The sequence below is a fragment of the Oryzias latipes genome, chromosome 16, assembly GCF_002234675.1.
Source record: "Oryzias latipes chromosome 16, ASM223467v1".
NCBI classification, from domain to species: Eukaryota; Metazoa; Chordata; class Actinopteri; order Beloniformes; family Adrianichthyidae; genus Oryzias; species Oryzias latipes.
Window position 1 is genome coordinate 5,089,366 of NC_019874.2, and position 280,468 is coordinate 5,369,833.

General features: G+C 40.4%; 8 protein-coding genes across 42 annotated transcripts in view; 5 read left to right on the plus strand and 3 right to left on the minus strand.

Moving 5' to 3' along the window:
• Positions 1-20,721, minus strand: part of klhl32 (kelch like family member 32) — a 34,159-nt gene extending 13,438 nt beyond the window's left edge. Inside the window, exons 1-5 of one of the 2 annotated variants that reach the window (XM_023964203.1) lie at positions 20,483-20,721; positions 19,335-19,440; positions 12,913-13,090; positions 6,058-6,165; positions 2,055-2,153 (exon numbers count right to left, since the gene is read on the minus strand). In XM_023964203.1, coding sequence (XP_023819971.1) covers positions 2,055-2,153; positions 6,058-6,165; positions 12,913-13,090; positions 19,335-19,357 — 408 coding nt within the window. In that variant the 5' untranslated portion in view covers positions 19,358-19,440; positions 20,483-20,721. Of the gene's footprint in view, positions 1-2,054; positions 2,154-6,057; positions 6,166-12,912; positions 13,094-19,334; positions 19,441-20,482 lie in introns of both variants that reach the window. The other variant, XM_023964202.1, reaches the window with a different exon arrangement.
• Positions 20,722-23,447: 2,726 nt separating this feature from the next.
• On the plus strand, positions 23,448-39,443 carry fzd6 (frizzled class receptor 6). 4 transcript variants are annotated; one of them, XM_011484868.3, is made up of 8 exons: positions 23,448-23,575; positions 24,775-25,146; positions 32,492-32,688; positions 32,761-33,337; positions 33,456-33,875; positions 36,530-36,678; positions 36,767-37,138; positions 38,056-39,443. In XM_011484868.3, the coding sequence occupies exons 2-8, from the start codon at positions 24,961-24,963 to the stop codon at positions 38,201-38,203; spliced, it is 2,049 nt and encodes a 682-aa protein (XP_011483170.1). In that variant the 5' UTR covers positions 23,448-23,575; positions 24,775-24,960; the 3' UTR covers positions 38,204-39,443. The 4 variants fall into 4 exon arrangements, with proteins under 4 accessions (XP_011483170.1, XP_011483171.1, XP_011483169.1 ...); XM_011484869.3 differs by having other exon boundaries at positions 23,456-23,571; XM_011484867.3 differs by having other exon boundaries at positions 23,459-23,743.
• Positions 39,444-41,426: 1,983 nt separating this feature from the next.
• On the plus strand, positions 41,427-47,970 carry cthrc1 (collagen triple helix repeat containing 1). The gene is made up of 4 exons (XM_004077604.4): positions 41,427-41,630; positions 43,760-43,978; positions 44,053-44,269; positions 47,103-47,970. The coding sequence occupies exons 1-4, from the start codon at positions 41,520-41,522 to the stop codon at positions 47,243-47,245; spliced, it is 690 nt and encodes a 229-aa protein (XP_004077652.1). The 5' UTR covers positions 41,427-41,519; the 3' UTR covers positions 47,246-47,970.
• Positions 47,606-53,149, minus strand: slc25a32 (solute carrier family 25 member 32). The gene is made up of 7 exons (XM_004077603.4): positions 52,697-53,149; positions 52,373-52,523; positions 52,163-52,248; positions 50,893-51,047; positions 49,933-50,046; positions 48,328-48,473; positions 47,606-48,229 (listed from the first exon to the last, which is right to left on the minus strand). Exons 1-7 carry the CDS (start codon positions 52,893-52,895, stop codon positions 48,106-48,108), a joined length of 975 nt encoding a protein of 324 aa, XP_004077651.1. The 5' UTR covers positions 52,896-53,149; the 3' UTR covers positions 47,606-48,105.
• Positions 53,150-54,279: 1,130 nt separating this feature from the next.
• Positions 54,280-68,749, plus strand: dcaf13 (DDB1 and CUL4 associated factor 13). The gene is made up of 11 exons (XM_004077602.4): positions 54,280-54,482; positions 54,820-55,019; positions 55,093-55,200; positions 55,297-55,386; positions 55,465-55,620; positions 56,418-56,495; positions 56,583-56,665; positions 56,815-56,979; positions 61,741-61,876; positions 67,505-67,668; positions 67,986-68,749. Exons 1-11 carry the CDS (start codon positions 54,413-54,415, stop codon positions 68,071-68,073), a joined length of 1,338 nt encoding a protein of 445 aa, XP_004077650.1. The 5' UTR covers positions 54,280-54,412; the 3' UTR covers positions 68,074-68,749.
• Positions 68,750-70,368: 1,619 nt separating this feature from the next.
• rims2 (regulating synaptic membrane exocytosis 2) lies at positions 70,369-239,874 on the plus strand. 31 transcript variants are annotated; one of them, XM_023963919.1, is made up of 31 exons: positions 70,369-70,607; positions 70,893-71,084; positions 103,916-104,126; positions 104,667-104,678; positions 120,647-120,939; positions 150,642-151,582; positions 158,099-158,310; positions 159,460-159,579; positions 162,839-162,938; positions 163,064-163,187; positions 164,223-164,269; positions 164,454-164,566; positions 168,554-168,601; positions 171,205-171,335; positions 171,947-172,139; positions 173,569-173,722; positions 174,636-174,662; positions 176,193-176,261; positions 179,332-179,470; positions 181,888-181,953; positions 186,226-186,411; positions 187,628-187,734; positions 195,022-195,054; positions 198,538-198,638; positions 202,885-203,051; positions 217,428-217,672; positions 235,927-236,068; positions 236,166-236,278; positions 236,400-236,501; positions 237,078-237,217; positions 237,320-239,874. In XM_023963919.1, exons 2-31 carry the CDS (start codon positions 70,909-70,911, stop codon positions 237,521-237,523), a joined length of 4,716 nt encoding a protein of 1,571 aa, XP_023819687.1. In that variant the 5' UTR covers positions 70,369-70,607; positions 70,893-70,908; the 3' UTR covers positions 237,524-239,874. The 31 variants fall into 31 exon arrangements, with proteins under 31 accessions (XP_023819687.1, XP_023819680.1, XP_023819684.1 ...); XM_023963912.1 differs by lacking the exon at positions 181,888-181,953 and adding an exon at positions 182,470-182,586; XM_023963916.1 differs by lacking the exon at positions 181,888-181,953 and adding an exon at positions 182,470-182,586 and having other exon boundaries at positions 217,455-217,672.
• Positions 239,875-243,651: 3,777 nt separating this feature from the next.
• dcstamp (dendrocyte expressed seven transmembrane protein) lies at positions 243,652-246,317 on the plus strand. The gene is made up of 3 exons (XM_023964107.1): positions 243,652-244,818; positions 244,870-245,202; positions 245,289-246,317. The coding sequence occupies exons 1-3, from the start codon at positions 243,736-243,738 to the stop codon at positions 245,346-245,348; spliced, it is 1,476 nt and encodes a 491-aa protein (XP_023819875.1). The 5' UTR covers positions 243,652-243,735; the 3' UTR covers positions 245,349-246,317.
• A 4,666-nt stretch (positions 246,318-250,983) lies between these two features.
• dpys (dihydropyrimidinase) lies at positions 250,984-262,691 on the minus strand. Its single transcript, XM_004077605.4, has 9 exons — positions 262,376-262,691; positions 261,445-261,603; positions 261,191-261,370; positions 258,151-258,340; positions 256,937-257,093; positions 256,646-256,787; positions 253,684-253,826; positions 251,903-252,110; positions 250,984-251,352 (listed from the first exon to the last, which is right to left on the minus strand). The coding sequence occupies exons 1-9, from the start codon at positions 262,625-262,627 to the stop codon at positions 251,293-251,295; spliced, it is 1,491 nt and encodes a 496-aa protein (XP_004077653.1). The 5' UTR covers positions 262,628-262,691; the 3' UTR covers positions 250,984-251,292.
• Between the last annotated feature and the right edge of the window lie 17,777 nt (positions 262,692-280,468).

The following is a 280,468-nucleotide window of genomic DNA, read 5'->3' on the forward strand; positions in this document are numbered from 1 at the left end:
AAGTCACCTGAACCCAGATAAAATAAGTGTCATCAATAAGTTAAACTTAAAGTTGAAGTTGACCCAATTGACCAGGGAGAGGTGAGCTGCAGACCCCCCCCCCACAATCCAACCCCTTCATGCTGAGGGGTAAGGAGAGAGGACATTGGGTTCAGTCTTTGGCGTAACTCGACCATGGATTTGAACCCACGACCTTTCAGTCTTAATAGAATATGCCAAATACTTTTTCATTGATAACAAAAAACGAGCATTTGCGCTGAAATCTGTTTCCTCAATATTACGCTAGATTGACTTACTTTTATCTAAACCCCAAATGCAGAACTGCCTTTTTGTTACACGTATCCTTTGTGTTTACTTTACACTGACTTCACAACCACCAGGTGGCAGACTTTAGCTATAACTGTGGTGTTGCTGTGACGCCTTGGCTGCCTGACAAACAGTCCAAACAGATTAGAGGACAGAAGTACGATTTAAGGGCAGCATCTTCAAGAGCACTATGAACAATTGCAATAATTTAGGTATGAAGGGTATAAAAAAGAAAGCAGGCGCTTAAAAACGATGCCAAATACAAATGGATCAGATCTGTTTCATAGTGTCTACTAAATACAGTAAATGCTAAATATGATGCATCTTAGACTGACTTTCTGCAGTAACCTTAAACTGACCTGTTTTAGTATCTGCTGGGGCTTGGCCACCAGCCCAGACCACAGTTGAGGGATTTTTCAACTGTTCCAACACATGCATCTTAGTCTTGTGACAAAAAGCATGAAACATCCAGCTGGATGGCCTATCACCGGAACAAACTGAGATGCTTTTAATTGGTAAGACGTAAGAAGCTGCTGGAGTGTCTCTGAGCAACACACTGAATGACAACCGGCTAGATTCTTCTCCAAACGTCTCTGACCTTTAGGTTTCTATGGAGGAGGATCCACACTGACGCCGAACATTTACGGCACCATACCAACCAAATTCTTCCGTCACAAAGAGAAACTGAGTTCTAAACAAAGAAACTCTTTCCAGGAAGAAAACCCTTTCAGAACAAACCAGGGATGGACACAGTTTTTCTTTCTGAGTCTGACCGTGAATTTTTTCCTCAAAGCAAGTGGTTTTAGGTTGTGCACATATAAACTACCTTTCCCGCCGCGAGGAGCCAGTTTGTTCTTCAGGTTACAAAAGCTGAGTGAGCTCCAGAACAAGACAGCGGCCCTCAAGAGACAGTAAAGCCATAAATCTGACCGTTTTGCTGCCGTCACTGCTTTCTAACCAACTTACAAAAACACCTGCAACCTGCAGGGCAGGGTAATATGAACACTCGTTTGCTAAATGAAGCTGAAATCCTTCTTTAAAATTGTAAATAAGACTAGACATGATATAAATGTCACATAAACCAAAAAAATCCAATGCATAAAGTATAATGGCTCCTTCAGAGTTTTCAGGAGTCTTAAAGAGTTGTTTATGACAGCATTGTTGCATCTGCCCTCTATTACGGAATGAGCTGCTGGGGAGGGGGAGGGGGGGTGGATGCACTGACAGGAACAGGAAAATTATCGACAAACTAGCTCGGAGATCCGGCTCCATTCTGGGGTGTCCCCTAGAGTCTGTGACTGTGGCGAATGTTGAGGATGTTACGGAAATCCATCATGGACAATCCTCTTCTTCATCATTCTCTCCATGAGACCATGGGAGCGCTGAGGAGTTCATCCAGTCACAGACTTTAACATCTCACTGCAGGAAGCAGAGCTTTTGCAGATCTTTCTTCCTGTCAGCTACTAGACTCTACAACCCCTCACAGACACTGGACACTTGGTTTTTTATCATATTATTTATTGTTCTTTGCTTTTTATTATGTGCCGTCTTTTAATTGAGTCATGGTAACAAATCAATTTCCTCATTGTGGAATTAATAAAAAGTTCTATTATATTCTAAAAAACTAGAAAACATTATCATCATGTTATTTCCTTATTTTCCTTTAGGTGTGAGTGTGTAAAGTTAGCATCGGGGTTAAGTTGTAAAATGTGAAAACTGGCGTGAAATTGTGTGTGTGTGTTGTGCACCTGGATGAGGTAGTGTGAGCAGAGGCTGAGGAGCTCCAGCAGCTGAAGGTGGCTGCCTGCAGACAGGACGTCCTGGATAACAGCCGGCTCCAGCAGAATCTGACAGCAGCAGAAAAACAAGGTCATCCGGTGTGCAGAGTTTCACTTTGACTCTCCTTCTTTTAGGACATTTTCAAGCACATGACCCATTTTTGCAATTAGTTTTTAGATATTATATTTCTAACAAACTAGTGGAGGAAATCCTAAAAGAAGTTAAATCTGAATAATAGCAAACATCTAACCATGTATTGAACAAGTACCTTTTGCAGGAAGGAAAGGTTTTTTTATTCTCCTTTTAGATTTTTAAACTAGATTTAAACTGAAAAAAATCCAGACAATCTGAAAAACTATTTTCGAGAAACAGTTAAAATCGCTGGTTTGTTTAGAGAAAGACCTTCAAATATTGTCTTGTTTTTTTGCAAAACGCTTACTGTTCCGTGTTTATCATCTGCCCATATGCAACACTAAAAGCTGAAATGCATCCAATGTATCCTTTTTAGCTGAGGAGAGCAGAGCCGTGAAATGCTAGAGTGTGGTGTGGAGGGTTTACTCTCTGTTCTACGTGCACAACAAGGCTGCAGATAATTAAATCTTTCATTCATGACTGGAATAGTCAAACTAGACACAGTAACATAGCAGGCTAGCCTAGTCCAAAAGAATTTCCATGCAGAAAACTTGATAATTTCTTTAATCACAATACTGCTGACAATTTAGCCGCCCTCAGATGGCTGTCATTTTTATCCAATCTTGCTCATAATTTATTCATAATAAGTCAGACAGAAAGGATCTGAATGTGTATTGAACTACTTTGGTGCATGTTGTTCTCCTTTTATGTTTGATGAGCAGGAAAATGTATTGTTAGCATTAGCATTCATTTTAAACAGTTTCAACACTAATTGGGATTCATGTTCATCATTTGGCATAATTATCAAGCAACTGTTGTGGACTTTACAGTAAAACAGAGAAATCGAACACAAACGAGCCTCTTCTGATCATTTTTCCTCCTCCCTGCAATTAGATGTGCATTTCCGTTAATTGGTGTTTGGTTTCCTCTTGGGTCCGTGCTCAGGTCCAGTTGACCACATGCTTCTCTGAGCTTCATAAGGCTGATAGATTTAGACAGAGTGCAATAACAAGAAGTCATTTGCTGCACTTAAGTCTATACAGCCCAGAGCAGAGATGCTTTCATCATCACTGACAGGAAAGTGGATCCTAACATTAGAAAAAACTGGGTTTAAATGAAGAACTCAAAGATTTTCTTTTAATCCGTCAGTCAACAGGCTAAACTGATGAGGGTAAGCGAGTGCTTCTCTCTTCCTGGTTGCCTCTCCACTTCAGCGGCCCACTACAGTCAGGGCGCTTCGGTCTCACAAAGCAGAAGTCATTTTATAACACTGTGCCTGGTGCAGTGTGGGAGGGCTGCGAGATTCGTGCAAACCAACATTTAGAATGCTTTCTATTTGCAAACTATCACTTGGAGAAGACAAAAAAAGTCCATATGTCCTCCACTGAGGCCATTTTTCAGCTTCAAGTGAACAAAGTAGGAAGTTTAAACCATTTGAAGTTCTCATTAGGGTCTAGGCGGGCTTTCACCGAAGCTGCAAGCTGACGTTCCTGCTTAAGAGCCTCAACTGAACGGATGTCGACGTGCGGCTGAAGGATTTTCATGATTTGCAGTGCAGAAACAAGCATATTGCCGTCTCTTCATCCGTTATCATTTCCACAAGGCAGAGGCAGAGCTTGACCTATTTATATTTCTTCATTTTACCTGTCAAAAACAATATTTCTGAACAGCCAATGATGACCCAAAACTGCTGACTACTTGGTGGTGCAACTGGGGGAACAAATAGTCAGGGATAGTAACAGTTATGACTGAAACTTACAGTGGCAAAATTCTTTATGTTAAAGCCAAGGGGCCTATACCATGCAAAATCAACTTTTTAAGCCTTTAAATGTATCACAATGTTCATTCTTCACAAAAAACACTCCCAAAGTGGTATTTTGATCCATTCCCACATTTTGGAGTATTCTTCAAAAAAACGGCCCATCCCAATCCACTAAAAAGAGTGGGTCCTCACATTATGATGTAGATAAGTGAGAAACAGCCCCTTCCAGAAAGAGTCTGCGCTGCCAGCTTCCCCCCCAGGCTGACACACACCCACTTTCTCTGTGGAGCTAGCGGTGATCAGCAAAAACACTTTTATTTTATATACACAACATGCACATCCATCTTTGCAAATGTTAAGATGTTTGTTTTTGTGGGTGAAATGTAGACACGCTGCCGAGGTAGACTGTAGGATGACATCATGAATGGCCAGCACCCACATAGAGAAAGGCGGAGCCTCAGAGATCAAGTCGTCTTACTTCCGTGTAGTAAAATGAACTGTGAAAATAACTAATTTCATAAAAAATGTGTTCTGTAGTGTGCCAAAGGTAACATATTATATTTATGGACGTAGTTTACTCTGAACAGCTTAGGAAAAGCATCATAAAGGCCCTTTAAGGGTGATGGGGGCAGTACCAAGTAATAGGGGTGTAGGAAAGAAAATCAATTACGTGAAATATTGTGATATTTTATTTGGCAATTCTGGTATTGATTTTAAATGTTGCAGAAACATGTAGTTCACCATCTTACTTTTTTGTTCCACTTAAATCTCTGGCCTCTAGTTGCCAGCACACAAACTCCCAGCCTCTTTCTGCAGCTTTACACCAAAGCAACAATAAGATCTCGCGAGAACCATCTCGTGGTCGTTGTTTACTCACTAGTCTTACGGTTGTAGTTACGGAGCTCAATGACACATTAGTTTCAACAAAATAGGCAGACTAATAGAGATTGTTCAACGTCTCTTTGGTTGTTTAATATAGCAGCCATTTGCTAAATTCATAAAGTACATTTAAGTGAACTTGGAAATAAATACCACTTTGTTGTCTTCAATAAGCTATATAGAAGCTTATTGGTTAAGACACATTTACATGTTTTTAATACTGAAAAATATTTTGTTGCGGAAACCAGATAATGTTGAGTATTGAATGATTAATTCTTCATGAACCAGGAATAAACTAGGATTTTTGCTTAGAAAAAAGTAACTTGTGTGTGAGATCCAGTTGCAGTGCTTAATGCTCTGATCATGAAATAAATTACACTTTACAAATATATTCAAGTAAATGGTGTATTAATATTCAGACAAAGGGTTTTTTCAAAGTCATGCTCTTTTAAAAAAATTGTGATGTATTGCTTCTGTTCCAGTCTTAGTATATGTCAGGATATACATCATGTTGTGACGCGTTTATCGAATCGCCATACTCTAGCCAAAACGCAGCCCTATTGGGTAGTGTTATTCTTTTGATTCAAGGCGGTAAGTTGCTGTTAACCATCAGCCCTTTATGACCTAATTAGTCATTTTATTCAAATCCAAGAAGAAAATACTTCTGATGATGACTGAAATCCAAAAATATGTTTTTATTCATTTCTTCCAGAATTTTCATCATGCATTTCCACTTGTCTTGAATGCTCTGACTGCATCACCTGTTTGTTTTTTTTTGCACATGGGTTGATGGGTTTGTTCATGGCAATTTACTTTGAAACGTAACTGGATTTCCACGCAAATATTTGTGCCACTTTCCGTCCAGTTGATCTGATTTCTGCTGATTTACTAAGTTAACTGCAGTTACACACTCACTGATAAGCTTAAGGAGTGGAGCAGAGGACAGTGGTCCCAATAAGAGGTTAAAAGTACGTAGTAGGATTGAGACACAATGGGACTAAGTTGGGTTATTTGTTCTATTGATGGCAAACCTTTGATAAAATGAGACAATAACAATTATGAGATTTTTATATTTTTATATAAATGTTTGGCATTTGGGGAAAATAAAGAGTGTACATGTTTCTATGCTCAGTGAGACAAATTCTGTAGAAAGCAGCATTTTCTGAGATGTCTGCTCACGTGTGACAGCTCATGCTTACCTGTCCTGTGTAGGCAAAATCTAAAGCATGCTTCAGCCCAACGCTGGTCACTCCTTGCAGAGTCACTTCATCTGCCTCACTCTCCACCATGCAAAGGCTGAACATGGCCTGATGAGAGAGCAAACGCAGTGAGGTTAACTCTGACCGTACCAAATCACAGCAGCTTTAGCTGCTTTTTAAATTCAGATAACAAAAATGTTTAACAACAATAGTTATTCAACGTGTACTGTCATGTAGCTCTTCCACAACAGTGGGGCTCTGTGGGATAATGATAGCTTTATACCAGATACTGATGATCATGCAGAAATGGCAGACTGACACTATCCCTTTTCACTGTGTCTGCACTAAAAAGAGCAAAGTCAAAAACATTAGTCTCCATCATTTATGTATTACCGGGCTCTGGAGCTCAGCAGAAACACAAAGGACGACTGGTTCCTTCTGTTAAACCTGCGTTTTCTAACACGTGCACAGTGACACGTGTGCACGCTGAGCTCCATGTGAAATCAAAGCAGCGACAATGCCATCTTCAGTCTGCCTCTGCTGCGCTCGAGTCCAGCTTGCTGCTTGCTAATCAAAGTTATTGACTGATGTCATGCAATGAAGGGATGACGGTTGCATTGATCAGGGCCAGTGAGCAGAGAGGAGGAGGCGGCGAATGGAGACTTTCTTTCTGGGGTTTATGTTTGAACTTAAACTGCAGTGAGACAAACGGCATCAATTCTTTGCTATATGTAATTTTAGCTGCTTCACTGTGGCGTCACGGCCTCAGGAGACTCATCCTGCTATCTTGCCGTTTTTGAGGGAGTATTTTTAATCAGAACAGCTGTGTGCAGCAGAACTGCATCGTTTTATCCTGACAGGTAATACAAGCTTTGCTTTCTTCTGCACATGACATATTAGACTACCCAGCAACCCTAAAATTGCATTCAGTCAGGAAAACAGGATTATGTCTTCCCTAAACTTCCCATCATGTCTCTGACTCATGAACTTCTACCTCGAGCAAACAACACTCCTGGATGTTGGGTTGGATGTTTGAGACAGAGCTGCTCAAAGAAAACATTTACCTAAAGCCTGTTCAACTCTCTCCCCTTGTTGATTGACCACTCTGCTAATTAAAAAGCTCCTGCTCCATTGAGCAAAGGCCCTCAGCTTAACCTGGAGTGTAATAGTGTTTCGTTCTGTGTGCATGGGTGGAAAGACTTTAGCAAAGAGCAAAAGAAGTGAACCCCTGACTTTTTGATGCTCACTGGAGTGTTTAACAAAAGTCAGTAGAGTGCAAGAGCGCCCACAGAGCTGCCGGCCTCCGGCATGAATGCCCCTGACCTTGACAGATGAGTTAAGGGGGCAATAGTGACGGATGGCTTCTGTGATCCAAGGTATGGATCCAGAGCGGAGGAACACTGGGCCACGGTCAGAGTGCGCTTTTCACCTTTCCAGTGCTGCAGTGGAGGCACATCTCTGCAGTTTGCATGACCAATAAGATAAAAAAAATGGTGTGCCTGCTTGGTGTGTGATAAACCTGAGGGGACTCATTTTCCTCAGAGAAAAATAGCAGCTTTGAGAAAAGCTGTTTCATTGTCCATGATAATTGGGTTATGTCTGGGGACTTCAGGCTTTCTCTACAGAAATTGTTGCAGACCTCCCACACACCAGAACCAGTGGCAAGAACATACTCAGCTGACAAATACAAATATTAATACTTTGACTAAGTTTTACAGTCCTATCATGACCCTAAAACATCATCAACAGTGTAAACAAGTTGGCCATAAATAATGATAACTTTATTAGCTTCACCTCTGCACAGCAAAATTAGAAACAACTCAAGGAAATGATAAAGTGATTTAGCTCTAAATAGTCCACCTGTAGTCCAGCAGCTGACTACATGAGCTCACAGACTAACTAGTGGGATTTTTCTCTATTTTCATAGGAATATTTCAGGTTTAATTATGTTCAGACTGTGACAAAGTGATGACCTGTAGTTTAGGTTTCCTGGTTGTTTTAGATCAGGTCATGTTTTTTATTTCAGTTATGTTCAGTTAGATCTTTGTTTTTCCTCCAGTCAGAATCACACCAGGTTTTATTTGACAATTATCCAGTTATTTCTCTTTTAATCGGTTCACTTGCAGTATGGTGGAGTCTGTTCGACTTCATTAGGTCCTCTGCTTTGTCACTATTTTTGTAATTCTTTGTTGAAGATGATGCTGAAAAGACAGTCTGGGGCACTCTTAACCATTGACTGTATGAGAACTGGACCAACTGAGTGTGACGGCGCCCATAAAAATCACGTACTTTCTTCCGCCTCCAACCAAACAAAGTCAATTGCCACTTTTGTCAGTTTTTTGCCAAGTTGCCATTTTTTTGTGATACAGACCCCACCATGTTGAAGACAGACAATATCAGTAAGTAGTGATTGGTCCAAATCAGTCTGAGCAAACATTTCTATGGCAACCACTCTAAACAATCAGGAGTGAACTTGTTGGAAGTCCACACCCCTGCAACAAGTGAATCTGTCAAATGTTTGGAAAAGCGGATGTGGGGGCCAGCAACCACCAAATGCTTTCATTGAGGCATCTGATTGGTCAGTTTATAATTTAAATAACTTGCATTACAGAAAAAAAATCATGAAGAAATGTAGAATTATCAAGAGCAGGGGTGCTCATTACGTTGATTAGGACCACAAAGGACATGTGGGTTGATCCCAGCCCACTAAAGGTAAATAAAATAAAAAACATATTTGTTTTTTTTAATCCATCAGCCAGTAATCCCTCTCACCATGAAGTACATCACTTGATTGACATGCAGAAAACATCAAACATCATCTGATACATACATCACTGCACATGCGTGTTTAACTTCACTGAGCGCACATTCTTTTTGCCATCGGAAAGCCTCTGGTGGCCCGACTGTCCCCCGGGTCCACAGCGGAGGACCACTCCAGCCCTCAGGAGCATTTAGAATAACACAACATCCCTTAGTCCAGTTCTCACATCCAGTCAATGCTCTTAACCCATCAGCTCAAGAATTTGGGAAAAGAAATACTTCTTAAGAATACTTTAAATGTGGATAAGCCACTGGCTGTGACTACCTGGATCACAGGTGTGGTCATATGATCTGCTGGGTTCTGTGCAGACGTTTTTTGTTATTTAGAACCTGACTTTACAAAAAGGACAATAAAATGGCCAAAACCGTCTGACAATGGCTGCAACACTTCAACAACAAAAACGCACTCCCTGATGTGAAAACTACAAGGTTTTCTGTTGTCAGTGGCAAATTGTAGCAGCTGAACACGTCATTATCTTTGATTCAGCGGTATAATTTGGCCTGATTGCTTTTAATCTGCAGCTTGTTTATTCATCGCTGTAATGCTTATGTAAAATCACCAAAGAACTAGAGGAGCCCTGTCACTGTAAATTTTGATTTGATTTGATTTATTACAAGCATTAATTGTTGTCAATAAAATAAGCTAAAAAAAAAAAATCACACAGATTTGTCAAACTCATTACAGAAATGATGAAATGCATAGATAAAAAACAAAACAAAGACACACTTAAGTCACATTTGCTTAATTAAATATAGTGATCATTAACTAAAGACATGCTGAACTTGATTTATTGCTTTAAAAGGAGTGGGAAGAAGCGAGATTATATAACCCCACCCCTACTGAGTTCATTCATTTGATAGTTTGACATAGTTTTTGTAATCCGGTTGTGATCAGATAGATTATTTTCAAGTCACAAAATCCAGTGCCTATTAATGATTGATAATCTTCAGAAAACATTCATTCATGATTTCAGAAAAGAGTAACGGTACCGATATGTAATAATCATTGATTATCATTAGAATACATGGTCACATTAAACCAGTAATTATTGCTACACATTGATGATCAAGTAAAGAAAATCAATAGATTATTGATTGTAATTAAAACATTTCAGTTATCATTAATGCACATTAAACAATGTAATCCTCATTGGTTGTAAGTAAAGGAGCTTTGATTATTTCACCACAATCAAGTTCACACGTGTTTGGAATTATTCAAACACCTGTTGATCCTTAACTCCTCTTATCTTCATATCATGAAATCAGAATTTCTTTATACATTATTTTGAACATTTGGATATTGGTCTCCTTCATTTTCTAAAAACTGTTTTTGGATGTTGAGTAGTAAAGATTTCCCCCTAGCTCTGTATAGAAGTTGTGTGGTGTAAAAATCAACAATCAACAGTTTTAAAAGTCTAGATTGATAAAATACATTGTTTGTATGATCAATTTAAAAAAATGTACAGTTTTAAGGTCAAATATAGTAAAACATAGCAAAATGTTAAAAGTAAAATAATTCAACCCCATGTATAAGTCATAAATGTATTTCAACCAACCAGGAGTTATTTGTAAATTAGAATATTTAGCCACAACCTTGTCACACATTCACATGGAAAATCTAGGTTCCTGAGTTGTCATATTTTGATCAAGGGTTGTCAAGTATCCAACTATAAAAAATGAGATGAACAATCTTGGATTTCTCCACTATAATATTGTTTCTTCCTCCATGCAAACCTGTAATAAAAATAAAAACATTTGAGAGAAGGGGTAATGATTTTGACTTCCTTTTGCAAATAACCCTAGTGTGTTTTTGTTGAACTGTGCCTGGCTCTTAATGGTTTTCATTTAAAAAATAATAAAAACCTTATCCAGGTACCCATAAGATCACCCATTAGATAAAGGTTTTTGTCAAGGCTAAAGTTGATGCTTAAGCATGAATATGCAGCTTAGTTTTTTCCGGGAGGTGTGAACGTTGGAGGATTAAAACATTTAACCTGCTGGGAAACATTTATTTTTCATTTTTCCTTGTTGATTTGTCTGTCATTGTCAGGCCCTGAGCCACATCTCTCCCCGTTTTCTTTTTTCCCCTTCTTTTCTAATTGCAGATGCAGAAGTGCTCTGTGGGTGAAAGTTGATGCCTCATCACCATCAGAGTGGCTATTAAAATGATTCTCCTGCTGTTAATCCCTGCCAGGTTTTGGTTCACCACAGTCTGTCCTTTTCAGTTTTTCATGACAATCCTTTTTTTTTTAATCATCTCTTCTTTTTCACATTTCTCAGCCTTGTTTATCTCTTTTCTGAGCTTTTATCTGTCACTTCTGGGTCTGGATTTTGAGTTAAGCTTCTATGTAATAATAACAATAATAAATAATATAGATCATATTTAGGAAGGACATTTAGAAATGTTCAGACTAGAAGGAGTAGATCTTTCTACATTAATGTACTCCCCTGTACAGCTGGTTTCCGCTCTACATCAAGCTTGTATGAGGCCTCAAACTGGGAAATATTCCTCTGAGACAATCATAGTCTTTGATGTAAATTCTGTCTTGACTGCAGGGCCAGTAGACGTGACTCCAGAAATGCACAGACTGATTGAATTTGTGTGTCTGTGTGGGCACAGGGTGGTGAGTGATGCTGATGTGAGCCTGTATCTCCCCAAGCTGTCCAGACATCGTCACAGTGGGATGGAGCCATAAGGAGCAGATGACACATTCAGGACAAGTCCCAAGAAAACACGTCTGACCAGGTCAGGTATTTTAGTACAGGTACTTGTATCAAATACCAGCTTCAGCAGATGCAAGTTCTGCTGCGAGTGTGAAGCGTAAGAAATGCGTAGGTTGTTTTGGCATCAGCTAAATGGGTCAATGTGGTCCAAAAAAAAGTAAGACAGACAGTTTAACTGCCATCTCCAAAACACCTCATCCTCATCTCTGCAAATGAAATCAAATCAAAGCCAGTAGTGGAGTCAGATGACAGCATGAAGATAATTTTGTTAAGCCACTACTGAAGAAACATGTAGGCTGAGTGAGTTTTTTTTTTGCCTCGCGTAACAGGCTAATCTAATAATCTGAGTGCAGGAGCAACAATGTTGCTTTGCCTCACTGGAAGTTGAAGGAGTCGCATTTATAAATGAATACCGACAGCAGAAGAAAAACAAAAGGAAAAATGACGTACAAATGGCGGAGAGGCGGACCGCTCGCCCAACCTGAACCCTGTCTGCATTGATATAAAAATAACCTGAGCACCCACACACTTTCACACTGCAGGAATAATCCCTGGGTAACTTGGGCGTATTTAATCTGTCTCTCATTTTCAAGAGGGATTAAATTTTACCTTCTAATCTGCTTTAAGTCCCTAAATCAAATCTCATTGGTGCACTTCTCCCTAAGCAAAGGGAAATCTTCCATCTGGATGTCTGACAGTTGAACTGAAGGTCCTCAGTGTATCAACAGTACACGCCACGCGTCCATCCATGTGGATTTATGGAGGATGATCTCTGGGATTTCTGACATCCTTGGCATCAAAGTTTTTACAGTCGAACTTTAGAGTGCTGATGTTCAGTAGTGTCTCACCGCCTGGTTTGTGTCTCACCTTGATCTGAACTGAGTGAAGACGTGTAAATGTTACATAACTGGAGGCAGGGATGGAAAACTGATGAAAATTTGTGTGTGTTTTCTGGTAGGAAAAATCTGATTTTCAGAGATTGTGAAATACTGTAATCAAGAAATTTACGCAAGTGCACAATCTTGCTTTAAAAAAAACCCTAATTGGGGATAGGGGCAATTGTCTAATTTTGGTAATGGGAGCCTCAGTGGCTCCGTGGTTGCTAGGCATCTGTGAGATCACATGCTGCATTCAGGCATTGTCATGAGCCCTCCTGCTTGATTTGCAGCGGTGATGTCGGATCTTTCTCCATGTCCTTGCTGCTTATTCCAGCCTGTTCACATTTATTTCAGTTTAGAACACGGTAAACCTTTTAAACTCCTCTTTTTTTTTCTAATTTCAGAGCAAAGATCAGCTCCAATGTGTACTTACCCTGAAATAATCGCTGCATGCTGCCAGGACCGCTTTGTGGGCGTGAAATTTTTGCTCACCAGCGACAAGCGTCATGTCGCACAGCAGGCCGTCCTTCCTCTGCTGGTTGAGGGCAGAGAGAACAGAGTCCTGGTGGGACTTTGAATGGCATAGCCTCTGTCCTGTCAACATCTCCTTACTGCTGCAGACACACACGCACACACACACATACACAACAGATGTTGTCAAACAAGATTTCACTGGATTTATTGCATAAGAGAAAGCTGTCATATTAGCGACAGTAAAAAATAAAAAGCTCCTAATGCTACTGCTATTCACAGTTTCCATGGCTGGTAGAAACGTCATTATAGGCCTTAACTACAATACTTTTCCGTGATCAAAGCAAGGCAGCTGCCAGTCGAAACAGCAAAGAGAATTTTAACGCTCCTTCAAAAAGATAAGTCAATATGAAAATGGGCAAAAAAACATCAAAAGAAACATATAAATTAACAACATTTGATACGTTTAAAAGTCATAACTAAAGATAAAATCTGCTGACGTTTGAGGAAAATCCTGGACATCATCAGCAAAAAAAGAACGTAATTAAAAACTTTTAATGATGAAATACAGTGGTGGACAAAATTGTTGGTCCCCCTCAGTTAAAGAAAGAAGGTCCACAATGCTCACTGAAATGACTTGAAACGTTCAAAAGTAACAATAAATTAAAATTGATCAAAAATGAAATAATCTAAATCAGCAATTACTTTTGAGTTGTTGGTTAACAGAATTATTTAAAAAAACAAACTAATGAAATAAGTCTGGACAAAAATGATGGTACCTCCATAAAGGCTGAGAACTAATTGCCCAGGGGTCATGATGAACTCAGGTATGTCCTTTGATTGACATCACAGCTGTTTTCAAACCCATAATCAGTCAGTCTGACTATTTAAAGGGAGACAAATATTCACGTTGCTGTTTGGTGAAAAGGTGTGAACCACACTGAACATGGACAACAGAAAGCAAAGGAGAGAATTGTCCCAGGTCATTAGAAACAAAATTATAGACAAACATGGTAAAGGTAAAGGCTATGAAACCATATTTAAGCAGCTTGAAGTTCCTGTGACGACAGTGACACATATTATTCAGACGTTTAAGACCCACGGGACTGTAGCCAACCTCCCTGGACAAAGAGGAAGAGGAACATTGATGACAAATTGAGGAGACGGATAGTTAGAACTGTATCCAAAGAGCCCAGAACAACCTCCAAAGACATTAAAGGTGAACTCCTAGATCAAGGTACATCAGTGTCAGATCACACCATTCGTGGAGGAGGCTCAGTTCTGTTTTGGGGCTGCTTTGCTGCATCTGCCACAGGGTGTCTTGAAGTTGTGAAGGTCAAATGAAATCTCAAGGTTCTCAAGGTTATCAAGGCATAGAAATGTGCTGCCTAGTGTCAGAAAGCTTGGTCTCAGTCGCAGGTCATGGGTCTTCCAACAGGACAACGATCCAAAACACACAGCCAGAAACCCCAAGAATGGCTCAGAGAAAAGCGTTGGACTATTCTGGAGTGGCCTTCTATGAGCCTAGATCTGAATCCCATTGAACATCAGTGGAAGGAGCTGAAACATGCCATTTGGAGAAGACACCCGTCAAACCTGAGACAACTGGAGCAGTTTGCTCATGAGGAGTGGGCCAAAATACCTGTGGACAGGTGCAGAAGGCTCATTGACAAATACAGAAACCGTTTAATTGCAGTGATTGCCTCAAAAGGTTGTGCAACAAAATATTAAGTTATGGGTACCATCATTTTTGTCCAGCCCTATTATATTAGTTTTTTTTTTTAAATAATTCTGTTAATCAACAACTCAAAAGTAATGGCTGATTTTGATTTTTTCATTTTCAATAGATTTTAATTTATTGTTACTTTTGAACGTTTCAAGTCATTTCAGTGAGCATTGTGGACTTTCTTTCTTTAACTGAGGGGGACCAACAATTTTGTCCACCACTGTAGGTGTGAATTTTAAGTCTCACTTTAATCATTTGATCAATTTGGACCTGAGGGCCGCAGAGAGCATAGATGTTTTTAAGAAAAGGCTCAAGACCCATCTTTTTAACCTCGCTTTTATTTCTTCATCCACATTTTTTATTTATTTATCCATGTTATCATGTTTTATGAATTTTTGGTTATCAATGATTTATTTTAATATTCCTTGTGCTAAGATTTTATTTTTTTATTTGTTTACAGCTTTTATCAGTATGTTTACTTTTTAATTCTCATTTTTATTTCCAGTGCTTCCTCTTTTTGGACCTCTCCCTTCGGGTCGGCTGCTGTTCAGCCGCTGCGGCTCTAGATGGGGACCTGCATCGCCACTTAGCTGTGGTGGCGCTGATCCCCAGCTGTGATGCTGCATTTGGCTGTGCAGTTATTCACAGAGAGGGAGGTTCCAATTATTATTAGCGTTTCCAATAACAAACATTCTGTTTTCATGCTCAGCATATTTTCTATTTCTCATTGTGTTTCCCCATCAGTTGGGGGTGTGTGTGTGAAAGGGGTGGGGGGGTTGTGTGTAGGTATGGGGGGGCTCTTTTAATTTTGTTTTTTTATTATTTATTTTGTTTTGTTTTAATGTAAAGCACTTTGTGTTGTGCTTTCATAGGAAAAGTGTTATATAAATAAAGTTTGATTTGATTTGAATCATCTACGGATTTATTTTTCAATTGTTCCCAGTGATCTTTTATCTGTGATTATGTCGATTTTAGCTAAAATCAAAAAAGCCTGTGTTCTTTTCTAGGACATAGTTTCGGCAGAATTCCTCCCAAAAGTTGTGGGCGGGACTGTTGACACGAAGCAACCCCGCCCACCCTTCCCCGTTGCTGAGACCTCAGAGCAGGAAGCTTGTGGCCCATCCACCATATTTTCTACATCACAAATAAGTTGTTTTTGACACTGAATTTTTCTTCTTCTGCTCCTGATTTGCAATTATTTGAAAAAGAAATAGTCAGACATGGAATTCTGAGCTGAATTTTCTTTATGCATGTCCTCCATCGTAAAAAAAAAAAGGCCACAAGAACATGTTAAAAACACCAAAAACAACCTTGACGTTTGCCGAGTGGGTATTTACACTGGGCAAAAAGTAGTTAGTCAGTGACCAATTCTGTAAGTTCTCCCTCTTAAAAAGATGAAAGAGGCCTGTTATGTTCATCACCATAGGTAAACCTCAACTATGAGAGACAAAATGAGAGATAAAAATCCAGAAAATAACACTGTCTGATTTTTTAAGAATTTATTTGTAAATTATGGTGGGAAAAAAAAGTATTTGATCACCTACAAACAAGAAGATTTCTGACTCTCACAGACCTGTAACTTCTTCTGTATTAGGATCCTATGTCCTCCACTGGTTACCTTCATTAATGGCACCTGTTTGAACTCATTATCTCTATAGAAGACACCTGTCCACAACCTCAGTCACACTCCAAACTCCACTATGGCCAAGACCAAAGAGCTGTCTAAGGACACCAGAAACCAATTTGTTGACCTGCACCAGGCTGGAAGACTGAATCTGCAACAGATAAGCAGCTTGGTGAGAATAAATCAACTGTTGGAGCAGTTATAAGGAAATGAAAGACATACAAGACCACTGATCATCTCCCTCCATCTGGGACTCCCCGCAAGATCTCACCCCGTGGGGTCAAAATTATAAAAAGAACGGTGAGCAAATATCCCAGAACCACACAGGGGGATCTAGTGAATGAGCTGGGACCAAAGTAACAAAGGCCACCATCAGTAACACACTACGCCGCCACGGACTCAAATCAACCCTGCAGGGCTAGACGAGTCCCCCTGCTAAAGTCAGTACATGTTCAGGCCCGTCTAAAGTTTTATAGAGAGCATTTGGATGATCCAGAAGACGATTGGGAGAATGTCCTATGGTCAGATAAAACCTAAATAGAACTTATTGGTAAGAACTATACTCTGGAGGAGAAAGAATGCTGAATTGCATCCAAAGAACACCATACCTACTGGGGGTGGAAACATCATGCTTTGTGACTGTTTTTCAGCAAAGGAACCAGGACGACTGATCGTGTAAAGGAAATAATGAATGGGGCCACGTAGGGCTGCACGATATGAGGAAAACTCGCGATATGCGATATTGGTGATTAATATTGCGATAACGATATAATTCGCGGTTATAAACAAACAGCAAAACAACCAAAAACATAATTTCCATTTCACTGCAACAGTTTAAAAATTATACTCCAAATGACCCTCGGTGACGTAGGAGGCAAACATCAAACATAAAAGGGCTCATCTGATTGATCAACAACGCAAACGGGTCCCTCCGATTGGTCAAATGCATAAAGGGATTTATTTCATTTGTTCAATATTTCAAGCTGCCATGAGATTGTTATAGCAGATTTAAAGTAACCATTTATTGCGATTTTCGCCGTCTTTTGCGGTATGCATATTGCACAGCTTAATGTCGCGATAACTATAAATTTGCGGTATATTGTGCAGGCCTAGCGCCACGTATGTTCAGATTCTGAGAGAAAACCTCCTTCCATCAGCAAAGGCATTGAAGATTTAACGTGGTTGAATCTTTCAGCATGACAACCATCCCAAACACACTGACCGAGTAACAAAGGAGTGGCTTTGTAAGAAGAATTTCAAGGTCCTGAGTGGCCAAGCCAGTCTCCAGATCTCAACCCCATAGAAAATCTTTGGAGGGAGTTGAAAGTCTGTGTTGCCCAGCGACAGCTCCAAAAATCACTGCTCTAGAGGAGATCTGCATGGGGAATGGGCCGAAGTACCTGCAACAGTTTGTGAAAACCTTGTAAAGGTTTCAAGAAAACGTTTGACTGCTGTCATTGCCAACAGAGTATATATAACAAAGTATTGAGTTGAACATTTGTTATTGACCAAATACTTTTTTTCATTATTAAAAATCAGACAATGTGATTTTCTGGACTTTTTTTCTCTCCTCGTCTCTCGTAGTTGAGGTAAACCTATGATGAAAATGACAGGCCTCTCATCTTTTCAGTGGGAGAACTTGCACAGTTGGTGGATGACTAAATATTTTTTTGCCCCACTGTACGTAATTATTTTTAAAACAACTGTAGACAGGATGATTAATCCATAAAGCTTTAGTTTTGTTGTCTTTTTCTCGTTTCATCCCTCTTCCACACCTCACCATCTTAACCACGGTCTGGACCATCGCTCTAACTTAACCGTTGCTGGGAGGCTTGTCACCTTCACGGCAGAGAGCGTGAGACAAAAGAAAAAGGCGATTGTGTAGGTGCGAGCATGTATGCTGGGGCGTCGTGAAAAAGGTGGCAGGAAAGTAAAAAACAAAGGGAAGAAGAGGAGATAAGGAAGAGCGGATGGCGGCTGGGTCCTACTGTGTTTGCTGTTTTACACATGATCCAGCTCATTTCTGGAATTCAAAGATCTAGCGGAGGCTTTAAGCGCCAACATTATGGAGCTCATTGCCCAAGCCCAGTGTGTGCTCAGAGATAATAATAATCTTAATATTTGGGTGTGGAGGACAACAATGTAAGCCTTCCCTGGAAATCATGACCAATTATTGATCAATGACTTCCCAGCAAACAGAAATAAATGGTTCTAGCAAGTAAACACATAAAGACCAGGAACAATGAGATTGAAGACTTTATTTATAATCCAATTGATCTAAATGGATCATTGTGACGCTGTCCTGGTCTGTTTTTATTGCCCACACACAGCAACTGCAGCAGACTTTCATTCTTCTGATGATTAAATCTGTCACCTAAGCTGTGGAGCAGCAGGTCGTCCACCAAGCCAGGGCACAGGTGTGTCAAGAAGGGTTTTTGCATCTCCACAACTCATTTTTGCCTCTACCCTGTATCTGATTATAACTTTAAATCTAAAGCAAAAAATGTTATCTATTATTATTATTATTATCTAAAAAAATTATCTTAGCTTTTGTCATTCATGTAAACCTTAAATGGGTTTAGACTCACTGTTTTCTGTCCATTAACTCTGACTTTACCTCTAAACTCATACTTTACCTCCAAGTGTTCACATCCCATCAGCAGCTCCTTGCTCTATAGGCACACGTTTACCAAATCATTTCAAAATATAGAAAAGTATATTAGTTTAGTTTTGTTTTAGCTTCCATGAGACACATAGATTCTTAACATAAGCAGCAAATATGTGGAAAACCTTTTGTTTTTATCAGTTATTGTTGCTGTTATTCATACTTCCACTGCTGGTCATCTTTGGACCTAATCCATGCAAGGATTTCTAAGCATGAATTACATTACATGATGATTAAACAGGTTTCGTCTAGAAACTGAAAGCCTGAAAAATGAAACAGAAACTCTACTGATGGATTTCATGGTGCCTCCTTGGTAATGTTCGTGCAGATCGTCTGTCACCATATGAGTGTCCTGAGTGGAGCACCTACCTAAGGCTGGGTACAGAAGGCATGCCCCTTCACACAGGGAGAGGTAATGGAGGTGAAGGGGAGGCGCAATGAAGCTCCTGGGGACTCTCCGGGTGCAAACATCAGCCTGATAGGACAGAACAGCATGTCAGCTTCAGTCAGTCCAGCCACTTCTCCCAGTCGCATTGTGACAGCCCCCTGTGCAATGTGTGAAGAGGTGCCACCTCGCGTCATGACTAATGCTGACTTGTCTCCTCTCTCAGAGAAGCTGCTGACACTTCTAAAAGTTCTTCCTTCAAGTCCTTTTAAACCAGGTCCTACATCTGGAGCTACAACCTTGACGTGATGTGCTCATCACCTGCGAGGCACAGGCTTTAACACAAGAGGTCATAACAGACACTCTGGACACATGCATTACCAACACACAAATTCAGCGACCATGCTTCCATCCTCTGGAGAGCAGTCTGTGTGTTTAGAAAGTTGAACTAGAGCATATGTGGAGCTGAGACCACACCGGACTGCTCTGCAGTGTCGTTCACAGTGAGATGGACCTGCTCACCGATGACCTTCAGACACAAGGATGCAGGCAGCAGCTACTGATGGAAGGAGGAAACATGGACCCACTTTGACAGCTTTGACAACCCATGCCATGCACACATTTCCTGTTTTACTTCAAAATAAAGCTAAAAACACAAAGAAAAACTACAAAATGTGTGCATTAATTAAGTCCCAATTTTTATAAATTCAAAACCATCAATTGTGAACCTTAAAAAATGCCTGACTGTTTTCAGAGGGTATGTGTATTTAGAGTATGATCATCACAACAAGTAGGCCATTGTTCCCTGCAAAACACTAATCTCCTGACTGAAAATAACCGCAGTATAAGGTTTTCTTTTAAGCACATGAGGCAGATTTTACGCATGAACAGCGTGGGGATTCTGTGGAGAAAGGTTTGGGTTGCCAGATAGCCAGACACCATTAGTGTATTAATTGTCACTTCCCAAAAGCTCCCAGCTGTCAAAGGGTCTCCTAGCAACAGGCCAGCGCCTCGGTCCACAGGGGGGGTTGAGAGATGAGCTGAAGCCCCTGTTGAATCCACGGAGCACTTTGCAGCTTTGCTGGAATTCACTGCGCTTCCTGGACGGAGCGCTCCGCGCGCACGTACCTACCTCACATGGATGAGATCTGAGTCGGTGGCGTCCCCGCCAGCGGCGCCTCCGGTACAAATGTCATTGGAGTCCGGGGTTCTGGCTCCCGCACATCCGGCCAGAGGAAGCGAGGCTGCAGCGGCAAGCAGATGCGCTCGCTTATCACCGATACTTATTGGCTGCAACCCAGTGAAGCGCCTCAATTGTTAAATTAAAGCCCCGCCTCCTCACACAGTCATGTAACGGCGGCCATTGTCGAGAAACGGCGCCCTCTGGTGGACAGTTGATGTGTGGCACATTGGTGAACCACGTGAAACCATCAACAACTGTGTAAAAGACGAACTTTTTGGAATAAAAATAACAGCCATCGAAACCACTAAATGTAAAAATGATTTGCACAGCAAATTAATAAACCAATGAAGCTGCATTACGACAGTAAAATACTATGTTCACTACAGATCAATCTAACAAACTCATGTGACGCCTCATCTACACAGCAAATTCTACCAGGCCGATTCAACTGCACAGGAGTCAATTTCAACACTTATAAAGAGTCTATATGGGTCCACACCACAAAGTGTCAAAATAACTCTTTTGAAAGTGTTGAGCCTTTTACACTAAGATTGAGTTGTTTGATACTCTGTCAGTGTAAAGAATCTAACACTTTCCAACTCTGGTCAGTGTTCGATTTTTTCAACACTTTTACATAGAGTTAAAAATTAGCACTGTCAAGAGTTTTTTTAATTGAACACCAAATAGAGTTACCAATTCGAATCTGTCAGGTTATTTCAACACTTTTAAAGTGTTTATATGAGTCCACACCAGATATTGTCAATTAAACTTTTTGGGGGGTGTTGGTAAATAAACACCGTCATTGAAAATTGTCACAGTCACTGACCTACAGTAGGTGCATTAGATTACTAAAATAAAGAAACAGTGTTTATTTGAAATGCATTTATTTTAACTGCACCACAAAAATGATAAAAACAATCTTTAATACATTTTGCAGTATGGAATTATTATATGCTCTTTCATTCTCATTAGCACATTGCTTATCAAAAGGTCTATAATAAGTAAGCTGGTCAATACAAATCACAGCATATTTATCACTCTGCTCTTCAATGCAATATGCATGAAAGTGTTCATCAAAGTGCAGTGTGTTGACAGCACAACCTATTATAAAAGCATCTTTTTCATGCATTACAACTGTGCAAATTTTCTTAAACTCAGGTAAATCATGGGATGTTCCAGTACACAGAAATAGACCAAGGTGGTATTCAGGACCATAACTTTTAGCCAATTTGTAGTTTGGTATAAACCATGAAATAACTTTAAATTCTTGTAAAGATTTGAACAGGTTTTGTGGTGCATTTTACAAACAAAACATGAGAACATTGTCAGTCTGCTAACGGTGTTCTGACCTTAAATCTGGTATCATGCTCTCAGTTCCTTGACTCGTGGACTTTCCTTTGTGTTTCCAACATCAATGTTGTACACTGTGGTTTGGATAAATGCGTAGAAACTGGAGAGGGCTTCATCATAGGAGATGCTGAAGACAATGCTTTGAAGAGCACATCAAATGTGACAAAGGTGGATAAAGGTGGAGAGGATTTCATGTAATCCATGGACACCAGTGAAGATCACAAATCATTGAAGAAAAATGGTTCAGCGCACTGTCTAGTGGGTCTAGATGACCCAACTCCCAATGGTAAAATGCCTAGAATAGCACACAAGGCCTAAAATCTAAACCCCCAAGAAAAACAGAAGAAATGTGCTGCTCCCTCTAGTGGTACAAAAACATTAAAACAGAACAGCCTCTTCGCTAGTTTCCACTCTGGAGTGCGTGTAAAGTTTAAGGGGCAGTAAATCACATTTTTACCTTAATTAAGTACCTAACTGTTGAGATTTAGACAAGACGTTCTTTAATAAGCAAAGCCAAACAGTCTGCCCCTCCTCGCGCGCTCTCAATTTAACCAGCTGCTCGACTGCTACGTTCATGTGACACACGGCTATTCCCCAGTTACACTGAAATGTCAAATAATGATAATAATAAACTTTATTTGTATAGCACCTTTCAAGATAAAAAATACAAAGTGTTTCACAGTAAAACACAGAATATGAAAAAAAGAATTATGAAAAAGCTGTTTTAAAAGGATATGTTTTTAGCTGAGGGCATAACAGCTTTTTATTTCCCCCTTTCGTTCATTTCTGTGATTATAATATGCTGATAAGAATGTAACAATTTAGCAATAATTAAACATTTAATGGCGATTTAAACAAAGAATAGGCAACCACAACAAAACAATTTTGATTTGCTAGTTGATTTTAACAACTGTTGTATTTCTGGATTCCTTCAATACTAAAATACTCAAAAAGGAAGAAATCGCACAAATATAGGGACAAGAGATTTGAGGTAAAAAGAAAAGTTACCAATTTTGTCTTTACATTTTGACAACATATTAAATTGAAAGTAACCTGACAAAAAAAAATGATTCACAAGACCAGTTTTTTTTTTAAATCCAACCGCCGAGACTTTTTTTTATTTGGCCACCAAAAGGGTTTTAAAAACACATTTCAAAAATGAAGTCTTGAACAGAACTAACGATAAATTAAATGTACAAAAAGACTTTCAAACTGTAACGTTTAAAAGTATAAATAAAAAGATTTAAAATGTCGCACTTTATTTGGAATTTATATTAAGAAATGTTTGATTACTATGCATTTCTCATAAGATTCATTACTGAATTTTTAATGTTTGTTTATATATTTATTTATTATAGTTGTATCTTTTTTATGTGTGTTTATATTTTTAAATTAGCAAACGTGAAATTGTGTTAATAAATGTACACCTTTAAAAAACAGTGATAATAAAACACGTTTTTTAAGGTGGAATGGGTTAAACGTCTTTTAAGACTTTTGTTGCAACTTTGAGACTCAAAGTTGCAACCCCGCCTTTGAGTCTCATATTTCCCACTGCACCTGAAGGCAGCTCAGACTGAAGGATCGCAGGCGTGCGCGAGCTCCGCGCAGGCGTACAGAGGTCCAGACGCTCGGAGCCCCTCCGAGCCCACTCCGCAGCGGTTCTGTGTGGCAGCGGCTCCTCAACAGCTGTAGGTAAGTGTTTGTGTTGTGTTTACCTTCATCCCGGCGGGCATTTTCTGCTTTTTTCACGTTTCCACCGACGTCAAGTCGCCCCCCCTAGTTGAGCCGTGAGCCGACCGAACCAGGGACTCCGCCGCCGCCTCCCTCCCTCCCTCGGCCGGTTTCGGAGTTTTCCCTGCGGTGAGCGGAAACCTGCAGGAAAAAGTCACGTTTGTTGAAATGAGAGACACACCTAAGTCAAGCTGTTGTTGTGCGAGTCAAAAACTTTCCAGTTGGCTAACTTTTACGCCTTTGTGTGTGTTTTTAAAAGCTAGCTTAAACTTTGAAAAAGATATTTGGCGAAAAATGCGGGTTTTCTTCCAACTGTAGCCTCCGATTCTTCAGTGAGTGACGTCATAAAAAAACAAGAGAAATCACGTACATGCAAATAAATAAATAAATAAAAGGTTCCTCTGAAACTCACTCAGTGCCAAACTCAGTGTCACACCATCTAGATGGAAATCCACTTTTGTTGTGTTTTATTATTGAAAGGATAGGATTAAGTTAACTAAAATTGCATCATATGAACTGGATTAAAAGCTGTAGGAAAGTTTTTCTGTTTCCCCCCGTCAGGCCTTTAAGGCTCCTCTGCTGGGTTCCAGCGTGTGTGTGAGAGTCTGACACTTTAATGTGAAGTTTAATATGCTCCAACAAGCTGAGACCCATTCTCCTCCTGCGCGAGCCAGGATCTGCAGCCTTCTGCAGACGTCTGCGTTGCTGCTGTCCACTCCTGCACTGTGCAGACAGACTGCAGTCCCAGCAGCTCCTCTGGAGAGTCAGGGAGGAGTCAAGGCCAACATCTGCTGTGTTGGAGTGTCTCAGAAGAAGCTCTCTTTAAACAAGCCTAATCTAATCAGTTTCTTCAGAATTTCCTGTGTTATTGTTCAAAGTGACGCGGCTCTGGCTGCTGTCTGCTTCAGGTAAGACTCTTTAACTACTCATAAGTACCTCACACAACCCCACTTCAAAGAAACCTGAGGATCCCTTTAATTTCACTGACTGATGCTGTAAAGAGCAGCTTTAAACTGGGTCCTGAAGACCTTAAGGTAATTGCAGAGGAGCACTCGTACACTAAGTTGTGATATTTTCAGGTTCTTCAGTCAGTCGTCTCTCTGTAGTTAACAACTACGTCATTTAGAAATGTTGTCCTAAAATAATTTCATTTATTTCAGGTGTTGCAAGTCCGCTGAGTAACCCATGACCACGAGCTGACCAACAATGAGAGGCCTGAGACCACCTCAGCAGAGCTGATCTGAGGCTGATGGACTGACGAGAAGGAATCTCCGCCAGCATCCTCGCACAGGACCAGAGATAAACTTGTGGTTGACTGACGCAATTCCTCCCCGTCAGCTGACGCCATGCGGACGCCGGGGCCGCTGTGGCTGGGCCTGGCACTCGTTTGGGTCGGAAGCTGCCGCGCTCACAGCTTCTTCACCTGTGAGCCCATCAAAGTGCACCGGTGCATGGGGATGCCCTACAACATGACTTTCTTTCCCAACATGATGGAGCACTATGATCAGGAGATTGCAGCCAGTAAAATGGAGGTGAGTTTTGTTATTTTAACCCTTTGAACACCACAGCTTCAGCTCCCCAGCGTTGACATTCTTTCAACTACCGTAACGCTACAACCGTTTACACAATTAACGTAAATCAACTGATTGTGACGCGGAGAAAGGCGTTTCACAATCGGCTGGTTTACGTTGATGGGGTAAACGGTCAATGATTGACGGGATCTCAAAGAGCGTCCGTTAGGCATGTGTTGCTGGCGACATTTCTGGTGTTAAAGGGTTAACACATCGTATTCAAATGACTTATATTTATATAATATTATATTTGCCACATAAACTTAAATCCTATATTTTTATTTATTGCTTATGTGTTAATGTTCATAATCATGTTTTGATATTTGAGCTGGTTGTTTTGGTATAAAGGATCCACGTAAATATAAATGTGAACAATGTGAAGAAGACGAGCCTTTAAAGGACATTTTGAGGGTTTTCAGGTGAACCACAACCTTTCAGTCAGCGCTGGCATTACCTCATCAAAGACCCACTTTGATCATCTTTTGATCCATTTTCAAAGCGTTGGCAGTGGTCTTTAATTATGATTATGCTTTTTTGAAAAATACTTGTTGTTTTCTAGGACACAATTTCTGCAGAGCAGCAGGAAGCCATTAGAAATTCATTCTTTATTCACACATTTTTACTTCAAGGACATTAATAGGTAAATCACTAAAATCGTAGGATTTTCATATTAATATACCAAATAAATACAATAAAACAGTAAATATAATGGAATAAAAAACACATTGAGCATTTTAAATTTTCCCAAACCTTTGATACATGTCAAAAGATGAGATTTGAAAGTACAGGAGTCAGCAGGGGGGAAAAAACAGAAGAAATGAAAGCATTTGCCAAAGCACAAATAAGGCAAAATGTGCCAAATGGAAGTGTTAAAACACGAGCAAATGGAACAAGAAATAAAACAGCTTGACGTGTTGTTCACCGTGGCACACGGAGCCCAAAGCAGCAACGAGGAGTCGATCTTGACCGTCATTGTATTGCTCAAAAAGTAAGATCCAGTTGAACACGGTGTGATTCTAAAATCTTTAGGACATGTTGATAATCTTAGGATAACAAACTACCGGTGCCTCATAAGGAGTTTGTGTCGTTCCTGCTCTAAGCGCTTTAAGTGTGAGCTGGCAGCCCCAGACCAGATGATGCTGCCGTGTTCCAGAATGGGCCAAATGTTGGCGTAATATGCAGTTATAAGAGCTTTTTGGGCAAATTGGTCATCAAATGACTTCTGTCCTCAAGCAAGTTTCCATGGTGACTGAATTGAACCAGAGGTTTAAAGAAAAGTGCGTCATGACCATTTAAAAACCATAAAGTAGGCACATATATTGTAACATGTTGAGCCCTGGTCTATTATTTTTAGGCTCTGATTATATACAGTGTAGGGCTGCACAATATGAGGAAATCCTGCGACGTGTCATATTAGTGATCAATATTGTGATGACGATACAACTATTGATACATGAGCAAATAGCAAAACAACCAAAAACATTATTTCCTTTTCACGGCAACAGTTTAATTTAAGTAACTTAAATTACGCTCCAAATGACCCTCGTCTACATGGGAAGCGAGCATCTGACATCAAAGGGCTCCATCCGATTGGTCAAATGCATAAAGGGATTCATTTGATTTGTTAAATACTTCAAGCAGCCACAAGACTGTTTTAGCACATTTAAGGTCACCGTCCTTTGCAATATGCAGGAGAACGATAAATTTGCGATTTATTATACAGGCCTAGTACAGCACAAATACCAGGTGAGTGACTTGTAATTACCTGTTTCCAGAAACCTATATTTGACCGTTTATCAAAATCTCAAGCCTGATATCTACAGAACATTACCCTAAAGCCAGACTTCCTATGGGTGAAGAGTTTGTACAGATGCCGCCAGTCACTGGGGAAACTATTCATTATGGTGGTTTAGAGGTAAAGTTTAATTTAAAGCAACAACCGGTTGCACAAACTATCACCTGCTCCTAGTTTGAACACTTGAAACAGATTGAGGGTTTGGGGTTAAAACGGGTATGGATGTGGAGTCTGCAGCAGCTCCGTACAGGTCCACCTGTGGGACCGATCCTTACTTTGGGGTAAACTCCACAGAAACCTCGGCAGAAGCTGTGAGGGCCTCAGATGGGTGAAGGCATCACAGCTTCTCTGCAGTGCAGCTGACAGACATCTGGACCTCGTTCTGCTTCTATCAGTAGATCCGTCTTTCATCTCCAAATAAGCCAAACATGTTACGACGCATTAAGATGATTTACTACAGTGAAGCACAACAGACCTAATCCCAACTCATTTGTTTAAACAGGATTAATTCAGGGGTATTTGATGGAATCCAGCGACTCATCTGACTTTTCTGTACCACCCACAAATTCCAGACTAAAGCTCTGCAGGCACTTGGAGCAGAAGAATGATGAATCTCATTAAAATTCAGTAAAGGCAGAGAAATACTTGCTTTCAGGATTTATGGCTGATAGATCAGTGGAGAACCAGCCCTTTCCATACTTCTGTTTCACCAACATTTGATTGAAATCACTAATAATTCTTTATAGTGTTCTCCGTTTATCGCAATAGTTGTGTTCTAAAAATAATCTGTGATAGTAGTGCGCCAAATAGTCATCTTTATTTTTTACAATCATTACAGATGTTTTGGGGCTCTAAAACTCATTATTACACACTTTTCTCAGACGGACATGAACATTTTCACTCTCATCTCTCCTGTTAAAAAAAACGCTCAACGTTCAATCCTACATTAAAAAAAAGTCCAGTATTGTAGAATGAAAACAAAGATCTGATCGTTATAAAGATTTATGTTAATTTTTCAAACTGTATGGAAGAGATTGACACAATGAGGAGGCAGAACACAATGTGCTGTATAGAAAAAGCGCACAAAATCTACGAGACTGCAAAGGGTGATCTACATTATAGCAATGGACCACTGTTGTCAAAGATGTTGATCGTTCGCCTTCACCAACAATGAATCGGATGCAAAAAGGTTTTGTTTGGAGCAGAGGGAATCATCTTCCTCAGCCTTTTATCATATTTATTAGTAACCAAGAAGCTAAAATATCAGCACGCATCTCCAAACAGATGCGCTCATTAAATGTTAACAGGAATGTCCCTGACCTGTAAACAGGCGCCTCAAGGGGTTGTTACGGGGAATCAGGACGACCCAAATACAGGAGCGAAGAGGCAAAGTGGAGTGAGGAGAAACATAGAGCATAAATACAACACAACAAATCAAATAAAGTACAGGCAGCTGTGCGCCACTCCAGGTACAGACAGGTGAAGGGGCGGAGCCCTCCAGGAGCCAACCTGCACAAAAAACAAAAGGAAACTCACAGACTGTGTCAGGGGCTGAAAAACATACATGACATCACAGTTGGAAACAATACAAATCACTTTCTTCTTCTGTGTGTTAAAAAGCATTTAAACAAAAACGGAGGAATTTATTTTCACACACCAGAATGTTCATCTTCGTGATTGTTGTCCGAATCATTTTTCAGTAAGAGTTGACCTGAGAGGCAAAGCTGTCAGTTTGCCTTCCCTCCTACGTTCCAACGTCACCTCATTTATGGACATGATCTCTGATCGAAAGTCCAGGATCATGAGCAAAAAGCAGCCGTAATGAGCTTTTACTGAAGGATAAGCAGATCAGGGTGGGTGTGTGTGTGTGTGGGGGGGGGGGGGGGGGGGGCAGTACAGTCACTGTTCCACCTCACTGAAGGAGGGCAGTTTGGAAAACCTAATGGTAGAAATGAAGGCAGATTTTACAGATGGATGCTCTAGTTATTCTTTACACCACGTAGGTCCTGTTGGTTGCTTGGTCTTAGTTTGAGAATTTTCTGCTTGATAGCTTGTGGAGTTAAAAGTGGGGGGGGGCTAAAAAAACTGGAAAGGAATCTAAAGAAGATAATCACTATAATGTAGTCAAATGATCTGTCCATGCAGTAAGAAATCTTAAAATAAGATGTCTAAATCTAGACAGGAGTTCCACATTCAAACAGGGAAAAATAAGCTGAAAAAGCTGTTCAGTACAATGTTATATAACCCATTTAGGTTTTTTTTTTGCTAGTTCTAAGCAAATGGTTTGTATTATTTGAGTTTTCTGTACCTAATTACGGTTCATTTTGATTACAGTGACAAAAAACTACTGTAGTGTTATAAGTGGAAAGGACTCTCTTCAAAACAAAACAAGAATATGATCTTAGAACAAGTCCTAATAAATCCTTAGAAAAATATAAAATAACACCTTTTCATATAATCTAAATCTAAATTTTTATTTCCAAAATCAATCCCATTCTGACTTTTCAACATGTATTGAACTTTAAAATAACATCCATGAATTGAACCAAAAAACAAAGTGTAATTTGAGTTTTTTTAAGTCTTAAATCAAGATTTTCTTTTGTTAGGAGTCTGTAGCAAAATGATGTTAACTTGTTTTAATAATAATTTCCCTATTTCTAGATCCAGGCTATTAATGAGACAAACGATTTTAAACTGCTCTTTAAAAAAAAAAAAAAAAAAAGCTTGTAAAGGTGTAGAGGACTTTAAACCTGGTCAAATCTCTTTAATGTTTGAAAACCAGATTTTAAATCTTGGCATGGCTCAAATTGTTTGCAGTGCAGGAAAGTTGCTCCATCACGGCAACCAGCCTGATCCTCCTTTGGAAAAGGGTGTGATGTCCGTCCCCTCTGTGGTGGAGTCTTTCTCTCTGTTGTTGGATCGTGTGTCCTGGCATTCCTGTAGACCTGGCTTTGGGTTACACACATTTGTTGTCGGAGCATGAACAAAGATTTGTTGAAGAGGCTTTTTTTTTTTCTTTTGCGGGGCAGATCTGAGCTTCCCGTATCACAGCAACCCCACCACAGGCCACTGCGTCGACTTAGTTGTGGGGGTCTTTGATTTCACCCAGCCTGACACAATGCGTCCTGCACATACCACAATGAGAACTCTCCGTCTGTTAATGACTCACTGATTTCCCCCCCCATACAGCCTTGTGTCTCCCAGGTGACAGGCTGACTCCCCCTGACCTATATGCAACTTGACGAACAAAACCCAGCTCTCTGAAATCTTCAATGATCTATCACAGGGAACTGTTGCTGGAATCCAGGCTTTCTGCAGACAAAAGCCAAACATTTCTCTGTCTGCGTCCCGACCAGCACTGCAGCTTCAGAAGCAAAACACCCAGAGGTGTCAAATGTTCAGGAGAATATCTGTCCTGAGTGGTGAGACTTATAGGCAAAATGTTCAAAAGTGAGTTGCCCTTTTCCCCCCAAATCAGTGAAATCCTCAAGTACTTTGTTGTAATTTCACTGAAGGCTTTCGCTCTTCAAGAGCTAATCAGCTCCACTTCTGCTGCTGACCCAAGCTGAAGGTTTCTGCTATTAGGCCCTGTTTTGTAGTGACTGTTGGGAAGCAAATAAAGGTCAGATTGTTGAGCCTCAGGAGAAGTCCAGACCTCCGATAGAGAGAAACAAGGACGTCCTCTGTCAGAGGGGCCTACACCTCTGAGACACGGACTGCTGCCAGACTAGATTTCAGGAAAAATGTCTGTACCTCACTGTGTGTGTGTGTGTGTGTGTGTGTGTGTGTGTGTGTGTGGGCCTCATGCAGAAATGTCACCAGTTTCAGTGAGCAGGTAACGCTAAAGCTTGATGAATGATCTCTGTTGTGATGAAGCATGTTTATCCATTTCTTGTGGGTTATTATTTTATCTTTTGGTCCATTGTTCCATCGTCAAAGCAAAATGATCTGGCAAAACAAAAGACCTTCTGCTGTAGGTGTGTCAGATTTAAAGCTAGTTTATATGCACAGTGATATGTACAGACATGTGTTGAGTTATTAAGCTCATTTGAAATTCTTGTATAACGTCGATCCTCAGCAGACTCCCCGTGCACAGCTATGTGCTTACAAGCCGTCCTCTGGGCTTTTCCCTGTGTTTCAAATGTCTGCATGTTCATTTCCTGTTACCTTTTACCAGCCCCCCACCCCCCTTGTCTGTCTCGTAGTTGTTGACCCCCGTGTTGAAACACAAGAGAATGGCTTTCAGGGCATGAATGGGGGGCTCTGTGTGGAGCTGCAAAGAATAGCACTACAATTTACAAAATAAAGTTAAGAGTTAATTCAAAGTTTGCATTCCTCTAGTTAAAGAAAGTTGCATCTCAACTGTTGGATTTGATGACGTTATAGATTTATTTTATGAAAAAGCATCAGTTCTCCCAACAGTTGAGGCTGGAGAGAGTTCAGCTGTTCAATGCAACCAAACAACTGTAGTCGCACTCATAAAAGGACAAAACTGTTTCCATCATTCAAACCTAAAAAATGATAAACTCCATAACTATAAGAGAAGAAATCAGGAACCGCTGTTGATGCAATCAATACAAAGTTTTGTGTTTGAAAAGTTTAGATTCTGAAAATGTAAAAAGAGGAATAAAAGAGAAAAATCTAGGAAAACCGATAAATTCACATGGAGACGGGAGATTAAAGACCCACTCCAATGAAAAGGATGTTTTCAGTGTTTTAATATGTTCTTGTGGCATTTTTCCCATGATGGAGGACCTTTATAAAGAATATTAAGTATTTCTCAGTTCAAATCATTGTTAATCAGGAGCAGATAAAAAAAGAGCAGATTTGTGACATAAATGCTAATAACCCTTGTGCTATCCTAGGCACTTTAACATTGGGAGTTGGGTCATCTAGACCCACTAGACAGTGCTCTGAACCTTTTTTCTTCAATGATTTGTGATCTTCACTGGTGTCCATGGATTACATGAAATCTTTCCTCCTTTATCCACCTTTGTCATGGTAGGGAGAACACACCAATGTAAGGATCGGGTCATCTGGACCCCATAGGATAGCACAAGGGATAAAAGGCAAATGTATAAAGAACTCTTGCTGCTCTGCAAAAAACCGTGCTAAAATGACATTATGGTAATTAAAAGACCACTGGAAACGCTTTTACAACAGATCTAAAGATGATCGGAGAGGGACTTTAAGTATATCAGGTTATGGCTTTTCTGCAATTTGATAAAAAGTGAAAAGAATATAATTTACTAAGACAAAAAGAATTAAGTCAACTTTGAATGTGGACTGATAGTAGAGCTGCGACTTCACTAAACACAAAGGAGAAAACCAAAACAAAAATCTACACATTTCCTGGATTTTTAACATCTGACCTTACAGTGAAATGCACCCTCGCACCACCACCACCACCACCACCACCACCACCACCACCATCTTAGCAGTGTTGACAGTTTGGCTGTCATTGAGGCAGAAGGACTTTGAATTTACCGTCTCTAAAATCTCCATTTGCAGCCATTTATGCCCCTCGCAAACCTGCGCTGTTCCCCGGACGTCCACCATTTCCTGTGCCAAGCCTTTATCCCAGCGTGCACAGAGGACAATAGGGTGATCCGGCCATGTAGGGAGAAGTGTCGGGCCGTTCTCTCTGACTGCCGGGAGAATATTCGAATCTTTGATGTCACCTGGCCTCCTGAACTTCAGTGTGACAAGTAAGAGGCTTCAGTCCACAGCAGCCTCTCCGGTGAATCTCAAGTAATCCATTATCCTGTTCTCCTCCTCAGACTGGACCCATGCGTGGTGGACGGTTCTGTGCCTCCTACAACTGCTCAACAGACCCCCTCATCTCCTAAGAGAGATCTTGGGTTTTGGTGCCCCCTGCAGCTAAAGACCAAAGCGGGCCAAGGCTCGTCCTTCCTGGGTACCCAGGACTGTGCTCCACCGTGCTCCAACATGTTCTTTAAACCACACGACATTGAATTTGCCAAGAGCTTCATCGGCGTGTGCTCCATTATCTGCCTCTGTGCCACACTCTTCACTTTTCTTACTTTCCTTATTGACGTGAAACGCTTCCGATACCCAGAACGGCCCATAATCTTCTACGCCGTGTGCTACAGCTTCGTTTCGCTCATTTATTTCATTGGGTTCCTGCTGGGGGACAGCGCAGCCTGTGCTAAAGCTTCCCACCATGCCGCTGTGGACACCGTGGTGCTGGGCTCTCAGAGCAAAGGCTGCACTCTGCTCTTTATGCTGCTGTACTTCTTTACCATGGCGGGTATGGTGTGGTGGGTCATTCTCACCATCACCTGGTTTCTGGCTGCTGGACCCAAGTGGAGTTGTGAGGCCATTGAGAAGAAAGCGGTAAGTTTCAAAAAGCTTTTAAGGGAAAAATTGAAATTACCAATAAAACTAAAGCAGTGAGGAATCATGGGTCATCAGGAGGAACTGTTACTCTTGTGCTTCTGTCCTTGGTGTCCAGGTGTGGTTCCATTCTGCTGCCTGGGGCATCCCAGGGGCGCTAACGGTCATGCTTCTGGCTTTAAACAAGGTGGAAGGAGACAGCATTAGTGGAGTTTGCTTTGTGGGTCTCTACGACCTGGACGCTCTCCGATACTTCGTTCTGGCGCCGCTGTGTGTGGGCGTCATTGTCGGCCTCATCCTCATTTTGGCAGGTATTGTCTCCCTCAACCACGTTCGGCAGGTCATCCAGCACGACGAGCGGAACCAAGAGAAGCTGAAGAAGTTCATGATCCGCATCGGTGTGTTCAGCTGCCTGTACTTGCTCCCGCTGGTCACCCTGTTGGCCTGCTACACCTACGAACAGAGTCACCGCAGCAGCTGGGAGAACACCTGGATCAATGACCGCTGTCAGGAATACAGCATCCCCTGTTCCTACAAGGTACCTGCAGTGACACAATGACCCAGGAATAGAATAGAATGCCTTTATTGTCATTATACATGGTAAAATAACATTCAGAACAGTTTTCTTTAAAGTGGGCAAACAATACAGATAAATGCATAGAATAAAAAGCAGCTAAAATGTGCAAGAATCAGGTGAAAAGGAAAGGCCACATCTGAGTTTTACTCTGAACGGCACAATCTGTACATGTTGAATTATAGCAGAGGCCAGACTTTTCCCTGAAGCTGTTTCCATCAAGTCAGATGCAGCTGCTGTAATAAAACAATATTCAAATCCAAGCTGCAGGCTGTAAAAATGCTCTGCTATGTTAATGCAACCTGAAGCTGAACATCTGTGCCACTCAGGAAATGTGTTGTGTTCGTGTGCATTTCAGTAGTAAGGTTAATGGGTGTTCCGAGAACACATTACATTATTAAAAACAGAAAATTGGTGCTTTCTGACTTAGTATTATATTTATTCCTATAGTAGCTGAAGCATCACAACCAAATGGTGGACAGTAAAAACCCTGAAAGTGTTTAATTATCTGTGCGTTTGTGGTTTCTGCTTAGTTTTATATCAGTTTTATTAAGTACTTTTATACATCTTGTTTATTTTGTGCCTACCCAGTGTGTGATGGCGCACACACATTCATTTGCTGTGTGTTTAACATTGTCCTCATGTAAATAATCAATCTAGCTTCTTTAGAAAAATGTTTTCAATTCAGTGACAGAATCTGAGGCCAATTTTATTGGCTAATGGGACAAAAACCTTGGATTCTGATGAAAATCGATGGCAACTTTCTGAAACAAATGGTGACACACAAATATAGATACAGTGGTGGACAAAATAGTTGGTACCCCTCAGTTACAGAAAGAAAGTCCACAATGCTCACTGAAATGACTTGAAACAGAATTATTTAAAAAACAAACTAATATAATAGGGCTGGACAAAAATGATGGTACCCATAACTTAATATTTTGTTGCACAACATTTTGAGGCAATCACTGCAATGAAACGGTTTCTGTATTTGTCAATGAGCTTTTTGCACCTGTCCACAGGTATTTTGGCCCACTCCTCATGAGCAAACTGCTCCAGTTGTCTCAGGTTTGACGGGTGTCTTCTCCAAATGGCATGTTTCAGCTCCTTCCACAGATGTTCAATGGGATTCAGATCTGGGCTCATAGAAGGCCACTTCAGAATAGTCCAACGCTTTTCTCTGAGCCATTCTTGGGGTTTTTGGCTGTGTGTTTTGGATGGTTGTCCTTTTGGAAGACCCATGACCTGCGACTGAGACCAAGCTTTCTGACACTAGGCAGCACATTTCTATCCAGAATGCCTTGATAATCGGGAGATTTCATTTGACCTTCACAACTTCAAGACACCCTGTGGCAGATGCAGCAAAGCAGCCCCAAAACAGAACTGAGCCTCCTCCATGTTTCACAGTAGGGACAGTGTTCTTTTGGTTGGATGCTTCAGTTTTGAGTCTACCAACATAGAGCTGATGTTCCTTACCAAAAAGCTCCAGTTTTGTCTCATCTGTCCAAAGGACATTTTCCCAGAAGCTTTGTGGCTTGTCAACATGCATTTTTGCAAATTCCATTCTGGCTTTTTTATGATTTCCTTTCAACAGTGGTGTCCTCCTTGGTCGTCTCCCATGAAGTCCACTCTGGCTCAAACAAACACGAATGGTGCGATCTGACACTGATGTACCTTGATCTAGGAGTTCACCTTTAATGTCTTTGGAGGTTGTTCTGGGCTCTTTGGATACAGTTCTAACTATCCGTCTCCTCAATTTGTCATCAATGTTCCTCTTCGTCCAGGGAAGTTGGCTACTGTCCCGTGGGTCTTAAACTTCTGAATAATATGCTGCTTAGAGATGGTTTTATAGCCTTTACCTTTACGATGTTTGTCTATAATTTTGTTTCTAATGTCCTGGGACAATTCTCTCCTTCCATTTCTGTTGTCCATGTTCAGTGTGGTTCACACCTTTTCACCAAACACAACGTAAATATTTGTCTCCCTTTAAATAGGCAGACTGACTGATTATGGGTTTGAAAACAGCTGTGATGTCAATTAAAGGACAAACCTGAATTCATCATGACCCCCTGGGTTCTCAGTCTTTTATGGAGGTACCATCATTTTTGTCCAGCCCTATTATATTAGTTTGTTTTTTTAAATAATTCTGTTAATCAACAACTCAAAAGTAATGGCTGATTTTGATTATTTCATTTTTGATAAATTTTAATTTATTGTTACTTTTGAACGTTTCAAGTCATTTCAGTGAGCATTGTGGACTTTCTTTCTTTAACTGAGGGGGACCAACAATTTTGTCCACCACTGTATGATATCCAGGGTTTGAGTTGGGGCTGCAGCAGCAGCAGGGTTTGAGCTGGAGCTGCAGGTCGCAGAAACATTCTTCTCAGATTCATGAGTGCTGAGCAATAATGCAAACCCCCCAGACTCTCACAGCTGCTGTGTGTGTTCAATGAGAACAGCAAAGGAGCTCTAAACCTCTACAGGATGAAAATGAACTCCACTTTCAATGAATTGTTATTTCTGTTTATAATTTATACTTTCTAAGTGGAAAATTGGATTTGTGTCTTTTATTTTGAACCACAGTAGTCTGATTTTCTTTGGACGTACCTCTGTTTCAGACTGCAACCCCTGACCGGCCTGACCTTTCCCTGTTTCTGGTCAAATATTTGATGACGCTGGTGGTGGGGATATCGGCGGTGTTTTGGGTCAGCAGCAAAAAGACTTGTTCTGAATGGGCTTACTTCTTCAATAGGACCCGCAAGAGGGAGTAAGGCAACATCTGTTCCCGTGTTAACCCAGCTAAAAAGGAATCCAGCTGGTTGTTTATGTTTTCATAACTGTTCTTTGACCCGCAGCCCCATCAGTGAGAGCCGGCGCGTTCTCCAGGAGTCCTGCGAGTTCTTCCTGAAGCACAACACCCGTGTCCAGCACAAGAAGAAGCACTACAAGTCCAGCTCCCATAAGCTCAAAGTCATCTCCAAGTCCATGGGCACCAGCACTGGCGCCGCCCCCACCAATGCTGGCACCACCAGCTCCTCGGGGAACCATGAGACCCTCTTGGAAGGTTCTCTATCTGACACCTTAGTCAGAGAGCAGATGGATCGGACCACAGCCGCTCGCAGCTCCAGGAGGGGGGAGAGGGAAGGAGGAGAGAGACGCAGTAAAGGGGGGAGCTCCAGCAGGATCAGCAGCCACTCTGAGAGCGTGCACCGAGCTGCAGATGGAAGGTGGGATGAGACTTCACGGTCACATTCTGAACGGTTGGCATTCTTTAGAAAAACATTTACAAGGAGACACAGAATTATCTACAAAGACACTCCGCAGGAAGAGTTTGCGGCTTTAATGCTGCGTTCACACCAATAACTCGTCAAAATCGTGTTTGCCTTCTCTCTTTTGATGTGCGTCAAATCCGCTGCTAGATGCTTGTCCAAAAATGTGTCAATAGACATGATGCTCCTGAGAAGAACTTACAGCCGGAATGTGCCGCAACTCTCAGAATGTCCTGCAGCGAGACCGCATCGCGGTCTCTACGCACAGTCCGCGACGCACAGGCCGCATCGCGGTCTCCACGCACAGGCCGCATCGCGGTCTCTACGCACAGGCCGCGACAAACAGGCCGCATCGCGGTCTCCACGCACAGGCCGCATCGCGGTCTCCACGCACATGCCGCATCGCGGTCTCCACGCACAGGCCGCATCGCGGTCTCCACGCACATGCCGCATCGCGGTCTCCACGCACAGGCCGCATCGCGGTCTCCACGCACAGGCCGCATCGCGGTCTCCACGCACAGGCCGCATCGGCTCAGTGCGATGCGGCCTGTGGGTGGCTTAACCTAGAAACTGGACGCCCTTGATGCCCAGTCGTGACCACTATGAATGTCAATCGTCTGATTAAGATATTTACAAATTAAGTTCCCGATCATACAAGATTTTTTCACTTCGCATCCATTATCTACTCCTGCTTCATCACAAGAACTATGTGCTCACACCACAGCTTTCTTTGGGCAAAGACCGGCCCACTGAAGGACTGAACCTCTGTTTGATCAAATGCCAGAACTGTAGTAATGTCTGAACAGTAAAGTAGGAAGGATTAAATGTGTCTGAAGTCCCCATCATTGACCAGCAGTGTGTCTTGGTTGGTGCAGGATTACTCCCGGCAGTGAGCTGGCCGAGGTCAGGGGAGGTACTGGTGGACCAAAGCAGCATCCAGCTTTAAACCTACTACCCTCCAGTGCTGTCCAAGACTCCGCCCACCAGCTTTGTGAGAAGACCAAGGACCCAAAGGACATCTGACCTCCCGTGTTGATCTCATCTCTGTTTGTGTGCACACCTTAACGGGCTAAAATAGCCTTCAGTGAATCTTCATGTCAGCAGAACATTCCTGGATGGTTTGGGTTGTGGTGTGTTGGAGCAGAACCTGCATGATCCAGCCCAGAGATGCTGCTGGTTTAGATTGTGGGACGCTTTTGTAATCCAGCTTCACAGAGCAGTCTGTCTGCTTAAAGGCACAGTTTTTCCTGAAAGCACATACTTATGATCAAAGCATTGCTGCCCTTCCTAGACAGCACACGAAATTTGCTAGAAAAAAAGGCAATACTATAGTAAACATTCTTTTTGATTGTAGCAAAAGATTTATACTGATTTAGTCACTACACTGAGAGTTGTTATACATAAAGATGTTCTATTGGAGTAGATGTCTTAAGGCTGTTTTGTATCTGTACCACTGTTTTATTCTTTTCAGGTTTGATTTTAAACTTTATTGTTCGATTATAATCTTATAAAAATGGGCTTCATTTTCTTGCTTCTTTGTTTTAAGTTTTTACTCATTTTTTGTACATTTTGTTCACTGGTGACTTAAAAAACTGTGAGGGTGTTTAGCTCCTTTCCTTGAAGTTTCCTGTCTGCCCCAGCCTTTCAGCTCCTTAATTTGGAACACACCTTATCCAGGTAATCAGAGAAGAAGTGTTTGTGTTGGAGTTGCTCATCTAACTTATCTTATGTCTAAATGAACAACAGATGTGGGATTTCCCTAAATAATCTACTTGAGATTCAGGTAGAATGGGAGCAGATCTACTGGAGTTTTACTCACCCAACAAATAAAACAAACTGAGCAGTTTTTGCACTATTTGACATTTAAAGCACAAACCACTTATAAAGTAGTCTTAAAGATCAGTAATCATTGAATGTTTGGGAGTTGTTGTTTTTTTTAACGCTTGGGTTGATTTATGTGGAACTTCTCTTGCTTTCATTTGCTTTGCTCCAAAATGAACATATTGTTGCCAAAAAGTTGTTGATCTTCCAGGCTGGGAATCTTTTGAGATTCCAAATCGTAAAAGAAAAGGGATTTTTTTTTATTGTGTACCATTTTTAATTTCTGTTACATGTAATATGCTTTTGTTTATGATATATTTGAGAATAGTCCATCAAATCTCTTTAGTAAGTATTCTGAGCAGCTTTTACTGTGCTTTTTTATATACAGATTTTGTACCAGTCCTGTTTGATAAATTGAATTAAAACTGCTGTATTTATTGTTTCTGTGTCTAAACCTTAATATTAGATTGAACTTTTATTTATAAAGCACCTTTTTAACATGAACTCAAAGTGCTTGAGGGGCTTAAAACAAATGACTAAACATACAGAATGCCCTTAGCCTTCCCGACCCCCCCCCCCCCCCCACACACACACACACACACCCAACGTAATGAAACAAAATGACACAAATGAAACTCAAAGTAGAAATAAGAAATCTAAGAGCAACCTTTTTTTTTAAAAAAAGAAGCTGTATGAACTTTATAAGTAAATGTGGCTTTCTTTAAATTAGGTGTTTGTGTGGTGAACTATTTAGAGTAAACAGGACAACTATAAATGACTAATGTAGTCATCTTATTCAGGAGATAGTTTTTTTAGGATGGGTAATGTTGATGCCTCTCATAAATTTGGGGTCCTGATCTGAAAAAGCTGTGAGGATGGTCATGTTCACTTTAACTCAGTTTCATTGTCTTTCTGACAGATGCTTTAGGTATTTTGCCTCTTAAAAAATGGCAGAAGGGAGCACTTCTAGTTTCTTCTCATTTTTATTGTATTCTAATAAAATTAAAAAAAATGTAAGAGGGGCAAAAAGATAAGACAGTTTCTCTTTTGGACAGAGCCTTGAAAGGATTTTTGCTTAGCCACTCCTTTGTTTCCTGTGCGATGTGTTTAGGTCCTAAACGCAGCGCCCCATCTTTTTGGAAGATCCAGACACATTTTATCCTCAATGTTCTCATTGATAGAAGGATCTTTTTGGCTCCATGTAATTATACAGATCAGTCATGCTTTCCCCTTTGCAGAAAAACTGCCTCAAACCATACTGTTTCCACCCCCATGCTTCACAGTGGGTGTGGTGTCCTTGGCATCCAATTCAGCATTCTGTTCCCTCCAAACAAGGTGAGTGGCATTGGAATTCCATCTTGATTTCATCTGAACAATGACCTCCCCCCATTCCTCCTGTGGATCCTGCAGATGGTCTCTGGAGAACTTTAGATGGGTCTGGACATGTGCTGGCTCAAGCAGGCTAATCTTTGGAGCTCTGCAGGATTTGAGACCAGGATCACATCACGTGTTGCCATAGTAATTTTTGTTACTGTGGTCCCAGCCCTCTTCAGGTAATTGACCTGTTCCTCACATGCAGTTCTGGACTGTTTCCTCACTCTTCTCATGATCATTTGTTTCACCAGGTGTGGACAGGTGTCATTAATTCAGGTAAACAGTTCAAACACATGACATCATTACAGTTAGTGGAGGATAGAAGAGCATCTCAAAGAAGTAGCTCTGGGTCAGTAAGGGAAAGAATTCTTGATTGTTTGAAGGAGATAAATACTTATTTTCTGCACATTTGTACAAACATTCTTTCATAATCAAACAATTTGATTGCCTGGATTATTTTTGTTTGATTTCTCTCACAGTGGAAGCATTTCTCTGATGAAGACTATAGACCAAACTCATCTATTTCAGTGACAACTTACAGAATCAGTGACTGCCAAAGACTTTTTTGCTCCATTGTATGGAAGTTAGGGATAGTGATGAAAAACTGTGGTTTGGAAAAAATACACTTGAAAAAGTAATACATTCAAAAAGTGTCTCATGACATTTTTTTGACTATGATCTGGAAAACAAAGCTATTACCTTTTGTGATGCACAGACTGTAGGAAAACCATCTCACCGGGTCATTTTTGACCCATCATAAAAGAGTTCAAACCTGATTCACAGCAAATTCAGCATCATTTCAATTAAAATGCTGAAAGATTAGACCATCTTTGCTCAGATTCTATAAGATGTTATAATACCCAAAAAATCTCAATCACATATTTGTTATTCTTTTCCTCCCCTGAGTTTATGAATTGGTCTTTTTGAGACACTGAAGTTTCCCTCCAGCATGACCCTCTAAACTGCTGTACCGGCACATGCACAGTGGACACAGTGTGCACGTACAAACCCCGGAGGGACGTCTTCACAGAAGTTTTTCTGGCTCCATTCTGCCCTCCTCCCTGCGTCAGGCTGGCAGCAGTTGGAGTCAAACCGTTGCATCCTTCAGACTGAGTTCTCTGCTGCTGCTGCTGCTGCCTGCAGGATGACGCCTCTCTCCCCCCGTCTGCTCATTCTGCTCTGTCTGGCTCTTCCTCTGCACGGCCAGGAGAAGGGAAGAAGCAGGGGATACCGAAAAGATCCGGACGCTGACAAGGTAAGGGCACCATCATCATCTCCCACAGAGGTTGGTTTACAAAGGAAACTGAGAAAGGTTTTGGCCTAAAATGATAGGAAAACTACAACAGATGTGCTTAAAAAGTGAGCAAATTGACAAATTCTTGATGAAGATTAAACATTTTATTCCCCTTAAGTAAAAGTAAATGTGTGTGGACTGGCAGCTCTCCAGGCGTACAAAGAAGAAAAACAAAGCAAAACCAGGCAGGAAGTTACAGTCTGGCTCACTCTGTCTGCCTGTTTTTGTTAACCCTTGTGCTATTCTAGGCACTTTACCATTGGGAGTTGGGTCATCTAGACCCACTAGACAGTGCTCTGAACCTTTTTTCTTCAATGATTTGTGATCTTCACTGCTGTCCATGGATTACATGAAATCTTTCCACCTTTATCCACCTTTGTCATGGTAGGGAGAACACGTCAATGTAAGGGTGGGGTCATCTAAGATAGCACAAGGGTTAAAAGCTTTTTGTTTTTTCTTTGACTGAGAAAAAGAGATTAGTCTGTGTGTATTTGGAAGCAGCTGAATGATACAATGGCAAGACAAAAGTCTGTGGTTTGCAGTTTCAGTGCATTCGTGGTTTAGATTGAGGTGAAATAATAAAACAAAGAAAGTCTGTTTGGGACTCCAAACTGAAACTTGTGGGGTTTTTTGAAGACATTTTTTTATTTCTATTTTGTTGTTTCTCTGAAATTTGTGTGACCCCCTTCAGAAAATAACAAGCAGTAGCTCCTTTATTGTGACCCCAAAATGTGTAGCACAATACAACAGGCATGTTTTGCAACAATTTATTTGAGAAAACTCAAATATCACAAATCGTGCATGAAATGCTTCAAAATTCATAGCTCTGCAGGAGAAAAGCAAACTTTATTGCTCCAGTTATCGTAGCAGATAGAAAAACCAAACTTTCAAGGAAACTGTCCCAGAACTTGAGCAACGCAGAGAGAGCTGAGACTGAGGTCCAATATGAAAGTGGGCTGTGTTTTATAGCAGACAGAGGTTCCATTTATTAGTCCACTTTGAAAGCTCTCCAAAAATCCACACTTGAACCTTTCCTTGATGAATGTCAGCTAGGTTTCAAGACTCATGCCGTGACCCCCCCCCCCCTCCATCTGGACGCTCATAATTCAGTGAATGAATGGATCTTTTCCCTCTGTGCTGCAGACGACTCCAGCTCTGTGTCTGCCTGTGCAAATCAACCCAAAATCACAAGTTCCATCACAGACGCGCCAGTTTCCTTCAGAGATGATGTCAGGCTTCTGTCCTCCAGGCAGTGGTAGCAGCTTAATGACTCCTACAGACAGACTCCCACCCAGACATCTGCTTCAGAGCAGATGAAATTTAAATTCACTTTTTTTAGATTGAAGAAACACATTGAAGCTGTATTAAGAGCTCTTTGTTCTCCTTTCCACTGCTTTTTTTTGCTGTAATACCTTGTGGCTTCCTGTGACTCCTCTACAGCTGGAAGTTCCCAAACATCTGCGTGTCACTTTTTGTCATTCTGGCTGAGGGAAAAACATGTTAGTTTTGTCAAAAGACCAATTTACTTTTCCAAAATGAAATGTTAGCTGCATCTAAAAACAGCTCAGACGTGTTTTATCAAGGAACATACGACACAAACCTCTGCAGCTCCTCGCTGTTGTGTAGGTGCAGCTTTTTGCAAGATACTGCATCTATGTGTGTGTGTGTGTGTGTGTGTGTGTGTGTGTGTGTGTGTGTGTGTGTGTGTGTGTGTGTGTGTCTGAGTCAGCGTGACTAAGATGCAGTATCTGAAAAAAATAGCAAAGGATGCAGCCGCACAGTGAATCACAGTGGAACAGATGTCTTGTAATTTGAGCGGCCACCATCAGAGCCTTCAGTCTGTGATTATTTTGCATCAGCGTTATTGGGATTTACATTCATGCTTCGTGTTGAACATGTGCTGCATCCCAGCTGCACGGTGCATCTGACGTGTATGTTTACATGTGGGTGTGTTCTGCATGCAGTCTAAATGTGGACTCTCTGGGACAAAGGACTAAATAAAAACCTGAAACAGGAACCATGATAGTGGCTGGTGTTCTTGCATGGTTTGGTTCATCGCCTGCTTCTCCTTTACTCCTCCTTTTTTTCAGTTTGGCAGCTGTCTGCAGGGTCCAGCAGGCACCCCTGGCAGAGATGGGAACCCTGGAGCCAACGGCATTCCAGGGACCCCCGGCATCCCAGGTCGAGACGGGCTCAAAGGGGAAAAAGGAGAGTGTGTGAGTGAAGTGTTCGAGGAGCCCTGGAAACCCAACTACAAACAATGTGCCTGGAACTCTCTGAATTATGGGATCGACTTGGGGAAAATAGCTGTAAGTCTCTTACCGTGACAAACTCACGATGTTTGACCCGTCCAGAAGAAAAAATTCCTCACTTTGTTCTGCAGGACTGTACGTTCACGAAGCTGCGTTCAGAGAGTGCCCTCAGAGTGCTGTTCACTGGCTCCTTGAGACTCAAGTGCAAGGAGGCCTGCTGTCAGAGGTGGTATTTCACCTTTGATGGAGCGGAGTGCACGGGACCCCTGCCAGTGGAGTCCATCATTTACTTAAACCAGGGAAGCCCTGAGCTCAACTCAACCATCAACATCCACAGAACGTCCTCAGGTACCAAATCATTTGCTCCCATGTGTTTTAAAAAAAACTCTGAACCAGTAAAGATTATATTTATTTAGTGTCATAAAAGCAGAAGTAACAAACAAGCACAATCCAACTTCATTTTAGGACTTGAACTGGTTCTGTCCTGCAGCAGTCCTGGACTGCGAGGACCAGATGGTTTTTGCAAGTCTTCCTTCTTACTGCGCCTTTCAGCAAATATTTTACTCCCTGCCACACACTCAAATATTCCCCAAAACTTGTAGACACCTAGTACCTGGTGAAAATGAAGTTTGTCTACAGGAATAACAACCCCAATAAAAAAGAAAAGAAAAGATGACATCACAACAGGAAGGAGAAACCATCACAAAAATGAATGGGGCCAAAATCTCTTAAAGGTCAAATAATAATAATAAAACATGCGTGATTTACGTAATTCATAAGTGTTTCTTGCGTTCGTCATTCGTCGATGTGCGCAAATGTCCGTCAAGGGTTTAGGCCTACGGGTCTTTACGTGAATTTGGTTTTGAGCTGTTCAAAATTTAGTCTGTTGAGAACCATGAAGAGTATGCGTATTTTAAATAGTTAATTCACAATTATTTTTTAAATCTTAAGCAGTTGTGTGTGATTTTTGGAAGATGCATACACAAATTTGTGGCTTTCCACGACCGTTCCATGTATGTCTAACAGATTTTTAATGCATGAACTTCCGATGTCTAACTTTTTTATCACGTGTACGGCGCACATCTCACGTTCAGATCACGTGATTGACACACAAATCACTAATGAATTGTATATAAACAGCACAATAATCACGCACGGTTCAAATTCTACGTTGATTTATGTGTTCTTTGCGTGGTTTACTCATACTTCTTCTATGGTTTTAATGTGGTTCATTTGTGATGCATCAGTGAAAATTTCACATAAATACAACTTTTCTATCTTTCTCCGTATACAGTATATTCATATGTGCAATATGTGCAAAATGTACGTAGTGGCTGTGTGGTACTGTCTGGGAAACTACTTAAAAGAAATGTTTGGATTTAGAAGCTTGTTGATTTTGAAGGGCATTTCAATAAGGAGAGATCTTACGAATGAAAACAATAAAGATTTATGCATGAATGCACAAAATATGAATGAAATAATGCATAGTCTTTTGTCGGCTAGGCTCTGGGCCGATGACATCTCGATTCTGGTTGGATAAGCTTGAACCCTAGATGGTTAAATCCCAGAGCCTAGACGCCGGTGATGGTGGTTGACCCTTGTGCTATCCTAGGCATTTCAACATGGGGAGTTGGGTCATCTAGACCCACTAGACAGTGCTCTGAACCTTTATTCTTCAATGATTTGTGATCTTCACTGGTGTCCACGGATTACATGAAATCTTTCCACCTTTATCCACCTTTGTCATGGTAGGGAGAACAAGTCAATGTAAGGGGGGGGTCATCTAAGAAAGCACAAGAGTTAAGGACCAGCCCATGACAAATTATTGTTCCAGGTAGAGGATGGGGCGGAAGAGGGCCGGCAAAACCATCTAAAGAGATAAACGTCCAGGAATTTAACAGCAGTAATATGACTGTTATTGGCTGAGGAGAAAAGGTGGGGCAATAGAGCTTTTGGTTTAGAGTGAAAGCTTAATTGATGAGTGGCGTTCAGATTCAGTGACGCAAGAAACCAGGTAGATCTTTCTTATTGAAATTACACCAAAGCTTCACTAGCCTGGTGAGCTTGCAGTGGGGTGTTTCCCTGTTGCTCGCACATTTTTTACCGAAATTCTGGGAAAATTGAATACAGGAATTGTTGGCTCAAGCTGAACAAAATAACATGACATAGGATATGAACATATTAGGAATGTGGGAGTGGTTTAAAAAAAACAAACCTCTGTTGCCAAGGAAATCCAAAAATTTGGATCTTGGATCTTATGCAGAATCTCTGTCACAAGAGTCACCCACAAGACAAGCCACACATTTTGTGAGCATGACACACAAACATAAAAAAGCTCAATTTAAAGTTTAGAAACCAGATGAGGTTTTACCAGTGACGCATAAATGATTGGTCACATGAACAAGATGGAGCCTGCGTCATGAAAACCTGTCTGTTATGTGGAAACTCCAGACAATTAGGAAATGTCTCAGACCGAAATATCCTCATGTATCTTCCTCACATGGGAAGCTGTGCAGACTGAGACAAAATGTGTCTTTAAACAGAAAATAACTGAACAGAAATGTAGCGGTTGGTTCTGCTCCATCATTATTAAAGTTTGCTGCCGTCATTTAATAAGCAGCTCAGTCTGTTCAGTGAGTTTGCAAAGAATCAAATCTTTCCAGTTTGGGTGTTTTCTGCAAAACGTCTGAGAGGTCAATGGGGCTGTAAATGTTTACAGGGTTAAAAAGGTTTCAGTTTCCTTTAGTCTCAGGTAATTGTAACTTAAAACGTAACCAAAAAAAACCTCAAGTAGTTAATTTGCTTTGCCGCTGGAACTCCTTAAAACAAATTCAAGCCTCTCAAACGAACAGATAAGTGACTTAGCCAAACCTTTGCTGGGTATACTTTAAAGATCTGAGTGTTACAGGGTAACCGCTGCTCTGTGATGGGAGGAAGGGTTGTTTATGACTACAAAGAAGTGAGGATTTATTTTCTCCTGCTTTGTTTCGCAGACCAACTCTGTCTTTGTTCAGCCGCTCTGCAGCGTGTCAGCTTCATTCTTCATCCCTAATCCTTTATCTGCTGCGATGCAGGCCTTCTCTCTCTCTTTTTTTTTCTTCCATGTTCATCACTGTGTCAAATAAACAAAACAATTAAACACTTTCCATGTGGGATTTCCTTCTTTTTTTTTTCTTTCCAGTTGAGGGACTGTGTGAGGGCATCAAAGCAGGACTGGTGGATGTGGCGCTGTGGGTGGGGACCTGCGCCGACTATCCCAGGGGCGACGCGTCTACTGGGTGGAATTCTGTGTCCAGGATTATCATCGAAGAACTGCCTAAATAAAGGAGATGAAAGGGATGCTCTCGCCTTTGTAGTGTAAGAGTATGTTATCTGGCTGTCCAAAAGCATCAGGTATGCTGTGCCGATGCTAACTCCAACCTTTCCGTTTTAAAGCTGCACAGCCTGACAGGCCTGTTTGCAAAACGCTGTCACTGTGTCTGCTAGACAGGAACTTGTCTGGTCTATACTGCACCTTTCAGCAACGTCGACCATGTTTTAACTATAAACTCAGTGATGCGTTTCCATGCATCATCACTCATAACAAAGTTCTCTTTTGTAAAATACTTTAACTCATCATTTTGCAATAAAGAATACATACCATCAATTTCTTCAAAATAGGTCAAAAACCTTGTTTTTTTATTGTTTTCACAGAAATCATCAAGATTAAAACAAATGTTTGAAAGAAATGTTTTTGGAACCAACTGTCCCATTTTATGACAAGATGTGGGAGACGTATGAAGCAGCAGCTGCAAACCTGAGAAGGTTGAAATATTTTACTGTTTTCTTTCTGCAGGGAAACAATGTAAACATTACTTCTGGGTGCTGAAATAAACCTTCATTGTAGTAAATGTTCACACCCCTCTGAGCCACACTTCCAAGGTCACTTTGACAGGAACTTCTTCTCCAAAAAGAAACAAATCCTTCGTGTGATTCTGAGGCTGATTCTGCTCTTATTTCACAATAAAACCAGAATTTACACAAAAGAAGAAAAGAAAAACAAAACCCAACAATGTCTCATTGTTGATTGATTCACCGAGTGTTTGTTGTTCAGCTTCAGTCGAACTCAGCTGACTGTTCACATGGCACCAGCACGTCAGTTCCACTTAAATAGTCTGTGCTCATTTTTCTCAGGTCAACCTGATTCATTTTGTCCCGAGAAGAAAGCGAGAGACGTTCTCGTACACCACAAAGGTGATGCAGCAGGCAGGGGTGACACGGATCAGGTTCGGGACGATGCCTTTGTAGAAACCAGTCACGCCTTCATTCCTTCAACAAAAATAAAAAGTCAGAATACCATCAAGATCTATGAATTTAGAACCCAAAGCCTCATTTTGAGAGGACATGTCCTGTAGTGATTTGCATACCTCCATGTCCTTGCAATGACATCAGCAACTCCGTTGTATGTGTTGTGCTGGTCCTGAAGGCGAGCTCGCACCACCTGATAGGGATATGTTGTGGCTACAGCAAATATCTTAGACAGGGCAGCCATTGTGATGTACTCCAGTGCATTCTGTTGAGGAGACAGGTGGAAGCACAAAGACTTGACCGACAGACTTCAGACCATGAACGCATTTAGACTGAGTTTTTAAAAAACTACTGAAGGTCCCGTCAGTGATTCCCAACTGTTAAGTCAAAACCTGCACACACGACAGAAAGGGGGAAAAAAAGTGTATATATAAATTAAAATAGCTGAAGAAAAATAAATCGCAATGGAAAGTATATAGTTGGAAATAGAGTTATAAAATTTAAGAGAAGGGTGTTCAAAAAGAAAAATACGATTGCAAAAGTAAGTCGATTACAACAGGTGTCGCGCAAAAGGTGACCATTGATCTGACAGGCGAGCTGAAGGAAACAGATGTTCAGGCCGACCGTCTGATAAAAAACAAAATCCTTACCACGGCGTCTGAAAGAGGAGAGGCAGACGGTAAGATGCAGAAGTAAACGGGGGTTGATCAGCTGTTTATTGTGTAATTATTTGTAATTTTATTATAAAACAATATATATATATATTAATATTATATGCTTGGTTGCTTCAACCTAATATTCATGAACTCACTGGAGAAAGTTCTCTGTTCCAAACCCAAATGCAAAGAAAAGAAAAGAGACAAGTGCAAAAGGAGTTATGAGTCATGAGTGGAGTCCTGCTGGTGTTTGATGCTTTCCCCTTCAAGTGGAGGAAAATAACTAGCAGTTCGAGCTGCGAACCGGCACCAGTCCGTCGGACGGTTCTGTTTGTTTTGTTTTATTTCTAATCTGATTCTGAAGGGAGTTTTAGTTTTGGAAAAATACTGCATGAACCACCTACATTCAGCAATGTTATAAAGATGCAGCAAATGGAAATGGTAATGAAAATGCTCATATAGTGGATTCATGCTTGTTAATATATTTGGAAAAATACCAGTATTGAACGTTTTTTTTGTATTCATCAGTCCTACCTTAAAGTTCGGATGAGGCTGAAGGCTGCTAAATCACATTTTAACTGTCCCAACACAAAATCTAGTGTACAAATAAAGGTACACTAGATCCACAGGATTAAGATTAAGTTTACCTTCAAAAGTTACGGGAGGCTGGGGGCACAAAAAAAAAAAGCACTGTCCATGAAAATATTATCTGACACTAAACCAATCAGTGGCCTGAAAAGGGTTTGGGACTACTGGGTTGCAACAGCAACAGTGAGAGTTTCCAAAAACCTTTGGAGAAATTCTCAATTTCCTTGTCTGACAGCACAAGTTTCTAAAACAAATCTCTTTTCTGAACAGTCATCTGGAAAAAAAATAATAAAAACACAGGATGGCAACCCCATAAAACTGAACCGTTGCTGACCAGAGACTAAAAAAAAAAAGAGAATTTTCATCCAAAATCAAGTCAGTGACTCCAAGTAAGAGTGTCAATAATCATTTTCCTCTAATTGTGGAGCTTGTGCAGCTCGGTGAGATGCCACCCATCATGTCCGTGGCCTAAGGACTCACCAGCTTAGCTTCTGATGGCACTTTCTTGTGTTTATTGTAGCCTCTCTTCAGCTCTTCGTAGGCCATGAACTGCAGCGCTCCATGAGATGTTCCAAACAGACCAGGAACGAAACCCTTAGAACAGACACTCTGTAAGGGGTTTGGGTGACAGGAGTCCAAACCTCACACCCCACATCCACAACTCATGATACAACAACACTGAACATCTGGAATTCTAATAAAATACTGATAAGACAAATAGTGGATGTAAGTAATTAAATTAGAAATAAAATAGAAAATCTTAGTTGCAAAGCAAATAATGTATAAAGCAGCCCTAATTATCATTTCTTCAATTATTTATTTAAATGTGACTTAATCACAAAAACTGTGGGGAGTTCCGTTTAAAATCCCAGAGAACCGCAGGGATTCATGATGTTCCTGCATTCATAACAAGCTGCTTTAAGCTCTTTCATTTATAGAAATTGACTGACAGAAAATTATTTAATTGAACTTCATGAAGAAGCTTAGTTCAGCTGTTTTTAATTACACTAAAAAAAACGTTTTTTTTCCCTGAAGGAGAAGCTACTTTGAGAAGAAAAAGCTGACGACGCCCTCTGGTGGTGAATAAAGACCTTTTTGTTTAACCCTTGTGCTATCCTAGGCACTTTAACATTGGGAGTTGGGTCATCTAGACCCACTAGACAGTGCTCTGAACCTTTTTTCTTCAATGATTTGTGATCTTCACTGGTGTCCATGGATTACATGAAATCTTTCCACCTTTATCCACCTTTGTCATGGTAAGGAGAACACGTCAATGGAAGGGTGGGGTCATCTATGATAGCACAAGGGTTAAATATACACATTGAGGGCAAACAGTGCATTAACCTGAACACTACTGCCCCTTATGACATCGTTAGCACCATAATCACTAGAGCGGGTCACAGAGACTGCAGTGTGTGGGAAAACAACCAGAGGTCTCACCCGGTAGAGTCCTGGAACTCCCTCATTGCGGTAGATCTTAACCAGAGCGTCTAGCATTCCCTTGTACTGCTTACTCGTTGGGTCAGAACCGTACTGCAGAATCAGCTGGGTCTTGGTTACCCAGATTGGATTAGTGATGCTAAGTGTTAGGATGCCTGCAAATCAAAGCAGGAAATTGACAAAAATGAGGCTCATAAGACATCCCACTAACAGAATTAAGAGCACTTCACTGAAATCACGTTAATTCAATTCAATTCAGTTTTATTTGGATAGCCCAAACTCACAACAACAGTCTTCTCGATGGGCTTCATATAGGTAATTGAAAAAGTTAAACATAAAATCAAAAGGATCATGAATACATACAATTCAATAGGAAAATACTAAATGGAACCAACTAAACAGACTAAACTAAACTGGATAATTTACTCACGTTATGCTTGTTCTCACACTACATCACACGCTGCCTTCACTAAACTGTTTACATTTATTTGCGGGCTTCCTGCACTTCTCTACAAGGTAATGACTACTCTTTACGAACAGAATAATACAGCAGAGGATGGAAAAAGGACAAAGAACTGTTCTAAAGACCCACTCTGATGAAAATGTGTTTTTGTGGCATTTTTCTGGTGATAAATGACGACAGATAAGCTTAAAACTGCTTTTCTCTGGGTATTTCTTTATGCAAATTGTAGTGAATCAGGAGCAGACGGAAAAATGTGTGTGTGTGTGTGTGGGGGGGGGGGGGGGGCAATATCTAATGAACTCCTGCCACTCTGCAGAAACTCTGGTCTAGAAAACTCAAGTTATTTGATTTTGGCTAAAAGCCTAAAAGCGTCCCAATCATGACTAAAAGACCACTTGGAATGGTTTTACATTAGATCAGGAAGATCCAGGAAACACTGATTGAGATCAGTTTGTTCATCATTACAAAAAGTTAAAAGCAACATCAAGATTAACATGAACATGTAGGATTAATCTAAAATGGATTAATGGATTATACTCTCTAAAAATTATTTCTAATTGCTCAATAAAAACCGAAGAAAGATTTTTTTTGGTGATTTTGAAGCAGCTTGCATGACTTTTTAAAACTTTGTTTCTACCCTTCTTAAAAAAATGATTTTAATCCCCTATAAAAGGCAGATTTCAACTCCTTCTTGTGTTTGTTTTAGTATCGTGACAAACAGAGACCCACCACAGCTGTTGGCCAGTTTAGATCTGTTCAATCTGGCTGCTGTGTTGGTCAGAAGAGACATGGACGTCCGGGACGTACCTGCTTGAGCCGCCGACACCAGGTGTTCACCTGCACTCAGTTCAGTGTCCCGACCTTCTTTGGTGTATCCCTTGATGGCGTTGTAGCTATTTGGAAACATGGAGAAATGTCAGCCCACCAGCAGCAGCAGGTTGGGATGCATGTGAACATTGTTGCTAAACAATACAGTGTTGATGCAACTGCAGTCCAGCAGGTTTAAACTCTTCTTACAAGAAAAAGTAGAGGCCCCAAGACGCTCCTGCACCCCAGATGTTGGGTGTTGCTCCTTGGTAGAGACCCCTCAGCCCCTCCAGAGCCCAAACGCTCTTCATGCAGTGCATGATGCCTCTGTACTGGGGTCTCAGCTCCAGTCCATCACTTACTGCATCCAACAAGACACACAAATCCACGTCAGAACCATCAACAGCACAACCCTGCGGCGCTGCTAATCCATCATCTTCAAGCTAAAACTCTGCATCTATTCAAGCTACAGGAAGCTGCGTAGCCTTAACTAATCTAACGTTAACTCTGGTCGTTCTTTGGTTTCGTTTCTACCTGCAAACCGGATTTTGACGAGATCCAGCGGGTGCAGCACCAGCGTTGACACGACCCCCCCGCTGAGTCCAGCGATCAGGTTCTCAACTTTGACGTGACTGAACACCTGCTGCAAGCGTCCCGGCGCTGCCACGGCGGGCGGCCCGGCCTCCGTCACAGTCCCGCCGGTACCGGTACCGTGGTTCGGAGCGGAGCTCATGGTTGTTTTTTTAAGACTCAACACCGGCGGCTAGCAGTGAAACCAGTGTTCACTAAAGTCCCGGAAATGATCTCTGCTTAGCTCCGCTGCCGAATAGAAGTGAGCACAAACGTCACCAGCGGCTCTCATCCTAACAGCGTGACCGAAGACTGAGCCACGTTCCCCGCGTGCAGCTCCGCACCATCACGCTGGACCTGTCCAAATGTCAACCACGCAGCGACCTTGCTTCTTCAACATAAAGCTTCCAAAACCGTCGATCCACTTCTCATTTCCGACCCGTACTTTCAAAATAAAACCTCGGATTATTACAGACGACACAGAATGTGCACAAAACTGTGGAAACGATGTTTTATGTGAGAATTTCTAAATTGAGTTATTTTAATTATGAGTTATTTTGCCATGATAGTTATTTTAAAAGGCAGTCTAAAATTGTATCGGTGTATGTAGTGTCTAATACATTCTATTGTCAAAGTACTGTTAGTAAATGATGTGTTGAGGTAATGTGTATAGAATGACAATAATAATAATAATTAGTGTGTATAAAGGTATAATTGAATTGAAATGTGTTGTGTTGATGCTGAAAAGAATTTTCTGCTTTAGGCTGGTAACTTTGTGTCTTGACCCTCACTAGTCTCTAAGTATATCAGCTGTTTACCTAAACATAAAACTGTTTTAAAGTAAGGAAATTGTAGAGCAGGATATATAATATAATATAAAGTGCATTCCTAAACCATTCACCTGACTCTGAAAAGTGACATAAAGCAAATGTTTGTAAAGACTAACATAAGAAATATCAATACATGGATACATCAAACTTATGATAATTTGTCATGATTCAATATGATTATTAAAAAGAAAAGATTAAGAAAACAGTATTGTAAACTGTGAGGTGAGCCAAACTTCAACTTTAGGGCAAAAACCTAACTATCAATATTTTCATGACAAAGTATAACATTCATTAATATGTCATTTTTGTGGTATTATACATGTCAATTTTCTTCTTTAAAAGTGTGAACTGGTCTACTGTTTTGTGCCCTTTTGCACACAAGATCAAATCTTGGAAAATGACACTTCCAATGGTGAATATTTTGAAAACCAGAAATAAGTGCATGTCTGGAACTTTGTGGAGGTTCCTCTTTGGAATAGAAAGTTTGACTTTGTATTCTGAGAAATAATCTATAGAAACACTACTGGAAAACGTGTATTTTTAACAAGAAACAAACATGTCAATGGGGACCCATTTTATCATAAAATTGATCATAAAATTTAGATAAATCTCGAAGTGCTTTGTTAAATTTAGTCATTTTGGAACCTCCGCGTTACAAAACTACTTCCGGTTTCCACCTTTGAACAAATTTTAACTTAACAGATTTCTTTCTGTGACGTAACGAATGGCGAAATCCCACGATGCAATGCGAACAAGCTCAGCCACACATGGCAGTTTGTTTTCTCACTTGCTAATATTTTTCTGCTGAAAGTAAGGATTTCCAAGTGTACGTTTTATTTTATTTATCTAAATGAAGGTTAAAGTCCTTTCAAGAAACCCGGATGATTACGTCCGGGAGACCAAACTAGACATTCAGCGAGGTAAGAGTCTTGTTTACTGGTCACTCAGTGAGCTAGCTAGTCGGTTAACCGGTTAGCGATGTGTTAACCAGCGATTTTCTTCCTTTGTTTTTCACTGATATTATAAAAAGTGAAGCTTTTATATGGGGTTAAGTATGAATAATTTTAGATGTAAAATTTGAAAAACTTGGCGAACAAATAAAAATGTAGATTAAATAGCTGCTAGTAACTCTCATCTTTCTTTCCTTTTTAACATGAGATTGACAAATATAACGCATCCTTGGTTGATATATTTAAAAAGTATTAAGAGTTAACATCATTAGAGCGTTTGTGTGTCAGTTTGCCGTCTTGTTGTTAGTCCCCAGGAACTATGACCCCACCCTCCATCCTTTTGAGGTGGCCCGGGAATACACACGGGCCCTGAACGCAACTAAGCTGGAGCGAGTCTTCGCCAAGCCCTTCCTGGCTTCCCTGGATGGTCACAGAGATGGGGTTAACTGTCTGGCTAAGCACACCAGGAGCCTCTCCACCCTTCTGTCAGGCTCCTGTGATGGAGAGGTTCGTCTTCTTCATCTGAATTGAAGTTTTATGGTGCAGGCTCTCTTTCATGCTTGTTTTCTTTCATGATTAGGTCAAAGTGTGGAATCTTTCCAAACGCGAGTGTGTCCGCACACTGCAGGCACACGAGGGGTTCGTGCGAGGAATGGTGGTCAGATTCTGTGGGACTTCTTTTTTCACAGTAAATGCTGCATTCTTATCAGAAAAAAAAAATATTTTTTTCAAATCCTATTTGCAGGACAAAGATATGCATTTTTGGATTTTCTTAATATTACAGATTGGGGATGACAAAACGATAAAGCAATGGAAAATGGAAACGCCGGGTTATGGCGAGGAGGAGGAGCCACTTCACACTATTTTGGGAAAAGTATGGTCTCTGTGGTGTTTATTTGTGTGTGTAGCATCACACGTAATTGATTTCCTAATTCTTCCTTTTTGTTTGTAGACTGTGTTCACAGGGCTGGACCACCACCAGAAAGAGGGTGTGTTTGCAACATGTGGCCAGCAGGTGGACATCTGGGATGAGCAGAGGAGCAGCCCGATCCGCTCTTTCACCTGGGGAGTGGACAGCTTCAGCTCTGTCAGCTTTAACCCTGTGGAGGTATGGCAATACGCTGCTCAGAAATCACTCAGCAGGGGTTTGATTACAGCAGACTACGGTGGCCCTGAAGTCCAAATCACATCAGCAAATCGCTCGAGGCCAAAACCTTAAAGATCCCAATCAAAACAGCAAAACAAATGATTGTAAAACTTTTCAGGAATCAAATTACAGAAACTAAAAGTGGAAAAATTACTGAAAACAAAAGTAATTTCCAGGAACCACAATGCAATTTTAAAATCTGAAACAAAAGAAGGTATTGGGAAAAGCCAGGTATCATGGGACATCACTGATTGGAAGATAATGCATGAGCTTTGAAGAAGAGGGAAAGCGGAAGGATGCTTAGCCCAAACAGTGGTAAACAGTTGGTTGATCAATCCCTGAACTTTTGCAGTGACAGAGGCTGGATGATAAAGAAATACCCGAAAGTCAAAGTATACCACGTCCAAAACTTCCAATTGGAAAGGTCAACAGACATCATCCAATCATTGATCTCCTATAATAGCTACTTTTTCTTGTTTCTTATTTTGTTTCATTTTTCAAACATTGCATTTTGATTTATCTAAATTACTTTTGTTTTCCAAAATGTTTCCTTTTTATTTTTTCATTTATTTAAATTTTTTTTTTTTTGGATTTATGTTTTGTTGTCTACAATGTAATGTTGGCGTTTTGTGTGTTGAGTAAGTTGTTGATGTGATTTGCACTTCAGGGCCGCTGTATCAAACAGTTCCTGTCTTGTTAAATAAAAAAACACATCCTGCCAATTTCCTTTGAGTGAATCACATTTCATCTCACAACAGACAGATCTTCTTGGAAGCTGCGCTTCTGACAGAAGTATAGTCCTATATGACATGAGAGAGTCAGCACCGCTTAAAAAGGTAACCAACCATATGGATTACATGGATGCAGTCCTGTTTTATTTCACAAAACCTTGTTGTTGTTGTTTTTTTTTACTTTCTCTTTAGGTTATTATGACTATGAGGTCAAACACCTTATGCTGGAACCCAATGGAAGCTTATTACTTCACATGTGCAAATGAAGACTACAAGTGAGTCCAGAAGAGAGCTTCCATGCTATTTGTAGAGTTTCTTTTTTTATCATAACCTCCAGATTTTCCACTGTAGTCACTTTCAGTCTCTCCCTCTAATATTTTCTTGTTGGCTAAATGTCATAAATGTCTGCTTTTCTTCTCACCAGTCTGTACACGTATGACATGAGGTACCTGGAGAAGCCCTTGGTGGTTCACATGGACCATGTCTCTGCGGTGCTCGATGTCGACTACTCTCCCACTGGGCAGGAGTTTGTGTCCGCCAGTTTTGATAAAACCATTCGGATCTTCCCCAAGGACGCCGGACACAGCAGGTTAGCAGGTTAAACTACAAAGCAAAAGGCATTTATACTGCAGGGTTTATACCTCCATCATTTTAAAAGACCCACTCCAATCATCTTTTGTTCCCAGTGGTCTTTTGATTCTGATGATGCCATTTTTAGCCAACATAAAAAAAAAAATTGTGTTATTTTGTAGAACATACTTTCTGCAGAGCGGCAGTAGTTCATTAAAAATGTACCTCTGAGTTGTGGGCCGGACTGTTTAGGTCAGGGGTCGGCAACCTGTACCACTTAAAGAGCCATTTGGATCAGTGTCCCACAGAAATGAAAGCACAGGGAGCAGCAACACTAGGGGGTATTTCGCCGAAATATCGCGATATTTCATTTCTTGTTTCTTCTATTGATTCAAAATGCTGTCAGGATATTTATTTAATTATTTATTAGCGTTATGTTTCTTCTGATCTTCTGTTGTTTTTACACAACCTTGAATAGACTTGTCTGTCAAACACCCTGAGGTGTTTGATGAATGAGATGATGGAAACTGATTCACTTTGATGCAGACTCCTTTCTGTTTATTTTTCTTTAAATCCAGTAAACCCAATAAATTATATTAATTTTATGGATGACAACTATTTTTTATTAGGAAGCAGCTGTTAGTTTGTCTGGAATCATAAGCGGTCAGTCTAAGCCCCGCCCCTGCCGCTCTACCTGTTCACGTCCTCTGCAGGTTTTTCCCCCGCGTGCAATGAGTAGGGGCGTCCTGATGCAAATTTATTTAATTTTACACGGAAATGGGTGGTTTTAGTCTTTTTTTGGGGGCGTTCATGTGTCCCCGACAAGATTACCACTGACTGTCTTTTTAGAAGAACTTTCCATAACATCCCATAACAGACTGGTCGGCGTTCACAGCTGTAGACACGCCCCCTCCGCGTGCCGTGTTCAAGCTGCTCTCTTTCTCCTGCCTGCTCGCTCTACCTAACGGTGTTAAAGACACCACGACAATCTGAGAACATGATAGTTGTTTTACAAAAACACAGAGTCGCAGCACAGGGAGGAAAGAGCCGCATGCGGCTTTGGAGCCGCCGGTTGCCGACCCCTGGTTTAGGTGTAGTAACTCCACGCCTTCCCCTCCCGGTTGCTGACGGCTCAGAGCAGGGAACTTGTGGCCCATCCATCATATTTTCTACGCCACAAAAAAGATCTCTTTCAAACTGCATTTTTTGTTTGCTCCTGATTCGCAATGACTTGAATAAAGAAATGCACAGAAATTTAATTTTAATCTATACAAGAAAAGTTTTATTTCCTGCAGAAATAGGTTTGATTGCACAATTGCTGAATGTGATTGCTTTTATTTGCCTAATCGCATAACTTTTAGCCGCAGAAGCTAAAGTTTATTGAAAGGAAAATGGTTGACTAAATTCCTGAAGCAGTTTGCTTTAAGTGTAAAGCTACAGAAATGCTTTTTCATTGTAATGCTGCAATTATGTTACGTTGCAGAGAAAATTGCAGAAGTATGCAAAAGTGTCCATAAATGGCAGAAAATAGATACTGATGGAGGAAAACAGTTGTTTAGGGATTTGAATGTCTAAGAAACCATATTTAAATTTTAGCTAAATGTCGAATTAGCTTAAAAAACCTTAGTAGATACCAAATTAACCTATGAATGTGTAGCATATTACTAAAGTATTGGCTAAAGTAAGCCTAAAACCTCAGTAGATGTGTAGTGAGCCAGCGTAATGTAAATAGAAAGGCTACATAACAAATTACCATTAAAATGTAAAGGAATGTCCACATTTGCACCTAAAGCCAGCATGATGGTAATGTAAATGTTAAATGCTAATCTAGTTAAAAATTCTCACACAAACTGAATTTATTCTAAATGCGAGTAATGAAGTGGATCTCTTTTGGATTGACAGCAAACAGTGAATAAAAAACATGCATGTGTCATTGAAAGTGTCAAAGGGAATTCTGCAAAGCCTGTTTCAGTGTGTGTGTGCGTTCGTGTGTGAAAGACTGCCATCTCCATGGTAACTGCTTCAAAGTCCATGTCTGCTCGCAGCTGCATGTCATCTATTTACTGATGAAGACAGCCTTTTCTTCCTAAACAAATTGATGCTGTGTCTAAACTATAAGTTAGATCAAAATCATTCTTTCACTTTAAAAAGCTCACAAGGTGAGGAATACATTGATACATAATTTAGTTCGAGGTTTGTTCAGAATTCTATCGATGATGTCACCCACTCTGGGAACATTGAAATACAGACTGTTAAAATCCGACGAGGGGTCAAAACATTGCCAAATTTCAAACAAAAACTATCTAACATGTCCAAAAGAAAAGTAATACCTGTATAGCCCGAAGCCTCCACTACATTTTAAACTTTGAAGGGTTTCTCTACCTGAAAAACTGTAGGAGAGAATTCAAAAACAGTGAGGTTGAAGCATATGTTGACTTCCATTATATTTGGAATTTTAAAAAGTTCCAAAATTTGAAAAGCTATGAAAATTTGCTTAGGGACAACAGAAAAGTCCACAAATAGCAGAACAAATGCATGTTTGAATTTTTGAAAAGCAGAAAGTTTGCAGTTGTATTTTTATGGCAAATGTTGCAACAATTCTGTTCAATTGCAGAAAAACCATACGTTGCAGAAGAAATCGCAGAAGAGAGCGATAATGTCCTTAACTTGTGGAACATTTTGTAACTTAAAAGTCAGAAATCGCACAAAGTATGCAGAAGATATGCATGGACAAAAACGTACAGAAGAGCAATAGTTTGATTGCATTAACAAACAAATGTTCCTTTATAAATGTCCTCTATCAAGAGAAAACATCTACAAGAACGTGTTAAAAACACCAAAAACACAATTTTATTCAGAGTGGGTCTTTAAACTCACATGGTTGTAGATTAACAACAACATTTTCCAAATGTCCAGTGAAGTTAAAACACACTGACTTGCACACCATTCTGCATGCATTCATAACGGCCAATATTCAGCAATATTCCAGGTTCATACCCTGAATAAGAGTTCTACTGTTGGGATTCAAAGGTTTTGGTTCCCCTGCAGAACACAATGATAACATGACTGAGAATGGTTACAGACACATGAACAAGATGCTGTTTTTGCAAGGAAACACCTGAAGAAAGAGGAGAGCATTGTTTATGAGCGGATCTGTTACAGTGTTGTTTTAACTGTAAGTTTTTACCTGGGTAAAAATAGTGATTCAAATGACTATGAATCCATTTCAAAGTAAAAGCAGGATCCTTTTTACTTCAGATCTAATTAGTTGTGCCTCACGTCTTTCAAATCTCATAACAATATAACAAGATCATAGATCTTTCTCTGTTGTATTTTCCAAGTTTAAGTCCTCCTCTGCATCCCTCACTTTTGGTGTCCCACAAGGCTCAGTTTTGGGAACTTTACTGTTCACTTTATATCTATTGCCTTTGCAGTACATTTTAAGTTCTTTTAACTACATTTATTATGATTTTTATGCTGATGATATTCAGCTTTGTGTCTTTTAAACCGCTGGATGTTTTTAAAATATAGATTTTACGCAGGTGTCTGGATTCAGTCAAGAGTTGGATGAATAATACCTTTCTCCAACTAAATGAAGCTAAAACTGAGGTTCTAGTCTGTGCTCCTGACAGTTGCTTCCCCCAGATATTCCAGTGGTTTGGTCCACTTTCTTCCTTTATCAACGCCTCTGTCAGGAACCTTGGGGTCACTCTAGACCCGGTTTTATCCCTCGACTCGCATGTCGGGTCACTTGTTCGTTCTTGTTTTTATCATCTTAAAAACATTGCAAAACTGAGTCCAATTGTGTCACGTTCGGAGATGGAGATGCTAATCCACGCGTTTCCCTAAGGTCATGTGACCAGGGTTTGCTGGTTGTTAAGAGATCCCGGTTAAAGACTAAAGGTGACAGAGCCTTTGCAGCAGTGGCTCCATCCCTCTGGAACTCCCTTCCTCTCAGCCTCAGATCTGCAGACTCAGTATTTTCTTTTAAAAAGCAGCTAAAACCCTATCTTTTTAAAATAGCTTTTTCTTAATTTTCTCTGTATTCTGTGTTTTACTGTGTTTTATTGTGTTTTACTGTGAAGAACTTTGTGATTTTTATCTTGAAAGGTGCTATACAAATAAAGTTTATTATTATTATTATTATTAACAACCCTTTTTGGGTGGTTAGGGTAATGCTTTTTAAAATGCTAGAATATGCTGGTCTGATAAACAAGTTGCTGTATTTTTTTTTTAATTGTCTGTTTAAAACCTTAAAAAATTTTTTTTTTTGAAAAATTGAGAAACAAACCTATTTTGTCTACTTTTTAAAAATTAATGTACACACAAGCATACACTAACCACAATTCATCACACTTCTACCGCCTACGAAGATCGACCCCAAAAAACAAAACTTTTTTATAGTTTACATATGGTTTTTGTATGTTTAATTATTTTTGATTAAATTTTTTATGATTTAGAAGTGGACCTGCATCTCACCATCCAACTGTAAGGGATGATGTAAAATGAAAATATCTACCGTTATTTTACTCAAAGGGGATGCCATAGCATGCTGCACACCTTTTCCATTTTCAATGCCAGTGCACATTTTTACCATTCTCTAATCTCTGTACAGGTTTTTATTTTGACTGAGCAATTTTAACTCCAAAGCACTACTGGTAAAATGTCTTTTTATAAACACTGAAGTAATAATTCAGTCTGAATATCCTGAATGTGCAGATGCTATGCTTCTATTGTCTTATGGAGTCTTCTTGACATGGCGTTTTTCTTCTTAACTCAGGGAAGTGTACCACACCAAGCGCATGCAGCATGTCATCTGCATAAAGTGGTCAGCAGACAGCAAATACATCCTGAGCGGATCTGATGAAATGAACATCAGACTGTGGAAAGCCAACGCAGCTGAGAAGCTGGGAGTGGTGAGTCCTGTCCGGCCTTTTCCGCCTGAACCTTTGCGCTTGAAGGAATTTTCTGTGTTGTTTGACACAACTGCCGACCGATCACCAGCGGACATCAATCTTGCATCTGCTCTCAGTTTATTGCCTGATCTTCTTTTATGAGTAGGTTGCATTTTCAGCTCAGCTTTGGCTCTGTGCCTCCAAAGGACTGTAACAGTAGAGGAATCTGCCAGGTCTGTGCTGTTGCCAAATGCCATGATGGATGCTGACCCAGAACACCATCACTCTCAATACTTGGGATGTATCAAAAGCCATAGGGAAGTCCAGACCCCCCCCGCAAAGATCAAACCGCTTTTATCCAACTTGACTGTATTTTTGGAAAACTTTGAATAATTATAATTATTGTAAATATTTGTTGTGCCGGTTCGAAGTAAAAGTGTAATTATAATTTATTGTTCTCCAAAGGGTAAAAGAATATCAGAAAGAGAAATGTTCAGTCTGAATCCTGAAGACATGCTGACATCTTTCACTCGTGGTCGTATTCTTTCCTGCTTATTCCCTTAATGCAGCTGCAGAGTGGAAATGGCTTTGCTTTTGGCACTTGCTTTACACTAACTGTTTAAAAAGGAGATTTATTTGCTGGGTTTGCACTTAAGAGATCAGACAAGGGCTGCTCCTATCAGCAGTTTGAATAGGCCAATCACTTAAACGGAGGCCACACTGAACATAATGAAGAATTAACAATAAAGTTGTGTGGGGAGAGCTTTTAATTACCAGAAATGCTGAATCAAAGCTGTGTCTGTGTGAAGACAGGCTGGACTGATGGTGACTTCCCCGTCAGCTGCTATAAGCTCAGTCTGCTTTTTAACCGTAACCCAGCTTGCATTAAGCCTTTTTGCCTTTAAAGCCAATAATTCATCCTCTGGAGTCCGTATTGTCGTATAAAAATAGAAACTAGTTCATATCGAGTCCCATCAGGTGACGGTGAAGCAGCAGCTTCAGCGTACATGTTTGGACGCAGGTTCCGCTGCTCACTCAGCTGGACTGGGCCAGCCTTCAAAACAAAGCACCCCGTCTCTTGAAAATGTTATATTTAGGATTGGAAAGACCCTTTAGAATGGTCAGGAATGTTACAATGTGTACGGCTACTCCTTTAATCGGCCTTCATTTTCTTCTAAACAATGATGGTATTGCATTGCTACAGTGAGAAGCGGTAATGGCACAAACCTTTTGACATCTTCACAGAAACATGAATTAGACCAGGAAGTACAAGTACCACAAAAAAAGGAATGTATAAGGTTTCTTAATAGAAAGTTGATGTCCTAAAGTGTTTGAAGTTCCCCTACAGTTAAAGGATTGCTTTAGAAAAAACCGTCGAGTCATGCTTTACTTGCATTTCTGAAAACATCGGAGTGACTACAAGTGATTTGGCTGTTTTCAGTTTAGAAATCGTTCGTCAAATCTTTGCGTCTGTGAATGTTCCTCGTTGTTGAACCAAGAACACTTTGGAAATCTTAACCTTAACCTACAAATGCAGCAGACGTCTTCCATTGTTCACGTAGCCATTCAGAGGTGAAAGACAGAAGTGAATGTTATGTAGCTGTTGGACCGTCCTGGGCCCGCAAGGACACCCCCCCCGCAAGGAACCCCCCCCCCCCCCCCCACGTCCCGCATTTTCAATTTTTTTCCCAGGTTTGACAAAAAGGCTGCAACTCATGTAGCCCAGTGACATAAAAAAAATCAAATCATGAACTTATAAAGAAATCTTGTGAGTATACAACTATCCTGCATAATTTAATGTACCCACAGAGGAAGTAAAAAGGCCTAAAAATAAATTTGAACACAACTGGTAAATGGTGACAGGTTTGATTGTGTAGCAAGCCCCCCTAGTGGTTACGCAGTGAAGTCTGTTGACTCCACCTGCTGTTGGTGCAGGGGTTTCAGTCAGACGTGCTTCTGGACCAGACCACGGGTTCACAGAGCAGACACTGGAAGCTGCAGTCCTGTTTGTGGCAGCAGCTCCAGAGTTCAGATCAATCAAGACTGACCAACCGATTTTGCCACTCTGAAGCTTTCCAGACGCGGCGGCTCATTAAACCAAGAAACTGCCAGCTGATGGCTGTCGTCATGTTGCTAAAAAAAGACCAAAAAAGGCATTAGCTACCAGACTGATGGCTGTAGGGAAGGAAAGGGGATTTCAACATTGGCTTAAAAATAGAGAAAAGTTTTTTTATGCATTAGTGGCTTTAATCATTAAGGTTTTGTTTGATTTAGTTGGTAGCTTCAATGGACAGATCATCACTGGAGATCTAGAGATTTATATTGGTGAGAATTGCCTTTACACAACATTGAGACCGGTTCTTTTCCATAGCAGCGCTGACAGTGAGATCATTCATTACTTTTATGTTTAAAACCTCACAGGTGAGCGCATCTGCAATTTGTGTTTGATCAGATTATTCTAGATTTTATTAGATCTTGAAAGACCCACTCTGATAAAATTGTGTTTTTGGCATCTTTATCATGTATTTGTCTAATGATGGAGGACATTTGTAAAGAAAATGAAGCTTAAAATAGCATTTGAATATTTCTTTATTTAAATTATTATGAATCAGGAGGAGATGAAAAAATACAGTTTGGAAAAAGCTTTTAATGGTGATGTTAGAAAGTACACTGGGCGGGCCACAAGCTTGCCGCTCTGCTCCATTCTGATGCATCCTCGAGTTTATGTACGTCTTGGTTTTCCTCGTCTGAGCTGGAATCTGGAACTAAACTAAACGGCTGGATAGCTCTGATGTTGCACCGCTAATGTTAGCTTGGGGTTGTGAGTGGCTGTAAGCTAGTGGGAGAGCATGTAAACAGATAGCTCAGTTATGGGTGTTGAAGGGGGGGGGTCTCACCCACAACTCAGAGGTGAGAACTCCTGTCGCTCTGCAGAAACTATGTCCTAGAAAACAACCCAGTTGTTCTGATTTTGTCTAAAAACAACAATCATAGACCGCTGCAAACGCGTTTACCATAGATCAAAAGATGATCGGAATGGGACTTTAAAAGTTTCTTTTATTGACAGAGGTCAACCGTTACCCCAACACGTTGAGGTCATGCAAACATTGTTTTGGAGTTGGTTTGTGTATTAAAGGGAAGCAGTTTAGGAGCACAGGGTCAGCATCTAGCTAGTCTTTCTCAATAAATTGAATCTCAGGCAAATCATTGCTTTTAATCAGAATAAAAGCCTCAGAGGCCAAAACCGGCCAAAGGCCCGCCGTGGTTTTTATGAGCGAGACACAGCAGCCTGCTGTTGATCTGCACTTTCCTTTTTTAACAGACATTGATTTGTTACTGCTTAACTCATCATTCTATGATGGAGAACAATGTACCATAACTGACTTTAATCAAATACATTCTACACGTTTGTAAGAAGTTAAAGCTTTGCTTTAACATGATGAAAGTTCTGTGTAATGACACTATCACCACAACAAGAGTAAACAGTAAGCAGCCGTAATAATGAGACACCACGTCGACCGTTAGTGGAACTTCAGCAGAGCAGAGGAAACAGGGGGCAGCGGGGAAAAAGATGCTGCCCTCGTCAGAAAAATGACAGTGTTCATTCAAGTGACCTAAATCTGCTTGCAGCCCGTGACGGCTGTCTCTGAGGAGACATTCACTGAAGTGATTGCATTCTCTCATGATAAATGAGTGAAGCCACGCCTCGGCGGTTGGAGCTAGCTTATCCAAACGTTTCTAATGATACAAATTGATACTTCATTTCTATTGAAGGCCAGGGATTGTATCTAAGAACTGCACCGAGTCAGTGTACCATAACCCATAGAAAAGGGTTTACTCCCCGGCTCCAACCAAATGAAGTCACTTCATCCGCCTTTTTTTTTTTTTGCCATCTTGGAGTCAGACAACCTCAGTAATCAGTGATCGGTCCGCGTCGTTTTGGGTCAACGTTTCTATGGCAACCACTCTCGCCAATCGAGAGTGAGCTTGTTGGAAATTCACACCCCTACCACTGAAAGTGGACTTGGGAGTAGTTGTCAATCAAATGTTTCAAATAGGGCTGCAGCTATCGATTCTTTTTGTAATCGATTAATCTAGCACTTAATCGATCGATTAATCGAGTAATCGGATAAAACCATTTGTGTGTGTTTTTGAACAACCAAAACAAATCTTGCATAACAAAAATGATGTGGTTGTAAAATGAACAAGCATTTGATTGTAAAGATCCGCTCTGATGCAAATGTTACTTTTGGTGTTTTAAAGTTGGTCTTGAGAAGTGGCGGAACTAGAACATTTTGAATGGGGGGGGGGGGACAGAAGACTTTGAAAGGGTGGCACAACACCAAAATGGAAGGCCATTAAAAATAGAAGAATCAGAAAAACATATTTGATCATTATCATTGTTTATATTTCGTGTAAAAATAATGCTTTTGTTATTTTTGCAATGCTTAAAGAAGCCTCGCGGTCTGCCGAAAGGCGAGCTACCGCCTGTCCCAGGCCCTGCCTCTCGGCGCCCCCTCCGCGCCCCTTCCGCGCTGGTCGCCGCGGAAGGGGCGCGGAGCGGCTGACGCCGCCCCTCGCTCGCTGCCGGCGGCACGCGCCGCACCTTGTTCTCTTCTTTATTAAGTGTGTAATGATCCCACACTTTAGACAATTTCTGCCGTTTATTTATAGATCTATTCTCCGCCATCGCGCCAACTAAATTCAAAAGGTCCGTGTGAATAAACGGTCCGTGTGACACAATCTAATGCCTGCGCCGCGCGTATAGTGCATAGGAATTTAACGAGGCTTCGAGGCAGAGTTTTTGCCTCGAGGAATTTTTGTAATCGAGTAACTCGAGTAACTCGAGGAATCGTTTCAGCCCTAGTTTCAAACGTTAGACGTGGGGGGCCAGAAGGCACCAACGCTTTTACTGAGGCACCTTACTGATCAGTTTATAATGTGAATAACCTGCACTACAGTAAAAAATGTCATATCAAAACATGTCAAAAAGTAGGATTATCAAAAACATGTTAAAAATAGGTATCAGAGCAAGAATGGTTATACTGACCAATAGTAATAGCTGTTTATTTATTTTTTTTTTTTTAAAGAAGTCTATGGGATTTTTGCATCTTAGAAGCAGCGTGTTCACCCTAACTTACCCATACATGTTGTTAAAATGTTCACTATGACCTGTCCACCTGCAGCATGCCCGTAGAAAAAAGTGCATGAACATTTGAATTTTCTATCGGTTCACTAAGTGGGGTACGACTTTGGTATTTCCAACCAACTTTGTGTCCTGCACGTGTTTGCCCTGTTTTCACCTTCAGACAGCCTGAATCCACCTACAAGGCCAGTTATGACAAAGGCTAAGGGTCGGTTCAAGCCTCTAACTTCCAAAATGTGATGCAAACCAGTGAGAACCAATGGTCCAGTCCCTCAAATGACCACTAGAGGCTGGCGACAGAAAAGAGCTGTTTTCCTTTTACTCCCATGTTAAAAAGTACAAAAAAAAAATCAACATAGTTGGGAGGGTTTTAAAATCTGGCAGGTGGTTGGACCCTACAGAGCTTCAGATTGACTCTGTCCCGCCCAACGCTGTCTTTGGAAAGTTGTCGGTATAAATTCAAATGAAGGACTTGTTGCGTCTCTGACTTTGGTGTTTTGCAGCTGGCTCCCAGAGAGAGGGAAGCTGCAAACTACAGTCAGAAGCTAAAGGAGAAGTTCCAGAACCATCCACAAATCCGGCGCATCGCCCGCCACAGACACCTACCTAAGAGCATCTACCATCAGACCAAGGAACTCCGGGTCATGAAGGACGCTCGCAGACGGAAGTGCGTACTGCCCTTTGTTTAAATAATGACATAAAGCTGATTTGCACTTGGTGTCCACATGACAGGAGGACTTGTGCTGCTGCCAGCAGAGCCGAGCATTCTCACCAGCCTGATGGAAATTCTCACAGATGGCTCTGCCCACCATGACGCGCTCTCACGTCATTTTCATTCACAGCTTGTGTGGTGAAATGGATGTCCACTGAATTAACTCCCTCCTCCTCCCTAATAGACAGAATTATCACGTATCAGATATGCTGGAACAGTTGGATTTTTGTGTATTGTTGTCTAACGTTGGTGTACTCATTGTTTGTTTTTAGGGAGATGAACGTTCGCAAGCACAGCAAGCCAGGAGCCGTTCCTGTGGTGTCTGAGAAGGAGAAGCATGTTGTTACGGTGGTGAAATAGAGCGACTGCAGGGAGAAGATCCAGACTCTGACTGCAACCACACAGGAACCCGTTCAGACCTTTCTGTGTGAAGGATGAACAAAAGCTCCAGCAAAAGACCACCAACCAATGTTGGGAAGTTATTCCGTTTCAAAGAAACCCGAAAAGACAAACTAAAAGCTTCTGGACTGATGCTACTTCATGAAAGCTTGTACTTTTCAGTTTTAAACAGTTTCCACCATTGAGATTTTTTCCTCAGATATTGTTCTGCATAACAAGTTTTGTACAATTTGCTTTCTTTTTTCATGAATCCTGAACCTGTGATTGTTGTAAATTTAAGAAATTAAAATCAAGCAGTTGTAGTAAACAAATGTTCATTTTATGCTTTCACCCCTGACTCATTTTTAGGTACATTTTATAAATGTTTAGGTTCTATAAACTAGAAAGAAATGGTACATGATAAAATGATCAGATCAAAAGAAATGTTTGCATTTTTAATACGTTTGATGAAAGAACCGAGGAAACGTTTCTGCAAAAACGCCAAAGAAGCAGACCTGAGGAGAAACAGTCTGGAAAGAAAAGCTTCTAATGAAATTCTTTTGTTGCTGAATGTAGGATGTCAGAAGTTCTTGAAATACCACATTTAAATAGTCGTACTTGTGATTGTTTTTGTCCTAAATAAATCGGTACAGACTGAGGTGATATTTTTAGTCTTTTGAGCTGTAAATAAGAAGACGTTCTCTCAAATGTTAAAAACAACTATCAAACTTGAAGTGGTATATTTTAACATCGAAAAGGTTGCTTGTGATCATAAAACAAGAAGCTTGTATATCTATGGTTAATATATGCCTTTGGTATTTCTTGTTCATCATTCTTTAACCTTTAAAAAATACTGATGGTCAGCCCTCTTTTAAGTGATTTTTTTTTTTTGCTTTTACTTGATTAAAGTTGCAGATTTTTCACCGTTAACCTTCAAAACTGGCTCTAATTGCTACAACCCTCTCTGATGATCTTCAATCATTTTTCCGGTGGGAACTTCCTTTGCCAGTGGAGCGCACAGCAGAGACAAACCAACATCCTTAAAATCAAAACAAAAAAATAAAGACGTTTTAGACCTGCTGAAGCTACCAAATTGAAAGTTTAAGTAAAAAAATCTTTTTAGCTATTGTAAATTTGTTCCCAGTGGTCTTTCAATCATGATTATGCCGTTCTTGGAAAAACTTTTTTAACAAAAGCTGCGTTGTTTACTAGCTCATAGTTTCTGCAGAGCGGCAGGAGGTTATTAGACATTCACCTCTAAGTGGTTGCGGGATTTTCATCAATCTGTTTACATTCTCTCACTCAGAACACCAAGGGAACACTTCAGGTGCAACAGAAATGGCGAGCCATATTGGAGCTGTCCAGTCATACAGCTTTGAGCCAAATGTCAGCTCAGACGGGGGAAACAAAGACGTTCATGGATCAATTTGTCTGCAAGTGGATGGATCAGAATGGAGCAGAGCAGGAAGCTTGTGGCCCACCAGGAATATTTTATACGCAACAAATACGATTCTTTCAAACCACATTTTTCATCTGCTGCTTATTCACAGCGATTTGAATATAGAAATACTCAGAAATGCAATTTTAAGCTTAATTTTGTATGTCCTCTATCATCAGAAGAATGCTAACAGAACATGTCAAAAACATGGTTTTTTTAGAGTAGGTCTTTAAAGGACTACTAAGAAACCTGTCAAAACTGATGAAATGCTCCAGATTCTATCAACACTGAAGGATTGAAAAGGATTGTCTGTGGGATACCATGCAGATTAACACAAGTGAAGGAGTGAGTGTAAGTGAGCATAGTGAGAAATGAAGGGGTTTCTTTAAGGGAAAGTGATCCATCAGGAGTTTATAGAGATCTAAAAATATCTGTATTGTATTATGGGCTGCGGATAGGGTTATATATAGAAAACATATTCTCTTCTGCATTTCTAGACTTGACCAGAGTAGGGAGTGTTGCATGCTGTTTGGGGAATTGCAGAATTTCTCAGCTGTAGAAGCTCTGGGTTTGAACGGCAGCCGCACCTGTTCTTACAGCCGTGCTCACGATGATATTCCGTGTCTAAGCTCCCACTCCACAACTGTCCCTCCTCTGATCTGCTCATGAAATATGCATGCTGTTTTTGTCCCTGCTGCTCCAGTCGGCCGCAGCTCCACTCCGGGTTTTGCAGCTGCTGTTCTCCTGCTGTCAATGAACATCCAGCGCCTCCTCTCTGGCTTCAGTCTACGTCTTTCCATCGCTCCGCCTCTTCTTCTCCTCTCTCCCTCTCCTCCATTCTACTCTGCCTCTCTCTGTCATTGCATCCATATTTTTGTGCATTGAAGAAATCTCCAAGAATTAGGCTGTAGGAACTGGCTGGAGGAACCTAAACAGAGCAACAGAGGAGGGATAAGGGCTCCAAGGGAAAGCAAACAAGGGCGGACGGGACATCTTTGATGCCATCATGCCAGTATAACCCCTCTGAAGGATGGCAGCGATGGGTTAGGCAGGATTTACCATGACTGCAAAATAAAAGGCAAGAGTTCTTCATCTAATCCTCCCTATGCTCCTTTTTTAATGTCTCTGAAGTACCCGAATGGATGGAGGCTGATGTTTGGAAAAGGTTGTAAACTGAAGCCTTTGATTCTTAAGGAGGCATGTGTCATATGTCGCTGAACTCGGTGTTTCTTAAAACAGCAACAGATTGGATGCTGAGCACTTAACCGGCAACTGTCAGACTGTTGTGTGTGTGTGTGTGTGTGTGTATAAATACATATGAATATATAATATTTGTTGACCGTGTCCTTTCCCTTTCTTTTAGCCACCGTGTGTGAAAGATGTCTGCCCCACATGGGCCCCAGGGTGGCCCTGGGCCTGCCGCCGCCGCCGACGCTCCCTCAGCCACGCCGGAGATGCCGGATCTCAGCCACCTCACCGAGGAGGAGAGGAGGATCATCCTGGGCGTCATGGACCGACAGAAGAAGGAGGAAGCGAAGGAGCAGTCCATGTTGAAGTAAGGACAGCTCTTGTCGTGGTCTGGGGAGGTTGATGGATGCAGAGTCAGTCTGAGTTTGCCGGAGAGATGCCTTGGTGTTGCTTCTTGACGCGCAGCTCAGAGCTTTTGACAGCCGGACAGCAGCGGCGGGCACAAGGTGAGAGGCAGCGGCGCCTCCTGTGGGGGATATTTACTCACTTTCTCGCGTGAAAGTCTTTAGGATGACAGTCAGGCTTCGTGTTTTGCTGAGGCAGAGAGTGAGATGTGTTTCCGCAGTTTGTTGTGACTGTATCTGTACTACAGTGGGTTGGGTTAGCGACACACAGCCGCCATTTTCACGTAAAAAGCATGCTTAACCTTTCCCCACGGACGTCATCGAGATTACACAATATGACAGAGGAGCGATCGTTTAAGGTGTCCTCTTTGATGATGGAGCTGGGTGCGTGCGTGACAGTGAGATTTGAAGGCTAAAGTCTCGGCGGAGCTATCCTCTCCACCTCCTCCCCTTGTTTTGGACAGATGTCTCTCGGAGCGGTTTCAGCACCACGGAGCTGTCCGCAGCCAGGCTCCGCTTTTAAGGTGGACCGGGGAATTTTCCGCACGGAATTTAGTCATACGGCTGTTGCGTGATGGAGCATTACTATCTGTCGTCTCCACGTGGCTGCTGCACGCGCACACTCATTCAACACACTGTTCAGGAGAGATTCAACTGTGAGCGACCAGGGCCAGATCAATAGATCCATTTATTGATAAATAACTATTGTCTTGCAATTTGCCATTTAACTCTTGAGCAGGAATTATAATAAGGGAAGCAAATAATAACATGAGCTTAATTTGAAATCTTTACATTTCTGTAAAAAATCATTATTAGGTCTATAATAACCTGTGTACAGTAATAAAAATAGGTCTAGCAGTTTATCCCATTATGGTGGAATCAGCATTACTATGATCTCCTACATGCATGCATTCAGTTTATTATACTTCTTTTAATGACAGTGGGTTTTCATAAAAGCAGATCAAAATACAATTTAAAAAGTTTTTGTTATTATTACTTTGTTCCTTAATGAAATGAGACTTAGAAATGTCGTCAAATTACCCTTGGGCCAGACAGATTAAAGGGCGTTGTCCTTAAATGTTGAGTTTTTGCTTCAGTTATGAAGCTCATGGCCATCGAAACACTTTATCTGAATGCCGGCTAGATATTAACCCACGTTTCAGAGGATTAGCATCATTTCTGTTAACTTTACTGCAGGAGTTCTGTCACCACCACTGCACTTTTTAAATCTTTGTTGGAATATTAAAGGAGGCAAAAGTGTGCAATCTCCTCCTTGTGCAGCTGCATGACAAACATGACTCATGTACTCTAAGACATGGCTACCTCAGCTGCCGCAGTACGTGACAGTGTGAATCATCCATACTTTTTTCTCCCATTCCCTCTCCGTAAAAGGTACCGCCTCCTTCTACCATATGACTACACATCTGCTCTTTTTTGTTCACTTTGGGGTAGATGAGGCAGGCGATTTTAGTTGACCTGACTTGAACAGTGATGCTGAAACAATGCTATGACTGGCAGTGGACAAACGTGACTGAATATTTTGCCGTAGTTTCCCAGATTTAACTAGCTGAATACAGAGATGCCAGCTGTTACAGTCAGTTTGAAATTGCATTAGATTGTCAGGGGTGTAATGATTAATCCACTTAATCGATTAATCAATGTTAATTAATTTATGTTTTTATGATCCAACTAAATCAGTCTGTCTGATGCAAGTTGTTAATTAAATCAAATAGGTCTCTACCATTATAAATTGTTTCAAAATGAAATAAATCGATTATATTGACATTGGAAATTAACATTTGGATTGAGACGGGTGGGTTTACTTTACAATAACCTAAAAATGATCAAGTGTATCACAGCGGACAACACACACGTGATGACAGCAAAAATGGATCAGTCCATCATTCCAGTTAATGTGTGGAAACACTTTGAATTTAGCAAAGACATGTGACTATACAGTGTGGTAGAATGTTCTAAGAATGTTCTCTTTGGATTCTTTGGATGTGGAAAAACAACAGTGGACTGAACTTTAGGAAACTAAAATGTGAATGGATTTGACATTCGTTCTTGTTTACTTGTTTGTTTGGACACATATTTCATTCACACTTGACTATTTTGCAAGAAATTGCAGTAATGTGGAAAACTTCACCTGCACTGTTCAGTGCCAGGTATTTCTCTCTGAGTCACACTGGTTGAAGTTTTGGCTAAAGGTTTTCTGGATCCATTTTAGGTCAGAGAATCGGATCGTTCAAAATGAATCAATTTGGACTATGAATTGTATCATCAACGACAAATTTTGATATGAATAAATAAATGAGGAATTGTTACACCCCTAATGCATGTAGTGGACTGTACTATTATCTGACTGCTTGTATTTTCAATGTATTTATTTATTTATTTTTGCTGAGGTATCCAGCTTGTTCCACAAGCCTGGTTAATGTCTTATAATGGTAATCTTTCTTTCAGTTTTCACACATCATAACCATACTATAAGCGCTGCCTTTACATACTTGGTGACTCATCGTGAGTCACTAAAACAGTAAATCCCCTCTTCCGTCTTTTTCACCAATGAATCACACAAACATACCATATCCTGGAGCAGAGTCAATATGCTCAGCCCTGGGACAGGTACAAATGCAGAGGATTAACTTGTCATGTAGGCTGTTGTAGCGTTTGCAGACATGTCAGAAATGGACTCCTACAGTGCCACCTTGCTGGTCGTGCATCTCCTCTGACCCATTCATGGTCCACTTCCCTTGCAATTTGGGTGGGTGTTTCAGGAAAGTAGCTGCTCCAACACTGAACTAACATAGGGAATCCTGGGAGAATGAAGACGTGAATGAAGGAGAGAGGAATCCACCAGCAGCAGGGTGTGCCAGCTTTCTGCTATCTCACTGAAGGTGCCACAGAGAGTGTGGATGGAAATGCAGCACTGCTGACTTGCACGTACAGTAATTAGCTTCTCTCTGGCTGCTTATTATTTGTCCAGTGTGTTTATATTCATTTAGAAAATGTGCTGCATCAATAGAAAATCCATCTGAAGAAGTGGAGTGGTGCTCTGCACGTCTGTAGCTGTAAATGTAAAACAATGCTAATGAGGCTCATAAAAGCTGCTGCAGTCAGACTCACATTTTGGTCATATTTTCAATATTCTAGCTTAAATACATGCAAAGCTCTGTCTGCAGTTAATCATAACAACACAAGTGCAATATTTCAGTGTAATAAAAGAAAAGGAGAAGAAATATTGGCTTTGGGATGGGGATCAGCTGTGATGAAGTGACCCAAAAAAGAGCCTGGGGCTTCACTTCTCCTTCCCCTTTGATTTTACCTCCTGCTGTGGGTGTTTGTTGTCTGATCGAGAAGCAGCAGCAACCTTTCTCATTCTACCTTTTCTAGTATTGATACTATTAAACATTTGTGAGATAGTAGCTATTTGTTTTTAACCCCTAAAGTCCCACCCTGATCATCTGTTGATCTATTGTAAAAGCGGTCCCAGTGGTCTTTTATTTATGATTATGCCCTTTTTAGCCAACATTAAAAAAAAAACGTGTCATTTTCTTGCAGAGCGGCAGTAGTCCATTAGAAATTCACCTCTGAGTTGTGGATGGAGATATCTTGCACTCCCTTCTGCTCCCCATGAACTCTCTCTGTTTATGTGCTCTCTTACTAGCTTACAGCCCATCACACCCCTAACCTAACATTACCGGTGCAACAAAAATGGCGAGCAATATTGGAGCTATCCAGACATCTGATACGAGGAAAACAAAGACGTGCAGATCTATTTATCTGCCAGTGGATGCATCCGAATGGAGCGGACCAGGGAGCTTGTGGCCCGCCCATTGTATTTTCTATGTAACAAATGCACTCTTTTTTAAAGTACATTTTTCCATTTGCTTCTGATTCACAACAATTTGAAAAAAAAAAATACTTAAATGCTATTTCAATCTGAATTTTCTTTGTATATGTCTTCCATCTTCAGAAAAATAGCACAAGAACATTTTAAAAACACCAAAGACACAATCTGCACTGAAGTGGGTCTTTAAAAAAGCTCTACAATGAGCCATTCAGCTCGTGGATTACAAAGTTATGTTTACGTGATAGCATATAGGGCTGTTTATTTACTCATTTTTTCTTCAAAAGTAGAAGCAACTTAAAACTAATTTAGATTTTTGGTTGCATCAGGCACAATAAAATCTTTCAAACAACCTGAATCCCAGATGTAGCAACTAAATGACAAATCACACATTTCTTGGAGTGGCTGTGTTGTTCAGTCTTTGGCTTTGAGGATTTTCATCAGGTCCACTTCAAGTCTCTAACATGCAGAGGAGGAGGTGCAAACTGATGGCATCTAGCAAATTTTAATCTGACACCCATTTGTTTAGGTTAATATATAGTATTGTATTTATCATTTCCATTTCTAGTGCTTTGTTTTCTTGATAATCTTCCAGAAGCACGGAAAAACTGTCAGTTCAGACGGAGTCACACCATATATGTGACCACTTAAACCTATTCCTAATCTGTAATAAACTGCAGATTAATTATCATTGTTTTTCAAAGGTAATTCCTTACTTTTTCTTGGAGTTCTCTGTAAAATTTGAAAAGTGAGTCCCGTATTACCATTAAAATGTTTTCTTTATAATACCTCCAGGTGTAGAACTTACCGTCTGAAGCGACTAAAGTATTTCTCATTGAGATGAGAGACGTGTGGTATTGACCATAAAGAATGTTGTTTGCTGTCGGTAAAGTGAAAGTCCTGCAGGGACATTTGAAGCAGCAACCTTCATCTTTAGTCACTTTAACATGAAAATATAGTCTACATACTAAAAACATGAAAAGAAAACAAAGATTAAGCCCATGATCTTTGGTTTGTGTGTCTCAGAAAGACTAAAACAAAAAGAATACAACAAAATCAAAGCAAGTCCAAATGTCTGCATCAACAGGAGGACAGACAGCTCTGTGAAAACAGACCTAAATACACTTAGAGAAAAGATAAAAATGACAGTTTTCTGAGTTTAAATAGGCTGGCAGGACATTAAAAGTATCTGACCTCAAACTGAAAAGGAAATCTTGTTTGTGGTATTTCATGATTCTCAAATGCCTCCCAGTCTCACCTTTTTGAACAGAGGGAAGTATCACTCAAAATTCCTTGGTAAAGTCTTCCACTACTCTGTCACACGCAACACTGAGCATGGAAGCTAACTGCCTTCACTGCACTGATCTGCCAAATCATCCTTTCGATGGTGGAGTTGGACACGATGTGTGTTGATGTTCAATTGATTTGCTCCCATTTCCTTTTCCAGTTTACCCTTCCTGTCCCTGGCCGCACGTGCACACTCACACACCTCACTCTCCCGCCCGGCTCCTCCATCAGATTGGGCTGCAAAGCTCAGTGTACCAGCTGGGGTCAGTGCTTCAGAGAGGCCTGGGTCCCTGGAGGCTGTGGGTTCTCTAACACTCTGAAGAGAGGAGCTCTGGTGAAGTGCTGTGGACACACATTACAGCGGTCTGAACCTCCCGCTCTCCTGGTCTACTGTACGCATTCATGTTTTGGACTGAACAAACAATCCAGAGTGGCACGAAATCTGAGCAGCATGAGTGACGTCAAACTCCAGCCTGTTTATTGAAACCTGTGACAGCACAGTGCTGCACTTTGTGTCAGGACTGCAAACAATGCAAGAGCCAAAGTGAGTCAGGTTTAATGCAGCCTCCACTAAAATAGCAGCAATTCAAAGACAATGGGCTCGTAAAACCGGTAAAACATCACAAACATCATACTTGTTCTGAATATCTCTTCTTTGTATTAGTTCATGTAATTATTAGCATCAGGTCCTTTCTTTTTACAGTTAATAGATTGTCTAACTAGGTGTGTAGCAGTGGTTGGTGCTTTTGCCTCACAGCGAAAAGGTCCTGGTTTGAATCCTGGCTGGGACCTTTCTGTTTGGAGTTTACATGCTCCATGTGGAAGCGTGGGTTTTTTTCTCCGTGGACTCCGGCTTCCTCCCACCATAAGCACGCTTCATAGGTTAATTGGTGACTCTAAACTGTCCCTAGGTGTGCATGTGTGAGTGTGTGTGGGAGTGCCACAGACTGGCAACCTGTCCAGGGCGTACGCCGCATTTACCTAGCAGCAGTCCGGAAAGCCATATAGCGTGTTAAAAAGATGGATGGATGGTGTTCTAACAAAAAATAATTGTTTTGTGCATTTCTGATTATTTCTTTATTAAAATTGTTGTGATTTAGGAGCAGATGGAAAAATGAAGTTGGACAAATATTGTATCAGGCCACAAGCTTCCTGCTCTGCTCCATTCTGATGCATCCACTTGCAGACAAATAGATCCATGTTTGTCTTTTTTTCTTGTTTGAGCTGGAATCTGGATATGTATGGCTGGAAAGGTCCAATATTGCTCACTGTTTTTGTTGTGATACTGTTAGGTAGGGGATGTTAGGAGCTTTAAGCTAGACAGAACATGTGTAAATAAATGTAAACAGGAAGTAGGGGCAAGCTTTCTCAGCACCAACAATTACGCCCACAAATCAGTGGTGGATTTTCTGCCGCTCTGCATAAACTATGTCCTAGAAAACGACACAGTTTTTTTTAATTTTTGCTAAAAAATGCATAATCATAATTAAAAAAAACACTGAGAAAGCTTTGAAAAAAGATCAAAAGAGGATCAGAATGGGACTTTAAATTAATAGGAGTGACCTGTAACTAAATATAAAAAAAGGCAAGGGATAAAAGGTTCACACTAGAAAATACACACTGCCCATATGCTCACGTTACATGTTGTTCTTATGTTTGTTTAGCCCACCTCACCCATGCACTGTGGCATTTCCCACAGACACTGTGGGAAAAGCCAATTCTGTCCCAAACATCTTCCATCCCCAACTTTCCTTCACTGTTGTCCAGGCTTCACCCAACATGGTAAACAAGACATCCTTATGCTAATTACATGACATTATGTTGAGGTTATGGAAAATATATTTACAGGGAACTCATTTTTTTTACTGTAACTAGTTGTTCTTCTATTCCTATTCAGCAAAACAATGAAGAAAAAAATCAAAACATACAGACCAACTTTGAAAGACAACTAAGTCTTCATTTTTCTTCAAAGTGTCAGCAGTTTTGTATTTTTGTTCCCTGCATGACAAACAGCAGTGATAAACATGGATGTTCTTCCCTTAGTTTGAAACTGTTGTGAAAAGGCTTCAGTCTGATCAATGAAGTTAGTGGATGACACATTTTCCATCACTTTTTAGGAGGGATGTGTTACGACTGCGATTTTAGTGCTTCCTGCAGAAGTGTTTGCAGGTTCCGGCAATAGTGCAGATGTGGGGCAGATGTGCATCCTTATTACGCATCTGTTCTCTGATTGTTTGCGTCACTCCATATTTTGTTGCGGTGTTGGCATCTCATATTTAGGCAAACAGCAAATCTCCTGAATTAAATGTTGTTATTTTCTTTGCTATGACATTAAACCAGAAACAATGTCGGCAGTTCAACTGTAACACTCATCAATTATGTCTGCCGTCAAACTGAATGTTTCTCTTTTAAAACAGTTGAATGTTTACATTTACTGAGAATTTTTGGAAAAATTGAACATTCTGTGCACATTTATTTTGAAGAGCATCATTTTTCACATTACTTATTGTGCTATACAGTTCTGTCCGTGTTGGTTTTAAACATTCTTGTTTTTTTTACCGCTTGTAATTTCCCAATAAAAGTGGAAAATGAAGGTGATGAAAAGAAAAACGAACAGGTTAGCAGGGAAGGGAGGGTAGCAAATGAGAATGGAGGCGAGAGGAGTGACGAGGAGGGGCAAGAGGAAAACATCAGAGAGAAGATGAGTGGCGAAACACTGACGTCTGTGATGGTATCACGTCCTGTTGCTCTGTGACAGCTCCAGCTCCCATTGACAGAGCAATCAGCCTGCCATCTCTCAGAGCCCGCACAGCAACAGCTTCTATTATCTCCTGACTTTGTTTTAGCATCTGCATTTGTCAGCATGGGTTTTATTGTCTTCGGTGCTTTTATCACTTAAGCAAGGTTAGGAGGGATTTTCCTGTGTCTTGCTGAGGAGCTTCAGACGCCCTTGCCAAAGCCCGGAAGATACTGAAATAGGCTGTTTTGTTCAGCACCAGATGGGGAAAACGCGGAAGAACAAGTTTTGAAATGACTTTAACTCGTGTACCCTCCCACCCCCTGGTGTTCCAAACAGGAAGAACCCGCTGGCTCCAAGACATAAACAACTTTTACCCAGTCGTTATATTGGTCAGAATAACCGTTCTTGCTCTGACACCTTTTTTCTTTTTACATGTTCTTGCTAATGTGTGATTATAGGTGAATGCAGCCATGATGTGGTTTCAGAAAAATATGACACTGGACTGAGTAATAAGGATTCTCAGAGCTTCTACGGTTTATGGAAACTGTGTGGAGAAATTTTCAAAAACAATAATAACTGAATTGTTTCCTCTTTAAATCCATCTTTTCTGCATGTAGAAATTCTGCAAAGGGTTTTTGCACAAAGTGGATAGATCAAATGGAAAAAGGGAGCAAGCACCTCCAGGTTAAACCCTGTCAGAAAAATATCCCAGCTGAGACAGAAATCAAGGACCAGGCGGGAAGGAAGGAAATGATGGAAGTTTCAGCTTTTTTTGACAGTTGCAGCCAGTTGTAAACTCAGAGTTGGGTAGTTCAATCCTCCGTGGTGGGTGTTTACCTTGAAAGCCATTGCTGTGTGGTGGACAGACAGCCAAATTCCAGTCACTGTCAATGGGAGTGCAGTGGGAGGGGCCTAACATCTAGGTGAGAGTGTTCAGGTAAGAGGTAGATGAACCTGATGCAGCAGCAGGCCTTTGGACTTCACTGCGACGTGATAAAGGGGTGTTCTGATGTTTTTCCGATCCTCTGTACAGACTTGATGTTGATGTCTTGATGTTTTATTTACATTCAGTATTCATAGTTTGAAAATAATTGATCCCCCTTAGATCAATTTAAAGGCAGTGGTATTCAAAAACGAATTCTATGTTGCAGCAATCTACACATTCATAATTACAACTTTACAAATTAAAACATTGGTGTTGGTCATTGGTGGTGGACAATGTGAAACCACAGTGTGTCATGACGCACTTAGCATGAGGACCCAGATGCTGGAACCCAGAAGGATGACAGGTTAGTGTTTTTGATGAGAAAAGGATTTATTGTTTCTCCAGGGATGGTTGTGGTATTGTTGGAGGAGTTCCAGACTTGAGGAGAGCTGGTGGCATGGCTGGAGGGCTTAGTGCGGTTTGTGAACCGTGGAGTCTTCTGGCTTCTTCTGAGCAGCAGAATGGCAGGGCGCGGTGACGTCACTCGTGAAATGATAAAAGATCCCGTAGCAGAGAGCAAGGATTAATACAAGGCTGAGAACAAGGCTGAGAACAAGGCTGAGAGCAATGCAAGAGCATGAGAGCAAAAACTTAAGACCAGGCTTAGTCACCATAAGGGGTAACGAACTGGCGTTGAACTGATGAGTGTGGTCTCCTTTTAAGCAGTATGGCAGATGAGGTGAGTGGCGTCAGCTCGTGGCAATCAGGGAGCAGAGCAGGCAGAGCTGGAGGGGGAGGAGTCTGACAGGCACCATGAAACAGTGAAATTTCCATATAAACAGTTTAAATTTCCAGAACTATAAACTCTTCCCATCACTTTCAAATTCCTCGAGCATCATTGGGAGGCTAATCTGTGAAACATGTTGGAATTAGAAGTTATAGATTTTATAATGGGGTAAGTGAGGCAAGCTTGCAATAATTATGTTTCCCTGTTGTCCGCATATTTTTCACTGGAATATTGTGAAAATGTATTACATGAATCCTTGGCTCAAGCTGAACGAAACGGCCTGAATTACCATATGAACATATTAAGCATATGGGTGTGGTTAACAAAAAACTTCTGCTGCCAAACCAAAAGTTTACTTTGCAAAATGACATAAACTTGGTCAAAAAGGGGTGGCGAGGGCGAGGCTGGATAGTGCCTGCAGGCCATACAATGCTGCTCGCGGCTTTAACTTAAAAAGATTTCCAAAGATGAAAATAAAGGTTGGTTCAGTTGCTATTTCTATTAGTCAGTTCTGTTAGATTTAAACTTTCGATCAGACTTTTAAAGCTTGGTTTGAATCACAAACTGAACAACATGAATAACAGGCGGAGGAGAAGAGAAATCTGTTGATGCTTCTGCAGAAACATGCTGACCATCTGCTCATCACAAGAGCAGACCATAAGCTTTTCACGAACGAGGTTTTGGCTGAAAACATTTCAATACTTTGTGAGCTTACTCCAAATTTGACATAAAAGGTAATTGGCTTTGTGCAGGCTTGCTTCAGTAGATAGGTGTCACAGCATTTGGAGACACAGATGAAGAAAGGTGCTGCTTTTAGGTTGGACCCTGGAACTCAGCTCTCTTCTGCTGGTTTCAGTCAAAGACTGAGAAGACCCGCTGTTACTGGGACTAATAATAGCAGATACACTCAACCCCCTGCTGTGGTTAACATGCTGGTAGGCACAAAGAATCTGACTGCCTGTGATCTCTAAAGCCTCCAGGAAGCAAAACAGAGAAATTAGCATTTCAGTCAGTCAATATGAACCTGCTCAGATCATGTTTATGAGGCTGTTTTATACAAAAAATTTTGCAAAATACTTTTTTGAACCTAGCTCCATGGATGTGTAATAATACAATTTAAAATATAAAAACTATATTTAAAAATCCTGGAAGAATCTGTGAAACACAAATATTAATGGTTTTTTAATGTTTTAGTTTGTTCTTATTGATTTCAAATGAATTATTTGTAAATATCTGCTGCAATTGGCACACTGATTTTAATCAATCTATAAATATATTTAGTCAGCAGCCGTGAATGAAAGCAAGTTAACAAAACCGTAACTTCTGCTGTTGATGAGAAAGCATTTGACCTCTCAAGAACATGGTAGCCACATGCATGTGCATCACATTTTGGGCTATAGTTAATTCTGCTTAACTGTGACTATATGTGTGTGGAGGGTTAGCTCAAATATTAGCTTGGTGCTGCTCTAAACCCAGAATTGACTAAGGAGTATTTATTAGAATTAAAAATAAAATTATCCTTGAAAAAAAGAAATAGTTTTTTAAAGTAATTTATACTGTCACCACAAATACAAATATATTAACCACAACTTCAGTTTAATCTTTTGCTAAGATTTTTATACATTTGATCAGGAGAATTATAAGAGTGACATAAAATTAATGATTTACTTTTTTCAGACATTTACAAAAAGCCTTGAACAGTTTAAAATAGTCACATTTTGATTTAGTATAAAATGTAAACATATGCACATAACCATAGCCTCTGTGACTCACTTAAATTACATGATGAATAGATAAAAACTTGGTGCAGGCTTTTTCGTGTTTTCCTTTTTTATGCTGAGGGCTGAATCTCACAAGTACACACTTCCACAAATACTGTAAACCCAAATATTCTCAATACTTCAGACTGTCAATGCACCAGAAGAAAATTCATGCTTTTTGTTATATATATATTATATATTTTTTATTTCAGTTTGGACTTTGTCACAATTTCAATCAGTTTTGAGTCGGCCCACTACTGCTGGATTTTAAGTAATTTTCAAAGAAAAAGTATCTTGGACAGAAAGCTTTGACACGAAAGCATCCAAATAATATTTTTTCTTGTTTCTTAAATTTTTACCCCCACAAAAAAATAACCATAAAAAAACCTACCATTCCTCAAGTAGCTAGTGTCTTTCACCAGAAAGTTATGCTGATCTTCATGATTAATATAAAGTGCTTTAAAACTATGTTTTTGCACACAGCCACTGTAAATTTTGTGCACGTTGCACAGAGGAAAATTGGTCATAGGTCAACATACGAGGAAAAAGTAAGAAAGTTGTAGTATTTACGTGAAATTTTCACAGATGTCTCACGAATGAACCACCTTAAACCACAGAAGACGTACGAGTAAACCACACAAAGAACCACCTTAAACCAATATAGAACATGAACCGTGCGTGATTATTGCGCTTTTTACATGCAGTTCATTAGTGATTCATTAGTGGTTATACATTGGTGGTTCAGGCGTTAAAAGCCTGTTGGACATACGTGGAACGGTTGTGGACAGCAACAAATCTGACCTGTATCTCCCAAAAATCAAGCACAATTGCATAAGATTTACATAACAACTGCATATTTTACTACATAAAATAAAATATGTAGTAAAATATGCATAGACTTCATAATTCTCAACTGACCAAACATTTTGAACAGCTCCTGACCAACTTCACATAAAGTCCTGTCGGCTGAAACCCTCGACGGACATCGGCGCACATCAACGAATGGCCAATGTAAGAAACACTTACGAATAATATATATCACGCATGTATCACGTATAACCAAAATTTACTACGTAGAACATGTGTATAATGCACGTGTGACACGGCCTCTTAGTATTTAAACTGTAGATGTTTCTCATTTCAAAGAAATAAACAAAACAAATCTACAAGATATTAATGTTTATTTTACGACAAAACGTCAATTAGGACTCTAAAATGTTGACAGAAAAACTGTCAAACCTGAACTAGACACTAGAGTGACTTCTTAACTGTCCTCTCTGTCTGGAAGCTTACACATTTACAAGCAGTGGTTTACACAGAGTGCTCTAATCTCTCCTTATCCCACGTGTATGCATGTTTGTGTGTGTGGGTGTGTGCAGATGTGTGTGTTTGCAGACGTTCTCTTCATTCAAGACTCTTCTGGTTAAAGCAGGTGCAAGCCGGTGACTCAATGTCCCGGCCAGCCCCTCAAACACACCTTTGTTCGGCCTAAATCTCAAACCATCCAGCGCTTTATGTCAACAAGTGCAGCAGGGTTTGTGTTACACCCACAGATGTCATAAACTGAAGCAGACATCCTCTCTGTAGAGACCTTATGACAAGGAGTCCAACTCATTATGTAATAACTGCTGCAGTGATTCTCTTAAAAAAATTTACATTGGCTTATGTAAGCCCTGCTCACATCACAGGATCTCCAAATATCTGTTTACATTTGTTATATATTCTCTCTTGTTCTTTTTCTTCTCTTTGAGCTGATTCTGTATTCAACTTGTAGTTTTTCTCCTCATTTTGCTGTTTTGAAAAATGCTGGTTGGGATCACAAGGTCAGCATTGCACTAATTTCATGTACAGCTGCTGATAATGCTGCTGTATGGCAGAAGCAGCCAGCTGACAAAAGGGGGAAGGATAAAGAGCAGCCATTGCTGTGACATCACTATTGCAGGGATCCTGGTCCTTATATAAACTCACTGCACTGTTGGAAAGACACTGTGTGTCCCACTCATGTGTGCAGCATGCAGAATCCTTCCCACTGATCCTTTATGACTGCTTCAGAGGTGAATACTGCAGGAATTTTGCAGCAGAATTTGGGTTTTATCGTGTGTGTTAAAGCAAAAAGATCAGTTTCCCATCCCCGTCAGCTGACATCGGTCAGGAGGGAAACAGAGAGCTGATATCTTGATCCTAGACCCAGAATCCTGAGTCTGGCGTAGGATCTCTGACTAATCCCCTAATGTCACTCATCCCACTGTGATAACTCCATCATGGACTTGATGATGGGCGGGCCTGATGTGCTGGGGGGAGGGGGCAGTCATGAGAGTAATGCTCCTCTGTGGAAGATGAAACGCTCATTGGAAGGCAGGCAGGCAGGACGGGCTGCTTTTCAAAGCCAACAGGCATGAGGGCGCAGAGGATTGGGAGTTGGGGGCTTACTGTGTTTTCTGTTGACAGGAAGCAGAAGCTGGTTGCCTCATCCTCGAAGGGGGGTCTGCTTGCATGATCGGTTGGCTCTAAATCTGTACAGGGAAGCGATGAATGCAAGGGAATCCTATCATTTGCAACACTACAAACGCTCAAGTCCAGCAGATCCGTCCACCCCAGACGGATGCTGGGAGATCTGAAGTTCAACATGTTTTGATATATGTATACAATACTTTAATCAGACACTTGGTTTTTAATTTGATGGATCTTCAGTGTTTCAGGGAGCCCTGCTACGCATTTTCAAATATTTCAGGGCATTTCTGTGACTTATTAGGGGAAAATATGAAACGCTTATGACACATAAGCTCCAGTTATGACAGATATGTCTTTGTTGGAGCTCCTTTTAGATGCAGGAGTCAGACATTTCACTGTCTCCTCTTTCTTTCTTCTGGGCCTCTCAAAAGTAGATGTAACTGTTGTGAGCTTCTCTGCTGCACTACAAAGACAAAGCTGTGTGATCGACTGCAAACGATGACTGAAAATGACATTTCATCGCCATATGAATCCGAGTTGCTCTGTGGTCACAAAAACATGAGCCAAGACAAAGTGACACGACGTACTAAGAGTTTCTGCATTTGTATTCACCTCAGAAGACAAATTTGTAATCAACATTTTTACAAAGACAGGCTTCGGTCACTAAGGAAACAACCAGAATACAGTCAAATGAAATTAGCAATGCACTCCATTGAGATTGTCGAGCAAAACTAAATCTTGCCAAGAATATTTGCCTAGTTTACTACAATAATGGATTTTATTTAGAGCTCAATAGTGAGATGGAATGACTTGTTAATAGAAAACACTCCTTAAAGATCCACTGAGATGAAAATTTTGTTTATGGTGTTTTTATCATGGCAAATAAAACAAAACAAAACAAAAAAAAACGCCCCTCTCACCCTTCTGCGGTCGGTTTCTCCTCCAAGCTGGGGTCCTCTACCAGAGGCCAAGGAGCTTGAGGGTCCTGCAGTATCTTAGCTGTTTCTAGCACTGCGCTTTTCTGGACTGAGAGGTCTGAGGTCTTTCCAGGTATCTGTTGTAGCCACTCCTCCAGCTTGGGGGTTACTGCCCCGAGTGCTCCAATTACCACAGGCACCACTGTCACCTTCACTTTCCATGCTTTCTCCAGTTCTTCTCTGAGTCCCTGGTATTTCTCCAGTTTCTCATGTTCCTTCTTCCTGATGTTCCCATCGCTTGGCACTGCCACATCCACCACAACAGCTTTCCTCTGTTCTTTGTCCACCACTACAATGTCTGGTTGGTTCTGATACCATCCTATCAGTCTGGATCCGCGGAGGGTGAGAGAGTTTTTTTTTTTGATTTTTTTTTTTTTTTTACAAAGAATATATATATATTGAAAAAATAAGAAAATTAAGCTTAAAATGGCTTTTATGAGTATTTATTTATTCAAATCATTGTGAATCAGGAGAAGAAGAAAAAGATTGTTTTGATACGTAGAAAATCCACCGAGTGGGTCACGAGCTCCGTGCTCTGCTCGATTCTGATGCATCCACTTCCAGACACATAGATCCATGAACGTCTTGTTTTCCTCTGAGCTGGAACATAGATCTAAACTGTACGGCTGGATAGCTCTGATATTGCTCACTATTTTTGTTGAACCAGTAATGTTAGATCCTGTGTCTGAGGGGCTGTAAGATAGCAAGAAAGTATGTGAACATCTCTCAGTTATGAGTGACGCAAAGGGGGGGCTTGCTATGATCCAACGGTCCCACCCACATACATGTATAGAGGTTGATTTCTACTGCCGCTCTGCAGAAACTATGTCCTAGAAAATAGCATAATCATAATTAAAAGACCACTGCAAACAATTTTACAATAAATCAAAAGAGCATTGGCTTGGGTCTTTAATAAAATAGCAATATTTTGTGTTTGGTCTTTCATCATTACAAGCTGCATTTCAGTCATTTTTTTGTCTATTTTAAGTTAATTTTTTTATAATTAATATTATTTTCTTTATTAAACAGAAGTTATCAACACATTGTGTTCAGTATCAAGTACATTCAGTTAACTGGACTAGATTTATAGTTTTAGGCAAAAGAGAGATTCTCCAACATAAAAGTTATCATCACAGCTGAAACCAGAAGAAACTGGAAAAAGAACAGCAGCATACACAACAACGTTCTCAATGTCAAACACTAAGCAATCTACCAAAGACCCTGTACTTCTGCATCACTTAGGAAAAAAGTTTTTTGCATTGGGATTACAAGTATGCATTACTGTAATCCGATTGGCGCCCATATATCCTCACTGAAACAAATGATTTTAAACTGTATTTTCACACTATGGGCTAGACGTTGTACTTAATTCTTGGATTTCATGTTAACTCTAACATTTTCGTGTCTGTCCCACACAGACATGCTCTTTGTCTCAAATGGACAGAATAAGGTCACCCTGAGCCATGTTGAACCTATAGTGAGTTAAAGCTACACTGTTTTCAAGTAACATAGAATTAGAATACAGGCCGTGAGATATATATATATATATATATCTATCTATATAGATAGATAGATAGATAGATAGATAGATAGATAGATAGATAGATAGATAGATAGATAGATAGATAGATAGATAGATAGATAGATAGATAGATAGATAGATAGATAGATAGATAGATAGATAGATAGATAGATAGATAGATAGATAGATAGATAGATAGATAGATAGATAGATAGATAGATAGATAGATAGATAGATAGATAGTTTTGTTTGTTCTTTTGTGACAACATTGACGTGGATCATCTCTGGTTGCGAATATTTTATTTTTCTTTATATGAGTAAGTTGTGTAACAAGAGAACTTGTGTTATGAGACTTATTATCTGTCAGAGATGAGCTCCAGGCAGGAGGAGATAACACTGTCTCTGTACAGGGTTGGTGCACTTCTTCCTCCTTGTGTAATACAGTTCATGTTTCAGTTCTGGAGGCTTCACTGCACTTTAAGTCAGGAAAAGGTGACAGTGAACCCAAAATACAGGTGACCGGGATCGGTTACAAGTACATAAAAAATGTAAATAAACAAACTAAAAATCATCTGAACTTAAATGTGACAAAACTGTGATGAGAAATAAAAATCAAAACAAAACAAAAACCTGACCAAAAACTTTAGAACATTTTTGAAAACCTTACTTTACGCTGAATGATAATGATAAAAAAAAGATTGGGCAGTGGTTAGCGCTCTTGCCTCACAGCAAGAGGGCTCCTGGTTCAAGTCCCGGATGGGGGACCTGAAACAGAACACCAATGGGGGACATTTCTTTGTGGAGGTTGCATGTTCTCCCGTTTTCTCTGGGGACTCCGGCTCCCTCCTACTGTTCAATTGGTCACTCTAAATTGTCCCTAGGTGTGAATGTGAGTGTGCACTGCTGTGTGATTGTGGCCCTGCGACAGACTGGCGACCTGTCCAGGATGTCCTCAGCCTTCACCCGCAAGTGGCTGGGCTCTGGCAGCCCTGTGACCCTGAAAGAGATAAAACGGATTAGAAGATGAATGAATGATAAAAGTTGTCGAAAAGAAGACATCTTAAAGTCCCCCTCTGATCATCTTTTATTTTAATTATGATTATGCTGTTTTTGGTCAAAATCAAAAAACTTGTCTAGGTCATAGCTTAGGCAGTAGTTCATTAGATGTTCACCTCTGAGGTGTGGGTGGGACCATTGGCTCCCGGCAACCCCGCACCCACATCCCCTTCCCTACCTAACATTAGTGGTGAGCTAAATTGGAGCTATCCGATTGTTTTCAGCCTGATTCCATCTCAGATGAGGAAAACAAAGACGTAGATGGATATAGTTGTCTACAAGTGGATGTGGATGCATCAGAATGGAGCTGAGCAGGGAGACTGTGGCCTACCCAGGGTATTTTCAATTTAACAAATACAGTCTAATGTAAACCGAATTTTTTAATCTGCTCCTGTTTGACAACAATTTGAATAAAGAAATACTGTATTTTATAAGTTGCTCTGGAGTACAAGTCACGGCAGTCAAAAAAAAAGCACAAGAAATAAGAAAAAAATCATCTACAATGTACACTATTCGTTGAAATGTAACTAAGACTTAGGACCAAGGACGGACGTTTCATCTTAAAAAGGCAAATAACAACAGAATAGATGACACTAACAGACTGTTTTACTACCATAACACACTCATGCTTATTTAGCATCGTAAAACAAAGGAGGAATCTAATACATTAGCGGACCATATGAGCAAGGAATCAGAGAACCGTAGCATGAAGAACATACTAACAAGAAGTCAACAAAACTCTTTATATCACTTTAAATCACAAATTCTGTTGAATTCTTAATCTTCTGTGACTGAGGGACGCTTCTTCTTCTGTGTTGCTGGCAGTAGCAAATACTGATACACAGACCTACAGAGCCCTCTACTCGTTTTTGCCTTTTTTATATATACACATATATGATTTATACCTGAGATTAAGTCGCAACCCTGGCCAAGGTATTAAAAAACCCTGCAACTTATACTCTGAAAGATACGGTACTCAGAATTGCAATTTTAAGCTTAATTTTATTTGTACAGTGGGGCAAAAAAGTATTTTGTCAACCACAAAGTTCTCCCACTTAAAAAGATGAAAGAGGCCTGTGATTTTCATCATAGGTAAACCTCAACTATGAGAGACAAAATGAAATAACAAATTCCAGAAAATCACATAGTCTGATTTTTTTAAAGAATTTATTTGTAAAGTATGGTGGACAATAATTGTTTGTTCAACGTACAAACAAGATTTCTAGCCCTCACAGACCTGTAACTTCTTCTGTATGAGGATCCTCTGTCCGTCACTCGTTACCTTCATTAATGGCACCTGTTTGAACTGGTTATCTATAACAAACAGCTGTCCACAACCTCAGTCACACTCCAAACTCCACTATGGCCAAGACCAAAGAGCTGTCTAAGGACACCAGAAACCAAATTGTTGTCCTGCACCAGGCTGGAAGACTGAATCTGCAACAGGTAAGCAGCTTGGTGTGAAGAAATCAACTGTTGGAGCAATTATTAACCACATTAAAAACATCACTGCTCTAAAGGTGATCTGTATGTAGGAATGGGCCAAAATACCAGCAACAGTTTGTAAAAATCTTGTGAAATGTTTGACTGCTGTCATTGCCAACAAAGCGTTTATAACAAAATATTGAGCTGAACCTTTGTTATTGACCAAATACTTGTTTCCACCATAATTTACTAATACAATATGATACAATATAATTTTCTGGATTTCTTTTCTCATTTTGTCTCTCATAGTTGAGGTTTGCCTAATGACGACAATTACAGGCCTCTCTCATCTTTTTGAGTGGGAGAACTTGCACAATTAGTGGCTGACTAAATACTTTTTTTGCCTCACTGTATATGTCCTCCATCAACAAAAAATGCTACGAGAACATGTTGAAAACATCAAAAACCCAATTTTCATTGGAGTGGGTCTTTAAATCTGGCGTGAGTGTGACAGGGAGAAGAACAAAACTAGAAAACAGAACTTAACTTGACTACAAACACAACTACATCAGTCAAAATTACTCAAAATATTTAACATATATTTAACTGAAATTACATGACCAATTTTTATGAAATTAAACTTTAAATGCAGCAACTTTTCACAAGCAAAGAAAGGTGCCATAAGAGCAAGGGAAACACTAGCTTAGTCATCGTGTTTTTAACGGAAACTTAGGTTGGTACAATTTACACCATTTCAGTTGTATAACAGTGGAAAAACAATTGAAAAAGCGAATCTAAGAAAGGGTTAGGGGGCACATGCCTGTTAATGATACACACACATCATCCCATAGGAGCTGTTAGAGCTGCAGTCAGGTCTGTCAGCATCAAGGCTGGGTGAACAGAGAGGGAGGTGACCCATTTGGGATGGGGGGAGCCAAAGTTTTCCCAATGCCGTTGTTGAGCCCTACATTGGGAGGAGTAGTGATGTCTGTGAGGGACAAATGTGAGCTGCATCCCAGGGTTAATAAACCACATCTGTGCCAGGATGAATTAAGGAGGATGATGAAGGAAGGCACATATAGTAGATGCCGCACATCTCCATTACTTGAACAGACAAGCACAAATGTGCAAGAACACAAAGCTGTTGACTGCCTGTTGTATGGTGTGCCTGCATGTTTGTTCAAGTGGCTGTAAAATAAACATGGCACATGTGCTTCCAGTTAGTCTGGAAAGAGGTAAACTTGTGAGTGTGTGGGCTGAAGGTGATTAACTGACTCTTTGCTACTTTGAAATCTCACGGGAGGGGAGATATATAAGGCAACACAATTGAATCCTGGCAGGTAATCTAAGGAAACAGATGGATTTTTGTCATATGTGGCTGCAGATTAGCTACTTCCTGTTGCTCAGAAAAACTCGCAGTTGCCAACTCATGTTTGACGATCTGAATATTAGTTGCTTGGCAAGACACTTGGCTCCGGCGTTTTTGAATCGCCTGTGTGAATGAAGGAGTCGAGGGACTTTAATGCTATCTTTGCTTTCTAAGGCCCAGATGTGGTAGCTGTCCAACAGTGCCATGCTATGAAGTCCCCACCTCCCACTGCCAGGCCTATCACACAGTGCCAGCATGCAGTACTCAAAGAAGTTATCACCACCCGGTTCTCCGGTTCTAAGCTTCTCTGAAGGGGACAATGTGAGAATGAGAAACAGCATTCCTCCCTGCACTTATTAGATGGACTTAAAGAACAGGTGATTCAATATCCATTCCTCAGTCTTTATATAAATGTGTATTTTTACTACAATCTCTTGTTTGGCTATTAGTGGACAGTGATATTACTTAGAATGTCATATATGAATTTTCTCTAAAGAGGTTTACCCAAATCTCACGTGGAGGGATGTGAGGAGAGACACATTTTGAGACAGTATAATAATGCAAATATATGTTTTTTTTTGCGAGAATAAGCAGCTGTTCCTTGTGTAGCTTTTTGATGAATGTCTCTAGTTATCTATTTTGAAGTAACACTGGGATTTTGCATTGTGTGGATTGATAATTTCTGTACAATTTAAAAAAAAAAAAGCTTTACCAAGAACGATGTCAACAAGGTGAAGTAGTGGTTCCCCTTATAGAGAGATCGTCCTCGTTCAATTGCCAGCGGGTGTCTTTCCGTGTGGAGTTTGCATGATTTCCTCCTGGGTGTTTGGTTTCTCTCTGTGCACCCCTGCATCCTCCCACAATCCAAAAACATGCTTTACTGGTGATTCTAAATGATCCCTCAAGGCCATGTCACTATGTACAATTTGCGCATATTGCATAGATAAAGATTGGTCATACGTGAATATATGTGAAAAGGTGAAAACCACAGAAGAAGTACAGAAGAACAACATCAAGAACTCATAAATCAACTAGGACATGAACTATGTGTGTTTATTGTACATAGGCAAATCATTAAAGATTTTTGTGTCAATTACCTAATTTAAACGTGATATGTGTGATGTGTTTTTTTTAAAAAGCTCACTGATCATGCGAAACACGAAAAGATGTGTTATACCAGGTGAAAGGCAATTTTTCCTCATTTCCGCCTGTAGTCCCTATCGAAATAACGTCACGTCAAAGCAAAATAAACAAGTTAAAACAATGAATTAAAAGACGAGTGAATAAATGAGTGAATAAATCAGTGAATTCAGCAACAGCACAGACTTTCGGAAAGTTTTTACTCACGTGACAGACGATCACATCATCTGAGCACACTGGCCACTGCTGAACTGTGAATGACATACATAGCTAGTGTTTCCCTACTGAGCCGGATTAATCGTGATGTAATTATCATCTAGTCTTTAGAGGACACTGAAGGGCCTGCAGGGTCACTGCTTGGCTGCATCCCAGATTTTGGCACTCCAGTGTTGATGCAGATTTTTTGAAAAAAGGCCTTGCACTCTTTGTGGAGTTGGTCTTCACCAACGGTCCCACCCACGACTCAGTGATGATTTTCTAATGAACTTCTGCCGCTCTGCAGAACCTATGTCCTTGAAAACGACTCAGGTTTTTGATTTTGGCTAAAAATGTCATAATCATAATTATGTGACCACTGGAAACGATTTGAAAATAAATCAAAAGATGATCAGAGTGGGCCCTTAAAGCTGTTTGGATTACTAATACTTCCTGTAGTCCATTGAAGGAAGAACAGGACATTGGTCATTTAACGAGAAACTTCTTATTGCTTGTTTAATATTGATTGATCTGGCATGAATCATCATATTTAGAGAAAAATAAATAGAAAGTTAGAGAGTGATTAGAACAGGGGAACCTACAAAAACAAATGACAAAAAGTCAGCAAGTGACAGCTGCTTGTCTGCACTGTTAAAGCAGACAGACTTGTGTCTTTATTTAATACTCTTTAGTTTTGCTCTGTGGCTTTGCTTTAGTCATTAGTTGGTTGTTTAAACTTTTTAGCAAACATATTGAGGTTTTATTCCTGTCCGTTACTGTTTTGGTTCTCATCATTGTCATCCTCTTTTTCTATCTGTTCAGTTTCAGGTTAGTCTCTCAGTTTTATTCTCTTCCATTATAAAACTATGTCAGCGTGTAATGCCCTCTACAGGACAAAGAAGGAAAAATAAAACAGGTTTGGTTTGACGCTGCAGTTAAATTGACTGTCTTTTACTGAAACTTTGTGAATTGCTAAAAAACTGAGTTGGTTTTAAAAAATATGTTAACATTTTAAGATGTTGATTTTTTTTAATAACATATTACTTTCATGGAGGTGTAAACTGAGCCTAAACTGTTGTGGTTTGTTGACAACTATCCTAAGCCGTTCTTTCTAAGCATGTTTTGATGAGAAAATCATTTGTTGAATGGGAGGATTTGTGGCAAAGAAGTTACAAGTTATCAGTGCCATACAGGATCATGTTTTATCTAGTTAATATTAAGTGTCCTCTTCTTTGACTGTCTTGTCAGCACAAAGAATATGATGTTTGATTGTTATAGTCTGCTTAGACTGCAGCTTCCAGCGGGTTAAAGTTACCATGTTTAGTGATACACACCGTGTTTTTGCAGTAAAAAATTTTTAATGGGAATATGTGCAGAGAAGTTCAGTGTGGTAAAGCTTTGTAGAGGAGCAACTAAATCAGGTGTCATCAGTCACTGTTAACCAGTTCATGAGCTGAGGTGAAACAGAAAAAGACACTTCAAACCTACCTGAAGAAAGCTAGATCACAGAACATCTTCTGACATTGAAAGGAATCTGCTTGATCGTGAAGATTGGTGTGCTTTGAGGGGAAAAAAAGGAAGAAGTTTAAAGCCACAGTTTAGGTGTGAAGAATGGGGGTGGTAGTATTGGTTGGATGAATTGTCAGCAGGGGATTTTGCAGATACTGTACAAAAGCCATCAGTATAACAAAGTGACCATTTGACAAAAGTGCTTCCATATAAATACTGTATGTAGAAAGATACACTCACGGGGCACTTTATCCACCTTGCTAGTGCCGGGTTGGATCCCCTTTTGCCGTTAGAACTGCCTTGATCCCTGGTGGCATAGAATCAACAAGGTTCTGGAAACATTCCTCAGAGAGTTTGGTCCATATTGACATGACAGCATCACACAGTTCCTGCAGATTTGTTAGCTGTACATCCATGATGCCAATCTCCCGTTCCATCACATCACAAAGGTGATCTACTGGGTTGAGATCTGGAGACTGTGGAGGTCGTATGAGTCCAGGGAGCTCATTGTCATGTTCAAGAATCCAGTCTGAGATGAGGATTGATCCATGCTTTCATGTTCTTGACGCCAAATTCTGACCCTACCTACTATGTGGCAGGTGAAATGGAAACTCATCTCCTGTTCTTAGCTGACAGGAGTGGCATCCGGTGTGGTCTTCTGCTGCTGTAGCCCATCTGTCTTAAGGTTGGATGTGGTGTGCGTTCAGAGGTGCTCTTTTGGAGACCTCAGTTGTAACAAGTGGTTATTTGTCTTTTTAGATAGATAGATAGATAGATAGATAGATAGATAGATAGATAGATAGATAGATAGATAGATAGATAGATATGCCTTTATTGTCACTGCCCACTTGGACAATGAAATGTATCAGCTGTTCTGTATCAGCATCTGTTGCCAAAGGCATCATCACCTTTCTCCCTCATTCTGATGCTCGGTTTGAACTGCAGCAGATCATCTTGACCACGTCTACATGCCTAAATGCTTTGAGTTGCTCCCATGTGATTGGCTGATTAGAAATTTGCGTCAATGAGCCGCTGGACAGGTGTGCCTAATAAAGTGGCAGTGAGTGTTTCTCATTTATACCAGACCAGGGGGGTATTCCAGAAAGCAGGTTATGTGAGTTACCACAGTAAGTTTGAGGCTAAGGAAGTGGATAACTTCAGCTTTCTGTTCCAAAAATGAAGGTATAGTTAAGGGTATGTCAAGCTGCCAAAGCAAATCATGCTCTGAACACAACCTGGTCTGGAGCAGGTTTAGTTGAAGGTTAGTTTGTTTTCAGAGAGGTGAAGGAGCATGGCGGGTCCAGTTGAAGAGGGGGCGTATAATCTTCATATGCCGTCATTAAAATCTCCGACTCCGTCTCACTAGAGTATAGCGCTCTCTTTTTTTCTCCACCCATTTCCATGGTGACTCCGCAAATCGGCGATCCATTGAGAATTCCTTTATGTACTTGCCGTGCACGCGCATTAACCCAGGGTTACCAAGTCGAGCATAATTACGCCAACTCATATCCGGTCTTTTGGAACCGACATACCCAGAGTAAGCAAGTTCAGGCGGATTTCAGCCAGAGTTCAGGGCTAAAGTCAGGGTAGTTTAAACGAGCCTTCTGGAATACCCCCCTGGAATCAAACCATACAGTTTATCTTGTCCACTAGAGAGCACTGTAGCATGGCATAAATGCAGATGTTGGGTTAACACCTCCTGATCCATGGAAGGCAGAGTAACTAAAAAGCAGAGCTAAGTAACACATCCAGTCTAACAAGGAATTTCCTCAGAGTTTTGACAGGGACATAAAAATGAGACTGTAATGCTCTTGGATCCAGCTCCTATTTTGACCTCTGTTGTGTTTGAATTGTTTAGTGGGGATTCAGAGTGCAGGTTTTGGATGGAAAACAGAGCCTGTGTCTGCCCTGCAGGCCCCTGAAGCAGCCAAGATACTGAATACGTCACATGTGACATTTTACACTCACTCATTTTACCGCGCCATGTCAGATAATACACAGCACACATAAGAGCACAGCACAAACAAGGATGACACACACACACAAACACACAGCCACTAATGCATAGGCGAGTGCGCTCTCACGCACAACGCTCTGCCCGGCAGCTGTCCAGGCAGGCAGCAGGCTTGATCAGATAAATATGAGGCTTGTAATGCGACCACAGAGACGGTGCTGATGGGATCAATAAAGAAAGGCGACGCAGGTCATCGGGAGAACACAGAGAGAGGATAAATATGGACTGGCTCATTGGAAAACAGAGCAGCGAGACTGATGGGTACATGGGACTCTATCTTCACTTTTGTGTTCCCTTACCTATTTGACACAGATCACAGACTGATTTCCTGTTCTGCTGTCATCTTCCTTTTTCCACGCAGACCAAGACAATCTCATCCTTTATCCGCTTCTTTCTCATCACTTGTTTGGTTATTTTCTGCAACTATTTGAGTTGAAGTTGTTGGACCTTGATGAAGAGCTAACAAGATCTACTCTATTACAGCCATTTTGTTTTGACCATATATAAAAAAAATGTTGCGTGTGAGTCCCTGGTGTAAGATTCTTGCCTGAAATTTGTCGTAAACTTTTTTTACTTATCTTCAAGTCATACTCTGCTTCTGAGCAAGGTGAGGTCAGCAGCTTTGGTGTTTGGTTGCATGGATGCAAGTGAGATCCAGCACAGTCATGTGGCAGCTAGTGTGCACCTGCTTGACTGACTGACTTTGTTTCTGCACTTTCTACCTTTTCAAGAAAATAATGAATGTCAAAAAGTTATTTTAGAGGCCATTATCTTGCCTTGTTTTGTCTTTTGTGGTTTATTTATAAGTATCTGAATCTCAGGTATCCAATCATAGAGAATTTGAAGCTATTATGAGGTTCTATAGATTAATATCAAACACGTAAACTCTGTTTCACTGATTTATAGATGTCTATTTGTTATCCGGCATTGTCAAAGGGTGTTTTCACACCTGACTTGTTTGCTCAAGACTAGAGATTTTTTCTCAGATTGTTTGCTTCTTTGGGTGGATGGGTGTGACAGCTCTTCATAGAAAAGAGTCTCATTTCACCAACAAATGACCCCTGATGTGGTTCACTACAGTGCGACCACAGACAAACTATTCAGTGCAAGTAAACCATTGAGTTTTAGGAATTAATAAAATATAAACAGTTGAAATGTCCGTACCTAAAGTAGCACATATACTGTAAGCTAAAACATGTCTTGATGGTAAACATGATGCAGTCAAGAAGTAAAGGTGTTGTTTATTATGTCAAAGTTAGCAGACATGAAAAGACAATTTTCTATTTGTTTTTGGACAACCACCCTCTGCCCCACTGCCCAAACTGATGCAAGGGTGTAATGTGGAGGCAGATGAAGTCAAAGGAAGTTGTAAAAATTTCAGCATTCCCCACCCAAACCCACTGAGTCAGCTGGACTATTCTGGTCTGAAAGTTCCCTTAGGGTTGTATGTCACTGGGATGTGACTGTTGGTGACAAACTATCCCAAGACGTTTGTGAGTTCTTTTCATTTCCTCATGTGAGTTGCAGAACCTGACTCATGTTCCATGAACTGAACAAAAATGTACGTGACAAATCTTCTAAAACTGTCTACTGACAGGAAATCTGACAACCTGTAAAACTAATGTGTGAATGATTGGAGATGAAAATTGGAATCTAATGTTCTAGTAGCACATAGCATGTAGCCCAAATAAACTTTAGCTTGAAGTGGTTGCAGCATTTGTTAAACACAGTACCTATTCAGTGCTATTCTAAGTGCACTAAACTAAACTAAAGCACATTTCTCCCACTGATTTACATGCTTTGAAAACGCATTCAAATCTGTTCCCGTGACAGTCAAATGTTTACTCCAATCATAATTTGGATGCACAATTTGTAAAGAAGGTGTCTCACATTTTATTATTAAAAATGTAATGAATATGATTCAATACGAGATTGAGACACAAACGATAACTTTGTGTATTTATTTAATATTTTTAAAGTTCCACAAACACAGGGACAAATCATGTGATTGACGTCAGAAAGTTGTCACTTTGACATATTTTTAAAAAACCCCATTTGAACATTGCTTACACATGATGTGCTCTAATGGAAAGATTTTAACATTTTAAAGTTTGCCTTTACTTAAAAAAGTGACTGTTTGTGCTGCTAAACAAGCACTCTTATTGCACTGAAATCGAAATCCAAGCTAGTGTCCTTTCTTGTGTTTTTTTCTCTGTACAAATCTAATGAATTTGATCAGATTTATACAAGCCACTTTTCATAAAACCTGAGCAATTTACAATTTACATGGTAAAGCAGTTGCTTATTTACCCTTCAGTTTAATTCAGCTAATTTCTTGGTGCAGTGCTCATGGGAAAGTTTGGGGGTTTTATGTCATGTTACCATTTCTGACAGTCCATGAGCATTGCGATTAGAGAAATTTAGATGGATGTTTAGCTTTTTTTTAGATTTGAAAAAGTTTAAAAAGATTTTCCAGGACTAAGTCTCTTCTTTAGGAAAATGTGAAAATGGAGGAAAGTTCTGAGTTCCACCTGCAGAGGCTTTAGGTGAGCTCTTTGCAGAACCATAAACCCAGAAGTAGAAAAGTTCATTTGGGTCACATCCTCCCAACAGCTGTTTTTGATTTTTTTTCAGCATTTTTACTTTATAACTGTATACCAGGGCAAAGACGTGTTTGTTGTTTGTTCTTTAACTGTGGGTATGTCGGAAAAGTCCCTTTTTTATTTTTTTTCCACACATGTAAAGTCAAATATGGATGTAAAAGAGGGAGTGCTGACTTTCAAACTACTACCTGACTCTCTTGTTGCTCTAAGGATAGAGAGAGAGAGAGAGAGAGGGAGAGGGAGAGGGAGAGAGACAGAGAGAGAGAGATACTGTATATCTATATATCTATCTATATATATATATATATGTGTATATATATAAAGATATATCTATATATAGTGGATATTATTAGTGATTAATGGAAAATAAAACTGGCATTAAGAATTATTACTTTGATTTTTGAGTGTCTTTTTGAAGGAAGTCCCCCAAAAATAGTTTTTTGTGTGAATCTGGGGTACATCTACTGTCTCAAATAAGCTATAAATGATTTAATTATCTTATTTTGTTTTCTATTTTCTCCCTGTTAATCCACTGTAACGCTATTGCCAGATCACTGCAGCTTACTTTTCTGCAATTTTTGTTTTTTAGACCATCAAAAGACTAACAATCTTTTGTTATTCATGTTCCTCATTGTGTATTTTGTTGTCTTTAATATATCTTTTTTTTTATTCCATAAACACAATATTTTATTTATGTATTTTAGGTTCAAAGAAGAACCAAAGCCTCAGCCAGCACAGTAAGTAAACTGCATTACCCAAAGTGCACTGGGCTTTGACACTTCTTCCTGGCAGTGGGCGTTATGTGCTTTATGTGGCTTTCCCCTCTTTCTGGGAGTAAACTGAAATGAGCAGCATTGACGTCATGGAAGGAAGGTCTGAACTCTGCTGACATAACAGGAGCCGTCAATATTCAGAGATCTCAGTGAATACATTGCTTTATTTATCAGCAGTAAAGAACTGGGTTCCATGACATCAATGGCATTTGCTTTGTCTTTATACCAACTTGAACGATCTAGAATGCTATTGTCCCTGGTTTTTACCTGGCTGTCAGCTTCCTGTGGTGTATCACCTGCTCTCTGATCAACTTGTGCAGACTTGCAGTGTTTGACAAATGTGAAGTTGATGCACCTGCGCCGTTCTGAAGCTTCATTTTGATCTGGTCAGTCAGTCTGACAGACAACCTACACTCTCTCTGAAGAACAAGCTAGTATTAAATGACTTGATTGTCATCCTCAGCTGGGCATTTAATGCACCTTTCATTTCTACTGGCTGCAAAGCTTCCCAGTTTTATTTCAGCTATTCTACTTTGGGGTTTTAGCTTCTGTCTTCTCTCTTCCTGGCTGTGTTTCCAACACTGTCTGTAGTGATGTTGCAGTGGTCGCTGCTCTGCCTGTGTCCTAGCCTTTTCCTCTCTTTACTCTGGTTGTAGTGAATGCTCCTACTATAGATCCTTCCTCAGAGCTGTACCACCTTCCAAAATCTCCTCAAAGCTCAAAATGCATTCTCCCATAACACCACGTTTTTCGGTCACTGCTTTGCTTATTTGAACAGGTGGTTTAGTGGGATCACTGAGCTGGTAAATAATGTTCTTCAGCCCCAGCAAAAGCCCCAAAATGACAAGGAGCCAGAGGCCGACACGTAAGTAATGGCACAGACCAACCCTGACCTCCTCCCAGCAGGAACACAGATGCAGCAGAAGCAGCTGGGTGTACAGCCAGTTTGACCCTGTTATGTAATGTGTTAGAGGCCACAATGCATTTTTGGTGGACAAGAGATTAAGACTGCAACCAGCCACTAACGGAAAATGCTTCACTGGATCTGCTTCTGCTGAAGGTTTCATCCTGTTTACACATTTATAAAGATTAGTTGCTTTCTTCAGAAGCCGAACTGCATGCTCAGTATGCTGGATTACCCAAAAACCTGTTCCATTAAGCCATGGGTTCACTCATACTGTACAGGCCCTAATTAAAGTACCCACTCCGATCATCTTTTGATCTTTTTTCGAAGTGTTCCTAGTGGTCTTTTAATTTTGATTATGCAGGTTTTAGTCAAAATTTAAAAATCATTTTCTAGGACGTAGCAGCAGGAGTTTATTAGAAAATCACCTCCAAGTTGTGGGAGGGACTGTTGGGGCAGAGTAAGCCTGTCCCCATTTCCCATCAGCCATTTATTTAGACTCTCTCCCACTATTATTAGTCCCTCACACGCCTAACCTAACCTTAGCGGTGCAACAATATTGGCGCTATCCAGCCGTACATTTTAGATCCAGATTCCAGCTCAGACGAGGAAAACAAAGACGCTTCATGGATCTATTTGTCTGGAAGTGGATGCATCGGCATGGAGCAGAGCAGGGAGCTTGTGGCCCTCCCAGCGTACTTTCTCTGACACAATACAATCTTTTTTTAAACAAAATTTGTAAATTTGCTCTTGTTACACAACGATTTGAATAAAGAAATAGTCAGAAATACGATTTTTCTTAATTTATGTCCTGCATCATCAAAAAATGCCACTAGAGCATGTAAAAAAACCACCAAAAATACAACTTTAATCTGAGTGGGTCTTTAAAGAGGAGTTGAGGTCATGTATTTTTTTGTTTGTTTGTTTTTTGATGATCTGGATGGACCTGAACTATGACAATCTAGTGTTATTTCACATGAACTGGTCCATTAGAGTCAGAAATAAGGATGTTTTTTGGGGTTTGGGTTTTTCTTTCTCTTTGTGGTGCCCTAAAAATAGCTTGGCTGTGAACTGTAGCTTCACAAAAAACTGAGTTTAGAGGAAAATAAAGTGATGCAAGGGTCAAGACTTCTGGTTTGACTCCTGACTGGAATCTGACTGCTAAATGTTTGAATGGTGTCTTTTAGGTGAAAAAATTGACTTAATTCCATCTTCCTAAAACCTTATTCAAAAAATTCAGATGAATACATTTTAAAAAGTATGCATGTCTGAAACAAAAAGCTAGTGTTACCCGGTGTAAAAAACCTTCTCTGGAGAAACGTTTTAACCATTAAAAAAAGCTATAAGTAACATTTTGTCATATTAATATTTACTGGACATCAGTTTGTTAAAATATTTTTTTTTCTTGTAATGGTCCATTTCTTAACATTTCTACAACAGTTCTTACCAGTGGTGACATAATTTGATCAATATTCTCAGAAGAGAGTTGAATAATTGAGTACCCATAGTTCGTGGCAGGAGAGGAACTCTGCATCTCGTAGAGATCTGTAGTTCAACTTTGCTGATGTTCCAAGGAAAAGGTTCAGGTTTCAGGTGAGCCGCTGGGTAAAAGAGCTCAGATATTTCAGTGTGGACAATGAGCTGTGGATGATAACTCTTCAGCACTGTCACCCACACTTGACCAAGAATTGGTACCGGTAGTCCATCATGAATGACAGCAGCCTGCTGCCACCCCTACTATCTCTGTTATCAATTATTACTCTTTCAGGTTAATTGTTTGTTGTTTTAAAAAAAAAAACTTTCAAAAATTGGAATTGAATTTAAAGAATTTCAAATTTGACTTTATTTGTCAGACAGCAGAAAAAGCAATTGACAGGAGCGATAGCAGCAGCCTGTGGCGTGTGTGCGTGACATGAACTGTAGGGTAAGAGGGGATTAAAAAAACGAGAACATTTGTTTGTTGTTTTAATTCTCTGATCCTGGCTACTCAGTTCTTAACCACGTATTATGTTGTTTGTGAGCAGTTTATCGGACCTTCTGTCAGTAAATGCGATTTGCTATAAAACAGTTAAACAAAGCCACGTGCTTTTCTAATGTCGGCTTGGTAAACACACAAAGACATGGTTAGCTCACAAAGACATGGTTAGCTCTTTAATCGCATTGTGGGCACAGCACGGACCGTGCCAGTGCCACTCTTGTGTTTCAGTGACTCATTCATGTGGTTGAGCAAAAAGTCTTCAGGTAGTTCAAGGCCTTTGCGTTCTGCGCTGTAAACGTTCAGTTGGGGCAAAAAGCAGCACTATGATCTAAAACGCAACACTGTATGTGGTAAATGGATAGGTCTGCTTAATAATTAACAAGAGCTAATGAATGTTGCAGAGGATATGTGGGGCGAAACCAATTCTAATCGCTATATTATGAAGTCAGCCCAGTGTTTAGTTTCCAAGGAGACGCTCAATTGACATCTGTCATACAAAATGCATGTGAGCTGTCCATGATGTGTTTTCACTCGCCAGTACACTATAAAAACAGGCCCCCTAGAAAGAAGTCAAAGATTCTTAACCCTACCAGCAGATTTTCTTTAAATAAAAAAATAAAAAAATAAAAACTACGGTAAGAAAATGCGCTTACCAAGATTTCTTGTTTTAGGAAATACACGTTTATTAAACCAAGATTATTTTAGCTATGGAAAAATCTCTTGATAAGATTATTTATCTTGCATGACAGAAATTAAGACACATTTTCTTGAAACAAGGATCTCTTTGCTTATTTAGGTTTTTGTAGAGCTGAGACTGGTCAAAAGTTTAGGTCAGGGGCAACATAGAACTATCTGTGTGATATGAGGAGTAATCGTTCTTAATGACACAAATTCTGGATGGCTAGCTCATGAATTTGAAGGAGAGCTGTCATTGTGTGTATTGGTGATATAATTGTTCACATGTCTGAGTGCAGGCCGTCTGATCTCACCTTACACTGTCCTGTTATAGAAACACAGGTGCCAATGATTCATTAAATGCACAGAAACCCGAGAAAGTGGAATTAAGTGAGGTTCTCAAACTTGCAAAGTTACATTTGATCCTGGCTCCTATCCTGCCACCACACACACAAACACAAACACGCACACACAAACAAACACACAGACACGCACACACACAGTTGCTGTTTTGAGAGGTGTGGCATGACAGGGCTTACACAGCATTGTAGCTTATAGATGCAACACATCCGACTTAGAGGCTAAAGAGAGTATAGGTTTAGAAATCCAATCAGACGTCACAATTCAGACAAATATAATACATCATCTGTTTGTCATTTTTCAAACAAAATAAGAATGACTGTCAGGTAAAATTGTACTCAAAGCTGAGTTCCAAGAAACAATACAAAGTTTTGCAGTGTAGTGTTGAAAGTAAAACTCTGTAGTTTTACTGTGGTTTGTGTGTTTTTACACATGGGTTGAGGTCCTTGTCTTCCTTTTTCCTTACTTCTGCCTCTCTCGTTCACTTGCAGGAAGTTACACCAGCAGTTTGAGTCGTATAAGGACCAGGTCAAGAAGATGGGGGAGGAGACTAAGCCGACTCAGGACCAGAAGAGTGAAGCCCCAACGTGCGGGATCTGCCACAAAACCAAGTTTGCAGATGGCTGTGGTCACCTTTGTTCATATTGCCAAACAAAATTCTGTGCTAGATGTGGAGGACGAGTGTCTCTGCGGTCAAATAAGGTAACTTGTACACCCCCCCCCCCCCCCCCCTTACAAACACAGTCAAACCAACACTAATAGATGGCAACTTAATACAGGTTTTAAAAATCCTAGAAGAACAAGAGTCTGTAATGACCAACAGATTGTTCTGATTTTTAACAATTAAATTTAAAATGAAAATAACGTTAATACCTTCATGTTTCAAAGAAGCTCTAAGCAATATTCTGACTCGATCTTGGAAATGGTTCTTTTTATAATGCAATTCTCCTATTTCCTCACCGGAGGGAGCTGTTCCTCGTTTTATGTTACTTTAAGGATGCTGCCTTTGCATGAAGTGCCTTTACTGTTCCTATCTAACCTCTGTAAAGCCTTGTGATCAGTCAGAACTGTTACCCCGTGAGCTGACATCAGGGTCTTGAGTGTTTTGATGTGCCCTTTGCTTTGAGATGATGCTAGCAGGACTTGGAGATGCAGCTGACTGTCTGTCTCCCTCCATCTTTCTCTGCCCCCCCCCCCCCCCCCTCACTCTGCTGCATTCCTGCGGTCATGGAATTGCAACAGGAGGATAAAGTGGTCAGAAAACCCTCTTTTGTGTGATTTTTCTGAATTGTTCATTAAAAGCTGTTACATGCCTCTGTACACATGCAGCAGTCACAAAAGACACAAAACCAAACAATTTGTCTCATCTTTGAGTCCATCATTATATGATGCTGAATATACACAGGATAAGAAGTGCACAAAACCGAAGAAGAATGGCACAAACTGGTGTTAAAAAACTGGAGATGAATTTCAAACATTTGACTTAAGGGTGGACAAAACTTTTTTCCCCCCATTGAAATAGGTGATGCATTCTGCTAAACTGTGAGAATGTAATATGCACAAGAAACGCTCTTTTGAAAACTTCAGAAAAAAGTTGTTTTTATTTGAAGGGTTATTGTTGTACTGATGCTTGATAAAGGCCCATCAGTCCTGCTTTGTCAAAGTTCTACACACCTAGATTGGGTTCTTCAGTACTTTTATGAGAACAAACTGCTGTGATAATTCTTTATTATTCTATTTATGTAATTATTTTAAATCAATGAATGAAATAAAAATCATAAACACAAGTATAACAAGGATGGATGGATGGATGGATGGATGGATGGATGGATGGATGGATGGATGGATGGATGGATGGATGTGCCTTTATTGTCCTTGTTCATAAAAACAATGAAATGATGTGATACAGAGACAAAAAACTAATTGATAATCTATAACAGCCCTAATTGTTATTGATCACCTTCTGCTTTCTTTGACCCAGCTTGGTAATTATGGGAGTTTCATGTATGTTGATAGTTTTAACAAGCAGCAGATGAGGTTGACTGAAACATTTGAGCTTCAGAAACCCCGGGGCACACCAGGACCCCCCCCCCCCCCCATTCCCCTCAGTGCAAGTTCCGTGTTTCTATTGTTCCCCGATATAATGCCTGAGAGATCAGTTACGGTGCTGTACAGGTGGTGCTGAACAGAAACAGTGGCAGCAGGCTGGCGGTGAGCAGTGAGGACAGTTGATGCACATTCCTCAACTGTCCTCACTGCTCACCGCCAGCCTGCCGACCCGAAAGAGTGGCAGCAGGCTGGCAGTGAGCAGGCATACCATTGTATAGAACAGTCCGTGTTTTCTCCCCTGTAGTTCATCATCTTTCCACTAGGGGCAGTGGAAGGGCTTTTCCTGCTTATTTCAAAATTACCATTGGCGGGAAAAGTTTTACTAATTTTTAATACTTTTTAATGAGAAAAACTCCTCTATTATTCATTTTTTAAATGATCACTTGCTGTATTAAAAAAATGCTAAACTTATTTGATAATAATTCTTTATAATACAATTACTTTATGTTAATAATGTGTGGATTGAATTTGAGACAACGGGTGAATAAGGTGTTTTTTCCTGAACCCACATGTCAATATTTTTGTATCTTAAACTAACATTGTTATTTAGCAAAAGCTTACCAAATAATCTAATGTATCATAAATGATACTACATCTCATTAAAAATATATATATGTTGAATGTTTTTGTAGATTTCATCAAAGGGTTCAAAAAACATCTTAATCCCATTAAAATTGAATTGTCTGTCAATTAATTTATATAGTAAGCTTTAAAGTGGTAAACTCTGATTTTCTTTGATAATATGCATTAAATCAGAACTATGTTTTCTTAACAGCCTCATATAGACAGACTTTCTGCAGTTGTAGTTCAGATGACAGATGAGGGTAGAGCAAAGAGACGAGCAGCTAAGGGGAGAAAGACAGAAAATGTGTCCTCAAGCAGTAGCGGTTTTAGGCACTGGCAATCCGGGTTATTGCCCGGGGCGCAAATTTATAGAAGGGCGGGATCCCGGTGCTTGGAAGAAAAAAAATTGCGTCACTATCGGTTTTCCATATCTGTTATATCACAGACTTTGGACGGCCTAAAACCTGCGAATTGCTGCCCCCGCAGCTGCACGCGCTCCTGTCTTTGAGAAGGAACCACAAACGTGTGTGAATGAAAAGGGTGCAGGAGCGCAGGGAGCACAGCCACGATTGCAAAACACCTGGATCATGGTTAGATTACTCAGCTCATGCTAATAATGTAATTCTTTATAAACTATTGTAGAATTTTTATTAGGTGTCTTTATTTTCCATATAAAATATATTTTTTATGTCTGCCTATCATTTAGTTGGTGTCAGTATTTGACATAAAGACAGCAGGTAATGAAGGCAGTAAGGCAAGGCAAGTTTATTTGTATAGCACAATTCGTACACAAAGTAATTCAAGGTGCTTCACAAAACAGAAAAATGCATTAAAATCACAATACATCATAGAAATAATCAACGTAAAATTTACTTTAAAAGAAAAGAAAATGTGAAAATTGATTTAAAAATAAAGGAAGGAAAGGAAAGAAAAGTGCAGATAGGACCTTTCAGTCATATACACGGCTAAACAGAAATGTTTCAAGTCTAGATTTGAACATGAACACAGAAGAGGCCTGTCTTACGACTTCAGGGAGGCTGTTCCAGATTTTAGCAGCAGAATATTGAAACGCTGATTCCCCTTGTATAGTTCTGACTCTGGAAATCAACAGGAGGCCGGCCCCTGAGGTCCTCAGAGTACGAGATGGTTCATATGGCACTAACATGTCAGAGATGTACTTTGGTGCTCGGCCATGGAGAGACTTGTACACAAGCAGAGCTGCTTTGAAGTCTATTCTTTGAGGTACAGGGAGCCAGTGCAGAGACCTGAGCACAGGACTAATGTGATCATACTTCCTGGGTTTGGTCAGGACTCGAGCAGCAGCATTCTGGATGTACTGAAGCTGTTTTACAGCTCGTTTGGAGAGGCCGGTGAGCAGGCCGTTACAGTAGTCTAACCTACTGGAGACAAATGCATGAATAAGTATCTCCAGGTCTGGCTTTGACACTATGTTTTTTTATTTTGGCAATGTTTTTCAGATGATAAAATGTAGCTGATGTTACTGACTTGATATGGCTGTTAAAGTTCAGGTCAGAGTCCATGATTACCCCTAGATTTCTGACTTGATTTGAGGGTTTAAGAGACAGAGAATGAAGGTAGCTGCTGACACTTTCTCTTTGTTTCTGTGGGCCAAAAATAATAACTTCGGTCTTGTTTAAGTTTAGCTGGAGAAAGTTGTTCTGCATCCACGCACTGATCTGTTGGAGGCAGTGGCTGAGTGAATCCACCGGCCCATATTCACCTGTTGTCAGTGACACATAGATCTGAGTATCATCTGCATAGTTGTGATAAGATATGTTATTACTGCGTATTAACTGCCCTAGTGGCAGCATGTAGAGGTTGAACAGAAGGGGTCCCAGGATCGATCCCTGGGGCACACCACAAGTCAAGGCCATGTAGTCTGAGACACAATCCCCAATTTCAACAAAGTATTTCCTGTCTTCTAGATAAGACTTGAGCCAACTTAGGGCAGATCCAGAGATGCCAACCCAGTTTTGGAGTCTGTGCAAAAGGATCCCATGATCAACAGTATCAAAGGCAGCACTCAGGTCTAGCAGGATTAAGACAGAGACTTTGCCATCATCAGTGTTCAGGCGGATGTCGTTGGTTACCTTGATAAGAGCAGTTTCTGTGCTATGATGGGGTCTAAAACCTGACTGGAAAACATCAAATGAATTGTTTAATAAGAGAAAGTCAGTGAGCTGTTGGTAGACAACTTTTTCAAGGACTTTTCCTAAAAATGGCAGATTAGAGATAGGTCTGTAATTATTCAGTACAGTGGGATCAAGACCGCTTTTCTTCAGGAGAGGTTTAATGACTGCAGTTTTTAAGGCCTCTGGGAATATTCCAGATTGAAGAGACATGTTAACTATTTGAGTAATTGATGGCAACACACTGTTCAGGACAGACTTTAGAAATCTAGTGGGTAACACATCAAGGCAGCATGTAGACGAGCTCAGACGGGTGATGGTCTCTTGGACAATTTGGTCAGTGACAGGTACAAAGTGAGTCAGCTTAGAGTGAGTAGGTGGCCGTTCGATAGTTATATGTGTTGTGGAGTTGATGGCTTTTTTAATGCCCTGAACCTTATCATTAAAAAATACAGCAAACTCATTACATTCAGGTGTGCAAACCAGTTCTATTGGTAGCTGGGTTGGAGGGTTAGTTAATCTGTTAACTGTTGTGAACAGGACACCAGAGTTGCTGCTGCAACTTCCAATGATTTCAGAGAAGTACCTTTCCCTTGTAAAACAGCTGCGCTTTCTGAGATCATTAATGAACAATTGATCATTTGTTTATGAATGTATTAAGGTTTTTTGGAGGATTTTTACTGTTGGTGTTGCACAAAATTAGGAAAATGCCAAATAATTTTGAGTAATCCCAGTGATGAGCTCTATGATTTTGTTTTTAATGTTTATAAGACCTGAAAATTATATTTACAATAACAGGTTTTTAAAAAAATCCAATCCCTCTGATACGTTTCACAAACACAAAGGAGATCACAAACCAAGCAGAAACTGACTTATTGCTAAAAATTATGCCAGGAGTCCAGCGCTAAAAATAGCAAAGAATACGGAACGATATGTTTTGTTATGCAGTTCATATTTGTATAATTTTGATAGAATGTATTTTTATGGAGAGCAAAATATTATACGTTATTTGGAGTTTTATTTGATTTATCCTGGATTAATATTCCTGTCTGTCTTTATTCATATTTATGTTAAAAAAGATACATTTTAAAGAGTTAAAAGTTTTAAAAGATTAGCTTTAGTGTGTTCAATAATTGTTTATCTTGTTCACCCCGCAATCTAAAGCGTGTTTTGGATTTAGGACCCCTGTGCGACTGAGTTTGACACCCCTGTAATATGAGTTAATGAATTCATGTGATTTTTGTGTAAAATGGCCAAATAAAGATAGGGAAAACAAAAGGATATCGTTAAATTTCTGGGGGGTTAGTCGCCCGGGGAGTAAGTTAGTGTAGAACCGCCAGTGTCCTCAAGAACTTACACAAGCTTTAAAAGCATAACTGTAGGTTCAGGTGTGCAAAAGCTGTGTTTACTCTGTAACCAAAGGAGCAGATTGTTGTGTGACCTGCCATAGTTTGAAGGCCTGTGTGTCAGTGAAAGAGGTGCTGGTGGTGAAAACCGCCTTTTTTCCGTCTGTCTGCTCTTTCCCTCTCTCACAGATGGTGACAGCTGTGCCGAGAGAGATCTTGTTCTGTGAAACACCATCGAATATTTACAAGTCTCTGCGTCTGGGGCAGTAAGCAGAGCTTTGGCGCTCTGGCATGTGATACACTGTTGAGGGCCCTGAGAGTTCGACAGCTTGCTAAAGGAATTTAAACTGGTTCAGATCTCAATAACCACAATTGACTTTATGTATTTTCAAGCTGGTGTGGTCAAATCAGAAAATAGCCTGTGTTTTCGACGAGCCAGGTTGTTCGGTTGTTTTTAAGAGGTTTTGATGAATGTTTCTCCAGATTTACTTCAGAATTTTCCGAGCTTTGTTTGCTTTTGTAGTTTTATCACTGATTTAAAGTCAGTCAACATGCCTGACCCTTAAAATAATACCTTCTTAAGCTGCCTATACTTTGACACATTAATTAATCAAGCATTTAAAAAAAAATAATCAAAAGATGAACCACAACAGATAACAGTTGTATAATTTCAGTTTATAGGGTTTTTAAAATTTGTAATATAGCAAGAAAAAAGTAAAAAAAAAAGCTTTCCTTTTTTTGGTTATTTTTTATTTTATTATATTTATGAGCACCAAAATGACACTATCATCGGCATAACTGAAAGTTTTTTTTTTTTTTTTTTTTTACCAATTCAATCATTCCTTTTAACAAGGCCTAGACCTTGAGGCCTAGAGATGATGATATTTTTGTTGAGGCTATCTTTCAAATTGGACAAACCCAAAGTAATTAACCAAACTTAATTAAAAAACTAAATCTCTCACTAAATTGACATACTGTCTTAACTGTCTTAACTGGAGGGTTTGTGTCCCCAGAACAAAGGGGCCAGACCCAAACTGAGAGCAAAAACAGCCTCTTTCCAAGAGAAACTGAAAGATCGTATGGTCTGGCTCCTCCAACTCTAAATGTCCTGAGTGGAAGGATGGCTGCAGAGTTTTGGACAGGACATATAAAAAAAACTTACAGTCATGTTCATTCACTAAAGCTAGCCTCACCAGCTTAAACAGAGCACATGAAACAGTGACCTAGTCAACATCAGCAGCTGTCAGTCAGTGCCATCATTTGTGAAATGATTGTAATCTGAGGAGCTGTGGCAGATGTTATCATGAAGTAGTTTCACTGTTTTCTGTGCTGGAAATGTTGGTTGCATAAATCAAAAGCTTATTTTCCTGAGTTTAGTTGTAAAGCTATCATTTCTTTGGCTTTCTTATTGGAATTTTGCTTTGATTTGGTTCGAAGTCGGGTGCTTTAAACCACCTGGTCTTTTTGCTTCTTAAAGATGGGGATGACTTTGCTGAACGGGATGATTTCGGGGAACAGACTGAGTCAGATATGTTCCTGTAAGAGGAGCGCAGTAAAACGGTGCCGGCGCTCTTCTCCGGTGTTGGTCTGTCTGTGTCAGCAGAGCTGGGACTCGCCGCATGCGTAATGAGCTCTCGTCGGGTCCAGCAGAGCTCTGACTCTCCCTCAGACGAGCCAGAACAGCGGTGCTGAGGGATGTTACGTGATTTGGCTCGCCTCTTCAGCGGCTTCATTCGTTTTAAGCAGGTTTAACGTGTGGCGCCGTTTGTCCAGTCGTTTCTGACTTGTTCTGTTCAGCGCGGCTGCGTTGGTTTCTCTGGATCGCTGTGGTCTCCGGTTTAACCTTCAGAGTTGTTGTTGGTGGAGTCGGAGCTGTCCGCGGTGCTGAAGGTCGGGGCGGCTCCTCCATGCTGTGAGGACAGCGGTTCCCTCGTTCAGACGGAGATCTTCCTTTGGCGGCACCATGGGTAAGCTGGGGCAGCGCGGAGCAGCTGCACCTCTCATTTTGATTCTCACAAACACGAGTCCTTTTCCACTCTGTCGCCACCCTCCACGCGCGACCCTAAAGCACCCATAGAAAATGCAGTTATTGCTAAAGCAGTTTTCTGACATGTGAACTATTTACTCTGTACACGCTGGGCTTGCAGGAGATGTATGTTATGTAGGTCACAGTCTAGATCTAGGTCTGACAGACAGAAATAAGCCATTTCCAACGAAAAAGCCCCAGAATTTCCCTCCTGTTTCGTGTGTAGCTGAACTTCAAACTAACAACATAAATATTCATCGAGTCTATTATTAATCCTGGCGCACTTACTAAAATTAGAAACTCATTAAAATGTAATTCGCCACGTGCCTGCTGCGTGGAGGCATGTGAATGTTGGCGCGCTCCTTTCATTCTCATGGCCTAATGAATCAAACAAACACGCCTTGCTGTGAGCATTAGACGTGAACAGATTTTCGCCCCCCTAATCAGAAAAGGTGAAGGGGTGCAGTGGGGTAGAAGAGGTCATGGCAGGAGGAGGGTTAAAACCCACTGGAAGAAGTTATTTATGTATTTCATGAGTACCCTGCACACAGTGTTGAGTAAATTACTTCTAAAAAAAAGTTAATTGATTACTTTACTTACTTACTAGATCAAAATTGTCATTAAATTACTTTACTCAGTACCTATTTGAAAATTAATTCGCTACTCATTACTTTACTTTTTCCCTCTCACTGACAGATTTTCAAGGGAAAACAGCATAAACATTTTGTATTTCATTTAACTTTATTTCTAAAGCAACGACCTTGTGCAAACTATGAACCTGCTTCAAGACATAACTGAATGTGGTCAATGCGAGTTGCGTATTGACCAGAGACTTAGTCAGTCACGTACAGCTTAGAGAGAAAAAGAAAGTAAGAAAAGGTGAAACATTACGAAAAAAAAAAAAACCCGACTCCCAGGAGGGCTGCACGGTGGCGCAGTGGTTAGCGCTCTTGCCTTACAGCAAGTCCCAGCTGGGGGACATGAAAAACACAACATCAATGGGGGACCTTTCTGTGTGTAGTCTGCATGTTCTCCCCGTGTATGCGTGGGTTTTCTCCAGGATCTCCGGCTTCCTCCCACTGTCCAAAAACATGCTTCATAGGTTGATTGGCAACTCTAAATTGTCCATAGGTGTGAGTGTGAGAGTGAATGGATGTGTGATTGAGGATATTCCACCCTGTGACAGACTGGCGACCAGTCCAGGACATCCCTTGCCTACGCCCAAGTGGCCGGGATAGGCTCCGGCAACCCCGTGACCCCGAAAGGGAAAAACGGTCAAGAAGATGAATGAATGAATGAACGACTCCCAGGAAGGAGCCGGCTCTTGTCTTTTACACCAAAGAGCCGAGTTGTTTCATTCATCAGTACTCAGGGCGGGTCTCTGCTTTGCTGCTCACCCTCCTTTTAGTATAAAGATTGAATGAGAAGTCTCCTTGCAGCATCTCGAATCTCTATTCGTCTCATCTTTGAGCCAGTTCGGAAAGCAATGTTACCCCAGCAATGAAGACCTGTCTTCACTTTGACCGATTCCCAAATCTGCGCGCGCATTCGTGCGCGATTGCGCCAGTAACTCTGCTTGAAAAAACAATAAAACCTCAGTTACGTTTAATTTGACCGAGAGTAAATTTCAAAGCCTGCAAAACCTAAGAAACGAAGTAACAAGGGTTTCTATAGTTCAGTAATTGTAATTAGTTACCGACATTTGAACTGTAATTCCTTACGTCCCCCCGTTACTGACAAAAGTAATGAAACTTCTGTAATTCGTTACTTGTAATCCGTCACCCCCAACACTGCCTGCACACGTGGGCAGCTTTTGCGCAGCTGATGCTCATCATCTTAACATGACAGTCCCAGCTGAAGCATCTGTTTCCTCTGGCTCAGACTGGATTCTGATCAATGCTGAAGCTGGACTTGGTCCAGATTTGGATTTGCTGAGGAAGACTCCACTCAGGAGTGTTTCAGACCAGCTGCAACATGACACCTGCGACAAGTCATTAATTCAAGCATCAATAATGCCGTCTGTGCCATCTTTACTGTGACTTTAGCTTATGATTATTTGTCTTTCAAAGATGGATCATAAAAAAAGCAGGATGAGAGTTCAAGTATGGATTTCTGTTTCATAACAACAGTATTTACACCTTGCATCACATCAGAGACAGTAACCTTCATGATGTGGGGATGACAATCACATAACGTGGATCTCATAGAGTATAGGAGTCAATGGTTGAGCACGGAATCGACTGAATTGTGTTTTCATAGTTTAGCACTCTGACATGTTACCGGAAGCATCCTGCTGATTCACTCCAGTGTTAAGTAATGCTGCAGTGCAGCTGAACGGCCACAAGGGAGAGCTCAGAGATGTTGCTGTTAATCCAGCAAGTGAATGACTTTATCTGGAAAAATATGAATGGAAGTGTGTGCTGCTTATCAGTGTGAGACTCTCTCTCTCTTTTTTTTCCATTAAAGGTCTTTAAAAGACGGAATCACTTAAATGTTGTGAGACGGATTGTTAAAATACTCTCAAAGACGGTCTATCCATTACTGCCAGCCTTTATTGTTGCCATTGCAGACTCATGAGCACACACATATTTCCCTATAGTATTTCTCTGAAAGCACCCTTGGTTCAAATTAAATTATTAGAAAAGAAATTATTTATTGATCCCTTGCTGCTGGTGTTTGTTTTCTCAGTCTGCTGGTAAACAGCCCACAGCATATTTAATTGAGTGTATATCCTCCTGCTCTCCTGCTTGATTTTAACTTTCTATTTTTAACAGCAGGTTTAGTTCGACGTACAAACATGTAGAGAATTGACCTGAAGCGTCCTGTCTAACCTAGTGCGTAGGGTGTTTGTTGTGTGTGAATGGCTTCAGTGAAAGTGAACAGATTCAGTGCTGCTGGAGCTTCTTCAGCTGTTCAAACACACTGGCAATGACAGACAGGCAGATGGATAGATGCATCGTACACATGTCATTGATTGTGGAATTGGCTTTGTCTTCACTTCTATCTCCCTGTCCTCTGTACTACAGTGCATCCATTCTCCCTTTGACTAACTCCTAAAGTGCAAATTAAATTGAAGTATTGATGTCTGAAGCTGTGTGTGCTTCTGTGTTTGCCGGGCCCATGCATATTTGTGTTGGCTTGTGTTCTGTGAATACTAATAATCTATTAAGTACTCTCTGATGGGATAACTGAGCTTGACTTGTGCCATCAGAAGGGTGAAAATGTGGTTAATTATTATTGGCAGACTGGAGAGGTGCACGGCAGCCGACTCCCAGTTTATTGAAATTTGAAGAGGTGAACATGTAGGTCAAACACTGCAGCATACAGAATGGCTGACTCCAGAAGAACTCCTGCACAGTCTGTTCAGAAATACAGAGCTCAGATTCTGAGAGATTAGTCAGATATATTACCGTAATTTATCCCTCAAATTTTGAGGAACTGTTCACACATTCCTGCAGCTAAACTTAAATATTATGTTTTTCAGGTCATAGCACTGATATTATATTGATTGAATATACTTATTTAGGTAAAAATTTATGTGCATATGTCTTTGTCTTTGCTGAGCAGAATTATGGGGGAAAATAGTAAAAGTAAGATTGGAGGAATGCAAATTCCACTCTTTTATTCATGTGGAAACACAGTTTTTTATGCATTTCTCTGCACTGCATACAGTTCTTTGTTTAAGACCCACGCCAATGAAAATTGAGTTTTTCGTGTTTTAAAATGTTCATATGGCATTTTCCTGATGACGGATGGCATATGTTTAAAAACAATTATGCTCAAAATTGCAGTTCATTCAAATCGTGGTGAATCAGGAGTAGATGAAAAATGCTGTTTGAAAGAGAGCATATATTTGTGACGTAGAATTTATGCTGGGTGGACCAAAAGCTCCTTACTCCGTCCCATTTTAATCTTCTTGTAGACTACTATATCCATGTATGTCTTTGTTTTCCTCGTCTGAGCTGGAATCTGACTCTAAACTGTACGGCTGGGGTTGCTCCATGGAAACCCTGTCCCACCTGTAACTCAGATTATTTTTAATGGACTGCTTCCGCTCTGCAGAAACTATGATGTAGAAAACAACTTTTTTTTTTTTAACTTTTTGCCAAAAACTGCATAATCATATTTAAAAGACCACTGGGAAGATTTTTAAAACAAATCAAAAGGTAATTGGAGTGCCAGAGGATTCCTCCTTTAAAGTCATTTAAACGGACCAACCATAAGCGACGTTTTTCTATTAATAAATGTCTCCCGGCTATGAGTTCTGACGGTCCACAATGAGGATGCAGAAGACATTCCCTGCCTGAAACTGTGTTACAACTTTTCCCTTTGACCACAGAAGTAAAACAGGTTGCCACACAGTTTTTGAAGTTTCCCGAGAGTTAAGACAACTTTTCTGTTAAAATCCAAACCCCCACCGCCTGCTCCCCAACTTGACGCAAACCAGAGAGGACCAACTGTTGCAGTTCCTCAAAAGACCACTAGAGGCCTTTGTGTTGTCCAAGATGATCCATCCAGTGAATATCAATCTATCTGAAAGTCTTGCTTTCTTTGTGTAGAGTCGAATGGTTGTTTTTGCCATCATGGGTTGTATTTTTGAATAAAGATTGAATGTTTGTTAATTTGTGTGTAACATTGTGAAAGAGAAAGCACGGTTTGCATACTTTTAATTGAGAAACGGGCAAAGTCTTAGTTCTCATTGGATGTTTATAAAATAGAAAAGGTAATTAATTTATTTGCAGTTTTGTGTACTTTGCTTATTAAAACCTGGAAAGTTCCATCTATTCATTTTTCAGTAAAGTGAGTAAAAAATATGGGCCAATAAACGCGGGCCTCATTTTTCACATGTCTTATAAGATGCAGAATTTTTTCTGCCTAGTTTGGAAAAACTGCAGCCCAAACTGAAATATTTTACAGTAGATATTTTACAAAGTGATCAAGTGTGTGCATGCACACTAATCGAGATTTTGAATATGTCAAACTGCTTTATGAAATGAGAGATACAGCTGCTGCCCCAACCTGGGCGGCTTGTAGCTCATAAGTAATGTGAAGCTTGGACTGTGGCCCTGCTTAGAGGAGGAACTCATGACCTCACATTCTTTTTGGAGAAATAAAACATGGTCTGAATCCTCGTGGCTTCCACCGTCAGCTCTGGTATGGCCCATCTATTCCATTGAGAGTCGGTCATAAATATCTTAAATATCAGTACCTGGTTGGAACATGATGCTTGCTGCATGGACTTTGGTTGACTCTGTTTCAAATTTGCCTTAATAATGTTTATTTTGGGTGTAAATTTGGGTAAAAGTCCAGAATTAAAGCTTGTACTGCAGAAAGAGAAATAAAGAGATATGCCAGTCACTACAGTCACACCATCTCATTCATAGAGTTTTCTTAATTTTCATGACCATGAAAATTGTAAAGTCACACTGAAGGCATCAAAACTATGAATTAACATATGTGGAATCATATACTTAACAAAAAAGTGTGAAACAACTGAAAATATGTCATATTCTAGGTTTTTCAAAGTAGCCACCTTTTGATTTGTTACTGCTTTGCACACTCTTGGCATTCTCTTGATGAGCTTTAAGAGGTAGTCACCTGAAATGTTTTTCACGTCACAGGTGTGCTCTGTCAGGTTTAATAAGTGTCATTTCTTGGCTTATAAATGGGGTTGGGACCATCAGTTGTGTTGTGCAGAAGTCAGGTGGATACACAGCTGATAGTCCTACTGAACAGACTGTTACAATTTGTATTATGGCAAGAACAAAGCAGCTAAGTACAGAAAAACGAGTGGCCATCATTACTTTAAGACATGAAGGTCAGTCAGACCGAAAATAGGGAAAGCTTTGAAAGTGTCCCCAAGTCACAAAAACCATCAAGCGCTACAAAAAAACTGGCTAACATGCGGACCTCCCCAGGAAAGGAAGACCAAGAGTCACTTCTGCTGCAGAGGATAAGTTCATCCGAGTCACCAGCCTCAGAAATGGCAGGTTAACAGCAGCTCAGATTAGAGAGCAGGTCAATGGCACACAGAGTTCTAGCAGCAGACACATCTCTACAACAACTGTTACAAGGAGACTGTGTGAATCAGGCCTTCATGGTAGAATATCTGCTAGGAAACCACTGCTAAAGAAAAGCAACAAGCAGAAGAGACTTGTTTGGGCTAAAGAACACAAGGAATGGACATGAGACCAGTGGAAATCTGGGCTTTGGTCTGATGAGTCCAAATTGGAGATTTTTAGTTCCAACCACCGTGTCTTTGTGCTATGCAGAAAAGGTGAACGGATGGACTCTACATGCCTGGTTCCCCCCGTGAAGCATGGAGGAGGAGGTGTGATGGTGTGGTGGTGCTTTGCTGGTGACACTGTTGGGGATTTATTCCAAATTGAAGGCATACTGAACCAGCATGGCTACCACAGCATCTTGCAGCGGAATACTATTCCATCCGGTTTGCGTTTAGTTGGACCATCATTTATTTTTCAACAGGTCAATGACCCCAAACACACCTCAAGGCTGTGTAAGGGCTGTTTGACCAAAAAGGAGAGTGATGGGGGGCTGCACCAGATGACCTGGCCTCCACAGTCACCGGACCTGAACCCAATGGAGATGGTTTGGGGGGAGCTGAATCGCAGAGTGAAGGCAAAAGGGCCAACAAGTGCTAAGCATCTCTGGGAACTCCTTCAAGACTGTGGAAGACCATTTCAGGTGACTTGAAGTTCATCAAGAGAATGCCAAGAGTGTAGAAAGCAGTAATCAAATCAAAAGGTGGCTACTTTGAAAAACCTAGAATATGACATATTTTCAGTTGTTTCACAATTTTTTGATATGTATATAATTCCACATTTGTTAATTCACAGTTTTGATGCCTTCAGTGTGACTCTACAATTTTCATAGTCATGAAAATAAAGAAAACTCTTTGAATAAGAAGGTGTGTCCAAACCTTTGGTCTGTCCTGTATATGGTTTATCATATAGAAAAAATACAATGAAACAAAGTTGGGATTTCATTTTAAAACCTGTTACATTTGGAAATATTTTTTCATTTATTCTTGCATTCCTGCTTTATTCTGGTCAAGGTCTCAAGTGTGCCAAACCCTAACCCAGCTGAGTGACAGAGACAAGCAAAACAGGGATGTTGCAGCTCTGTCAAGAAATTGTCCAGCTGAAAATAACCAGAGTGTGGCTAAGGCATTGTCTTAGGCAGTAAAAGTAACCAAGATCAAGAATTAAAAGTCCTAAACAAGCAGAAGAAATAATAAAACTGTTACATATAGCCTATATATTTTTGACTTCCTCAGCTAATGAGGTTACCAACTACTATTGACTTTTTTTTTTACAGTGTCACTTCAATTTTTAATTCATATATATCAGTTGTAACTCTTATAATAGATTTGTTGGTGTCTGTGTCAGGAGCCTTCACTCCTAATCTCCTTGTGCTTTGGGTGCAGTTTGCAATGGCAGTAATCACATATGGCTGAAGATACAGCCTCTGCACATTCTTAATTCTACTCTCTTAGATGAATTTTATTCAATCTAAAAAAAAACAACTGTTACACACTGACTCAACACAACAGCTGTAAATGTTACAGTTAGTGCAGAATGTGGGATTTTTGGCCATTACAGTGGCTGTCTGGTTCATAGTTTTAGTTGAAAGCGTGTTAGTGCTGTTCAAGTGAGCGGAATTTATGCAGGCGCTAGTACTCGCGCCTTACTGACGACGGAAGAGCGGCAAAATGACATTGTACGACAGCATTACCCATACGTCATCGGTGCATGTAACTTACATAATCCTTATGAGTACTTCACGATACATTTACTACACGCACAACAATAGTACATTTCTTTTTCATGACATCCCTTAAGGTGGTCGTACGAGCCACAAGCAAACTGCAAGACACACCTGCACTCCCTTTAAGACGCTCCTGTCTATGACCCTCCATAGCTAGGACATACCAAAAACCCATAGCACCCGTACGGGTCAACCCCCTCTACAGGTGCATGTGTCTAAGGCATTAGCTGTCCTGAGTAAGGCTGAGATCACACCAATGGAGAAATGCCAGAAGCAAACAGAAGAATAGACACTAATTCAGAAACAAAACAAAAAAACGAGACAGCTGATTGTGATTAAACATTACAATAGAGGATTGTTAGGTTTTGATCGTAGATGTTCATTGTAAGTGTTTAGTTGAGTTTGATTACAGCCAGAATCTGTCATGTGTTCTCTACAATTTCAAGTAGCGTTCCATGTTCTCAAAGAGGTTTTCACAAAAGCTGCTAAACAACATCATCATCATCATCATCTTCAACCTTGGCCATCATTCACTGCAATGAATAATTCAGTTGTGATTTGTCTTGCACTTCCCCAAGATGTGTTTGCTTTAGAACCAGAGGTCAGCTGCCACCAAAAACATAGGTCATCTGATCAGCAGGAAACTCCACCCCCTCCATCACGTTAGACTGGCCCCTCTTGTCCTAAAGATGTTCTCCATAAGAATTTTCCCCAAATCTAAGAATTTCTTTTACATGACTTTGGCCTAATTTTAATACATGGACTTTTCTCCATTCTGTGGAGTTTGACCAAACAAAAGTGAACGTGATGCGGATTTATTACACATCACATACAATCATTGCCAAATAAAAGCAGGACTCACAGAGAATTTTCAACAAACACTTCAAGCTGATGGACTCACAAACCAGAACATTTAATGTCAATGGACTACATGTATGTTTCTATTAGTGATTTAAAAGACTGCTGCATGTGTTAAACCTTTCATCAGTAACCTCATCTGCATAAACCGTAGCATCCATGAAGTTTTCCTTGAAATATTTTCAAGACTATATATACATTTTTAAGAGAAAATTGTAAATTAAAATTTATGTTTGACCTGGCATTAGAATCAAGCCTCACTTTTTGATTCAGCTCTAGATACAAATTCACATTTCACTTCACAACATCTCATTGAAAACAAATGAAGACGCTGTTTTTTCCCTTTTTTGGTCTCTTAACTATTCCTTCTCCTCCCTGCAGGTTATGTGGGTATGCAACTTGTGCCGAAAACAACAAGAAATCCTCACCAAATCGGGGGAATGGTTCTATAGCTCAGGGCCGGGTCAAGTGCGGGGCGTGTTTGAGGGAGGGCCACAGGGGAAAAAGGCCAAACTGCAGGACCCGTCTCTGTACCCCCACCAGGGAGTCTCAGGTGACTTGAGACCATCTTCAGACAGAAGCAGACCTCACGGCGGGCTTCTACCCAGACAGGCGTCGCTTGACAACGATACAGGGCTACGGTACTCTGGATCTGGTGACCCATCCCTTGACAGGTACGTTTATGAAAACAAAGCTTTTGAGTTGCAGTGAAGCTTGATTGTGCATTTATACTGTAGTTGTGTAAGGTTTAGATAAAATGTTGAAGAAGTGTGGAGAGAATCAACAGCTTGTTTTGTACAGATCATTGTGGATTGTACATCATCGTTGTTCGGGTTTTGTGTAACAGGATTCCATGCACAGACTGACAGATCCAGACCTGAAACAGTCTGAGCTTCAAAAAATAATGAAAGCTTTGAGATTCTTGAACTCTGTGTGTTATTGGTAAAAATGCACCTCTAGCAATTTACTTGGCTTTGCCTCAGCAATTCTAGAGCAGTGATCCACCTAGTCATACTCCCCTGCTATAGCATATAACCCCTGTTGTTGTTGATCTGGATCCGATTGGCTCTGGCATTTAACATCACATTACCTATAAAGCAAATAATTACTAGAATCTGTTTGGAGTAAAGAAAGCTCAAAACAATTATTCTACTCTTTTGATTTAAAGACTATAATGTTTTACTGACCTGAACATGCTGGCATGCTGACATCACAGAAAGGGGCAACTGGGAGTTCAGTTAAGTAAGAGTGGAATTTTTGTGTAATTAGTGTGTTTTCCACAAGGGGGCTCTTCTTTACCCCTATTGGGCAGAAAAGAAGCATCCGGTTAGAAATGGTCCACACAGGGATTACACACAACACAAATCTTCTTTGCAAATGTGTTACTTCATTATGTTTGCTCATTTTAATGTGGGAAATTCCAAAGAAATTTCAGTTTGAAAATTAGCCATTGGCCTGTCATAACTGGAATTGTTCCAAGACACCAAGGTTTCTCTGCAAGTATCATCCCGTACAGCCATCCCTCTATCCATCTGCTGAAGAAATCTTTAAAATATACGTTTTAACACCCAAAATAACTCCTTGTTAGAGTCAACAGCTCCCCACCATTACCGTTCCTGTAATTGATGCATCATGATAGAAGGTGTGGACATGGACATCCTTAAGTTTGAACATGAACATTTTTGACAAACTTTGCATGACAATAATGACACACAAAGTTTGCCAGTATGCCAGGTTCTCTGGACTGACATTAAAGCTCAAATGAGAGTCAGGGCCCATTTTTTGAGCCAGTCAAAGTAAGCCTAACTATTGGTGCCTCCAAACCTCACAAGCAACTCAGGCTCCTCATTCAATACAGATGGGATGCTTTTTATGTTGGTACTTTTTTAAAAGCTTTTTTGACCCAAGCTAACATCCGAGCTAAGCCTCTACACACATTAATTAATATAGCATTAAATGAGATGTCCCTGCATGTGGATGCAAGGTCTTGAGAGGTTAATAAAAAGTAAGGAATGAAAAAGCTACCAGCTATGTCATTTGAGAATGACTAGAGCTCTGTCTGCTAACAACGCTCTGTCTCAGCCTCTGCTCGCTGTGGTGTGTTAGCTGTACGTATGGCTCAAAGGGTGGAGCTGGTTCCGTTGAAAAAACATTGGCACCGATGTTGCTTACATTTGCACTGACGGGAAACAAGAACCTGGCCGTCTGGAAACTCACAGGATAATGTCAATGATGGATAGCAGTGAGTCCAAAAATAGACCTCCCTCTGCATACGCATGGAAGCCTGCTTTTCATTAATCTTCAACAACATGAAAATGAACTCCTGGATCTGTTCTGCCAGAAAAAGGAGGGAAAATGCTGACGGACTGTTTATGAGGAGAAATAACTTGGGAAGGCTTCTAATTTGTCTCGGCCTCTGAGGTGTTATTCGAATGTGCACAGAGATAAAAGTGGGACAGCAGCGGTATTGAGTGGAGGCATCAGCTTACTCACATGAGAAATTTCCTCAGATTCTCATTAGCATGAGGTTTGCTGTGTTTGGTCTTTGCTAACTGCGCTGCTCTGCATTCTTTCAGTCTTTTCTGTCTAAAAGATTTGATTTAAGAAGCCTAATAATTTGTTCAATTGCATCTTTGCAAACTTGCTGCCAAGTTCATTTTCAGGGAAAAAAAGTCTTCTTTTGGAAACTCTTCCAAAACTGAAGTGAACATTAATAATTAGCGTGCTGACTGAGACCCGTGGAGGTGTAATATGCTTAGATATTTCTCTAACTGCATTGGGTGATTATGCTTGGCAAAGATTTCAAGTGTGGATTTCAGTTTGCTTGAAAATATTTCATTTGTGCAACATCATATTCTCTAAATTGTTGTCTGAGCTGTTTCCTCTTCCTGGAGGAGGTAAAATACAGCTGAAGTGCTCCAGCCGTGCAAACGGACAAAACTCCTGGCTTTTCCACACAATTCTTTTTAAGGCAAAGTACATTTCATTATTTATCAAACAACTAATGGCATAGATATAGGCTTCTGTATACTTTAGTACAAGAACATTTATTTAATTGGATAGAGAAAACATTCTTAAACCTTTCACCCATATCCATATAGTATATGAACTTTGACACACTAAAGCAAGATTTCTTTTACTTTCCTACCCGGAGGTAAGGCGACTTGACCTGTGAGGCACCGCCTTTCACTCCATCTGGGTGCCGCCCATTTCATGACATCAGCAGCGTGTGTGGGTTTCATCCATGAAAACAAACAACATCCAGACGTTTACAGAGATGGATGTGCACATTGTGCATATAAAATTAAAGCTTTTAGTCGATCACCGCTAGCTCCATTAAGAAAGTGTGTGTGTGTGTTTTAGCCTGTTGGTGGAGCTAGCAGCACAGACTCTACCTGGAAGGGGCTGTTCCTCACTTTGTGACATCACAGTGTGAGAACCCACTCGTTTAGGAGGAGCTAGTCCTCAGTTATAAGAGGAATACTCATCAACGTGTGAATGGTTCAAAATACCGCTTTGGGGTTATTTGTAGTGAGGAATGAACATTATAATACACGTAAAAGCTATAAAAGATAAAAGATAAATTAAATGTGAAAGTTTCCACATGACTTTCTAGGAAATAAAAAAAATCCTTGGATTATACTGATCATAAAACTTTGAATAAAATCAAAATGATGTGTCCTGCAGGGATGCCACAATTCTCGGTTTACAACCCAACCGTATGTTGGATTGAATTGTGGGGAAAGCCACCATCTTACCATAAACATAGTAAAGAGCAAAAGTTTGGACACATTCATTTGAATGAAAAGGTGTGTTCAAACTTTTGGTCTGTATTGTATGTTTATGTTGATAGTGTCAAACTGATGCACTTAAGAAGGATTTAATATTTATTGTTTGATTTCATCACAGCAGGCTTAGTATAAACCAACTGAATGTGTTTTTTTCATTGTTCTTTCTTTATTAGCAAATTTTCAAAATGAATTTTCAGAGTTCTTGGCTTTTTGTTCTTGTCTTTACCACCGGCAGCTTTGGTGCAGAGTTAGAGCGGTCGACCTCTGATCGGAGGATTGTGTGTTTGGTTACCGCCTTGCCTGCCCATGTGTCAAAGTTTTCTGGGCAAGACACTGAACCCCATAGCTCCTGGCGGTCAATGGTTGGTGCCAGTGTTTGACAGCGGAACTGCCATCACTGTGTAAATGGGTGTGTGTGGGTGAAAGAGACTAGGACCGTAAAGTGCTTTGAGCCTTTTAAGAAGGTATTAAAGCACTAAGTTAGTATACTGTACGCCATTTAATACACAAATCCTTTATCCAACCAAAACGAAACCCAAACGTCGTGGTTTGAACCGAATCATGAGGAAATCATTGCATTCCTGTACAGTTTCTTCTGAAGTTTTTTTTAGATCTATTATTACAGATTTTTTGTTTTGCATTCTATTTTGCTTTAACCGTGTGATGTGATGCACACTTATCCCTATTTTGTCTTTTTGCAAAGTATTTTTCTTAATCCTTTTTAATTGACACTATTCGGATCTAGTAGCCCCAGAATTCCATGTTTGCTCTCTGGTTGGGCTTATTTAAAACACAACTGCTTCCATGTCCTTAGTAAACTGGTTGTCTTTAAAACTAATTCCAAATAACTAGTTCATTGAAAGCAGCGGGCTTCCGTTCTCTGCTGTGTTGTGAATAATCAGCTGCTGCGCGCGGCGCCACGCACGAGAGGGAATGGACCCAAATGGCAAAGACCGCTCACGATCGCAGAGCACAGCCACTGAGCCTGCGCGCGCCACTGTGCACGCGCCCCGCTTCTTCTTGTGCGTGCGTTAGCGCAGAAGAGTGGACTTCTCTTCTCAGGCAGGAATATGAGTTGGATGCGAGGCAGCAGCTGATGCACCGGTGAAGAATGCTGCTGCTGCCCTGGAGGATGCCTCCCCACCCCGGCTCTGCTCTGCTCGCTGCTTCACATCTTCCTGCAGACCGAGAGGAGATATCTGTCAGCGCCAAAAGAAGGAAGGGACTTCACCGGCAACGGCATTACCTCAGTTTTCCCCGCTTCAAGTCTGAAGCATTATGACCGAAGGCTCCCAGCCGGAATGCGTATCATTTGAGGAGACTTTTCTACCCGGAGTGCCGTGACAAATATGGAACTTGGTCGGGATCTGTGCCGCGTTTAAGGCTCCAAAAACACTGAGGAGGTGTGGAGGAGGGCTGCGGTCCCGAGGGAGCGCGAGCGTTGGGATGCATTGGTGCTGAGAGGGGGGGAAGAATCACTTCTGAGGATAAAAGAACACGGAGGGAGAAAATGCAGTTTGAGACATTGCGTCAGTTCTGTAGCTCAGTTTTATCCCATTTCAACGGGGCTTTCACTGCGCCTCAGAACATCCTGCAGACGGAGCTCTTCGAGCAGGCGCTCAGCAGCATCGGGTGAGTGGTCCCTAGTTTGTACAGAAATGCCCAGATTTATGAGGAAGGGCTTCCCCGCTGCTTTGTCAGGCCGTTTGCAGGGTGGGGGTGGGGGGATGTTACGTTTATCGATCGCATCCAGGCTGCGTGACGGAGCTGCGCTGCTGCGGCTGCAGATGTTTCCCGGCTGGATGATGGGAGCGGTCCTGCCGCGGTGTGCCCTGTGCGCATGCACGCGCGCGCACGTGCCGTGATTGACTACTTAATATTAAGCGTTAAGGTGTGGGGGTGACCACATAGAAGCGTGCCCTGGCGCACTGCTGTTTACCTGCAGCGTGCGGGCAGCCGCCGCTGCTGCTTCTCCGGCACCACGTATCACATCCTCAGGAGTCCACATCCTGACGAGAGGATGCACCACCCGCCCACGCACATGCACTAACTTCCACGCCCACAGTCTCCGTTCCCTTAAACTCCCAAAGAGGGAGCAGAGAGAGCCCACAGCTCCAATGCACTGCAGCAGAGCGCGCTGGAAGAGACTGAACCCAGCTGTGACTGTCGCCACACATTTGGGATGACAAACCGTTTGATGTTTATAGTGTCGAAACTTTTTCGGTCTAATATTTTGTTTCCCCACTGAAAAGACCAGGCATGAAGATTTTTAACTTTTAAGCGCGGTGAAGTTAGTTTTGGTTGGATATTCGGCAGACATTCAACGCGGATCCCCAGTTGTGTCTCTTAGGGACCATCAACAAATTAACAAGTGCACGTTATGCCGAAGATTTTAGATGAAACCAAAGACTAAATGCTTTTTAAAAAGAAATAAATTGCAAAAAAACAGCTCATCAAGTTGTGTTTTAACAATTTTATTCTGTTTTGGAATGTTTTCATGAGAAAAATGGTTTTACGTCCATATTCTGATATTTTCTCAATACCTTCCAAATCATGTGACCTTATGATTATAGATGTATACCAAATGATGGCGCCGACATACCAACACCATACACACCAATTTATACTGCAATCATAGATGCTGAATATTTTATATGAATTCTTATATTAAAATTTCATAGGTTTGCATATAATTTCTGGCAAATTTTTTAATACCCAACAAGTCCAACTATGTCCCAAATTGTGTCACTGACACCCCAACATCAGACACACCACTTTATTTTGCAAGCATACATGATGGACGGCTTGCAAATAGCTTAGCTCTTTTTCCTCAACCTTAGGTGAAGCCTCCAAGAGGGTTTTCACAATGTTGACAAAGATGGGGCGCTACAAAAAAAGTTAAACACATAAGATCAGCAATCTCTGGTAAATAGCTGGAGGAAGGAAGCGCATGATAGAGTCATTCAGATTTTATGGTTTTCTTCAGTCAGATATCACTCTTGACCAATCTACTGCACTGTCGACCAATGGACCAATGGGATGCATTTCGACTCATGGGTCACATAGTTCGGGAGCTATTGACAGAAATTTCGGACGAATATCCAACCTAAAACTAACTTCACCTGTAACCTTTTAACCTTTTAGTGCTCTGCCCCTCAGCCTTTTTAGTGGGAATCAGGCTAGACCTCTTCACAAAGTGTGTTCTACTTCAGGTGAACAGATAACAACAGGCACGTTTGCAGCTATTCAGCCTGTAATGGATTTTTATTATTTTAGAATATTCTTAATACATCATTCAATTGGCTGAGATTAGTGGTTCATTCTTGCCGTTTTTAGAACCGTCTGGTATGTTCAGAACTCAACAGTCCAAACACTTAAAGGAGTTAAAAACTTAATTTATAGACATGACGACTCTTGTGTGAACATAAGAAAAAAGTTGTGTTTACTCAGTTTTGAATTTCCATTTCCACACTTTCAAAGACCCACTCGAATCAGATTTTAATCTATTGTAAAAGCGTTTGCACTGGTCTTTTATTGTAAGTATGCAGTTTTTAGGCAAATAAAAGGACATACAGTAGTTTTTGCAGAGCAGCAGGGGTTCATTAGAAATTTAGCTCTAAGTTGTGGGCAGGACTGTTGCCACAGAAGTAAGCTTTCCCATCATCCCTTTGTTTACATTAGCGGTGGAACTAAAAAGGCGAGCAATATCGAAGCTATCTTGCCGTACAGTTTAGAGCAAGATTCCAGCTTGGATGTTGAAAACAAAGTTGTACATGGATCTATTTGTCTGCAAGTAGATGCATCAGAATGGAGCGGAGCACAGAGCTTGTGGCCTGCCGATTGTAGCTTTTATATCAGGGGTCGGGAACCTTTTTGGCCAAGAGAGCCATAAACGCCACATATTTTTAAATGTAATTTCAAAAGAGCCATACAATAATGTAGCGTCCCTTTCCCACACTGAGGCACTGATACTTAACCTCTTTTAAGGTTCTTTATTCTGGTTACTGCAGACCACAACAAACGCCGTACAATTAATTCAGCAACTCCTGAATCTCTCCCGCTGAGACGAGAGCACTTCTCCCAACTTTATATTCCCCCTCTCCCGCGTCAGCCCTCCCATTTCCCTTATTCGGCCCATAGCTGAACCCCATTGGTCCAAACTACCTAACAACAGGCTGAGCGACAGAACTGACGGCCAATCAGATCACTGCTTGATGCGTTCAAGAACTCCAGAACTTTTAACGCGACCCAACAGCCACCCAGTCCAAGTCAGTATGCTACGACATGTTTAAAACTAAATATACAAATGTCTGTATTTGATGTAATTTCCACATTTTTAAAGTACAATAAGTCTGTGGATTCTTTTTAATAATATTGTTATGCTGTTGCTGAAAAATGAGGCGTTGAGACTTTAAACGTGATCTTCGGTTGGTCCGAATGTTCTGTAGATTTGAGAAAGACTGATCACATGCAGACGCGGTGCCAAACACACACACCCACGCTGCAGTGAGTGACGGGCAGCGGGTTTTACGTTATTACAATCCCAGCGCGATTCACCTGCTGCCTGTCCCCACAACACCTCAGTCACACACCCCCCCCCCCACCCTCTGCTTTCTTCCTCACACATCCCGTCCCCGCAACTGCGCGCTCTTTCTCAGAGACGGGAGCGCGCAGTCTTAGGCACGGCAATTCACAGGTTTCCGGCTGGTACAAACTCTGTGAAATAATAGATGATAGTAAACTGATAGTTTTCTCTCCAAGCACCGCTACTACTGCGCGCTTCTGGCATCGCATCGCGCCCGAGAAGGACTGGTCTAATGAAAAAAAGTATAATTAAAGATTTGTCTGCGAGCCACATGTGACCATCAAAAGAGCCATATATGGCTCGCGAGCCATAGGTTCCCGACCCCTGATTTATATCATACCGACAAACTTTTTCCAACAACATTTTTTTCATCTGACCCTGATTCACAACAATTCGAATAAAACTAAACTCAGACGCACAGTTTAATCTTAATTGTCTCAATGCATGACCCCCATCAGGAGAAAAATACGAAAAGAACATGTTGTAAACTCGAAAAACGCCATTTTCATGGGAGTGGGTCTTAAATAACTAAGAATAACTGATTTACATCTGCCCCAAACATAAAGATCCATTCCTGAGGTTAAATCTAGAGCTCTGTGTCTTGTTTTGTATGTATGTGAAATCAAGGGCTGCAGGTAGAGGTGTATGGGTGGAGCTAAAAGTGTGGAACAGAGATTCGTCCCACGTTGTTATAGCCATTTTTTCACCATCTCACTGGATCCAGGCTCCATATCACTTCACCATCCTATGTGCCTCTCTTGGGACTGTAAGACTTTCCTTCTTGTCCCCCACCCTATTGTCAGAAATAATTTACAGCGTGGCTGGGCTCTCTGCCACCTGACATGGCCAGAACACTCAGCTGCTGGAAGGGCAGAACAGGGGGCTCTGCCTAGAAACTGTGATCCAGCAATCATCACATCTGACTGATTACATTGAACTTATTTTCTATGGTAACCTTTTTTGTTCTTCTCAGCAAAACCCCCCGGGGCTTTGAAACAAGTCCATTATTTTTTACATGATGAATTTTTACTGTTTTATTCTCATTGCTGTTTGCAGGATTATATGTAGCTGTAGAAGAGTTATCTGTAAGTCCTCAAATATAGAACAGAAATGAAACCAGAAGTGTACAATGTTTCAAGTGTCCGTCCTTTCAGCCGTTTGTGTCTAAGTCCACCTTTTTCTGTCTTCCTTCTGTTTCTCTATCTTTCAGCTCTGGCAGAGACCTTTTAATGGACTTTTAGATCCAGCTTCCATGTATTATGCATGTGTGAATCATCAGAGGTCCTAATGGGGTGTGGGTATCTGTTCGTAGGAGGCCTGAATGGCTTTGAACTCAGTGGTCACTACTTTTAAACTGCCTCCATATTTGGCCCCGTCTTTTAGAGAGCACACAGACACATACCTACCTGCTACCATCCAGCCGCTGCTGCTTCTGCAGTTTGTGCACACTTTTCCAAAACATCTGACATCTAAGCTCAAGGAGTTTATGTGAATCCACTGCAGGGTTGTTTAAAGGGTCAGCTGAGTTTTTGTGTGTGGTGATAAACAGTCTGTCTTTTAACTGTAAGGTGAATAGTTGCATTTCATTTTCTGGAGGGATTTTTTTAACTGCTCTTTGTCAAAATCTTTCATATTAGATATAAGCCACATATCGGGATTTTAACGGATCATCAATCCTCATTGTGGTACGATTGAGTCATGGTCACAATTACAGCTGTTTACTTACAGTCTCCCAAAGTATTCAAGCACAGTAGAAAACTGTCATGTTAAGTTTCTTTGAATATGTGTTATTTAACATTTGTAGAACAACAGAAAGGAATAAAGTTATTAGCACTCTCACAGATCCACTCTAAGGATGGTCTGCTTTCTGCTCAGTTTCTTTTCTGATCAGGTTTCCATTTTTTAAAGTGGTTATGATTCATATTTTGAAAGGTTTATTATTGTTCATTGGAGATGAGTTAGTATTCTTAAGCCTTAGTCACATGCAACCTAATGGAGGGTGGGTTGACCCATAGGGGGGTTCTGTGGGCCCGTGAAGGGTTGTAGAGAGGAGGGGCTGCCTCTTAATGGGAGTGCAGGTGTGTTTTGCAGTCCTCTTGAGGTTTGTATTACCTTTGTAAGGGATGTGAAAAATGAACGTACCATTGTTGAGCGTGTGGTAAGTGTACTTATGAAACATGGGTGATGTTGTTGTATGGCGCTCTTATGCAGCAATTAATAAGGTGCGAGTACAGGCTCCTTACTGACGGCATGCAAATGCTGCACACAATGTTGTCAACATGTGATGTGTAAGTGCTCGTAGGATGAACACACAAACTACACTTTGATTGTCTAACTTGCTTATTTTTAATAGTCAGGCTGCACACAAGGAGCGAGCACTTATCCCTTGAACAGCACTGGTTTGCTCCTTGCGCAAATGAAAAAATGAAAAATCTGTATGATGTGCCTACGTCTCACCTACTTTACTGTTACTTACCCCTACGTGTTTTCGCCCGCAGCATGCTCGTAGTAAAAAAAATGTCCATAAACAATTTCACTCTCTGGGCAATCTATGATCTTAAAATTTCCTGTAAGTCACCTGTGTGCTCCGTACAGGTTTGACATTTTTTTGCCCGCAGACAGCCTGTATCCAGTTGTGATAAGGCAGGTTTTAATATATTAGCCTTAGGAAATAGGAAAACATAAGAGGTGGAAAAGGAATGGACACAAATGAAACATTTCCTGTTTGAATGAGTCTAGATTGCAGATTTAATGTTCAAATGGCAAGGTTGAAAACAAAAAAATAAACCAGGAAAGTGTACATTATTCCAGACTGCTGGTGCTGGTGCAGTGAGACACACTTTAAGGCCCTTAGTAACATTTCTGAAGAGGTTCAAACACATATTTGATGACCCGGTTTGGCTTATGAAAGTTTCAGCAGGATAATGCACCACCTAACAGATGACCTAACAGAGACATCTTAAATGTAACAATCAGGATCTCCAACGGCCTCAATGGTCGCCATCCGTCAATAATCAGTGCAGCAACAGTTACTAACAGCAGCACCTTTAAGATGTGGTGAATTTTTCTTAATGACAGATGTGCAGATGGACTAACATTTCAGATTTAAAACCCAAATATAATTACAATTAAACAATGAACTCTTCATACTATTGGTTGAATTAACTTTTCATCAATGTGCCACATCTCATGGTTTTAAGTAACTTTATAAGGACTCTCCTCCAAATTTTGCTGTGTGTTTAGACATAAGCTGTTTGATTTTAAAAGGGCTTTTCTGTCTTGTTTGCCTTTTTCAAATATAATTATTGTGGATGTGGTGTAACCGCGGTTCTGCTGAGACAAGGCAGGTAATAAAATCAGCAAAGGGAAGAAGAAACCCCCAGGACAGGCAGCAGCACACAGGCATCAGTTACCATGGTGACAGAACTGGAGACAAGGCAGATGTAGCAGACTCTGCTGTCCCAAACCCGTGTTCCTCTCACAGAAATCAGGGAATGGGGAGAAAGCAAGTAAGAGCAGAGGAAAGGGGGGGGGGGAAAGATAGGTGATGAAGATGAGTCAGGGGACAGAAAACAAAAACAGCTGAAGAAGAGAAGCTTTACTTTCGTGTTCAAGTTTTCCTACCTTTGCATATAGAAAGAAAAACATTTTTGTACAAAAATTTGCCTTGACGCGGTTAAAAACAAAAGTCGGTGAATTCCAAAATCCGACTGTACCAAGTATCTTTTGGGAGCCACAAAGCAAGACATAGGAGTTAGCCATAGCTGGTTATGCACAGCAGAAACAAGGCCCTTAGAAACAAACTAAAGTTTCTCACAACATTAGCAGAATATTTTTAAAAGAGGCAAAGAAATCTGCCAAAGGGATAAGAAAAATGGTCTTTTCAAGACTTCTTTTTTTATGAAAAAAATTCTATTCAGTGTGACAAGTTTTTTCAAACTAAAATTATTTAGCTAAAGACAGTTTTTGCCCCATTTAGGTTTCAAACCACCCCCCACTAATTGTTTCATGTCTTCACATTTTTCTAACAATAAAGTCATTTCTTGAAGATTCAATAAAGTTCATCGTGTGTATAAATTATACTGAGTACTTAAATAATTTTTCCATCAGACACTGGTTTGTTTTTGTTAAACGTACCGACATGTTTCGGTGGAATACCTTCTGCCTTCGTCAGGGTTGTCATCAGGTGGTAGTGTCTGGAAGGTATTCCACCGAAACATGTCGGTACGTTTAACAAAAACTAACCAGTGTCTGAGAGAAAAATTATTTAAGTTCTGATTTCTTGAAGCTTAAGGTGTTAGTTGTCAAACTAAGTTTGGATCCTCAGTAGTTTTTATTTTTTTTAAATCTCCACTTTCCCCTCAGCACTTAATCCGTGGCCCACACTCGTCCCCTCTCAGGCAGCCCGTGGTGTTTTACCCGGCTATTGGTGAATCTCCACAGCTGTAATTAAGCCATCCTTTTATTGGTTTTGTCTGCGTCAAGGGAGATGTGCGCAGGAAGAAGGAAGCTTCGGTTTATTGCCCAAGCATCTAAGAGAGGTGTTAATATTATTACATGTAAGAGAATCTACGAGAGAGATGGGAAAAAAAAGACATGCAGAAAATGAGAGGTGGAAAAAGTTGTGGTCATCAAGACAGCTGTGACACAGTATCAGGAAGAGTTTGAGCCCAAGAAAAAATCAGCAAGATGGAGACATAAGGGCTGGCTTTGGACTGTAAATCTAGATAAGCATCAGGCTGTTCCAGTGGAAAGATTAAACTTTAGAAGCCTGGTTGCAGGAGAAGCCCACCTGGTGTGATTTACATGTACGCTCATCTAGTTAGACTGAACTTTGTAGTGAAACAGACAGATGCGTGTGAAAACGTCACACAACAATTTTAAGAGGAAAACATAAAAGGTGGTCCGCACACGTTGCTGCCATCTGGGTTCTTCTCACAGAACGTTTCCTCAAAGGCTGAAAAGGCTTTTGGATGCATGTGTGTTTGTGTGAGACACTAAACATCCTTGTGATACTTGAGTTTGGTTTATATTTAATTACGGTCACAAGAGGCCACCTCCAGCACCGCCTCAGGTGCCTAACGTCTTCACTTTCCACTTACTGACTGACTCAAGAGAGGCTGTGGAGTAAATGTGGCTCTCAACTCGTTGCTGTGTTTCCTTCTGCTTCTTTGTTGCTGCCACTTGTAGGTTTATGCTTTTGAATGCGAGAGGGTCTTTTTTCTAAAAGCTTCAGTTCTGTGCCCCAGGACTGCTGTGTGATGTCACCTTTTGAAATAGCCGGAGAGAGAAGAGAAGCAGCTGCATGGGTTTATGCTTTAAACCATATGTCTTTATATGTGATGCCATCACATTCTCCTGAAAGCTCTCTGTCCTTTTTTGTTTTAAGAATTACATTTTACTGCTTCAGTGAAGGAGTTTAGGAATCTGGGAGGAAGGTCAAAGCAGTAAGATAAACTGCTCTGCTCTGTTGTGGAAAACTCAAATAATTGGTTGAGCAACTTTTTAAACCCAAAACTCATGACAACAACAGTGACTATAAGAATTGTGTTCTGAACATGAGACTTCACTAAAGGATGAGCAATCTCCCCCTTGAGGACAAAGGGGTCAGGTATACAGGAGAATCATTGATGGGCTTCCAGTTTAATTGTTAAGCAAGAAGCTTCAAAGTAGATCAAGGATGTAGAGATTCTCGATTTAAGGAGAGTTTGTCAAAGTTCTACTGCCATTTGGGTCAGGCAAGGATAAAGGGTATTTGCAAAACACCTAAATGGTAGAATTTTCTTATGCAGCATGCATGTTTGAGGTTGCTGACAATAGTTTGTTAGAATGTACTTTTATATTCTTGTTAGGTCTGTGTAATGTTCCCCAGTATGAAGATGTGACCCCATGGCAGGGATAGTCAGTACCCAGAATGCTATGGAAAAGTCATGTTAACTGTCTGAAAATGATTAGTAATCAGAATAGATTATATGTTTGCAACTTGACTGTATTAGAGAACTGGACAGAGGGACTTCTCTCTCTGGCGTTCCAAACAGGAAGTACCCACTGGCTCCAAGAAGCCAAATTCCCATAGACGTCTATAGAGAAGGAAAGAGCTTTTACTCAGTCATTCCATTGGTCAGAATAACCATTCTTAATCTGATTCCCTTTTTTTTAACATGCTCTTGCTAATCATAACAATTTTTTTCATGATTTTTTTATGTATTGCAAGTTATTAAGGTTATAAACTGACCAATCAGATGCCTCAATGAAAGTATGTGGTTTCACGTCAAACATTCAAAACGTTTGATTGACAGATTTCGTGTAGCTTGCTTTTAAGTGGTAGGGGTGTGGACTTGCAACAAGCTCACTTCTGATTGGCGATGGTTTGCCATAGAAATGATGACCAATCACTGCTTACTGATGCTGTCTGGAAAGAAAATGGCAACTGAATTGATTTCATTTCGTTGGAGCTGGAAATAAGTCATTTTCTATGGGTGACGTCAAACGTATTGGACTAGTTACAGTCAATGGTTTGCTATAATTTACATAAACATTATTTTATTATTATGATTCCACATTTAATAACAGATAAAATGGACCTCATCTTTATGATCAACAGCAAAGAGTCTAAAGACCGCAGTTGTTCAGTCACCTGTCTCAGACATGTCGTTAGGTGATGATTTCCTTGTAGGTGTTCTCAAATTTATTTATTTTTTGCTTTTTGGTCATTTCCAACAGATCCTAGGATTTAATAAAAAAAAAACATGCTGAAACAACATCCACACTTGTCCTTTGTGAAATGTTTAAGTACAATATAAAGTAAAATGATGACCTAAAAAAATATATCTCTTTTACAGTTGTCATAAATACATAATTTGATAAGTTATAGTCTAAAAGTCCAAAACTCCCTTTTGCTTGGCAATGAGCATAAAACCCTCTGTGCATTCAGCATAAGTAGAAAAAATGTGTTCTTAAAGGCCCAGCTTTAGACATAACATGTTACATGCTGCCTTCAGATTGTGTGCGTTTGCAGCTCTTGGTGAAGATTTTTTGCTTGGAACTGGTTTAGAACTGCAGGCAAAGACAAAAATCCACACCAGCATTCATGCAATTTAATAAAAGTGTGACATTACTGTTAATCAAGATATTATTGCTAATACAAACATTTGAAGCTCATTTAAAGCTTTTTTGAACATTGGAGTTCAAATTTCCTGATTTCATAGTCACTTTGCAGCCTCATTTTAGCACTAGCAAAGAGTTACTAGAGCACATTACATTTTTCATCCAATCATCCTGCAACTTAGCGGTGCTAAGTCTACAGAATTGTGCTTGGAAACATGATAGTATGATGGGAACACTGACATTACCCCGGAAGAGTTGCAGGCAATGGCCAAGGACAGAAAAGTCTTTGCTCAGACGGCTGCCACCCTTAAGAACCAGTCCCAAGATGTTGACCCATTTTTTTCCAATGAGGTTCCATATTTCCAGACAGATGTAACTCGTTGTCCAACATTTTTCAAAGTTCATTTTTCAGGCCATTGTGCAATGTTTTTACTGCATGATGAAACAGTCTTTTCAAATACAACAGCAGACAAATAAAGTGTTGAAAACTCAGTCTTGAATCTCCATGTGAAATAAATGAAAAATTGAATTCAAATTCAATATATGTACATTTTTACCATATTGAAGACTCTAGGAATGAAGGACCATCGTCTGTCTGCCCTTTGCAATCCTTCACTGTATCACCATTGTTGATGTATTGATTCAAGAGGCATTCCCTCTTGTCACAACATTTTCCATTGTTGTGTTACTGGTCAGTTCAAACATAAACACTTTGGATAATATTTAAAAAAAGTGTATTAATCAAAATCACAATTACTTTTCTTACTTAACACAGCAACCACATATGCTATTGGTAAAATATAATATATGCCCATATTTGTCTTTGTATAGAAAATGTTAGTAAGCCTCATGTCTCCTTTTTTGTGTCCTCAGACTGCTAAACAAAACTCATTTATCAGCACCCACCACTCATGATGGGTGTGAACTTTGTTTCCTTTTGCTCAGTCGTCATCTTGGTTGTGTGTTGGTTACACTCTAATGTTTGTTTGCGGATGCGTCACATGCAGACTCAGAACTGTGGAGCTGCTCAGTGTGTTGGCATGTTTTTCTACAAATGTCTAGATGGTTTTTGTCACTGCTAAGGGGGAAATTCACATGGATCTGCTTGGTGTTTTCACACACTAACCCTTTCAGATGACAGTGCAGCACAATAGCTGTGAGTGTAGACGTGTCACAAGCAAAAACACACCATATGTAGACTGATAACTGGACATTAGCAGCTAACAGACAGCAGAAACTGAAAGGAATTAAAGAGGTACTTAGGAAAAATGTTGGCAGTGCAGATGAAAAACTAGGAAAAATTCAAGTTTTAAATAGTTGGGAGTTGGACCCAATACATACAAGAAGTGGTTTTAACTGAGTGTCACCTTGGTGGCATTCTGATGGTGTCATTAAATGAAAGATTTCTTAAAATTATTCAGAATGGAGCGGAGCAAGGGGCTGTTGGTCTGCCCAGTGTATTTTCTACATAGCAAATATGCTCTTTGTCAAACAGCATTTTTTTGTTCGCTTCTGATTCACATAATTTGAACAAAAAAACTCAGAAATGCAATTTTGACCTTAATTTGCTTATTGTCCTCATCATTATCAGAAATAAAATGCTAGAAGAACATGTTAGAAACACAGTTTTCAACAAAGTGGGCCTTTAATGCTTCATTTAGAAACCTTGCCTCTGTATATGAGCAAACTTTGCACAGCTTGGTGCACATTCCAAATAAACATGGGATATGCTAAGTTTTCACCTTCCTTAGTGTGGAAAATCTGTATTTGATGTGTTCTATAAGGGAACAACACTTGGAGCTATCCACAGAAACTATTTTTTTTTTTAAAAGCCTTAAAATTACGTATGTGTTGTAGTATTTTTGAAAATTCCACTGATCCTTGTCTACTTCTGTCATCATATGTTCAAGGCTTTTTAAAAGAACCAAAAGTTAAATAATGTTCCTTCCGATTTCTTCAACGATCAAAAAAACACTTGAAGAAGCAATGCAGCAAAGCAAAACATATTTAAAGCATCCACATTTGCTTGCTTCCTGCTATCATTCATCCTGAGTGCATGCTCAGATGCTTTTGTGGTAGTGGCATTATTTTCTATATTCATTGAGCTTTATCGCATCCCAGTTTTGCACAAAAAAGCTCCCTGTGTGCTGCTTTCTGTCTCCCTTCCTGTTTATTTTCTTCGATTTGTTTGATTCATTTGAGATTCAAAGGAGCCGACTGTGATGACGCTCAGCAGCATCTGTGGGCTTTTCCTGACACGCAGCACGTGGGGAACCCGCTTAAGGAGTGATCAAAAGTCTGCCTCTTCAGATGCCAAGTGAGCCTGAGAAGAAAAATTTAGGACATTTTCTTTGATTTCTATTTTTGTCTATGCTACTTTTAAAAGGTATGAATGAAACCTGCGGGTCAGATTCATTCACTTTCTGTGTTTGCTAGTTTATTACGGTTTAAGTCGTAACTGATCTGATCTCTATTCTGTCTTTTTTCTATTTGTTTAAAAGTCATCTTCTGGCCTCAGTCAACTTTAATTAAGACTTTCAAATCAATTTTGACATTTATGAAAGATATGTAAGATATCAACTTCTTTCATCAAGGTACAAAAAAATAGAGTTGGTGTTGAAGTTATACCTGATCTACGACCTTTCTCTGTTGCTCTTCCACCTTTGTCTCCATAGTCTTCACTTTCAGACAGGGTTGTTATTCGTTCACAGATGATAACAATGAACACCGCTGACACAGCAACTGATTTACTATTTGGAATCTTATTTTCAAGCCCCTTTTTATATCAAGCTTTATAAATTCCACATGAGTCGAGTGTCACTCTCTGTGATAAATTCATAGATTACCAGATGAAATAATGATACATCAAATTAACTGTAAAAAAAAGAACATGTTTAATCTTATCGTTTCTTTGAAAACAGACCCAAAGTCAGCAGTCAATAATGAAATCTTTTGTTGGAGGAGAGCCCCTCTGCCCAGATGCTGTCCTATGTGATTACAATTAACCCATGATGCTGTTTGGTCTGGAGTTGTCTCTACAAAGCCGGATCGAGGTTCATTGATTGAGACATGGGTTTTCTAATGTCAGAGAGTGCAGGGCAAAAGGTCTGTCTGTCTGCTGCACGCAGCAAGTGGCGTCTTTGTCTCAGATGAAGAAGAGAAGCTTCATTACAGTTTTTCAGGGAGGACATATTGACTAAAGTTATTCAGTGTTTAACTTTTTCTAGCCGGCTGTTTTTAAACTACTTCACCAACATTTGACATATTTAGAGTGAGAGTGTGCAAGGGAATTCATATTTTAACGTTTGGAAAAGCAGATTGGATACTGCAAACTCATTAGTGTATTATTTGCACCTTAGTGCACACCATATTACGAAGCTTTCTTGTTAACTCCATTCCTGGTGCTTACATTCGTCAGTCCCAGTCTGCCTCCTTTGTCAGTGTTGTCTTGGCAGATTCATGCAGGTCTTGGTTTTATTTCTGGGCTGAAACAGTTGCACATTTAAGTCCTGCAGCCTTCATTAAGTGACTCCAGCAACTTATATTGTGGTTATTTTAAGATGTTTAAAAAAAAATGATTTTTTCTGTTCTGTAAAAAGATTTTTCCTTTTGCAAAAGCTCAAAACTAAGACAATGTACTGCTGTTGGTCTTTAAAGAGGCTTCTTGGTTCATCTTCAGATGTTATTTTGGGCCACATGGATTATTAAAGTCTCCTCTGACTCACCTCTCAGCGTTTTCATCACCTCTTCCCTTTCTGTGCTGTCAGACAGCTGAGTAGCATTACTGCATTTGATTTCAAATGCAGCTAGCTCACTTGAATGAAAAATGTATAGTAAGCAGAACTGAGGAGGAAATGTATGAGCAGAGCCTGCATGAGAGAGAAAATGAAGACGGGAGGGGGAGATCACGGCCTACAAGACGTCTTCTATACAATAACAAAAAAAGGTTACAAAACACTTTGCAGGTCTGAGTGATTATTGTTAAATGTTCCCAACATTTTGAGCATAGCAGAATTGGACTGAGTGACTCCTCCTTACTGGCGTTTCAAACAGGAAGTACCTGCTTGCTCCAAGAAGCCAAAATAGACTTCTGTGTAGAAATAAACAGCTATTGCTCAGTCACTCTATTTGTCAGAATAACCATTCTTGCTCTACTACCCTTTTTAACATGTTCTTGCTAATCCAATTTGTTTTCATGATATTTTTTCCTGTAGTGTAAGTTATTCACTTGCACTGACCAATCAGATCCCTCAATGAAAGCGTGTGGTGCCTGATGGTCCCGACGTTGAACGTTTAAAATGTTTGATTGACAGATTTTGTGTTGCTCACTTTCAAGTGGTAGGTGTGTGGACTTCCAATAAGCTCACTCCTGATTGGTGAAAATGACTCAGCCCGACTCGAACCAATCAGTTTTCACTAACATCATCTGGCTCCAACATGGAGGCATCTGTATTGGATGTATTGGCGATTGAATTGAGTTCATTTGTTTGGAACCAGAAGTAAATCATTTCCTATGGGTGACGTCACACTGACTCGGTCCAGTTCTTTTATACAGTCAATGGCAGAGACATACAAAGAGGAGCTGTAAATCTGCAGCAGCTGGCAGAGAGAAAGCTGTGACATGCATTGTGTTTTATATAGAAGATATTATTGTAACATTGAGTATTTGAGCTCAATCAGTCAAGTTTAGCTTTGCAGCAGGAATTCTGATCTAGCTCAATATAATTAATAAGTTGATCAAACAGGCGTTAAACCTTTGAAAGTTTTTTTTTGTCAGTTTTACGTTTCATCTGTTTGATGTACTCGGTCTCAAGCGTAAGCACTCCATGACATGGTTCTACAGTGAACATGTGACCAACATTTCCCTTTAATCTGGAATAAACGCCTACATTGACTAAGACTGCAAGAAAAATAACAGGCAACTTGACCCTTTACTACAGGATATGTCACCGGCAACATCTAAACAACACACGCTCTTTGACATTCTGTATATCCTCAACCGCTATGATTAACCACTTATAACGATCAGCGTGAATCAGCTAATTCTATTGCAGAGAAAAGCAGCTTTTCATACTGGTGTAGTGGCATTATGCAACACTTCACTACCGTAAAGTGTTGCACATTAGCACAAATGGGCTTTTCTGTGAGTCAGAATCCACTGGAGTTATGTTAATTTTGTAACCGGTTGAAAAGTTACAGTAGTCGAACGAACGGAAACACTGGAGCTAAAGCTATGGTGTGAAGAGGTAAAGCATGTTTGTCCAATTGGTTTAGCCAAAGTAAGGTAATGTTGAGACGATTTGTAATAAGACCACCATGGGAATGATAGACTAGAAACCTGTTCAGAATGAAACCCACCATCACCCAATGGGATAGAAAACTCTGGAAGGGTGGCAAATGTAAACAGTGCCTGTATCATGCAACATCTATTTTTGTGATCTTTAAAGTATTTTATAATGTTGATTCCTCACGAAAAACAACCCAAAAGCTGTGTTTTGATCCATTATTGATATATATGATCCATAATCCATAATCCATATCAATATGTGGATAATGGATTATGGATCATATATATAAATAATGGATCAAAACACAGCTTTTGGGTGGATATAATTTACTTTGAAAGGCTTAAAAGGTGTGATATAGGCCTTTAAATGTATTGTTTGTTATTTTTTGCAAAGCTAAAGAGGCTTGTATTGAGAATTTCTTAACCTTTATAAAAATGTTACTAATATTGACTTAAAAAGTGGGAGATGGGGAGGGGGGTAAACGTTTTGGTGGGACAGCTGCCCCCCCTTACCCCTCTTTAGCTCCATCCTTGAATGCAGGTAAAAAAGTTAGTTTAATGACGTCTCAAGCAAGATTCATTTTTAATTTACGTGTGAACAACATTCAGTATTTTGAAATGACAGTAATCATTCAATCAGTGCCAGGTTTGCTGCACGTTTGTGAGTTCAGAAGAATATTTCAAGCATAGTCATTAAAAACAGAACGATAAAACCAACTTTTGTATGAGTTTCAGTGGTTTAAAGACAAGTGCTGAATTTTGGAAAATTATGAAGAAATCATCAGATAATATGGCTTTCCTCCATGTCTGACCTCAGACATCCTCCATGCTGGATGCAAAAATGTTACTCTGTTCATATCAAACTCATGCATCTAATTGCACACAGCAACTCTGCACTGCTCATATTTTGCCCTGCCCAAGTGTCTGACTGCTCCTCTGCTCCTCATAGATGATTGCTTTATTAAATACCAGCTGTGATGTGCACTTTTTATGCTCGCCTGTCTTGGCTGCACTATATTAAAAATTGCATACATGCTCTGCTTCTGCTAGCTCTCTCTGCGGGGAGGGGAGGAGCGAGCTGCAGTGTAACAGTCCTGACTTGTAGTTAATCTTAATGCCATACTCTGCAGGGGCTTGGCCTACATAAAGAACTAGCAGTACCTTTCCCTAAAAAGGCCTAACAGGGCTTTGCCCTGTAGGTAACGTATGCCGTTCCAATATTAACATGGCGGCTGTTCGGACAAACACAAGGAAGCAGTCTGTTGTTCCAGCTAATAGTGTCACATGATGTGATGGTATGGTTTTAAAGCTACTCAATCTTTGACATGACTGCCGCTCCATTGTGCATCAGGCTGAAAGAAATACATAGAGTTCTAAATGACTAAATTAGGAGAAAGCATGCATAAAGTGTTTTCCTTTAGTTTGTGGCAATATGAACAACTTTTGTTGCCACTCACAAAAAAAAAACATATTTATCCTAGCTATAATATTTGAGTGGTGGGTTACTGTAGAGACTATAATGATGAAATAATAAAAAATAATAAATGCATTAAAAATGATCTCTTTTCAGGAAGATTAGCATCGGCCCTGTCCTCAGGAGCAGATGATGTCACACAACAGGAAGCACTTAGAAATGAATTTTAAAAATCCAAATTGTTGTCTTAGCTGTCTTCCAGCATATAAGTAGAAAATGTTTTGTTGGAATCTTTCAGATTTTTTTAATTTGAGTAAAAAATGACAGTGATACACTTTGGCAACATCTGTTGCCAAATAGGAGGTTTGTAATGACTTTACAGCTAAAAATGAGACAGGAAATGATTTAAGAGGCAATCGTGTGATTTTTTTTTGTCACAACTTTATTCATCTGAATATTTAGGAGGTTTGTTTCAGAATAACAAATACTTCAGGTTGGTCTTGCCCCCTTTTTTCTTTTCTTTTTTGACCTTCCCTTACAATCTTACATTTTCTATTGAGCCATGGTGAAACTGGTCGTGTCTCCATCATTTGATGTGACCAGAAAATCCACTTTGAGGGTAAAAAAGTAACTGGGTTCAGTTTTAGGATCACGCAACATCAGGTCATCTGAGATTAGGTGAGAACGTCTAATCTGATGCCGATTTCTGAGCGATAGTAATCAGGCGGGGAGTGTAATCCTTTTCCTAGGTGGAAGACTAAGCGGCTGGCTGGAACAGGGTTGATGCTCAAACTCCAGCTAGTTGCAGAGATCCAATGACGAGGGTCTTAAATCAGGAAATCGGCTCTCTCAGGCACACGGAGGCTGTTGAAGCTCGGCCATAAACTGTTCCATTTATTCAAATCCTGCAGTGGGTTAGTAGCAGAATACCAGGACAGAAGCAGATCACACTGATCCACGCTATTTTAATATACCAGCTCAACTATTTGGTTGGCAGAGAAACAGAAACTGTTTTTTACGTTGCTACAAAGCAACTGGATTTAGCGTTTTTTTGCCCCTGCAGCAGATGCACAGGGACTGTCTGAACCAGTTGTAAAATGGCCTATTGGATTTACTTTTTCTCTAAACCCTCTCAGACTGGATAAACATGTTTCTGTTACGCTCTTGTTTTTCTTGTGGATTTTACCTTTTTCATAGGAGACTCTTCCAGGACATTTTGTTTTCATATAGTTACCCATCTTCCTCTTCAGAGGAGACTTTGCTGTTGGAGCCTGACTCGTTTGCTCTCATTTCTTTCCATCGTAGGTGAAGTAGAGGTGGCAACATCCCCAAGGAGTCAGTGTTGCATTTTCACCCTGATTGCTTTTGGCTTTCTTATTTACTGTGTTTTTCAACAGTTCCGGCTGAGCGGGTGTCACGCTTTCTCCCAGAGGAGTTCTTCTGGTGCAGGACCCCCATCAGCTGCTGTTTTTACATTTACTAAGATTTTACGACTGGATACGGGTTGGATACATTTAAGAGGGTCGGCTAGATAGACCCCTGTCATTTAGTCCTGTTGGCTTTGGCAGAAACGTTGGTGGCTTCTGTGCTGCATAGTGATCGTCCGAAGCATCACCAGACATTAACATTGAGCTGCACTCCAGCATTTTGCTTCTATACATTCATTAAGGTTGGTTATTCTTCTGTTCTGCAGAATTAAAAAGAAAATCCATTTTTATAAAGTTTGTTTTTTAAATGAACCTGCACATTAATGAATCTTTTATTTTCTGTTTTCAAAGAATGTATTTTCCTAAGATGAATCAAGTTTTATAAGAGTAAACCGGTCTTAATGCTGGATTACTTTCTAAAGTCCTTGACTAGATTATTCTTATACTTTCTTTTGTTGTTGAATTTACTATGTCTGTTTTAACTAAAAACCTTGAATATAAGCTTAGTGATGCTTATATACACTTTGAAAGTCCAGGTTTCAGGTGAGGTGAATTTGGCAGAAAAGTGAAGTATGGAAAAGATGTGTCCTGTTTGACACAAGAAAAATGAGTTCAGTGGTTACAATATTCTAAAATCCTGATAATCTCTTGATTCATTTTAAAACATTCCGAGTGGTCTTTTAATTATTATTATACTGTTTTTAGTCAGAATAGAAAAAAATGTTGTTCAGGCAGGAGTATATGAGAGTTGAGTTGTGGATGGGACTGTTGGTGCGGAGTAGGCCCGCCCCCACATCCCGTCATCCATCTGTTTTTGAACTCTCCTGACAGCTTACAGCCCCTCACACCCCCAACCTAACATTAACGGTTCAACAAAAATGGCGAGCAATGTTGGCGGTGTACAGTTTAGATCCAGATTTCAGCTCAGACAAGGAGAACAAAGACATTCATAGATCTATTTTTCTGCAAGTGGATGCATCAGAATGGAGTAGAGCAGGGAGACTTTGGCCTACCCAGCATTTTTCAACATCACAAAAATATGATTTTTTTTCAAACGGCATGTTTTAGTTTTTCCTGGTTTACAACAATTTGAATAAAGAAATACTCAGATTTTTTTTTACTAATAATAATAATGGTGCAGCGGAAGCGCGGTCGACCCATGATCATAGGATTGCAGGTACGATTCCTGCCTTGCACGCCCATGTGTCGAAGTGTCCTTTGGCAAGACACGGAACCCCACCGTGCCTCTGGTGGGAGGTTGGTGCCAGTGTTCGGCATCGGAGCCGCCATCAGTGTGTAAATGTCCTTCAAAAGAAGGTAGAAAGCGCTATATAAGTATACGCCATTTACCATAATGTATTATTATTATTATTAGAAACTAATACTTTTCTTTATTAGTTTTCTTAATATATGTCCTCTATCATGAGAAAAATGCCACACGAACATGTTAAAAACACCAAAAGCAGAGTTTTCATCGGAGTGGGTCTTTAAGTTGACCTGCAGCTCCATTCTCTTTATGGCTGGCATCAGTTTTGTGATATGATTCAACATCAAATTCAAGGACTGGATGGCATTTTTCTTATTTTTGTGGTGGTGGAGCTGAAGTTTCTGATCGTCACGTCATGTGGCACACTGGGACTATACCACCACATGCAGATTCACCCAAGGGTTCCCACCAATTGTTTTATTTATTGTTCAGTGAGAAAAAAAAAAACTCTTTAAGGTTTTATCATAGCAAGCCTGTCAGGTCACTGCTAATCCTTGTGAGTAACACTTTTAAATCTCTGTGGGATGTGGTGTAATCCTATGATTTTTATGAGCCATGGATTTGATGCATTCAGCTGCTGTTGATAAGGACAATGTACATGCATCATCTGATACAAGTACAACTGGTATTACAACAGGACTGGAGCAGTCTGGGCTTTGATAAGGCTGTCTTACAAATGTGTTTCTCAAAATTCACAATAATGAAAAAGAAAAACCTCTTATGTAATGATTTTCCTTCCAAGTTATCCTTGTGACTGTCATGGCATCTGGTTGAACGGTACACCATAGACCAGGGGTCGGGAACCTATGGCTCGCGAGCCATATATGGCTCTTTTGATGGTCACATGTGGCTCGCAGACAAATCTTTATAGTTTTTTTTTTCATTAGACCAGTCCTTCTCGGGCGCGATGCGATGCCAGAGGCGCGCAGTAGTAGCAGTGCTTAGAGAGAGAAATCTACGCCAGCGCTATCAGTTACTATTATCTATTATTTCACAGAGTTTGTACCAGCTGGAAACCTGTGAATTGCCGTGCCTAAAACTGCGCGCTCCCGTCTCTGAGAAAGAGCGCGCAGATGCGGGGAAAGGATGTGTGAGGGAGAAAGCAGAGGGTGGGGGTGAGGGGTTGTGGGGACAGGCTGCAGGTGAATCGCGCTGGGATTGTAAAAACGTAAAACCCGCTTCCCGTCACTCACTGCGGCGTGTGAGTGTGTGTTTGGCTCCCCGTCTGCATGTGATCAGTCTGTCTCACATCTACAGAACATTCAGACCTAAGATCACGTTTCAAGTCTCAACGCCTGAACGAAGCAGAAACTCACCACGTATCAACCAGACTAGACCATCAGCAGAACTACCACGAGAAATACTCATCATTTATTAGCAACAGAATAACAATGTTATTAAAAAGAATCCACAGACTTATTGTACTTTAAAAATGTTGAAATTAAATCAAATGCACACATTCATTTGTATATTTAGTTTTAAACAAATTGTCGCGGACTGAGTTGGATGGCTGTTGGGCCGCGTTAAAAGTTCTGGAGTTCATTGAACGCGTCAAGCAGAGATCTGATTGGCCCTCAGTTCTGTCGCTCAGCCTGTTGTTAGGTAGTTTGGACCAATGGGGTTCAGCTATGGGCCGAATAAGGGAAATGGGAGGGGCTGCAGCGGTAGCAGGGGAATATAAAGTTGGGAGAAGCGCTCTCGTGTCGGCAGACGGCAGGAGAGATTCAGGAGTTGCTGAATTTATTGAACGGCGTTTGTTGCGGTCTGCAGTAACCAGAATAAAGAACTTTAAAAGAGGTTAAGTCTCCGTGCCTCAGTGTGGGGAAGGGACACTACATTATTGTATGGCTCTATCGAAATTACATTTCAAAATATGTGGCATTTATGGCTCTCTTGGCCAAAAAGGTTCCCGACCCCTGCCATAGACTGTAGATGATTCCTGCATTTAGCTTAAAATAGGGCAACTGCAGAATCAAGGACTGCTTTTTCTCCTGCAGCAGGAATGCATCCAAGCTCTGGTCTGGATTCCTGTAATGCATTGTGAAAAAGGTTAGGATCACTTTCTATTGTAGCTTGATTTACTGCATGTGGATCTGCTGCACACCACACTGCCGCCTGTGCAGCTACGTGGCTCAGGGCCATGTCTGAGGGGACATCGCACACAAATCTTGCAATGTATATGGGGTGTAATGGAAGGGAGTATGTTGCCGTGTAAATTGTGACTCAGCCCAGCAGCAGGCTTCGTGCCTGGGCCTGACTGCTGTGAAGCTGAATGCCCAGTGCACACCTGCAGCACTATGAGATAAAGTCACATTGGCTGTTCTTTATCATTACTGGCTTTTCCTTTTCCTGCTTAAAACGGTTTAGCACTGGAGAGCCCAATTTTCCAGCCAGAATCAGCTGTAAGAACGTGGAAAAATGCCAGAGGGCAAAATTTGGTGCGATGCCTCCATGGCCACATTAGCATCATGTAACACGGCAGGTTTTTTTTGATGTCGTGTAGGCTGTCACAGTCATTCCTTTGTTTGGACAGTGGAGACACGAGGCTAAATGGAAGCAGGGAAATGTGATACTTGTGCCAAAACCAGTTAGAGCTCATCACGAAGCAGTTTGTTCATTTTTGCTGCAGTTCATATGTGCAAGACAACATCTCAGAGAAGACAATAGCCTGAAGGTCTGAGCGGAGCTTCAGTGCAGAGGGTTAGCATTTCTGTAGCAGCTGCTGCAGCATGTGTGTAACCCACTGTCTCAGACAGACACGTAAAGCACACATGGCAACTCATCTATTCACTAAACCAGAGAGATACATGTAAGGGCTCACATTTCACTTCATGGATGAAGCGTGTCAGTTAACACACGGATGCTTTGCTTCAGTTTCACGCAATGATCATGTTTGTCTGCAGCTTCTCCAGGGTTGATAGGGAGTTTGGATACTAACGTCAGAAGAGGCTCTTGCTTTGTCAAGCAGAAAGTTACCTGATGTCTTAACTGCTCTCTCTACCCCTCCATGCATTTTCTGTACAGGCTTTTTTCCACTCAGGGTGCAACCCAGCTGTTATTGGTCAATAGGCAGATTACAACCTGAATACGTCATCTGCTCATCACTGGGCTAGGCTGCTTACCCAAACACAGAACGATTTATCTTTATAAAAAAAAAAAAAAAAACAAAAAAAACTTTTCATCTTTGACTATGTGGCCATGTAAACTGAAAATACAGCAACATTTCCAGTATTTTTTTATTTTGTAGAGTAGCGCTGCAATGGAGAACCGTTACTTTTGCTTTCAGACTTTGAAATTATTTATTTTCTTCCCATTGTGTTTTTTTTATCAAACAAAGCAAAATATAATTTATAGAGTAAAAATTAAGTTTACAAACAGAGTACAGATACTTTGGTTTAATCCCATAATTATTTTATATCTAATATATATATTATCATTATTTTTACTTTTTTTAAATAGATTTCTGGTTTTAATTAGTACTTCTGCATGAAGTCTGCCTTTTAGTCTAAAGACATTTTTACAAATCAGCCTTTCTTCATTTTGAATGCCATTTGACTGTTTTGGATCATTATTGGATTAAAGCAATGCGGATATGTGTTTGTAATAATGTCCTTTTGTTTGTATATTTAGTTGCACATCTTTTCCTGCAGAGCGATTTAGCTTTGCTCTCGGGTCATAGTATTGTGATTTACTAAATAGGACCATACTTTTTCTATTTGCTTCTTTTTAATGCCACTTGTTGTGATTATTTATAGTTTGACTTGGAAAAATTAGCTCAACAGAAACTAAATTCTGATTTTCCCAAATGCGGACTGCAGACTGGTTCAGAGAAACGTTCTGATCCCCTGAAACAACTTTCAAATGTTTTACAAAGTAGGTCCATAACATAAAATCAAAATGAGACAATAAATGTATATTCCAGCTGCATTCTCAAAGGTATGCAGTTCAGCTGGCTACCCCCCCCCCCCCCCAACATGCCCTCTCCAGTGAATCATCCAATCAAAAGCGAGGACTCTTACTTGGTCCGTGAGCGACGCTGGCATTTGTGATTTATTAAAGCTTTGGAAATGAATGGAAAGTTGTCATGTACGAAATGAATGGGATGCTTCACAGAGCATTTTCTTCACCAAATCGTCGTTATTACTTTGCAGGAAAAAGAATAATAGAGAAAAGTTCCTGATGAATAATTTATCTGGAATAAAGGATCAGTGCATTAATGCACATCTTCAAGGTTTTTCATCAGCTGTCCTTTATGAAACCTGTTATAAAATGATCCACAATTCTTAAAAAAAATATTATATCTTTTAAATTATGGTAACTAACTACTTGTTTAAATAAAAATTACTGCATTTCCATGCTTTGATTATCATTACAGATCCCCCCAAAATATAGTGAGAAACACCAATAACTTGTTTGTTGTGACTGATTTCTTATAGCCTCTGCATTTGTTGAGCTGGCCACACAAAGATGATCAATCTTTATATGAATGAAATGATCAGATTCAAGTTTGTATTCCAATGTCATTCTACAACCAATGCTGTCCTAAAGAGTTGAAGTATTAGGTGAAAGAAAAATACAGTTTTTACAGGCTGTTATAATGCAATTTATTCCAAAACATGTCATGACTGCTATAATCCACTTCAATCCAGATTATTTCAATAAATAGAAAGGATCCCAACTGTGTTCTATTAATCTACAAGTGACCATCAGATTACAGAGAATCATTTTCCTCCTACGAGGAGTAAGAAGCAAGCTCCTTACCCCGAGTGAGGGCAACTCTGCTGCAACAGTTGGAGTCAGGGAGAATCACAGATGCTGTCGTTCTGACTTCCACTTCAAAAGATGGCCAAAAGGTTTAAACATCAGCCACATCTGTTCCATGCTTTAAATACGGAGTGAATTTTTCCATAATTGAGGACATTTCCTTTGCTTGACCTAAAACAATTTTTTTATGTGTTGAGGTAGTAAAGTTGGAACTGATGCTCAACAGATAAATTAAAATCCCACTTTGATTGTATTTTTATCTATTTCAATTCCCAGGGGTCTTTTAATTATAATTATGCCGCTCTACAGAAACTATGTCAGAGAAACCTGTGGTTTCTTGGACGCTAGCTAAGAAGCTAGCTTCTTACTCCTCTCGTGGGAAGAAATTCCCGAAATTAGAAATTCATCTCTTTGTTAGTGTGGAGGCAAACCCAACACCCTCCCCCTTGCTCAGAGCTTGGATTAATTGATTTGAACTTGATTTGAATAAAGACATACTCAGAAATGCAATTTTATACCTGATTTTCTTCATATATGTCCTCCATCGTCAGAAAAAGTATAGCTTATTAAGCACACCAAAAAAAAAACAATTTTCATCAGAGTGGGTCTCCAGGAATTGTTAAAAATCCAAGCTGTAAAAAAAAATTCTGCTCTTTTGAGATCGTCAGGATGAATAAACATCAGCCAACAATGTGGTTGACTCATGAAACCTTTTGTTTCTCTTTTTTCCTCAGGAAACAGAGTCCATCTGCATCCAGGGATCCAAACCAAAAATACGACCAAAGGGAGGGGGGCAACCACCCACAGTATGCTCCGGCAGACGGCGGCATGCCCAGATCACCGTCCGATTATGGGGATAGAAACTCGCGGCAGACTTCACGGGGCCCACATATGTATCCAGACGTGGACGCAATGCGGATGGGCTTCCGTGACCGGCGGGGGCCCGGCCGCTGGCACTCACAGGAATATCCGCTTGACCAAGAATTAGATGGACCCCCAACTGAGTATGACCTCCAGCGACAGCGGCAGGAGGAATACCAGGCACGGTATCGCAGTGATCCCAACCTGGCACGTTACCCTGTCAAGCCTCAGCCCTATGAGGAGCAAATGAGAATGCACGCTGAAGTGGGCCGGCTAAGGCATGAACGGCGACACAGTGATGTCTCTTTAGCTTACACAGAGCAGGATGACCCCGGCCCCATCCGTCTGTCCCGCCAACATTTCACCGAGCGCAGGCCGCCCATGGTGGGACAGCGCTCGTACTCTGTTGATCGCTCTTCTCCGGGACCAATGGGTCCTAGCCTTGGAAGCCACAGAACCTCCAACCACAGCCCCCCAACACCCCGTCACAGTCCTGTGCTGGGGGATCGACAAGACCAACGAAGAGGAGACTTTGGTGGGGATGCTATGAGGAGGCAGCAGCACCACCTGGACCCCAGTTCAGCGGTCCGCAAGACCAAAAGGGAGAAGATGGAGAGTATGCTAAGGAATGACTCCCTGAGCTCTGACCAGTCAGAGTCAGTACGGCCCCCACCCCCAAAACCCCACAAAACCAAAAAGGGAGGGAAGATGAGGCAGGTGTCACTGAGCAGCTCAGAGGAAGAGCTTGCCACCACACCGGAGTACACAAGCTGTGAGGATGTGGAGATAGAGAGTGAGTCAGTCAGTGAAAAAGGTAAGGGACAGAACCAACTCACCTGCTTCCACCTTGTTAACATTTGTGGATGAAAATTACAGCAACGTTAATCTGTTGTTCAGTTCAGCCGCAAAGCCACCTGTCTTTGGTAATTAATGAATTTTTGGTGTAACTCACAGGTGGTTTGTCTTCCATCAATATCAATTCTTGTCTCTGCCTCTAATTTGTTAATTTCTTTGAATGTGTGATTCCTGTCAACAGCATTTTTCCATGTCTCTTTGTGTTTGTCCATGATTTAAAATATGTTGTCTATATGGCTCATTATTTTCAGTTACAGGTCGCTGAACTTGCATAATAAAAAGGTGTTCTGTTTATTTCAAATATGCAAGTTAATCAGGCAGCTTATGTAAGATTTTATCCTGGAGTTTCAGCAGAATCTCAGGAGGCAAAGGATTTATATTTTATAGATTTTTTTCAAATTTTTAATATGTATAATAATTGTAATTTTGAGCCTTATGTTCTTTTCAAAGTTGTGCTTCTGTTCTGGACTGACTCTGCTTTAACAGCTCTCTTGGCTTTGAGGTCGAGGCCTAAATCTCTACCTTACATTTCAATGTGAATGTGGGTTTTTCTGAGTGTGACTGACTTCACTGCATTGAAGGATCTTTGCTGTGAATCGTGTCTTGATTTGATGCTATTTTCTTTCAAACGCAACGCTGTCTTGGCTGAAGGTGTGTTGACACCGATGTGTTAATCTAATTGTAGCCTAAACGTTGTAGTTTATGTGTAGATTGTACTAAAGTGGCTCCTTATGAGCTGGATTAGGTTTGTTTAAACTAAAAAGAAAAGTCCAATTAGAAAAAGAGCCAACAATTTTTTTTCTTAAAAGAAAAAAAAATTCAAACAAAAAAACAAAAACTGAATTAAAAATGTCTGTATTAATGAAGGCCCTTCATGCTATGACTTAAAGCACACAAAAGAAAAACTAAAACTAACACATCTGAACCTTAAACTTAATGTTAGTGTAAACTCAAAAAAAAACAACGTAATTGCAATAACATTTGTTGTTAACAAAGCTGACAGAATTATAGCAAGGACAAAAAGTTACAGAGGCATAAAGTTGCTTCTTAAAAACAAGCCTTAAATGTTTATTTGAGATGAACCAGCAATGTTTATGTTAATGAATACAACAGGCCATAACTTGGTCTGCTTTGTTATGTAACCACTTTTCACTGCAGAGAAGCCGCACGTTCTCTCTGGCTTTTCCAGGCTGTCACGCTGGTAAACAGTCATCTGTTTATTTGAAATGGTTTAATGTTAGAGATTCTTTAGAAAACTGCCTTATATCTGACCTCCAATGACAGCAATGGACGACAGACTGTTTTATGAATGAACACTTCATTACAAGGTTAATGTGGTCTCTTTTTCGCAAAAGTTGGTTACATAGAACCCAAAGATAAAATGAATATTGATTGACTTTATTGATCGATCATCAGTACAGAGCAGACAATAAGCCTTTTGGTTTTGTTTCCACCAACATCCATGTCCAGTTCGCTTTTTAATCCTTTTGCTATCCTAGGCACTTTAACATTGGGAGTTGGGTCATCTAGACCCACAAGACAGTACGCTGAACCTTTTTTCTTCAATGATATGTGATCTTCACTGGTGTCCATGGTACATGAAATCCTCTCCACTTTTATCCATCTTTCTCATGGTAGGGAGAACACGTCAGTGTAAGGATCGGGTCATCCTGACCCCATAGGATAGCACAAGGGTTAAGAAGCTATTAATCTCTAGATAACCATAGCTTAATGATCAATTAAAGAACGGATATTTAAACTCATAAAATAAAACAGATTCTGCAAACTAAGGGGTTTAAAAAGGTGTTTCAGAATTAAATAAGAGATTTCCCGTCGTCTATCAGTAGATCAGTGACTTTATTGAATTATTTCAGATACATTGTAATTCAGTATTAGAAGCTAAAGTAAAAAGTCCATCTTTACATTCCTTAATGCTGATCCTCAATCAGTACTGCACTTCTGATACTTTGGATTAAGGAATGAGAAGATTAGCAGAGGAAAGGTCATTAAACTTTTATCCAAGCAGACCAATTGATTCTTTTATGGCTACATTTGGGCATATTACAGACAAAAAGTACTTAAGTGGGAATTTTTAAATCCGTATTTAATATTACACTACGGACTGTAATGTTCAAAGATAAATAGTCAGATATTATAGTTCCAACCTGGACATGTAAGCGATAATACCTGACTAGGTGTCCATTGACAGAAACGAATGGATGAGAGGAAGACGTGAACTGTCTGACGAGAAGCACATAACTGTTGCTTCTACCAGATTCATAGTTTCTCTCAACACCAAGTCAGTAAAAAAGACTTGAGTGATTTTAAAGTTTTCTTTAACCCGTTTGGCGAAGTTACTAATTGGAAGACTGAGATGCAGCAAAAGAGAAAGACAGAGTGAATATGTGATTATAAATAATTTTATGATTTTGGTTAAAACAAACGTCACAAAATACGTAAAAACCCACTCCAATATAAATGGTGTCTTTAACCTGTTCTTGTGGCATTTTTCTGATGATGGAGGACATGTATAAACAAAAGGAAGCTTACATTTTCATTATTTCAGTATCTAAATAGCTGTGAATCAGGAGCAGAGGAAAAATGCAGTTTGAAAAAGATTGTATTTGTTCCGTAGACAATATGCCGGGCATGCCACAGGCTCCCTGCTCCGCCCCATTCCAGACGACTAGATCCATGGTTGTCTTTGTTTTCCATGCCATGTTGGCATCTGGTTCTAGACTGTACGGCTGAATAGCCTCAATATTTCTGCAACTTTCGTTGCACGGTAATGTTTGCTTGGAGGTGTGAGGGGCTGTAAGCTAGTGGGAGAGCGCATAATCAGATGGGTGACAGGAAGAGGGGGGTGTTGCTTAATGCCAGCGGTCCAGCCCACAACTCAGAAGTGAATTTCTGATGAACTCCAGCAACTTTGAACTTTGAACTAAATACCGCTTAATCATAATTAATAATAAGACCACTAGGAACGCTTATAAAAAGGAATAAAATATGTTCAGAGTGGGACTTTAACCCAAATTGAAAGTGCTAAATAATAAACACATTTAAAGGATTTTATATATTTTTTGTATACTGAACAACAAAACCGTCTGATACTTTGGAGGATTCTGAGATTAGTTTAGTCAGGTGAGTAACCGAAACCTTTGACATTGACGGGAACAGCGCCACTTTGCAACTTCCCAGCAGGTGACCCACAAAAGTAACCATCATTTCTGTGAAACAGCACAAGCACCCTCAGCACTCAGCTGGCCCGAACCGTTAGGTATGTAACAGCAGGCTAAGCAGGCTGTATGTCATGACCTCAAACCGGCGCTGCCTCCAGGCCCTCTGTGGGAGGAGGAGGCTGCGGGCTGCACCGGCTGCAAATGGGGATGACTTGTGTCTGTGAACGCAGGAGACTGATTTAATGTGAAGCTCCTCTCCTTGTGTTTTCCTCTTAATTGATTCCTCTGACATGCTGTCTCATAATAGTGCAGAACACACAGAAAAGAAGAGGACGGCTGGCTAACTACTACCGACAGGTGGACATTGTGTAGCGACAGCTTAAGTTATCCACTCATTATTGGCTTTGGGATCAGTTTTTGGTCCTCTGTGAGTCTATTTGGTTTACAGTTTGTGCATTTACGGTAAATCCTTAGGAGGAAGATCTATTTATTTAGAGAGCATTACTGGTGCTTTTCATCCCTTTTAAGGGGGATTAGTGTGGCTTTGAGTAGACTTTCTACAGGTCAGGGTATTCTCAGGATTTTAAGGTGGTTCTGTGTCACCTTCCCAGCATGGCAACTATGTTTAAACATACACATGGTTTCACCTCAGCCGCTTTTTTCCTCCACCCTTTGAATTGTAGTAAAAACAGCATCAATAATTAATGATCCAATTAATAGTTTACACTGGTTTTTATTGAGCCGTCAGAGTGATGGAGAGCCTGCTGGTGGTGAACTCCACCGCTGCCTGCACTCCGCCTTCAGCTTGAATCAGCACTTTGTGGGGCCTCGTAGCCGTGGCAGAGCGGCAGGGCTGGGCGCAGACTGCTGATGCTCATAATTTACGACTGTGATGAGTTTCCTGCTCTCAGAAAAACCACACAGGGGATCCGTGCCCAACTGCGGTGTGCCACTGCTAATAAAGCTTCTGGGAAAGCAGGAATTTTTGCCAGCTTCAAAGCGTAGACAAACTCCATTAGCCTCAAACTGCTCTGAGAAATGTGGACACCATTTTCAAAAATGGAAACGTTAAAGAGCTTTACATTTTCTTAGATACCAAAAACATGCCTTAAGAGAGCTAAAGAAGCTGTTTATCCTACAAGAAATTAGCTGATTTCAAGAGAAAAACAGATTGAATAACACTGCAAGTTTTTATCTTTTTACGTATTTATTTTTAAAAGTACTTCCTCTCCTCCTGTCGAAAGGAGTGTTGTTTGTTTGGGGATCAGTAAATTTAAGTAAAAATTCAGATGGACAATGTGGGAAAGTAAAATCAACTCTGGAGCTGCTTTGCATCAATTGTGAAAGGAGCGTTTCTACACTTTGAATTGTGGTTTTATAAAACAGTTTCAATAAAAATGTAAACCCAAAAAGTGATTCTAAGAAAATAGACAGCTTGTATCGAACTAAAATGAGGTAGCTCATTGGAAAAAATCTTCTGTAGTCAGCTAGTTGTCCATCTGACAATGTTCACCCACAGAGAGCTATCTTCCATCCAAGCATCTGTTTTTGTCTTTGTAACCTTACGACCTTGAGATTCAAAAGCATTTGCTATTCTTAAGCTTCTACTTTGGAGATGTCTGAGTTCCACGAGATTGAATCTGTTTACTGATCCTGCTCGTAGGAAGAGAGTCCTGTATGGATCCATTAGCATTTTGCAGAGGAAGTAACGGTGTGACTTTGATGTATGGAACTAAACAAGTGCAGTGTTTTTGTATGACATTAACAGTCCCTAAAGCCATTTAACGTTAAAAAGTTTGACTCCGATCATCTTTGATCTGTTCTGAAAAGATTCACGGTGGTCTTTTTATTAGGATTATGCAGTTTTAGGCCAAAATCAACATCAGAGTCAATCAAATCCGTGTTGTGGTTGGGACAGGGGTAAGCCCTCCCTCACTTCCTGTCATCCAAATGTTTACACGCTCTCTGGCTGGCTCACAGCCCCTCACACAACCCAAGCGAACATTATTGGTGCAACAAAAATGGCAAGCAGTATTGGAGCTATCCAGCCGTAGAATTTTGATCCAGATTCCAGCTCAGACGAGGAAAACAACAACATTCATGGATCAATTTGTCTGCAAGTGGGTGATCAGAATAGAGCAGTGCAGGAAGCTTGTGACCAGCCCAGCATATTTTCTATGCAACAAATCTGAACTTTTTTTATACAGATTTTTCTCATCTGCTCCTGATTTACAACAATTTAAATAAAGACATACTCATAAATGCAGATTTGAACTTAAATTTCTTAATATTTATCCTCTATCTTCAAAAAAATTACAAGAACAAGATAAAAACACCAAAAACCATTTTCATCAGAATTGGTCTTTAAAATGTCCCTTGGACTCTTGCCTGCAATCTTTACTGGTTGTGTGGCTTTAAGAACCAAACTTTTGTTGTCAGTAACAAGACTTGAACTATTTTATAGAAACATATTTTCATAATGGTCAATTGTTTCACACAAAAAATGTAGCAGAATATAGTAGATGTTTATAGATCAGAGTTTTATCAGCGAATGTAACCCTAAAAGTGAATTGTTATTGTCCCAAAAGAACAACTCAACTATTCAGAATCCCAGTTTTAATAAGCCAAACCTACTAAAGTGATGATAGGAACACGCAGATGGGTGTTTTTGCTCTAATTGCCTTTTGAAGAAAAAAAAAAAAAGCTTTTTTCTTGTCAGTGTTTTGGAAGCTGTGCTGAAACACACCAAGCTAAGCCTGAAAAATCCTGGATGGCATGACTGTATCTGTGGAGTGTCGCTGGTTTCCTTCCCTCACCTGCCTGTCTTTCTCCGCAGGAACATTAGGGCCGATGGTCGCCAGTAGAGATTTTCAGTAAATGAGTGTTTGGGCGAATGCCGATCTGTGTGTCTTTTTACCTGTGGTACCTGTGGGTCAGTATGTGTGGCTTGTGGTGTCCTCACTTGTCCCTCTCTTGCTGTCCTTTCTCGTGTATGTGTACCCCCCACCCTGACCTCACTTTGCAGGAGATTTGGATGGCCATTGGTGGGACCATGCATCATGGCATAGCAACGAGGCCTCCCCACTGTCTTTGGTGAGACATGTGGAGCCCTTCCCAGCCCTTGCCTCTCCCTCCCTTCTTTCTACCCCTTAACCCCCCTCCCCCCGATCTCTTTCTCTCCCCACAGACCCTGGTCTCCCTGTGTCTTTTGTCATTTCATGTTTCATTTGTTTTATTTACACTTTTGCATGTTGTTTTTTCTGTTTTTTCTTTCTGTTTTTATCCCACACCTGTAGGGGAGAGTCAAAGGGGAAAAAGAAAAACTATTGAGCAGGCATTTATGTCCGAGCCGACACACACCTTATCTGAGAGGCAAAAGAAAATGGTGCGCTTTGGGGGACACTCATTTGAAGAGGACTTGGCATGGTGTGAACCACAGGTTAAAGACTCTGGAGTTGATACGTGCAGTAGCACTACCCTAAACGAGGAGCATAGCCATAGTGAGAAGGTACTGAGACAATCTAGCCTGCATTTTGTGATTATTATTATTTTATGACCAACCCATTAAGTCTTTGTTTGCTTTCTGTCACTAAATGTAACTAGATGAGATTTTAAGTTGTTTATTTTATTTATTTATTTATTTTTAAGATTTTCCTTTTTTTCCCGGTTACTTTTGGCTCCACTTGTTGCTGGCAAATTCTTTTGGGAACCCTCTCTTTGCCTGCTACTTGCTCTTTTGCTCCCACCCCTCCCTCCAGGAAGCTACACACCTTACAGTAGTTGTTCAAAAGAGCACTGACACACCCCCTCTCTGTTTGTCATGGCATCTGTGGGTTTCTCCTAGTTGCATGCCCGTTCTCCTTCGTATACTGTGTTCTTGCTCTGCAGTGGTCCTGTTCAGCGCAGTAGGAACAGCCTAACTCAGGCCCGTCCCCCTCACTACCCTGTCTCACATCACCCAGTCCAGACAAAACCTGCCCCTGTCCAACTTTCCACTCACTTTAAAGAACAAAAAGCACACAATGCAGGGAAGGTTGGATTTGTTTAAATAGTGTTATAAAAAACCATTTGTTTTTCTTTTTCCCCTTTCCTTCCTTTCTTTTTGTTTGTTTTTTCACCTTTTCCGTGTCTCATGGCTGTATTTTGTATTGTTTGTCTTGTTGTTTTCAATCTATATTTTTGGATAGAGCACCCTGTAGTCTACTGCTGCATTTCATTCCCTTTTTACTGTTTTCTTTGCCCTCACAACTCCACATGATAGTGTTTTTGTACCACGTGTGGCGAAGACTCACTCTGGTCTTCCTGCTCTTGTTTGAAGAGCTGGTTTGAGGAGTGTCGGGGTTGCTTGCTTTATTTTGCATGAACTGCTGCATGAAGCTCACTTCACTTTCACACTGGCAGATAAACACAAGCTCTGTAAGACGGATGACAAATTGGATTTTTAACATTTCAATTTTTTTATCAATACATCAGTAAATTACGCCATTAAGCTTTTAGACGATTCCAGTTCCAACTCTAAATATGTTTTGACATCACCAGAGTTTGTGTGACCTTTCTTCCCCATGTGAATTATTACTTAGATAGTAGTTGATTTGTCTGGACTGGTGACGTTCAAGTGTTGTTAAACAAAAGGTGTGTTGTTACTCTGACCTTGTAGCACCCAGTGACATGGCAGCCATCCAAAGATGGAGATCGTCTTATTGGCCGTATTTTGCTCAACAAGCGAATGAAAGACGGAAGTGTGCCTCGTGACTCAGGAGCTCTTCTTGGTCTTAAGGTGAGTTCAACATCTCTGTCTTGTTCCCACAGTATGAGTTAAATAGTTAAAGGGCCTATATCATGCTTTTCGTCAGCCTCTCAGAGTAAAATACATCCATATACTGTATATGATAATATGTTAGTAAACTGAAGAATGAATTTTAATGAAATAGGAGTTATTTTCGCTGCTCATTTTCCTAACCAGAAGTAAGACGACTTGATCTCAGAGGCTTCGCCTTTTGATCCTTGTGGGTGTTGCCCATTTCATGATGTCATGATTTCATGATTCATGATGTCATCCTAGAGTTGGCCTCAGCAGCTTGACTGCATTTTGCCCATGAAAACAAACAACATCCAAACTTTTGCATAGATGTATGTGCATATTGGGCAGAAATGCGTGAATGGATCAAAATACTGCTTTGGGGATGTTTTTTGTGAGGAATGAACATTATAATAGACTTCCTAAAATCTCTAAAAAGTTGATGTTGCATGACATAGACTTTTACATAAAATTTTACTTAAAGGGAACAACATTTATTGAAGTTTGCTCTTCACACACAATGTGAGTCAGTTCTGCCCCTGTTTACTTATCAAATGTATACACTTGTACTGACGCAGAGGAATGCGTGAGAACTTGTCAACGTCCTCTTTGTGTGTGGGAGCCACTGAGAGATTGTGCTGTATCCTCCTGTGAAGGAGGGTTTACATGTCAGGGAGGAAAACAGCAATATTTTAAGATATTTTTGCTGCAGTTAGGACTTTTCCTTTTATCTGACTTTTATCTGGGGCTGTGACTGTAAAGCGCTTTGTAGAAAGCGTTACACAAGTACTGTATTTGCCAGTTACCGTTTACCATTTTTATTTAAACATTTGCATTTCATTCATTCTCTGTGGTATTGTGGTAGTGTGAATACCCTGGGACTGGTCTGGGGTATGGGTTCAAATCTATGGTTTGGTCATATTTTAAAATGGGACCCAATGCCTTCCAGCCTGACACTCAACATGAAAGGGTTGAATTTGGGGGTTAAACCACCAAATTGTTCCTGAGCGCATTTGTCACTGCAGCTCACTGCTTAGGGTCAATTACAGAAAATGTATTTTACAAACTCAAGCCTGATGGGTCTTTAAAGCCTTTCACTTTAGAGGGAAATGTCTGGATAAGGAATTTCATTTGGCCTTTTAAAGTTTTGCACCCATGTGAATGTAGAATATTGGAGGAGAATGACCAGATACTTGGCAGATGTTGGTCTACCTTCCAACTTCAACCTGAGGTCTTTATTAACACATAGTGAGACAGAATCCGTTTCTAAACACAAGAAAAGAGCCTGTCTTAAAGAACTGCTTTTAGGACTTGAGGGAGGATTTCTGAATCTCCACATGAAGACAAACCAGCTTAGGTGATTTATCACAATCCACCAGGTATAAACATCAGGACAGATTCAGGACTTTTTGAAAGATTATGTTTTTGAGGTAGCCTTATGTTGCAAATGTATGCACAGAGGGATGGATTATAATATATGCTGTTGTATGGATTTACATTTTGATCTTTAACTACCCAAATGAGCTGCCCTGGCTGCCAAGAAGACTGTCTTCCACCTTTTGACTGAATAATAGGGGTGTAACGGTTAATCAACTTAATCAATGAATCATTGAATTTCCAACAATCCAACCAGATGGATCTGTCTGAAGTAAGTTGTTAAACGGATTGACTCGAATTGCCGTTATAAAATCTCATCCAAATGTAATAAATCAATAATTGGTCATGGAAAACACCATTTAGATTGAGACACGGTAGGTTTTTTTTTTTTTTACTAAAACGTAAAAATGACCAAGTCCATGAAAGCTGAAAACACACATGTGTTACAGCAAAAACTGATCAACCATCATTCCAGTTAATGTGTGGAAACACTTTGAATTTAGCAAAGACATGTGACCATACAGTGTGGTAGAATGTTGTAAGAATGTTCCCTTTGGATTCTTTGGATGTGGAAAACAACAGTAGAGTGAACTTTAGGAAAGTAAAATGTGAATGGATTAGACATTCATTCTAGTTTACTTGTTTGTTTGGACACATATTTCATTTACACTTGACTATCTTACAAGAAATAAAAGGAATATGGAAAACTTCACCTGCACTGTTCAGTACCAGGTGTTTCTCTCGGAGTCACACTGGTTGAAGTTTTGGATAAAGATGTCCTGAAACCATTTTGGGTCAGAGAATCAGATTGTTTAAAATGAACCAATATCCACTATGAATCAAATCAGCAAAGAGAAATTATGATATAAATGAAGTGGTTGTGAACCACCCCTACAACATAAACATTTAAGGTTTTTTCCCCTTTTTTCTGTTTATTTGGCGTCATTATAATCATGAAAACCTTTACAGTTGAGCTCTTACTGCTATCAGTTCACGGCTCTCTGCCCATATCGATCTTATACTGATTATGTCAGGAGTTAAAGTAACTTTTGTTGTTGCTGTCAATATGTTGCCAAAGCAGGTCATTTAGCTTTTGTTGCTGTAGGCGTTCCGCTTCACTTTGCACGGTTGCATAAAGCCTTTCATGAGGGGAAAAGAGGAAGGCGGCAAGATGGGGAAAAATCATTACTGATTGAATGAGCCTCCTGAAATGGCATGTTTGTGTCCATGCTTCTGTGCATTTCTGTCTGCTCAGCAGCAGCAGCCAACCAACTCGGCAATCCAGCCAGTCAGTCCATCAGTCAGGCTGCCAGCCTTGCCTTCACTTCACTGTCTCTCGCTCTCATCTCTTCTACGAGCCTCCCTCTCTGGCTGCTGCTTGTTACATAAAGCCATTTCATTTTCCAGACTTCTCTCAGCCTTTTGTATGCTGGCATTCAGCTGCCATTAAGAGCGATTTTTATTTATATGATGCTAATATAAGCTGAGCGCAGTGGAGTACAGCAGCTCAGGACAGTACAGTACAGCTCTAGCCCCACGGCGGAACACTGTTACAGAGCCTTACCAGAGTGCCTCCCTGGGGAGGCAAGTGAAAGCAAGGACAAAAAAGCATGGGTTCACTTTTACCTCAGACATTCTCCCTGCTTTTACTGATAACTCATACCTCACAGGCAAAAGCTAAAGCTGTGTCATCACATGGACACTTGGAGGAATAAATTCCCCTCTGTGAGCTGCAACACTCATACTGCATTTGTGCATCTCTATGCAGAGCTGATGTGAAGCAGCTGTGACGGCATGCTCATCTGTGGCTCTGCACTGGTACAGAAGACTAATTATTTGCTGAACCTCTCTGCTCCTTTAGGTGGTGGGAGGGAAGATGACAGAATCTGGAAGGCTTTGTGCTTTCATCACTAAAGTGAGGAAAGGAAGTCTAGCAGATACCGTTGGACACCTTAGACCAGGTACTGTAAAAACCCACGCACAGTGAGGATCATTCTGAAGATCATGGACTAGTTTCACTTTGTTCTCACTGCATGTCTTGCTTCTTCTGGTAAAAAAAATAAATGTTTTTTTGTTTTTCCCACAGGAGATCAGGTGCTGGAATGGAGCGGCAGGCTCTTACAAGGAGCAACATTTAAAGAAGTTTACAATATTATCCTGGAATCGAAGCCGGAGCCACAGGTGGAGCTGGTGGTGTCACGGCCTATAGGGTGAGAACAGAATGTCTGCTTTACTGGAACACGCCTCTTTCACAGGCCTAGTATGACACATCAAACACCTCTTACACAAAAATATGAATATGGATCAAATTTATGGTTTGGACAGAGCTTTTGATATTTACTACCAGATTCCAACGTGAAGAACCATTTGAATTTGAAAAAAAATGATTATTAGGTAATTTGGCTGTGGTGTTTGCTAACCTAGCAGGAAAAACAAAACTAGTGATATAATAATGTAAAGTTAAAAATATCTATATCCAGCTGTATGGTTTTAAGCCAGATTCCAGCTCAGATGAGGAAAACAAAGACGTACATGGATCTATTTGTCTGCAAGTGGATGCAACAGAATGGAGCAGAGCAGGGTGTTTGTGGCCTGCCCAGTGTGCAACAGATACAATCTTTTTTAAACCTTTTTTTTCTCTGCTTCCGATTCACAACATTTTGAATAAAGAAAAACTCAGAATAAAATTTTAAGTTAGATTTTCTATTCATATGTCAGAAAAATGTGTAAAAAACACTCAAAACACCATTTTCATTAGAGTGGGTTTTTGTTGTTGCTCTTACCAAACCTGTGGGTTACAAATCTATATCAGGAAGACTTCGACATGAAAATCAGAAAGGAATGATGTTGTTCTCCTCTGAATGGTCTTGTGAAGAAGAGGCTCTGCTTTGTTTATTTAACATCAGCTCCGCCTTCCTTCCTTGAGTTTCCCTTCCCCTCATCACTGACCTTGTATGGGATTAACCAGAACCCCTTTGTGAAGAGGAAAGTCAGCCACCTTCCTCACATTCACTCTTTTAGATGTTTTCTAGGGAAAACTGTAAAAGAACCAGTAGTTTCAACAAGCTAAGTCCTTTATACTGTAAAGGAGCCTGATAGTGGGGATGTGGACCATTGAAGACAAATGTGGTGCTCACTCTCATTTAAACATTGCCATTTGCCTTAACACAAACAGATCCACTCTAATTCTGTCCTCTTCTGTGTCACATTGCTGTCCTCACTCCCTTCTTCTCTCATTTTTTTAGAGATATTCCAAGGATACCCGACAGCACACACGCACAACTGGAGTCAAGTGAGGATTTTTTATCTCCCTTACAGTTTTTACAAAAATATTCATGTCTGGAGTTTTTCACTCTGTCTTCTTCTGTCCTGTATTCATATATCATTTGTCTTGTTTTAAGAGTTAATGTTGCCAAAAGCACCAACTAAAAGCAGCATAGGTATAAAATAATGACTGTTTTTCTATGGTCTGTCAGGTTCGAGTTCCTTTGAGTCTCAGAAGATGGATCGTCCATCAATCTCCGTCACATCCCCTATGAGTCCCAGAACGCTGCGGGACGCGCCCCAGTACCTGTCAGGACAGCTCTCAGTAAGTGACCTCAACCTGACATATACATAAAAGCTGCTAGAGGGGCTAAAGAGTTCGAATTGTTCAGTATTGCTCAGATAACCGAGGGATGAAGCTCCCACTGAGAGGGTGTCATGTTTGGGAAATTGTCCAGCTGAGCTGAATCTTAGGGTGTATTCTGCCTGGACACACTTGGTTTGCTTAAAGTGAAACAGAGTTAGTTTTCTCTGATAATCTAGAACAAATTTTCAGTCTGAATACACCAACGCGGACCCTGGTCTGGGACCAGGAATCGCTCTCTGGACCCATCTTTCGAGGTGGTCTCAGTTTGTTTTCAATCGGACTGAGCTTGATTAGTTCGCTCTGAGTTTCCTCTATCTGAATGCAATCTGTTCCCGGAGAAAAACAACTGGACCAAAACGGCCACCATAGCCAGTGTAAACAGAGTAGAACTGAAGATATAGAACGAGCACGGACAAATAGAAAGACAGAAACGTCAAACATAAACAAGGGTCCAACTTTTTTTTTTGTTAGAACGTTTATTTTAACACAGCTGAAATCTTTTCTTTTTTTATTTGTTTTTTTCTGAAAACGCGTCATAACCCATAACACCACAACGATGAGACACAGCAAAGAGAAATGTGGTAGGATGAATTATGGGTGTGACGATAACCGCATCACCGCGGTGATTACTCATTACCGCACGTCACCGCATGTTCCTCTTTTTTTTTCTAAAGTTCTGGATTTGGTGCGTGATTTAAACTATAATAAACATAATCGTCCTTGCTAATAATGTACTTTTTCTGCGAGTCCTGTGTTCAAACTTCAAAGGCTTCTGGGGGAAATTCCATTGTATGCAGGATTTTGTGTTGGGGGGGGGGGGGGGGGGGGGGGGTCGTTAGAGTCCCGACACCGCGACTCTTGTTGCTTCATCACCGTGGTGATCAAAATCCCACACCGTCACAGCTTTACTCCAGAGCGGTTTAATAAAGAATCAATCACTGTTATTCTGGGAGAAAACTTTTTATGACTGTTCTCCTTCACTCTGTGACAACAAACATGAACACGCACCCCCAACACTTGTGCGCGCTCTCACTCACTCCTTACTCCTACACACGCAGCGCGCTGACACACACACACATAGTCATTCTACAACACCTATATAGTTAGTTCATTAGTTAGATAGGTAGTTGTTACTGTTATTTGTTTATAAAAAATACTGCATTGTAAAATCCACCGCTGGGGGATTTTGTGTTCGGCGGCTGCTGCTTCATCAGGAGTCAAAAATTCCCCATCGTCACAGCTCTAGGATGAATGCAGGCCCATTAAAAGAACTTTTAATGTGACTCAAATTGCTTCTCACTGTTTTCCCAACAATCTATATTTTATTTCAAAACCCCTTTTCAGCGTACCTTCTTAGCCTTCTTCTTGCCAGTAACCACCCTGCAGCATGAGTCCACCAGACCAAAAAGCAGTAAAAAGTGTTGAGCCTGACGTACATACAAACGTTCAAAACTTGTGAGCGAAACACAAAGTTCAATAGAACTAAAAGCGAAGGAATTCCATAATTTCTGCCTCTAGTTGCTTTGACCCGCCCTTATAATTCGTGACCAATGAGTGAAGAGATCTTTAGTCCCATGGTTTTGTTTACAAGCTTTAGTCCGGTACAGGAAAGTCCCCTTGATCCTCGATTCAGACCAAATTAAGCGGAGTCTGTCCAAACCAAACGGTTTTCTCAGTCTGAATACTCCCTTAGTTCAGACAAACGTTTTGGTTGCTCCTCACTAACCTGTCTAGTGTTGCACTGCAGCTCAGGTTACATTGTATATTGTCCATTATCCAGCATAAAAGCTCTCCGGGGGCAAATAGGTGAAGGGCATTAGATAAATCCAATTTTACATATGGGATCCAGAGTGATTGCTCTTTAGCTATAGGGAAATTATGTTTTATTCAGTGTAAAAATAAAAGTGCACTGTTGATTAACAGTAGTTCTTGAAACTGGCTTTATATATTACTGGTAGTTTTCAAATTTTATCTCACTCTAATAACTACACAAGGAGATAATGTAAAGTTTTTTTCCTTCCTCATACTTTTTAACACAAAAACTGACTCTTAATTTTGAAAAGCATGAACTTGTAACCTGTTTTGGAGTAGTTGTCATTGAAATGAATGACAGTTTAGTTAGCCTCAACTAAGCATTGAAATAAAAGAGAAAGAAGTCCAGAAACAAATGATTGTCCACTAAAGTTATCCACTTTTTTACACATTAACACATAAAGAAATGGTTCATTATTTTCAGATTCCACTCTTTGTTGTAACAATTACACACGATATCAGGCCTGAGGTGCATTGCTAGGATTCATTAACGTTTCCTGTCTTCAGAAGTTTCTATTTAAAACATGTAATTTTCTGGACTTGACTAAGCTGGTCAAAGATAACGCTGACAAATATTTCTTTAGTTGCATGTCTGCTGGTAACCATGAGCTATACTCCAGTCTGCCACTGTGGCTGTTAGGGGAAATGAGTTCTGATATGTTGAATTTGGTTATCTCCAGGTCACGTTTGGGTGAGTTGGCCAAAAAAATCCACTTTGATAAAACCTGTTCTAAAAGTTACTGTTTTGCTATGGAGCAAGTTGGTTTGTTTTTTGAACTGTACCATCCTTCAATTAAAGATTCCACATGTTGAATTAGAAAAATTATTTTTCTTTTCGCAGTCTAAACCCAGGACTCGCTGGTCCCTCTTTCAAACAAAAACCTGTGAAGCCTTTTATTGTCTTAATGTTTACACTCTGAGGCCTGTTTAGAGTCTGAGATTCATTATATGTGTTTTTTTCTATTATGTCCGAGCATTACACCATCTAAAATTGGTTTAGAAAGACTGGCAACTTCTATGAAGACACGGCCCTCACATCTCTTTAGTACGGTGGCCCTGAAGTGCAAATCATATCAATGCAAAAGCATATTAAAGATCACAATGACATGAAAAAAAACATTATTATTTAGAAATCAAAACAGAATGACTAAATTGTAACTTTCAAAAAAACTAAGTGTAATTTAAAAAAAATGAAAGGAAACATTTTGGAAAACAAAAGTAATTTCCAGAAATCAAAATAAAATGGTAAAAATTAAGCAAAATAAGAAACCACAAAACAAAGGTATTATGGGAATTTCACTGATGGAATGATGACGTTTGTTCTGCTTTTTAAAAAGAAGTTTTTGGCACAGCCACTGTAAAAGTTCAGTGATTGATCAATCAGCTCCTTACCACAGATGCTTTCTTCACAACTCAGATTCAATCAGAGGCGTCCCATAAGACCTTCTGTTTGCTGTTTCTTATTTTATTTCATTTTTTTCTAATGTTTCATTTGGATTTCGGGACATTACTTTTGTTTTCCTAAATATTATTTTTTTATGTTTTGGTTTAGGGACTTTTGTTTGATCCCTAAAACGTAATGCTTCTGTTTTGTTTTTTTAAATCATTTCTTAGTTTTTCTTTTTTAATTTTCTTTGTATTCATAAATATGTTTTGGGGATTTGTTGATGTGATTTGCCCTTCAGGGCCACCGTACGTTTGAGTTTGCTGCAAAACACAATTTCATTAGATCACTGCTGCTGTTAATCACACAAGATGTTTGCATCTTGGTTTGGTTTGTATACAAGTGATACAGTCTTAAAAATATATCTATACAAAGCCATGCTTTTGTTCCGATATGTAAAACTTCAGTGAGAGAGTTTGTGCTTTCATTTTGCACAACTGAAACTGTATACAAAGGTAACTATTAGTTTAATGTATGTTTTTCAGTGGAGAGGGAAAACTAAAGCACTAGTAATATCTAAAAAGGGAGATTAAGAGAAAATAAACAAAGGAAAAACAGCCACAAATCTACCATGTACACTGCAAACGTCTGTTGTCTTTTGATTGTAATGTTGAGTTTTGTCTTGTGGGTTTTTGGTTTTATTGCATTTTTTTTCCTTTTTCTCTTGCTATTAATTTTCACTTATCCAGAGCCAAAGCCTTAGTAGAAGAACAACGCCTTTTGCTCCTAGGGTCCAGGTAATGTGCCTAGTCTGCAGGGCACAAACTGTCTTTGGTTTTTGCTCATTGATTGTTGACTGGCTTCTCTTCTCTTCTATTTTTTTCTTGTTTGTTTGTTTGTTTGTTTTCATACTTTGGAAAGTGCATTTTTAGGGAAATAGTAGCTCCAACTTTCCCTCACAGTGCAGTGCATTGTGGTCCTCTCTTCTGTTTTAGTTGTTGGTCTCACTGTTTTGATTCAAATTGTTACTCATTTTAACCCATTTTCACCATAAGTAGTGCATGCCCAACTAATCTAAACAGTTTTTAGAAGGCAAACACTCCCATTGCCTGTATACTATTTTTGATAGAACGACAGCAGTGACTTTCTCGACTCTATGCTGCATAATTTTGGTTTTCTTAAAGGCAATTGAGGAAGTTGTGTCTTCAAGTTTCTTTCATTTTCTTTTTTTTCTGTCCTAAACTCAGGCGCTGATAAATAAATAAACACTCAAAGACGAGAGACAGTGATGGCAAAAGCAGACGATGTGTGTTCTGTTGTCTTTACCCAGCATTACTTGCTGTTTGTGAAAGTGATGAACACTTTCAGGATGTACAGAAATGGACTCAGTGATGATTATTTTCTTTCGGCTGTTGTAGAATGACTTGTGGTAGATCTTTATTGTGAATTATAATTTTCAGAACTTCTGTAGTTATAACAAAGAGTGGCATGGATCAGATTTGTTCTCATTTTAATAGCAAATTCACTTCTTATTAGGAGAACAGGGCAAGGATGTCAGCAACATCGTGAACCATGGACCTCCAAATTCCAAGATTGTCTTAAATTTGTGCACTTTTCTATTATTATTTATTTTTCTGGATCAAAGTCTTAGCAAAGTCAGATTTATTGGTGTTCTGTCTGAAGCTACTTTCACACCAGGCATGTGGCGGGTGTTCAAGAACGTCCTAAGAGCAATTTCTTGAACGCGCATTTAGCCCATAGTGTTCACACAAGCAGGGAGGGGCTTCTTTTTTCCCCACTGTTTACCTGTGCTTGTCCTTGGTGCGATTTGTCAAAGCAGTGTAAATCTGGTGAATCTTACTCCAGGCTTTTCCTTTCACCGCTCTATTCCGATGTATGACTTGGTGTCAAGTAAATCCAGCTGGGCAACGGTTGGCACTTCTGTGAATCCATACATCACTACCATTGAATGTATATGAGAACTGGCCTGAGTGACCTCTCCCCACTCACGTTTCAAACAGGAAGTACCTCTTGGTCCCAAGAAGCCCAAATCCCACAGACTTCTTTGTAGAAATAAACAGCTGTTACTTAGACATTACCACTACATGTCTGAATAGCCATTCTTTCTCTGATCTATTGTTTGACATTTTCTTGATAATCCTTTTTCAAGTTATAAACTGACCAATCAGATACCTTAATAAAGGTATTCGAAGCATTTGATTGAAAGCTTCTCCCCAGCCCACTTTCATTAGACGGGGTGTGTTCTTCTAACATGGTTACCCCTGATTAGAGAGAGTGGTTGCCATAGAAACAATGACTTAGATTAGACCCACTTGGTCCAATCAATGCTTACTGACCACTTCTGCAATCCACAGCCCCTGACTGGTCAAAGCTCAACCTGGTTCAACTTTTAATTTGCGCTTTGTATGTAGAGCCTGAAAAAGGGTCGTAGAAACTTAAGTACAGATGAATGCGAGAGTTTTAAATGCAGATCCCTGAAATGCTTGTTCACACAGCTTATGGATGTTTACAAATTCGTATGCACTTTTCGCTCATTTATGCTAATTTACACGTGTTCAAACATCTTTGCATGGACTTTTCTTTGAAGTGGCCGCTTCAACACGTGTCGCAGAGAGTGGTGTGAACGTAGCTTTGGTCTCAGGCAACAGAATTTATGAAATAGCCAAATACACGTCATTTGTATTCATAAAGTTAATTATTTCAGCACCAGTTTCTGATTCAAAAAAAAATATTTAGGATTTTTTTGTTTTTTGTGATGGGTTAAAAGTTTTAACAGTGTTTGGTAAACCTCCTTCTCTCAGTTTCTGCCTCTCTGACATTGGCTCCTCGTCTTCAGAACCTTTTTGCATCACTGCATGATTACTGAAAGTTGTCAACAGTACCGGCTCCCGATGAAGTATGGACAAGAACTTAGAAGTTCTCATTTCATTTGCTTCCTTGAGTGTTTAAGTTGGACTTCTTCCCCTTCTAAGTGTCTCTGAGCGCAGTCCATACTTCCTTTGAAGCTTGAGCTGTCTTTGGTACATCTCGCTACAGCATGGTTCATTTTGCTTAATGTCAAGTCTTAGTGAACAATATTTTGAAAAGTCCTCTTTAGAGGTGCAGAATAAATGAATAATTTCAGAATATAGAAGCATGTAGTGTTGATCTTCAGTTGACTTTAGCTAAAATGTTATTTTTATTCAGTTTCAGATGAATCATTTAAGTGGAAGCAGTTGTAAAAAAAACAGTAATTAAAATAATATTCATTAAGATTTTTGAGTACATAATCTACAAAAACATACAGTTCTTTAGATTTTCATGACACTATTTAACAGTTAGATATACAGTAAAGGTTTTAAGTGCAGCTCAGCATTTTGCCTCTGCTCTGCCCCCGCAGGTCAAACTGTGGTATGACAAAGTAGGCCACCAGCTTATAGTCACCATTTTGGGCGCCAAGGATTTGCCCCCCAGGGAAGATGGTCGGCCCAGGAACCCTTATGTCAAAATTTACTTTCTCCCCGACAGAAGGTAAGAGCAGAAACACTTAGAAACACCTCCCTGCATGAGCCCCCCATCCCCAGTCATTGTGTCATGGTGGAGCATTTTTGTATCACTGCAAAAACAGAATCTTAAGAAAGTAAAAAGACTCTTGTTTCAAGAAAAAAATTCTAAGTTTTTCAACAGCTAAGTAATCGTAGTTTAAGAAAAGATGTCTGAGTGACTAGAACTTTTTTTTTAAAAAATTAATTCTTGGTTTTCTTACAACCAATGGCAGATGTATTTTGTTATCTTTGACTATGATTTTTTTTTTTTCAAATTTTCAGAATCTTTGACTCATTTTTGGTGTGCCTGTTTTTACAGTGCATTTATGCATAGATGGAAATCTTTAAAGAAGAAGAAGCTGGTTTGAATACGCATGAGATTCAGAAACTCTTACAAAACTATAGTCATTTAGAAGTAATCAGAGGTCATAGTCAGAATACAAACTTGCATTCTCCTGTGTCTGGGTGATATTTTGTTAGAGAATACCTGTGTTCCCTCAACCCCTCCACCGTCTTCAGGTGTATGTGCTGTGCTGTCTAGGACAGTGATCTGTTGTATTCGTGGCTATTCACTGTCAAGGTTGTAAATAAAAACAGTTTGAATTATTGTTCCTCCAGTGACAAAAGCAAAAGGAGAACAAAAACAGTAAAGAAATCCTTAGAGCCCAAGTGGAATCAGACCTTTATGTACTCGCCGGTGCACCGGCGGGAGTTTCGGGAACGCATGCTGGAGATCACGCTGTGGGACCAAGCAAGGGTGAGGGAGGAGGAGAGCGAATTCCTGGGAGAGGTAAGAAATTAAAGCCTTCCCCATTCTGTATATCTGACAGAACCAAATGTTGAAATTGCTAAAAGAGTCAGTTATTCAACATACATTTATATTTACTACTTTAATGTCATCAAGTATTATTACATAACGGTTACCTAAAGTGGGAATAATTAATGTCTACTTTAAAGATGTAAGAATTCTTTCAGAGGATAATCAATAAGCTCTCGATGTTGTCATTTGATAAAGAATCATCACTTGATCTGAATAGAACTTGATTACAAAAACTATGTTAAAATTTCAAATAATTTAACTCAGTAGGGTGGGATTATATAAACTTGCTTCTTCCCACTTCTTTTCAAGCAATAAATGACGCTCTATTTAACTTTAGTTAATAATCACTATATTTAATGAAGCAAATGTGACTTAAGTGTGTCTTTGTTTTTGTTTTTTAAACCATCCATTTCAGTTTTTCTTTAATGAGTTTGAAAAATCTGAGTGATTGTTTTCTTGTGTTGTCTATAATCAATACTTGAAATAAACCAAAAAAATCAAATCAAATCAGGTTTACAATACCAGTCGTTCAGCTATACCTTTATTGTTAAATTGCTGGGATTTGTTGCTGACTGGAAGCCATGAGTCTAAAGGCCAACTTCTACAGAAAACGTACATCTCCGCCTGTTGCAAAGTAAACCAAAAATTTTAAAGCAGCAGTTATAGTTGTCATTGTTGTGACCACATATTTACCCAGAAGCAACGTCTCACGTGACCGTGTTAGAAGAAAACGCTGGTCAGGTCTCTTTTGATGGCAGGCTTTGTGAAAGAAATGACAGCAGAGGGAATGTGACACCACCAGGGCCGGTGATGCAAAAAGGGGGAGGAAAACAGGAATCATCGGGGTGCTTTTTCCTGCCATCCACGTCAAAGCACCTGCTGATTTATTGAACTAGGTGGCCAACCCTCTATCTTTTACCATTATTCAACCAGTGAAGACAAAGCAGAATGCTGGTCTGCAGAAGAGAAGCACAGGTCTAAAAGAAACCCACAGAGATCCAGTTTCCTGTTTTTAAAAAAAAAATAGCTAATAAATCCCACACTGATTAAATTTGCCAAATGGTAAAGTGACCGCCCTGAGATGAGGGGTTGTGGGTTAAAATCAACAGCTGAGTCATTACAAAAAAACTGTTTTTGGAGACATGAAATAATAGAAACACAAGTATACTATTTCTAAAAAAGATTTTTAAAGAAATAACTTCTTAAAAGTTAAAGAAAAAAAACATTTACCATTCTCAAGTAAAATCAAGTTTTGTAAGTTGTCGACCATTTAAATTGTGTCTAAAAATCAAATAGCAAGGAAAGACAAGAAAAGTGAGGAGGCCTTTCTAATGGGACTTCTTACTTTAAGACATTTCTTCCTGTGAGGAGCTAACCTCCCCCCTTTTTGTTTTTGTAGATCCTCATAGAGCTGGAGACAGCTCTGCTAGACGATGAACCGCACTGGTACAAGCTACAGACCCACGATGTGTCCTCCATCCCTCTCCCACGTGCCTCCCCCAATTCACAACGCCGGCAGCTCCACAGAGAGAGTCCAACACGCCGTCTGCAGAGTAAGCAACAACGTTCTTCCTCTTAAATTCATCTAAAACAAACACTAACGGAATACAGGTTAGATGCAGACTTCTTTCTTTGTGTAAATGCTTCTCATCCCTTAGTCACAGCTGCCGCTACATGTTGTCTGCAGGGGAAAAATGGGCAAACCTATAAGTGGCACACAGGGGCACCGCAGGACATTTAAAAGTCATAGAGCACTCAGTTAGCCTATAGAATAAAAACGATCAAGCACATTTATTTCTTTGAGCATGCTGCGAGCAAAAGGTGGAGGACACTTTCAACAACACGCAAGGGTGAAGTAGATCAGACGCAGGAACATAGCACACATTTGTTTATTTTTTCCATATCCCCCAAATCTTGCGAAAAGAGTTCATCAGTGCTGTTCAAGGGAAAGTGCATGCTCCGTGTGCAGTCTGACTGTAGAAATGAGGAAATTAGACAATCAGAGTGTAGTTTGTGTGGACGTATCAGCTGCACACTTCATGCGTGCTGCATGTGCGCACAGTCAGTAAGAAGCCAGCAAGCATATCTTACTAATTCCTAAAGTGTGGCGTAAGGGCACCAAACAACAGCATCAGGCGTACGCCATAAGTGCGTGTAACTTATTTTACTTTACTTTAAACTTAACACACATACAACAACGGTATGTTCCAGTTTCATTACGTCCCTTAAGGTGGCTGTACGGGCCTCAAGGGGACTGCAAGACCATTTAAGATACTCATCGCTACGACCCTCCACGGCCCAGACAACCCAAAAACCTGCAGCACCCGTACGGGCCAACGTCCCTGCGGGTGCATGTGACTAAGGCGTTAGACATTTAGTACGGTTGTTCCTGCTTGAATTTAGAGGAGCTTTTGAGAAAATGTTGTTTTCTGTGTTACATGGACTTTGCTGCTTCTGCTTTTACAGACAAAGACGCATTTTTATACAACTCAGGTAAAAAACTGTTGCATTCTCAGGCACTGCTGCTCTATGACGCACTATTCCTTTCTCTTTAACCCCTCGACAGAGTGGAGCTCTTACAGTCCCAGAAATAGTTTTTACCCTGTGCCTACAAGGTCAAGAAAGGGAGTTTCTTTTAAATTCTGTACTTAGATCACACTTTGTGTGCATAGGTTAAAAAATCAAAAGCTATAGCTTTCTGGTACTGGGAGAGCTCAACAATTGGATCTTCTTGGACCATCAGTGTTTCCTAAATTTGTTGTCTGAAAAAAGGGAATCGATCCAAGAATACAAGAGCTGAACATGAAACAGTTCCTTTTTAATTTTGGATGAACAACATGACAGAGAAATATTCCTGGAATGAGAGAGGGTTAAAGACCATTCTATGTTTTTCAGTTTCCTGTCCCTTTCCCCATAAATGTTTCCGCAGCCTTAAACGGATTTCACTGTGGGGAGCTGGTGAAAATTTCATCACACTGGTTTGGAATCCAGCAGGGCAGCAGATTTATGCTCTCTGCTCTACAGGGAAACAAAGATTTAGGACACAGTGTTCTTTTATCCACTTTTTATTCACCTATAAAGTATTCTACAATCCCACACTGCAATCCCCAACAAATATCATTAAAGCTGGCCTTCATCCTGAATCCATGTCATGACAACCAGGGTCTAACCTCTGTAAAGTGCATTGTTTGATATACAGCCCGACGTGATGTTTGTCTGTTTGTGATTTCATAAGAAACTGTTGGCACACCTTTGTGTTTGTGTTTTTGAGCTTCCCAATAGATTTTATGCTTCTCCACTAAAGCTGCGGTCTTGCATTAACCTATAACACTGACAGAAATAGCACAGTATCTTCATGTTTAATGCATCATGTTACTGAAGATGAAAAAAGCCAAAGAGACAAAGGCTTTTTTTAGAGCCCTTCGAACTGCACTTCCGTCCCATGAACATGCTTTGGTTCAGGCTGTGTTGCACTGCGTGGAACGCTGGACCGCTGCTCTGTGCTATTTCTTCTGGGCAATTGAGGCTTGCTCCCTCCCCAGCAGGACAATTTTCTGAGCATTTGTGTTAGTCAGAGATGAAAGAGCTGACAGCTGTAAAAAAAAAAAAAAAAAAAAAAGAAGTTCTGAGATGAAAGATTGGGAGTGGCATTGCCAGAGTGCAGCACTTGTTATTTCTGAAAAATCTCGCGTGTCCACTTGATTTACGTTGACTGAGGCAGTGGAGTTGGTGGGACGGAGTGGGGGAGGGTTAAAGGACTACTCTGGGTGATGAAGTAAGAGCTCTGTAGCCAGATCACCTCTCCCATCCCCACCTTTACGTGTCCACCCAATGATTGAATGTGCAATTAAAGAGTGCCACAGTTCAGACGAGGAGAGATCTGTGGTTTTAGTGGAGGCAGAGCAGTGACATGCTGCATTCAGCCCAGATTAGCAGAAGAGGATAAATGCACAAAGAATAGGATGAAAATGAGGTCTCCGTTTTTCCACCGTTGCTTCTGTTTTCTCTCTTCTTGCGTTAAAGGATCCCAGAGGATAAGTGACAGCGAGATTTCCGACTTTGACTGCGAAGAAGGTGTCGGAGTTGTTACAGGTAAAACACGGGACCACATAAATGCAAAGGTAGATTCACATCAAAGGGGAAAAAAAGGACAAACTGTTTAGAGTAAATAGAATAGAATAGAACTTCAATGATCCTACAATGGGGAAATTGATTTGTTACTATAGTTCTATAAAAAGCAGCCGTAATAAATAAAGTTAATTTACACACATAAAGTAATACTTTTACAAAGATAACAATTAAATGATCTTGTTTCATTTTTGCTTCATAATAGATTTACATAATCACTAAGTGAGAAAATAGTCATATTTGGTCTCAGACATAGCCCCCCTCTGCAAACTCCTTCCTTAGCACATTCATATTTTCTATTAGAGGGTCAAAAAATGCTGCAGCCCATCAGCAGAAACCGTATGAGAGAGCTCTGAGCATTTATCTTCCTCTGCACTGTTAGCTGCTGCTCTGCTGTTCTGAGTCTCCACCCACGCTGCACACCGGAAAAGGAGAGGCAGAGCAGCTACCAGCCAGAAAACAAGCGCTAAACAGTTGTGGAAATTTGCTCGAGTATAATATTCCCTGTGAGAACCTGTGTTTTATGGTGTATGCCTTTATACTTTTTGTGCTGACCTTGATTTCAATAAAGCTCTTGATAAATTGCATGATGAAAAGGGTTTGCTGTTACATGACAATGTGGTGATGGCGACTTATTAACAAATGTAGGCCACCGAAAAGTGGAGCGGCAAGCCCAGGAAACTGGAGACGAACAGAGAATAAATTCCTCTTCTGCACCAAAGTGTGGATCAGAGAGAGTCACAGTGAGTCAGAGTCAGAGAGAGCTGCAGCCGAGGGCTTGGTGATGCTCCTGTATGTGAGGGAAACCCTCCACCGGCCTGCTTAATATTCTCATCAGCCCCTCGCTGCCTCACGATGCCAGTCCCCCCTCCTGTCTCTCTTCATTCACAGTGGAGGGAAAACCCTGCTCCCATAGCCACGGCTGCACCTCCGTCTGCACACAGGCTCTGCAGCAAACCTGCAGGCCTGAATAACATCAGACACATCCTCAGTTATTTACCACACAAAATCTTTTTTTTAATGAAAATGTTTGGTTATTTACTCCATGTTTCTCTCATCTGTGTGAAGTAGGGGGACTCAAACTAGTTTTACAATTTTGCTGCTACAAAAGGGTCAGATGCTTTTAACAATAATTTAATCCTCAGCCATTTAGAAAGGGTTTCAAATTTCTCAATAGTTTTAGGTTAATAAATCTAAAGAAACGGAAACTGTTTGGAATTAAAACCTAAAGAGATTAGATGAGTTTTTATCTTTCTTAAATGACCTCCTGTGTCTGACAGCAGAAGCTCAGGTGACATTTTTTAATGAAATGTGACACACAACTCAGCACTGGCATTTTTTTTTTCATTCTGTCAGCCAAACTCCAGACTAGCCTACTTCAGATGTTTTGAAAGAACTTCTTAAAAGACGAATTTAAACCTATGACGCCAAACTGAACAGGTTCCAGCACCAACATGAAAAGTCGAGAGATGAAATTTGTGATTTGAAAAATGATAGTTTTCTTGTTCCACTGTTGGAAAGCCTTAGTTGTGTAAGGATGCTCTCATTTATTTTTTACAAAGCATGTAATTTATAAACAAAAAGAACGGTGCACCTTCTTCACTCACTCCATAACAGGGCTGCATGGCGGTGTAGTGGTTAACACTCTCACCTCACAGCAAAGTTCAAATCCCGGCTGTGTGGAATTTTCATGTTCTCTTCCTGCAAGTGTGGGTTTTCTCCTGCGAGCTCAGTTTTTCTCTCCCAGTCCAGTGATATGCTTCATAGGTTAATTCTTAATGTACCCTAGTTGTGCATGTATGAGTGTGTGGTCCTGGAACAGATTGGCGACCTGTCCATTGTGTAGCCCACCTTCACCCAACAGAAGCTCCAGCAACCCCATTCCAAAAGAGATACAGTGGCTTTTGAAGATGGATGGATCAAATATCTCAAACCCTGTTCTCTACTTCTGCACCAATGCAGTTGGTTTTCCTGTTGAGTCCTTCTAATTGTCAGCAAAATTTCTCCGTTATATGTGCTTAGCAGCCCGGCTGTGCTTGTCAAACTTGTCAAGCTGAAGAAAACATTTGAATGGGTCCGGAACAGCAGGAGTTTAGGACTCCCTCAGAATACGCAGGAATATTTATTTCCATTATGCAGTACATATGTTTTCATGACACTGTGATATCCTACTGACCACTAGAAAAAACTGTGTTATATCCAAAAAACTACAATTCCCAGACCCCCACCCCTTTGCGGTTGTTATCGCTGGAAAGCCCCAAATGTAATTTGTAGATACCAAAGGTTCATTCAGTAGATATGCAGTGGTTGGGAATATTTCTTTGTTTTTTTTGGTAAAAGCAGTTCTTTATATAAAAAAGAAATACAGTAAAATAATTTGATGTGTCTGTCAATTTCTGAGCACACTAATTATTTTTAATGTGCAATACTTGTTTCTATTTTATCTGTTATTATCTTAATCTACTCATTTTTGCTGACTTTATACACATCTTTGATGGTTCTTAAGCAGGAGGGGAAGCATATTTCTATGTTCCTATTTCAGATTTTTCCAACCATTCTCACTTTTTAATATTTTTGTTCTAGGTTTTCTTTACATTTTTTCAATGTGCTACACACTCTATTGAATATCAATCAACTTTAATAGTGCCAAGCATTGACCTTAACCACAGCTGCCAGCCATGTCTGATTATTGGTTAATGAACTCTTTCAAGTTGAGTGAACTCCTCAGTCTAGCAGAGAAAATTCATTACTGTGAGTCAGATTCTTTAAAGGTGATTTTCATGTTTAACGCACACTGTTAAAAACAGCAAATGAATTGCACTTTTATTAAAAGCTGGTTCTCATTGTTGGAATGTAGAGACTCAGCATTTTGGACAGAAAAACCTGTCACCTTTGCAAAATGTGCAACTTAGAAAGGTTGCTCACATTCCTCTATGAGCTTGAGGCCTTTGACAAAGTTATTGCTAAGGTAAAAAGAAAACCACAATACATTACTAACAATATTCCCCCTCTCTGTTTCCTTCTCTGTCTTCAGACTATCGGTCAAACGGAAGAGACTTCCAGAGCTCCACATTGTCTGTGCCTGAGCAGGTCATGTCATCCAACCATTGCTCTCGGTCGGCTGACATAGCCAGGGCGCGGTCGCGTTCACCTAGCGTCCCCCCACTCTCCAGGTAATTTTAAGCTATTCATGTTCAAATCTCCATACAGGCATTATTATGTTGTTTTTCTTCTCCCCCTTCTCCTGTAGGAATGATGTGTGACAAGATGATGTTACAGTTTTGTGTTTTACAACAGTCTCCATAGGTACAGGTTCCTGGAAACTCAACATAACACTTTTTGCTTTTCCTTTTGATGCCATGGCGGGGGATAAGAAACAAATTGGCCACAGGAGGGAGATTCACATAAAGGATTGAGTTCAGCTGATACATGTGAACAGGATATTTTATAAACTTTACCAGTGATTTAATACACTGACCTCTGATGCTGTTTGACTGACATGGATTATGTATTCATCAAAAGGCTCAGGTCCATGTCACACACCCACTACCTACGTTTTGTGCTAATTGCGTGGATAAAAATTGGCCCTACGTGAATACACGTGGGAAAAGTTTTCATGTGAAAGTTTTACAGATGTATCACAAATGAAGCATGTTAAAATCACAAAAGAAGTACGAGTAAAACTATGGGAAGAACACGTACATGTCATAAAACAGGCAGACGGCTGGTTCCACTTGAGCATGTTTTAGCACATTTAAAAGTCAACAAAGCTAAATCAGAGTCAGGCAGGCAGAGATCAATGACAAGTTTCAGTATAAGGAGTGTCAGAAAAACTTGAGTTGTCAGGATCCAGACGAGAGTCGGAGCAGGCAAACGGATTCAGAGACAAAACAAAGTCAGGAAATCAGAAGATCAGGTCTGGATATAACGCAGGCAGAGTGGCACAAACAGTACTGTGCACTAAGAGTTTCAGTATGCTGTGAGTGATTCCACATGACAGTCAGGTGTGTGGCATCCACAAACTGTGCGGTGGGGTTGCTGGGAGATGTAGTGTGTTTAGAACTCTGGAGATGGTTACCGCACATGACCAGAGGGGGAGGCGGGGCTCTGACTTCTGACAGTAAATAAACGTAGACCATGAAACGTGCCAGATTATTGGGCTGTTTACATGCAATTCATTAGTGATTTGTGCGTCAATTACATAGTTTGAACGTGATATGTACGCCGTACATGTGATATAACATTTATAAGTAGGTGGTAAATGTGTGAAAAGTCTGTTAGATATACTTGGAACGGTCATAGAAAGCCACAAATTTGCGAATGCATCTCCCACAAATCATGCACAGTTGCTCACGATTTACATAATAATTGCATATAAACTACATGAAATATGTGTAAACTGCGCAACTGACCAAACATTTTTAACACCTTAAGAACCAAATTCACATAAAGACCCGTGGGCCTAAACCCTTGACGGACATCTGCGCACATCAGCGAATGATGAACGCCAGAAACACTAATGAATTACGTATATCACGCATGGATAACAAAAGACTAAATTTTCAAATGTGGAAAATGCGCAGAATGTACAAAGTGGCTGTGGGACACGGCCTTTAAATATCTTCTACTTAAGCTTTAGGATAACAGCTTTGATCCTTTTTTTACGAGCAATATTTAAAAAAAGAAATAAGTTTTAATAAAGCACAAAACACCAAATAGAGTAGTGTATTAATAATTATTTTCATTGATAAAAGTCCAACAATGGTTTTAAAAATACCGATAAAGTTTTAATAACGTGTTTAGACAAAACTGCAGTGTGCAAAATGAACTATTGAGATTTCTTTTTTACCTGGTTGTAAAGTGGATAAAATGATGCACGCAGCATTTGGATCAAATGTTGCAAATGCTGAGTAAAGAATAAAGTCTTGACATGCATTTCACTATCTTTATGGAGGAAGTGGTCAAGGGGAAGTGGTGAGTTATCCTACATCAGCATTTATTTCCTTTGAGCGTTGGAAATTGTTGCTCCAAGAGTCCAGTCATAGTTTTGGCTCTGTCAGGCTGCAACCACTTTATCCTGTCCAATTAACTTTATTTGAATTTTTCTGGGACTGAGCCTAAATTAGTGTTAGATGCAGAAAATGCACTTATCTAAATTGTCTGGGACAGTACTTACTTAAGAATATTTCATCTGCTTTAATTAACAATGTCTGGTTATTTACGGAAAACTGTTGAAAATGAAACAGGAAATGGGGCAAACAGAACTTTGCGCTGCCCCAGTTAGCCTGCAGTATATAAAACATCATCCTTGGGAAATTTGGCATCTTCGTGAGACTAAATTATATTTCATATATGTTCTCCTCCTGTCATTTCTTTTTAACCTGTTTTTTACTAATTCCTCTTAATGTGTAAAGGCTGAGAATGCCTTCTCATCTTCTGTCCCAGCTTTATCTTGCCATTTCCTGTCTTCTTCTCAAACATGTCCACACCTCTGCAGTCTCCTCCTGTCCCATTTTGTTTTTTCAGTCTACTGTGTTCTTTTCTTCTCCATCTTCTTTTTCTCTGATCTCCTCCCTTCATGTGGTTGCAGCCATTTTCTCACCCTACCTCGAACCAGACATACTCAGCTTATTGACGACCCTGAAAAGGACCCCAGGTAGACGTTAAGTCAGATTGCACATTGTGCCATTTCTGCACCTCCACTTTTAACTCACTCACGCACCAACGCACAACACTGTTATAGGGATGAGCACCCATGTGGTTTTTGATTGCATGCTGTCACTATGCCATGATTTACACAACTGTAAAGTTAAATTTAGAGTTTAATGTAAATAAAACTTTAGGGGGATTTCTTTTTGTTTAAAATATTGGTTTATCTTTGCAAAGATGTCTACTGTCTGTGCCGTGGTGGGGTTAGTTTGACTCCAGGCTGCTTTTCTGCTGTTCAAAAGTGTTAAAGAAATAAAAGAACGACTAAACACATTCTTCCAGCAGAACTATCAACCACCATCTCAAAGATCATGTATTTATAATCTGAATAAACTTTCACCACAGAGATTAATTTTGTAATCTAAACTCAAATGTTTATATTGACCTCCCTCTGTTGTAAAATTGCCTCCCCTTGAGGTGAAAACCAAAGAAAAGCTCACACACTGTGATATTTTTTTGCCAGCCGTGACCGTCGTGTTTACCCACTCTGCAGAGAAGATGCGGTCAGGTTACTGCGTTCCACTAGGATGTCCCGGGCCCATTCTGAGGCCTCCTACTCCTCCGATTATGACTACGAGAGGTATTGCAATGCACTCCTGCAGCATCTGTGCATTTGGCATCTTGTGGTCTCCTCAAGTCGTCTCTCGTTCGTGTTTAATTTATCTTTAATCGTACGTTTGATGACAGAAAAGGATATCTTGTCTGATATCTGTTTTTTGAAGAAGTCATCACAGCTCTGAAGTTGTGTAGCTGCACATGAATGATACACAACTGATGGTGTAAGTGGAGGCTCAGAGCTGCTTGTGTTGCTGCTGTCAGCTGTGTGTATACTGGTCATGCTGTAGTGACTGAGCTGTTCTGCAGGTGATGTTGTTTCTGCTCCATACACTTCCCAACAGCAGCAGTTATAAAGCAGGTCTGTGTGATTTATATAGATGTAAACACATTCGGCAGCTACTCATTGAAGGATTCAATGCTTGGAATACTGTATTTTCCACATTACAGGGCGCGCTGCATTAAAAGGCGCACCATCATTGCATGGTCTATTTTCCAGTTGATGTCATATATGACACACCCAAATATAAGGTGCATTAAGTGGGACACAGACCGAATCTGAATTCTTCCCCTACCCCTCCGGCTTCTCCCTATCCCTCCAATTGTAGGGGCATTAGGAGGGTTAGGGGTGTCTGGAAAAGTTTTTTGAATGGGAAACCCTCGTGGTTAAGGGGTCTGTATCCCTCCACACACGAGGCTATGCTGCGGAGGAGAAGCGCATTTCTTCGCATGGGTGTGCTCTAAAGGACGGAAGTTTACATTTAAATGTAATTAAAGACTTTTGGTTTTAGCATGACTTTTTAAAGTTATAAAACTGATGTTGTACATTTTCCAAGCGCTGCTAGCTCCTTGTCAATGTGGATTACCGGCGACTATTGATGACGTCATTGAGTGGGAGTGATGTCCGAATTAGAAGAAACAATTTTTGTACGGGTGCGTCCTAAGTCAAGGGCCGCATTCTTCAATGGCCATGGCCTTCCCGGTGACATTGGCTGGGTCCTTCGTCAAACGAGTAGGACAGATGTTAGCGGCTGTGAATTTGGACAAGTCTAGCCTTTAGATCAGGGGTCCCTAGATCCAGGCCCAAAGGCCCTGCTGGTTTTCCAGAAACCCTGCCTTATTTGCTGTTGATTACCTGGATCAGGTCTGTTTAGCCAGTAAGGAGCTTCAATGGCAGGTTGGTGGGAGAACATGTAGGACACCGGTCCTCGAGGCCTGGATTTGGGGACCCTTGCTTTAGATGATCTCAGCCGTTACATCGGCGAATGCACCGTGAATCCAGAACAGAGGAATAGTGAACCAGACATGAAGCTCAAAATGTTGGAGGTGTTATTATAAAAAGGTGTAATTATCTTCCACTCCGGGTCCCGCTTCACAGGCCGCCAGTGTTGTCAGAAAATCTCCGGGTTCGGCCGCGATGCATCTTAGGATATGGACAGCATAGAAGGACACACCAGACCTTTCCTTGAAATTGGGAAAAAATAGGCCATATTTGTTGGATGCATTTGAAAGAGTTGTTGAATTTGGACAGCACTTGTCGCGGCGCTGCGACGTAAGCAGCCTACAAATGCAGCCCAGGAAGAACGCAGCCCTCCAATTTGAACACAGCCCAAAGCTCTCCGTTAGGTGGGCTTAATGTAGGGGTAGGGAGAAGCTGTAGGGGAAGTATTTGGATTCAGCCAAAATAATCAGAGATAAGTCTGTCTGTCAGTCAGTCAGACTTCATCAACTGAGTTCACAGTAACTCTAGTTCCTGTTTACAACACGCTACATGTTAGCTACAATAGAAGCATAAGCACCAATAGCATATTTACAATACATATATCTCCCAACCTTGTTTGCAACGCATAAAAAAACACACTGATACAATTAAAACAACTGTTGCTGTGACTATGCAACTGCCTAACTGCCTGTATTCACAAGGGGGCCATAGTCTGGGACTCCCTGTGCCGGCGCTCAGCCTGGAAAAAATACAGGGTGGTGTCAGAAGGGGCGTAGGAACTTCTGCCATAGCAATGTGTGTGAATCAGTAAAGGTTTATTCACTGTGGCGACCCCTAAAAAGACACATATAAAGGTAAACAACAACTGTGACTACACTCCAATCCTTTATAACACATAAAATACATTACATTCTGACACCGCTACATGTTAGCCACATTCGAAGTGTTAACAATACTTGTAACATCCAACCTTGTAATCCAACCAATGGGTAAAAAAACAAACTTATGCGGCCATATCAAATGTTACTATGACTGTATATCATCCGACCTTGTTTGCAACTTGTAAAAAAAAAAGACTGACAACTCAAAATTGCTTCAACCTCAGTGAACACAACCAGAATCAATCCATGTATAGGACGCTCCAGATTATAAGGATAACATATTTTTTACCTTCTAAAGAAATATGAATCAGAGATGGCAGAAATTGCAAATATTCAGGAACTGATTGTACTGATCTTTTACCAGCACTGTAATAAAAGAAAATAGTTACATTAATTTGTAGCACAAAATGAGTATTATTTTATGCCTGTGAGTGCTGTAGCCCTGTGGTTTTCCACATTTGCATAGATAACTATGTCAAAGCTAGCTGCAGACATACCCATCTGATTTTTTTTCTGGAGGAAATGCTTTCTGAGGAGGAATTGAGCCTGTGGGACGCTTAGGGCGTGTGAAGCCATTAGAGTATTTTTCTGCAATGAACACAGAAAACATTGACAATAAGTTTGTTGACTCAGTTTATAATTGAAAAAGTGTTTCACTTACTAAAGTCGTTTATTTTAAATGTGTAAGTCTTTTAATGGACAATGACCTTTATAGTTAAAATGACTTAATAGTGGAAATTATTTTCAAATCATCAATCATCAATCATATATATATATATATATATATATATATATATATATATATATATATATATATATATATATATATATATATATACATGCTCCTTTTGGTGATTTGAGATTGTTTTTATGGGTACCTGATCTGCTTAGTTCCCACCCAGCACAGAAAATCATGCATGCTTTACTCACTAACCCTTTCATCACAGTTTCACTAAATTTTTGTGCATTATTGTGATGTCTGCTCTGATAATTTGTGCTCCTTTCTTTGTTGTGTGTTCTCAGTGTTGAAAAATGTTTGTTTTTAAATCATTTCTGTTAACCAACTTCACTTGTTATTTTTTCCTTTTAGCCCTTTTTGCTCAGACGATCTGCATTCTCTGTGCCAAAACAGTTTCAGTGAAAGAAAGCGTGGTCCATTTGACTGATGTATGAATTTTTTTCTTGCACTGCAGTTCATCTGAAACCATCAAATAGACCTGGAAGTCGAACGTTAAAGTTACGCTTTTTCCACCGTTTCCAGATCTTACATTTCTCTAAACCACTGAACGATTTGGGTGGAATTTATTTAAACAAACTTTCAAATGTGCATGTTTCACAACACTTTTCGTGTTTTGCGTGTACAAAAAATGGATCCATTCTACTCCAAAGAATTTTGATGTGATTTTTGCCTTTGTTGACAACAAAAAATGATCCAAAATCTAAAAGTTCTGTGGTGCAAAAATACCTGTTTCCCCTCATGCTGTCCACCCTGACAGCCTAATGTGCCCCTGGCCTGTGGAGTCCCACTGAGTGCCTGCCTGTCTCTCAACAACCCCTGTAGGAACCACGGAGCCATGGATAGACACGAGTATCACAGCAGGTCCCGCTCTGCAGACCAGCGGCCCGTTACAGAGCGCCTTGCACCCCGCTCACACTCTACTGAACGCCCCCACGACTCTTCCATCATGAGGTCCATGCCATCGTTGCCGTCTGGGAGGTCTGCTCCCCCCTCTCCTGCCATGACGAGGTGTGACCCCGACTGGAGAGGCTAACCAACTAACAGCAAACTGGAGTTTTTTTTTTTTTTATTATTGTTCTTGAGCCACAGCTGCATTGGAGGGAGAAATGATTTGAAAGTTAGAGGAAATGATATCCAAAACTGTGTTTTTTAGAGTAAAATTAGCTTTTTCTAACTCATTTTTGACTAAATTCAAATATGCATCCAGTTCATTTAAAGAGCTTCATATCAGGTTAAAGCTGATAAATTTGTCTAAAACTAGTGAAGTAACCTTTTAAAGAAATGGAATCACAGATTTTCTGTTTTCTGAAGTTCTGTGGTTCATTTAGAACTCGGTAGAGAAAATAATTTCAGCCTCCAGATTTGCTCCTCTGACTCGTGAATGTGCAGCTTTAGAGCATCCACACCTCAGAATGACTTCTGATGATTTACCTTCCAGCCTGTGGCTTACTAACTGAAAGAAATACCCTCCCTTTACTAAAAAAGATGACCCCTCCCCACATCCTGCTACCATGTCTCACCTCACCTCACCCCCATTGAGTGCACCCTCACCTGTTTCTGTTGGACCCAAGAATGGATGTGGTGTTTGATTTCACACACATCAAAGGCCCTGGTTTGATCAGGAGTCCCCCCATCACTGCTACACGTGATGAGAGGACTTTTTACTTTGAGTTCATTCCTAACATTGACTGGTTTTGTTTGTTCCGTGATGGCATCCTGTTTGTTTTGAGTTGGAAGCCCTTTGGGGACGGTCTGAACGCATCGTCGCACTGGCCTGCTGTGTTCTGCATTGAGCTCTCTTTTCCCTGCAGTTTGACGAGTCGACTGTACATGCGATTCACACCTGGCAGGTTTTTTTTGGTTGTTTTCTTTTATTTTTATTTTTGCAGCTCAGGTCCCCAGAGCTGAAGTATCCCTCCACTCCCATGCCATGTGCCAAAATGCCTTTGCTGTGTGCATCCCCTTTCTGTTTGAAGATGCAAACAACACCGCAAAGTTCACAATGATTTAGCTTTTGTGGATTTGTTGTAACTTTGTCTTCAAGAGGTCATTTTATGAAATAAACTAACTCAGGCGTCCATGATCGTACAAATTGTTTTTTATTTATTTATTTACATGTCTTTGCTGCTGTAACAAAGAAATATGGACCCTGTAGCCTCTAGAACCGTCCTGAAGCTCCTGACTCTAGAACTCATGCAGGTGTCCATTGTTTTTTGTCACATAGAGCGCATCCTCGTAGTGGATCAGTCCAGATCAGCCCAACTGGTACCCCGATGTCCAGTAGACGAGGTCGGCAACTCCCACAGCTTCCACCCACAGGAATGGACAGAAGTAAGTCAGCTGGATGTTTTCTGTTGTTTGGATTTTGGTCATTCATATATGTGAGTGAGATCGGGGTTTTTCGTTATACATTTATCATTTGCTGCTGTGAAAGGAAAGCTTCTGAAGTAGGAATTGCTCCGGCTCATTTGGAAGCTTTACTTTATGTATGTTTCACCTTTCATCTGTTGCATTCTTGCCCAGTTGATTTTTTATTCTTTCTCAGAAGATGGAAGCGAAGGAACAGAGCTTTGTGAAGGTCTGTACCTGAATGTGTGGGTTTGGCCTCTCAGACAGGAAGTGCTGCTATTTAATCTAAAGGTTGACATCCCTTTATAATGGCAAGTGGTCAGGTTCAGTGGAACTAAAGCTGGCTTTTGAACACTGAACCTGCCCCCCGTTGCAGTTGTGTTGTTGAAATTTTTCAACTCTTGTCTTAATTGTTCATTAAATCTCTCAGTTTCACATCAGATGTTTGTGATCACTTAACCTGAAAAAAGTACTATTTTTTTAAACCAAATCCCTTAAATAGACTGTCAGAGACAAAGTCTGAGCATTCCTCATCAGTGCTTTGGTAAATTGTGTTGTGAAAAGTTGTAAGAAGTCTCGAAGTCTGACTTTGGGATCAGGTTAAAAAATAGTGCTCCAGATGGTTCAGAGCAGGTGGTTTAAGAAATGTGCAATTTAGCACTTTTGCAGGGAGGGCTTAGCCAGAGGTTGAAAGGTTCAATTAAAAATAGTGTAGTTTAAAAAAAATATTTTCACTTAAGTTAAGTACAGGGGGGGGGGGGGGGGGGGTACTCAGTCCAGTCCTCTTAGAGTCAATCTTATTAAAGATGTGGTAAGACTTCTACAGGAAGTAAAATTGTTTTTAAAAGTTTACTTGAAGACCCATTCCAATAAGAATCATGGGTTTAGTGTTTTTATCGTGTTCTTGTAGCCGTTCTCTCATGATGAAGGACAAATGTAAAAAAACAAATTAGAAATAAGCTTAAAGCTGCATTTTTAAGTATTATTCAAATTGTGGTCAATCAGAAGCAGAAGACAAAATGCAGTTTGAAAAGGCTCTCAGTGGTAATGTTAGCGTGGAGCTGTGAGGGGCTGTGAGCTAGTGGGAGAAGGCGTAAACACAGAAAGGATTTGTTACCAGCAGAGGCTTACTTCTGCACCAACAGTCATGCCCCCAATGCAGAGGCGACTTTCTACTGAACTGCTGTCGCTATGCAGAAACTATGTTCTAGAAAATTAACGTTTTTTTTATTCTGGCTAAAAACGGCATAATCATTATTTAAAACAATTTCAAAATGGAATAAAATATGGTGGCAGTGCGTCTTTAAGTAATGCAACAGTGTGAGCGTGCGCTCCAGAACACTTTTGTGTATTTTGCTGCTGACAGGTAGATGTTAAGTGTCTTTTTCTGCCTTCAGTGCTGTAGATTTTTGTGAAGCGCTCATTGTTTCATTTTGTGTGTTTGTGTCTGACACCTGCTACGATGGAGCAGGACAAAAGTGTGAGGAATCTGAAGCCCTCACTGCTCGTGCAGGTGTTTGTGTGTGTTTGTGTGTGTGTGTGTGTGTGGGGGGGGGGGTGACATATTCTCTATTCTGCAATGAAACAAATTTCAATTGATTTATTTTTTTTAGCATATACCATGTTTTAGAATATCCTAGAGCTGGAGAGCTGTTTTCTGTTGAAGTGCATGTGTTGGTGTACATTGAGCCACAAGCTTAATGAACTGAGACTATTGGCAGAAAGGGAAGCTCCCCACAGTCTTTACTTCCTAGTGTCCCATCTGTTCATGTGGCCTGCTTGTGTCCTCTGACTGTGTTTGGCCATGACTCAGCACTGGTAACTGTTCCGATGGAGATGAGTTTACCAGAGTTCTTCCAGGGGTTTGCTGAACAGAAAGCTAATAATGAGTTGAATAAAAAAAATAGACCACCAATCCAGAAGTGCAGGATTTTCTGTAAAGAACAGAAGATAATGGGATGGTGGTGTTTGTGTGCAGATCTGAAGCTACACGTTTCTCATGCAGAATGTGCAGCATCAGAGTAACTGACACTGAGTTAAGGTTTCACAGAGTGGTTGTGTCATGAGCGTATCTGTCTCTGTGCTAGCTGAAGAAAAAGCCCATCCGCCGGTTAACGGGAGGAAAGGCAAGTCCTCTGAATGCAGTGATAGTGTGAGTTTGCTGTGAAGGCCTCTGCCATCCTGCTCTGACTTTGACTCCAACGCTTCACCTGCTCCCACTTATTCTGCTCTTACTTTCTTCGGCACACTTACAGTCTTATTGCAGTCTTGCTGTTTCCACGTTTTGTCCGTTCTACAAACTGAAGAAGGTTCGTTTCCATTAAACTAATGCTGAGTGATCAAATTACGGACCTGAATGTAGTTACAGCTGAAGTTAATCCAAAGAGACTGCTGTCCTTAGGATTTCTGCTGCTCTGTGTTTCTCTAATAAGACCTCAAAGTCCAGTCTTCCACATCCTTTCATGCTAATTATTTCTAGTCAGCTTCACTTCATAAAGACGGAGCTCACAGTGTCCACTTTGGCAATTATTTGTAGGAAGTATGGATTGCCAAAAAAGCTTAGCAACGACCTTACTGTTTTATTTGTTATTTTTGTGGATAGTCCACACAAAACTACCAACTATAATGGAATTAGAATAATTAAATAAATATAATATATTTTTTATAACTGCTACCAAAGATGCAACTTAATTTTTAAAGGAACAGTTGCCCCTTTTGGCCAGCAGATGGGGCAATGATCCCAAATTTGGGAGAGGTGGTCTTGCTTTCATAAACTAAAAAAGGACAGTTTTCCATCGAACTACTGTTTGTTTAAAGTTCAAATTCACCATAGACGTTATGTAACAACATTTATTAGAAGTCAAAAACATAATTAGAAAAAAAGAAAGTTTGTTTTTTTAACGATTTTCAACATCGAGTGTCCAGATAAGTGGGTCTGTGCCTTTGTGTACATATTTGTATGTTTTTTTACCGTAGAGGTCACATGGGAGGATCAGCAGCGAGCGCTGAATGGCTCACTTTCAGATGGGGGGCCACAGCCACACCCCTCGCTCACCGACGCAGGTTGGTTGGTGTGTGAGTGAATTCTGACACTTTAAAAGGGGTTCTACTCTGTGGAAGGTCAAGTTGGCCGAAAGCCAACTGTAAGAATCCAGCCATAATTTAATGGAGCCTTAGCCTCATTTTCACCTGACCTTTAGTTCAAAAACTTCTTTCAGCAGGTTGTTTCTCACCACAGAACATCTGACAAATGCCTGTCCTGTTATGTTTGCATCTCATCTCCTGAATACAAAGTTCACGTTTTTTTCTTTTTTAAATTAGTTTTGGGAGTAACCTTGTTTACTTATCTCAAACTTCAAACATTGGGCTAGTGAAGTGGTTGAGTTTTGTGTTTGTGGCTGGAGTGTGTTTTTTTTTGTCATTTCTACCATATAAAGTTCATGGTTTTAAACAAAGCATAGAATATGTTGTTGTTTGTGCCTGATAAACAATGGTTCCTATAGGCTTGGTCTATGACAGCCTTTCTCAAAGAGTGGTCCGCGGACCACTGGTGGTCCGTGAGGCGGCACGGCGGCAACCGGAAAAGTTAGTCTGCCTTGGAGTTGAACGTCAACTTAAAATATGGATCAGTGGCTTAGGACAGGGTCGCTTAAAAGAAACTCAGATGAAATATATGACACAACTGTAAAGGTGCTACGAGTTGATGAAAATTCGAGTAGTTCCGTTAACAACGCTACGGAGGTCCAGGAAGATGTCGCTAACGTCATAGCGAATTTATCAAAAGAGACCCCGCCGCAAAGCTGTGAAACTCGCCATCAGCGTGAAAAATCCACCGCTAAGGTGAAACGAAAATATCACAGCGACTACATACAGTTCGGGTTTTTTTGGACTGGAGAGGAGGAAGATCCCAAACCACACTGTGTTTTGTGCTATGAAACTTTGGCTAACGAGGCTATGAAACCTGCAAAATTAAAGAGGCATCTGGAAACTAAGCACAAGGAGTACCAGGGGAAACCTATTGGATTTTTTGAAAGAAAACGCGATGAACTGAAGAAACATATGATGAAAGAGACCTCCCAGTTTTTTGCACCTGGAGAAAATGCGAAGGCTACAGAGGCGTCATACAAGGTATCCCTCTTGATTGCTAAAGCAGGAAAACCTCATTCGATTGGTGAGAATTTAGTTAAACCAGCTGCAAAGGTGATGGCTAACATATTGTTTGGGGGAAAAGCCGGCGACGAAATTAACAGGATTCCTCTCTCCAATGACACCGTCCAGCGGCGCATAAAAGCTATGGCTGAAAGTGTCGAACATCAGTTGGTGACACGTTTACGCCAAAGTCAGTTTTTCTCACTACAATTGGATGAATCTATCGACCTGGGGAATGAAGCAAATCTGTTGTGTTTTGTGAGATATATTTATGCCGGTGGATTGCATGATGAGTTTCTCTTTTGTCGTTCCTTACCAACCAACACAACAGGAGAAGCAATTTTTCATTCACTCAATGATTTCATTGTGAAGAATAACTTGGACTGGTCAAGATGTGTCGGGATTTGCACCGACGGTGCAACCGCAATGACTGGAAAACAGAAAGGCCTCGTAGCGCGCATTCGCGCAGTAGCGCCATCTGCAGCAGCAACACACTGTTGCATCCACCGTGAACAACTGGCTGTGAAAAAAATGCCACAGTGCCTAAAATCAGTACTGGATGAGAGTGTGAAAATAGTTAACAAGATCAAAGCAAAACCACTCAACTCGCGTCTTTTTAAAGCTGTGTGTGAAGAAATGGGAAGTGAACACACAAAACTCCTTTTTCACACTGACGTTCGCTGGTTGTCGCGTGGAAAAGTCCTCACCCGTCTGTTTGAACTGCGAGATGAGGTAATGTTATTCCTGCACCACAGTGATGAACTGTACGACAGAATGCATGATTTCCAGTGGCTTGCAAAGTTGGCATACTTGGCTGATATTTTCAGCACTCTCAATACTTTGAATGTGGCACTGCAAGGGAAGACTGTCACCATCTTCAATGTCCAGGACAAAATTAAAGCTACACGCCTCAAGATGGAATTGTGGTGTGGCCGTCTCGATCGCAGAGAATTCGACAGTTTTCCAACACTCACTGATTTTCTCCTTGCTTCTGGGGAGGATGTGGATGGGAGCACAGTTGCATCCTTCAAACAACATCTGCAAGACCTGCACTCACAGCTAGGAATATATTTCCCAGAATTAGATGCAAGCTTTGATTGGATCAGAAATCCATTTGGGGACAAAACGCACATTGAGCAATTCACTTCCAAGCTTTCCCCAACAGAGGTTGACAGCCTTGTGGACATTGCATCAGATGGGACACTGAAGACAACTTTCAGGGAGAAAGGTTTGACTGACTTTTGGCTCCACATCCAACCTGAGCATCCCCAGCTGGCTGACTCTGCTCTGAAACTGTTGATGCCGTTTCCAACTACCTACAACTGTGAAGTTGGATTTTCCACACTTGTTGGCCTGAAAACAAAGCAGCGCAACCGAATCAGTGTGGACTACGATATGAGACTGAAACTCTCCAGTTTGGAGCCAGACATTGCTTCACTCATGGCCCAGAAAAAGCAGCACCATTCTTCCCATTAAGATGGCAAAAAAGACAGTGAGTGAGTAGAGACTTTGATATTGGTAAAGCTGTTGTTTTGCGAGCAGTTCAGAATTAGGTGGTCCGTGAGTGTTTGTGTTATGGGTTAAGTGGTCCTTGGTCTGAAAAAGTTTGAGAAACACTGGTCTATGAGGATGAATTTGTAAGAACTATTTCAAAATCTGTTCATGTTTGGATCAGGTTTGGTCTGCATCCTGCCCTCGTGTGAACGTGTACGTCACCCGTGTTAATCAGCTGCTCTCTTGATTATCATTTGACTCTCTTATGAGACGGTGCCAGCTGTACAAAGAGATGAAAGCAGGTGATTCAGAGATCCCACATTGTCATTTTATTCATGTGACACTTCATTAGTCACTCTGATGAAGCACTAATTGAGCTGAATGCTAATTTTTGATGTGGGTGGTGAAAAAGCAAAGGCGGACGTGTGGCCGTCGTTCCAGCTGTTGCTTCTGGGTGACAGAGTTTAGACTGCAGCACTGATGAGCGACGGGACAGAGATGCTGACATCCGTTCATTGAGAGGGGAGGAGATCATTCTGTTGGATCAGGATGAACCCATGAAGACGCATGTGGATCCCTTATTAATGTGTCAGGTGTTGACATCACCACTTGTTGGAACCGTTTGCTTTCTGGAGGATGTAAATACAGCAAACCATACACCTTAATGATAAATAAAACCTTGCAGTTGCTACAAATATTCAACAACTATTCTAGTTGGCCTCACAAAGAAATTGCTGAACATTTTAGCCCTTTACAAAGGCTCTTTATGCCAGGGGTAAATGATGCTCAAACACCTTTGCAGCAAAAACAGGCACAGCTTCTTGTTGATGAAATGTGTTCTCACTTGACTTTGTCACACAGGCGTGAGCTTGATTTTGACATTATGTGGGTTGTGGTGAAAGTGGAGCCACACTGTGTAAATCTGCCTTGTTGAGTGCTTCCTGAATGAAGTTTATTTTATAAATCTCATCTTTGCACTCTTCCACATCCTCATCAAGTTTCACCTTCTTGGTGAAACTCTGCAACACCCTTTTGGCTTTTTTTTGTGTGCTCGCTGCTGTTGTTGCTTTGAGTTTCTTTCGCATTTATATCATTTCTCCAGGCGTTCTCCACAAAGTTGTTGTGCCATGCAGAAGTGACGGACACTTTTCTCTTCACTTCCCTTCAGCAAGGACCCAACTTTTTTCTGGTTGCGGGCATTAACAGATCTTTACTGTTTCAGCTCTTTTTCTTCTAAAGCCCAGAATCTACCATCTGAATCCCCCCTACTTCAAGATTCCAGACACTAAACTCTTGGCCTTCTATCATAGCTTCTTCTGGCCTGTTCTAATTGAACCTCTGGTGGAGTTTGTCTGTTCCTGCTGTTCTCCATGTTTTTTTGTGTGTGTGTTTTGTGCTTGTTGTGTCGTCTCGTTGTTGTTGTGTTGTGTCTTTATTCACCCCTCCGTCCCAACTCTTTTCAACCATTTCCTTTTTCCTCTGACCCTCCACACCTTTCATGTTCACTACTGGCGTCCTCCATCCTCTGCCTTCTGCTCACCACCGCCCCTCCTCCCCGTCGTGCATCCTCTCAAAGCCATGTCCCTCTCTTTGTCTGTCTGTATTCATTTTGTGATGCGAACCCAGAAGACACGGACTCACCAAGTTGGACGAACTCAGGTCTGTCCCTTCTTCTTTTGCATCCTGTCTTTTCTGACTCGGCATCCCCCTAAATCCCCTTGACGTCTGCTCAGCTCGCCCTTTCCTCATCTCAGCCTTCTTTTCTCTGCCTGCCTCCATTCCTTTGTGGTGTTTGCTTTATCTTCAGGTGATGCTAGGTCATGCCAACACTTTACTTTTTGCTGTGAACACACTTTGAGAGCTCACTGTTCCCACAATTAAAATATTTCCACAGTCCTTTTGTGGGATGGTAATAGCAGTTTTCTTCTTTTGATGGCTCTTTCTGGATAAAATTATGTGTAGCTTTACAGTCTACTTTGATAAAAACATTCAAATATTTAAAACTTACCAAAGGTTATGTGTTTCTGCAACGATCCATATTGGCTGCAGCATTACAGTGTTACTGTTAGCTATAGTTTTAACTTCACAAAGTGAGTGGTCTCTGCTGGTAGAGCTGGATCTCCTGGTGCAAAGATCACACCAGTTTTAGTTTTTGTCAAATACTATGGTACAGCCCTTCTGGTACCTCACTTATTTTACAAAGAACAAAGTATCTTTAAAGACCCACTGCAGTGAAAATTGTGTTTTTCATTTGTACTTTAGGCATTTCCTCATCAATCCATTCTTTTAACCCGCTGTAGCCCTTTTGGGGTCACACAGACGCCAGAGCCTAACATGGCTATTGTTGGGCGAAGACGGGGTACGTCCTGGACAGGTCACCAGCTTGTCGCAGGGTCGCACACTTATCTGCACCCACAATTAGACATAGGGACAATTAAGAGAAATCAATCAACGTTTCAAGCATTTTTTGGGACTGCGGGAGGAAGCCAGAGTGTCAGGAGCAAAAGCACGGGTAGAAACTACAGAACCAGGGCATTCTTGCTGTGAGGCGAAAGTACTTACCACTGCTCCACTGTACCCGATAGAAAACAAATAATAATAAATTAAAGTAAGCTTAAAATTTGGATTTTGGCTAAATATGGCATAAGTATAATTAAAAGATCACTAAGAAAACTTTTACAAAAGATCAAAAGTTCATTGAAGTGGGAATTTAATGCTTAGATAGAACATTATTAAATAATAAAACAAAATGTTAGTTTTCGCATCAGGTTACTTTTTACACATGCACACTAGTCTAATCTGCAGAGACTTTAAGTAGCTTTAATGAAAATTTCAGTTCCCCTTTTCTTGTCTTTTAGGGCCAATTCATTACTCTAAGATGCACGCAAAGAATGCAGAAAAATGAATCCATGCAGCAAATGTTATGATCTAATTTATTACCTTTATTCTGAATTGTTTAATCCAGCCCATATCAATCCAGTTTAGACACATCAGCTACATCCCTCCTTCACTAAAAAAACCCCAGACCAGTACACCTGGGCGCTGCCCCTCCCACCACCATCACCATCGCCACCACTGTCATGACTCAGGTTGAGGAGGTTCTGAAAAACACAGTAGGCGGGTTAGGTCACTCCCGGGTTTCTCGAGGCTCCTGATGTTATATTACTGTCTCAGCTTACATGTTTCTGCAGCATCACATGGACGTTGTTGTGGTTCCCCCTTTGTTGGTAAACGGTAGCAGCGGAGCCCCTCTTTAAAAAAGAACAACAAAAACGGTCCTAAATACACAAAAAAAACAAAATACAATAAAACACATCGTCCCCCAGCATCTCTGGATAGGTTGTTGAAGGAGTGTTGGAAAAGAGTTGATTGGAGTTGATTGTCAAACCTTAGAGGGGAACAGTGTTGTTCTAGCTGAGGCAAACTGGACCAGTTCCTTCGCGAAGTTCCATTTCTTGAGGGATCTTGTAGCTTTTCACATCATTTCACGTGTTTTATTGACTTACAGGAGTGTTTTGGAATGCTTCCCATTCACATGATTTGATTCCTGTACTTTCCTATGGGAGCCTTTGAAATCCATTTCTCCTGTTTGTATGTGACAATCCTTCTGGCTTCTTCTTTACGCCCGTTTGATTGTGTGTAAGGTCCCAGTGGCTGCTGGAGCCTATCCCATCCATCATAGAGTGAAGGCAGGGTACAGCCTGGACAGGTCAGTGATGTCTGCCTCCCCAACTGAAGAAGGAGTCAGTTCCACAAAGAAGGAGACTGAAGCAAAAACCGTTGCAAGTGCACTATGTCCCACCACTTTACCATTTTTTAGTATTCAATATTTATATTGAAGCTAAACTTTGTGTAGTTCAAATGTCTAATTATTGACACAATTGTGTGTCTTTTTAAATTTTGTAAAATTCTCTCAAACTGATTCTCATGTATAAAGTTACAGCATACAGACAAATATAGGATGATTAAAGTTGTAAAAGTAACCGGGTCATATAGATTTTATGTATCTTCAATAAAGGCTGAGGAGAAATTTCTGTGGGTTGTTAGATCATTTTAAAAGCAGCGATGTTATAGAAAAAAGAAAAACACTGCGGCTCTCACAGTTTGTTTCTGTGTGTGTGTAAGCTGATGCATGAGTAGATTATTTTAGGCATGACATCTGCTTGCTGGTGTGCTTTCACATTTGCTTTATTATTCCTGCCATGTTACTCTAAATTACAGACAAAATAGAAGCAAAGCTCCACTCATGGTTCTATGGATGTTTTCCTGTTTCAACGTTTTTACACAAAGACTTTCATTTTTTGGAATGACTGTCACACACGTTTTACTTCAACCAGACATTTTTAATTTAAGGAAAGTGATTGTTTGTTTTTGACAAAACACAGTCGTTTTTTGAGTAAATATTACCCAAAAAACTACTGTGAAAGTTAAACTTGTGTCGCATAAATCCACTAAAGTGACTATAAATTGAAATGTGATAAGGTAAATACATTTAGTGTAATTTTAAAATGTCATAAGAACATTATATCAAACTGTTTACCTTTACTGTGTTTCCATAAAACTCCCAGTTTCCTTAAACATTTCGGGCTGAGGAAAAATACAAATTTTAGGACATGGTTCATGTTTGATCAGTGGGATGTTCAGATGTTAAACTGGAATGAAGTGGCACTCGACTGGAGCTTTAGATAAAGGTTTATCTGGGTTTAGGTTAATGGAGCTTCAAGTGAATAGACTAGCAGAGCAGATCCTCTGGGAAAAGCTAACTTATAGCGCCCTCTGTGGGGTAAACGCTGCAGCACAAGTTATCATCTGAAGTTGTGTTTTTGAATTAAAAAACAGATTTAAGTGTGTGTTCTGCTGACAGTTCAGTACATATATGACATGTTCGTTTCAACTGATCTCACAATTTGAACAAATGGTCAAGAAGAAAGCTTCTTTTAGCTTGCCTTTACCTGTTTGTGTGTACTGTTTTTTGTTTTTTTACAAATACAGCAAACCATTTAGGCTTTTCATAGGAAATCTCTCCCTTTCATGGCTTATGTCTCTGCAGAAACATGTTTTTTTTTTACCACATGTGAGTTCTCCACACCATCAGACCTCTTCTCCAGCACCTGTCTGATCAGCATCTGTTGTATTTCTCAGGTATGGACATGGATGAGAGGACCAGGCAAATGAGAATGAAGATGAACAAGTACAAACAGGGAGCGGGCTCTGACTCCAGACTGGAACAAGACTACCACAAGGTACAAACATGTGCAAATACATCACAAACGGCCATTATACAAATGTCCATATATTTTTATGGCAGGCTGGTGTTTCATTTAAAGCATGCAACAGTAGTTTCTCCATCACAAACTGTGTAATATGGCAAAACTAGCAATGAAAAAATCACAGCAAAAAAAGTCATTATTACAGTTAAAATGTCACCTGTTCATCAGCTCAAACATTTGAAAGTCGGGAAGGACACTATAGTTATATTGGCGGTACAAAAGATCACTTCTAACATTTTTTAAGCCAAGGAAATCATACTGTAAGTGTTCTTGTCATTAAAAAAAACAAGTTTTTGAGTTTTTTGAACATTCAAAGAATGAAAATTTAACATTTTGTGCAACATTTTCAGCTTAATACTGATTTGTCTTCTCATTTACTATGTGGGTCGAAGGACTTCATAGAGAACTAACTGGCTTTCTTTTTCTTTACCAAAAAATGTGCAGCTCTAAACGAAGCTTCGGTTACTTTTTCTGGGATTTTTCATATATAGATTCTAAAAAAGGAACATGTATTTATATTTTTAAAAAGTAAGAGAATCATGGGATTTCCAGAATTTACTACTTTACATTCTGTCACTGTGTCCCCTGCTGCTATAAAGACCCCACCTACTGGTTACAGAGGAGAGGTGGCTATATAAACCTGATCTCTCAACATCCGCCGTTATGAAGTCGAGAAACTCTTCGGTTGGAGGCGGTGGGAGCTTCAGGTTAACACACTTTGGACAAACATAAAGCCGCAACTTTGACGCTTGTTACAACAAAGGCGGTGAACGTGAATTTAAACGCGCAAATTGTGTTCCGTGTGAAGGGACAATTCATTTAAACCAGGGGTGGGCAAACTACGGCCCGCAGGCTGGTTCCGGCCCGCCTCCATGATTGGTCCGGCCAACTGAGCAATACCAGAGACCCATTTTTTTTTTTCCTTTTATCTGGCCACACGATCAACACCCGCATAGAACGTGACATTTTATTCCACCCTTCTGCAGTCTGTGGTCCAACCTGAAACCCTTTAACCCTTGTGTATCTTAGATGACCCCCCCCTTACATTGATGTGTTCTCCCTACCATGACAAAGGTGAATAAAGGTGGAAAGATTTCATGTAATCCATGGACGCCAGTGAAGATCACAAATCGTTGAAGAAAAAAGGTTCAGAGCACTGTCTAGTGGGTCTAGATGACCCAACTCCCAAAGTTAAAGTGCCTAGGATAACACAAGGGTTACAATAAAATCCCCGTCAAATAGAACAGAAGACAGTCTTCCTTTTTTATTTTCATCTTTCCTGGTTTAGCTCATTACTTTAGAGCGATTATACTGCTTTTTTTAAACAGCGCACAGTGTTCTGTGTCCTGATTAGCTGGAGACCCTGTCAATCAATCTCATCCGTGCCGCGTCTCCTGTACAGAAACGCGGAGCTCTTCAGATCTACAGAAATCTGTGATCGATCAGATCTTTGTTTTCATTCTAAGATCCAGAGACAAGGGGGAAAATGTTCATGTCTGTGTGAGAAAAGTGTAGAAAGTGGTAATGAGGAGTTTTACTGCCATAAACATCTGTAATCAGACTGTGGATTTCACAGATCACGGTTATTTTTAGAATGTAACTCCTGCAATAAATGAGGAACTCTGTACTGCTGAAAAGGTAACGCAGATTTATGCTTAGCTGCAGCAGAAGTCGTAGAAATGTGTTTTTTTTCATTATTACTGGATGAGAAACAGACGTGCAGGACACAGCTGCTCAGTTTTGGTACAAGCTGTGGGAAAATGACGGGAGAGGATCCACTATTTATTGGTTTTTCTTTTTATTGTATCAGTATATTTTTTTCCTGACTTTTTGTCTTTGAGTAATTTGGTCATTTTTTATTTCATCAATAGTGTTATTTATTTTATTAAAAGGATCATGAATTATTAAAACTTTATTATAGGGCTTTACAATAAAAGAAAGATAAAAGAAGTTTAAAGAAATAGAGTTCTTGTGGCCTCACAAGAAAAAGTTTGGGGACTCTGCTCTAGCGTCTATGTGGTGTTTGAAGATTTGTTGTTTTTCCTTCTTCCTATTATTCAAACTCCACATGAACGCAGCATTTCTCTAAGTTTTACATGAGGTACATCAAGCCGTTGGTGCAATTGGCTCTAAATTGAGAACAAAAGTTTTAACCTAAAAACTTTTAAAATATAATTTTCAATTCAAATGTTTTCATCCAGATTCCATGTTATTTCTTTCTCACTCCACACATCTGCTCCTGGTCCGGCCCTTCTATCCAATTTTAGAACCCTATGTGGCCCGCCAGCCAAAATAATTGCCCCCCCCTGATTTAAACGATGCAGGCGCGAGGGGCACTGCGTTGGTGATTAGAGTGAACCACAAGGGCACCGTACAACAGCGTCACCTGTACGTCATAAGTGCGTGTAACTGACATTAGCCTTACAAATACTTCATGATACATTTGAGGTCATACAAGCCTCAAGGAAAATGCAACGTACACCTGCGCTCCCTTTAAGATGCAGCTGCAACTTTCTAGAAACCCTCCATGGGCCTAGACAACCCAAGAACCTCCAGAACCCATATGGGGGTTGACCTGCATGGCTGCATATGACTGAGGCCTTTGCTGACTCAAGAATGACAAGAGTTAGACGTGGTGGCCGTTTATCCATCTGCAGTATTTGTGGTTTTTGGCTGTACTGGGACTACTGATACACTAGCTGACAAAACCTTTAGCATGTCTTTTTATTTTTAAATACAGGCAGCACTCTTCATATTTCCTGCAGTTTAGTGTGCATGATGTTTAGTGCTTCCACTGCAGCCCTGCAGCCAAATGCCGTGAGACGTCCCGATCAGATTTCAGTGGAGCTCTGATGTTTGGGAAATGTCCAAATAATGAAACACGCCAACGCCCCAAAAGGAAATGTTTGTTGTGAATAAACACATGCATACCTGGATTTAGAAAAATTGCACAGTTTTTACAAAATATTACAAAAAGGCTTCTTAAAGATGAGACCTTTGTGATTTCTTCCCTTTCTAAGTACCAAAATACATTAAGATGTTTGTGATAGTTTTGGAACTGGCTAAAAATAGAAAGCAATAAAAGAACATCTGTATAAACAAGTTAATTTTATCTTTTATTGTGCTAAAGCTACATGTTGTATTTCAGGGTATGTGACACTGAACCAAATGTTTACTATTGGGTTCTGGAGAAAGTCCTGCACTTGTTTAGAGAACTCTGCTTTGGCCCGCTGTCAGAGCAGGCTGGAGCAGGATGTATAATATAAATGCTGCCCGTCTGCTTTCCCTTTTAAGTCACTGTTGTGAAAGCTAGCGTCTTAGAGAGGCCAGCAGCCTACTGCAAGTCTATGAAACGCTGATTAAAACGTGAGTCTGTTAGTCTTTCTTAAAGTCAACAGAGCAATGTTTTTCTAATTATCAAACTACAGTTAAGTGGGAAAGCTTTTTATCTTCAGAGCAGCGTGGAGCACTTACTGTAACACTCAGCTGAACATCTCTTCCATAAACATTTATGAGAAAAGGAAACAATTTACAGCTATTTAGATCCAGGCCTTTCACTAACTCATTTTTCAAGTAATCATTTAATTAGAGATATTTTAGTGATATGTGCTTCTTAAAACACCACATTTATGCAATGCAATGTCAATTTTACATAGAAATATAGAAGGTATATAAATGTGGAGAAATTACAGCAAACTGAGGCAGGTGTGAGCCAAGACTCAGACAAAATTAAACTTCATCTACCTTAAATCACTTTTTTATAAAAAGCGGTCTATTTGATACGTGAGCCGGCTCCAGCCTTGACTGTGGAAAGCAATATATATGCTGATGGTCACGATGGGTTAAATAAAGCTTCAGTTCAGGGAGAAAGTTCACCTCTTACTGCTTCCTTTTGTCCAGATGATGAATCTAAAGTTAGCTTCATATACGCCAGTGCAGTGATATAGAACATTTAAGCTATGTGACCAGAACTACTTTGTTACGTGTGGTATATCACACGTTTTAATCCACACCCAGCAGCCAATCAAAATGTTATTAGCAGAATCACTGTGGGAATATAACTCATCATGGTAATAATAATATACTTCTCCCTTTTTTCTATGTGATAGTAAATCTCCCAACAGATGAAGGAAAAGTTTCTGTTTTTAATTCAGTTTTCTATGTTCTGTAGACATAAATTCTTACACGTTTTCCCTCTTGCTTTACTAAACTCTTGCAGCGTACAGGCAGGGATGGTCGAGGCTCAGACAACCTGTCAGTCAGGTCATCGGACAGCGATGTAAGTGACGTGTCCGCTGCATCGAGAACCAGTAGTGCCTCTCGGTTCAGCAGCACGAGCTACATGTCTGTCCAGTCGGAGAGGCCACAGGGAAACCGTAAGATCCGGTAAGTTCATGCCCACACTGTGGACACCTTTTCTTTTTTTCTTAAGTTCAATTGTCCTCAGAAATGGGCAAATCTCCCTCAGCTCCTTTTGTACAGCCAAGTTCAGACGTTTTCATTTATGAAATTGTCTGGAATAGGTTAAAGTCTGAGGAAATACATACTGTGCTGTACGTCATGATGAGTTCAGGTTTGGCTCTCGAAGAAAACCTGGAACCAAATGGTTGAACTCTTCTGATTCTGGCTGTGGAAAATTTGTCCAATTCTGAAACTGCACTTTGAAGCAGGAGTCCTATCTTAAAGCAAAATGCAGACAATCTCTTCTAAATGGCTTTAATTTAGGTCCACTTGATGTTGTCTTTCATTATGGTGTCCTGGCTGCTCTGTCTTTGTGTTGGTCTTTTTTTTTTCTCTCTTGTTGCTGACATTGTTCATGCCTTTGTTTGGTTTTGCTCTTTCTGCTTTGCATGTGCTGCTTTATTTGGTTCTGTCTACGTCTTCATCCATTTGCAATCAAGGAGCCTGTCTCGGGAGGGGGATGAGCAGTTAGGAGAGGTGCGGGAGGAAGAGGAGGCAGGAGAGAGGGGCAGAGGGGTTAGAGAAGAAGGGGCATTCCCAGAGGAGAGCAAAGGGTCAGACAGTGAGGGGGACAGGGACCAGGAGAAACTGGAAGATTTGATGGAAAAAGAAGAAGACCTTCACCAAAGGAGTATCTCAGAGACTGACCTCAGGTAACACATGTGCAGCAAGCATAACCTGTTACCAAAAAACAAAAGAAAGTTACTAACAACTGTAGGCATCCGTAGCTTGTGCGTCCATGTGTCTACCTGACAACCAGAGTGTTGTGACTTTCCTGTCCTTCAGCTTCATATTCCCATTTTCCCACTAATAACAATAAATTGGAGCAGATTTACTGGAGGCAGCAGTTTATAACCAATGAAAATCCTTTAAAACATGAGAGGCAAATGCATTTATTACTACTAAACTCTCAGCAAGGGTCTAACCAGAGCAGCATCTCCATACTTTTTCTTGACCTTCTTAGGCGTCGCTGTTGCGTAAAGTCAAAGCAATAGTTGGAGTAAACCAACCCAAAGCTTGACTAAGCTGTTCAGTTGTTCAGTTCAAAATGACATCATTTACATTTACGATTTTCCCATCGACATCCTTTTATCTTAACCTGGTAAGTTTAAGTAAAAGTACTTGCGACCCTTTGTGGAACAATTTTGGGGTTTAAGGGCAGAAATGTGACTGGTGCAGATCCTGACAATGTGGAAGTGAAACAGATCCTTAAACAGGTGTTTATATAAAGCACAGGGAACCATCAATAAATGACTCTATATCTGACATTAGTTTTGAAGTAATACCAGCTAAGTAAATCTGAATAGGAAAGAAAACATAAAAGCCATCAAACGTTACTGACACAAATGAGAGTATTTTGTGCTGCAAAGCCGCACACAGTTCCCACGCTACACTAAGGGGCTGTATGCACATGCTACTTCCACGATCAGTGTAAGATCATTCAGGTATTTCCGGTTTGGATTCCAAAGCTGTACAGTGTTGTTTAAAAGAGTCTTTACTGTTTACTAGATGTCTTCTAGAGCGCCATAAAGTCACAATTAATGAAATCGCAGAAGGACATATGTTATTACAGTGTCTCATCAAAAAATTACATCACCTCAACATCTCAGTAAAAAACACACACTATGCATTATATATACTACAATTCTCACATTTCCATGACTGTTTTCTGTTTACTTTTGCCAGATTCTCTTGGCCGTTAGCACTCTGTGCTATGAGGCTATCGCTAATTATTTGAATTTCTGTATAATGAAACAAACACACACAAATTTAGAACTAACCTTGTATAAAATCTGATGTCATTATCAGAGGAAAAAAAACTGCTCCATATGAGGCTCCTGCTAGTTCAGAGCACAGATTTTCTTTTATGGCTCAGGCTAAATCAAGGGCAGCCGGTTCAGTAGTTGAGCAGTTGTCGTGGTCAGAACAGGAGACATCCATACATTCAACATCCATCGTCAGTTCTTTTCAGTCATCATAGGCTGTTTAGTTGCTCTGTTCATTTCCAGACTCCAGCATGAACGGCAGGAAGTGAGTAGTTCCACTCAAAATGAACGAATAAAATGAAAATGAAAGCAATCCCGCCAAATATTTACAGCCCAATGTGTGGACGATCGTTTAGCTGATGCTGCACATTCAGGGAGACAGCAATGGTAAACTGATGTGCTGTCTTCTTGTTTTTGGAAGGAAAACTTTGTTATTTTGTGTAAACACACAACTACAAATAAACATACAATGCAAAAATTACTACGTTTCAATTAATACACCGACTCATTCTCTGTTTTTGGGAAATCGTCATTTGCAGTGAGCCACCACATTTTTAACCAGAAATATATCACACAGTTCGGTGCATAAAGCCCTTTACTTTAAGTGTCTTTAATGTGCTGCATTTTAAAACGTCTAACTTTTCCTTCTGGATTGGGTCTAAACTACTATAAAGAAATGCATTTGACTAAAAATGTTGATTACACTAATAAGTTCACAATGTTAACTATATTTAGGGTTTCTGCAGACAGGCATGAACTTCTTCCTTAAGGTGTGTATGCAAATTGAGATTCTAGCGATCTTAGGACGTCATTGTCATGACGCTGGTTCACTGTTTCCATTAGAGAGTAAAGAAATAACTGCAAACAGTACAGGAAGATCAAACACAAGCACACCAAGAAATAAAATTCAGAAAACTAATTTTGAATTCTGGAGTGGGATAAAGGGTGAGCTTAAAACGTTGTCACTATTAAATTACATTCACAGCAGGATCCAAGCTAGTCCCCGCTGACAAATTAAATGTGCTCTTTCGTCTTAAGAGAAACCACATTAAGATAAGAGCTACCCCCCCCCCCCCCCCATGTGCTTTTAACACTACTGCAGAGAGTTGGTGTGTAAACACACCACACATATGTGAGAGCCTGGAAACACATGGCAGAAACATGTGGAGAGTTTCTAACGCGTGTGTGCAGTTCTTAAACTGGACGTCATGTGTTGCAGATGAGTACAAAAGCAGGGTCTGGTAGTCCTGACATTGTCCCATCGTCCACTTGCATTGCTTCAAGGCTGAACCTGCTTTGGTGTTTCTGCTGCTGCGTGTGTGTGGACCAGTGATTGTCATTCTGGCCGTCCTCATTTGTTCTGTTCCAAATGTCTGTTGGCTTTGTTCGTTCCCACTGTTTGAATCTGTTTGATTCATCTGTGAGTTTTATCTTCAGAATCTTTCAGTACAGTTTGGCCTTGATGTGCAGAATACATCACAGAGTAACATCCTGTGGTCAAATCTGACCCTCAGCCCAGAGTCAGATTGTTTTTGTGACCTATTTACATCTTAAACCTTAAGAATGTGATCCTTGTGTAGTTAATTTCCAACAAAGGTTTGTTTGAATTGCCTGAAGCTGGTACTTACTTTAAGTTTTTCTGGTTACAGCTTAACCACCACATCCAAACCAAAACCACATTACTAACATCTAGACTTCTGTGAGCCTTCATTTATTGAGCCAGCAAAACAGAAACAAAAAAATGTGTTACATATTTGCAAATCTATATTTTGTAGCGCAGATCATTTACTTGGATATTTCCATAGAATAATATTATTAGCATGTGGATGGATGTTTTATTGTGAAGTAAAAATATTGCAGTGTAAGTGCAGATTAAAATCACAGTTTAATTAAACTGTTTAAAAAAAGAAGGTTGCATATTTCTGATTTCATAATATCTAATGTAATACAGATTTTTTAAATTGATTTTGTTAATCTCGCTTTTTGCTAAAACTCACTAACTCACCATGATGTCATGAGGAAACAAGACAAATCAATTTACAATGGGAATATTTATGCCATTTCTATTCTTATATTAATTCTACAATTTGTCAGTCACAAGTCATTGCTGTTAAATAACATATTTATTTCTTTTTGTTAATCATATTTTTTTTTTTTTATTTTACTTTTTTTGTACAAAACTGGGCATCCCTGACCTTACACCAGGGATGGGCAAATACTTAAAGTCGCGGGCCACATTGGGTTCTAAAATTGGACCACGAGCAGATGTATGGAGTGAGAATGATATAACATGGAATGTAGATGAAAATATTTGGATTGAAAATTATATTCTAAAACAGAATATTCTAGAGTTTTTAGTGTAAACTTTTGTTCCCATTTTAGATCAATTTTGTATTGTGAAGCCCACCTTCAAGGAGTTGTAAAGTGCTGTATGAGTAAAGTTTCATTCATTCATGATCCTTTTAATTAAAAAAATAACATTATTTATGAAATAAAACAATGACCAAATAACTCTCTATGATTTTCAAAGACAAAAATTCAGGAAAAAATATACTGATACATTTATAAAAAGCTAGAGACGAGATACGCGGTCGGGTACAGAAGAACGGACGAGCCAACTGGAATCTGGAATCCCTCCCCCGGAGGGGAGTGCACCAAATAGAGGCATGGAGAACTAAATGATAAATAAATGATCAAGAATAGAGGAGAGAAGGAGAGAAGTAGATGAGAATAGAGGACAGAACCCCAGTGCACCAAACTTTCACCAGCTTTAAACTTCTAGCAGCTTATTAACAACTTTATTGTTATTGTTAAGTTTATTTTAAACAGATTAACAGTAAGTTAAATATTCTGTGATTACTAGCTAGTCTGAAAATAAGCCTGTCCAAAGAGGAATGTTTTCAGTCTAACTTGAAAGTAGAAACTGTGTCTGCCTCTCCTACATGAGCTGGGAGTTTAATTCCATAGAACAGGGGCTTGGTGGCTAAACGCTCTACCTCCAACTGTACTTTTATAAATTCTGGGAACCACAAGCAGTCCTGCATTTTGTGAGCGAAGTGTTCTGTTTGGGTGGTAAGGGTCTATGAGGTCCTTAATATAGGATGTGGCCATACCTTGTAAGGCCTTATAGGTTAACAGGAGGATTTTGAACTGAATTCTAGAATCAACTGGGAGCCAATGGAGCGAAACTAACACAGGAGTGATGTGATCTCTTCTGCTGGTTCCAGCTAACAATCTAGCTGCTGCGTTCTGAACAAGCTGGAGACTTCTTAAGGAACTCTTAGGACACGCTGCTAACAAGGAGTTACAGTAATCCAGCCTCGACGTAACAAATGCATGGATGAGTTTTTCAGCATCACTTTCAGACAGTACATTTCGGATCTTAACTATATTGTGAAGGTGAAAAAATGCAGTTTTAAACGCCTGAGATATGTGAGCCTCAAATGATAAATCCTGGTCAAATAAAACCCCAAGGTTTCTGACTGTGGAATTGGAGGCTAAACTTATGCCATCCAGGGAGACTATCTGAGCAGACAGAGCATCTCTGAGGTTTTTAGGACCCAGTATAATGTTCTCACCTTTTTCTGGGTTCAGGAGGAGGTAATTAATTGTCATCCAGGTCTTGATGTCTCTAATGCAGCCATTCACTTTCTCTATATGGTCATATTGGTCAGGTTTAATAGATAAATATAACTGCGTATCATCTGCATAACAGTGAAATTAATTCATGTGTTTCCTGATTATGTTTCCTAAGGGTAGCATGCAAATCATTAAGAGGATGGGTCCTAAAACTGAACTCTGTGGGACTCCGTAGCTAATCCGAGTGCAACGAGAGGACTGTTCAAACTGGTACCTATCGGATAAATAGGATTCAAACGAATGGATTAACGCTTTGGTGTGCACTTTTTCTTTTTCTTTTGTTAATTACAGCCAGAAGTTTGAGGCATTTTTAAAAAGTGGACTTTTAAAGAATTTACAACAGCAACCATAATCTTTCATTCTAATGCCCCATAGCCACATGTCAGTCAGTACATAAACTCTGTCATCAGAGAATTCCGCTTATGAACTGTAGATTCTACTCAATGACATACTCACACATGGGACGGCACTCAGCAGGATGCCGTGGAACGGAGGAGATGCTTACTGCAGATGATAAATAAACAAATAAACAGCTTAGTGACATAAATTCATCGTTCTGCTCATCAGAGTAGAAAATTAGAATGGTGCAGCAGCATATTCGACAGAAATGTTGCCATCAGCTACATTGAGTTATGACTCATGTCTCGTGGATTGAGGTCACAGAGTGAGTAAACATCTGCTACATATTTAACAGGCCTGTTCACATCACCCTGATCTTCATATTTGCCATTTGTGCTTTTTTGGTACAAGAGTGCCTCCACTGCAGAGGGAGGCACCCAAACACATGACTCTTCTTGAGTCTGTGTTCCCACCATTCTGCATCGAATCCTCCTGTTTTATCAAAACTCATCCCAGATTTGAGCTTCCGAATTCTGCAGTATTCCAAAAGCTCATCTGGAAATCAGACCTTTCTATTTATCAACTGCACCCCCCCCCCCCTTCACAGTAATCTTCAAATTATGATCACCCTTTTGCCTTTCTTTGATTTTAACCATCATCCATTTCCCCCTTGTTTAAAATATTTGCTCCCTCTCCTATATTGAAAAAGTCTGGTTCACATCCAATAGATTTCAGTGACCTTTATACCATCTCCTGCTTATCGATAATTTCCAGAAAATTAGTGTAAATATTAGTAAAAATGTCTGTTCCACCCCCATCTAACCAAAAGCAATTACTTCAGGAACAGTTCTAGTCTGGTTTTTGTTTCCACCACAGCAGAAACTTGTCTTGCACAAAATCACCAACCACCTTATCAATAATGTATTAAGCTACGTTCACACCATACTCTGCAACAACCGCTCAAACCACCACTTCCAATGAAAAGTTTATGTAAACATGCGTTAAACTATATTCCAAGCTTCCGCATTCAAAGCTAACTAAGTTGAACTTTGACCAATCAGGGACTTGGTAGTGATGAATGAATGACGTCTTATTTAATTCACGGAGGTCCCAACCATTTAAAAAGTGATCATGGAGGAAAAATTATTAATTGTGGTTTGTGTCCAGCTAGAATTTTATGACACAGAGTCTTTCATATATCAGAATAGAGCTGTAAAAGAAAAGGTTTGGAGCAAGATTTCTGAGATTTGCATGGCTTCGAAATTTTGCACTGAGCCTCTCATACTCGATTCATGCCATAATTGCTGGTTGACAATACAATTCATAGTTGATTTTGGTACCTATTTAATGATCTGACCTAAAATGGATCCAGAATATCTTTATCCAAAACTTCAACCAGTGTGACTTAGAGAGAAATACCTGGTACTGAACAGAGCAGGTGAAGTAAAAAGTTTGGTCAGTTGGACAGAACTCGAATGTTATGCAAATTTTTTTTTGTCCAGTTGAGTTTTTTTAGGACGTTTCATTTATCATGATCTGGATGACTGAGAATCTACAACGACAAGTGCAGGCAAAGTTTTCCTGAGTTTTCCAGGATTTCTTGCAAGATAGTCAAGTTTAAATTAAATATATGTAGAAACAAACAAGTAAATAAGAATGAATGTCAAATCCATTCACATTTTAGTTTCCTAAAGTTCAGTCCACTGTTGTTTTCTGCATCCAAAGAATCCAAAAGGATCATTCTTAGAACATTCTAGCACACTGGATGGTCACATGACTTTACTAAATTCAAAATGTTTCCACACATTGGACTGGAATGATGGACTGATCAGTTTCTGCTGACATTGCATGTGTGTTGTCCGCTGTGATACACTTGATCATTTTTAATTTATAGTAAAAAACTTGCCTCAGACTGACCCATTTGGCTGGATCGTGGGAATATAAATCATTTGGTTGATAAATGTATTGCCATAATTTGTACCCCCTATGCGCTAGTAAACAGTAGGAAAAGAAAAAAACATATGCTAAAAGTGCATTTTATGCCCCGTGATGTATATACGCTCAGTACTCTTCATTCTCATCCTTCTGGGTCTCAGTTCCACTTTAGACACAATGTCTTTCACTATCCTCCTCCATTGTCCTTGACATGTTTGCATCACACACGCACCCTGCAGTTGTTGTACTCATAACTCATAACCTTCAAATCTCACTCATTATGCTGATGACACCCAGCTTTACATTTACAGCAAACCCACTTGCCCCTTGGTGCATTATTCCCTTAGCAAAATTTGACTCCATTCTTGTTCACCTCAAATTGCTTCAAATTAATCAACAATAAAGCTAAACTCTACCTTCTAAATACTAGATACATTTCTGTGTTAGTACTGAGTCTTCCTCAGGCCCCTCTCCCTTTAGGTCAAGAGTCTGATTGTCAACCTCGACAGTACTCTATCATTTCAATCCTACATCAATACCTTTACTCTGTCAGCATATTTCCACCCACGAAAATGTCTGTACCACTCTCTCCCCCTTCACTCAGCTTCAGCCCTGTCACGTCTCACATCGATTACTGCAACTCTCTTCTGGTATTATTTTTATTGACTTGTAGCTGCTGCAGCTGTGGCCGCTGGTCTCTACGATAAGAAATGAGCTTTCCATCAGCACTTTTAAATCCCACACCACATTCTGCCTTCCACTGTGCTTTCATCCAGTGTTCCAGTATTGCTGCATGAGTAATGGGTTGTTTATGAAAGGGATAAAAAAAGCTTTTTTTAAGGAGAGTCAAATCATTCTTAGAATCATCAAAAAGGTTTTTACTTCAGCCCTTTGGTCACTGACAGAGTGTTATTGTTTTACTGACATGAGAAAGACAAACTATAAGGCATCAAAAAGAGATGATAAATATTATAATGTTTCCTAGACTTTTGCACAAGCACGTCTGCCGTAGCAAAAATTGTTGCTACAAATCTTGTGCGGTTCTCCGACAAGTGAAAATCAAAGAGGCATCCTTAAACATCACAATGTTATTTATTTTAAAACACCTGTTTGCCAGAAAACGTGTGTACTCCAGGCAGATTGATCGATTAGAGACACTTTACTGTAAGTACATGTGTCATGTTTTTTTTCAAAAGCAATCAGTTCCACACTTTGTTTTTGGTTTGGGAACATCCTGGCCTAGATGAAAATGCACGGCGATCTATTTCCAAGAGGAACACAGTGTGCTAGACTGGGTGTGAGCAGCAGAAATCTCCCAGCAGTCCCATATTTCCAAGCATGCAGAGTCATGCAGGGAGCCTGGCCTGCTTTCATGACATGCTCAAAAAAAAGAATCTTTTATGGTTCTTGTTTTGCTGGAAGCAAACCTGTGACAGACTAATAAGGTATATTGCAAAATCTGTTTTTTTTCCTACTGCAAACGTTGCCTTTATATATTTTATTCATAACTTTGTAAAGGCAGCAGGACTTTTATACACTGAGTTATATATTTCTCTTTCCAAAAATGTCAAAAAACCTCATTTTAGAAACGTCAATTTCTCTAAGATCACAATTTTGAATCTGATTTCTATAAGAGACTGAATCAGTTGTCACACTTGCTCACATTTCGTAGTCTCCTTAAGTCCAAAACCTTAGCAGTTAGTTAGTGAGCAGTGGCCTGAGGGTGCTACATCAAACGTTTAATCTCATTAGTGTGTGATGCAAAGTTTAATTTGACTCCTCCAGATACTTTTCCTTGCTGAGCTCATTTGAGACCTTAATTTGGACACTGACCCATTTTATATGTAGTGAATGATCACCCCGATGACAGATTTTTTTCCTTTAGGCATGTAGAGTCCAGTGAATGTGGCACAGAATTGGCTTTAAACTTTCGAAAAGAACAATCATTTTTTATGCAGAACTGATGTAAATGCCACACATTAGTTTACAAACTTCAGCATATAAAAAGATGCTACAACTGATAAAACAACTTAAGATAACACAATAAAAACAGACTAAATATACTGTTTTTATTTATGTTCTATTTATCTGATAGATATCAAAGCAAAGCCTGGAAAAACTTTAAGAGTGTACTCTGACTGGAAAAGTCCTTTGGTCTGAGTCTTCTTGATTTGAGTCCTGAAGCCTGTGCTTAGTCTGACTAATTTCTGTATCAATGTCAGGTACAACACTTTTTACTTTGGCACGGTGGAGGCATGCTACAAGGCAGTTAGTGAGAGGCGACGGCTAAGACGGTATGCTGATAAGTGTTTATGACATATAGATTGCCGGGAAACCAGTGAAAAGCAATGTGGTTCACGTTAAAAGTTGTTTTAACGGGCCTGCATTCATCCAACCACATTTAAATGAGTTGCTGTGTTGCTCCACGTTACTCTGCGGCTTATGTTTGCTACCTTCCTAATCCGTTTACATCCCGTAATGCTCGGCTACTGTGGCCGTGCTGGTCCAGTTATTTCGCTCTGAGCACGGAGCCTATTCAGTGAAGATTTTCAGAGCAAACCGAAGCTCACTTCGATTGGAAATTAACTGACACCACCTCGAAAGGTGGGTCAGAGAGCAGTTTCTGGTCCCGGACCAGGGTGCGCTTAGGTGTACTCAGACTGAAAATTTGCTCCGGATTATCTGAGGAAACAAAATCTGGTTCATTGTAAGCGAACCAAATGTGTCTAATCTGAATGTACTATAATTTAAAAGCAAAAATAACAGGAAGTGAAGTAATTTACATGCTTTCTTAGACATCTTGTTTAAAGGTTAAGCATTTGAATGTAACTGCTCTATTACCTTTCAGAATTTGATAGTTCCCTCCCAACATCACGATTCCCCTTTTGCGATCTGCCGATTTTTATCAGTCCGGTTTTCCATATATTTTTTTAAATTATTTTATTTTTTAACAGTGCATTGTGCTCTGGGTCCTGATTGGCTGTATACCTTGTCAATCAATATCTTCCATGCCGTGTCTTATGTACAAAATATATTCAGCTCCCAAATCTACATAAATCTTTGATTGGGATCAGATCTTTGTATTCATTCTAATACTGGACTTATTTATCTATGAAGATTTGAACTTTCAATGTTTAAACAAGAGAGAAAAGTGTGAAAATGTTCATGTTAGTCTCAGAAAATTGGATAAAGTGTGTAGTGAGGGGTTTTAAATCCCTAAAACTTCTATAGCCCTACTCTGCAGATTATCTTCGGACGTAACCCCCATTATAAACGAAGGAACACTGTATCTGTAAAATGTAAAATCCTCCATCCAAATATCTCCACTCGCCTGCAAGATCATATTGTCTTGAAAGGTCAGGGATGCTATATGAGAGCTAGTGATTAATCTTAAACATTACTAATGAACTGTATGTCATAAATTGCATGGGAGTTGGCTGATCATAGCGTCTACACGAGCTCTTTATATGAGTTTTAGATATTAAGCGTCCGACTCCAGTACTTTTTGTGCATTAATGTCTTGGGAGTCAGGTCTTCCCAACCATTCAGATGATTTTGTTCTACCCAGGAGTTCACTCACTTTGACCAAATGCTCTTTATTTTTGCAGCAGTTAAGAGCTGGGTTGGATTTTTCAAACATTCTCTGTGATCAGAGGCTTTGCTGCTCACCCATCTTTCCACTTACTGTGAAAGACTTGGGCTGGAACAAGAAGCTTTTTAAACTGACAAACTTTTGATCATAACTTTAAAGTTTCATTAGCTTTTTCATTTATATTCAATTTGCTGATTTTTTTAAGTCCCTGTTCTGCAGCAGTTGGCTGTGTCCTGCTGCTTTTCATCTCTCAGTTCATTGTAAGGATTAAACTATAACTCAGACCATTAAAAGGCTCATTAGGGTCTTCATATTTTCATAGTTTATGGTTGGAGGGACCTGCTTCTTTCTCGGGGTCAATAGATCACCACCATGAGATGTTTTATACTGCGTCTGACTGTAAGAGACTAAATCAGTTGTCACATCATCAGTCCCTTTGCTCATTTGTTTAGTTTCAAAAAGGTTTCAGAATGAGAAGCAGTCCACTCCAACTCCCAGAGTCTGATACATTTCTGTCATTTTGATGGCTACTGAACCTCATTTGAAGGATTGTTGTTGTTATCTCTTGGACCCTCTTGAAGCATTAGGATGTAGATCAGGGTTGGGGAACTCCATGTTTCCATGTTTTTCAGACATCATCGCCCTACTTGGTGTGTCCAACTAAAAAAACATGCCAAAGCAGTATGTTAGAAAACAAGCAAGAATGTTGCCCTCAGGCCCCACTGCTGCTGTAAAGTGGTCGAATTAACACGATATACAAACCTTGCAGTTGTCTGGCCCACATAACCATTTTAAGTAAAGTATGCATCCTACCCAAGCACATCACTATGTAGACTGCAAAACAATCATCAGCCTGATTATTGTTCTACCTGCAGAACTACAGCTACTTCAGTGACGAGAGATCTTAGGAATACAAGTAATAATTTAACCCCTTCAATTTTTAGCATCATTATTTTTTTATACAATTGGAAAAAAGTCAGGCATGATTTGGTTAATTGTGAAAAAGAAAGACATAAGCCTTGGTTTCACTGAGCGGTTCGGTCCGGTCCGGCTTAGAATGGTCCCGGCAATTCTGGTGAGCGTTTCCACACAAGGTTAGACCGTCACATCGCATACGGGATGAAGCCAACAACAACAACAATAATGGACAGTTGTATCATAGAGAGTCAGGGTTTACCAGCGCAAAAGTAATCTAAAACCCCCCAGGTCCCACAAAAAATACACCCAAAAAGTTAATCAGGGATTCATTAGTTGTAATTAATTAGCAGTAATTAATCATCGTTTATTTATTAATTCCCATTTTAAATGAAAGTCTAACTTTGAGATGCTTTTTAATTAAATTACATCCACAATTCAATATCTTAATATTGTGATCAAAAGTGGGAGTTTTTCATGCATTTTTAATTTAAGTGAAATAGAACACTAGCAAAAAGAGCAGCTGGATTTTTAAAAACCTGTTCTTGTTGTTTTAAATAGCCTATTGATGAAATATTCAGAACTAAATCAAACATCACCCAAGATTACTCCGCAAACTATTTGGTGTTTTGCTAATTCTGTGCAACACAGTAAAACAGCAAAAATCCTCCCAAAATCCTTTATGGATTCACAAACCAATGATGTTTTTCTTTACCAAAAAAAAAGCACAGCTGTTTTTCTCACTGCATGTCTTTTCAGTTCAGGAGCCGGTTTAGCTCGTGCTGGTTTGCAGCACCTTCTGTCTGTGAAACCTGGGTTTGAATCTGGGCTTCTCCCTATTCCCTTCCCGGTGTGTGCCGGTCCCAAGCTGGATGAATGGAGAGGGTTGTGCTGTGGCAGCCCCTGATGGGAAAAGCCAAAAGTGGAAGGAGATGTCTTTTCAGTTCAGCTTTATGTCAGATTTGAACATTAAGTTTGACTAATGTGAAATATATTAACTATTAAATGGAAAGTGAGGACGTAATAGAAAATGTCAGCAATGTATAAAGTACATTATTACATTATGCGGCACGAATTCAACGCAGTTTACCCAAGATAGTGCTTGTAATCCTGTGTAGGGTGTTCATATTATTATCCAAGAAATATGCAAAATACAAAGATTTTAGGGAGAATAAGGATAACAATGATACATATAAACTGCATTTATAGACAAATTAGTGGACACATTTTATTAATAGTTGCTTATAATGGTGCGGTCGAAGACATGTGTGGTACTGTCTCATGTGCCCCCTGTGACCACACCTCCCTGGTCAAAAAGCATTTTGATGATTAAAAACCACAAACCCGACCTCAAACCCGCTCAAATTATGTCGGCCCGTTCAAAGCAATTTTTGACCGCAAATTTAGAACCAAAACCGCCCAATCCAGAATCACTGACAATGACGGTCATCCAGTAGCTCATCTTTTTCCGCTTGGTTTTTGGTACTTTTTAGATACAAAGTATTCATTCTTGTTCGAGAGAACTGAGTTGGTGTTCTACTCTTCTTTTTGCCTTAATGTCATCTTAACATCATGTATGTAAAGGTGTCGTTTCCTCTGCATCTGGCCACCTGCTGAGGTTGATTGTACACGTGATGAAAGTTCTTACTTTTGCTGAAATGTTTCTCAAAATATACTTTAGAGTACTGACTTTCTTCTTTTTCAGTAAGACATACCGAATCTAAAATGAAAAACTGCCAATCTTAAATTTCCAATGCTTTAGATTTTCAGAAACTAATCTGCATTACAAAAAAATCTACAATAGCTGTTCTTCTAATGAATTTCAAGAATTTTAAATATACCTAAAAAGTATTAGCTTAAAATAAATTATATATTAAAAAAATGCTAGCATGAAGTCACTGACTGCTGTGCTCAAACTCTGTCCTTCTCTCCTTTTACCTCATACCACACCATTTCCTCTATGTTTGTGCCCTCCATCATTTAACCTCTCCTCTTGTGTCTTCCCTATTTGCCTTTCCATTTTTCAATTGCACACCCTCCTCTTCAAATTGTCTACCCCTCCACTCTGCTCATTTTGACGTGTCGTTGCCCCCTGTCAATGGTGGTGGCTGACAGTGACTTTACATCCAAAATGAAAAACAGGGAAACGGGCACATCCAGTGGGGTTAACATGACCAAGAGCACAAGCATCAGCGGCGACATGTGCAACCTGGAGAAGACGGAGGGCAGTCAGTCTGACACGGCGGTGGGCACGGTAGGCACAGACGAGAAGAAGAGGCGCTCCAGCATTGGTGCCAAAATGCAGGCCATGGTTGGCATGTCGCGCAAGAGCCGGAGCACTTCTCAGCTCAGCCAAGCAGGTAGGGCATCCAGTTATCAGTTCATCTCTTGCTGTATCTGTGTTTCTTTCTCCAACAAAGAAAGCATTAATTCTGCTCATTTACAGCCCTTTCTCCCTCTTTTTATCAATAAAAGTTTGGGACATCAGGAGCTCAAGACATAAATATGGTGTTTTCTTTGCAGCTTCTTTCTTTTTTTCTAGGTGACAGGTGTCCTAGAGATCTTCTTTCTTTTATTTTTCTACTTTCCTACTTAATTTAATTGTGCTATTGCTTCTGCCTTTTACTGCCAAAAGCAAAAGTTTTTGATTTCTTTTCTGTGCTCAATCATTATTCTCTCCTCTCGCTTCATATGGGTCATATTTTTATCATTCAAATGTGGCAGCATCTTCACCAGCTTCTTTCATGAACTCAAACATGACTGAGCATACAGAGTAGGTTGTGTATGTTTTGTTGAGCTACATGCAAGTGTTTCATTTCTGCAGTGAAAACTCTTTAATCCTTTTTTTATCCCATCCTAAAGTGTTCTGTATTAACTTGAAACGCTAGTCTTAGCTTTGTCTGCGTTCCCTCACTACTTAGTGGGATGTTCACCATTTTGTATGGTGTCCAAATCTACATTTATAAAATCTAGTGCCCTGGAAATTTCCCAGAGGTCACAGCAAAAAAATAGCATGCATTGATGCTCACTAGATTGGTAAATATAGACCACAATGCATTGTGTTTTAACGATTTGTCACATGAAAAATGTATGTAAATTAGTTGTAAAATAATCAAAGTTTTAATCCTCAAAACACAGTGGATTCATAAATAGTTTTCATACATTTTGGTATTTATTAGGGATTTACTTCATACATCCTATTTGCCGTTCATTGAAAAAGGATTGTCCCGCACTTTGTAGTCTTTTGTGGGTTAGTTAGGAAGTGAGTTTGGACAAAGCCAGTGTGAATTGAGGTAGCAGGTGGGATGTGTTGACTGACTGATTGGGGCCTGCCTGCTTCAACTGAAGGTCAGGAAGTTTGTCCAGTCCTTTTTTGTGGATGTGAACACACTTAAAAGGATTCAGCGACTATTCATCTGCTCCTGAGATCTAGATCAGAGGCCCTGTACACGTGCACAGTGAAGAAGAAATGAGTCCGTATTGACGGTGCACTCACGTGGCATTCTGAAACCCTCTTGCGTGACAGCAAGAGGGACAGAGGTAGTGGTTTCTCACTTTTAAAATTGTTGAAGGATATGTAGTTGCTTAGACGACTAAGTTTATCAAAACTAAGAATCTAAGAAAACGTTTTGGAAACAGCTCACACGTGTTCAGATTTGACTTTCATGAAGGGTCCCGATTGAACAAACTTGCACGTCCCCCTTTTTTTTTTGTAAATACTGCCACTGGATCTCCAAACCCCATGAATATTTCATGCAGCTATGCCTGAGTGCATCAGATGAGGTTTTTGAGAGCCTGCACATCTGGCTTTCAGTGTCAGAGTCGTGTTTCTGGCTCTGTTCCAACACATTTGCAGACTGACTTGTGTGTCACTTTGTTGTTGACTGTTCTTTAAACCTCATCTTGCACTTAAAAGGGATGGCTGACTATTTTCTGTCAGCACAGTGTGTGCATTGCCAAGTGGCTGTGGCAGGCAGCAGCTCAGCTTTGACACACTCTCCTGTATCTAATGGACATGCTTCTAGGTGATTATCACGAGTGCTGTGTACACGGCTAGCAGCTTTGGTTAAAACTACTGTTTATTTTGCTCAGTTGTTAACTGTGCACACTACAGTACCCTCAAACATGCACAACAGCTCACATATCCTGTTTTCACAAAAAAAAAAACATGGTCTTAAAAATATCTTTTAAGAAATGTCATATTTTATAGATAACATGTTCTACTTTAAATGTATGATCCCTGTGTACTAAGTCAGGCTCAGTAACCTGCAGTCACCTGCAATGAAGCACTTTCCTCTTAGGCCAGAGCATATCTTACCATTCATGTAGACTGTCTGTGAAGAAAAAAATATACATCTGTTGTTTCTTAACAACAGAAGAAGCCTGAGATTGATGATTTGGCCTTTGAGTTGAAAACAGATAATTTCAGCAAAAACAAGACTATTGCAATCCACACAAAAAAAAACCACATCATCACAGCCAAACCTGGAGGTGTAAACAAGCCTCATTAAACAGTTTAGGCATGTCATTTGTTACTCAATTGTCATTTATGTCACTGTTTAATTAATGTCCTAGTGGTCTAGGTGGTCTGCAACCTTCAACGCTCAAGGAGTCAATCCGGGTCCATTTCTCACCGATAACAACCCAGTAGGAGCCACAAAGTCAGACTTCTTCTTAACTTGTGTTTGACAGACAGAAAAAACTATTCAAGGTTGTGGAAAATGGAAAAAAAGACCAAAGGAAACATCATACTCACAAATGATTCAAATAAATGAGTAAATAAATATCCTGACAGCATTTTAAATCAATATAAGTATCGCCAAATGAACTATCGGCGAAACAATCTTTTTCTAACACCCCAATGTTGCGGCTCCCTGTGCTTTCATTTCTGTGGGAAACTGATCCAATTGGCTCTTTGAGTGGTAAAGGTTGCCGACCCCTGCTCTGGGGCAATATTGCGATTTTCTAAGTATCTTTATAGATTCAGCAGAGTTTTTCTTTCTTGCTCTCATTTCAGTAAACATCTCTGAAATGCTGCTCTACTCTCCCTTTCTTGCTTTTTTAGGATTGAAAAGGATGGCAAAAATTCCTTATTTCTATCTTTTGTAGCATTACAAGGAGATAAATTGTGTTTTGTTGTTGTTTTGGTTGTAAACATTTGAATTTTGGCCATAATTTCCAGGTCCAAAACCTGATAATGTGCCTGACAGTCAACTTAAAAACTTCACCTTTGATTTTTGAGAGTATGGACATGGTCAATGAAAAATGGTCTTTTACGAATCAAAACAAGTGGATTTAACTGATTTTGATTTGATTTTTTACAGAAGAAATGCTTTGGTGTTGTTTATTTTCATAATTTGTCCTTTATACTTATTTTATATTGTACTTTTAAGGATTTTGGAGCTATAATTGCATTTCTTCCTAATAAAAGGTTTGAGTTAGAGTTTTCAAAACTGTAATTTTCTGATGCTGCTAATCAGAAGTGCATCCATTGTGTCATACAAATGAGGCCATTTTATATTTCTTTATTTATTGTTTTCAAAATTTGAACAATTCGAACACAAAAACATTTAAACTATTTAAGCATCAAGCAGCAAAAATATGTCAAACCCCCCCCCCCACCCCACCCTTCAACTTAAGACAGCCATCCAAATAAAAATAAATAAATAAATAAAAACTAAATAAAAAGGTATACAGGCAATCAATACATACAAGAACGTGATTTTTTTCCCTTCCTTTCTTAAGAAAAGCCAAGAGATAAAAAAAAAAAATTCCACAGGTGTTTCAGTCCACTGACCAGTTTGTTTATGAACAAGGCATTAAAGAAGATTGCTTTCAATTAATGTTTTGTCCCTGTAAAAGTAGACCCTTTAAGTCGGCAGGCAGATGGTTTAAAAATGGAGACCATGTTGTAAGAAATATCTCCTCCCTTCCTTTCACAACTGCATGTAACCTCTCATGAGGAAGTGTACTGAACACCTCTCTGTACCAAAGAGTGACAGTGGGAGGGGGGACTCCTTTATCCAATGTATCAAGATACATTTCCGAGCGATTAAAAGCAGTTCCTCCAGAAGCTTATAATGTGCAGTAGGAATCTGTAATTTCCTCGAGGGAAGGCCCAGCAGGAAGACATCTGGATCCTTCTTGATTTTTAATTTCAAGATCTCACTGATCACAGATGAAATATGCATCCAGAATCTAGAAATGTTCCTACATTCCCAACAGTTTCAATGGGTGTTTGCTCGAAAGTTAGTGTTTACTTGGAGGAACATTTTTGCACATTGAAAATTAAAATGACACAATGTTCCTTCAACCTCTTCATGATGTCAGACCTCTGATGATGAATAGTTTTGAAATATGTTCATTTGACAATTTTATGGAGCAAAATAGCTCAACTTTCAGCTTTTAGCTGAAGTGATTTGTCATTGGTGTTGAGTTTGGTGCCTGTAAGCAGAGTAAATGCTGGATGAAGTTATGCACGGTTCCCCTCTGAAGCTGCAGCCAACACACTGCTCTTAAAATGATGCATGAAACAGCACAGCGGCACGTGACCAGCACAGGCAGGAAGGACCAGCAGCCTGCTGCTTCCTTCTTTTTGTGACATGTTTAAGTTTCCCAAACGCACGGACCTGCAGGACATCACATTAAGCATCAGAAAGCAGAATAGAGGATGTTTCACTGATGTGACATAATCTAAATGTCGCTGCAGAATTTGAGACCTAATTTAAGATCTGCATAATAGATCAAAAGAAGGTTGTTTCAATGGTGGTTTAAAGGTAGTTTTCCATCGTCTAATGTACTTGCTACGAGGGATTTTATGCTTTGCATCTTGGGAAGGCCACACTCTGCTCATCACAACAGTATTGTTGCCTTTTTAAAGAAAGAAGTGCAACTATTCCAACTGATTATTTGCATGAAAAAGACATCCCCACCTAGAGCTGCAGCTCACATGATGTTTTCTCTTTTTCAATTCCTGCTGTAAACCCAGTAGATAATCTAAAAATTCCAGTAAATCCTCAGTTTCTGAAACTCCACTATAGACTTATAAAGATAAACAGGCCCTGTGGTCACTTTGTGTTACGCTTTTATATGAAAAGTGCTTTATAAATAAAGTTTGATTGATTGATGTGACCAATTAGTTTTTATGTTGGTATATATTTTTTTGACTTATTGGATGCTGGTATTTCAGTTCAGCAGTCCTCTTCATCTTAGCCTTATGTGTTATAATCAAACTTGTACATTTCCAAGAAAAGACAAACGGGTTAGAGAACCTTGTTGGAACAAACCCAATGAGGTGACTCTAGAGCTGACAGTATGACAATCAAACAGCTAAGCCCCATGGTTATTTTTGCTGTAATTTCCCACTACAGGGCTGCATGGTGGCGCAGTGGTTAGTGCTCTCGCGGTTCAAATCCCGGCTGGATTCTTTCTGTGTGGAGTTTGCATGTTCTCCTCATGCATGCGTGGGTTTTCTCCGGACACTCCAGCATAATCCCACAGTCCAAAAATATGCTTCATGGGTTAATTGCTGTCTCTAAATTGTCCTCTAAGTGTGCATGTGTGAGTATGTGCCCTACGAAAGACTGGTGACCTGTCCGAGGTGTACCCCACTTTTGCCCAATAGTAGCCAGGACAGGCTCCTGCAATAGCAGGTATAGAAAATGGATGGATGGATTTCCCAATAAACTGAAAGTGGACTGACCTATGCGAGTACCAAGCCCCCTAGTGGTCACGTGGTGCAGTGCATGGGCTCCAGGTAGTTTAGTTTTCAAACCAACCAAAGAGGAAGGGAAAGTAACCAATTTACACACCAACTAACAGCATGTTGATTAAAAAAAACATAGAACTTCTCCATCCTGATGTCCAGATAAACGTCAGCAGATATTAGTTTAAAGAAGAAAAACGAAATGGTGTTCCTGCTGACGTGTGAAGGGAGGGAGACATATCTGTTTCTCATAAGTAACTATGTTTACATTGAAGTTACATCATGGTTTTGATTATTTGCAAACTAATATGGTGTTTTAGTGGATTATGGAGTCATGGCACCTGTTATTATCTATTTCTTTGAATACAATTATAAATTTGCCATCATTTCATGATCTGGGTTTGTCCGTGCTTCTTTAATTCTTTTCCTTCAATGCTGTCTTTTGTTGTTGCAATAATTCTCAAGACGTTTTCATTAATCAGCCTAACAGCCCAGAAGAGTCGTTTCTGCAATGACCTGAATACATGTTGATGCACTTATAATAGAGAGCTGCTTCCCTATTCCTGTGGGGTCATATCTGCTTCATCAGAGGGCCTATATCATGCAAAATCAACTTTTTTTTTTTGTTTTTTAGGTGGATTATAATAATTATTACTCACAGAAAACAACCTCAAAGCATTTTTGAATCTGTTCACACATTTTTGCATTTCTTAGTATTCCTCTAAAAATGTGTGCTCTGAGCACCAGCTCCTCCCAATCCACAAAAACAAGCAGGTTCTCATATTCATACGTATGAAAGTGAGGAACAGCCCCTTCCAGGAAGAGTCTGCACCGTAGCTCCACCCCCAGGTGAACACACACACCCACTTTCTCCATGGAGCTAGAGGTGATCGGCAAAAAACGGTTTCTATTATATGAACAATATGTGCATCCGTCTTTGCAAAAGTTCAGATGTTTCATGGGCCAAACAAACAAACGCTGCTGAGGCCGACTCTAGGGTGACGTCATGAAATGGGCGGCGGCCACAAGGAGAGAAAGGCGGTGCCTCAGAGATCGAGCGGCAGTGACACAGGCGGTTGAAGGATCAGAAGGATCCCCGCTCCCCCCCCAGTCAACTGTTGTTGTGTCCTTGGGCAAAACACTCCACTCTCCTTGCCTCCAGTGCAGCTCCACTGATGTGTGAATGTGTATAAATGTCCCGGTGATGGTCAGAGGGGCCGTAGGTGCGAACCGGCAGCCACCAAGTATAAAGGAGGAGTGAAAACCATCTGGAAAACCGTGGATAAATTTAATCCATTATTTTTATTATTATTGTATTTATTTACTTCCTGCCAGGAAAATAACAGGAAAAACGTATATTTCATAAAAAATCAGTGTTTAGTGTGCCAAAGGTAATCATATTTATGGATAGAGTTTACTCTGAAAGACTTAAGAATAGCATGATAGGCCCTTTATAATGAATGTTTTTGTCAAAAAAAAGTTTTTTGTTTTTGGAAGCAAATAACTATACATTTGGAGTCATGTTCTATATTTTGGTTGTTCAGAAGATGCTGAATGCTTGTGTTCTCAATGGTCTCCTGGGTCTGAAGCTGATGCTTAGTCACACATCCTGCTACAATGGTGTCATAGCTCCATATATATTTTCCTCTTGTCTGCACAGAAACTATACTGGACTTCTGCTTTGCAACCTTAGTCTAAAAGAGCGGCTTAATCCACAGAGGGATTTCCCTTCTCTAATTGGGAGGTATTTCGGTGCGGACAGCACACATCGGAAGCTGTCGGTCGAAGAGGAAGTTGAACACATGCTCTGGAAACAAATATTTGTGGCAGAACTGGTCAGTGAGTATGTGAGTGATGTTCCTGCTCACCCCAAAAACCTACGTTTCCTCTTTCAGTGTGAGAAATACTCAGGTCCTTATGACATGTTCATTTAAAAGATGACATGAGGGAAAAAAAAACATCCAAAACAGCCTGGTCTGAATCTCTGTTGTTGTTGTGTTTTTTTTAAAGTCTTGGCTCCATCCACATCCCCTCTGACTCTTTCTTAACTTATTGTACTTTTAGTTTAAATGATGATAGTGCTGCTAAGGGGAAGAGGGTTCACTTCTGCAGTTCATCATGTCATACATCTGGTGTACTTCACCTCAAATTGTTTTTCTTTTTTTTGTCTGGTGGATGCTGGGAAGAGGAGGGTTCTTTATTACTTAACACCATTAGGGTCAAATAATAATAACAAGAGGTTCAAAGCAAAGGCAACTCAAATAACAAATAACAGAAAGATATCTACTGGATCAGGAATCTGTCACTGAGGAGTACTTTGAATTTAAAAGGAGACAGATCAGTTTGGGAGAAAGTGGTTTGTGTGGATTACTGACCTCTTCTGCTAATGCTACGGTCACAAATATAACTGCCACCACACCATGGCAAGCCATCGACAGAATCTTCAAGATCTCATGCCGCTGCCCGTTTTTTAAAAGCTGTTGGCATGGTAAGGAATGTAGGCAGTCCGGCGGCCGTCAGTCAGGTAGAGATTGCGCCAATACGACAACGGCAAACAGCTGGACGGCCACAAGACGGCTAGCCGGATCCCTGGCCGGCAGCAGCTCTGATTGGACGATGTAAATGTCTCTGGACAGCAGCTGTCAGGTGCCACAGGCCGCCAGACGGCCAGTGACCCGGGGCATACAAATAGCGGGCCATTCTGAATCACTGGTCATTCAGAAACTTTGATTCCTCTTCGCTTCCTCTTGTCTTGGAGTCTTGGCTCCATCCACATCCCCTCTGACTCCTTCTTAACTTATTCTACTTTTAGTTTAAATGATGATAGTGCTGCTGAGGGGAAGAGGGGTCACTACTGCAGTTCATCATGTCATACATCATTTATTGCGTCTCTGTCCCTCTTGTGAGGCTGTAAAACTAATGAGTGATGAAGAAGTGAGTAAGACTTGTTTCCTGCTAGGCTGCAGCAGAGCAAGACAAATTGTGAATGGCCTCCACAAAGGAGGAATTTCCAAAATACCTGGAAGGGTTCTCAATGTCCTTTCATGATTCCCGGCTCTAGATCTCAGAATTTTGAAACTGTTTAAAAAATTCTTGTGATGTGTCTGATTTGATTTGATTATTTCAAGAATTAACAATACAAAAAAATAAAAATGATCACACCGATTTATCAAACTCATACAGTGTTGACAAACGATGAAACTAAAGTGTGATTGATTGCGAACAAAATACATTAACAATATAATTACAAGAAAAAACATGTAGAATTATGGGTAAAAGATTTATGATAGTAAAGTTACAATTCAACAAGTTATAAATTGAGAATTCACAAGATTAAAGTCACACATTTATGAAGCAAAATGCTGTTTACTAAGTTAATAAAAACAACAGCAAAAAAAGAACCAAATTGGTGGTTGAGGTCGAGTGCATCGTAAGTGGTTTTCCTGGCATTGGTTCCCTTAATAAGGGAATGCTAAGTCTTTTATACAGTCTTCATTGACTTATTGCAAATACAGGGACATTGAATTTGAAGAAACTGGGCCTCGTCAGAAGAAGACTGTTGACCCCCAAAGGGGATTTCAGATGTGTGCGATTTTTAGGCCACATAACTGCATTATTGCACATGGATTCCTAAGATGAAGGCTTATGGCATCACCATAAATGGCAACATCGATGATTTAGTTGACACGTAATGTGGATGGAGGCTTCACAACCAAATATACTTTAGGAAAAGCATGTCTTTTTCCTTTCAAAATCACAACTTTTTTCTCATAATCCCTTTTATTTTGTAATTTTTAAATCAAATCAAATCAAACTTTATTTATAAAATAGTGCTTCTTATGCATTTTGTGCAACTCGAAGCGCTTTAACATTAAAAACAGAAAACACACAATATTACAGTAAAAACCCAACCCACCCTTCACCCTTCCCACTCCCCTCCGTTAAAACATATGACCCATGGCCCCCACGTACAAAGAATAATGACTATGTAACTTTAAATAAATAAATAAGCACACAAACAAACAAGTAAGGCTTGGCTCTGCTGTGAGGAAACAGTATTTGGGAATCTTTTCATACCAGGAGCCAGCCTGGCCATGGGAGCATCGCCACAGCCCCCACCCAGACTGGGACAACAACGGGGTCCACTTCACAGCCGTGAGGCTGCAAAGTTAGACTCCAGCTGGCCCAGCAAGGGCAAGAACTGCAGCAACAACCACTGACCAAGCCGGCAAGCCCTGGAGGAAAAGATCCCCACAAAAAACACTGGGGCTGAAATGATAAGATACTAAAATTAAAGACATAAGATATATATAAAAACTTAAAATTGAGAATAATATGTGTAAAATGAAAATAAATACATAAAATAGCCTATACTAAAACCAATAGAATAAATTAGCAGTTAAAATCAACTAAAAGCTAAATTAAAAAGGTGGGTCTTGAGCCTCTTCTTAAAAACTTCTACAGTCTCTGCGGCCCTGAGGTTCTCTGGCAGGCCGTTCCACAGACGAGGACCGTAATGGCAGAACGAAGCCTCACCATAAGTTTTGATCCTCACCTTAGGAACAACTAAGAGGCCAGCACCGGAGGACCTCAGGGTCCGCGGGGCTCATACTCATTTAAATAAGAAGGCCCAAGACCATAAAAACATTTATAAACCATTAAAAGAATTTTAAAATCAATCCTGAAACGCACAGGGAGCCAATGCAGCGATTTTAAAACCAGTGTCATGTGTTCCCGCCCTCTGGTCCTCATCAGAACTTGTGCCGCAGAGTTCTGCAATAGTTGTAGATTTGAAAGAGACTTTTTGGGTAAACCAGAGAGCGGGCATTACAATAATCTAAACGACTGAAAATAAAAGCATCGGCACCTCTGTGCTGGCAAGAGAGAGGAACAGGCGGACTCTGGCAATGTTTTTCAGATGATAAAATCCTGTCTTAACCACATTTTTAATGTGTGGGATAAAATCTAGCTCAGAGTCAGAAAGTACGCCCAGGTTTCTCACACATTGAGAAGGTTTAAAATTATGAAGATGTGGTAAAATCATCTCTCTCTTGTTTTCAGAACCGATGATTAAATCTTCAGTTTCGTCCTGGTTGAGCTGAAGAAGTTTTCTGCCATCCATGACTTTATATCTAAAATATGGTTTAAAATGGTGTTAACAGGTTCAATGTCATCAGGAGACATGGCGATGTAAAGCTGTGCATCATCAGCATAGCTGTGAAAGTCAACGCCATGCCATGAGGCAACATATATAAATTAAACGGTATTGGCCCTAAAATCGACCCCTGGGGAACCCCACAACTTTTTTCATGGATTCTTGAAGAACACGTATCCATACTTACATAAAAGTGTCGCCCTGTAAGGTAAGAGTAAAACCACTAAAGAACATTTCCAGAGAGGCCCACTAGACTCCTAAGTCTGTCTAATAAAATCTGGTGATCTACTGTATCAAAAGCAGCACTAAGATCCAGTAGCACCAGAACAGAAAGTTTCTGTGAGTCGTAGTTTATTCTAAGATCATTAACGATTTTTAAAAGAGCCGTCTCTGTACTATGGCTTTTCCTAAAACCAGACTGATATTTTTCTGAAATTGTTTGGGCATTTAAAAACTCATGCAGTTGAGTAGCGACACTTTTTTCTATAATTTTACTTAAAAATGGTAAGTTGGATACAGGTCTATAGTTATCCAGATTTTTTGGATCTAATTGACTCTTCTTCAGAAGGGGCCTCCCCACTGCCGTCTTACAGGCAGAGGGAAGACCCCCGTCTGAAGAGAGCAGTTTACTATATTTAAAAGCTCTGACTCAAAGAATCCATAAAATGTTTAAAAAAGTGAAGTGGGAAAGGGATCTAAAAGGCAGGTTGTAATGTTTACTTGGGATACAACTCGACCAAGCATCTCCGCATCAACCAGGACAAAATTCCCCAGTGTTCCTTCTGGTAAAAACAATGCTGGTGGTCTGTTAAGATCAGTGTATTGCATGTTTTTATGTTTTTCTCTCTCATAATATTACGACCTTTTTGTCATAATTTTACGACTTTATTCTTGTAAGTTTATAAATACATATATTTATTTATTGTGACCCTAAAACTCCGTCACAGTAAAAGACAGTCGACCTTTTGCCTGATTTGGTCACAGAGCTGTTTCCTGCAATAAATCTCTTCAGATTTGAGTTAGGTGGCCCAAGAAACTGAACGTCCAGGCTGCAGAACTGGTCCCCGTCATTGAGGCAGCAGAGAATGTAAACTCAGAGAAGAGTGTGTGTGTCTGACTACTTCAGTCCACTTACTCGTATGTGTGCTTGTGTGTGCACTAAAGTACTCATATGTGTGTTGCATGAATCAGTAAATGTGATTCTCAAGGTTGGAGCCTTTGGTTTGGATGTGTTTACAGTTAAAGAGCCAGAAGCGCTGTCTGATGTTCAGTCTGCCTGGACATCATCCATCAGGAAAACTATCTCACCTTTGAGTCCGGCCGCCTGCCAGGCAGAGCTCTCACGTGACTTCTGGGATATGGGGTTCTGTTGATGTTTACGTAGAATCACTGAGACGTTTTGCATTCCTGTGTTGGAGGTGCTTGTGATTTTCAGTTTTTGTCATAGAGTTGTGAAGAAAGCCAGCTTCAGCTCTTGCCGTAGATGTAGTAAACAGTCTGAGGAGTTCCCGTTGCTAACCACTTACCACATCTTAACATGTCTTATGCATTTCCCAACACAATAAACCCACCAGTTTAAAATGTGTTGACTGAACAGAGATTTTCGGCAAATTCTCTTTCTTTGTTGTGTTTAGCAACACGTGTGAACTTTACAAAGGTGTCTGTAAACACAACTTTAGTAAAGGTTCATTTTCTTTTTGGTGACATGCAGAGAGTTAAAGATGTGCTCTTTTGTAGTGGTTGGATGTGTGAAAATAGGCTCTGTCAAAGGACTGAAAGCTGAAATTACTGCCACGTGCTGCTTTCTTCTATAAAAAAGCGACACGTGCAGGTTGGCATGAGCCGTGACTGTGGCAGAGGAGAGATCTACTGCCTTGGTTATTCTCTTCTGGTTATTCTCTCGTTTATTTTTTACTTCCATCCTCTTTGAAGACATTTATAGGATTAAGAGTGTAAGCGTGCTGTCTTCTGCCAAAGTCGTGTTATCTTCTATTTAAATGTTTTCTGGCCTTTTTTAACCCAAATAAGTGTGGTCTGTGATCTGGTTGTGACAAAGTAGGAACTTAAAGATACAAAAAAAACCTTTATGTAGTGTTCAGATCAACCTAGAGGGGTAGTTTCTATTTTACTTCTTCACTGAAATAGACTAAATCCTTAGAGTCTCCAGTCAGCTGTTTTTTTAATATTAGCTTCACTTTGGAAACAAGTGAAAAAGCCAGACCATGACCTGTTCTAAAATACCGGGAGAAGAGAAATGAGTTATTCGAATCCAAAGGTTTATATCTCATGTTTAGCACCAGTTTATTTCTGTGACAGAGCTCTGTTGTTTCCCTTTTTACCTCAAAGTGAGTCATGTCTGTGAATCAATGCATTGAGAAAGACTAAAATAAATGTTGGTGCCTGTAGCTTTATCTAAATGGAGAACATGTTCTTTTCTTCTGACTTCACATGACCTGAAAAATGCTTCATCCATCAATCAAACAAGAGAATGATTATCTTTAATGCCCCTCCTCTTCATCAAATCAAGGCACATCTTTAGCATTTCTATTAGCACAGAGGCAGGTGGAAGGTAGTGGTTGGTAAGTTCAATCCACTTTATATGAGAACTGGACTGAGTGACCCCCACCCACCCCTTGACGCAGACCAATTCAAACCAGTCGCTGCTCACTAACATGGCAGCATCAGTACCGTGAAGGACAATTGTTATTGAATTTACTTCATTTTTGTTGAAGTCGGAAGTAACGTCTTTTCTTTGGGTGACGTCAGACTCAATCAGTCCAGTCCTCATATACAGTCAATGGTAAGTGCGCATAAACTTTGTCTTTGATGTCCGTTTCTTCTTGGTCATATGGATAAGTCAGTTCGCTGATGCTCTGCATCAGTTTAGGGCGATGGCTGCTGGACGTGTTGCAGTGAAACCAACTCCTTTATTTAAAGAACCACCTGTGATCTGCAACATAGTTGGCAAACAAAGATGTGGTTCTACCATGAAGTATATCAGCAGGCTACTTATTTCTCTAGAAGTTGTTTAGCAGCCAGGAATAATCTTGATCTTTTGATCAGTTCGAAGCGCCTTTTTTTTCTGCTTGAGGTAGAACATTGTTTGTTTTTCTCTGAAAACTTAAGCATCTTTTCTGCTGTCCAAGATCATGCATTTTTTATTGTTCTTCTACATTATCAAACGTGACTTGGGGATGCGTGCGTGCTGGTCTCCACGTGACCCCCTCACGTGCTGCTGACCTGCACAGGTTGAATCCACTCTGTCCCTGGATGACTGCATGGACAGCATTCCGCCTCCTGCAACTGTGAACAGTATGAAGCTGCTCTAAAAGCTGGATGGATGGTTTTGTCTGAACTGACCTAGATGAAATCTGCAAATGGATAGCATGCGGAAAGTGGCTCTTTTGTGAAAATGGGTTGCAGTGTTTCCCGGTGGGAACTTTTGTCTCAGTAACACTGCAGGGAGCTTGCTATATTTAAGCTGGTACAGCGATTGTCCTGTCCTGTGCCTATTCTGCCTGATACATACTCACACAAAGTCACCACACTGGTTGTGTGTTAGGACGGCAAAGTTTTACTAGAATCTTTCAGTGTATATCACGGCAGTTTCTTTTTAGTTTATAACTATAAATTGATTTATGTGATACGTTCACACAAATAGATTTATTAGGATTTGGGAGACCACCCGTGGGGGAGATTTTTCACTTGTGCTTGGCTGTGTTTAGCAGACGTGTCTGCACATTACTAAAAGGGAGAGCTCCCCACAAATTCAGAGAGTGGCCCTGATTGTTTAAACCCGCACGTTGGAAGCTGGCTTTCCTTTAAGACCAGCATGGATGTCATAAATACTGCAGATGAATTATGGATAGTTTGTATGAATCTACATGAGACTATTGAATTCCTTCCAACACGGTCCAGCTGTGATTGCTGTAACAGAGGGGGTAAAAAAAAGGGAAGAGCAGATTCTTCACGTGAACGCCGGGTGTCTGCTGCGTGGCTCCATCCTGAGGAGATGAGGAGCTGGACTGTTGACAGAGCTAATGACACCTTGTTTTCACTGGCCTTTTGTGGACAAGACAGAGACGGGTGGTGGGTCAGAGGATGGGGAGGAAAAAGCATAACAGTAAAGAGAAGTTCAGAACAAACAGAAATGATGACAGTGGGAAAAGAGAAGGCAGGAGATTTTATTAAAAAAAAAAATCTGGAAGGAGCAGAGTGGGGAGGGGGTTCAGTATCTCCGGGTAGAGCTCGTTCACCCGCAGAGCAAGCAGAGGTACGCTGGAGCAGCCCAGCCCTCTGATTGGTGAAGCACAACACAGCCCGCTCCCCTCCCCCCCAGAAGAAAGAGGTGCAGCAGGAGCGTCAGACTCAGACGGCGCAAGGCTCCGACACTGAGGCAGCGTTTTGCAGAAGCTCTGCCTGAGATGCTCTGCCAGAGAGCGACTAGATTATTCAGCTTTTTGCAGCGCAGCAGCATCTTCTGCTGAGACATAATTGAATTGAAGTCATCCATCAGCTGAGGAGACGTGCCGCGAACTGAATTAACTGCATTGAGGTGGACGGCTGCTGGTCACCATGGGCAGACAGGGCAACGACACGGCGCCCGGGATGCGCATCCAATGCTCCCAGAGCAAGATGAGCCTGTCCGCATCGTTTGAAGCGCTGGCTGTCTACTTCCCCTGCATGAACTCCTTTGATGAGGATGATGGAGGTAAGATGACAGGCGGGGAAATGTCACATCAGCTGCTACTGCTGCTGCTTGGAGGGGGGTGAGAGTGAGATGGGGGGGAGCAGAGCTTCAAGTGAGTGATGGCACTAAATAAGGACCTGAGGACCTTTGGGATGATTATTGTATTGATTTTGGAAAAGACTGCTGCAGGATGAAGGATGGGATGAGTTGGTGTTGGTGTTTAGATATTTGGCTCGTTCGATGAAGGCCACAAAGAAAACATTCTGCTTCGTTGATGCACCAAAGACGCTGGATAGGTAATAAGGCTGTTTTCAGGTCAGTTTTAACGCTGTTTCTGTTAATGATTTCAAATCTGTGGATGAAAACCGAGAACTTAGCAAGTAGCATGAATTATTGTTTGGTTTAAAGAGGGTGACTGCTTAGTTAGCTGTGACTGTCAGGTTTTAAAATCTCCTAAACACAGGCGGTGAGTTTGTTTTTACACCAGTCTGTTGTGCTTTTTCTATATTCCTTTAAATGAAAAAGCATCCCTCTACTGTCATTCTGTCACCGTTTGTATAGTTTTACTGTCAAATATGGTTGGTGACTAAAATGAGAGTCAAGAATTTGAAACAACAGAACAAACTTTGATTCATGTGCTTCACCAAAGAGATGATCTTTTCACATGCAGTTGCTTTGAAACAGTGAGTTCCAATGTTCATTGAGACGGTCTGAATGCTGTGGTTGGCGGAGCAGGTCTGCTGCAGACGTCAGCAACGACCTCAGTGGCTGCGTTTGCTTTTGTGATGTTAAAAAGCAGGAAGAGGAGGTGGAGGCCAACATAATAACTGAGATTTTTCAAGGCTGCAATGCTTCATGCTGTCTCCCGCATGCTTGTGTGTAAGAGCACACACTCAGAAGAACAGGGATTATAAATACATTAGGAATGTACAAGTCCAGACCCACATCCGCCTCTAAAATGGGCAAATTAGGTGAAGAAAATGATTTAAGATCCATGGAAACCAACTGTTTGTCAACAGTTTTCACCCTTCAGTGTTTAGTAGGAAAACTGCTATCAAACTGTCATTAGCCTCAGGAAGGAACACAATACTTTGATCATTTTATCTGATCAGTTATCTGATGGCAGCATAATATGGCAACAGTTTTTCATCGCTTGCCCTTATTGCGTGCAATGCTGATATGTTTGTTGAGCTGCAATTTCCGTTTTGAGAAGATTTAGTCGATGTTTTGCTGCTGCAAGAGCGAGACGGTATCCTGAAGGAATCTAGAATAAACCACTGACCTAACCGTGTTTTAGCCCATTATTTTATTAGCCTTGCAGAGAGTGATGAAGCATTGACTTGTTACTGTGTGCAGGTATGTGGATATTTGCCACAGCCCCAAACATGTGACTTTTCACGCACGCTGGGTGTAGATGAACAGCAGTAGGGCTAATGGTGGGAGTCAGCTGTCTTCTTGGATAAGTTGGGAAAGAGACTGTGGAGACCATGGTGTGATGTAAGGTGATGTGGACCCCCGGAGGCGGACAAACCTCACGAATGAAGACTGTTCTGTTCACTGCGTGCGGATCGCATAACGTAGAAACCACAGAACCACAGAAAAGTTGATGTGATCCTCTTTACAATCCTGTCCATTCATTTACTGGTTAAGAAAGGAAATCAGATTCACTGAAGTATCTTTATCCAATCTCTGATCTGTTGTGTTAGCAAGTGAAAATACTGGAAATATCAGGAATCATCCTCATGAGTGCAGATCACTGCAAACACATGATTCACAATAATGACAGAGTATTTCCTTGGGCATATGTGGTTCGTTTAAACATAATTTACATTTACTGTGAGTGCTGTGGACGTGATGAGAGTGCTCTCCTTTGCACCCCTCCTTTGCGTGTGCAGCCTGATTGTTAGAATTGAGTAAATTAGATTGTAGTTTGTGTGGACATCCTACATGCACTTAACGCATCACATGCACACCCAATGCGTGCAGCATTTGCACACTGTTAGTAAGGAGCCAGAACTTGCACCTTACTAATGACTAGAGCGGGGGTTTCAGAATCCAGTCCTCGAGGGCCGGTGTCCTACATGTTTTCAAACTAAACACACCTGAGTCAGGATAAGGCAGGACTTCTGGGAAACCAGCAGGAGGCCTGGAGTTTGACACCCCTGGACTAAAGTGTAGCATCACCTATTAGTGGTGCATGTAACTTATCCTCATGGAATGCATAGTCATTATGAAGTTCCTTAAGGTGGCCACACAAGCCACAAGGGAACTGCAAGACTCATCCTGCACTCCTTAAGATGCAGCCAGACTTCTCTACAATCCTCCAAGGGCCCAGACAACCCAAAAACCTGCAGCACCCATACGGGTCAACTCCTGTACAGGTGCATGTGACTAAGGCTAAACTGTTTAACCTTTGGGGTTGAAATGTTCCAAGCTTGTTTCAAAAAGACAACAGTGAAATAGATTCACCCCATGACCCCAGGGGTTGATCCAGTTATTGGCACTGAACAGCTCCGGTGGGTTCTGCAAGCCAAAACACCGAGCATTATATGGACCATTAGGAAGCTCCGAATATGTGAACAGCTGGGAGTCATTGAAGTGACTTTTTTAGTGTCCAAGTGTGGTGCACAGGCAAAGCCGCCAATCTCTGACTGGAGGATCATAAATTTGGTTCTCACCTTGCTTGACATTAAAGTGTCCTCGGGCAAGACACTGAACCCCACATTGCTCCTGCTGGTTATGGGTTGGTGCCAGTGTAGCAGCTGAGCTGCCATCAGTGTATAAATGTGTGTGTGGGGGTGAATGGGACTGTAACTGTAGGGCACTTTGGGTCTTAAAGCAAGGTAGAAACGCCCTGTAGAAGTGTACACCATTTACCATTTTCTATTTGAGAACCCAGAAATGGTTTTAATGTTCTTTTAAAATGAATATTAGGCCGGTAAATTCTTCTTCCTCTAACTTCTTGCAAATCTTTGTATTAGATACCAGTCCTGATGTCTTGGATTCTTAGCCGTTACTCCTCATGTTTGCTCCTGTCTGACTTTGCTCATTTGACTTCACGCAGAAGCGGGAGGCAAGAAACTGCGCAGCACCATCCAGAGGAGCACAGAGACGGGGCTCGCGGTGGAGATGAGGAGCAGGATGACTCGGCAGGCCAGCCGGGAGTCCACCGATGGAAGCATGAACAGCTACAGCTCAGAGGGAAAGTAAGGAGATTTGGATTTAATGCTGGTGTCCAAGTCTGAATAGATGCCCCTGAGCTGCAAGCTTGACCTTCATAACCAAACACTTTTTCTGCTTCAGCCTCATCTTCCCGGGCGTGAGGCTCTCCTCTGATGCTCAGTTCAGCGACTTCTTGGACGGCCTTGGCCCCGCCCAGCTGGTTGGACGCCAGACACTAGCTACTCCATCTATGGGTAAGAAATGAGCTATTTTGAGATATTTATAAAATGAATGTATGCTTCACAGGGTCTGACTTTACTTTGAAATGTTGGCATGTATATTTAAGGCCTTTTATGTTTGGTTTGGTTTTTTCAGGAGACATCCAGATTGGTATGGTTGACAAGAAAGGAGCCCTGGAGGTGGAGATCATTAGAGCGCGTAGTCTTGTGGGAAAACCAGGTTCCAAGGCACTGCCAGGTATTTCAGCTCAGAGAGCAGACTTCTTAAAGACCCACTGATCATCTTATGATCTGTTCTAAAAGCGTTACCAGTAGTCTTATAAAAATGATAATGCAGTTTTTAGCCAAAATCATATTTTCTGCAGAGCGGCAGGAGTTTGTTAGAAATTTGCATCCGAGTTGTGAGCGGGACCGTTGGTACAGAGCAACCCCACCTCCCCTCCTATTGCTAAAGAGATTTCTGCACTCACTCCTGTTAGCTCACAACCCCAACCTAACATTGCAGCAAAAATGGCGAGTGATGTAGAAGCCGTACATTTTTTATTCAGATTCCAGTACATTAATCTATGTGGATGCATAAGAATGGAGCAGAGCAGGAAGTTGGTGGCTTGCTGGTTGTAGTTTGTGCGTCACAACCCAGAAATAGAATTTTAATCTTAATCTTCCTCATATATATCCTCCATCATCATAAAAATACCAGAAGGACATGTAAAAACACCAAAAACACACTTTTGATTGAAGTGGGTCTTTAATGCTTTTCTTTCCTTTGTGAGGTCCTAAAACACTGAGTAATTCTCTTCTCTGCCCATTTTAGCACCATATGTTAAGGTCTACCTTTTGGAAAATGGGGTCTGCATAGCCAAAAAGAAAACTAAAGTAGCAAGAAAAACTTTGGATCCTCTTTACCAGCAACAACTGCCTTTTGAGGAAAGTCCGGGAGGGAAGGTTTTGCAGGTAAGAAAACAAAAATGGTAAACAAAAAGTAATTCTCCAAAAAGATCAATTTCTCCTTTAATTTTTCATATTTTAATACATTTTCTCTTTTCCTTTCTGTAGGTTATTGTTTGGGGTGACTATGGGCGTATGGACCATAAATCCTTCATGGGAGCAGTTCAGATACTGTTAGACGAGCTGGACCTGTCCAACATGGTGATTGGCTGGTACAAGCTCTTTCCTCCCTCCTCACTGGTGGACCCAACTCTAGCCCCACTGACAAGAAGAGCTTCCCAATCTTCACTAGATAGCTTCTCTCGATCATAGCAGCGTGTGGACTGACAGCATTGTTGTAGCAGCCAGTGTTGCGATCGCAGGTCACGAGCCCCGGTTAAACTGCATGCTTGATGTTGTGTCTTCTGAGCCTGTTTCTCGGGGTGCAAACGTGATCCTGTGTTTTGAGCAAAAACGGCGCGCACATTGTGCACGTGGCAAAATGCGTTGCAAGCGCATGGCGGCAGGGAATGCCAGGCGTTGCTATTTGGAGGAAGCTGTGATGAACTCCTTAGCACGAGGAATACATCAGTTCCAGGTCTTCTTCCAATTCGAAGCCATGGGGGTCCACACTGGGAACCACTAAACGGGTTTCACAAAGGCCCTTTTTAAATGAAAAAAAAAAAAACATGTATGTCCCTTTGATTTTTTTTTTTCATTTACGTTGTTTTCATTTGTGTTGTTAATTTATTTTTCTTTGAATGTCAATCTGTCTGTGTCTAAAGGGGATGGTCTTTTTTTCTAACCTGATGCTTGGTCATGCCACGCCTACAGACCTCGCTGCGTAACCATGGTGTTGGAGCCCACTCCTTTTGGTGGGGCTTTTTCAACACTCCCTAAAAAACACTCCGGCATCTTTCGCCTTGGTGTGTGGATCAACCTGCGCTGATAAATCACATTAATCAGGAACAATACTGAAGGACAACCATCAACCCTCCAAAGATTATTCAGCAACAAGCCAGACCCCATAAAAAATGTACAATCCTTTATTTGTTAATATAATGTATGAAAATAAAATAAGAACTATTTTTTCTTTTTAGTTTTTTTGCATGGGCACAAATTTAGCAAATTGAAAAAAATTATTTTCTTGAGGCTGCATATTGCAAAAAAAAAAGAAAAGATGAAGAAAAAAAACAGATCAGCCACTTTCAAGAATTTATATTATTTTTAAATAAAAGATTTCTCTAGTGCATGGTTTTCAAGGGGAGTGAATGCCACATTGTGTTGAAAAAAACATTCTTTATCCTTCTTTAGATCATCCGTGAGTCTGTGTTTTACAGACATGCAGATAAGAAAACTTTAGAGAATCTTTTGGAATCATTTCAGAAAAATATGTTTCTGTGACAGAAAACAATAAAGAAGATAAATGTAAATTATTTCTTTCATTATAAAAGGCTCCAACCTTAAATCGATGAACATCATGTGTAAATTGTATGTTTCTCTTCTTCTTCCTTGTCCCAGGGCATTTCTTATTGTAGTATTCATTGCTGCCATCGATCGGTCCCTGATATCGTCCAGATTTTAGGACTTTCAGTCACTTTACAGTTCAGGATTGTTTTATTATGTATTTTTTTTTGAATTTGACTTATTTTAACAAGCATGTTGAAAGGTATTTTCTGCAACATGTCTTGGGCACACCTTACAGTAACTTCGCATGTTTTGATAAAGAAGATATTTGGAATTTTTGCAGTTTCTTGTACAGTGCATGTCAACTTGATTACTTTTCCCCTCACATTACACCGAGCAGCAAATTAGTTGTTGGCCTTCCTCAGCCAATTATGGAGGTTTCAAAAAATAAAACAAAAAACATTCCACCCCGTGCCCCTCCCTCCCAAAGTCATATTTTCTTTCAGGTTTTGGGGGAAAAAAGGGAATAATATTTTCTATACCTACAGGATGTTGGCTACACAATTGTAACTGCAAGTTTATTTTATTTCAGTATTGTTGATGAACATGCAAAAACAATTTGTAATGATAACCTAATAATGCAGCAACAAACATGCAAGAGTTGTGTGTTGCTGTTGTTCAATTTTATAGGCAGTCTTGATGACAATGAGCAGAATAAAAGTTCAAATGACGCAGGAGATTGCCACAGAAAACGTTTTTCCTTGTTTTAACGGAAATGAAATTAATTTACTATATTTTTGTTAGTTTTATTTAAAAGCTAAGACCAGTTTATTTTTTATTTCCTATTTTTTGTGATTAAAACAAGCTTCTCATGTTTGAGAAGGATGAATCTTATAATTGCAGTATGTCTGAATGAAACTGAACCGAGGCATTATTCCATTTCCACATGAGAACAATGCATTTCAATATGGATAAAAGGAAACTTTATCATTCAAGAGAACACAGTATATATTTTATTTCCCACTGTACATACCTTTTAGATGTCAGAATTTGAATAAACCAACTACCAGAGGCAGATTTCTAGACTCTTCTGGAACTGGAAAAATGCCTCCTGATGACATAGACATATGTTATTTTTCCCTTTGAATGCCTTTTCATTTTCTCTTTTTGGTGCAATGTGTTAATGCCAAGGCTATGTCTTGGTTAAGTATGGTTGAGTACAGAGATTTATGTAAGTTATTTTTCAAATTAAGAATAAAAATTGATATTACATTGATGCTAAGCTTCCAGTTGTGATTGAATCTGCGGAGACAAAGCAGTGGTGGACACAAAAATAAAGAGGTACAGATTAGCCGCAAAGTGCTGCCTTTTCAGAGGATTTTACTGTGAATTGGACAGATTCCATCAATGACTGGAGTTCAAAGTTTAACCCTTGTGCTATCCAAGTCAATTTAACATTTGGAGTGGGGTCATCTAGACCCCATAGGATAGCACAAGGGTTATATGATCTTATTAGCACAAAGGTATTTTTTAGACAGACCTTGATTCATGACAAGCTATTGAACAATACAGCTAAAAAATAGAGCAACAATGGGAGAAAACAATACCCGCCATGGAAGCAACAGTTAGAGGCCAAAATCAAGGCAGCTCAGAGGGATGTGAGCAAGCTGACAGAGGCTCAAAGAGGTACATTGAGAAAGCAAGTACTTAAGAGATACCGCCAGATGCCCATACTTGAAGCACTGGAAACTGCCAAACAAAGGCTCCTAGCTTTGAGCAGCTGCCTAAAGAGGTACACAAGAGACAATGAAGCCAGACGGATAAACAGGCTGTTTGCAACTCAACCTGCGAAAGTGTACACTCAGTGGCAGGGTCAAAACAGCCGAGCAGACCCACCAAGGCTGGAAACTGAACAGTCCTGGAAAAATATATGGGAGAAAGAGTGAGCAAAGACAAATCGGCACATGGATAAATACATGAGCAACACACAGAAGGGCATCGGTAGACTCCAGAGGAGCCAAACACCAACTCCTGGTTGACAGAACAGTCGCTCAAGACTGCAGGTCACGACACACCAACCTGTGCACAGCCTGGATTGATAACAAGAAGGCCTATGACTCAATGCCACACACGTGGATCACTGAATGCTTGGAGCTGTACAACATCAACAGGACTCTAAGAGCCTTCATAGGAAATCCGATGAAGACGTGGAAAACCACCCTTGAAGCCAATGGGAAGCCACTTGCACAAGTGTCCATCAAATGTGGGATATACCAAGGTGATGCTCTGTCCCCACTGCTGTTCTGCATATGTCTGAACCCCCTCAGCCCAATAATCAACAAGACTGGCTATGGATACCGACTCAGAAATGGGGCCAACATCAGTCACCTCCTCTACATGGATGACATCAAGCTATATGCTAAGAGCAAGCGTGACATTGACTCCCTGATCCACACCACCAGGATCTACAGTACTGACATTGGCATGTCATTCGGGCTCGGGAAATGCAGCCGGATGGTGACAAGGAGAGGCAAGGTAGTCAACACAGGAGGGGTCTCACTCCCAGAAGGAACAATAGCAGACATTGAGGACAGTTACAAGTAACTTGGAATTCCGCAGGCATATAGTAACCTGGAGCAGGCAACAAGGAAAGCTGCAACAGCTAAATACCTCCAACGAGTAAGGCAAGTCCTGAGAAGCCAGCTCAATGGAAAAAAAAAGACCTAAGCAATAAACAGCTACGCACTGCCAGTTATCAGATACCCTGCAGGAATAATAAGATGGCCAAAGGAAGAGATACAGACCACGGATGTTAAGACACGAAAGCTCCCCACCATGGATGGGGGGTTCCATCCCAAATCCAGCACCCTGAGACTGTATGCTAGCCGCAAGGAAGGAGGCAGAGGACTAGTGAGCGTGGAAGCCACTATCCAGGATGAAACATCCAAGATGCATGAACACATCAAGCTCAAGGCCCCAACTGACATTGTGCTCAGTGAAAGTCTCAGGCAATGGAAGTGGCTGATATCAAGAAGTCCTACCAATGGCTAGAAAGGGCTGGCCTACAGGACAGCACTGAAGCGCTCATCCTGGCAGCCCAGGAACAAGCCCTGAGCACCAGAGCGATAGAGGCTCAGATCTACCACACCAGACAAGACCCAAGGTGTAGGCTGTGCAAAGAGGCGCCTGAAACAATCCAGCACATAACTGCAGGATGTAAGATGTTGGCAGGAAAAGCATACATGGAGCGCCACAATCAAGTGGCTGGAATAATATTCAGGAACATGTGTGCAGAATATGAACTGGAAACCCCCAAGGTCAAAATGGGATACACCTCTGAAGGTGGTAGAGAATGAGAGGGCAAAGATCCTGTGGGACTTCCAGATCAGGACTGATAGGATGGTAATGGCGAACCAACCAGACATTGTAGTTGTGGATAAAGAACAGAGGAAAGCCGTTGTAGTGGATGTGGCAGTGCCAAGCGATGGGAACATCAGGAAGAAGGAACATGAGAAACTGGAGAAATATCAGGGACTTGATTTTGCATGTTATAGGCCCTTTAAGTATCTTGAGGTCTGGTTCACGAAGGATGGAAGATCGGAGCATGAGATTGACAGATGGACTGATACGGAATCTATTGTTATCCTGTCACTGTACCGGTTTGTTGTGGTGAAGAGAGAGCTGAGCCAAAAAGCAAAGCTCTAAATTTACTAGTTGATCTTTGTTCCAACACTCACCAATGGTCATGAGCTCTGGGTAAGAGCTCGGAGTACAGCCGCAGGTTCTCCACATTGATGGATTGGACATTGATGGCTCGTACATCGGTCCGGATGTCTCCTAAATGCCTCCCTGGGGAGGTGTTCCAGGCTTGTCCCACTGGGTGGAGGCAAGGTCCTAGGCACTTTAACATTGGGAGTTGGGTCATCTAGACCCACTAGACAGTGCGCTGAACCTTTTTTCTTCAATGATTTGTGATCTTCACTGGTGTCCATGGATTACATGAAATCTTTCCACCTTTATCCACTTTTGTCATGGTAGGAAGAACACGTCAATGCAAGGGTGGGGTCATCTAAGATAGCAAAAGGGGAATTTAAGTGTATCTTATGCCTAAAAAATAATTAAAGTTGCCTTTTATTTGTTGGAAAGTTCATGGTCAGGCTCTGACTGGAAAAGGGTCACGTGATCTTTAAAAAAATAAATAAAAAATGTCTGACTTGGTCTGACCTCAGCATCAACATTAATCTCGAATTGGATTCAAATTCAAACTTCTGAATACTCACATTAAATATTAAAGACTGTGTATTAAATTCTAAATCTCTGAGTTTAAAAAAAATCAATCCCCACTACCAGATACAAACCTGACCACTCTTCACCACTAAATTTAAGATTCAGCAAAGTAAAAATACACATTTACATATTTAGTATCGTGAAGTATTTTTAACCCTTGTGCTATCCCCACCCTTATATTGACGTGTTCTCCCTACCATGACAAAGGTGGATAAAGGTGGAGAGCATTTAATGTAATCCATGGACACCAGTGAAGATCACAAATCATTGAAAAAAAAGGTTCAGCGCACTGTCTAGTGGGTCTAGATGACCCAGCTCCCAATGTTAAAGTGCCTAGGATAGCACAAGGGTTAAATGACTCTTAAGTCATGTTGTTGTGATGTCATGTGGTTACCCTACAAACTGCACAAAGCCTCATGACGTCTTTTTTCCATTTTTTCATTATATTTTCAAAACAAAGTTGTTATTAAAGAAATTATTACATCATTACCACAAATAACAACAATCTCTAAACAGTTTTGGTTATTTGGCTTTGATAAAAGGTTTCATCCTTCCATTCAGATTAGAGTGGGAAGTTTTCCTATTTCCTACTGTTTGTTCTGCTTATGGTCAAAAAATAGGAATGACTGTGAAATGACTTATGACTGAGGTTGGAGGGGGTGGGGGGTTCCTGTTTTTTTAGTATTTAATGAGACAGCACAACGAATGAACTGAAACGAGCTGTACCATGCACAGCCTTTTTTTTTGAGGACCGACACATTCTGAAATCTATCTGTCTTTTATTTTTTTATGTCTATTGATGGTTTTGGCCATCTGCACAGTTACCTTCCGTAGAGCCACAATTATTCAGGATGCTTCTGTCATGGATGAAGATAAAGCAAAGCTTGGGGAGAGTTGTTTCTCTGTCTGTGGATATCTTCACCAGTGGAAAAAGAGACGGTTACAGAGAAGCTGTCGTCCTCCTTTGTTTTTGTGGCTTCTCCAGCGTCTTACCAAGCGCCCTCCTTGGCTTGTATCTCTTCTACACCCTGGACTTTGACTCAGCAGTGGCTGGAGGAGTTGCCAGCTGCTTTGGAGCCCTGCTGACTGTAGCTCTGTTCTTGTCCAAGAGAATCAGGTGTTTGTGGATGCTGTTTGTGATCTCTATGTTCATGAAGAAGAGCCGGAACTTGCTGCTGACTGCTGGGATGAGTATAGTTGTCCTTAACAATATTCACAACACTCTTCATAACTTAAAAAGTCTGGTCATGAGCATGACTTGTAACCTGAAGGCGAAGAAAGAAGCTATCATTGGTCCATTTGGGAATTACATTGAGATGTTAAAGACCATAGGAAGACTGCTCAAAGGGATTACAGATCTTGGAGTTCTGAATCTGGATTCTAAGCTGAAAGTTTCACCGAGACTTGAATCAGAAAAGTTCAACTTCAGTCTGAGTGAGGCTCAGCAGAAGCTGAACAAGACTGTGGAATATGCTCAGGCTCTAATGGAGACTGTCACCTCTGTGACCCACAAGATGTTTCCTGCCATCAGCATCCTACTGCTTGTGCTGTTTATAGCCTTACATATGAGGAGGTACTGCAGCGACATGAAGTATAAAAACAAGTTCATCAGCAGAAAGTTTGTTCTTTTTGATGAGAAGCAGAAGGCTGAAGGAAAGCCGCACATTCTACCTCTCACACCAAAGGAGGAGAAGCTGTATACTCACATCCTGTCCATCAGCCCCACGCAAAAGGAGAGGAGAAGGATGATGAAATTTGGAATGCCAATCCTCTCCCACTCTGCAGTTTGGGTCCTCTTTATAGCTGTGGATGCATTAATGTTCTATTTTGTAGATGTCATAACCAAAAGGGTGTCTGACATAGAACCGTTCCACGTCCCGCTGATCCAGAGTTTCATAGTAAGAGCAGGATTTTTCACCTTTTCTCTGAGACTTTTCTGTTTCATCTCATTCTGACACTAAACACTCGCTCCTTTATGTTTTCAGGGGATTGCAAGCTTACTTGGCATACCGTTTGCTGAAGAGACTCATGAAGCAGACTTCTCTTTCAGTGTGTCTCTGTTTGAAAAGAAGTGTCTCCCTGAACCCAAGCTGCAGTTGTACAAGTCCATTTACCCGCTGAGTGCCATCCTGCTCAGCCTTCTCATCATGACTCTGTTTGCAGCCAAGGTGTCCCAGCTTAGACTTGCGATCTGCGAGCGTTTCTTCACCAACGCCGCCGATGAAAGAGTAGAGTATCTGCATCGCAAAATTCTGAGGAAAAGATTTAAAACTAGGCTGGAAGAGGATGACTGCAGCCTCAAATCACTGATACTTAAGGTTGGTATTTTATTACTTCTAAATAAAATATGATGAATTGTATGACGGAAAATGTTTTGAAGGTGTTGTGTTTTTATTTCCCTCAGCCACATTTCTGGTTCCCATTGCTCTTTAGACCAAAAAAGAATCCACAAAGTGCTGTGTGAAGAAGAAGCTCCTGCTACAAAGCTTCCCTGGACTCAGCATGGATCATCGGGACGGGGTTGTTAAAGTTCTTTGGGATTTGAACATGGATTTTACTGACCCTTGAGCTGTAATGGAGTTGGCTTTATGACTCACAACTCTAATCTTATTTATTTATGACTGACATTTTTATTTTCATCATTGCTCCTGAAGATAAGATAGAGATACTTTTACCAAAACATCAGATTGTTAAACCTCTCACTGTGTGAGAAATATGTGTGACTCTGTGCTTTATTGAGACAGGGTTTAAATATAATAGAGTCCACCAATGACTCTCTCTTGCCAGCACAGAGGTGATGATGCCTGTTTTTGGTTTTACTCGGTGAGAGTAATGTAATCATTCACAACTATTTATACACAGATCTGCATTTTATTCTAAATATTATTATTTACTTATTTATTAATTTTGTTATATTATTAATAATCCTGTTGATTTTATTTAAGTTTAAACACCAGTTCTTCCTCATGGGATCCTTTATTTCCAGGGCATTGCTGGCTCAGTCTGGTAGGGCTGGCTCTCACTGGGGCAGCTGGGGTACCCCACTGTGGCCCAACAGCTGTGGAGTGGACCCTCTGCTGCCCTGGTCTGTGGTTATGCCCCCTGTGGTCGGGCCTGGCCTTGAAGCAAAAGTATTCCAATAATACAGTTTCCTTGCAGCAGAGCCAAGCTATTCCTCTGATACCTGCAGATTTTTTGCTTCACATTTGAGCTTTTATTTGAGGGACTGAAGGACATGTTGGTGAAACTGAGTTGGTGGAGGGTTGGGTGGGATTGGAGGAGTGTCATTTATGTGAATATGAATGTTCCTGCTTTTAGAATACTTAAATACATTTTTGGTTTGTTGGTTGTTTTTACCTACAGAGCTTTGAGCTTCCTTATATGAAACGAAAACTGCTCTTCCTGTAAATAAAATTTGATTTCCACAAGTCAACTTTTGAGTTTCACTAAACGGAAAAAAACGTATCACATACTTGTTAGCGTCACAATTGTTGGATTTTTTGGGTGAGCAAATAATGTGTGTCCTTTTGTTAATGGTGTTTTAACAAACAGAAAATAAAGGATTTAGGCTTTATAAATGGTAAATACTTCAACAGGTTTTTTCTTTTCTGTCAGCACCTGTCAAATGATACAAATCAATGTTTTACAGTGATCAGTGTGATTTACTGCTGTGAATGTTATATATATCTAACAGCACGAGTTCAAACACCCCATACTAAGCTGTAATCCTGTTCCACCATGCTGATGTAATCACTCAGAAAACGGCAGGGGGCCGTTTCATTAGATAACAAGCCTTTATGACTAACGATAGTCAAAGCAGGCTTAGAGAACTTCTTATAGAGACAGGATTTCAAATAGGACATTGAACCAAATGAAAATCTAACTAGACATGACAAATTCCTAAAACACGTCACATAACTAAGACAACTCAGCTCCTTAAGATTTATTACCATTCTGCTTTATATTTTGTCATACTCAGTGTATGACATGTACGTAGCTCAAAGCTCAAACTGGGATTTCAGAAAAAGGATCCATTTGTCTGTAATCCTTGTGCTATCCTGGCCACGTTGACATTGGGAGTTGGGTCAGCTAGACCCACTATACAGTGCTCTGAACCTTTTTTCTTCAATGATTTGTGATCTTCACTTGTGTCCATGGATTACATGAAATCTTTCCACCTTTATCCACCTTTGTCATGGTAGAGAGAACACGTCAATGTGAGGGTGGGGTCAAAGGATAGCACAAGGGTTAAGCAAAGTGGAGCCCTACAATCTCAAAGCTTTAAGGTGTGAAAAATCAGTTTACTGACACCCCATGCTGTTTGATTTTGTTTATTCTTTTTCTTTTCTCATTAATCAAAGGGTAATTTTGCTAAATAATTCATATCTTAGTCAGCTGGCAGCACAAAAATACCTCAGTATCCAGCAGTCACTCATTACTGTTTTAAATGTTATTCAACCTCAATTGTCAATTATATTTTTATGTTTGATGGAAATTGTCATGAAAAAAACTAATCGTGACTTAATTTGAATTCACACAACTGCCCAAATGAGTGAAATCAGCGTTTAACCTTTTCCAACTAGAAACTAGGAGAATTGAACAAGATAGGACTAGTTGGTGGTGTAGCGGTCAGCCCCCTTCTCTTGAGAAGACCCTGGTCAAAATCCCAGAAAAGTACTTTCTGTGTGCGTTTGCATGTTCTCCCTGTGCGGGTCTAAGTTTTCTCCAGGAAGGTCAGCTTCCCAAAACAGGGTTTGTAATTGATGTCTCTAAATTGTCCCTTTGGTGGGATTGTGAATACATAATTGTCTGTTTTTGTACAGTTGTGCAATGTACTGGCAGAATATTCAATCAAAAAAGCCCTTAAAATACACAAATTTAAGTTCTAATATGATCAAAACCAGGGATTTGAAACCCCTCTACACCAGTGTGCATTTCTCACAAAATGAACATGTTTAAACAGAATCACGCAACGATGGAGCACGTACAGGGCACCACCACCACACATACATGCAGATCTGTGCTGGCTGTCACCTGCAGTGACAAAACAATGTGCTGTGGCAAACAAGAGGGCTGCTCTGAGGTGACACAGTACCATAAAACCTACAACAGAGGCAGATTCAGCAAGCAAGAAGGGGAAAAAACAGCAGCAATCGCACTTATGAGAGCTCACTGCAAGGCCCCCAGAGCACAGAGACAGAAGGTAAGGTGACCAACATGTCACCTCAGGCGCATACAGGTAAAGGATGCAAATATGGTGAAACGAAAGGGGCCTGATACACTGATAAGTAGGGATGGCCCGTTTGACACAGATGCTTCGGCGCTTGTTGCACCTTCATGAAACAGAATGGTTTGACACAATGTGTCGGGGCGAGTGTCAACTAGCGCAGATCACGTGGTTGATGACGTATGACGCGCCAAATGCACTGTTTGGTCGAACCACGGTTCAGATGTCATTTGTGTTTGAACAGTGGGGGCGCGCTTTTCTCTATAAATACAAATGAATCCCAAACATTTCCCGACCAGTTCTATTGTCTCCCCTGTATTGGAATCAGTGTCAGTTCATTGCACTTTACCATAGTTCCTGTCAAAAACGTACTGTGGCTCAGGATTGTTTCACCTCGGTTTCTCCTAATAACAGATTACAATGTGAACATTATTCAAAAAGAAAATACTTCTACAAATATATAATGGCATGGGATATCATTATAGTAGCAGAGATAGCTTAGTGGAAAAGTCATGTTGGTGTCTGCATCCAGAGATCCTGGGTTCACGACTATCGAATTATATATATGTATTTTTCTTTTTTTTTGCCTTTTGTTTATTTTTTTCATGTATGTATGTTTTGCTGTGTCAAGCACTCGTCACAGAAAACGTAACTCGTTGGGTTGTTTTACATTTTTTTAAATCATCATTAACAACATTATTTTGTTTTACATTTTTTCATTATTTTCACAATGAAGTGTTACAAGGAGCTTAGCTGAAGCAGATGATATACACCCAGTCCGCCACCAGATGCCGCTGTTCTGTGTGGTTTCAAAGCCCTGAATGGTTGGTTCATTTTTCTGGCACAATTACACGAACCCCAAGGAAAGCTTCATGGGGCTTCTATTTCCATCCCTACTGATAAGTGTCTGGAGTTCAGTTTTGTCATGTTTCAGTTTATGTATTAACAGATGAAAATAATGAATATTTGACTGATTTTAAACTCTTATCAGATTTTCCTTTTTGCCACCAACAAGCAGCTTTGAATATTCTTTGGCTGTTTAAGAAACCAGTAATTGAACCTAACTGTGCACCATTGCTCAACTGTCAACTTATGTCTGAACACATCGACACATTCAAACGATCTTTTATCGACATTTTATCCACAACCAATTTAGAATTTCATTTTTCATTGTTTTATTCACTTCAATTTTTTTATAATAGATTTTATAATGTTGTTTAGCCTGTGTCAAATCAGAGCACACTATTGTTCTTGAAAGTTTGTCTTTCTAAACTTCTTCGAACACCTTTGTATTTGAATTCTGCATTATTCATTATGACAGTAAATAAACCTGTCTATTCTGTGCTTCTCAGACTATTTGAAATGGAGCCTTTATATTAGCATTATTACACAAATGTTTTTTTTTTTATATCAAAACTTCAAACTAATTTTCCATTTTTTCTGTGCAATATCCATCCTTCATTAACATAAACATATTTTGGCCTTGATGCATGCAGTTTGGTCTTTTTTTAAGGTTCTTTTTTACAAATGCACTTTGATTTGTTGTTTATTTCTATTGAGCAATTTTCAGCATATTTCACTTTGTATTTTTTTACCATAGCTATTCTTTGCTATAATTTTTATACAGGCTAAAGGATAACTAGGGCATTTAAATATTTTCAATAACTCCATTTTAATTCTGTTCTTTTATGAAATGGCAATTAAAAAACAAAGTTTTGAATATTACGAAAGCCAAGCAACATCACAAAAGCTTAATTTCTTTTTATCTGTCAGATCATTTCAGTAAGATCAAAAAGTCCTAACACTATTTTTATTATAGCTTTTATGAGTGAGCAATATAGTAAACTGAAAAATTCAGGATGTGATCCCTTTACTTAGAAAAAAAAAAACTTCTATGACACGGAAAAAAATGAAAAACTTAGCTTTTTATAAAAACAAAAGTGAATCTTTGTTTGCTGGCCTGTAGTTGTTTTTAGGCCACCTCCTCCACTTCATTTGGAGACGGTTGACCTCTGCCCTTCATTCTGGGTCTAGTTTGGTTCTGAAGTCTTGAATCAAAGTGCTTTCTGACGTGATTGGGCCACCTGGTATGTTGTGTGTAAAAATGCCAGTTAGTGATGAAGTCACTTCTGGATGATTCAGGCTTAATCAACTGAAAACATTTTTTCAGAGACATTTTGTCTTGTTTTTTTACCATTATTCACAACATCTTAACTTACTTTAAAAGATTTTTTTCAAACTGATACATGTATTCTATTGGATGCTTTGACCACATTGATTGTGATTCATTAGTATGAACTACTTCCTCAGTTTTCAAAGCCTTCAACAACATCTTCAATTAGTCAGATTCAGACATGCATGACCCTTGTGTGTGACTGAAGGATGATTAGCATAAATGCAGTAAGGTCCACTTCTCTAATTTCTTGGTTTGCCTAAACTGCACAGTACTCCAAACCCCATATAACTGCAATGTCACAGACAAAAGGAAGGAAGTGGCTTGTTCAAGGATTACGACGCCATCTGTGAGTCACACGCCGCCACTGACCCGTGCAGCAACCTGATAAGCTCACACTGTGTCTCAACTGGCCCTGTGGCATTATACCACGCCAGCATGCCAACCCAATGGGATTCTGTCCCATGATGCTTGGTGACAGCTGCAGACCTTTTCATCACAGGAAGGGAAGAAATGCAATCCATACATGGGCATGGATGAGGTCCTGCTGACGGTGAACAAAGTCAGCTGAGGCCTGTCGAGTAAATCTTAATTTTCATGAATATTTCATTAAAGCTGCTTTTGGGTGAGAAACAGCCATCCTGTTACCCATGGCAACAACATTTAGTAAAGATGGGTAAAAATAAAAGCAGCTAAAGATGTAGACTCTGCTATTCTTTTTATTACAGTTAAGACACTATTTACAAATGAGAAATCAGATTTTCTATCATTAACACTGTGATAAAAGATTTATTCAATTTGAATCCATATGTTAGACACTTAGCAATTGTTCACAGCTGGATGGATTTTACTGACCTGTACAGACACAAGAAATGACCTGGAGGCATGCAAACACGTTTCAACATCCTATCAGAGGACGCTTATCTGTCAGAAGACTTCAGAACGGCGTTGGTCGTCTCCGAGTTGAGCAGCAAATGCAAAGATGCTGTGATGTTCTCAGTCAGGTGCTCACAGGGAAACAATGCTGCCTTTGTAGGGATCTCTGATCACGGCTGTAGGCCTCCCAACCTGCAGACATCATCCACAGCGGAAAGGCTCAGTTTGGATGCAGTGCAGAACAGCAGCTCGGTAACACATTGCTTTTGTGAATTATGTTTGCAAAAAAAGCTGAATCCATGTTTTCTCGCTTTTGCTCTGCAAATTAACATATTTTAACTGTGAAGGTGAACAAAAAAATAAACACAAGGAACAGCTTTTGGCGTACCTGCAAAACAAATTATGATGATAGTGTATAACATTTCCAGTTATACAAGAAGCTAAATTTAGTCTCTAACTTGACATTTTTCAAAGCAACTGGTTTTTAAAAACTTGAGCAATTGCATCTTGGGGATTTTACCATTTTAAAGTGTCGTGCTACTTATTTTCACTAAACTATGATGGGCTTTTAAATGCTTTAAACAGTCTTTATTCACCTACACCATGTCAGTATTTATATTATACTGAACATATTTCTTCATCATTTTTATTTGCTCTGTAATTGGCTGGCCCAGGACCAGAGAGACAAATGACAAATAAGAATCCTCTAACTAGGACAGATAATGGTTTGTAGAGATCTGACCTGATCCCTTTGCTTGATTCTTTTGTAGACAAACTCAGACATGGGCTCTCTCGGAATGAATCGGCCGTGGCCGGGTGACACCTGCAGCTTCCCGTGCTCATACACCACTATGCCTCTGGAGATGGTGACAGCCGGAACGCCGTGGCACTTCATGCCCTCAAAGATGTTGTAGTCCACAGCCTGGTGGTGCGTCTTGGCTGAGATTATCCTAAGAAGTCACAAACAAACCCTCAATCTTTTACAGCTTGAGAATTGATAGGCGTGTTCATTTCTGATCAGACAGTGAGTCGTCCTGAAAGTCCTTATTTTTAGAATCATATCAGATTGAAAAAGTTGGATATTTAACTTTAAACTTAGCTTTTAAGCAAAAAACTAAAAGAAACAAGCTTTTCAACTTTGAATGAAAGTAAGTTCTAACACAAAAGCAGCATATTTTAAACTCATAACACACGTAAAATGTTCAGCTTGCACAGACTGAGGATGTCTGACATATAAATCATTTTAGAGGAAAGAACCAGATCAGCAGAAAAGGATAAACGGCGTCTGACTCAGCCTCTTTGAAATGAACCGAAAGCCTCTTTTTTTTTTTTTCATTTAATCAAATCCTTTTTAGGATCCTTTCAAATGGAGCCATTACCTGTCGACGTGTAAAGTAGACATTGTGTGTAGTGTGCACAGACAAAAGTGTCTCTAGTTTTTTGGGTTGTAAGGCAACTGAGCGAGTTTCATCAGCGTTTCTGCTTATGCAACTGTTTGTGGCCCCAGGTTCCGGATGTTATGAGGCCACATTTGTGATGAGAGCAATTAATTATGCAGTTTCACAGATGAATTCACCGACTGCTGCAGTCAAACTCACATGCTTGGAACACATTACGACATCTATGCTGAGAAAGACAGAGCAGCAACAGTAAAAAAAACGAAAAAGGTCCAAAAGCAGCGCACTGAGGAGGAGCTAAATACTGTAACGCTGTAATAACTGTAAAACATTCAGGTCTCTCGGTAGATCATTCTGGCTCTAAGGGATCCTTATACACTAGATTTTGCACCAGAGTGTTATGTGCTCTACTCCAATTCACATCAACTGTCAGTGACCTCCCAGAGGAGCCAGGTCCAGATCCAGCAGCGAAGCAGTTCCGTCCTGGGTTATGTAAGCCTGATTGTGCTACAGTGAATTTGCACCACTGATGCACATGTGCACAGGAGAACCTCTACTATGAAGAATCTGAATGACGTCTTAACAAATGCCACTTCCTGACAACTGCGTTTTGTCAGTGGATTGTGCTCTTAAGCATTGCTTTAACCGTCACATCAAATGTTTGTCACTTCCAGGTACCTGGAAATGACTTATTACCATCATTCCACTAATGCCATGTGCATCATGCTTATATAAGAGAGTTAAAATTCTATACTAGAAAAAATAAAAACCAAACATATGCAAGAATAAATCATCTGGGCATTCTGTGTCTAGATGTTAAATTGATATGTAAATCGTGTTATGAATTCATTTGCAGCAGTGATTACATCCAAACATTTGGATGGAGCAAAGATGTAGTCAGCTTATATGGCGTGTTAGTGAGAGGTGGCACTGCATAAAAGATCTCATTTCACTAAGTGCCTGATGGAATAAGGATTTTGTTCCTTGCAAAAAGGCCAGAAAGTCCATTATGTTTGAGGAAACATCATTCTAGCCTTTTTGCAGGGATGTCCTTTATGTTTTAGGAGAAAGATCCAAACACTAATGAAACACATTCTGTTTGCAGAGTGTGGTTTTGGCAGCTCACCGTGTTGACTTGGGGTCCCATATGACCACATCAGCATCTGAGTTTTTGGCGATACGGCCCTTCTGCGGATACAAGTTGAAGATTTTTGCTGCAGTGCTGCTGGTGACGGCCACAAATCGGTTCTCATCCATTTTGCCGCTGTGCTGAGCGAAGGAGAAACATAAAGCTTTCAGAAAAAAAAAGGTAGGGGGTGGCGCTGAACAACAGCAGCACACTGAATCAGGTCGACTCAGGTCAGCACTAAAATGTGAAGCAGGCAACTCATTTCTGCCGAAATGTCATTTAATGTGTGATTTGTGAGCGCTGCTGTGCTGTGCGGTTAATCTTCCTCCTGTGGAGCAGCCAGGCTGTTCCCGGGAAATGCAGTGTTGGCGTTCTGCTGCTGCTAAAGTTTACTGTCTTTTCCACGTGCAACACAGTAATAACACAATAATGCATTTCATTTGAAAGCATTAAAAAAAGAAAACATCACACAAAAAGAGTAATGTTGAGTTTGGCTCCTGAATACATGAAGCTCAGAGGAGTCAAAAAAGCTTTGACTCTACAGCTGTGATTTCCATCCTTAGTTCCTTTAATACTGGAAAATAAACCTTCCATGGATCTGAACAGCCTGTAACGTGTTCAAAAGAACAATAACACAAATCTTCATTTGGCTAAATTAGGCTTTCCTGGTGCTTTAAACCCAACAGAGACAAAAAAAGTCTTCTCTGGTAGTTAATCTTCAGTATTAAGACCTCTGCCAGTTAAAACAAGCTTTTATGAGTGCTCATAAAATAGTTAAAATATCTTTTCATTTTTCAGTTCGTCCCACTGGACTGGTTTCCCTTAGATGGACAAAAGGATCCAGGTCTTGAATGTGATCCAAGGATCCTGATTGATGTCCACTAAAGTGCTGGTGCAATCTGGACAACGTCAGAGTCGTTCTGCTTTTCTGGCAGCACACTTCTTCCCTTCATTGCTCCAAATATCTTCTATCTTTATGATCCAGTGTGCCTGAAGCTGCATTGAGCCGACAATAAAATTAAAGCTGTTAACGGCATCGGCAAAGGCGACAACCACCCCCGTTCCCTCCTGACCTGCCCTAACAAGCTCTAACACGCCCCTCACTCCCCCCTTCTGCCCCCGCCATCCTGGTCAGAGCTGCGCATGACACATTCAAGAATTCTTTTTCTTTTTCTAAATGGCTGCTTTTCTGTTGGTTTTATCTCTATAGCAACCATTTTATTTTTTGGTTGCCTGGGGTTAACGAACAGCTTTATGTCGTTTTTAAGAGATTATATAAAAGTAGACTTTTGAATTTCCTTGGCAACTCTGTTTTTTTGTTAACCACGCCCACATGCCTCATATCTTCATATGGTAAATTGTACATTTTTTCAACTTGAGACAAAGATTCATCTATTAAATGTTCCTAATATTCCAGTAAAAAATGTGCGAGCAACAAGGGGAAAGCCACATTTGCGAGCTCGCCTTGCTAATGCCATACAAGATCCACAACTTCTAATCCCAACATTTTTTCCCAAGGAGCTTCCTAATGATGCTCCAGAAGAGAGGTGGGAAGAGATCGAAATCCCTAAGAGGAGGTCAAATTTGTGGCTAGCACTAAAGGGATTTTTTAGGGGAGAAAATTCAATATGGCGTCCTCTTCCAGAGGTCAAAGGGTCAGCAAAACTGCGATAGTGGTTGTTGATCTAACTTGGTTGTGTCTGTTAAATTTCATGAAGATCGCTCGAACGAGTTTTCTTTTCCCACATTGTGGGGAAATGTAAAAATAGCCAAATGTCACACTTTGCCACAAAACAGGTTATAGCTGTGAGCAACCTTTGGTGAGTTGTTGAGTATTTGACTCAGAGGCGCAGTAAGAAAGAAGAATTGTGAAACAAACTGGACGTTGCACTCCCGAACACCGCAGGACACAACAAAAGCAACCTGCAGACCAGTCTGAGCTCATTCAGCAAACCTCTCTTCCGTTTATGAACATATTCTACGTTGCAATCGTGCAGATTCTGTAAAAACGGGCAAAGGAGTGGAACAACAACCAGCAGGTAGACTTTATGTGAGTTCCAGGGAGATTTCTCTACTTTCTGTGATGCATAAAACTGTAAAATGGAATGTTGAATCAAATGTTTAAGTGACATCAGCTCAGAAGGTAAACTGCTAATGTCTTGTATATGTTTTCTATCCAGATATACAGCAAACTGCTCAGCAAGAGGGATTCAAAAGGGACTAACAAAGCTAGAATTATTTCGAATGGTGAGAGTTTTCAACTGCATGGTTTTAACTACTGCACAAAGTGGGGAACAAATAACTTTGACCATGTCTGCTTTCCATCAGGCTCTTATACATTCAAACCACCTGGATGACGTTTCAAAGAAGATTTTAAGTCCAGAAGCTATGATTCAACTTTAAGACATGTTCTTGAAAAAAATACACACATTTATACAAAAGAGTTCAGATTTTTTGTTTTTTGACATTCCTTTTGTTTATCATATTCAAAAACACCTTATAATATTAAAAATAAATACATTATGCAGAGAGAGATGTTTAAACCAGTTTGACCCGCTGGGGGAAAAAATCTTTTTTCAAAAGGATTTAAATGAACCAAAAAAGGGTTTTCCAGCCTGAAATTCCTGCTGAAGACACAAGGCAAACAAACAAACAAACAAACAAACAATGTCCCTTTAACTGCCTCCTAAACTAGACGGTTAAACACATTTACAAAACAAGCTACTAAAAAAAATAATTGTGTGTATTACTCCCCCAAGAAAAATAAGCAGCAGAAGGTTTTTTTATTGATTTTGTCTTGGTTGGGTAGTTAAATGGTTCAGAGTATATTTATATTTATGATTGGACTCCTACTGGGCGGTTCTAAAGCCATCCTTTTCTTTTTGATTATTTTCAGAAAGGAACTCTTGACATCAAGATCTAAAACTTATAAAGACTGCAGTATTTGACTTGGTCGTACCACTCCTTTCTCCCAGATGACAGACATTCTGTCCTCCACGCCGTTCACGCCGTTGGGGATTTTGGTGAAGTCATCTTTGCCCAGAGCCTTCTGGCACACAGAGAAGGTGCAGTTGTCCGTCCCCGTCACGCTCAGATCGTCACTAAGCCAGTTCACAACAAGGAAGACTTGACTTGAGAAGTTATGCTGCTATCAAAATTAACATATGACAAATGTTTTCATGTTTTGCTGATCCTAAAATTTCAAATATTGAAGTTTGAAGCAGAGTTCTTCACTTTGAGTTCTTCTTACTTTGCCAGCAGATCCATGAGGTAATCAGGGGTGCTGGGGTCAGGTCTGAGAGGGGGTCCCATGACAAATCCAGCAGCATGAGCCCACTCTTTATGCCAGTAGTGGGTTCCATCTGTTCCCAGTCCAGCTGCAATGGGCTCCCCAAACACCACTCGACCTTTGTGTGAGCGAAGCAAAACACTGAAGTCACAATGCTTATGTACCTGTATGTACAGTATGTGCTACTCAACAACACAAACTCAGAGCTTAGCTTGGAGAAAACTGTAAGGACAGATAGATAAGGACGATGGCTAAACATAAAAAAATATGGGAGCAGAAACAATGAACCACTTTGAATTCGAAGAACACATTCATTTTTGGGGGTTTAAAAAACCCCACTAAAAACATATTTTCTAAGTATTAAACTGTTCCAAAGATTTACGTTTTATTTTTTAACTGACAATGACTTCCATTAAATTTTTTAATGTTGAGGGCACTCATGCTGAGCTTCTTCTGATCGGGGATTAGTCGGAGCTCTGACTTGAATGATTTGCTGTTCTATAAAGAGATTGACATGTTATTTTTTTTAAATACGTCTGCCTAAATTAGGGCCGTGATGTTCCACACGTCAATGTTTGGAAAACAAAAGTATTTTCTTCAAAGTTCAGGCAATATCCAGTCATTGTGATCAAATATTCTAAAAAATGAAGATGATTCTCTCCGCTAAACGTTTGTGTATTTGCTTGTGTCTGAGTTGGAGAGGGAATGTATTTCTTATTTATAACTTTGTGTTTGTTACAATTCTAACATTTATTCTGTGGGCAATGAATTTCATTGAATGCAGTAATAAAACAATCTCCATGCAATTATAAAAAGCTAACACACTGCCCCTTATGTTGAGTGGATTTTATTTTATTTTTTTAAGTGAAATGTTACTTAGAAGTGACTTAAAGTATAAATGCAAAAGATTGTTATGACTTTTCTTATCTTATTTATCTGCCCGGATCATGGTGTCTGCTAAATACCAAGTTGTTTCTGGATGTCAGTGTTTTCTGACTCATGCAAAAACTAAAAATTTGATCTTAAATTAATATGTGAAAACTATTTAAACTGTTTATATATGACAAAAACCAAAGGATTAACTTGTGGATAAACCTTTTCTGACCCAACAAGCGCGTCTTTGATAAAGCGTGTCGCTGCCATTTGAACAGCAGGTGGCAGCAGCGTGCCCTCACCATCTCTGCGGGCGCTGGACACCACCTTGGCAGCAGATTTGCTCATAACATGGACCACATAGAGCGGGCAGTTGACAGTGTGGGCAATGGTGATGGCTCGCTGGGTAGCCTCTGCCTCCACCTCCTCCGGTCGACACAGTTCGTGACCTTCTGGCCCCGTGATGCCCAGAGACAGCATCTTCTTAGCCCCCTGTTGGGTTCCAGTGGGTGTGAGTACAGCAAGAAAAGAGTTTGACTGTAGCAAACTATTTTCATTTAAAAAATAAAGGAACAAAATAAATCTATGGAGTCACTATAAAAAAAACACGATACAGAGCAGAAATGAAATAGCATATAGATAATTTATCTTTTACAAAATAATTACTATAAACACTGTGCTTTCACACAGTTTAAGTTTTTTTTTGTACTTTTACCTGCCAATGTTTGGTTTAAATTTTCCTCCTCAGAAAGAAAAAATAATTAATTTTTTCTATTTTTTTAACAATGTTCTTGCTTTTCAAACTGTGACAGAATTTTATTTATTAAACTACATTACTAGTTTAATCAAAAGGCACTTTCCAATTTTACTCTAAAGTTGCGTGGGTTGTTTTTTGGCATTTGCTGTCCTCTAGTGGTGAATCTATGCAAAGGAAAATTAAATGTAAAAAAAAACATTGTGTAATTATAGTTTTAGATTTTTATGCCTGAAGGTAAATTCTTGTAGTGAATCAGTTTCCTGCTACCCAGAAATGCATGAACCTTCTTTTGTGCTATATTATGTAGCAGTAATGATCTATTTGTGCTGCAACTAAGAATCTGCTTTGGTCATTTTCAGTTTTTAGCACATTTTTGGCTTGTCTGTTGCTTTTGAAAGATTTTGCCTTAGAATGAAGAATTCAGTCTTCCATTTCTTCATCGTCTGTTTTTCCCTGCAGAGGATGAAATTCTGTTGTAAGATTCTGTTGCTGTACTGTCTCTACACCAGTGTTTTTCAACCTTCTTTGAGCCACGGCACAGTTTAACCTTGACAGAAATCCCAGCATCCAAAAATTAAAGAAAAAAGGAGAAAATCATGATGGTCTATATTGATCTACAGTCGCTCTACAATCTCACATGCATTTTCGTGATAATTGTGGCAGAAAAAGCTGGAAGTTGCAGCTGTTTTTTCTAAAAAAAGATTTAAAAACTGTTTGATGTGTGTTCGTTGTGGTTTCAAGAGATTTAACAAGTAAGACTCATTGTGCGCTGAGACGCTGTCACTTTGACCCAATCCATCATGGGAGATGTAGTGCAAACAGCCGCCGAACGCCAGAAAGACTCTCGTCTCTGAGCTTCATTCTTTTGATCACTTTTTCCACGGTTTGACACCGGATTCTGTGGAAAGCTACACCGCTAAAGACGAGCTTTAGCTGGTATTTTTGTTAGAACTGAGAGACTTTATGAGCAGAATCTGAGCAAGGAAGTGAATACTTTAACCACTTCTGACTGGTCAGACTGATGACATGTGATTAAGCCTCCAAGAATGATTGGTGGAGACAGTTAAAGGGGCGGGACTTTTCCTAATACAGCTGACGCTACGGCTAAATCGCGGTACTGTCATTCTTATCAAAGTGTCTTTAATAGAATCAAATAAACACAAAGAAAAAATAATTTTATGATCTTTCATATTCCTAACTACTCAGTGTTTTATCAGGGCCTGTTTGGATGAACAAAGAGCTGATTTCCTGGAGATGGAAAATGTTTTTAGATCAGTTAATGAGGGCAATTTCCCACGGCACACTTGACCATCTCCCACGGCACACTAGTGTGCCGCGGCACACTGGTTGAAAAACACTGCTCTACACTCATGACTGCAGTCCAGCCAACAATAACAACAGCATTGTCAAGTTTGCAGACGACACCACGGTGGTCGGACTCATCCCCAGGGGTGATGATCTGCCTATAGAGACGAGGTCCTGAACCTGACAACCTGGTTCACGTAGAACTACCTCACCCTGAAGACCAGCAAATCCTGGGAGATCATCGTTGACTTCAGGAAGCATGGCACTGACCCAACCCCCCTCCATATTAATGGGGAGCATGTAGAGAGGGTCCACACCTTCAGGTTCCTCGGCATCATCATCTCTGCCGACCTCTCCTGGACAGCCAACACCACTGCCATCATCAAAAAGGCTCAGCAGCGTCTGCACTTCCTGAGGGTCCTCAGGAAGAACAACATCAGCACCAGCCTGCTGCTAACCTTCTACCAGTCCTCCATCCAGAGCCTGCTCACATACTGCATAACTGTTTGGTTCAGCAGCTGCACTGTCGCGGATAAGGAGAGACTGCAGAGAGTCGTAGAGACAGTCAGAAGATCATTGGACGCCCTCTCCCCACCCTGACTGACATCTACTCCGCATGCTGCATCACCAGGAACCAGATTATTATCAAGGACAGTTCACACCCCAGCCAGCTCAGACCTGTTCAACCTGCTGTCCTCTGGGAGGAGCTACAGAGGCTACGGAAGCAAAACGAACAGACTCCAAAAACAGCTTCTTTCCCAAGGCAATAACCATCCTCAATTCCAAAATGCACAGATAAATCTGCATTAGCACCTAACATCCACACTCTACCTCATTTCTACTTCTTGCACATCTGATATGTCTGTACAAAATTTTCCCCTTAATTTTGAACACAAATCTTGTACATTCTTTGTTGCAGTTTATATTTGCACACTACATGTTGTTCATACTGATTTATTCAATATTATTTTTTGTTACTCTTGCACTGGAATGATGATGTTTCAATTTCATTGTACAATGGACAATGAAAATAAAAGCAAATCTAATCTAATCTATTAGACTAACTGTGGACTGTTATTGGTTAATTGAGAACGTATGTTATGTAAGGCAACCTGCAGGCTTTTAACGCTGTTTTATTCAGTTGATATTAGATTTAATGGTGACTGAATATGTTGAGCAAGCTAAACCCAAACTGCTATGGGTGAATGGGAGAAGGTTTGGTGTATTTTCTTTGAAGTTATTATGAAGTTTGTTGTGTTCAACACTTTGATCTTACAAACCTCTGCAATCAAGTCTCCATTCTCAGCATGCACTTGGGCAACAGCTCCAATGTCTTTACACTGAGTGAAGGCAGCATGCAGCTCCGAGTCGGAAAGCATGAACACGTCTTTATAAGCCATGAACATCTTGAAGGAATTCACCCCTTTTTCTTTGGCCAGAGTCTCCATCTCTTTCTTGACCTAAAAGAGAAGAAGGTTGATTGGGCAGGCTGCAATGGCTATGCGTCTGCACCGACATCAATCTGTGCTTTCACCTGCTCGCCCCACCATGTGACAGCCACATGCAGCGAGTAGTCGCAGCAGACTTTGGGATCAGCTGTCTTGCGCCAGCGGTCGTACGCCTCCAGGAGAGATTTGCCCTTTTGGGGAATGACAAAGTCCAAGATCATTGTGGTCCCCCCCGCCAGAGCAGCCTGGTGAAAAACACACATTACTGCAGTTAAATATTAACATGCTGACCAACGACTGGAAAAGCCTTCTAAAGAGGCCCAGAGTTTTGAGGATTTCAGATTGAGGGAGGTCTAACAAGAAAAGATGGCAGGGATGGGAAAATGTGCAAGAGCAGATGTGACAAGTACAGGTTGAAGGCGTTAGTAAGCACAGATAATTGGACAAAACTAGACAACTAACATTAAATGGGATCATTTTGGGCAGAACAATAACTGAGCTGAAAAAACATTGAAGTCCTCAGGTTAAAACAAGTGAACCATCTGTAAGTTTTATCATTATTTATATGAGTTTCTGACAAAATCACAAACATCTATTCTCTTTCTTAAAGGTAAGATAAACAACAGGGTTTTTTTCAAAAATATAAATATCTTAGATAAAGCGGAGCATCAAGTGTGTACTTTTTATAAAAAAAGAAGTTATGAAGGTTTGCTGCTTAGGAAGCTTCATGTTAGTTAAAGATATAGTACGTAGTTTATAGATGCATGGAGCCAGTTTTTTAATCATATTTGTAAAACTAATGTTAGATACTGATGATTTTTATAGCAAAGAACAAGCACATTATCTCACTCAGTTTAGGTCATTTCATATGATTAAAAATAGCTTCAGCTAATTGGCTTCAAGTCATTTCACTTCAGTATTGAACCACATTTACATAGAATTTGGAGAAATGTATTGCATCTTCTTACAGTTTGCATCTCCAACAAGGGCTATAATGTGAAAACTTAAATGCTGCACCTTGGTCCCGATGTGAAAATCATCCACGGCTTTGGTGCCCATGAACTGCAGCTCCATGTGCGTGTGCGTGTCAATGCCACCTGGGATCACCAGTTTACCAGTGGCATCAATGACCCGGACTCCAGCCGAGACCTGGAGATTCAATCCGACGTCTGCTATCTTCCCATTTTCGATGTAGACGTCGCTAAAGACAGAGCAGTCCTCGTTGACAACTTTACCCCCTTTGATGAGGATCCTGCTAGGCTGCACCATCCCTGCAAACAGAAGAGAGGAGACGCAGAACTGCTGTGTTCTCTGATCCACTGACTGTGAGCACGGTGGTAAAAAGAGGTGGGTTGTTCCAAAGTTCAGTCTGCAGGTTAAAGCTCGAGTGTCAGCAGCCCCCTGCTCAGTGAAGCAGATTGAAAAGAAAACCACAAAAACCTGGCGTAAAAGATCTGCTTTTCTTCTTCTTCTTTTTTTTGCTGTGAACAAACTGTCATTGTGTTTAACAATAATTTATAGAATTAGACATAATTGCAGGAAAATTGAAAATTCAAATACAAAATGGCACTGAAACTGTATTACAAAATGAATAAGTCAAAGAAAAACTAAATGTAATATAAAAGAGCAAACTCAGAAAGTTGTGTGTGTTTTTCAAAGCTGTGGTGATCAGAAAAGGCTTGCTGTCATCATTTTCCAGTGACTGTCCCACCCAAAAATAAGAGACCTGATCAGCAGTCAAACGGAGCCCAGACATGCTTTTAATGACAGACGGCACAAATGTGAGGAAAAACACACATTCAAGCTGGAAAGTAAAAAAGTAAAAGTAAAGACCCGAAACAAGGACTGAACAGAAACCCGACCGGCAAAAACAACATAAAATCACTTGAGAATCTGTCAAAATCACAAATAAGACTATGGATGGGTGTCAATGCATTATGATCTGCAACTTGTTGTTATTTTGATTTCATATATTTTATGGTGAGAACGAGGATACCTTCACATTCTAAGTAAATCTGCAAGAAAGTCCTGCCCTTTTAATGACATTAAGGTCACAAGATAAAAGCTCCTATCAGCATTGACTGGAATAAATGAAACACTTTTTTTTTTTTGTTTCTTGAATTAAGGGTTTTTTTGCAGATAGGAGGATTTGTATTTTGGCAATTGATACGGCACTACTTCCAGAAAGTTAAAAGCATCACAAGTGAAGTTTTTTTTTCCCCCAGCCTAAATCGAAGTCTGTCAAAAAGGCGACAGCATTTACTTTCTGGGTGCAGGTGCAACAACAACCAAAACATCAATCCTTGCCTGCGCTTTTACACATCCACTACTTGAATGGATGAAAAATCTGTGAACTAGCAACTTCTTTCACAAAGAGAGACAGGTTTTACCCTTCCATGATACTAAGAGGCTCAAACATCCTTTTTTTGATGCAGAAAGTTGAACTTGTAGTGCTATAAAGCTGAACCCCCCTCAAGAAAAGAAGATCCACCACACTAGCTTCCACTTTCCCAGAATTCAGGGCTGCTGATGCAGCATTAAAGCAGGAATTCTTCATGTAGTCTGACTTTCTCAATGGTTAACCCATTCACGCTATATATCATTAATTTCCAATGTTCCATATGATCCACTTAGCTTAGCATCATCTTGAACGGAAAAAAACATTGAAGAGTAGTTTTTCATGAGTGAAAATGAATTCAGGCATGAAGAGGTTAAGACTGTCCTGTTAAGAAAAATATGTCATTGTTTAAAAACCAAAAAAGCATTATTACATGAGATGCTGAAGCACATCCAAGTCAAACGAACAACAACAAGGTAACAACTCCACAAGCAGAAGTTCAATGGTGAAAGGAGCAACTATTTTGAACGTCTTCTGTTGTGCAAAGCTGACATCTACTGGTCAGGTTCAGTACAGCGGCCTTCACAGTCCAGCGAGACTTCAAGTAAATTCAGTCAAACTGATGAATTCAGGCCTCACTATAGCACAGCAAGAATATAAATAAAATGTGTAATGCCAATGCTTCATTTGACCTGTGAACATTATTTGCTCTCATCAGACTTAGATGTACAGATGTGAGGGCATGTCACAAACATGTCATCCAGGGTTTGCCATGCTTTGTCTTTGAGGGGTATCTGTTTAGTTATTCATACAGGCCCATTAGTCCTAATGCATTTTTCCTTGACCCCACGCAGCATTTATGGCATTATATAGATGGCTGCAATGACTATTTACTGCACAGCTGATGACCTGAACAATTAATTAAACTGCAAAGATGGCACATTGAAATTCCACCACACCACTAAATCTCCAGGAGCTTGGCTTAGAAATGTGCAAATATTCTTCCTCAGAATAATAGCTATTCATCAGTTTGTTTCTTTTCGCATTCTGACCCTAAAGTGCTACTCCGATCCTCTTTTGATCTGTTGCGCGTTCCCAGTGCACTTTTTTTATTATAACGATGCTTATTTTAGGTAAAATATAAAAAACCTGTCTCAGTTTCCAAGACATGTACTGCAGAGTGACAGGAGTTCATCAGAAATTCCCCTCCAAGTTTACCATCATCCTTTTGTTTACACTCTCTCCCGCTAGCCCCTCACAATTCCAACCCAACATTACAAAAAAAAAAAAAACAGCGAGCAATATTGGAGCTAGCCGTACTCCGAAATGCAATTTTAAGCTTCATTTTCTTCATTATGAGAAAAAAGCCTGAAAATATAGCAGCTTTACGTGAGTCTGCTCCACATAGATTGAGGGACTGCGGGTGATGTCTTGGTAGTTTTGCCCTAAAATCTGCAAAACTGAGTATCACTGGTAGTTTGGGTTGTGAATATGAGCCATTGTCATTGTCCCATTGCTTATTTGTACTCATCAAACCAACTTTGGATCTCCCATTGGGCTTTTGAGTGTTTCTGTTCAAAGTTGTACCTTCAGTAATTCCTTACACAAAGGCAAAGAGATGCATGGAGGAAATATTCTCCTTTTGCCATGTTTTGCTAATTCACCATGGTTTTGGGCTCCTTTTTAACTCCAATATTTTTTTTTTAAAGTTGGACTTTGAAACTGGCTGCCTATTTATTAGAGCAGCGTACTTCAATCACGGCTTCAGCCATTATAGCTGGCTGTGGGGACATAAGAAAAGTGTGACACTGTATGAGGCGGGACATGTTCACAGAGGACAGACAAACACCAGCTCACTTACAACTGCTGCCATTACGCTTAATTATATAAAAGATCATCGTTTCAACCCAAATGAACAGGCGCATCATTCCAGCCGATTCCTGTTAACATCCATCCCAGTTCTTCCTCATTTTAAAACACGGGGTAAATATGAGCTGCTGTCTGGAAAATATGATGTTCAAACTGCTGTCAGACGACTTTTGTTTAATTTTCAGATAAAGATCAAGCCTAAAAACAAATCTAAAAATAATCAGTTTGTTATTTATGCAAAATCACATTTTTGATTTCTCTCCATTCTTTATATTTTAACTAGTTCATGGTTTAATCATTCAATTCAATTCAACTCAATTTTATTTGTATAGCCCAAAATCACAACAACAGTCGTCTCGATGGGCTTCGAAGTAAAACATGAAATCAAAAGGATCACGAATACAAAGAGTTCAATAGGAAAATACTAAAATGAACTAACAAACTGACTAAGCTACACTGGCATCCCTGCCCTTAGACCCCCCTTCGCGGTAAGGAAAAACTCCCAAAAAAACGGATTCCGGAAAAAACGAAGAAACCTCAGGGGTGCCCACATGAAGGAGGGATCCTCCCCCAGGACGGACAGGCGATTTACCAGAAATCTTAGAGAAGAATTAACTTATCTAACTCTTCAACTATATGTACAAAGTCCAGCAGACGAGCTTCATCCAGCCGTGGTTGGGGGGACAGTCAGGGGCGCGAGTCGAGCCGGAGACAGGAACCACAGCCAGGTGTAGGAGCAGGAGCAGAGACGAGGTACTCGGTCAGGTACAGAGCAGAGACGAGCCAGAGTCGAGCCAGAGGCAGGATCCACAGCCAGGTGAAGGAGCGCGAGCAAAGGTGAGGTAAACGGTCAGGAACAGGAGGGGAGAGGGAAAGAGGGACAATACATGAATCTCACTGCACCAAACAGCGGCATGGAAAACTAAATGATAAATGATGATCAAGAATAGAAGAGAGGAAGGGTAGAAGTAGATGAGAAAAGAGGACAGAACCCCAGTGCACCATAGTTACCCCAGCTTCAACTTCTAGCAGCCTTTTAAAACAAATAGTTATTGTTATTAAGTTTAATTTAAATACATTAACATTAAGTTAAATAATCTCTGAATACTAACTAGTCTGACAATAAGCCTGTCCAAAGAGGAATGTTTTAGGTCTAACTTTGAATGTAGAAACTGAGCTGGGAGCAAGCCATCATATGTCTTAAATCAGAGGGCAATCAGTAGTTCAGTATTTATACAAACTATATTTTTTCAATGAAAACTTTCTTTTCTTTTTCACATTATTCCTGGGATGACGTTATTTAACACTCTCTTTATACAAAGACACAAAAACGAAATACATTGGAATATAAGCAAATTAAATTCTTACAAAAACTTTTAAAGCAGAAACTTGATATGATGACAAACGATGTTCTTCATAAAGTTTTGGGTTTTGTGTCAGAGATCAAGAAATCCACAGCACAATAGAGAATATGTGAACTCAAAATGTAACACTTGTATTAAAAAGTACTACACTATAGTATACTGGAGTAGAAGTATAACAAGTATACTATAGACCATGTACGTGCTGTAGGAATTATACTAACTGAATATTTATTCAGACTACATTGGAGTATGTTAAGCTTATATAGTATATAAAAAATAAACTTCCAGTATACTGCCTCCCTTTTAGTATAAAGTATACTTGTAGTACACCTGAACAGACTACTTTTTGCTAAGGGGTGGTCAGAAAAAGGGAGTTTACATTTATGTATTTAAAAATAAAGTTGAATTTGTCAAACTGTGAGAGACAGTGTGACCTTTAATTCAATTAAAGTCTCAAAAGTCTCACAACAGTTGAAATCATGAGGCGTTTGAGCTTAAATCATGAGCTTAAATGCTGCCTTAAATTAAGGTAAAAGCACAAACACACAAAAAAAACCAACACATTTCCTGAGTTCCTGGAGCTGAAAAGAGCCATGTGTAAACGCAGTTGTAGAGCATTTTGAAGGCAGTGTGCATGGAGGCTGACCAGACAGAAGAAAATGAAAAGGAATGTGATTAGGAGGAAGTCTAAATGACTGCAGGGACCCTAAGCCACGCATAGTTGTTCACCAGACCATGACATAACCAGAGGGCTCCGTCTACACTGAGACCGGCGGTGGTCGATGATGTCATCAAAATGAGCCCTTGCAAGCTACGCTCAACCAGAAGACCTTTAGGGTCCCCCAATTAAAAGGAGCAATGAAGTTCTGCAAATCTCTTACCTTTTCCTCATCATTCTTTGTTTTGACCCCCTCCCCCTCCATACTGAACATAAATGAGAGGAAAAAAAGCCTCGTCTTAAAAACAAGTCAACAGGAAATAACTAAATGAGTCCTTCAGGATCACAAACAGCCTGGGAACTTTCTGTGTGGTACGGCACAACCCAGTGAGAATGAGGGAGCCAGACTTTAGAAAAGTACTAAAACAAAAACATTTGACGTTTCTTAATAACTTAATAACTCTGAAAATAAACAAGGGGCCAGAAAAGCACAGACGATTGATGGAGTGAGCAGATATGAAGAAAAATGTCTTCTGCCCAAAGACTAGTTTGGTCAAATGATTCCCTATATAAGAAATACTTTTAACTTATAAATTATGTTATTCCTTTATAAAGATTTTTATGACCTTATTTAAATTCTGCTCAGTCAAGCAGGACTTAGCTGTTTTTCAAATTGCAATGCTGCCATCAAATGGAGACTTCTCATCATTACAACCTCACAAAAGTTTCTTTGGATCAGCTGTAGCTAAAATATAGTTTCTGTTCAAAGTGAGTGAGTGAGTCAGTGGGTTAAGATGGTTAAGGAGCATTCACTGTTAGGCAAAAAGTGTCTTACTTCAGTCTGTGCTTTCCTCTGAAGTGTCTTTTCTGAAAGACCACAGAGACAAGAAGCCAATAGGAGACAACGCTTTGTTTTTGTTTTTTTTAATACAAAGCAATTCACCTCAGATGAGCAGCAGCCAAAATGATTCTATTACTATTTATCAAAGCCATTGGAGAAGATTCTTCAGTAGTGAAGTGTTTAAGTACCCCTTGTGCTATCTTAAATGACCCCACCCTTACATTGTCGTGTTCTCCCTACCATGACAAAGGTGGATAAAGGTGGAAAGATTTCATGTAATCCATGGACACCAGTGAAGATCACAAATCATTGAAGAAAAAAGGTTTAGCGCACTGTCTAGTGGGTCTAGATGACCCAACTCCCAACGTTAAAGTGCCTAGGATAGCACAAGGGTTACTATGTCAACTTGCAAAAGAATAAAGTAAGTTTTCTGCCCTGAAAATCAAATCAGAGAGCGAGAGAGACAGCGAGAGAGGCTAATGATACCTGCCCTTGTCGCACCCATCTGCCTGCCACTGCTTCACTTGAGGCAAAAGATTATCTTCCAGTCTTTCCACTGCGCATAAAAGCGGCCATCCTGGAGTCTGGAGTGTCATTATCAAAATATAAATTAGGATGAAATTTCCATTTATAAAAACTCCATATTGTTGTGACAAAGAGTAGTTGTAACAACTCCCCCTGGATTTATTGCATTCCAGGAATTGAAAGGAAGGTATACAAGGATCACTTTAAACTGAGGCAGAGACTGAGTGGCTCAGTTTGAAGTTTTATTTTTATTCACAATAAAATCACACATTTCTAAAACTTCAGAAGGGGTGAATTTACCAGGCTGGACGACGCTGAAGTTGGCTTCCTATCCACAGCTTCCAACTGGCGAGTGCCCTAAAGGAACATTCCAACGCATTTTTCCCACCAAGACCACCTCAGACCAGTCCTACTGAAAAACCACAGGACCTGGACTGATCACACCTGGATTAAATTAGGATTTAGATAGATTAGATTAAACAGTTTCTGAATTATTCATTCATTCATGAAAAAAAAAATGAATGAATGAATGAGTTTCTAAATTATGAAAATTACAAATAGGATGATTTGATGTAGTTGATACTTTTTAAATGATGTATTTTTTTGTGCATCAGTCTGCCCGTTGTTGAGGGGTGAGGTGGATTGTAGACTGACGACAAAAACTAACAAGACGGGAGGCAACAGAAGTTCCCAACAACAAATCTTTATTTTGAAACACAAAGTGCTGCGAACAGGAAAGCCACCAAAACATGAACCTATCATGAAGTAAATGTGACCAAACCAACTTGTCAGAAAAGCAACATAGCAACAGATGGGGTGACGACTATTATGGACTAGCACAACAAAAAAGGAAAGACAAGGGACATTTAAACTCACAGGGCCGACACGTGCAAAGGATCATGGGTAATAGTTACAATGAAAGCACAACTCAAAGCAAAACAGGAACTTTAAAATAAATCAGGAAAAAATTAAAACCCTAACCATAAAATCCTATACCACATTTTTGTCTATGTAGTCATTCTCCATCTAAATTCTTATTTTTAATGAATGCAGTCATAACTCCTTTTCAAACTAGATGTTTTGTCTGCAGCATGAATGACCTCTTAAGTCAGGGGCACATGCTTCTCCTGACATAACTGTGTCCAATCTGACATATTTCCCAGTTTCTTTGCTATGTTGATGTCTAAAATTGTGATGTCGCCTCTTGGAGTCCATCGTAAAAGTGCAAGTTTTTGTCTGTGCCCAGTCTGTGTAAATGCAACACAGTGATTTAGAGCACCCAGCGGTTTGTGAACAGGACCTGGTCTGAGGTGGACTCTGTGTGTAAAATGCAATAAAAATCCTCCTATTTCACATTTTCACAAATAAGACAAAGGTTTCACAAATCAGAAACTGTGTTTAATGCATTTTCTTCCATCTAACTCATAATTTAATGCTGGTTTGAGCAGTCCAGGTCCTGTGGTTTTGGAACAGGACCTGGTCTGAGGTGGTCTTAGTGTGAAAAATGCAGTGGAATGTTCCTTTAGTGAAGCCAGCTTCATCGTCCTCCAGGCTGGCTGGAACTGAATGGAAAACAAGTAAAAAAACCCAGAAGATGTGAAACACACTGCATACAGGAACCCAGAACCAGAACCACAGTCCTAGAGAACCCAGAACTCCCAATGTCTGTAACAGAGGAACCACAAGTTCAATTCACAAATGATGAGGAGAAAAATACCATTAAAAAAATTCTGCCGAACCACCAGACCCAAGGGTGCTGCAGTCCCAAGCAGCTCCCACTGGAACCAGGGCCGCGCCTCCATCCGGTGATCCGTCGGTCCCGGACACCCGTCCGCCGAGCAGCGACGCCCGACAGAACCGAACCCTGGAAAACAAAGTGACGCAAAACAGCAGCTGGATCCCGTTTGGGAGAGAAGCGCTGCAGGTGGCAGAGCAGCACCGCACTGACAGAGAGATGTGCAGAAATGAATCTGAAGATGTCAGATTGAATCAGAGGCTGTGGAAGTGACTCTGTTCCGTCACACACCTGCAAATGCAGAAAAGAGGCTCAAAGCCCAATTCTGGACACACCTGGCACCTGTAGCTCCGAGCCACGCCCACACTGGGCTGCAGGCTCGGAATGAGAACTGCGGGAGGGGGCGGGGCTTAAGCACTTTTCTCCATTCTTATTTCAAATCCAAAACTAAGAAGAACATCGTTACGCAATGCAGTAAGAACTCATTTCAGAGCTTCCATTCTGCATGTTGTATTTAAAAACACTTTTAGAACATCCATCCCATCACTGACTGACCACATGCTGGAATATGAATCAACATCTTCTTAGCGGTGAAAAGCTCCGCGGAAAACAATTAAGGACTGTTGGAACTGGACCAGACGAACCAGAACCTCAGACTGGGGCTCCTCCCCCTTTGTGGTAGTTCGGTTCCTTAAAGCATCTTTCAGAAGGAGCATCCTCCAGAGATTACATGCAAATAATAAGGAGGTAAAATAGAAATACACAGCAGACACACACGCATGCGCATGAATCAAGGTCCAGGTTTGCGCATGCGCAAATCTCCAGGTTGTCATGGAAACCAAGTCTATGATATACATGACGTTTTTTGTTGTGGAGTAACTGGCCCTGACCTAGGATTACACAAAATGATGTCATCAGAAAAAAGCATGAATACCCCCCACATCTTAAACTCACCAGAACTTTCTAGAAGCACTCAGAGCCGTAAGGTCCTGCAGGTATTCTCTAAAGTTCAAAGCCCCCTTTGTGAAAACAAAGTTGGTATTTCTGTTTATTATTACACGACATCTTCAACACTAAATTATCACCACGAATCATGATGGATTCTTCTTTGTCGGATACTCCCTGTGAGGTGAGAGAGGGCTTCATTCTTCTCGGCCGCAAAGGAGTTTATAAGGTGGAAAAGTTTCTTGGTGAAGGCTCTTATGGAAAAGTGGCCAAATGTAAGAAACTGGGAACTGACCAAGTTGTGGCAATCAAAATCATTTGGGGTTCAGGCCAAATGGAAATCAATGCTCTGGAAGAGCTCAGCCAGATCAACGCCGACGATCACAACCTGGTCAAGTTTGTGGAGAGCTTTAAGTATAAAAAGTACACGTGCATCGCTTTTGAAGTGTTGGATCAGAGCCTTCTGGATTTCATGGAAAAAAGGGATTTCCATCCCCTGACTGTGGAGGAAATCAGGACCATTGCCTGGCAGTTGATTGTTGCCCTGAAAGGCCTGAAAAGCGTCAACTTGGTCCACTGTGACATTAAACTGGACAACATCATGCTGGTGGATCAAGTTTCAGAGCCTTTCAGGGTCAAACTCATAGATTTTGGTTTGGCTGAGAAAATTGGAAACATGCGTACTGGAGCTACGATGCAGAACATTTGCTACAGGGCACCTGAAGTCATCCTGGGTCTGCCCTTGGACCAAAGTGTAGATTTGTGGACAGTTGGCTACATTCTCTTTGTGCTGTACACGGGGAGCTTCATCCATGGATGGGACGCTGAATACAACATCCTCCGAGCCATGGTGAAGATGCAAGGCATGCCTGAGGAGAAAGTTCTAAGCCAAGGGGTTTACACTACAAGATTTTTTACCAAGACCAAAGAAAACTCTCAGGATGTCTGGAAGCTGGACACACCACAACAGCAAAGCAAGAAAAAAGGGAGACTGGTCGAAGACAACATTCCGTTCTGGTCCTGTGACCAACTCATCCACAGCTGTTTGGACAAAACAAAAATCAAAGAAGTGCAACAGTTTGTGGACCTGCTGAAGCGGATGCTGATGGTGGATCCAAGCAAACGCATCTCTCCAAGTGAAGCACTACAACATCCATTCTTCACTATGGGGAGGGTGCAGCCCACTGCTGGCTCTCACACCACCAACCCAGAAGAGCCACCAGCATTGGAGGTCCACCCACAGCCTGAAGCAAAAGAGGTCACCAATACTCCTCAAAGACCAGCTGCTGTTTCCCAGGAATGTTCCAGCATGAAAAAGAAACCAGGCAGGATCCAACAGCAAAGAGAGACAATTAGAGAACATCTGGCTAAATTAGAGGAACGCTGTAGTTTCAAAAAGAAACCAGGCAGGATCCAACAGCAAAGAGAGACAATTAGAGAACATCTGGCTAAATTAGAGGAACGCTGTAGTTTCAAAAAGAAACCAGGCAGGATCCAACAGCAAAGAGATGCCATCAATAACTATCAAGCTGCCTTACAAAAGAGGAATCCTGGAACCCAGCAAGATCACAACACTGACAAGAGTTTACAAAGTCAGGCAGCATTTAGAAGAAAAAGACGCTTCTAAAGGCATCAGGTTACCCCCCTAAACCCCCACCCCACCCCCAACCCCAACCCAATCCATCAGAAAGTCATCCATCAATTTGGCCTCTGACTGCCAGGTCTGTACCTCCAAACCCAAGAAGAAAATCTTCTCTAAAAATTCCTCTACACTGTGTGGAAACGTCTGTCACCAAAATCCGGTCAAAAACAGGGGCAGCACTTCAGTCTGTCGGTTAACTTGGTTGGCTGACAGAACTGGGTCTGCGTGGGTTTTCTCCGAGCACTTCGGTTGCCCCCCACTTTTAAAAAATTGATTCTTTAAGAATTGGTGACCTTTACACAGATGTAGACCAAAAACCAATTATTGAGCTTCCAGCTTTTCAGTTTAGCTGTGAAGTTTCACTGAACAAAGAGGTACAGCCCAAAAAACTACCCCCCCCCCCCAAACCAAGCCAAACCAAACGGAACCAGACCAAACCAAGCCAAACCAAACCAAACGGAACTAGACCAGGCCAAACCAAACCAAACCAGACCAAACCAAACCAAACCAAACCAAACCAGACCAGACCAGACCAGACCAAACCAAACCAAACCAAACCAAAACCAACCAGAACCCACAATTATTAAATATGTTATAATAAATATATGAATACAAATAATACTAATAAAACAAATTAATAAAATATTAATAGAGTAAATAAAATAACATCAGTCACCTAAATTTGTAGGGAAATAACTCAAACAAATCCTGGCAGTCCTGTGGGTTTTTCTCCGAGATCGTCGGTTTCCCCACAGTAATTGTTAGTAATTGGCTCCCCTCCCTGAATCGCCACCTTATCGTGGTGGAGGGGTTTGCGTGCCCGAATGATCCCAGGATTGTGTTGCTAGAAGCATTTGCCCTGTTTGGCTGTTTCATGGCAAACTGGTCCTGGGGGACGAGCCAGACTAAGGGCGATTCAAACAAAAAACATTTGATGATATGACTGAAAGAACCAGGTCCCGAATCCAAACAGCCAAAATGAGCTTCTTCTATAGGGTGGCTTGGCACTCCCTTAGAGATAGGCTGAGAAGCTCTGTCACCCAGAGAGAGCTTGGAGTAGAGCCCCTGCTCCTCCACATCCAGAGGAGCCAGTTGAGGTGACTCAGGCATCAGTTGTGGATGCATCCTTACACAGCAGAAACAAACTCAGACTAGGAGCTATGCAGCTTTCTGAAATGGTTCATCTTGAATTTTCACTATTTCAGTCTGGACTCAGTCAGGATTTCCACCTACTCCATATCTACGAACAGGCTCCAGACTTAATGTACAACTGTTTCACTTTGTTTCAAGCTATCGCTATGGTGACCTTCTGCTCTTCCACAAGGAATTCTGCAAGTACTGTACAGTATCAGTAGAAAAGTAGGCCAAACATTGCAGAACCACAGACAGAATGCAAGTTTTGTTTGACCTTTCATGTATGGTCAAAAACTACAGGCACTGGTAATGGTATGCCTGCTTTAGCAGGTTGGGGTTCGATTCCCTACGGTGTCCTACAGAAGATTTGGACTTTTATACATGAAATGTTGAGCACTGTGACAATAAAGTTTAAAAAGAAAAAGAGAAACTTACTAGTTAACCTAAAAGCTTTGGAGCCAATATAAATCTAAACATTAGAATAAGTAAAAATAATGCAAGAAACGTTAGCATGATGCAAACATCCAGTCTTGGACTCCCTTTGCCTGACGGAGACATGGCAGCGGGAGACGGACCACATCCATCTCCACGAACTGTGCACCCGGACTGCTCCGTGCTCTGCACCCCCCGCTCATCAGGAAGGGGTGGGAGCGGACTGGCTGTTGTCTACCGGGATATCTCCCCCTGCTCGAAGCTGAGGTCGGACTCTTTCAGCTCATTTGAACTGCAGATTACCAAGGTTGGATCTGACTCTCCGTTTTATTGCATTTTAATTTACCGACCTCCTGGCCATGCACGGGTATTTTTAGATGAGTTTGCCGAGTTTTTATCAGGTATCATCAATTTTAACTCTGTACTCATAATGGGTGATTTAAATATCCACATTGATGACTCTTCCTGTGCCTCTGCCACAGAATTATTATTTATAACTGAGTCTTTTAATTTGATTCAACATGTTTCTGTCCCCACCCATGACAAAGGACACACTCTGGACCTAGTCTTCTCCCTAGGTCTAGATATTAGGGAGCTTAGTGTAAAAGACAGTCACATCAGTGATCACTGCTGGATTTTCTTCAGTGTTATTTCCCCCCGCCCATCTTTACCCACACCTGTTAGAATACAGCGACGTATTTTAAGTCAGAATGTATCAGATAGATTCACAGGTTTGATACAAACTCTTTTAATCATTTTAACGATGTAGATTCTTTTATGCATTCTTTTAACAGTCACTGTGAAACTATTTTAAACACAATTGCTCCTGTCAGACAGAGTGTCTCTTCCAAAAAGTCATTTCCTTGGATAAATGCTGAAATTCATTCCTTCAGAAGACTATGCCGTAAAATAGAACGTCTAGGGAAAACAACAAAACTGGAGGTGCACAGACTGCATTTTAAAGAGCTGATCTCCACCCTAAATGACATGATAAAACAGGCCAGATCAACATTTTTTCAAAAACTTATTTCAATGAACAAAAGAAACCCCAAAACTCTTCTTAACATCATAAATACACTTACATCACCGTCTTACTCTCAACTCCCCAATCTTTCCCAATCAGATTGTAGCACTTTTCTTCAGACCTTCTCGGCTAGGATTTCAAATGTTGGACATAACATCGCTCCTTTAGTTGGTGCTCGGCCACCACCATCCCCTAAATTCTCACAGACGTGGTCTAATTTTTCTCCAGTCACAGTGGAGGACATCCATTCTCTGCTCAGTAAGATCAAGCCCTCATCTTGCCCCCTCTATATAATTCCAACTCCCCTTTTTCTCAAAGTGTTTGAGTGTATTGGTGCTGCCGTGGTTGACCTTATAAATCTCTCCTTAACGTCTGGATCTGTTCCTTCCTTTCTGAAGCACGCTGTGATAAAGCCTGTGCTTAAAAAACCTAACTTGGACCACTCTGATCCAAATAATTTCCGTCCCATTTCAAAACTTCCTTTTATTGCTAAGATCTTGGAGAAGGTTGTAGCAGAGCAACTAAGGTCATTCTTAAAACATAACAATATTTGTGACGTTTTCCAATCCGGCTTTAAAAAGAACCACTCAACTGAAACAGCTCTTTTAAAAGTTTCCAAGGATGTGCTCATGGCGGCAGATTCTGGTCAATATACCGTTCTCGTTCTTTTAGACCTAAAATCTGCATTTGATACTGTAAACCATGAAATCATGCTGGAACGTCTTCATAATGACTACGGTTTATCTGGTTCTGTCCTAAGCTGGTTTGTCTCCTATTTCAGTGGTAGATCTTATAAGGTTTGTGTTGACTCTCTATCTTCAGAAGCAAAAATCCTGTCTTGTGGCGTTCCCCAAGGTTCTGTATTGGGACACATTCTATTCACTCTCTACATGATTCCCCTTGGGAGACTCATCAGCAAATTTTCGAATATTTCTTATCATCTTTACGCTGATGACATTCAACTTTATTGCTCCTTTGGAAAAAATAATTACACAAATCAATCAAATCTACTAGACTGCTGGCCAGCATTAGAGTTTGGTTAAATGACAACCATTTACTCCTGAACCCCTAAAAAGACAGAGACAATAATTTTTGCTCCTGATGACAAAATTCCCTCCATTAAAAGACACCTTGGTTCACTGAACTCTTCTGTCCAGCCCAGTCTCAGGAATCTTGGTGTCTGGTTTGACAAAGCTATGTCTCTAGACTCTCATTCGAAGCGCTTGGTCAAAAACTGTTTTTACCACCTGAGGAATGTGACTAAACTGAAGACAATGTTAACCAGATCTGACCTTGAGTTGATCATCCATGCTTTTATCTCCTCTCGTTTAGACTATTGTAACTCTCTTTTTACTTGTTTTAACAAAAGGTCTCTTAAACGTCTCCAACTGGTCCAGAACTCTGCTGCAAGGCTTTTAACTGGAACCTATAAGCGCACTCATGCCACCCCTCTGCTTTTATCTCTACATTGGCTTCCTGTTAAATTTAGAATAGATTTTAAGATTTTGATTTTAGTTTTTAGAGCCCTGCACGGACAAACCCCGATCTATATTTCTGACCTTTTAACTCCCTACACTCCTGCACGTTCTTTGAGGTCCACTGACAAAAATCTTTTATGTATTCCAAAAACTCATAGTCGCTCCCCGACTTTGGAATGACCTCCCCCTGTCTCTGCGCCAGATCGACTCTGTGTGGCCACCTTCAGACTGCGGACAGCGCAGCATCTGCTTTGCAGTTTTGGACTGCCGTAGTTGGATACTGCATGTGTGCTGCTGAAGAAAGCTGGGCTTATGGATCTGACAAACATTTGTTTCTGCCCCAGCTTCATACCTTTCACCTTTTTACCGCTCTGTACTACAAGCCAGGCAACTCTTGCTCTGCAAGAGGGAAATATTTTCAACACATGGAACATGGTTGTTTGAGGAACCTTTTTTTGGGATCGATCTCATCAACTCACCAACTCTGTTTTCAGCTACCCTGAGGTCAAAATTGAGAGATGCGGGTTGTGGGACGCTTGGACATCTCCTGCGGACTCCTGTTCCTGAGCTTGCTGCTTTGACTGGAAAGCAATCTCTGAGAACACTGCACAATGTTGTCAAAGAGATCTCTCTCTCCTTGCCTGTGTCCTATAGAGCTTACGTGATGGATCTCAATGCATCTAACCAGTGGGTGGATGGTGTGGATTTTAATTTTCCTCCTCTGCACGTTTTTCCAGACTGTGAAGGATGGCAGGAGGACAGAACCAAACTCATGTCCTGGTCTACTCCTCTAATTGGAAACTTTGAAATGATTGGGAAGAAGTCTTTATATTTTTTCTGTGTTAAAGTTTTGAACTTGCGCTTCTTAATGGATGTCAAAGTGTTGAGGTGGGCTGAATTGTTCGGCACAGTGTCTTCCCCGAAGGGCTATTGGAGATCCCTGAACAAAGCTCCCGTTGAGAAAGGGGTACGTGACCTCCAGTGGAGGGTCATACATGGAATCCTAGCCACAGACATATATCTGGTGCACCTTAATCCTGGCATGGGGGATAGGTGTCCGTTCTGTTCTATTGCGGAAACAGTGGAACATCTTCTTTTGCAGAGTCAACATCTGACTGGACTTTTTTCCCTTCTTAGTGTTACGGAGCCTCTGGCAGACTCCTCCCCCTCCTCTCTCTGCTTGGCTTTTAATTCTACTCAGCTGCGACTACTTACCTCATCTCACCGCCTGCCTTCATAAGGAGCTCCAGGACCAGTATTCAACGCCAGTTCGTTGCCCCTGATGGAATTCTTAGCCACGAGTGGTTGTCTGCATCAATCTGGAAGCCTCACTGTCTGCTCCATCTGGTCACACCGCGAGCCTCTGCCGATCCTACTCCCTTCACGAGCCTCCACTAACTCCGCCGCTCCCCGGATCCTACGGACGAATCCACCAGTGACGCCACAGGAATCCTCCTCCCTCGACGTGGACACCTCAGAGCCTGCTGCCCTTCCTACTTACCTGATTATTAAATCCATTCGCTATTTACGCCCGTTCTCACCTGTGTCTTCTTCTGGGTTTCAGCATCTGGATCTTTATTGTTCTGTAGACACCATGACACTTAGTTCTTTTTCTCAGGGGCTGGGCCAACAGCTTTCAGTTGTGTGTTTTATCTATGGGCTGAAATGTTTGGCCAAAAAGCGAAGAGTCCATGTTTTGTTAAATTTTCTTTCAGGAAAAGCCAAGTTGGCGGTGTGGTTGACGAGGAAAAATCAGATACGGGGAGTTGGGTCTGATGTCCTGTTTATTTTTAAGAGACATTTGGTGGCTAGGTTGAGCGTTGAGTTTGGTTTTCATAAGCTCACACTTGATGTATTTGATAATATTTGGGCTGAATGAAATGTTTTGTCAAGGATGACTATTAAGTGCTAAATTTTTGAGTTTGTTTTAAAGATGTGTTTTCTTTAGTTTGTGATGTGAATATTTTCCTTGTGTAATGATGAATGGTCATTAAAGGTGTTCTAAAACTTTGGCAGGTGAGATGAATCCAACCAATTACCTGGCAAGGCTGCCTGCTGCTGGGGGAAGGGGCGTGTCATGACAAAGTTTAGGCCAACACAATAATAATATAACATTCAGGCTATGTGACAAGGACTTATTTTTAGGTGTCCATTGTTACTTTTTAATGGTAACTCTGCAGCCAATCAGAGTGTTGGATTCACCCGGACCATGATACCTATGCCTTATTACTGCATTCCAGTGGAATCATTGCTTTGTAGCAGCTCCATGAACATCTGCCTCATTTGTTGTTTGTCTGTCGCTTTGGACATTGAAAATGATTCAAAATTGGGATTTATTGATAGTTTGATAACCACAGTGATCAATAATTCCACCCCTTCACATCTTCCATAATGTCCTATGTCGCTTCCATTTTCAAACTGGAAGCGAAAAAACAAAGAACAGGGAGATGGGTTCAGGTCAATTCAAAATCCATCCAACTTAAAGAAAAAGTTTAAGGAGAAATTTTGTGATATTTTAATTTTGACAACAAAATAATTAAAATAGCAGACTTTGCTGAGCATCTGACACAGAGGTGGTACGCCCTGCATGTTGTGGTCACGTGATCCATTAGTTTGTCTTGGACCATTTTAGGTTTTTTTTCTGGCTCTATGGTTGGTTTAGAGCTTGATATGATGTCACAGAACCGTGGCTTTTCTATGGTGGAACAGAGAAGACTGTATATTTTTGGAAACTGTCCAGATATAACAGTGTAGAGCTGGGGATTTATTTGTCTTTTGAAAGACCAAACCTCAATGCCCATTTAAATAAAAAAATGTAAATTTAAAATCTGCAGATCAACATGGACAATGAGTCTGTGGTGACTTTGTAGCTCTTTATTAGGGGCTCCTTTAACTATTTGTAGTAAAAATCTTACAATGCAGCTCCGTCTGAATCCAGTCCTTCTGCTTGTGTTTTATTAGCTGTTCAAACTGGAAATAGTTTTGAAGATCTACAGCCAGTGCAACCATCTGTCTGTGTCTCTGCGGGCATCTATATGCGCATTTCCAAAACACATACAAACAATTATCAATAGATGAATAGCATTACCTGTGATAATGCAAGAACTTTATGATAAAAGAATTGC

Excerpts from the sequence above, each read along its gene's own strand:
- dpys (XM_004077605.4), bottom strand. The coding sequence starts at position 262,627 with ATGGTGCAGCCTAGCAGGATCCTCATCAAAGGGGGTAAAGTTGTCAAC. Across the intron at positions 261,371-261,444 it reads TCACATGGTGGGGCGAGCAG|GTCAAGAAAGAGATGGAGAC; the intron begins GTGAAAGCACAG and ends CTTCTCTTTTAG. Across the intron at positions 256,788-256,936 it reads CTCATGGATCTGCTGGCAAA|TGACGATCTGAGCGTGACGG; the intron begins GTAAGAAGAACT and ends GAACTGGCTTAG.
- slc25a32 (XM_004077603.4), bottom strand. The coding sequence starts at position 52,895 with ATGAGCTCCGCTCCGAACCACGGTACCGGTACCGGCGGGACTGTGACG. Across the intron at positions 52,524-52,696 it reads CGTCAAAATCCGGTTTGCAG|TAAGTGATGGACTGGAGCTG; the intron begins GTAGAAACGAAA and ends TGTTGGATGCAG. Across the intron at positions 51,048-52,162 it reads GGTGTCGGCGGCTCAAGCAG|GCATCCTAACACTTAGCATC; the intron begins GTACGTCCCGGA and ends TTTGATTTGCAG.
- rims2 (XM_023963912.1), top strand. The coding sequence starts at position 70,909 with ATGTCTGCCCCACATGGGCCCCAGGGTGGCCCTGGGCCTGCCGCCGCC. Across the intron at positions 164,567-168,553 it reads ACCTGTCAGGACAGCTCTCA|AGCCAAAGCCTTAGTAGAAG; the intron begins GTAAGTGACCTC and ends TCACTTATCCAG. Across the intron at positions 198,639-202,884 it reads TGGAACAAGACTACCACAAG|CGTACAGGCAGGGATGGTCG; the intron begins GTACAAACATGT and ends AAACTCTTGCAG.
- fzd6 (XM_011484868.3), top strand. The coding sequence starts at position 24,961 with ATGCGGACGCCGGGGCCGCTGTGGCTGGGCCTGGCACTCGTTTGGGTC. Across the intron at positions 25,147-32,491 it reads TTGCAGCCAGTAAAATGGAG|CCATTTATGCCCCTCGCAAA; the intron begins GTGAGTTTTGTT and ends CTCCATTTGCAG. Across the intron at positions 36,679-36,766 it reads AATAGGACCCGCAAGAGGGA|CCCCATCAGTGAGAGCCGGC; the intron begins GTAAGGCAACAT and ends TTTGACCCGCAG.
- cthrc1 (XM_004077604.4), top strand. The coding sequence starts at position 41,520 with ATGACGCCTCTCTCCCCCCGTCTGCTCATTCTGCTCTGTCTGGCTCTT. Across the intron at positions 41,631-43,759 it reads AAGATCCGGACGCTGACAAG|TTTGGCAGCTGTCTGCAGGG; the intron begins GTAAGGGCACCA and ends CCTTTTTTTCAG. Across the intron at positions 44,270-47,102 it reads CATCCACAGAACGTCCTCAG|TTGAGGGACTGTGTGAGGGC; the intron begins GTACCAAATCAT and ends TTTTCTTTCCAG.
- dcaf13 (XM_004077602.4), top strand. The coding sequence starts at position 54,413 with ATGAAGGTTAAAGTCCTTTCAAGAAACCCGGATGATTACGTCCGGGAG. Across the intron at positions 56,496-56,582 it reads AGTCAGCACCGCTTAAAAAG|GTTATTATGACTATGAGGTC; the intron begins GTAACCAACCAT and ends CTTTCTCTTTAG. Across the intron at positions 56,980-61,740 it reads AAGGACGCCGGACACAGCAG|GGAAGTGTACCACACCAAGC; the intron begins GTTAGCAGGTTA and ends TTCTTAACTCAG.
- dcstamp (XM_023964107.1), top strand. The coding sequence starts at position 243,736 with ATGCTTCTGTCATGGATGAAGATAAAGCAAAGCTTGGGGAGAGTTGTT. Across the intron at positions 244,819-244,869 it reads TCACCTTTTCTCTGAGACTT|GGGATTGCAAGCTTACTTGG; the intron begins TTCTGTTTCATC and ends TTATGTTTTCAG. Across the intron at positions 245,203-245,288 it reads TCAAATCACTGATACTTAAG|CCACATTTCTGGTTCCCATT; the intron begins GTTGGTATTTTA and ends TATTTCCCTCAG.